The sequence below is a fragment of the Erpetoichthys calabaricus genome, chromosome 1, assembly GCF_900747795.2.
Source record: "Erpetoichthys calabaricus chromosome 1, fErpCal1.3, whole genome shotgun sequence".
Taxonomy (NCBI): domain Eukaryota; kingdom Metazoa; phylum Chordata; class Cladistia; order Polypteriformes; family Polypteridae; genus Erpetoichthys; species Erpetoichthys calabaricus.
Window position 1 is genome coordinate 113,183,262 of NC_041394.2, and position 288,358 is coordinate 113,471,619.

A 288,358-nucleotide genomic window follows, 5' to 3' on the forward strand; every position below is an offset into this window, starting at 1 on the left:
CTTCTGTGCTGTGTCACATCATCAATAAACACTAGTGTCCCAGTGCCACTGGCAGCCATGCACGCCCAAGCCATCACACTGCATCCACCGTGTTTTACAGATGATGTGGTATGCTTTGGATAATGAGCTGTTCCACGCCTTCTCCATACTTTTTTCTTGCCATCATTCTGGTAGAGGTTGATCTTGGTTTCATACAATACAATACAATACAATACAGTTTATTTTTGGTATAGCCCAAAATCACACAGGAAGTGCTGCAATGGGCTTTAACAGGCCCTGCCTCTTGTCAGCCCCCCAGCCTTGACTCTCTAAGAAGACAAGGAAAAACCCCCAAAAAAACCTAGTAAGGAAAAATGGAAGAAACCTTGGGAAAGGCAGTTCAAAGAGAGACCCCTTTCCATGTAGGTTGGGCGTGCAGTAGGTGTCAAAAGAAGGGGGTCAATACAATACAATACACAGAACAGAACAACTCCTCAATAAAAAATAAAAAATAAAAATTTTTTAGAAGTACGGAGCAGAATTTAACAGTAGATGATATCACATAATAAGATTTGGATAATTTTAGACTCCTGGAGACCTCATCCATCAAGCTGCCTCCCCCATTTGGCCATTCCACGGCTGAAACAGCGCTGGGCCAGCCAATCCGATGAAAGGACCCCTCTTTCTCACGATTCCTGCAATCCTCCATCAGGGATGACTTTACCTTAGGCAGGCAAAACAACTTGGCAGGTGGGCCGTGGCACCAAGTGCCACATTTGAGTACCGAGAAGAGAAACAGAATAGGTGAGGGTTAGTATCCAATTCTAACTATCATGTTACTTATGTTTTAGTGCTAATGAATTAACAACAGGGATGCAGTCTGTATAGTTAATCAGCAGCTCTAGTCAGGATATGCTAAACTGAAGTAGTGAGTCTTCAGCCAGGATTTAAAAGCTGAGACCGAAGGGGCATCTCTTATAGTAGCAGGCAGACCATTCCACAGTTTAGGGGCCCTGTAACTAAAAGCTCGACCCCCCACTGTTATTTTATTAATCCTTGGAACCATAAGCAGACCAGTATCTTGAGATCTTAATGTGCGCTCTGGTTTGTAAGTCATGATAAGTTCAGACAAGTAAGCTGGACCTCGGCCATTTAATGCTTTATATGTTAAAAGAAGGATTTTGAAATCTGCCCTAAACTTAACCGGGAGCCAGTGTAAGGATTTAAGAACTGGAGTTATGTGTTCATATTTTCTTGTTCTTGTAATAATTCTTGCAGCCGCATTTTCTATGAACTGAAGGCTGTATAAAGAACAGTTTGAACATCCAGTGAACACCGCATTGCAGTAGTCAATCCTACTAGAGATAAATGCATGAATTAATTTCTCAGAATCCTGTTTATTTAGAAAGCGCCTTAATTTCCTAACATTTTTAAGATGGAAGAAGCATGTTTCGGACAACTTTGTAATATGCGCTTTAAATGACATGCTAGAGTCAAAAATAACTCCTAGATTGCGGGCTGATTCAGTAAAATTAATTGGGATTCCAACTGAGTTAAATGACGAGAAAATATTGTTATGATCAGCGTCATTCCCTCCAACAATTAACATCTCTGTTTTATCTGTATTTAAAGACAAGTAGTTCTCATTCATCCACTCCTTTAATTCGCTAACACAACTAATTAAAAACAACATTGGAGAAACTTCATCTGATTTAAATGAAAGGTATAACTGGGTGTCATCTGCATACGAGTGAAAATTAACATTATGTTTCCTAATGATAGATCCCAGTGGAAGCATGTAAAGTGAAAACAGTAAAGGTCCCAGTACTGAGCCCTGCAGGACACCATATTGAACTTCTGTGTATAATGATGGAGTACTGTCAGCATATTTCTGTACATATTGAAATCGATTTGATAAATAAGAACTAAACCAAGCGAGCACGGTGCCTGTAAGCCCAACATCATTTTCCAGCTTGTGTAGTAAAATAGAATGGTCGATGGTGTCAAATGCTGAACTTAAGTCCAACAACATAATTACAGTGGAGTTTCCTTCATCAGAGGATATCAGAATGTCGTTTACAACCCGCGTTAGTGCCGTTTCTGTACTATGACCAGTGCGAAAACCAGACTGGAATTTCTCAAATAAATTGTAATGCAGAAGGTGTGACTGAAGCTGATTGGCGACTACTTTTTCCAGTATTTTAGAGAGAAACGGTAGATTTGAAATAGGCCTATTAAGTATGTGTGGGTGTAGGTCTGACTATTTAAGTAATGGTTTAATTCCTGACATTTTTAGTGCATCAGGTACTGTGCCATGCAATAATGCACTACTGATAATGTTTAGAATAGGCGCTGCAAGAACATTCATTGCACTTTTTACTAGTTTTGTTGGCACTGGATCTAGGGAACAAGTAGTGGGCTTCATTTTAGAAATTAAAGTTAAGACTTCCTGCTCAGTTACAGGATTAAAATGACTAAAGTGCTGAATGCAATGTGAGACAGGGTCTGCTAAGCTAGTATGTGGTTTGTAGTGCGATGCAGAGATCTGGGATCTTATATTTTTAATTTTCTCATTGAAGAAGTTCATAAAGTCTGTACTGCTAATATCTATTGGTATTTTGCACTATTGATCTGAATTTCCATTTGTTAATTTAGCCACTGTTCTAAACAGTACCCGAGAATTTTTATTATTGTTATCTATTAATGTAGAATAGTATTCTGAGCGAGCTTTAAAGAGGGCTTTTTTATATTTATTAACACTCTCTGTCCATGCAATTTGAAAGACATGTAGCTTTGTTGTTCTCTATCTGCGCTCCAGCTTTCGACACTCTAATTTAAGAGCTCGAGTGTTTTCATTAAACCAGGGAGAGTTTCTATGTGCTTTGATCACTTTTGTTTTAAGGGGAGCCACTGTGTCCAGAGCATCTCTCAAGGTTACATTATAATGTGATGTTAGCTGATCTAAATTGTTTTCCACAATTATACTTGACTTACTCAAAGTATCTACAAATTTTGAAGCAGAATTACAATCTAGATGTCGCACTGTCTTTGTTTTAACCTGGGAGTGTGTTGACAAGGACAGGACTAAATCAAATGTAATTAAGTAGTGATCGGAAATAACTTCATTTGATGGAGTGATATTTAAATTTTGAAATTCAACTTTGTAAGTTATAATTAAATCTAATGTGTGGTTATGATTATGAGTTGGACCTTTGACAATCTGACAAAATCCCACTGAATTTAACAAATAAGTAAAACATTTGCTAAAAGTGTCAGTTTCCACACCAATGTGTACATTAAAATCCCCCATCAGTACTACGTGATCATAATTTATAGCCAAATCAGATAGAAGGTTGCTAAATTCAGTCATGAACAATGAATACGGCCCTGGTGGTCTATAGACTAGCTATATAATTGTGTTGGAATCTGTTTTAATATTTAAAATGAATGCCTCAAAGGATGTAAAGTTGCCTAAATTTTTAGAAGTGACTTGCATTTTGTTACAATGAATTATTCCAAGGCCTCCTCCTCGACCAAAATCTCTAGACTTATGAAGGAAGGGGGACAGTGTCACATTTACTAAGCCAGGTTTCAGTGAGAAGACACAGATCAGATTTTGTACTTAATATAATATCATTTACCAAAACAGCTGTAGTGCCAAGAGAGCAAATGTTCAATAAGCAGCATTTAAAACTTCATGCTTCATTCTGAACTGGTGATATATTTTTTGTTTTAATTTGAAGTAAATTTCTATTACAGATGCCCCTGGTGGAGGGTCTGGTTTTATCCCTTGGTCTAATTATACACCTTATTTTTTGGTTATCAATTAATTTAAGGTTTGTATCAAGACTAAATTTACTGGATGCCCCATGACAAGAGGGACCATGCTAATCTTCTCTGTATTGCTCCAATTTTAGTTGATGTACTGCCAGAGCAAGTACATCTGACCAAAGAATGTTTTTCCAGAACTGTGCTGGCTTTTTTAGATGTTCTTTAGCAAAGTCCAATCTAGCCTTTCTATTCTTGAGGCTTATGAGTGGCTTGCACCTTGCAGTGCACCCTCTGTATTTACTTTCATGCAGTCTTCTCTTTATGGTAGACTTGGATATCAATATGCCTACCCCCTGGAGAGTGTTGTTCACTTGGTTGGCAGTCGTGAAGGGGTTTCTCTTCACCATGGAAATGATTCTGCGATCATCCACCACTGTTGTCTTCCGTGGACGCCCAGGTCTTTTTGTGTTGCTGAGTTCACCAGTGCTTGCTTTCTTTCTCAGGATGTACCAAACTGTAGATTTTGCCACTCGTAATATTGTGGCAATTTCTCGGATGGGTTTTTTCTGTTTTCGCAGCTTAAGGATGGCTTCTTTCACCGCATGTGTCTGTTCACAGCAAAATCTTCCACATGCAAGCACCACACCTCAAATCAACTCCAGGCCTTTTATCTGCTTAATTGATAAGGACATAATGACGGACTTGCCCACACCTGCCCATGAAATAGCCTTTGAGTCAATTGTCCAATTACTTTTGAGCCCCTGAAATGAAGGGATTGTGTTAAAAAAAATGCTTTAGTTGCCTCATATTTTTATGAAATCATTTTGTTCACCCCACTGAATTAAAGCTGAAAGTCTGCACTTCAACTGCATCTGAGTTGTTTCATTTAAAATCCATTGTGGTAATGTACAGAACCAAAATTAGAAAAAAGTTGTCTCTGTCCAAATATTTATGGACCTAACTGTATGTCTTGATCCTTGTACATAGGAGCGGTACTAGTTTGGGTAGAAGGAATTTGTGTTTTGGTGAGCTCATTTCTTTTTCCACTTTAGTGTTTTTGTACTTAATTTTTTTTTTACTTTTTGATTATTTTTCAGTCTGTCCTTCATGAACTGTCCTTTTGCTGGAAGGAGGAGGACGAAGAATCTTTCTGTTGTTTCTCATCACTTCGCTATTGCGGCCACTTTAAATATTATCTGTAGCACTTGTACATATTTTTCTTTTTGTTAGTGCTTTTGTCTTGGACTTTTTGCAAGACATTTGTTTTGTAAACAGATTTGGCACGATTGGAGTAAATCATCCCCTGGTCTTTCAGTTACGTCTATTGGCACCCAGAATCTGGGATCCAACAACAGTGCATGGGGTGTCACACAGCTCATGAATTTTCCAAGACTTGTACAAATAAGAATCTCCTTTTCTTCTCATGTAATTCAGAACATTTAAAAAGAAGGATTGTGTTCCAGTCTCCTTTCACAGTAAATTAAATACCAATTAATCCTTGGTTCATTACATATTTTTAGATGAGTTATGGTTCTTTGATTTTAGTGTCATTGATGTTTCCACCTTGCAGCGCACATCATCTGCCTGGCATGCAAAAGCAGAAAGCAAGCAAAATTAGAGAAGCGTAAAACTGCCCTGAGAGCAGGAAAAAAAAAATGAATGAAAAGTAGATTTTGAATCCTCACAAAATTATCAGTGTACCAGTTACAGAACAGTAATGTAAAAAATATCTGATAACTGCTTGGATATTAAAAAAAAAAAGAAAAGCTTAATGGCAAAAAAAAAAACCTGAGTAAGATTTGAAAGATTTATAATTGCAGTGTTAAGAAGATGCTGACTTAGGAGACAGAACTAATTACAGCTAAGAAAACACAATTTTGAACTCTCAGAACATGCAGCTTAATTTCAAAATGCAATGTCTGTGGTACATTGTGCTGGTTTATCCCCAGTTCAAAATACTTTTTTTTTTTTAACTATTAGCACTGGTCTCTATCTGTTCATCCAGATTCCCTTACTAAGGTAAAACATTGTTTTGATTATTTCAATGCCCGTGAAGAAAAGTAGCACTTGGAGCTTACTTACTACTGTGACGACTTGGCTGTCACTGGCTGAAAACCTGTAATAACCTTCACAGCTTATACAAACTGGAACAACTCTAAACTAGAAGGCGGAGACTTGGGGACTCGAATCATCTGATTGGGTGTGAGCAGGAAATGGTTAGCAGATGTAATAAGATTTTGGTAGGAGAAACTCTAAGGGGCATCACCTCTACTGAAAGGCATCAAAGAACAGAGTGTGGCTTGGTGAGAGGGATTGTGTTGATGGTGCCAAGTGTTAAGAGTTGTTGTGTGACCATCTGGGTTATACAGTAAGATTATGGGATTTGTGACTTAAGTTGACAAGCAGAGCCATTTTGGTGGAACCGATCTCCAGTGGACAGTGCATGCTGGGACTACCTAGTGACATACTTAAGGGCCGTGCTCTGGAGCCAAGTTCTGACCCTAGCATCTGGATACCTCCTCAGAAATTGAGATTCATTAGACAAGATAACGTTGTTCCAGTTTTCAGCTGTCCAGTTTTGGTGAGCCGGTTCCACTGCAGCCTTGGCTTTCTGTTCTAGGCAGACAGGAATGGAAACTGATGTAGTCTTCTACTGGTGTAGCCCATCTGCCTCAAAGTTCTAGTGCTTTCGGAGGAGCTTTTCTGCTCACCACAGGTGAACAGAGTGTTATCTAAATTACCACTGACTTCTTATCAGTTCAAACCAGTCTGGCCATTCTCCTCTGAACTCTCTCATCCATAAGGAGGTTCAGTCTGCAGAACTACTGCTGTCTGGATGTTTACTGTTTTCACACCATTCTGTGTAAACTCTATAGAGAAAATTTTCAAGAGATTAGCAGAAACAGGAATAACTCAAATGAGCCAATCACTCCATCTCATATTTTCTCAAAATCTAGTGTTGGATGTTAACTTTCACTGAATTAATGCATCAGGCTGATGCCGTATATTTGGTAGATTAGATAATTGCATGAATAAGCAGGCGTTCCTAATATTTTGTCTAGGGAATGTGTATATATTTTGGGGTGTGTGTATTGTTATTGCATTAATGTCACCATCCTGAGGACACATACAAGTAAGAATTTCATCGTACTCACTATCTACGCGTGACAATAAACATGAACTTTCACATATCATATACCACCCATGCAAAATCATGGCACACAAAACAATCACGGCCATGGAAACAACCACACTAAATGGTGGAACCCCTAGGAAATACCAATCCCTGCTGTAATAGTATTAAAACAAAAATTACAATTAATGTTTAGAAAACTAAACAAAATAAAGCAAAAATATTTCTAGTGAATTTGTAACAGAGCGGAAATCAGTATACCAACAGAAAAACAGTAACTCATTGTGGGGAAAGGAAAATCACTGCTGGGAAAGCCAAAAGTAAATGTCTTAAATGAGACCTCTTAATAGGCCACAGGAACTGGGAATAAAAAAGGTCTTAACAAGGCTGAGCAGAACATAGTGTTCTTAAATATTGTCGAAATATATATTATTAAAGGGCTTCAGGTGTAGTGTTTCAGCTATATTACCCAGCAAAAAAGGCACCCTTTCCTGTAAATGGGGTGGGATTATCAAAAACTGGCTTTGCACAGGGTATTATACGGTTAAAGCACATTTTTAATGTATTCATCAATTCTTTTTATTTGTTTGGTCTGCTTCTAAGTACTTGCAAACCTCATTTTCAGGTCATCACCTTTGTATTTTTCCCCACCGTTAGTCAAAATGAACGTGAGCATCCCTTAGGAACTCCACTGATGACAACACTCCATGAGCCATTCTCCATCTTTCTATCCTCGGCATCTCCTGCTCATTACTCTGCCAGCAACCCTGTTTCATACGTTACTGGCTTTAGGTTCAAGAGTAATATTCTGCATGGTACAATTAGCAAACATAAAACCAAATTACTATACTGTTTGGTCTAGAAGAAAGAGGAACAAGAAATTACAGTTGCTGACCTTAACACCAAGCTTACAGTATCCAATCAGAATGAAATAGTGGACCCTATTGCTAAGGAATCCTAAATTGTGCCCAAATGGTCATTTCTTTTTACAGAACATGAATGAATTTTAACAGCAAATAATCAAAAACATTCTTCATACACAGACCTTTCGATATGGGCAGGCCTAAGGGACTCTGTCCATCTAATCAGACTGCTAGGCCCGTCCTTGAATTTTTTTTTTTTATTTTAACGAGAGAGAAAATACTGTATAAAAAATATATATACTTGTAGATTCAAAAAGTGTGATTTCTTTTAATGGACAAGTGACCTTCTGGCAAGTATGACAGCATTTCACACTCAGCTAGAATGGGTACCTTTGGCAGAAGTCTGTGCGTAAATCCAAAGTCATCAACACAAGACCATTGATAATTACAAAGCAGAGATATTTAATTTTTGAAAATTTACATTAAAGATCTTTGAAAATGTCTGTAATTGCCCCCGTTCCTTAATTACACAACTCTGTATCTGAAAAAACAGAGGATCCTCACATTACAGACAGAATTCATCTTTAAAGCAGTAGGAGCAGGCTAGCACTGGCATTGGGCGCAAAGGTGGCACCAAGCAGAATGAGACAAAAGCACATGAGCCAAGTTCAATCACTGTGGATGACTTCAGCACTGACAATCCTAACTAGGATGTACTGAACAAATAACAAGTGAGCTCCATACAGGGCGAGCCATTACTCGTCTCTTTCTGTGCTTTGCTGCATGTCTCACACCTACCATCGTTCTTCTATTGCTCTATGCGTGTGTGCTGTCTGTCTTGGCAATGCTCTATTGTTTTTTTTTGTGTGTCATTATTTGTCAGTGTAAAGCATCTGACTAATATCCGATTGATAGTCCTTTACTAAACCTGCAGCACCATGTCATGGCGCTCAAAGACTGAAATGTACTTATTGGCTGGCTGCATTTTTGTTTGGTGGCTTGGCCTTAATGCTGCTTTCAGTTAACACTGAAAAGGGTAGCAGCAGACCAAGAGGGTTCATTCTGTTGATGCAAGCTCGCCTCCTGTCCATCGTGGCCCCCCGAGGTCATTACAAATAATATCTTTAAACCTGGGCTTGATTGAAACGCATACTGACTAGTGCTTGTCCACAGAAATGCAAAGGCCCAGCTTAAGATTTAGTCTGGGTGATGGCTCTGTTCAAACCGTAAGTCCATGTTCAACTGCATCACTGACCTTAGCAGAAGTCATAAAATGTGCATTTCTGGAATGAAAGGAAAAAAAAGGCAAAACATATCATCTAGGATGTCAAAAAATAAAGATCTCCTACCAAAAAGATTCTCAAACTAAACATAGTGAAGCCTGTCACCATCACACACAACAGACAGTGCAACACTCTCAATGTCGTTTAACCCATTTCTGAGTGTCTGAACCCAGACTGGATGAGAAATGAGTTCATCACAAGGCCCCATTCTCTCTCTCTCACTCACTCACTCACTCACACACACACACACACACACACAAAGGCATTTTGGAATTAACAAGTTAATTAAGCAGTGATGTATTTGGGATCTGGGAGGACACTCTGAGCACCAGGACCAAAAGCCACAGAGATGACAGCCAGGTGTGACAAATGTGGACTTTTGGGACATTCATGAGCCATCCCTGAACCCAAATGATGACCAGAATCACTGCAGTAATAAAAGAAAAAGAATTGTATTAACAAAAACAAGTGTACGATAAGAACATAGGAAGCAAGAATACACAGAGGAGTGAAAATAATTAGGACTAAGTGTTCTGGCCTCTTTAAACACATAAAAGGTGCCTACCCCCATGGTTTGGCTGTTCTACTTACCCAGTAACATTTTGCTCTCTTCATAACCCAGAATCCACCTTTTTTTCCAGTTCCAGACCAGATCCATCTTATTTCCTAATGCCTATTGCCCTTGTTGCAAGCTCACTCATTTCCAGGCCACTTCTTGATAAACTGCCTTCAACAATAGCAGGTTTCCCTGCCAGTTCCCCTTACTACCGAGTACAACTGGGGAGTGCCAGATTGTCTCTTGCGAATCTAACTCAATGCCCTCTAGTGGCTTGAGGCACATTTACAATAATAAAGTTATTGTGACCAGTCCCACCTTTACATATTCAAACTTTGAACTCTGCATCCAGGGAGTGGCCTCTATGCCATCTATTTATGCCAACTATTCACTTCAAACTCTACCAAGACCCATGAGACAATGCAGATATTTGATAAACAAATAGGAACGGTCAAAAACTTAAATTCAGTATCATTTCTAGCAAATGGATAAAACTGGTAACATGCTACATTTGGATTCATGACTTGTGCTGGGGAATATATTCTCTAACAATATATTGCAGTAATATGTCTGAAAATTGTTTAAACAATGTGACATATACAGTATACCAACTGCATGAAGACCCGTCATTTAAACAATTACGTTTAACTGAATAAACTTGAAGAATTCAGTGATTTTGCTCCTTAGCTGTAATCTAAGGTCCAGTAGGGTCATATTCATACCACTTGAGACATCCATATGTTTGTGGCTCAGTAAACAGCATCACTTCACTCTCTCTCTCTCCCCGAGAAGCCACCGTTATTGCAAGATGAACCAGATTTACAGATTCTTTTCCTATGTATACCAGACGGCAGCCACAAAAGTAGGTCACCATAAATTAGATTAGAACTGTGAATGCAAAATCATCTCATTCAGAGAGCCATGCCTGAGAGATCATTCAAATGAAAAGAAAAAATGAAGGGAGGTGTAATTTTCCTGTCTTGCACATTTATGCCTGGTTAACAGCAGCCATGGGCAAATTTTACGATTTTCTTTCCAGTCCACACACCCTCTCTGTTGTACCTGTAACAAGTACAGTAAAAGACACGCACAGAACCTCAATGCCTCGAAGAACACTTCAATCAGGCTACCTGGTAATTTTCTGCTTTTCAGAGTTGGTTTCACTCAAGCAGAGAATGAACTTTGATTTTTCAGCTAAAGCTTTTTTCACATCTGAAGTGAGTACGTATTGTGGGAAGCAGTGAAGTATATTAACTATTTATAATGCCACTGTGGTCTGTGTATTTAATAAACTTTGCATGTACATAAGCCTGCTTGCAAAATATTCTCTGTCATACATGCTATTTTTAGCTATTTTTGTTACAGGGATTTCTTTTCCTTTTTATTATACATTCTTGCTTTTTTGTTTTCACTTTTATATCTTTATCAGTGCATGAGGAAGAATTTCTTGAGCTCTGGAAAGAGAAACAGTAAGAATTTTTTTTGTTTCAATAGATACATAACAAACAGGAGACCAAGCACTTAGCCAAACGCTGAGTGGTTAATTGCACTAAAACAGTATTACCTTAAAGTTGTAAAATGAGTTTTTATACCCTGACACGTAGAGGTTCATAACCAGTGTACTCTGGAACTTTTGCGTGGGTTTCCCTCCTACACGCCAAAAGAAGTGCACATTAGATCAAGAAGTGTTTGTAAATTTGGATCTAATGATTCACTTTATCAATAACTTTGAACATTCTGAACACAAATAGTCTTTCCCTTCCGGAATAAAGAGGTTTAATTCCTCTGATTTGTGACAGTGGAACATGTCCTTTAGCCCAGGGATGTAAAATACCTGATAATGGTTCTAAGCACAAGTACTTATGCTACTGTGTAATACACACCACAATGAATGATGTTACATTATTTAGTTTTAGCATAATGGCCTTTCATTTAAGCTCAAAGTATTTTTGCAATAAATCACAACTTTACTCATTACAGGACACAAGTAAGATGAACCAGAATCTTTTTCAGATCTGTCAGAAGTTTCCGGTTCTTGACACTCTTTAACAACATTCTTTTCTCTTTTGTGCCGATAATCCTGTAACTCTTACAACCTTAGAGATCAGTACAGCTACTAGAGTTGGTTTAAATGCCAGTTTCTTGTGCTGTCTAAATCGCTTTTATTAATTTAGATCCATCCTTTAAGTTACTTGCAAGCTCAGTTTTCATGAAAATTTCTATTAATTTGTTTGTACTGAAATTATTCTATTTTTGGATTGTACTTTGTGATGTTACTACTAAATCACAATCTTGGCCCCCTTTTTTGTGTTCTGTTGTGATGTGTAAAATATGTGACATCTGACAAAGATCTTCTCTTCGTCAGGTACAAAACAAGTATTGCTCACACCTGTATTATATGCACTGAAAATCAGGGAGAGTGCTCATTAGTTGTCAGCTCTGACAAAAACATAAGTCTGCCAAATGTCACAAAATAAAACCTGCTTGATATTATCGGGCCAGGTCTCAGACTGGATCGAATAAGTCTCTAGGTATGTCAAACACAACTGACAATCATGAGAGTACAATGCAAATGCAATTTGAGTAGGGTGGCTTGTTTCCAACACGGTCTTTATACCCTTTAGATCCAGTATATCACAGAAGCAATACAATATTATCCTACCCTTTTAATTCTAATTCAGAGGTGCAGCATATCCCAGCAGTGTCAGACAGAAGGAACCAAAAAGAACCTGAACAGGGAGCGCTCAACCATACCCTCACTCAACAAGTATATAATACAATATAGAATTACCAGTCAACCTCATATATGTCTTTACTAGTGATGAGCGAACTCCACACTGTTCGCTTCGTCAGGAGTTCCTGAAATCACGAAAATGTTCACGAAGTTTGTGAACTGTTTAAAAGTCAATGGGGAAGGACTGACTGAACTACATTTGACTGGATTATAGTGTTGCAATCATCTTTCAAGTGTCCCTGAAGGATTAGGGAAACATCTGGCAACTACACTGGACTGATAATTGTGGCCAAAAAGGTGACCTGAGCCGTGCAGCTGCAGTGCCAACCACTGCACCGTTGTGCCGCCATGAGATCAAAGAAGAACACAGACACAATAAAGACACAGAGTCGCACAATAATAGATTTTGTCAAAACAAAGCGGAAATGCCAAAATCATAATCAAATTCCGGAAAAAATATGTACGTCTTTTAAAGGCAAAAAACACAAAGTGTCATGATTGAAACCGTGCTGATCTGGAACTTGAAGATCGACCTGCGCATTTGGCTGCAAACACATTATCCCCCAGAGTCTGTAATGCAAATGGATCAGCATTATATACCCAGGGCGGTCCCATCAATGGTGGCTGTTACAGCTCCAGAGAATGTATAACTGGCTTTGAAGAGCATTATGGGGTACTGACAATAATAATAACAAAAAAAAAATTCTCGTAAACTGGCCAAATTATCAGTAAATAATTCGACCAACAAGGGTGAATGCAGCAAATTCATTGCAAATAATACTTTGGCAAAATTCACTGAACAACACTAGTGTTCACGCATGTGGAAAGAAAAACCACTGGACCTAGCAGAAATCCTTTACAGACACAAGCAATATGTACAAATTCCACATGGACAACAACTGGAAAAGTGGTTCTTTGGACATTGGATTCATGAGGCAGCGACACAAACACTTGTGCGGTTCTGCTCATAATCATACAATCAATAAAGCAAAATGCACTTTTAAACAGCCTAGTATTATTCTTAATTAAAATGTGCAGCTAACTTTTTATAAACTACTCAAAAGTGTATTCCCTTTGTCAATTTTCTCTTGTTTTCAAATTAGAGTGGTTCTCATGACATATTTTAAAAAATAGTATATGTATTATTTTTGAAAATAATTGGAAAAAGGTCTTAATTAAAATGACCACTGGCCATGAACTACTGTGTCATTTGGAGAATTAAAAATCATTTGAGAGTGGGGTGAGGCAACATAAAAGTATAAAACAATAACGAAGATAAACCTAAGTGGCAAAAAAAAAAAAAAAACACTATGAATTTTACCACTTGGTCTCCCAATATAATCAAAAATAACCTGTAAAGTTCACCCATGACATAAAAAAAACATTCACTAATTATAAACATTTCAGAAAAAATAAAAATGCAGAATGTGAATACATTACAAAAATGCAGTAATGACAAACATTAGAAGGGGAAAAATGAAAAGGCACAATCAAGTTTTCTCTTTTATTTATGATTTTAGTTCCAGATCTGTAAAGAGAGGTACAATTCCTTTAGTTTTTAACTTTTTTAGAATCAGGTTATACCCATAGTTATCTGCTTCTGTTTTTATTTAATGAATACTTAACAGCTTGCAGGAACCTATGCAGTTAAGGAAAAAATGAATTTAGGAGTTTGTTAACTGGAAAAAAGACTACTGGTGGTTGATCATGTGCCCCCCAAATGAACTACTATCCAACAAGAAAAAAAAAGTTACAGTGAATTTAAAATACACTGCAATAGAAAATCAGACAGTAGAGGTGGAAGGAAAGATGTAAGTTTGCACAAGCAAAACAGAAATAATGAAATTGATGAAGGTAATTATTTCTCCTAATCAATCATTGTTATTTAATTGGAAAGTTTTAATTTAAAAACTTTTTTCCTAGAGCAATAAAAAAAATCCAATTCTGTAGTTCTATAAAATTATTCTTCTACTTCATGCCCTTGTTATTATTCTTGAGCCATCTGCAAGACAAACATACTAAAACAGACATGACCTCATTCTGATCCTGGGGTGCTATATACTGTATATGTAGTGGGATAAAGACACATTGTAAGTTCTTTCAAGATAATAATTGTAAAACGTTTTCCATAATGGTATAAGAACTTTTTTCCCTTAATCATTTACTTTTTTGGGTAAACAATTATGTTAGGAAACCCCAACACACAGCTGCTTTCTCTCAGTGCTTTCCATTTACTTTGGGATCTACAAAAGTTATTTAAAAATCCTGTCACCTTAAACCGTATACATTGTTTACACTGCTTGCCAAGATCTAAATTGATGAATGATGTGGTGTTTTTGATTCTGGTTTTGTGATGAGCCCAAAGAGTCTATATATTTAAAGAGGGAGCCCCCCCACCTCCAAAAATATACAGGCTGCATCCAGTGCAGTTTATTACTTTAACATTATAGGCCATGTTCTTGTCCACAGTAAAAGATGCAGACTATCATTAAAAACATCGCTCTTTCACAAAAATACAAGGTAAATTACTTCTAACAGTTTGAAGTAATTTGCCTCCGCCCCCTGGCCCCCACCCTGGACTTCACCAACAGTACCCAGAAGGAACATATGTATCATCATGTTTAATTGGTGGGTGATAAATTATTTGTTTTATATTTGCTTTGTTGAAATACCTATTAACACATAGTGTTTTTCTAGACATCCCCATACCATAAATATTAAGGCTAAACATCACCAACACATTTAAAAGATAAGAATGTTTCAAATATCAGCTGCCACCCACCACCTAGGTGATCACAAGCCTTGGTTCAGTAATCTTTTAACATATGTAGAACTTTCCTTGCATTCATTTTAATTAAACAGGTATCCATTGCAATTAAATACATTTTAATATATGGATAATTTAACCATCTTTTTATAACTAACATGCATTCCATTTTAATTTTACCCCCTTGTTTTCTAATCTGTAATAGGACAGACTTTATTTTAGTAACATCTTAAGTTTATCTTGAAGAAGCCACTCACTCTAAATGAGCAAGAAAACTGAGTTGTATATATTAAAACAGGGAAAAAAAAAACAACACTACTGCAGCTGCAGATTTGGGCATGATCAGGAAAGGGGGGCACGAAACTGAACAGAAAGGAATGAAGAAATATAGAAAGAAAATATACTGTTATTTGTTAATAGTTGTGTATTTTGTTGATTTTTCTTTAATTTGCAGATTCCTAGTGGCGGTCCATAGCGGCACTTTGTATTAGGTCTGTGGGGTTCTGACTGGGGGGTCTGAAGGCTGTTTGAAAGCCAGGTGGTGGCGAATGAAAACTGGCTGAATTGGAGGGAGGTGGGTAAGGTGCCCATCCTGCTCTGTGAAGGGGGATCTGTGTGCTGAAAGGAGTATTGTGAGGAAGCTGTGAAGACACTGTTGTGCTGGGACCGTCCATCTCTGTGAGGGCCTGTAAGGATTTGAGCCAGTGAGGGGGATTGTCATCTTGTAGAGAGTCCACACTGTTTCCTGATGATGCAGGAATACCTAATAAGAAATATGGGGGAAAAAAAACAGAATTACAACACAAAATATTTTAAAAGTGCACCATCATTCTAATTTTTCAAATAAGATATTTTATTTAAAAACAATTAAACAGAAGCAATTTCAAAAAAGCAATGCTTAATTGATATCCAGCAACAATGTAAAAGCAAATTATCTAAATGTTTACAGCAAAAGTACAAACAGTAAAACTGCAGCATAAAGACTCAGAATAAAAAACATTTTTTTATTTTAAAAGTTTTTTTGTTTATATTTTTGGGCACATTCTGACCAAACAGCAAGATATTTGTAAAAACTGTAAAAGATGGATTGAAATTTCCCTTCAGTTAAAACAATATCTTCATTGCAGGTTTATCACTGCACCATTATGTTTAAATAGTACAGTGTATGGTTACTTAAAAACATTCTATACAGCTTTGTATCAATAGGTTACTATACCTGCTAGTTAAGTATTGTAAATCCAGTTTACAAGTAATATTTTAAACCCATCCATTCCAAGATATCATGTAAAGTATCCTCTCAAATACATTTTGAGGCATACCATGATTGAGCAGGTCATACTTAGGAGCAGGATTAATAATATCTGACATTGGCTACTGAAATTCTGAATTATTCTTTATAATTTTTTTTCAATTTTTATCCTTTTCATTCTTTTACAATAATTCTGATAGGTGGGTTATAACTCTTCTAGCTATACAAGATAAAGCAATGTGTGAAATTCCATCACTTATTACTATGAATAGTGCTGTTAATACATTACTTTGCATTTCATGCTACATAAAAGACAAGAGAAAATGTTATTGTAATAAGTACAGGACTTTCATAAAATATATGTTCCAACATAGCAGCTAAATGAAAACAGGGATCACAATTAAGAGTTCTGTCCCAAGTACATGTTGAAATTTCTGAGTTGTGATAATGTTTTGTACAAATTAATGAGAAGTGCATTTCTATAATAAATAATTGATTTCTATTCAATTTTCTAACTGAAATGTCCCATTGCTGATATTCTTTTATATTATCTAGGAGACTCCAAAAGAGATAGTGATTTAATGGGTATGTTGAAAAAGGAAAAGGATCATCAGAGGTTTTAAATTGTTCAAAAGATGAATTTATATTTTATATTGGTACAAAGTCAGTAAACACATCTCACGGACCACATTTAAAAGATTCAGTATGTTGAGACTCAATAGAAAAAAAAGTGTTTAAAGAAATTTCCAAAAGCGTTCGTTCAAAAAACAGATATGACTAAGGCTATCTTTCCTGATTATCGCCGAACAAATCATCGTCACGAACAACACACTTATCACGGAAAGAAAGATGGTAAAATTGTGATGCTCATTAACTCAATGATTGTACCATATAACCTATATTTGCTCAAATGATTCAATTGTCATATTAATGTTGAGTATTGTGCATCGGTTATGAGTATTAAGTACATTCATAAAGGGCATGATAGAGTACGCATAACGTTATCCAAAAAATAGTCTCACGACAAAGTTCAAGCATATTTAGATACTCGGTACATCAGTGCAATGGAAAGAGGGTGGTATTTAATGGAATTGCCAATGCACGGTCAAAGTCATTCTGTTGAATTATTACTGATTCATTTACCAGGTCAGAATATGATTCAATTTAAAGAGGGCGAAGAAGCAGAAGCTTTAGAGGTAGCGAAAAATAGAAATACAAAATTATTGGCTTATTTTGAACTTAAAAAAATAGACATAAATGCAAAAGCATATACGTATGCATAATTTCCTCAACATTACACATAGCAGAAACAAAAAAAGTGTTGCATCCAAGAAAAATTAATTGCAAAAGTGTTGCTTGATTAAATATTGTATCACCAAAAGATATCGAATGGTTTCATTTAAAATTGTTGTTACGTGTTTCGAAAGGAGCAACGTCATATAAAGATGTTCTAACTATAGATGGAACTACGTACAGTACCTTTCAAGAAACGGCACGAGCAGCTGGGTTATGCAAATCGGACGACTATATGTTTGAAATGATCTCTGATGCCACTTCTGTAATGATGCCTGACAAATTAAGACACTTCTTCGTGTACTTAATTATGACGGGTAAAGTTGATGCTTTACAATTATGGAAAGCATTCAAAGGACCATTATCCGAAAAGTCGAATGAACAAACAGCTCTTTCGATCATCAAAGAAAGGTTAGAAGCAGAAGATTTAATGATGCAGCAATTTGGACTTCAACAAGAAATGAACGAATCAGAGGTAAAGAAAGTGATCACAGCAGACGGAAATTTAACAGTGGAAGACCACAAAAAATATCAGAAAAGTTAATTCCAAATATGGTTTTTACTGACGTTTTAAAGTAAAAGTGAACATAATGCATATGTAACAATTCCCATAAAAAAAAAACACTTTCTTTAAATTTTATTTCTGGAAAAACAAACCTGGGGGTTGGCAAGCGAAGCCCCCTAGTTGTCAATAAAAAAAATGTACCAATGCCAAAGTGTCTTACATATTCTATAAATTGTGTGTTTTAAGGACTGATGGAATATTCAACTGCCTTATCCAATTTAACAACAACAAGTCTTTAAAATGTCTTCTGTATTATTAGCATATTTCAATTGAGTGCCCAACCACCAGTCCCTAGTACAATAAGTGAAATTTGCAGTAAGAAAAGGGACAGCAAAATAATGAAGGCCCTAAGAAGAGAAAATTCTGCCCTAAGAATGCCAGTCAAGTTACAGTAGACCCCCGCAAAGTCGCGGTTCAGAGTTCATGGCCTCAGTCGTTCACGGATTTTTCCTTACAACCTAACTAATAATTGTTAGTGGAAATCGCAAATAACCTCCGCAATTTTTTGTGGCTTTTTTCATGGCAATACTGTACTATAGACAGAACAGGAAGTAACCATAAAGGAAAAATGCAGCTTGGGATGGTTAAAGTGGAAGTATTGATTACCGGTTTGCTTTTTTTTTGTCTCTAAATATGTGCGCGTCGGGCCAAGGCTGGGTGCCTCCCTGAAATCTCCATCCATCCATCCATTGTCTCCCGCTTATCCGAGGTCGGGTCGCGGGGGCAGCAGCTTGAGCAGAGATGCCCAGACTTCCCTCTCCCCGGCCACTTCTTCTAGCTCTTCCGGGAGAATCCCAAGGCGTTCCCAGGCCAGTCGAGAAACATAGTCCCTCCAGCGTGTCCTGGGTCTTCCCCGGGGCCTCCTCCCGGTTGGACGTGCCCGGAACACCTCACCAGGGAGGCGTCCAGGAGGCATCCTGATCAGATGCCCGAGCCACCTCATCTGACTCCTCTCGATGCGGAGGAGCAGCGGCTCTACTCTGAGCCCCTCCCGGATGACTGAGCTTCTCACCCTATCTTTAAGGGAAAGCCCAGACACCCTGCAGAGGAAACTCATTTCAGCCGCTTGTATTCGCGATCTCGTTCTTTCGGTCACTACCCATAGTTCATGACCATAGGTGAGGGTAGGAACATAGATTGACTGGTAAATTGAGAGCTTCGTCTTGCGGCTCAGCTCCTTTTTCACCACGACAGACCGATGCAGCGCCCGCATTACTGCGGATGCCGCACCGATCCGCCTGTCGATCTCACGCTCCATTCTTCCCTCACTCGTGAACAAGATCCCGAGATACTTGAACTCCTCCACTTGAAGCAGGATCTCGCTACCAACCCTGAGAGGGCACTCCACCCTTTTCCGGCTGAGGACCATGGTCTCGGATTTGGAGGTGCTGATTCTCATTCCAGCCGCTTCACATTCGGCTGCGAACTGATCCAGAGAGAGCTGAAGATCACGGCCTGATGAAGCAAACAGGACAACATCATCTGCAAAAAGCAGTGACCCAATCCTGAGCCCACCAAACCGGACCCCCTCAACGCCCTGGCTGCGCCTAGAAATTCTGTCCATAAAAGTTATGAACAGAATCGGTGACAAAGGGCAGCCCTGGCGGAGTCCAACTCTCACTGGAAACGGGTTCGACTTACTGCCGGCAATGCGGACCAAGCTCTGGCACCGATCGTACAGGGACCGAACAGCCCTTATCAGGGGGGCCGGTACCCCATACTCTCGGAGTACCCCCCACAGGATTCCCCAAGGGACACGGTCGAATGCCTTTTCCAAGTCCACAAAACACATGTAGACTGGTTGGGCAAACTCCCATGCACCCTCCAGGACCCTGCTAAGGGTATAGAGCTGGTCCACTGCTCCGCGACCAGGACGAAAACCACACTGTTCCTCCTGAATCCGAGGCTCGACTATCCGACGGACCCTCCTCTCCAGGACCCCTGAATAAACTTTTCCAGGGAGGCTGAGGAGTGTGATCCCTCTGTAGTTGGAACACACCCTCCGGTCCCCCTTCTTAAAGAGGGGGACCACCACCCCAGTCTGCCAATCCAGAGGCACTGTCCCTGATGTCCATGCGATGTTGCAGAGGCGTGTCAACCAAGACAGTCCTACAACATCCAGAGCCTTGAGGAACTCCGGGCGTATCTCATCCACCCCCGGGGCCCTGCCACCAAGGAGTTTTTTGACCACCTCGGTGACCTCAGTCCCAGAGATGGGGGAGCCCACCTCTGAGTCCCCAGGCTCTGCTTCCTCATTGGAAGGCATGTTAATGGGATTGAGGAGGTCTTCGAAGTACTCCCCCCACCGACCCACAACGTCCCGAGTCGAGGTCAGCAGCGCACCATCCCCACCATATACAGTGTTGACACTGCACTGCTTCCCCTTCCTGAGACGCCGGATGGTGGACCAGAATCTCCTCGAAGCCGTCCGAAAGTCGTTCTCCATGGCCTCCCCAAACTCCTCTCACGCCCGAGTTTTTGCCTCAGCAACCACCAAAGCCGCATTCCGCTTGGCCTGCCGGTACCTATCAGCTGCCTCCAGGGTCCCACAGGACAAAAGGGTCCCGTAGGACTCCTTCTTCAGCTTGACGGCATCCTTCACCACCGGTGTCCACCAACGGGTTCGGGGATTGCCGCCACGACAGGCACCGACCACCTTACGGCCACAGCTCCGGTCAGCCGCCTCAACAATAGAGGCACGGAACATGGCCCATTCGGACTCGATGTCCCCCACCTCCCTCTGGACATGGTCGAAGTTCTGCCGGAGGTGGGAGTTGAAGCTACTTCTGACAGGGGGCTCTGCCAGACGTTCCCAGCAGACCCTCACAACACGTTTGGGCCTACCACGCCTGACCGGCATCCTCCCCCACCATCGAAGCCAACTCACCACCAGGTGGTGATCAGTTGACAGCTCCGCCCCTCTCTTCACCCGAGTGTCCAAGACATGTGGCCGCAAGTCAGACGACACGACCACAAAGTCGATCATCGAACTCAGGCCTAGGGTGTCCTGGTGCCAAGTGCACATATGAACACCCCTATGCTTGAACATGGTGTTCGTTATGGACAATCCGTGACGAGCACAGAAGTCCAATAACAAAACACCGCTCGGGTTTAGATCGGGGGGGCCATTCCTCCCAATCACGCCCTTCCAGGTCTCACTGTCATTGCCCACGTGAGCATTGAAGTCTCCCAGCAGAATGAGGGAGTCCCCAGAAGGTATGCCCTCTAGCACCCCCTCCAGGGACTCCAAAAAGGGTGGGTACTCCGAACTGCTGTTCGGTGCATACGCACAAACAACAGTTAGGACCCGTCCCCCCACCCGAAGGCGAAGGGAGGCTACCCTCTCGTCCACCGGGGTAAACCCCAATGTACAGGCTCCAAGTCGGGGGGCAATAAGTATACCCACACCCGCTCGGCGCCTCTCACCGGGGGCAACTCCAGAGTGGTACAGAGTCCAGCCCCTCTCAAGGAGATTGGTTCCAGAGTCCAAGCTGTGCGTCGAGGTGAGTCCGACTATATCTAGCCGGAACCTCTCAACTTCGCACACTAGCTCAGGCTCCTTCCCCTTCAGAGAGGTGACATTCCACGTCCCAAGAGCCAGCTTCTGTAGCCGAGGATCGGACCGCCAAGGTCCCCGCCTTCGGCCACCACCCAACTCACACTGCACCCGACCTCCTTGGCCCCTCCCATAGGTGGTGAGCCCATGGGAAGGGGGACCCACGTTGCCTCTTCGGGCTGTGCCCGGCCGAGCCCCATGGGTGCAGGCCCGGCCACCAGGTGCTCGCCATCGAGCCCCACCTCCAGGCCTGGCTCCAGAGTGGGGCCCCGGTGACCCGCGTCCGGGCAAGGGAAAACGGCGTCCAAAGTTTTCATTCATCATAGAAGGTTTGAAATCTGAAGTCCCTGAAATCTCCACCATAAAAATAAATAAATCACCGTCTTTGACGGTATGAATCTTAGCGACACAGGACCGGCTACAGCGTTATTCATTTCTCCTTGCTGGTGATTGACTGATGCCCTGTGACGCATCTCCAGCTGAGTGTTCTTATGTTTTCCGTTTTGTTCTTCTGAACCCTTAAACTGCCGCAACCAGCTATAGTCCTTTCTAAGTGCCATTTGTCAGCATGTTGGAGCTGATCAGTCAGTGCCGTATATTCGTTGAGCAGCCAGCTCATGACCACTGCTGCCCCTGCAGCCTCACTGTCTGGGATTGAGTGGCTGCATTAGACTAACCTGCAAGAATCAGCTCTTACCTCTGTGTGCTTGCGTGCAGCCAGTTCAAGCGCAGTTGGCTCGGTGATTTACTGAATTTCATCAGTGGAGTCAGTTGCACCTTGTACATATTGTTCCAGTAGCTTTTTTAAATAGTTCATTGGCAGTGTGTAAAATGATCAGTGTTGCAGTAATTGTGATGCTCTGTACATGGAAAAAATGTGTTCCATTAAAATTTCACTTTTTCTTTGTGAATTGTGATGTTTGCTTAAAAAGTACAGCAAAAAAGTATTTGGTGTCCAGGGAGGCATTAACCCCCATATGTGGCAGTTTAAAGGTTAATGTCCCAAGATGCCGCCAAAACGCCCTGCACCTTCTAAGGCTCCTGGCAATGAAAACGCACTTGCATGAATTACAGTATATATAGCGGTAACATCGGTATTTTACATTCTAGCACTGCGGGAGACACAGCAGTACAGTACAGCATACAGGTTTACCTTTACGTTCTTTTTTTTTTTTTTTAGGTAATGTATTACGATGTGTTTGAAATTAAAGTGTTTTGGGGGCATATTTAGGGTTTAAACTATAAAAATAGGCATTTTTTTTAACCACATCCAAAATTCGACAGTTTTCACAATTCGTGGGTCCTCTAGGAATGTAACCCCCGCGAATTTCGGGGGTGTACTGTATTTGCAATATATTACTACATCATGAATCAACTCTGTTAAGTCTCAAAAATTAGGCAGTTCAAAAAAGCAAAATTGATACAATCACTATTGTCAAGAACATTCATACTTGATTCTTATAATTACAGATTGTACAAATCACAAATATTTTAGTTAAAGAGAATTTTACAGTAGGCATACAACTACATTAACTGGACCTGTATGACACAAAATAGGACAAATATCTCAAGTACTGCATACAACAGGATCACTAATGACAGAAATTATAATATCTGTGTTTTGTAATAATTCTGGTTAGAACTTTTATAATAGCTAAGATGTCACATATAATTAAATTTAGTTTTTTTTTTATTTTCCCATAATATTGCTAACATACAGAATTTATAGTTTATTTTTCTTTTAAGATCATAAGAACCTTTAACACATGCATACACAGATATTTTGAAAATGCTTTTAACTAAGTTGTTTGTAATGGGTTTATATCATAATCAATATATAAAGTAGATTCAGAAATCATTCACCTTTTCCACATTTTGCTGTGTTACAGCCTTGCGCTAAAAATCACTTAAATTCACTACCCCCCAATCATGAAGCAGCATTTAATACGGCAGAATGACAAAATGAAAACTGGATTTTAGGAATTTTTGCAAATTTATTTAAAGAATTAAAAATTGAAATATAATATTGACACAAGTATTCAGACCTGGTTCTCCAGAGATAGTCAATTAGGTTCAAGTGTGGACTCTGGCTGGGCATCTCAAGGACATTTTCTGAGTTGTCCCTAAGCCAATTTTGTGTTGTCTTTGCTTTGTTGCTTAGGGTCACTGTGGGACCGGATATAGACAAGTGTGTGCCTTTCCTAACCACAGGTTGTCTCCAAACAAGGTACTGAAGCATCTTAATAATGACCCATAGAATAGGATGCAAATGATACAGATTTCATTGCATACTTTGAATACTTGTGTTAATGTGATATTTCAGATGTTTATTAAATTTGCAAAAAAAATGAAAGGGTCTGAACATTTTTAAATTGTAATATCTTTTTTAATTTCTCTGATATTGAACTAACTACTGACACAACATTAAAATATGCTTAAGATACATGCATTATATTTTACCTATGCATAGCTAGTATGAAATGTAAAACTCAAACTAAAGAAACAAAGTAGATGTTCAACTTATTTAAAGATATCAGCAATGTAACATCTAGAAAATCAAAATTCAGATTTTTCTGGGAGAGTACAACTTACAAAATTAAAATGAGTCAAAGGTCCCTGATTTCTGCTCCTGCAGAACACCCAAATAAATTTATTATTATTAATACACAATAAAATGTAAGCTTTCATATTTGCAGGACTTTTGATCAATAAAAAACTTAAGAGTGGAAACAACTTCCACTGTTTTGCCTCCTGAATATTATGTGTGTTTGGGAGGTTGTTGTTTGTTATATTATTTTTGAGTGTCTTTAAATTTTTAATTCCCCCGTGGGGACAAATTAAGTATTGCCTATCTATAAGTGGTTGTGTTACAAAGCCAAATTGTAAATAACTTATTAAAAGCATCTAATTTACATGCAGGTTAAAAGGAGCCAAGAAAAGATCTACTGTGAGTTAATGGCAAAGTAAAACTTTTTTTTGTCTCGTCTGATTGTTGGATTTGACCATTGTTGTATAGAGAATTTAATGAACGGATCTCTAATACCATATTAAAAAAATAAAATTTTATCACTACTGATAACATTATGCAATACTAATCGCCTCTGTGTGTTGGCCCTGTTTTCCATTATTCCTTATGGGATATTTACTGTGTTTAGTTTTATTTGCTCTGTTTAAAACAACTTTCATTTTTTTAAATTTGAAAGTGCTTTTAACTGTTCTTTTTTCCATACGGACAGGAAGAAATTTCTTGTGAAGTACTGCTACCCCTTATAGTGTGAAAACAACTAACAAACTGCCAGGTAGACACTCACTTTGTATGTTCTCCCTGTATTAGCATGGCTTTCCTCTCATAGTGCAAAGGCAGGCAGTTACACTAATTAGCAAGTCCTAACTGGCTGACGGTGAGTGGCTACATTAGTTTAATCATTGATGGAATAGAATCTCATCTTTGTTAAACTTGTGAAATCTGTTTGTTGAGGATTGTAAATATGTACTACAAGGCCTGTTTTGCTCCTGGAATTTGGGTCTTATACAAGATCAATTAAATGTCCTATTAGATTTGCATTTTTTACAGACTAAAGGCAAGAAGCAATGTATTCTCACACTGAATCAAACAAGTCTTGCAGATCTTAACTTTTGGGTGAAGCAAACGACTACGGAGCAATTAAAATTACAAAATTATTCTGAGTCAGCTTTTATTAAGTCAAACAGTTAGTATCATACATTTTTAATAACTGAGTAACAAATGACAGCATATGGCCACCATAGGTGTGTCTCTATAAAGGGGAACTCATACTGTTATTGTGTGAACTTCATGTGCAGAATATTTTCTGCTAACAATTTTTCAAAAATGACAATGTTAACAGACACAGTAAGCTATGTATATATAATCTAAAGGTTAAAACTTTCTATACCAACTAGGCATTATTAAAAATGATTAAAGTTTCAGTGTAATCCCTCAGTGAAGCAGATCCTCAAGTTTAGCAACAAGACAAAATATTAGCTTTTGCCATTTACAGAGACACCCAATCATACTGAATTTATAAATACTACAATCTTCGGGAATATACTGATGAGCAAAAACATGATCATTCCCAAGTGAAGTGAATGACATTAACTCTCTTATAACAATGGTGTCAAGGTTAAGAATATATCAGACGGTAAGCTGACATTAGGTACTCAATGTGTTAAATATAGAAGATATGGGTGGGTGTGAAAACCCAAGGAACTTTGATAAGGGCCATTATCATTTAGGCCAAACAACTGGATCAGAGCATTTCCAAAATGGCAAAGCTTGTGGATTCCTCATGATCAGACGTGGTAAGTATCTACTGACGAACATCCAAAAGGGTGTTGGGTGGCCAAGACTAATGCGAGAGGTCAATGAAGCTATCCTGTCTCATTCAGACCCACAGTGAGCCTACTGTGGCACATATCACAGACAATTTTAATGATGGTTACAGGAGTAATGTATCACAACAACAAAGTATATCAAACGCTGATGCATATGGGATTGTGAGTGAACACACTGAACACTGGACCAATGGAAAAAGGTTGCCTAGTCTGATAAATCTTGGTTTTCCGTTGTAAATCAAATTCTCTCCTTTTTATTCTATCCATTTTAAACGGCCAAATACATGGCCCATTAGCACTCATTAACAAAGAAAAACGTCAAAAAATAAAGTCAGCTTATAATAAAGAGTAATTATGCCCTGTAGGAATCCAAGGTGCTGTAGCAACCCGGAGGGCTGCCACCTAATGATTCGGAGGAGTGATTCGAGGTAACCCTGTTCTTGGAAAAGTCCAAGATTTGCTATAAAGGGAAGGGACATTTTTAATGCATTTCTTAGTCATTTTGTTATATATATTACTTAAGGACAATTACTTTTTTTTGCCTTTTCAGTGGTTTTATGTTTTCCAATAAACTTTCTGTTGTATACAGAATGTATGTTAAAGATCACTATACATCAACAGTCGACCCTCGATATACGACCGGCCTGACATGCGAACAACTTGGTTTACGACCAAAATTTTTGTTTTGAATTCTGACCAATGTCTTGAGTTACGACCCGAATGCGGACACGTTTATCCGCTTGTGCGATTGTAAACAAACAGCCGAGAGCATTCGTAAGCATCAGTCGGAGCCCAGATATGTGTGTTTGTGGACGTAATTTCGGTCAGTGCAGTGATTTATATAATTTATTTCGATAATTGCTATCAAAATGGCACCAAAAAAGCTAGAAAAGAAGCTAAGGAAGGGTAACAAAGGTAAAAAAAGCGACCACAATCAAAACAAAGAAGGAAATTGTGTGCAAATATGAGAGTGGGGCTCTCCTTCCAAACAATAACCACCTTCCATTTCATTCTCCTCCTCCCTTCCTGCAAGCCAAAGATGTCAACTTAAATGGTCAGTACAGTATGAAATTGTTGCTTCTGGAAGGCTAGGCACTTTTTATAACTTTTTGGTTAGTACATTAGAAAAAATATTGGTGTTTTTGGTAAATTATGCACATTATACAACCCTTTTGTATTATGAAAAGGTTAAGTAAGTGTTGCTGTGGGAGGTTCGGAACACATTATGGGTATTTTCATTATTTCTTATGGGAAAAATATTCTTAACTTACAACCAACTTGAGTTACAACCAGCCCTTGCAAACGAATTGAGTTCGTAAGTCAAGGGTCCACTGTATTTTTGTTTAATTATTATATCATTACATTCAAACACCTCTTTGTTGCCACCACCTATATATTGCTGTATATAGGATTACTTTCATTGTATCTTTTTGTGGTTTCCAGCATTTTCGCACTATTTCTTCTTTTTATTTTTCTCCATCTATGTTCATGTATGTTGAATTCATTGAATTTTGATCACTGAACTCAATTCATGTACATTTACTTGAATATACTGTTCTCTCGCTATTTTGTAATTTTGAATACTACATCAAATATACAGGTAGTCCCCCGGTTACGGACATCCGACCGGGGCCGCAGCTGCGACGCATGCACCTCAGTAACTGCTGCTCCGTCATCTTCGGCCTGGAGACGCTGCAAGTGGTGGCTGGACGGGGTCGATTTCCCTGCTCACGCAGTGTAGTGTCCCTCGGGCAGCTCCCGGCGGCAAGCGGTTTCACTGCCCGCCCACCACACACGGCTGCCCCATTCGTTCTAGGTGGGCGACTGGTAATGGTGCAAGTGGTGACCCTGTTGTGGCTGAACGGAGGCCATTGAGGGTGAACAAGGAAGCGGGGGGTAGCATTGTAGTGTGCCTCGGATGGCTGTGTGTTGAATGGGGCCAGTGGTGCAGCGGACACTATCTCGTATGTAATCCGGGGAGTCCCTGTATAACACATCCCTACCTATACTGAAACCATTAGCACTTGTGACTGCTTATGATGTGCATTTTCAAACTTTCAATCTTTAACATTAAGCTTTTCTGTATTATGCAGTAAAAATGACTGAGTAAATATAGCAAGATGTCTCATCATCTGTGCTCAAAATAAGGGCTTAAATTAATACTTTTAAAGTTTCTTTAGTGAATGTTATGTTTGTTACTTTTTCTGTTGTTTACTCTTCACCTGGAATATTTATTTTTATTATATTCATTTTAAACTGCCAAATACATATCTCATTAACACTCATTACCCCTCCTCGAACCGCCACCTTATCGTGGTAGAGGGGTTTGCGTGTCCCAATGATCCTAGGAGCTCTGTTGTCCGGGGCTTTATGCCCCTGGTAGGGCCACCCAAGGCAAACTGGTCCTAGGTGAGGGATGAGACAAAGTGCGGTTCAACAGACCTCCTATGACGAATAAAAAATTTGGACGGCGTTTTCCCTCGCCCGGACGCGGGTCACCGGGGCCCCCCTCTGGAGCCAGGCCTGGAGGTGGGGCTCGATGGCGAGCGCCTGGTGGCCGGGCCTGCACCCATGGGGCTCGGCCGGGCACAGCCCGAAGAGGCAACGTGGGACCCCTTCCCATGGGTTCACCACCTATGGGAGGGGCCAAGGAGGTCAGGTGCAGTGTGAGTTGGGTGGTGGCTGAAGGCGGGGACCTTGGCGGTCCGATCCTCGGCTACAGAAGCTGGCTCTTGGGACGTGGAATGTCACCTCTCTGAAGGGGAAGGAGCCTGAGCTAGTGCGTGAGGTCGAGAGGTTCCAGCTAGATATAGTCGGGCTCACCTCAACGCACAGCTTGGACTCTGGAACCAATCTCCTTGAGAGGGGCTGGACTCTCTACCACTCTGGAGTTGCCCCCGGTGAGAGGCGCCGAGCGGGTGTGGGTATACTTATTGCCCCCCGACTTGGAGCCTGTACATTGGGGTTTACCCCAGTAGACGAGAGGGTAGCCTCCCTCCGCCTTCGGGTGGGGGGACGGGACCTAACTGTTGTTTGTGCGTATGCACCGAACAGCAGTTCGGAGTACCCACCCTTTTTGGAGTCCCTAGAGGGTGTGCTAGAGGCCATACCTTCTGGGGACTCCCTCGTACTGCTGGGGGACTTCAATGCTCACGTGGGCAATGACAGTGAGACCTGGAAGGGCGTGATTGGGAGGAATGGCCCCCCCGATCAGAACCCAAGTGGTGTTTTGTTATTGGACTTCTGTGCTCGTCACGGATTGTCCATAACGAACACCATGTTCAAGCATAGGGGTGTTCATATGTGCACTTGGCACCAGGACACCCTAGGCCTCAGTTCGATGATCGACTTTGTGGTCGTGTCGTTGGACTTGCGGCCACATGTCTTGGACACTCGGGTGAAGAGAGGGGCGGAGCTATCAACTGATCACCACCTGGTGGTGAGTTGGCTTCGATGGTGGGGGAGGATGCCAGTCAGGCCTGGTAGGCCCAAACGTGTTGTGAGGGTCTGCTGGGAACGTCTGGCAGAGCCCCCTGTCAGAAATAGCTTCAACTCCCACCTCCAGCAGAACTTCGACTATGTCCCGAGGGAGGTGGGGGACATTGAGTCCGAATGGGCCATGTTCCGTGCCTCTATTGTTGAGGCGGCTGACCGGAGCTGTGGCCGTAAGGTGGTCGGTGCCTGTCGTGGCGGCAATCCCCGAACCCGTTGGTGGACACCGGCAGTGAGGGATGCCGTTAAGCTGAAGAAGGAGTCCTACCGGTCCCTTTTGTCCTGTGGAACTCTGGAGGCAGCTAATAGGTACCGGCAGGCCAAGCGGAATGCAGCTTCGGTGGTTGCTGAGGCAAAAACTCGGGCATGGGAGGAGTTTGGGGAGGCCATGGAGAATGACTTTCGGACGGCTTCGAGGAGATTCTGGTCCACCGTCCGGCGTCTCAGGAGGGGGAAGCAGTGCAGTGTCAACACTGTATATGGTGGTGATGGTGCGCTGCTGACCTCGACTTGGGACGTTGTGGGTCGGTGGGGGGAGTACTTCGAAGACCTCCTCAATCCCAATAACATGCCTGACAATGAGGAAGCAGAGCCTGGGGACTCGGAGGTGGGCTTCCCCATCTCTGGGACTGAGGTCACCGAGGTGGTCAAAAAACTCCTTGGTGACAGGGCCCCGGGGGTGGATGAGATACGCCCGGAGTTCCTCAAGTCTCTGGATGTTGTAGGGCTGTCTTGGTTGACACGTCTCTACAACATCGCATGGACATCAGGGACAGTGCCTCTGGATTGGCAGACCGGGGTGGTGGTCCCCCTCTTTAAGAAGGGGGACCGGAGGGTGTGTTCCAACTACAGAGGGATCACACTCCTCAGCCTCCCTGGAAAAGTCTATTCGGGAGTTCTGGAGAGGAGGGTCCGTCGGATAGTCGAACCTCGGATTCAGGAGGAACAGTGTGGTTTTCATCCTGGTCGCGGAACAGTGGACCAGCTCTACACCCTTAGCAGAGTCCTGGAGGGTGCATGGGAGTTCGCCCAACCAGTCTACATGTGTTTTGTGGACTTGGAAAAGGCGTTCGACCGTGTTCCTCGGGGGATCCTGTGGGGGGTGCTCCGGGAGTATGGAGTACCGGACCCCCTGATAAGGGCGGTTCGGTCCCTGTACAACCGGTGTCAGAGCTTGGTCCGCATTGCCGGCAGTAAGTCGAACCCGTTTCCAGTGAGAGTTGGACTCCGCCAGGGCTGCCCTTTGTCACCGATTCTGTTCATAACTGTTATGGACAGAATTTCTAGGCGCAGCCAGGGTGTTGAGGGGGTCCGGTTTGGTGGACTCAGGATTGGGTCACTGCTTTTTGCAGATGATGTTGTCCTGTTTGCTTCATCAGGCCGTGATCTTCAGCTCTCTCTGGATCGGTTCGCAGCTGAGTGTGAAGCGGCTGGAATGGGAATCAGCACCTCCAAATCCGAGACCATGGTCCTCAGCCGGAGAAGGGTGGAGTGCCCTCTCAGGGTTGGGAGCGAGATCCTGCCTCAAGTGGAGGAGTTCAAGTATCTCGGGGTCTTGTTCACGAGTGAGGGAAGAATGGAGCGTGAGATCGACAGGCGGATCGGTACGGCATCCGCAGTGATGCGGGCTCTGCATCGGTCTGTCGTGGTGAAAAAGGAGCTGAGCCATAAGGCAAAGCTCTCAATTTACCGGTCGATCTATGTTCCTACCCTCACCTATGGTCATGAGCTATGGGTAGTGACCGAAAGAACGAGACCGCGAATACAAGCGGCTGAAATGAGTTTCCTCCGCAGGGTGTCTGGGCTCTCCCTTAAAGATAGGGTGAGAAGCTCAGTCATCCGGGAGGGGCTCAGAGTAGAGCCGCTGCTCCTCCGTATCGAGAGGAGTCAGATGAGGTGGCTCGGGCATCTGATCAGGATGCCTCCTGGACGCCTCCCTGGTGAGGTGTTCCGGGCACGTCCAACCGGGAGGAGGCCCCGGGGAAGACCCAGGACATGCTGGAGGGACTATGTCTCCCGGCTGGCCTGGGAACGCCTCGGGATTCTCCCGGAAGAGCTAGAAGAAGTGGCCGGGGAGAGGGAAGTCTGGGCATCTCTGCTCAAGCTGCTGCCCCCGCGACCCGACCTCGGATAAGCGGAAGAGAATGGATGGATGGATGGATGGATTAACACTCATTAATAAACTGTCAAAAAATGAAGTATTTTTATAATAAAGTGCAATTAATAATATGGGACCCCTTTCTTGAAAAAGAAGAGAGATTTTTTTTTATAGGATTTTTTCTACTCCAGAAAACTGAACACCATTAGATTCCTAAATTACTTATTTAGGGGAAAACAGCTAATGATAAATGTTCATAGTACTTTTGTTTTCTGTTCACCCCAAAGCTACTTGTGAGAAACACCAATGAGAATTAGTCCATTCAGAATATAGAACAGAGAATCACTTATTATGGGTGTATTTTACTAATTGTAGGTAATTGTGTCAGGCCACTATTGCTCTATAAATATTTTTATTTGATAATACATTCATTAAATGGCTCTCTAATCGTAATACAAAACAAAGACAGAATGAGTATTCTGAGAGAGAGAGAGAGAGAGAGAGAGAGAGAGAGAGAGAGAGATAATGAAACAGGTGTAAAATAAAAGGTGTGACAGCATTAAAAGGTAGCTGGTGCCATTCAGTAAGGACAGGGTACATAAAAGTATAAAAAGGCATTAAAGAGTGCAGAGATGTGGAAAGACTTGCCACCGCAAAGACAATTTTTGTTGTTGACTGCACAGACAGTATGGCAGACGGATGGTACCCTTGCCTGGCCAGGATGCCTCTGAAATAGAAGGACCAGGGGAGAGTGTGTTCCCAGGGCATTTTTTTCCCCGGATAACTAAGTGACAGCCCCCCTAGGTTGCTATGGCACCTTGGATTCCCACAGGGCATATTGAGAATTGGAGTTTGGTGGCTCAGCCTGGTTGGGTTCTAGGGGTGCCACAGTGTCGCCTGAGCTCTATTCCATCGGGCTTCCACCTTACCCGGAAGTCTTCCGGATCAATCCGACAGGACAATGGAAGTACTCTCTGGGAATGCATAAAAGAAACCCACTGCCTTCATTCCAGGAACCAGAGTCGGGAGGGAGAAGACAAAGCTTGCTGGAGAAGGAGGAGGCAGACAAAGGGACAAAGTGAGAAAAAGGCAATGCTGTGTGCTTTTTGTATTGTACTATGCCTTGCAACTGTGTTTGTGTGGAGGAAACACGAAACAATAAAAGCCGTGTGTTGTGGTGGACTTGTGCCTGTTTCTGTCCATGTTTGGTTTGAGGAGATGGAGCACCCACTACGGGCCACAACAGCAAGATACAAGCTGGCATCCTAATGCAGTATGGGAGTGACTAGGGCACCAATTGTAAAAATGAATACATTACTCACAGGGCAGTAGGATATCGGTTTGATTTTTACCTCTGCGCTTAACCATTGCCTTAAAGCACATTTATTTAGGGGATTCCAGAATCATTCTACTATGTCTCTTGCAAGCAGAATAGATTGTATTCAAATGTTTCCACAGTTGGGATATTTCATATGAAGATGCTCAAATCTGTTCACCTAGCTTTCTGTTACTTCATATATCACTATCCAATTTGGAATTGAGGGCTGAAACTGAGTTTAGAGCTATAGACATACTTCAAGGGAAGACACCACATGCTTTGTTTAAATTTTGTTTACTGTCAAATGGAGTACATATGTGAAAAATTGATAAAGGGATCAGAGCCTATGTAAATGCTACTAAATATTTAGATTGTCAGGTGATGGAATTGTTAGTAATAAAACACATAACTGCAAGGAGCTGAGCCCACAAAAAGTTTCAAATCTGGAATGAGCATTGGGCTGTATTGATAGCATGTGATGATTAAAAAAATTTTGTTTACTGTCAAATGGAGTACATATGTGAAAAATTGATAAAGGGATCAGAGCCTATGTAAATGCTACTAAATATTTAGATTGTCAGGTGATGGAATTGTTAGTAATAAAACACATAACTGCAAGGAGCTGAGCCCACAAAAAGTTTCAAATCTGGAATGAGCATTGGGCTGTATTGACAGCATGTGATGATTAAAAAAATAATAATAATAGAGTAAAATGGCAATTACACTCAAGTCACATTACTTCTGCACATTTTCATACTATCTTCCACTGGATCATATTTAAAAGGTTATTTGCTCAGTTCACTACTTTTATCTAAAAATTTTAAATAACATTCACAACCAGAGTGTATATCCAGTATAGGCTAAATGTTTATAGGTTTTAAAGGCATGAATTTCAATGTGGAATGGTGCGTACCCTGCATTTAAAAAATCCAACACCATTTTCATTTTAAAAGATGAAAAGTGAAATACAAAAAAAATGCTATTGCTAAAGTGATAGTGAAAATGCAAAAATAATAATACCAGTTTTTATGTGTGTTTGTAAAGTGCCATAATATAACCAATAAACAAGCTGCGAGTGGTAACTGTTCTAACTTTTAGGCCAAATAAGAAAAAAAGACATCACACTCAGCTTTTGAATGCAACATATCTACAGTTCTTGTCAAATGAAAATCAAGCCAAAATTTCAAATCAACTGGTTTCTTTTTCATTGCGTTGCTTGCAATTCTAACAGAAGGAACTGTTCTATAAGCCATTCCAAAATAGGTCATCAAATGACTTATCACATAGCCCAATTCTTAAATGCAAACGGCTCAACCTGAAAAGAATGTACAGTTAATGAGACTGCTAAAAACAGTGTACTTCATTGCTAAAAAAAAAAAAAATTAGAAAAGCAATATTTTTAAGTTGTTGAAGACAGTGGAGTGTCCGTTAGTACTATAACTAAAATGTAAAGAAAGCAGAAAATATATATACAACATTTGTTTTAATGTACGAAAATGGCAAAAAAGGAGTCTGCAGTTGTGAACATACTGATGATGGGACAATGCAGTCCAGTTACAGGGCTAATTCTGGATTATACACAGATATAAGCAGCAGCAAATTACTTGTCACCTATATGAGACACCGTGGCATGCAAAACAAAAAGCCAAAAAAAAAAAAAACCCACTAAATTAGTTTTTACAGAAAATCCAAGTAAAGGAAGTTTCCTGGCTTCAAGTCCATAACTACCATTAATCAGTTCTTACTTCCTGAATACAAAAATGTATAAATACTGTAAATCATGTAACTGCAAATGTCAGAGGTTGAAAAGAGGACTTGTGCAAAAAAAGGACTTGTGAGAAACATACGTTTTAAAAGTCTTGTTATAAACACAAGTTTAAAGAGTTTTTCTAAATGACAGTATTATAAATTGTTATAAATTCATGTGGCATTGAAATTATTCAGATTCTAATTTTAGTATTATGCAAGAAGTATTGTTCATTTTTACATGTTTAATAAAAATACCAATGTACTAATTTTGTATGAGTACATTTTAAGAGAAATTACACTTTTGTTTTTTCTAAAACATAAGTTGAACCCTCAACCCCCAATGCCCTAATTGTCTGTAAAATCCTCTCTCATTTCTTTACTACTTGGAAGGGTATCTGTCTACTCTGAAGACAAAATTCAGGTCTACATTTAATTGTGTTACTGTTAATAGAAAAATAATAACCAAAAAAAAGAAAGGATGACCAAAACGTTAAGTCTGGCCTATTAATAGAAACAATAAATTAACTTTTATTTTTTAACAAAACCCCTGTGATCTCCAGTATTTTTATTATGAAGTTCACAAAGTTCTTCTGTGCTAATCAAACAGGATCTGCCTTGCTTGTGGTTTAATTCTTGTGTAGCTGACTTGACATATTTGCTCTAGGCATAAAGATTTTCACAGCTGTACAGTAGCTCTTCCAATTGATGAACAGGTGGTAGTCATATGTGGGCTGGTGAGCAGAACAAAGTGGGTGTGGTTTTTCAAATGCATAGATTCACAGACTGGGTGCAGTCTGAGCAGTGTGAGGAAAGGAGGTAAAGTCGTAAGGAGGAGGAGGTTAGGAAGGCATAAGGGGAAATGATTGACAACTTTCCTCTGTAATTTTCTCAAAATGATTGCTTTGCTGCAAAGCAGTCTTCTGAGATATGCAATTAATATGGACTGCACCCCTTAACATCATAAAACTTGTACACCTGACAATGCCAACACTAGCTTAGACTTTGAATGTCTTTGATACTGGAGAATAACTATTCTTCCACTCTTTTTTGGGCTCTGGGTCACATAATTTCCCAGTCCATATCCCTTACAATACCTTAAATTCTCTTGGGAGCACTGAATGCAGTGATGCTTAATTTCTGGAAGTCAATGTTTCGGTAACATAATATACGCTTTATTGTTTAAGAAGTAAAGATTCAACTGACTCATACATAATCCCAATATTGTCTGCTATCTTGTGAAGTGCCATAGCTAGAGGCTGGTTCATCACAAAGGAATTTTGTAGGCCATCTTTTGACTGTGGCATGTGAAGCAGACCGGACCTACTACATGTTGACTAAGCAAGAATTGATCTCTGAATGCTTATTATTCTCTAGTGCTGGAAATTCAATGATAGTAAAATACATGATTTTTAAGGTTTTTAGCATCCATACAGACTTGGTTTTAAAGACAGACAATTAACTGTCTTAGCATTACACTTTTTATTTAAAAAAAACATGTAAAAGTGTTGCATTTTTTGGCTTAAAACTAAAATTATTAAATCTCATCTTTCTACTGTAAAATGGCAAAACACTAAAAGTACAAAGTCAGAAATGTAGAAAGTATAATAATCATACAAATAATAATAATATCTACAACACACTGCTCATGTGCAAGTAACGCAAGTGTCACTATCGGATTCCCAGAATCACTTTCGCTTTCACTGACCATTTCAATTTCACTTCCTGAAGACAGATTCACCTTGTTATCAATGCTGATCAGAGGTGTTTCTTACGAGGTGCTGTTATGAGGCTAGGAGAAGATGCATCTATACTGTTCCGGGGGTAACATTCGGACCTGACTCTTATGCAAGACATGCCTATATTGTTGCCCGAGTAATGCACTGCACTTTTACAGCCTGAGTAAGGTCCAGAGTTATATGGGTTTTTATAGCCCAAGCAATGCTCGGGTCTAACGCTAAGGAGGTTACTTGTAAATACTGGAAACAGGTAATTAACATATCTTAGCAGACAGGCACTAACTCTTGATCAATAAAACATTAAAATAGAAGTAAACTCCTTTTAAGGGTCAGATTAAAAATTTTTTCATTACCCCATTGTATATTCCATGCTCTGTCTTAAATAATAATGACTGTTCCCCTTACATAATTGTTGTTGGAAATCTAACATTCTGATAAACGTACTTGCATCAGTTATCAGTTTATATTGTTGACAAAATACTTTGCAACAGTTATTGAAAAATAGTATCAGTACACCTGTACTATTTACAAGACCATAAAATGTTCTTCTCCTCCCTGCCAAAAAAATATAAACTCAAATAAGTGTAACACACATGTTCACTGCTTTATTAAAAATTCATGAATACATAACAGGTGACACAGTGGGGAAGAAGTAAAATCTGTTGCCTAACAGCTTCACAGTATAGGCCTACAGTCCAACACGAGTTTGTACATTGTCCCCATGTCCTGGACTCTTTTCAGCCTTTGGTCTGATAATAGTAATATAACCCCACATTCCCCCTGAAAACTGGAAAAGTCTCAGGGCAGTGGATAGAAGGCTTGAAAATGAATTCAAATAATTACAGTGCCTTTATCAAACCCTGAGTGGCTCAGTGCAAGTGCAACTGAGATCAGAGAATCTTAGCACACAATACTATTTTTTTTAGTTGTTTTAATCCAAGACAATGAAGGACTCCAAGCATGCAAATAAAGTAATATCCATAAAATTCAGAATATTAGAGAAATGTCCCTTATCCATTAGAATTGTAGTGCCTGCTAACTCAAAAATTGGTACATGGACAATGAGAAGCAGTTATAAAGGTATATGTAACTGAACACAAATGAGATAACTGTTTCAAACTAGTTGTAGAAATCTGCTGCTGTATCTTTATGACAGTTCTGCAAGCATAATTTAGGTTAAATGGAACCAATTGCATAAGTAATTGTATAAGAAAATAGCAAACAACAAGAAACTTGAATATAAAAAGTAAACAAGTAATGACACGGAATATAAGCACAAAATCAAAAACAAAACACAAGCTAGAAAAGCAGACTAGAAGGAGGATTAATGATTAACCACTAAAGTAAAATGAGGCATTTAATTTATTTATCAAACCTACATCAGGTCACATGGAGCTGAAGCCTGTTCAGCAGCACTGGGTACAAGATAGCAACCAATCCTAGATGAACCACTGGTCTTTATACATGGTATACACCCATCTAAGTTCATACTTGTGACAACTTAGCTTTGCCCAATAACCTAACTCAGAAAGATTACGTTTGGTATTACTAAAGTTATTATTATTTCACAATCATGATTTTGCCATTATCTGCCTCAGACACTTACATACATAAATACATACAACTTTCAAGCAGACATAAAAATACAACCTGACCTCAGTTGTTGTCAAAGCAAAATGCCTAGGCAGAAACCTACTGGAATGATGTGGCTTGATCAAAAACAAGCTGTTCATGCAACATACAAATACAAGTGAACTGAAACACAGTTGTTAACAAGAAGTAGACTGCATATGCCCCATCATCAATTACGGGAAGCATCTGAGGTTAACTAATGAAAGGTTTCATCTCTTACTCTATCTATAGGTTCACCTACTTTACTTTTTATATTTTTGATCTTGAAGACTTAAAACAGTATGTTCAATAATAATATATAATTTCAAATGTGCTATTTGTTTATTGAGCCTGTAGTTCCTATTAAAATGATTTACACAAAGACATTTTAGGAGCTACATATGCAAGAATTTCCAAAATAAAGGGTTCATAGCCATCAGAAAACATTACTGTGTAGCCACTTTTTAGGCACCATTCCAATATAAACGACTGCTTGGTCATTGACAGCACTGTATAATATTTAAAACCCATATATAGGAGGTACACAGGTATTAATGGATCATGAGTGTACACAAACAGGAATCCAGCATGATGAGGTCAACACTGAAAGTAGAACGAGACATCATCTAGAATGTGTGAAGCAGATTGGCAAAGATCTTACCGTAGGCATATGTGAATGTTCCGTATATGTCACTTTGGCCTCACAAAGCATCATGGGGTGCTAGGAAAAAAATGTTTGCCTAAGCCGACTGCATGATGAATATCCAGGAAATTATTCAGTGAGCAAGGTCACTGGTGAACGTGGCATATGTGCAGTGAAACATTTTCGAAAATTTTGTTTATAAACACTACTTATAACCTACCAATAATGAAAGAGGCATTTACAGGATTGCCCAAATTGCTAAGGGGTACAGAAAGGCAACACTTAGTAAACTAAAAGCAAAGTACAAAGTATTATTTAATGAGGCATTTCAGAATTTGCTATACTGTGCTATGGATAGGGTGAGGCACTCCACCTGCAAAAAATAAAAAGGCACTGGTGCCAAAAACTAAGGTACATGGTTCCTACAGCAATTGGCAAAAATGCCCGAGTTGATGAATAACCATTGAGTAATGGAACATTTTTAGAAGATAATGCCGTACTGTATACTACAAAGCTATGGAAGTTCAGGAATAATTCCAAACATAAAGAAACTAAATTCCATAATGCAGTGGTCTACCTAGACACGTGATTTTAAAGGAACTGAATACATTTAAGAAGAGATTGAAAAAGGTATTCAGAAAAGAGATCTACAACAGGGTTATTTGCAACACTGTAACAGACTGTGCCACACATCTGACATCATATTGAAAACATACTCTGATGTATTCTGAATATATATAAAAAAAAAATTCTGGTATTTCGTAAGGGAATATTTTCTATTAAAAAGTAGTGCCTAACCAATTACCCACTCAATGCAGACTTGTCAATATTATTATCGCCTCTGGAAGAACTGCATAATTTTCATTTGCAGTTTCACATTGGCATTATTATGAATTTAATAATTCTATTAATTCAAGAATAGAATGACACAGCAAACACTGTGTGTACCTGATATATTCAGCTACTAAAAAAGAGAAGAAACTATTCATACAAAACTATTAAAAAAAAAAAACAAAAAAAAAAAACATATGTGCAATGTCTTTTGTATTTGATCCTGAAAAGATCATATACGTTATATTTCAGGCTGACTATATTGCATTGTTACCGTATTATTGTTATCTGCCACAGCCAGTTTGTGTTTATGTACACTGACTTAAATAGAATTGAGAGTAAAGATTCTTATTTGTTACCTGTGATGATGGCTGGGTCCATCCAGGTCCCTGACCCATCCCAGCTCAAGCTGTGGGAGATCCCCCCAGATGCTGCGGGTACTCCTGTGTGGTTGACACTGGAGGTGGAGGAGGAAGAGGAAGAGGAGGATGAAGAATTTGGCAGCCCCCCAAAGTTGATGTTGATGTTCGGTAATAAAGCTCTCAGACCATCCTGCCATTCTTTCATGTTTAAACTTTCTACAGAACTGCTATTTTCTGCAGGAAGAGAAAGAGAGAAAAATCTCCTTCACTTTAATGAACAATCAGACTTTTACTAGGGGTATTACCATATGTTGTGGACAATTCTGTCCCTCAAATAAATCAATACTTGATTGGATTAAAATAGCTTTCAGGAAGTCATGCTTTAAGTTTTTTTAATTTTGTTTTTTATTTTTTTATTTTTATTTTATTTTTTCTCTTCAATCTGATGACTTCAAAAGCATTGAATGTTGGGGGAACAAAACAGAAAATTATTTTAAGAACTGGCAAGAACAAAAAGGCAAAGAATGGTGTATTCTCTGATTAAATACGAATGATATAATTGAAGTTGGACCAAAATAAGTATAAAGTAAGCTACACAAAAGTAGAATGTTAACTTCCACTTCCAAACTTGAGTATTTTATTTTCTGGAATAAACCATGACATACACTTTTAAATTTATTAAAACATGAGGATAATTACAGGTCCACGTTGCTAAGTTCAAACTATGCCTGAAATATTTTTAAAGAATACAGTATGGGTTACACCGGGAATAGAAATCGCCTAATGTTTTTATTTAAGACAAGCAACTGTGTCTCTACACTCAGTTTCTTTGAAAACTGAACTTGTTATGCTTTACTTGATTTTGATGAAAACCTTTTTAACTTCTGGCTACACCAATAATCCACACCATCACGAACACCAACCCTTTAAAAAAATGTAAAAATAACAATGCTAAAAGTAAATGTTACAGTGAGCATTCTTCTACATAGTCTTTGCAAAATAATTTCAAGATCATAGGGAAAGATTGAGGACGGCAGTTAACAGCCACCTACCAAGAGAAGTATGCACTTACGAAAAATGTACATTACTATTAAAATTTCATAATTTAATTTTCACTATCAACAGCATCATTTTCTGCAATAAAATCTGTAGTACCCCTGTAAACTAGGGAGCAAAACAAATAATTTTACTGGTTTCAAAAATGCTGATTTTCAAATGATATAATGCAAATATATGGGTCTCTACTTTGAACATATTAAAATATGATAAAAACTCCGTGTGATTCCTTTTCATTCTTAAAATCCAAAGTAGTGCAAAAACTAGGTGAAGTAATTAATTTTATTTCTCTAATGTTGGTTGGGTTTGTATTAGCCATCCACAATAGTAACTGAGTGAAACATAGTACACTTTTAGCTGTTTCAAAAAACTAACTTTTAAAGGAAATAGCTTATTTTAAAATGAATATAATGCAAATACAAGGACCTCCACATTGAAACAAATCTTATACCATAATGGACATTTTGTTGTTATTACAGCAATGACTGATGAAAACTCTGTGCTTCCTTTGCATTTGTTGCACACAAAGACATGCCAACACTTAAGAGTAGTAAGTATTTGTATTTCATTGTTTATGGGATAGGTTTACATTGGCCATCAACAAGAGTAACTGAGTGAAACTGAAGTTTAAATAAATAACAAAACGTTTAAAAACAAATGGACACACCTAAGAAATCAAGAACACTCCTCAAAACACTTCTAACATAATGAAGGGTCGGACAATGCTGTCTATTATCCATTAGAAAGGAAAATACTACTTTAAGCATTAAATGTTTACTTTTAATTTAAATGATAATTTAAAATGCTTAATAACAAAAAAAGATAAAAGGAGGATAACTGCTCCAGACAATAATCAACTCAATAACGCATTGCAATTTTTACTAATAAGAGATTTCTTCAGTTAAATAGCACATAGTTTGTTTGGCCATCTTTAGAGATTCTTTATGAGAAAGGTTTTAATTTGCAGGTAATCTTTAAAAATCTCTCTAAAAGAAGACATGTAAAAATGTTTAAATGAAAACAGTTACATTTCAAGATGAAACTAAGTAGGTGGACTACAGTTACCAACACTGTTACATTAAGAATTTAAACTTAGGGAGCAATGTAGTCAAATAGGTTTATTAAAAATAAAGTATCAACCATAAAAGTCAAGAAGAGAATCTAGAGTAAAGGTAATTTCAATACATTAAGCAGGAAACAAGAAAATATTTTGTATTTACAAAACATTATTGATTTAAGAAGTTATTTTTGGAAAATACATACAAATAAAAATAAAATATATTAAGAATTTGTATTTGTTTCAAGCTCAGTTCAAGATAATACATGTTGCCTATACAGTCTTTGGAAATCATTGCCTCGATCATAATCCATAAATTAATTATTTTGTATGAAAACTAATAGCAAAACATAAAATGCCCCTCTTCTGTGCTATAACTTATCTTTGTTAAACAGTACTGCTTGGATGACCGTTTTGGTAGAAATTACTTAAATACTCATTATTGTTTTACTTAATGGTATGCAGAGTTTATGAACTTCGGTTCACTTTGAAATGTGGATAAATTTGAGTTGAAAGAAATGTAGACATTCTTTTTGTAACATCTTCTCAAAACAGAATTAACCTAGTTTTTCATTTTACTCCCGAGTGCAAAATGAACACAGTTTAGTAATATATACTTTATGGCTGTCTTGTCATTTTACATAGAACACATGTTATTTGGTTTCCTTGTTTTAATTTATCCCTTGCATAAACCATCCTCGCATTAAGAGACTGGTTGGCATGAAAACCTTATTATGCCCATAATGTCACTAAAGGTTCAAACTGGGCAATCCTATTCTAGATGATCTAAACATGGAAAAACAAACATGATGTACAGCAGTCACTTGTATTCACTTATAAATGCAAACAAAGGAATGCATTCTTTCCATTCAATTTCCGAAAATGACATCAGACATCAAGTCCTCAATGCTGCTTACAATAATACAAATGAGGGAAAAGTCTTTTAAGTGTTTTAAAACTACTAACTTTTTCAATTAGTTGTTTAGCAAAGGGACTACAAATGAAAACTACATCAAACAAAACAAATAACTTACAAATATAGCAAGTTTTGGGTTCATTGTTTTTATTTGAGATGTATTCACATTACAGTGGAACCTCGGTTCACGACCATAATTCATTCCAAAACTCTGGGCATAAACCGATTTGGTCGTGAACCGAAGCATTTTCCCCCATAGGATTGTATGTAAATACAATTAATCCGTTCCAGACCATACGTAAATATATTTTTTTTTTTAAGTTTTTAAGCACAAATATAGTTAATTAAACCATAGAATGCACAGCGTAATAGTAAATAAATGTAAAAACATTGAATAACACTGAGAAAACCTTGAACAACAGAGAAAACTAACACTGCAATAGTTCGCGCTATAGCGCTACCAACCGCTGGCTAAAAACACTTTTTTTTTTTAATGAAGCAATTATTGGGTTAGAGGAGTCAGAGTCAGGAAATGAATCGACTCCAGATAAATGTAAATTGTAATATAAAATGTTAACATTTCAAATTTCACATATACCATTACATATAAACTTTTTTCTTCTAGCCTTTTGATGCAAATGTAACCTCTTTTGTAAGGTTGCTTACAGTTACTCAATGTTTGTAACTTCTTTTATCAGTAATATAAAAAAGCCACAATAGCATCGTTACAACTTTTAAACCCAAACTTTAATAGGTTAGGGTGCTAAAAAGCAGCTTGATGATTCATGTTGGCAGTGATAAAATGCTTTGTATTTTATATGTTGTGTGCTTTGAGACAACATAGTAAATGCGCTTCCATTCAAAGTTTGGGATCATCCAGAAACTATGTTTTTGACAGAAATTCATATATTTTATCTAGATATCATTAAATCGATTTTTAAAAATACAGCCAAGGCATTACTAATGCCTATAATGGCCATTACTGCTTGAAATGACTGATTTTTAATTTATTATTCACATATTGCTGCAAAACCCAATTTTCAGCAGCAAATGAATCAGTTCTTGATTTATCAAGAGTTTTAGAAGTTATGCAAAGCTAACAATATTCCAGAAACTGTATTCATGCTTTGCAGAACAGGATTTTATAGAAAGTCTCTATAGGAATTGAAATAGCAAGCAGATGTACATCAAAAGCATATTGAAACTCTGCAAAAATTTGTTAATGCACCCCAAAAAAATGAAAAACAGGATGATTTGTAGTCAGAGAAAATTATAAAGACAATGTATGCAATGATGGAACAAGAGAAAAAAAAAAGACATGTTACCAGTCAGTGGGACTTACTGCAAAGGTTTTTGGGAGCTATTCAAATATGTCAGACTAAGGTAACTCATTTCATCTCTTGTCAGTTTGGGGCACATTTCCTGCTAATGTCAAAACAACTACTTACATAGATTATTTCTGAAAAAATGTTTGCATTCTTAACCAAGGTATTTCTGTTTACTGTTTAATATTGTTGACTGATCAAAGGGCTTTCCCATGCCAACTATGAAAAGTTATCAAAATTTTCATTCCATATTAAAATGATGGATTAAAAATATTACGGGAATGATACGCAAGCCTATATCTTAAAACAGTATCAAAATACTGAAAATATGTTTATTACAAAATAACCCAAAAAACTATCAACTGTAACTTTATAAAAACAGCTGAATTTGCAGGTGGGTATATGAAACATTTAATTTACTGAAATTTTACAGGAAATATTTTTTCAACAAGGTGCTAAGTGGAAGGAATTTAATGGAAAAAAATGGTCTAAGTAAAATGTCAACTTGCATTAAACCATCACTTTGCTGTTGGGCAGTGTCCAATCGGTTTGAACGCTCTTCAGTGTTTTTCTTGCAAACAGAATATTACAAAAAAAATTACACAACTGAGAACATGTAAACAAGATGCTGTCTCTAGTTCTCCTTTGGCAAAGGCAGAAAAATAATACATAACGCACTTAATCCAATTTATGGTAAACAGAGGCCTCTCTGCTGAAAGTATTCGAGTAGCACCAGGCACAATGTAGGAAACACACACTCTCATTCAAACTGGGGCCAGTCTGGAAATGACAGTTAACCTAATCTACAGTATATATATCAGTTTGGTTGGGAAGGAAAACCAATGCAGACACACAGAGAATGTGCAGACTCTACATTTACAACATCTGGATGTGGGATTCTAACATTGGATAGTGGACCCATAACAGTGAGAAATAATATTGACTTTAAGCAATCACCTAGAAGTGGAAGAAACACATTAAAGAACTCGCTCTAAAGGACATATTCCCCTCAGAAGGGTAGGCAGTGCAGGAAGCCTCCATACAACACTGAGCCCATTTTCATGCTAGAGTCACTGCTGTAGTTGGAAAGCTTCAGATGACAATGCTGCAGGGGTGGAGAACATTCACCCAGAAATCCCAAAAGCACTGGATAGTTTGTTTTTTTTATTTAAAAAAAAAAAACTTCATTATTGCATGGAATGCAGCGACAGTGTCTCAGAATGCAGTAGTGATTTCCACATTGAACAATGAGGAGCAATTGTATTTATCAACAGATTACAATTTTCTCCCTCCCTAGGAAAGTCTATGAATCAGAAATTTGGCTGAAAATCAAACAACAACAAAAAGGCTTCTGTATATGCTGTAGAACACTGTCCCAACTCTATATACTTGCAGATATGGCAAGAATTACAAAATCTGCCTAACGTGTTATGCAGACATGAGAAAGTTGGCTACTGTTTTCTTTATGTTATTTTGTATCACAAGAGTATAGGCTGGTGTAGCAAGTTGGTACAGTGAGTGAAATAAAAAAAAATAATATTTCACTCTAACTTATTGATATAGGCCCTATTTTAACTGCTTTTTACAAATATACTGGTATGATGTGATGGTTACCTGTGCTTTAGTAACTGTTTTTGAGTGCTTTTGCAAAAATTGCTAAATAAAAAAGTTTGGTATTTTTCAAGTAAGCTATTTCTTTGCAAAAAGGAAACTGGAACAGATACATTTTACCACAGATTCTTAGTACTAATTTCTGAGGTAAGGGCATGCTACCTATTTGCTGTTGTGTGAGAAGTTTTGCCATTTTGCACAGCTGCACCATAAATCGGCAGTTGTTAACTAGCCTCACCATAACTTCAAGCTGCAGCTTTTTCTCCTTTTGCCTCTAAACTGTGTTTCATCAATAGTTATGTTCTACTATTGCTTTTAAAAAATGATCCTCTGCACAAAAGTCTGCTTAGTGTGTCATATGGCGCAAAGCTGTTAGTATTACATGAAGTCATCCATTTGAGTATACATCTGCCATCAAACTATTGTGACTGTATGAGATTCAAAACTAACACAGGGATAAAATAGGGACAAAAGTTACAGCCATGGTATTTCTTCACACAGAACAGATAAACTGGCTGCTAAATACACTTGTCAGTTGTCACCATTATTACTCACAAGTACAAGTAATAAAATAATATTTCAACAAATAGGCAAGCTAAATACTATACACTAGTCTGTTAAATGCACTTGTAAATACTATACACTAGTCTGTTAAATGCACTTGCTAGCTTTATTTTGAACAGAGTCACATTTTCACCCTTTGTCAGCATCCAAAAGAAAACCACATATCGGCAGTTGTCACAATTGAGCAGCAAGAACATCCTATATAAAAATACCACAGCTAAACTTGATAAAGTATTTTTTTTTTAGCTTTATCATTAAATTGTAATCAAAGACAATGTGCTTATATTGGTTAACTGCTTTAAACATCAGAGCAGTCGCTCTCTAACACACAGTGCCAGTAGCCTATTTGAGTGATTGGTTGGTGTTCAAGCTATAGATCATTTGCGCGGTTTCATATTCTTGCAACTGCCACATTAAAATACAGAGCCACACTTAAGAATTTTGTCTTCTTTTCAATCTGTATTGCATATGGTGAATCAATATGTACACAGCATTTATGATTCATGTATCCGTGTACTTAGGATTCACGTATCCATTTCACAACTGCATTATCTGAAGATTATAATGATTAAATATTGCACTGACACTATAAGCTACCACCAAAGTGCCACAATGACCTGCTATCTACCAATGTACTTTACCTTTAAACAGCAATTCCATAAAAAAAAGTACAAAAAAATTGATCTAAAATTAAAATTAGCTATAGTAATCCCCTCCCCAACCAAGAACTAAGAGCAAGGATACCAGTTAAAAACTGTATATAAATCAGTTAACTCTTACAACCCTTCCAAGCTCTGCAATCACAATGTGGGGAAAGCAAAATTTCAATATTGCTTCCTTGTCAAATTTCATATTGACACTATAACTCAAAACTGCACAGCTTAATCAAGTCTAGTATTATTAACACCAAAGCGAAATGTAACAGACATACCTTCCAACTCAGCCCTCCTCATTTAGCATACTGTGATAATACACAGGGTGACATCTTCTTAAATCAGTAAGAGTACCTGTACTCGTTCCTTTTACAATGAAGGCCTGAAAGGAACGGTGAGGTTATAAAAAGGCATCCAGCAAGCAAAAGAGATATGGGCACACAAAGAAAAGAAGTGTCAGGACTTTCTTGGACTCAGGACACAACAATTCGAGTACAATAAGCCACACTTATTATCATACTAGCAAAATACCCGCGCTTCGCAGGTATTGGAGGCGTTTGAATTGAAATGGAAGAATCAGAGGGTATAACGGGGATGCGAGGAATAAAAACTCTCTCCCCTGAGCCACTGCCAGTAAAAATAGTTGCCTCAATTAGGTTCTTTTGCAGACACGTGACCTGAAGTCTCGTGCCGTTACAAAGCTTCAGTGGCTGAAAGTTTCTCAGTAACATTATTGGTGCCCCAACCTTCAAAATTAGATTATGCTCAGGAGTGCCTGGAGGATTCAGAGTGTGGAGAAATTCTACCGGATAGTGCACCGCATCTTCCACTTCTACAACTGAATCCACAGACTGATATGTTTTCGGTTGTGAAGGTAGTTCTTTAAGTAAAATGTGGTTTATAGTCGTAGTCATGTCATTTCTTGGTGTCAGGATAGCTCTCTCCTTCAAGATAGATAGATAGATAAGAACTTTATTTATCCCAAGGGAAATTCTTTTGTCATATACATGCTCAGTGCAACAAGAGGAATAAAGATAAGGCTTTGTAAGAGGCATGGAGGTTGTCCAAAGGTGTAACATATTTGGCCATTTCGGTACACTTGAAAGCGACAACCGAACAATTCAGCGCCAGCCATCAACTCACATGCAGAACCATAGGTGAAGGGCTTAAGCATTTCACTATTATAGTGCTCCTGTGTAGTATAATTATCTCCTGTACCGTCATCAGTCCACACCTTGAACCTGTCCCAGTCATTCAATACATAAGACACAATTTCTTCCGGATATCACGAGTGAGCCTGATATGGCCGTGCAATATGTAACACAGAGAATGGAAAAGGCAGGCGCCATCTCCGGGCATGGAAACCACTTGGTAAGTGACAATTCTTTGATCGATGGTGATCACCTCGATAGACATGTTAATGGGGGTATGGTTGGAACGATAAAGGAAATGGGTACCTGAACAATGTAAACGAAGTCTAAAATGCCTACACAATAACTATAATCGTAATAAACAAACAATAAAACAGCGGAGAAGCCGTGGATTAAATAAAAAGGCTGCAGTTATCTCTGGGAGACATGAATACCATGGCGAAGCATGGAAGGGACTGAAGAGACCGGAGCAACTGACGGCCTTATATAGGCAGGCAGCCAACTATGTGGGAGGCGTGGGGATGGGGGACCCAACGCCGCCTCACACGGCGACCGAGCTACAGGCTATGGATGTATATATGTATGTAAGTAGGATTCAGTTAGCGTTGGGAACCCACGTACCAAATTTCTTGAAGATGGGCCCATAAGTAACAAAGACCGTTGGAAAGTTCAATATGGCGGCCGACAGTGGCGTCATACCACCGAAATAAGTACGTACATCGGCTTCGGTTAGCGCAAGGAAGCTGCCTACCAAATTTCGTGAAGATGGGGCCACAAATAAGAAAGTTTAACATGGCGGATGTTGTCGACCATTATGACCGTTACGTGTAGAATTTCATCCGACAGTGGCGTCATACCACCGAAATAAGTACGTACATCAGTTTTGGTTAGCGTAGGGAAGCCGCCTACCAAATTTCGTGAAGATGGGGCCATAAATAAGAAAGTTTAATATGGCGGACGTTGTCAACCGTTATGACTGTTACGTGTAGAATTTCTAAATTAAACCTGCTTAACTTTTATAAGTAAACTGTGTGGCACCCGGATGGGGTTCACGCCCGGCAGGGACGCCCAGGAGGACAGGAGGAGAGCTCATTCTTCCTCCAGAACGCGAGGGGGTGTCCGCACTGGTTGTATTGGGGGCCAGAAGCTTGGAAGCTCTACCCTGTAGGGGCCCGTGGCCACCGCCAGGGGGTGCCCTGATGCCTTGGGGACCCTGGATCCCAGCGCTTCTGCCACACCCGGAGGTGCTGGGGGGAAGAGAAGGGACACCCGGAGTGCTTCCGGGTACACAGCCGACACTTCCGCCACACTGGGGAGTGCCGGTGGAAAATTGCCGGGGAGCACCTGGAGCACATCCGGGTGTGTATAAAAGGGGCCGCCTCCCTCCAGTCATTGACAAGAGTCGGGAGGAAGAAAGATGATGTCGGGAGGACGGCAAGGAGGCGGTCTGAAGAGAGAGAAGGCATTGTGTTGTGGCCAGGACTTTGGGGTTTGTGAGCACAATATGGACTTTGTAAATAAATATGTGTTGGGTGACATGAGCGTGTCTGCCTGTCTGTGTCCGAGCCAGTCTCCACAGCTGTAAGGAATGAGCCTGCCAAATTTAAGCCTTCTACCTACACGGGAAGTTGGAGAATTAGTGATGAGTGAGGGCTTTGCCTTTTATTAGTATAGATACCATATACCAGCTGTTGAGGTCATTGAGCACTTGTTACTCTAACAATCATAACCACTGATGGCTTGCCTTACAAGAGGGCTGCTTTATTTGCATACAGGTACACTGGTGGTGTAGAAAGAAGTATGTTGATCTCTCTTTTAAAAAAAAATGTTTTAAAACTGTTGCCTATAAAGCCAAAGCATTTGAGATCCTAAGGCTTTCGATTCTCTTTGTTGCTAGCAAAGCTTTTTGTGTTATTTTTTCTTTTACACAGTAATGTTAATCTACACTTGATATGATTACATTCAAAACCTCTTCATTATACTTATTGTACTTAATTTTTTTTTTCTCGTTGCATTTTCAGAAAGTTTATTAAGAGACAACTTTTGTGTTTTAGCATCTCAACATTTCAGTTCCCCTTGCTTACAGCTCCTCAACTTGTGTACAATATTACAGTAGATAGATAGATACTTTATTAATCCCAGTATTTACTTTTTATGTGATAGCATCTTTTCAAATCCATATTAAACAGGCAAATCCTGCATTTGAGGAATGGTTATTCTTTCTGTGTATTCTTGTGTATATCACTCACTTCGTAGCATTAGCTTATTTGAAGATTTGCGCAAATGTGTGCAAACTAAAAACTATAGTACTCTATAGTTTCATCATTATGTAGGAAGGTCCCATCTAGAAAAAATTTACTCCAAACACCACTCAAATTCCTTTTCACTTCATGTCCTTTTTAACAAACTGACACTGGCAGAATCCGCTAGCAAGTAGTCGCCCTTCACGTTGTGTGTGTAGCTGGCACAAAGAGATAAAGAGAGGGAAAAAGAGAAAGCCATCCTCATAACAAACAGGAGAACACATGCTGCCCATTTGAAACTGTACCAAAAAAGTTTTAAGCATCAACCAGCTACAATATAAAATATGAATTATCTAAGCCTTCCAGTGTTTAAGTACTACACCCAAAACACATGCTGAAAATTATTCATGCAAATTTTGCAGTGATGTAATTTGACATTAACTTCAAAATTGTGTGTAAATGCTTACTTGTTTGAACATTTATGCTAAATGTTTTACCAATTTTATTAGATTATACCAACACTACTAAGAACAGTATTAAAATGCAATTTTGACATCGCTGAAGTTGGAATCTGAAGTTTATGAAAGCTTATTTCATAGTGTATTTGTGCCTCATTTTTAACTACATTATCCGATTATAAAATGCTATTTAAAAATGCACTTACTACATATACTCTACCAATATGTTTAATTATATTCTATTATCTAGATTACTCATTGTTACAAAAAATGTAATAAACAAATATGTGATATTGGCCTTTTATTGAAGCAAAAAACAAAAATGAAAATCACTCCAACTTATTATTAAACAAATTAGTCATTAAGCCTGTTACAATAATGGGCGCTAGAACAGTAGTGCATAAACATTAGTAGGAACAGTCTGTATTAAATGACAAGGGACCTTGACCTCATTCTGTTTGTTGGTCGCATTTTTCTTTGTCGTTCAGCCTTTCTTTTGTTGATGTTTAGTTGCTGTGCTGACCGTTCTTTGTGGGCTGCCACCGTGTATTGTGTGTCTTTAATTTTCTGTGACAGTAATACTGTCTTGTACGTCCGTAATATACCTTTAATTTTCTCTGGCGGTAATACAGGCGTGCACTTCGGTAATATGCCTTTAATTTTCTCTGACAGTAATACTGGCTTGTATGTGGCTGTAATATGCGTCACTGTATTGTGTAGCTTTAATTTCCTCTTGCAGTAATACTGGTTTGTATTTTCGTAAAACGCCGGTAATTTTCTCGGACAGTAATATCGTGCGTCGCACCGTGCCCCGCGCATGCCCACTTCACCAGAAGACACACACACACGGACACCTGGACGCACACAGGGATTTTATTAAAGAGGATACCCATGCCCCGAGATCACGTGAAATTTATGCCAAAAGCACATTTTCTATATGTTGTGACACTTAAAGGAAAATACATTATTTTACTTTTGTGATGAATGAACATTACTTACAAAGAAGTTTTCAAAATGTAAAAGAAAAGCAGCAGCAAGAGTGATTTGACTTTACTTTTTAGAGGTTGAGAAGTTTGTGTATTTCACCATATTTTGTTATGGAAACTGGTATTCAGTGATCAAAGAAAGCTGTATATAGGCTTATCAGGTTGAGTGTGGGGCTAGCAGTTGTGTCATGTCAAAGTAACCGCTAGAAACAGAGTGGGCTAATTTAGTAAATTTTCATGTTTGCATTTTATTCAGACTTTCATCATATATACTAATGCAAGTGCTTTAGGTTAGCTATTTTCAGTGCTGCTGAAGGTGAATTACACAGAAGATAAAGAAGTAACATGAATTTAAATCTGTAGGAGAATTATTCTATGAATGGAGGCTGTCACACTAAATAGTACTTGCAACTTTTTTGTTAATATTGCAGATATCCAATTTTGATTTTAATTAAATATTTTTATGCCTTGTTTTGGAAACATTATTGTTGACTACACTGCAAATATGTATTTTTACTTTTGTTGACTACAACTAAAACTCTACAATCAGTGGTACAGCTATGTGTGAAAGGTTTTCTTTGAACATTATCAGCACGTGTAGTTCCCTAACTACAAGGGAGACCAGGGTGTAATTTCTCAACATCACCCCTAATGCAAAAGCAGTAAATTTTCATTAAATGACATAATATTCTAGCTTACTTAACAGTAAAAATGGTGCTTAAAAGAATAAGATCTATGCTACAGTACAATTTCCTTGTTTTATATGACCATGTGTATTAAAAATTAACTTTTTGTGGACTATAATAAAAATCCAATCATAGAGTGACAAGAACATTGCCTACTATTGCAGAACACATTATTCTCTTTGGAAAAAAAAGAAAAAAAACATACATGGTTAATTGGAAAGCACAACTGAAGCACTGATTGATCAATAAGGCTATGAAAAAATAAATGGTATTTTATTTACAAATGGAAAGGGAGGTAAAACAGATAAATTGTTTAAAAATGAAAGGATGGATGGTATAATTCACATACTTGAAGTGTAATATTTCCACTGCAAGTTGTTATTCAGCAGCATATTCACAAAATATTTTTTTCTTAAGAGAAACAGTTGTAAATATATATTCAAAGCAGGAAAGGATTTTTAACAGTACCAAGAACATTATAAAAACAGAGGCATTTTCATTTGTGGTCTTTGAAATTACTGGCTTCGTCTTGTTCTAAAATATTTAATGATCAATCTCAAACCTTGTGTGTCTCAATTCCACAATTGAGAGATGTGGAAAGGGAAACTGTAAAAATTACTTTAAGTGGTGTCATCGTTTTAGAAGACATAGTTGATTAATATATTAACAAGCTGGTTATTGTATCACTTACTCAACCCTTCTTAACCCAGCTTCTATTTATTTGGTCCTGTGTGTGATGTCTGAAAGTAATGCTAAATAAATTTTAAAAATTGGCAAAAAATGTATTTACTGTTACATACAAATTTCAATTATTTCCCATTAAAATGCTGTATTCCATGCATCCACTGCCCAATTCAAAGGTCCAATATTTATTCAGTTAAAAAAGAGCAGAAGTTAAGCTTTTGATTAGATGTACATTTGCCTCTGAATGTCAGTGTTTTCTTGACACTTGCATTATGAGCATTTTCAGATGAGCATTCGTATGTCCCGATATCCAAATGTTTTGTAGGCTTTTATGTAGCCTAATTTTTGAAATCCCCAGTCTATCAGATTTCAAAAGAGCCCTCACGTGTTATTCCAGCATGAACCAAGTGCTTGTCATAAATATGCAAGTTAGTGCAGTGACAAGGAATTCTCCAGCCGCAGATGGGTGTTTTTTTGCTGTTGATAACAATGATTGCTTTTCTTCTGGAAAACAGGCTTTTAATCAATAAACAAACAGCACATTTGGGCTTTTTAACACCTAGAGAATTGCTTCATAAATCGTGGCAATTGCTTGTTAAGACAGTTTCTTTGTGATAACATGCATGTCAGCATGTGACAGTATCTTTTCATATCAAAGTGAGGGGAATAAATTTCTCCAATACTGTAACTGAAATGCTCCAAATATAAGCTTTTAAAATAGCCCTGATAAATTACTTTGCAGCCAATCAATCACAAGCAATTCAAATGAAAATATACTGCGCAGTGCATTGTTGCTTCAAATTACAGATTTTGTTGTTAAAAGAAGAGGGCTTTTGTTAATGAACGTCAAAGACCGTTTTTTCTACTTTTATATAAAAACTGTATAGCACTGTACAAGTCAGAGAGAAAAAGTTTCTAATTAGTTATTTGATCAATCTGCCTAAAGTTTTCAATTTTCACAAACAGATGTATATATTCTGAATATACAATGCATGGTTTTCACAAAGACATACAGAAATGTTACTTCAAAATGGCAAAAGTATACATGTTTGATAATCTTTTTTTTAGTTATTGTTAATAAATTGTATATTAACTTTGTAGTGATTGGAAACCTACTCCATTACTTATACCAATAAGAAAGAATACTCCAAGTGCATTTCTGATACAGATGGGAGTGAAATTTGCATGTTATTGTGTATTCCCTAGATAATAAAATATCAGCTCTTTACTTTGATATGTAACATTATGGACAAATTAATCTAAGTAGCAGAAAACAGTCAAAACTAAATTGAAAAGGGAAAAGACAACATTAAAACGAAAGTAATAACGAGCAAGTGTTACAAGTTAAACTAAGGCAACATTTAAAATATTGTAAAATGAGAAATGTTCTAAATATGCTGCTAAACCTTGTTCTGAAATGATAATGAAACACCCTAAACAGTGTATTCAGTACATCTGAAAAACAGGAAACTAATTTTTGATGGTTCTCCCTCAGAAATGCTTAATATAGTACTGGTGAACCTAAAATTGATTCATGCAAAAATGTCATACAGATCATCTATTAAATTATTTTTAGGGATAAGATAAAATTAAATACTGGTGTGATACTCAACTTGCAGTATAACTAAAAAAATCTTTATATTTTAGCTAATGAATAGTCAAAATGAAATTTTGTATTTTCTTAATGAGACTGGAGCAGGGTCAAAAGCTTACTGACAAATAAGGTTAATTGATGTAACTAACAAATGATGAAAGGAGTTAAGGGATATTAATGTTAATAAACTAAGACAATATGCAGTAATCAATGCTGATTCAACACTTCTCTTAACGCCTTTAATTAATAATAGAATTATCGTATCAATAGCAATTTTGACATTATAATATGGAAAACATTACAAAAAGTAAAATGAAATGTTTGTCAAGTACATATGGTTCTGAAAAAGGTTTAAAAACAAATACGCCCAAACAAATCAAATCAAAACACAGAAATGCACATTCTCTACCTAAAGAAGTATAACCAATGTTAACACAAGAAAGCAATACTAACTACAGTTTAATGGATAACAGTTCACAATAAACTTTATTATTAGAAACTTAACTCCTTTTGTTATACATCATTACTTTTAGCTATAAAAACTTCCCAGTCACTCTTCAAACATGGCACTGCATTTAAGTTTTGGTTTATTAAGACATATTTTCATGAATATTTTAAAGGAAAAAAATGGCCAGCTTCCTACCTGTTATTTGGATTCCTCCTAAGCCTGTACTGTGTTGTGCTGGTAAACTCAAGTCCAAAAAATTACTATTTGACGTTGGGGATGCTGTGTGGTTCAAGTGCACAAGATTATTACGTGGGACACCCAACCAAGGGTAACGTGTTGGTTGGCCAGGGAGGCTGAAAGAGTTGTACACTGCTCTGTGCTGGAACTGAGGAAACCTTTGAGGCAACACTGAGTTCGGGATGTTGGCATTTGAAGGTGTGCCACTGTGCATGAAGCTAGCTCCTAGCCCTTTAGACGTTGGGAGATGTAAAGGATTGTGTAAAGAGCCTGGGGAAAGTGGAGACTGGTCTTGGACAGAGAGTTCTTTTTCAATGAGGTCCGCCAGTGCCTTACGGGTGATGTCAAAGGGGTCAAACCCAAGGTCATCCTCTTGCTGTTTAGAAGAACCAAAGCCAAACGCAGCTTGCCAGTCTGTTGATGATGACACAGGTATTGTTTCTATATATAGTAAAAGAAAGAAAAGTAGGTAAGTACATAACAAAAAGTGATCTGTAAAGCAGTAAGTCTTATGAATACATCTTGTTCATTTCTACTTTATTTACTTCAGTCTTACATTTTTATTGACCTTGAGAAATGTAACTTTTTTTTTTACCCAATAAACCCCTTCATCTTTTATATACCGTACCAACAGAGCCCAATTAAAAACAAGTGTATGCTACAATGAAATGCTATATATTTCATGAAAATTTAGAAATAATTGACAAAAGGATTATCCATTTAAAACAATTCAAATTCCTTTCAAAGTGTGGATTGATATTTACTTGCTCAAATACCCTTCCTTTGTCAAAGTCTGAAAAGAATAAGGTACATAATTAATATACCTTGCTTTCAACAGTTAATTATGCATTTGTTAAAATCTTTTTAAGTGTTGTATTTCAGTTTAAATAATGTTGCACTCTTCTATACTGTACTCTACCCTACAGCATCAATGTAAATTTTAATTATAGGGACATAAGATGGAAAAACAAAATATTATACAATGAAAACAATTGTCACAGGGAAATATCTATGTACAAATGTCTCTAATACATTAAACGCTATTTTAGACTGAATAGTATTTCATTAGTATGCATTAGATCAACTTTCTATTATGTATGGATCAAAACAGGTCTGGACCTTAAGTGTTGGTCACTTCTGAAGCCTGTGTAATCATAATCTGCTTAGCTCATTTGAAAAAGAAAGTAGCACTAGGTCTTAAAGTCTCTTTCATCAGGTTAACACCAGTATGCCAATGGGTGGTAAGTGTCCACACAAAAGGGCTGTGTACCAATTCAATCAGGAGGAAAGAAAAAATAAGTGAAAAAGTTTTAGCTTATTTTGCTGTCCTCCCTTCATATTCAACCTAGTAACACTACTGACAAATACACTATCATATATGCTATTTTAGACTAATATTTTTTAGTCAGAGCTCACTGCAACAAAACTGATTAGGTACATCTTCATGTGTGAATATAAATAGTGCACTATGATATATAATGCAAGTCATCAAGCTAATCGGAGATAGCATGTTTAACACTAGAATTACCAAAGCCTATGGAAAAAACTTGTAATTCCGGCCCACCTTAAATCTGTTCGCACCTCTCCGTCAGCGTCTTTTGTGTTGTAAATGTGTCTATCAACACAAGCAGCTTTCTATCCCATCCCCCCCACCAACGCAGAAAGTTCTCTCAGCTCAAGTCTGTTTACCTACATCTGACTTGCCTACAGTTGTACAGGGTAAATAAAATATCATTATTTGGAATACATGCTTTTCATGTGTGTTCCGTGTCTACAACAATCTATTCAAACACATTGTCAAAACAAACGTTTTTCATGTTTTAGTAATAACTAACAAAATGTAGACATGAAGTGTATAATGCGTGAAGCCTGATGTCCAAATATCAAATAAACACTTTTACAAAAGGTACAAGTATAACAAACACGTGCGCTTTTACTCAAGAATATAACTGCAGAAAAAGAACTTGCGTTAGGGTGCGACATTGACACGCCTTTAATACGACCGCATTGGTGGCGCATTGTTAAGAACTGCTGAATGGTAATCAAAAGGTCTCCGGTTTGATGTCAGACACCTCTGTTTTGAGAAGTGAGCTGCTCTTATTCTTACTATTATAGAATAAAAACATACATTTGATTTGAGTCTGCAAATGCCAGTGTAAATTCATGGTACTTGTAAAGGTTAGCATTTTTTTTTATATTCAGTTTTATTCTTCCAGTCATGTTCACGCTCCCCCCAATCTGACACTGCTGTTTTCACATAAAGACACGCTATAACAGAGGTAAACTCAGATGATGATGAGGGTTCTACATCGGAGAAAGAGAACAGAAGACCTCCTTGCAAGAAACGTCCACTTACACATAAGAACAATGCAGCTGCACTAGGCATAAAGGCGAAAGATGGCACCGTTTGGATGCAGCAAGGGGTCAGGCTTCATCCTGCCAGTCAGTCTGCCTCACACCTGTCCTTCAAAGGAAAAGCAGCGGTTACAGAGCTCGGCAACATATTGTGCAAAGTCCTGTTTGTGATTATGTTTTGTGGTGGTCTTTACATAAAAACATTTATATGTTACTTACACAAAAGCCAGATCGAATGTTATTTACCTACACCGTAAAATCACAAGTAGACTGCAGAGCTTCCTGTGTTTGATCAACAAGGGCATGCTCACCAATTACATGTGTAATGCCATGGAAAAGTGCCTGCTGACACTTCAGTACGTTAGCAATGGTGCAAGAATGCAGTTAGACTTCTTTTTTGGGCACATACACTGTCCAGATCTAAACACTAGCATGGAGAGTTGCTCACGTACTGAAGAGTCTTGGAAAATCTTTCTCCCATGGGGCGACTGGGATCTTTTCCTGAATAAGTTCAAACACAGTTGCGTAGGGTGTGACATGAGCTTCCATCTACACGTAAAGTCACTTCAGTGCACATGTACTTTGTGAGCATGCCTGTGTTGATCAAACACAAGAAGCTCTGTAGTTTACTTGTGACTTTACGCTGTGGGAAGATAAGTAAATAAATCAAGGTAAATAACATTCAATCTGATTTTTATAACAAAGTACAGTGACGGCAAACGTGTGATGGCAGCTTCCACCTGCAGCTCTAGACTTTTCAGACATGTGCGCTTGGGAGTCAACTAAAGGGACCAGGAAATGGCAATTCCATGCCAGGCCATGGGGCGGCGGGGTGCACTAAACTTCTCTCTTTTCTTTCCATAGACCAAACACGAGAAATCCTTCCTGTCCTGGCAGCTCAGTACTCAAAATGTTTATTTTGGGACGCAGGAAGGTTCGAACCCGTGACCTTTTGAATATGAGTCAGCAGTTCTTACCGCTGTACTACCAAAGAAGTCATGACAAACTACACTAACCCAATATTTTTCTCTTCAGCTATTATAGTCTTAAATAAAAGCTCACTTATTCTGTTAAATTTGTACCTTTTGTGAAAGTGCTTATTTGATATTTGGACTTCAGTCTTCACACATTATACACTTCATGTCAAAATGTTGTCATTAGTACTAAAACATAAAAAAACTTTGTCTTTTAGGTATGTGTTCAACATTTCTTGCATTTCCTGTCATCCTACACTTATAGATTTTTGTAGACACGGAACACACATGAAATACATGTGTTCCAAATAATGATATATTATTTACCCTATACAGCTCTAGGTACCTCACTCCTAGATAAACAAGGCTTGAGCTGGGAGAGGTTGTGCCCTTTCTGCGGCGATGGGGGATGGGATAGCAGGGTGCTTGCGCTTACTGACACATTTACAACACAAAAGACTGACGGAGAGGTGCGAATGGATTTAAGGCGGGCCAGGTTTATGAGTTTTTTCGTAGGCTTTGGTAATTCTAGTGTTAAATTTCTCTTTAACACTAGAGGGTGACCTAATGTTACTTAAGCAAAACTATGTAAGTGGTCATTACTAAGAACGACGAAGAAGTAATCCAATCCGCAGTGCTAAGAATAAATTCAAAACCATAAGGGCAAAAAAGTGCAATATCATGCTTCAATATAGGACTATAACAAATATTTAATAATTATTATAAATATAAAAATAAAAATGTAAGCAAAAAATGCATCTGAATAATTGTATGTTTACTTTGGCACTTTCCAGTGTAACAAAATTATCTAATTCTTAGTGCAATCCTTAACATTTACATAGAATGGTGTTAGTGTTGTTTTTCCTAATAGCAGTAATTGCTTAAAACTAGCTTAAAATAAAAACCCAAAACAAAGAATAACAAGAAAATAAACGGTGCCAAAGAGGAAAACAAATAGAAAATCAATAGAAAATCTTAAGATGTTTTAGAATTTTTAAGCAAAGTACAGTGCAATACTGTACAATATTTTTAAATCATGCTTCTTTCTCATGAATTATAGAGAATGGGCAGTAAGATGATTTGAATTCATTCTCTTTAAAAAGCCTGCTTATATTTTAGCTCAAAGAGTGCAGGGTTCTGAAAGGGCATTTCAGTAGAAGTGCATGAAAAAAGAAATACAGTGAGACATAATTTACGTTGATTTCCCAAGGCGCAATATAGAATTTGTAAGCTGATCTTATTTACAATAAAAACGTCCAATTAACAATATATACAAAAATAAAACAATGAAACTTTTCTCAGTTTCTAAAAACTAAAACATTGATGATGGCTAAGTGAAATATGAAAATTAAAAAAAGCACAATGGATTATGAAACTTAATTTAAATTTTCCTTTTCACTGTTTTCTGATCAGTTTAATTCCAAAACTATATCTATACTACTAGCTTGAAAACAAAATGCCACTTTCAGTTTTTTTTTTTTTTTTTTAACTATACAGTCTATGTGTAAACTCATATTTATATCAATAGTATGCAAGTATGGCTACAACTATCAGAGAACGTATCCAGTTTAGAGTCTTTGGGAGTCGGGGCCTATCCTCGCAGTAAGCTGGTGCAAAACAGGATTCACACATATTCAAATATACACTGTTCCAAAATAAAGAAATATATATACAGTGGAACCTCGGTTCACGACCATAATTCGTTCCACAACTCTGGTCGTAAACCGAGTTGGTCGTGAACCGAAGCAATTTCTCCCATAGGATTGTATGTAAATACAATTAATCCATTCCAGACCGTAGAAACTGTATGTAAATATATACATTTTTTCAGTTTTTAAGCACAAATATAGTTAATTATACCATAGAATGCACAGCGTAATGGTAAACTAAATGTAAAAACATTGAATAACACTGAGAAAACCTTTAACAACAGAGAAAACTAACACTGCAATAGTTCGCGCTATAGTGCTAGGAACCGCTCTCGCTAAAAACACTTTTTTTAATGAGTTTTAAGCACAGGGGAAAAAAGGAACATTTGAAAAATCCGTAATTTAATAAACCACCAAGAAAAGTAACACTGCAACAATGCAGGCTACGAACCGATCACCGGAAACAGAACTGAAAACAAAAACAAGCCTTCTCTAACTTATGCGTCCCTCAATCGCTCTGTGTGTGTGTGCGTGTGTCTCTCTTTTGCGAGCATGGAGCACCTGTGTGTGTCTCTCTAGCGTGCGCCTCTCTCTCCCCCGCCTGTGTGTGCGTGCGTCTCTCTTTTGCGAGCCTGGAGCGCCAGTGTGTATTGTCACGCTTGGGTCACAGATTTGCACAGAGACACAGGAGGTTGTAGAAAAAAAGGAACTTTATTCAAAGCACTGCAAACAAACATTTGTCTCTTTTCAACAGTTTAAACGTGCTCCATGACAAGTCAGAGATGACAGCTCCGCCAGGAGCACAGATTGTCTGAGAGAGAAAGAAGGAGAAGCAAGCAACCAATTTAACAAACTGAAAGAAGCCCGTGCAGGCTTTTTAAGAAGGCGGAGCACCGCACGAGAGGCATATTACGCGACAGAGCCGGCAAGAAGGGAAAGGAGGAATGTGAAGGTAGTCTGTCCATGTTTCTTAGGGGTTTTCCCAGGGGCGTCTGTATTCTCTGGGGGTGCGATCAGCTTTGCAGCTCACAGTGTGTCTGTCTAGAGCGCTCCTGTGTGTGTGCGCACACGCCTCTCTCGCGCGTGTTCCTGTGTGTGTGTGTAGGTGTACAGCCCTCTGTCTCTTGCGCTGCCTCTCTGTGTGTGTGTGTGTGTGTGTGTGTGCGTGCGCGCTCTCTCTCGCTCGCTGCACAGGAAATGCACAGGGAGAGAATGAACATCAACAAACCGAAAGGGAACCTGGCTTGTTCGTATACCGAGTGTTTGGTCGTGAACCGAGGCAAAAGTTTGGCGAACTTTTTGGTCGTAAACCGAGTTGTACGTGTACCGAGACGTTCGTGAACCGAGGTTCCACTGTATATAGTTCATTTTTCCATAATTTTCACATTGGATGCACTTTTTTTTGAAACACAAGGCAACTCTCTCCAACCAAGATGTTAATGGATGTGAAAAACCTTAGAGATGAGCAACTAGCAGGGCTAATGAAATAGAATACTTAACTCCTGAAAATGAATCAAACAATAAATTTATATTGTTTAATGGATTTCTGAAAAAAGAAAGTAACACTTATATCTATGATAGGTAGGTGCCCTGTCCAGGACTACCTCCTGACTACAAATATTGCTTGCTGAGATAGGCTCCAGATGCCCCATGACTCTGCCCTGAATAAGTGGGTTTAGGAGATGGACAGAGGTAATGTTTATTAATGTAACAACTAAAATTTGACTAAAGTACACAGACACATTTCTGAATGGTACAGTACCAGAGTGAGTGTGATGCAATCTCAAGTTACAAGCAATTTCTGCACTTTCAGTCCAGCCACCATAAAAAACCTCACACTGTTCCATTCCATCTGAACTAGTTTGGTGCTGAGGTGTCACCCGTTGCATGGCTGCACTCGGGTACTAATCTGGGATCCTGAGTTGGTTTGTCATGTGGTGGGTGTGGCAATGTGCTGTATCATTGCATGCTCCTAACAATGAGTTCAATTCAATGTTAATTTTGTATTAATAAAATGGGTATAATCAACAGTAAATTCTGATTTGAAACAGCTTGTAAACAACACAAAATGCTGTTTTGTAGGAATTCTAAAACAACTATCTTTAAACGACAACTTTGGTTTTAAAAAGTTAGGCCTAATTTGAGACAAATCTGAAAAAATATGTGGAAAATCAAAACATTAGGCAAGTGACATTTAAAAATTTCATGAATTTGACTTATCCCTTAAATATTAGTCTACAGTAATTGTTGCTAAGATACTAACAAGCTAAGGTCTCTTTGATACACTAATGCAATTTCATAATAGCAAATGTCACAAACCTGACAAAGTGATTGACACATGTGACTTGGAAAGTGTGATGATATGCAAGCAGCTTTAAAGAATTTGTTTAAATTAAAATTTTCTTAATTATTTTCATGTTTACTAATTCACATGTAAATAACACAATACTGTTTTCGTTTTTTTAGTATTTGTTTTAAGCAGTATCTTTATTTCAAATGAATAATGAATGAATGAATGTAAAATGAATAAATGTGGTATGTACGGTACACATAATAATAAGATCAGTTGGGCAGTCTATGATGATCATGGAAATTTAAGCCTCTCTATTTTTTTTATTCCATATCATAACCACACCACTATCTGTTAATACCTTAAAAAATAATTACAAAAAATGTAGGTGTACACAAGAAAACATAAATGACACATGCATGCACAGAAACATTTCAATATTTTTGAACAGAAAAAGAAACATCACCTTTAGTTTTACCTAAGAATTGATCCTTACTTAACAATTTAATACATAAACAAATGGCAATACAAATTTCATTTTCTGGGAGTGGTACAACAAGGAAATAGGTTGAAAACTCCTGGTCTGTACTTAGATTTTACTGTCATGTTGCTTTACTACACTATATTGGATATGGAATGACTGAATTTGGGTATGTTGTGACTGTGCCCTGCATTAGGCTGGTAACCTGTTCATGATCGTGATCGTCCTACTCCTCATACTGCAGAGAACTGAGAAAGGCTCTGTCCCTTTAATGCATGACCCGATTTGAAAATTAATGAATATTCAGTTTTATAATTAAAGTGGCTGGATAGCACAGTTGACCAAAAAAGATCTCATCAGAGTAAAAGTTGGAAAACATGGAGAACCAACAAGTCTCTGAATATCACATACAGCTGCAATGGACATCCATGTATTAAGATGTATTCTTTGGGTGAAATATTTTAACATTTTAAGTGAATTCTATTCTGCACTTATTTTACAGAGTGATGTACTAAGTTTTAATTAACCTTAAAAAAAACCCACTTTACACCTTGGCTGACTATTATATTTACCATGTAAGCTATTTTTATTTTTGATTATGTATCTAATGTGTTTAGGACAGTGAACATGTAGGCCTGGCAGTATTTAGGAGAGAAGGCAATACTAAAGAAGGTTGTCTACAACTGCAGTAGAAAATAAACAATACTTAACTGCACTTTAGCCAAGCTTGTAAATGTACAATTGAGAGTTTTTACAACACCAACTCCAAGTTGCTATTCTCCACTGCATTGGTGATATTTAACATTCACAGACATGGGCAGGAAAACAGTTAATTGAAAATTTACCTAAATTCATTTTAAATAAGTATTACTGTAGTTCATAATTTATGTACTATTTTTGATTAACTGTAATCTTGAAATGAAACGTCTTAGCCCTATAGAGGGGGTCAACATTAACAATACTGTATAAGGTATCTGTTCCAAGGATCAAGTTTTTGTAATCCAATCTCTTTTTTTTTTTTTTTTTTTTTTTTTTAACTTTTCAGTGAAGTATATGGCTTTACTTTTTTATAGTCTGAAGTACTAATCAAACTTGAAACTGGTAGTTGTAGCTTTGCAAAATATGATCTGTATGTTGCACTGTTGGTATAAATTGGAGTTTACACATAGACTGCAGCAATAGCGCTCAACATGAGTGTTTTACTTTGTCTTAATTCACTATGAAGCCATAGGCAGAACCCTGCAGATTGTAGAATTATCATTGTAAATGGAGACTTAAAATATTGGTGATCAGCAAGACATGAAGTCTAAAAATTAATGGAGGGTCAACCAGATTACTAAAACAAGGAACACTACTGGAGTTTCTGTAAAATAAAATATTTTGGTCAATATAGATATGAAAAAGAGCCAATACTAATTATTAACTTGTTAGCAATGGCCCATTAATACTTAATAAGGGCTAACAGGCAATGTCTTAATGCAAGATAATGTAAAGTCAGCAAGAAAGCGTATAAAAAGAGCATATAGCTCAGACAGTCATTGAAGCCTTTCCTATGGAAAGATGGTAGATGGATGGAAGACATCCCCTGCTGCCCGAACCAAGGACCATGCCTCTGATTCCTCTGACAATAGAAAGGGAGGGATATATTGTCTCAAGAAGGATTACAATTAAAAGAAAAAAACACACACACACACATTTACAGGGAGCATGCATACCCTGCTGGATGCAATCAGAGTTTTAAAAAAGTCAACCAAAAAATTAAAACTTGACTTTGTGTTTTTAGTCTAGCCTGCACAAATGCAGTCTTATAATGAAAGTGCAGAACTGATCTAAATACAGGAAAAAAGAAAAATTAAACAAAGATGCTGCATAATTTTATACGAACAGTTTGACTTAAGGGAAAACAAACATGGTAAATGCAAGTGCTACGGTAGGCACTACACACGTGATTTGCTGAAGAGCAGAACTGATCTAAATAGAGGAAAAAAGAAAAATTAAACAAAGATGTTGCATAATTGTATATGAACAGTTTGACTTAAGGGAAAACAAACATGGTAAATGCAAGTGCTATGGTAGGCACTTACACATGTGATTTGCTCAAGAGCAGATTATGTGTATATTGCTAAGTGGACCGGCTCCTCAAGCCCATTCCAGTAAAGTTTTTATTTTTATTACTGATGTTGTTTACTGATGTAAAATATGAAAGGATTTAAAGCAGAGTAAAAATTCCTACAATACAGTATATCTAATGCAAACTGGCAAAGTGTTTTTAGTCTAGCAGTATACAGTAAATATAGCCTTGGAATGAAAGTGCTGAAGTGATCTGAAAAAAAGTGAAAAAGAAAAACACAATCATAATATGTACACAGTTTGATTGCATTGTATCCAGCTTAGATACCAATTGTTTAATTACACTCATTACTCATTGATTACTCCTAAAAAATGATCTTGCTAAGAAAAAGAGAGACCCATAAGAATGTTCAGTGCACACTTTGAATTAAGTCTAAGGTTAACACACCCCTGTAGCAATTATTTTAATTCCCAAGACAAATTTTCTAAAAAAGTGAAAAATATACAAACATCACACAAAAAGACGCCTACTTTTAAAATAGTGATAATCTGTAGAAATCCATAAGAGACAGAACATGAAAAGGTCAGTTTAAGAATTCATCTGGAAATTGACATAAAAAAAAAGCTGCTGCAGGTCACCTGAGGTAAATAGGCTCTGTGGCTCTGGTGCAGTTGGCCAGTCTGTGTTGTTCTGAGGAGAGCTGGGAAAAGGTGGAAGGCCGCTTGGGATAGGGTTAGGATGTCGAAAATTACTGTTGTCTGAAAAGAGAGACTGTGATTCTGCCGCTGCTCCTTCAAATGGAGACCGTGCACTGTGATTGGATGCACTGATGGGAACAACCAAGCTTTGTTTTGGTAAACCAGGAGGAGGTGATGGTGAATCGCTACTGGAAATCTGAAATAAGAGCAAATACAAAATTTACAAATACCTTCTTACATGATCTAAATACCAAACGAATATATACTGCATATGCTCAAGTTTTCAAATTATACAATATGCACATTTCTTTATAGTAAATTAAGTAAACTATTCAGTGGGTAGGTAGTCTAAGAACTATGATTCTATGATATGGATGAAAACAATATTAATTTTAAAAAAAATCTGTCTACCAGCGGTTTAAAATTGTCATGTACATTATATTTACATTAACTTATTTGGTTGATTCTTTATCCAAGGCAATTTACAACATTTATGATACAATTGGTTACATTTTTCGGTTTTCTAATTGGAGCACAGGCAGGGTCAAGTGACTTACTTATGGTCACACAATGTCACCAGCAAGACTTGAGCCCACAATCTCAGGGTTTGAAGTCCAAAGCCTTAACCACTATACCATACTGCCTGCTTACACCTTAATTACGTGCTAATAAACATATAAAAAACTTTTTTTTTTGCTATTTTACTTCTAGTGTGAGGCACCAGTTTGAAAATCCTGGGACAATGCCAAATGAGATGAACAAAGGGACAGTATCTTCTGATTTCCACAGTATAACAAGCCACATTATTGATTATAAACAAGTCTTACTTACCTGTTGTAAATTATCTCCATTCCCTATACTAAGGGATTCTGAAGATTTATCACTTGGGCTAAAATGCAGAAAGAAAATAGACATTATATAAACATTAGAATATGTGTGTTAAATATATACAGAAATTCCATAGATTTAAAAATGTATTATCTATGGATCAATAAAGAGACAAAACAAAAACCAAAAAGATAACAGCACAGCTTATAATTTGTTAATCATTACGTCCTTTGCTACACTTTGATTAGCCTATTGCACTGTTCTGTGCCAATATATTTTTTACAAGCCTAGTAAGCCCCACTTAAACACAACTGACTCTTGGCTTTTCCCCCAAACATCTACTGTTGATAAAATCAGATTACAGTAACACTATAAGGGCATTAAGAAATTAATTTACTACACTGACTGTTAATGAGTAAATCAAGAAATTAATTTACTACACTGACTGTTAATGAGTAAATCTGATGCACTGTGCAAAGCTGTAATTATGCCTCAACCCCATAGCCCTGCTTAGCTGACTTGGCCACAGGTAGATTTTGGGGGGGAAAAAAAATCTAAGTAATAAATAAACAATAACATAATATGATTAATGGTAGCATGGAGGCACAATAGTGCGCTGTGGCCACAACAATCCAGCATCCTGAGTTTGAAACCTGCACCTGGATATTCTCCCTTGTGCAACGTTTTTTCCTCTTACATCACTAAAGACATAAAGGTTAGCGGATGATTCCAAATGAGCCTTTGTGTGAGTTATGTGCATATGTATATGTGGGCATGCGCAATAATCTGGCAGCCTATAATGGGTTGTTCCCTAACCTCTGTCCAGTGCTGCTAGGATAGGTCAACTGTGACTCTGAATTGATTCTCAATTGGAGTTCAGAATGTTATTTTACAAATTAGTTTTGTTCATCTACATTATTTCCCTGGCTAACAGATTAAAAAAATCATAAAGCTAATGATCAGTAAATGTTCACTAAAGATCTGAAGACAAAAAACAATACAGTGAAGAGATGCATGCTATAATGTCATTAAGTGGAAAAATAAGAAATGACTGTGAATATCTTTACACTTTCCATTAACAATTCAGTAGTTATATCTGCAAGGTCTTATATCTTTCAAGTTTACCATTGGCTCACAGTACACAATTGAAATAAAAATGCCCGTGGGCACCCCACATGGGAGTGGAGAAGATTTACAGTGCCTGTATGCCATCATTCAGGATTTTCACAAAAGTACACATTTAGAATGCTTTTAAGTATGTTATGTAGTAATTCTACTAACTTTAATTAACATTTAAAAATCTAATACTACTAGTGCACAAGTATATAAGGTAGTGATAGTATAGAGGTACTCACCTGAAAAGAATCTTCTTCGAGCTTTTTTAAACATTAAATGTACAGTGCTGCGAGAATAAAAATGCATTCCCTAACATGGATTGATCCTTATTTCTATTCTATTAACATATAAAGGACCATGTGACTGATGAATTACACTGAATGGTTGTACTTGACAATTATTCAGTCAAGAAAAATAACAAAAAGGAACTTCCATGGATTGAAGAAGATATGAGAGATGATCAGTTTTTACCCTGACCTATCAAGAGCAACACTGGTAAAACCAAACAAGTTTTAATTTTCAACATAATCCCTGTGAACATCAAACACTTGTTTCAAGGATCAAAAAGCATGCCACTCACAAATTCCAAAGCAAAGTAGTATCACATTGACCAGCCAAGTGGAACCACTGAGGAACATAACCAATATAGACTACACCTTCACCATCTTAAAATTATGAACCGATCTTGCTGGCAGTGTCTTGTCCATTTAATTAATTTGGTGTTGGAGATAACAATGCTTCCACGGCTTTCATTGTGGGTCACTGTAATATCACTAAGTTTTGTCCCGAGTTACAAAATGTTTCTTAAATTTCTCCACATTGAAATTAATGTGCATGGAAGTCTCCTTAGAATAGTAGATTTGGTGATATTTATTTCATAAGTAAATAATCTAGGCATCTAATATGCGCAGACTTTGCTCATATTTAAAGGAATAATGGATTCAACTGACCAGACACTAACCCCTATAATTGTCTGTCATTGCCAAACGTTTTCTTCTATAACCAATACCAAAAGCCAAGCAGAATTTGGGTCACTTTTGAGAGATATCCCATCATAGCATAATTCTAAAAGACATTTTCTTGACTGTGGATGAAAGAGAATAGTCCAGGCTCACAATGACTAGGTAAGAATGAATCTCTAAATTCATACTGTTTTCTAGGGATAGAAATTAAAAGATCGCACTATACTTACTTTTGCATTGTTTCTGAGACAAATATATATTATATATTATAACCAAAAATGTAAGAAATTTGTAATTCATGTATTCTACTACACAGGAGCTAATCTTTGCTGATTGCAAAATCAGTACAGCAAATTAGTTTAAGTTCAGGCTCAAAAAATTTTGTTCACTTCTCATACTATACGACTTGCTTAATCGTGATAAGACAGAAAATCAGGAAGGATGGTTATCTTTCCTTATCTTGATCTTCCTTGTCCATTTTACGTTTATGTTCTCTCTCTATGTTTAGTTCTGAATGAAGTACGAGCATGTAACACATCAGACTCTGATTTCCACAGGACACAAGTTGATCTAACCAAAGATGTAGCAAGGAGAATATGAGCATGGGCAGCTCATCTTTTAGGTAAGACAATGGCTACAAACTGCAATGAGGGCCAACCTTTTAAGACTATCAACTGAGGACCAGGCACCGCCAATAGTTCATCTTTAGTTTATATATATATATATATATATATAAAAAAAAAAAAAAAAAAGGAATAGTTGCATGCCCTGTGATACAATGCTCACAAAAATCCCATACTAGATGGGGGTTACAAAGCAAATTCACAAAGTTTTAAAGTCAATCACTCCATGGTAAACCAAACTAACCACAATGAGAAAAAATTCAAGATCTCTTAAAAATCACCTACAGCAAAATATACTTGACTATTATTAATCAGAAAGATGCTTTTATCTCATTTTAACCATCTGCTGATTACATTCCAGATTCAAGTAGTTCAAAACGGTAACTATTGCTTATATGCTTTGTAAAACAGAAAACAGTTTATTAAACAGAAATAGTTCATTAAAGTTACTCTCACAGTGAAGAGTCATATTTTTCAATTTAAATTATAACATTTAAAAACTCATTCAATTCAGGTAACTGTGGACTCGGGCCTATCCTAGAAGAACTGAATGTGAGGAAAGAAATATTCATGGAGAGGGTATCACTATTTAAAATGTTCTTAACAGTTTCGGGGCATTAACATTTGATGAATATTTAAAATAAACAAATAAAACCATTGTGGAATCAATCAGCAGATCAGCTGTCCCATTAACTGTTTATGTGACATTTATATGGCAATAGTTAAAATGGCTTAAAAATGTTGTTGTGTTTCATTATTTATTTATCTTTATATATAATACGCTATCGCGGCTGTTCGTTTGTCTGTCAGGGATTTTAAATAACCTTGTAGCTCACAAACCATTTGACCTATTTATCTGGAATTTGGTACACATATACTAATGTGACTTCTACTAACCGTTTTCAGGTTGATGATTGACCTCCAGGGTTATTCCACTTTTAATTTTATTGTAGAATCAACTCTTGGCAGCAGCCAGCAGGGTGGCCGTGCGGCACATGCGTACAGGTACCGTTCTCATCTCCTACCACCTTCGCTGTCACATCCCCTACCTCTTCATAGCTTAATCATTCTTGAGGCAGATTGAAGACTTAAGTGCCAGCTTAAGTGAAAAATTAAAGAAAACGTACTAAGAATAGCAACACAAACACTGACTTAATCAGTTTTAATGCGAAAAGATGCCGACAAAAGAAGAGAAGAAGCGAGCCGCTAGGGTGGAGAAAAGAAGAGCTGCTCAGGAAGCAGCAAGCGCATCAACCTCTGCACAAACGAATGCTAAATGTACAGAGAAAGACAGCATAGTTGCATGCCCTGTGATACAATGCTCACAAAAATCCCATACTAGATGCAACATTTTTAAGCCATTTTAACTATTGTCATATAAATGTCACATAAACAGTTAATGGGACAGCTGATCTGACGGTTTTATTTATTTTATAAACTGAAAACTATGAATACTCAAGTGTATTCACTGCATGTTATTGTGCAGTGCGCCGTTACTGGCATATCTATATTATTATATCTATATATTATCTATCTATTATAAAAAGAAATCCTGTCCTGGAAAGCAAAAAGCAAGTCTACAATACGTGATCTTCTCGGGGCACATTTTAAAGACCCACGAGACCAAAGACACGCCCTACTTACAATCTATCAAATAGGACAATAGGCAGCAAAACATTCAGTCTTGTGAAGGATTTGAGCACACACAGATCCAGGGCTCTCAGCGTATATAAAGCGTATAAGGACAGTACATTATAAATTAAATGTCGACATATAAGCGAAGAAGAAAGCAGCACACTTAAGATTTTTTTCATTTTTTCTTTGAATTGTTGCTATTTCATTAGTTTCACTTTTATTTCAGAACTTCTGTAAAAACAATATTTGTAATCTTGCGAGTCCCAATATGCTGAATCTTTTTAATGAGGTCAGGATAGGTTTCTCTGTTTGGAATTTCAGCACAGACAAAACGATCTATATCATCAGCAGTTAATAATTTTTTTTTTTTTACAAAGTAACAAAGTAAGTAGAGTTCTGCATTGGACTCCTGTCTGTAAAGTCGTGCTATTTTCCTCTCACAGTTCCAAAAGTACATGGGTTTACCAAGGTGATACCCCAGCTTTTGTCTAGGTTTTTGTACAAGGGCTAGACAGAACGTTTTTGACTCCTGGGGTAAATGAAACTATGCTGCATTTTAGTGTTAAAGTACATGATATTTCTGAACTCAATTTTTAGGTATTTAATTATAAAGGTTATATTATTTGTAATCAACTAATAAGCTATTCTTACCAGAATTTACCTAAGAAGAAATTGATTAATATTTTTGAGATCATGCAACACTAGTGAAGCCCTGTCTCTAACAAAATGGTTTTGCAAACAGAAACGTCTGCAAATGCGTATTCTGAGTACTCTGTGACATCAGCTTAATCCCATTCGGCACAAAACATGGCCAATTAGAGGCAAAATCATGTAAATATGACTACAGTAATCCCTCGCTATATCGCGCTTCGCCTTTTGCGGCTTCACTCCATCGCGGATTTTATATGTAAGCATATTTAAATATATATCGCGGATTTTTTGCTGGTTCGCGGATTTCTGCGGACAATGGGTCTTAATTTCTGGTACATGCTTTCTCAGTTGGTTTGCCCAGTTGATTTCATACAAGGGACGCTATTGGCAGATGGCTGAGAAGCTACCCAACGTACTTTTCTCTCTCTCTCTCTTGCGCTGACTTTCTCTGATCCTGACATAGGGGGATTGAGCAGGGGGGCTGTTCGCACACCTAGACGATATGGACGCTCGTCTAAAAATGCTGAAAGATTATCTTCACGTTGCTACCTTCTGTGTGCAGCTGCTTCCTGAAGCTACAGCCTGCACAGTGCTTCGCATACTTAAAAGCTCGAAGGGCACGTATTGATTTTCGATTGTTTGTTTTTCTCTGTCTCTCTATCTCTCTCTCTCTCTGCTCCTGAAGGAGGGGGTGTGAGCTGCCGCCTTCAACAGCTTTGTGCTGCGGTGCTTCGCATACTTAAAAGTCAAACAGCCCTATTGATTTGTTTGCTTTTCTCTATCTCTCTGACATCTGCTCCTGACAAGCACTCCTTTGAAGAGGAAGATATGTTTGCATTCTTTTAATTGTGAGACGGAACTGTCATCTCTGTCTTGTCATGGAGCACAGTTTAAACTTTTAAAAAAAGAGACAAATGTTTGTTTGCAGTGTTTGAATAATGTTCCTGTCTCTCTACAACCTCCTGTGTTTCTGCGCAAATCTGTGACCCAAGCATGACAATATAAAAATAACCATATAAACATATGGTTTCTACTTCGCGGATTTTCTTATTTCGCGGGTGGCTCTGGAACGCAACCCCCGCGATGGAGGAGGGATTACTGTATATGAATATATCTTCATTGAGAAATATCAATACAAAAAAATAATGAAAACAATAAACAAATACTTATAAACAAAGAATAATAAAAATTAAAACTTAAATCAATATTTATGAACATCATACAATATTTTTTAATCTATGCATGCTTCTTAACTATAAATTGTTACTAAAAACAAAAATTGCAAATGCCAACACAGTATTTTTAGTTTAGACACTGGCCGTAATGTGACTCAGAGTCCACTACAACAGCCGATGCAACTGAGCAGTTTTAGATTCCATTTAAAAAAATAAAAAAGTATAATTCACTGTATTCAGAAAAGCATTTTTTGGTTCTTTTAAAGTGTTTATGTTTAAACATAATTAAAATTTTTAAATTAAAACTGGGAAAAATCAAATTACATTTAAGGCATTTTTAATATGTGCCTGTTTGGCTTGTTTGCTGTAAATTTAAATACTTTTTTTGATAAAAAATATCAACTACAGCAGTGCTGGTTACATATTTCGTAAATGCATTTCCTGTATAACATAGCCATGGTTACCACTTAGAAGAAGGTAGGTTAGACGGTTAATGAATGTTTTATTATTTGATGATTTTTTGTTTTAACACCACAAATAACCAATAAATATTCTGCACAAAATACTATTAATAACAGTAATAATAAAAATAGCAACAACATTAGTAGTACAAAAGTACTATCCAATAAAGGCTGTGTAAACAGCAACACTGTACAAACTTCCAAAACGATTGATTGAAAAAACCATGGAAGTCATAAAAATGACTCACTATGATATGCATATTAATGCAAATCTGAGTAGGGCTGCAACTAACGATTATTTTGATAATCAATTAATCTGCTAATTATTTTGTCGATTAATTGAAAAGTTGTATTGTAAACAAAAATTTATGTGAAATTAAACACAATGTGCATGAAATGATTTGCATAAAATTTTCAGAAATGTATTTCTTAAAAAACTAACTACTTGTAGATATTTTAAAAAATAAAGTGTTCTGCCCCACATCTTGTTAGCTGTTATTTGTTGAGCTGTGCTCCCTCTTCATCTTATTATTTATTAACACACCTGTCAGTCACGTCCCACACTCACAGTGGTGTCATAAATGTCTTACATAAAGCATGTAGGTCGCCAAATAATCATTTGAATACAATACACCCCATGTGTCTCACGTAGGCACCCCTTTATCTCTTGTTTCAGTCAGGTCCGAAGCGTACCTTTTGGGTATATAAACCCATGGGTCTGGCTAGTTGAGGTACGCAGCAATTTGAACCTCTGTCTACGTGGTTCTCTTTGTCTTGATCCAACCGTGGAAATCACTTGCCTTGTAAGTGTCTTTTAAAGCTTTACTGTTTAATGTGTACTGCCTGGTATGTATTGCTTTGTAAATCATTCTTTATTGTCTTTGGTTGTACACCTGCATGTTTCTTTTGTATACAGTATATTTCAGTTTACAACGAGGTATGTCCAGTAAAAGCCTTCAAGAAAGCTCACCCCTTGTCGTTTTTATGTGGATGTGCCGAGTTGTTTAAGCTCTCTGCGGCCACATTGCACAGACAGTGCGGAGTGAGGCAGAAAATATAGGTTTTTATACAACATTTATAAAATACATTTAAAATAAAAAGAAATAAACGTAGTAGCACTTCTGTCTCTGGTTCTCCAATGAACACACAAAATTTCCTTAAAAGCAGAACAGTTTTAAATAAATTAACTAAACTTGCAATTTGGATTATGCATTCAGAATCACACTAAACAGACGCTTGAAAATTAAACCCGTAAGTTTTTTTTTTTTTTGTTTCTTTGAAAGAGATGGTTTACTAGCAAAGCATCATGTAAATATCTGACTACCACAATATTCCACCACAGAAGAATGTGTGTTGTATCAACATGACTTTATTTTTTAGTTTTGTAAGTTTGCAGTAACATTTGAACGAATATCTTTGCCATATGTTGGGCAAATCCCAGCCTATTTTCCTTTTGCAGCAAAACAAGTAGTTTCATTTGTGTGAAACTCAGTTCTTCCTTTGCGATATAATATGCTGAGTTTATTTTATCTGAAAGTTCATATATTTTTGCACCATAATTCATCTTTTTGTTTTGTGTCTGTAAACCTTTTATTACTACAGATTTTTAGGCACATTTGCTTGCAGCCTGCTGCATGTCATTTGCCATTGGAAATGTGCTGTTAAATTTTTCCCATTTTAAATTGTGTAATCCTGCCACAAAGTCTGTTTTGTCGGCTAAACTAGGCTTTCTGCAGTAGTACTTTAAGATTATCGCATCTTCCTCTAGATTGGATATCCATCTGCTCTGTAACGTTCATTTTTTCCACCCTGCTCCTATCTTTTGACTCAATATAAGCGATACGTCTTTCTGAGACAGTGCAGCGGTGAAACTCACAGCACATCATCCGTGACTAAATTTTTGATTTCCTTTGCACACAAGGCTAAAAAAAAAATTCTGCTTGGACAGGGACTTATATTTCTTCAAAACCATTATTTGTAAACACACACACTAACGTTACATGTGTTTACAAGAGTGTAATGCAGCACGATAATGTTATAGAGTGACCGCATCAAAAAAAATTATACAATTTTAGTTGCATATCATGAAATTCTGTTGCATATGCTAGTGTTTTATTCGTACTGAAGAGGGCTGGACTATGACTCTGTTTATTCTTCACTTTAAACCGAAAGTCATGTCATTATGCCCAGCCTAACAAACATTGCTTTCATATATCTGTATCACATAATGCCGAAGTAAAATTCATCTTACTGTGATAATGGCAAGTCTTATTGCAGCACAGAGCACGTAAAAGTATGTTTCTTATTTAAATATTTGGGCATCTCCGTTGTGCTCTCATGCCAGATGAGACCTATACATTTTGCAACTCAAACTTTTTTTTCTGCTTTCAGAGTAAAGTGCTCTCAAACTCAAAGTCTTAGGCCACACTGCTTACCATCTGCCTATTTTCAAGGACATACTGAATGAAGTAGTGACGCCATTCAGCAGCACAATATACACGGGCTAATGTCGTAATAAGCTATTCAATGAAAGTGATCTTTAACAACGTTTTTAATAATCGATTATTATTGATAATGATGACTAGTTGTTGTAGCCCTAAATTTAAGATTGTTTTAATGTAACATAAACACAACACACATGCTTATGCACGGTATGTGCAACAACTTATAGGGCCATGTATTGCTTACAGTGCTCGTTCCCTCATTTGTAGTCTTGGTAGAGAAATCTTTCTAAGCTTAAATGAATGCCAAATCTTTTCTGTGAATACTAGAGTTATAAAACATGCTTTAGAATCTATTATGTCTATTTACTTTATTAGGTTTTGGCTTTTTTTTTATATAAATAATATAACCATTTACTCAAACTTTGTGTTCAAAATTGTAGACTGATGGAAGAATTGCTGTGCATTCCTGTCCATGTGCAAATCACAGCTGACATTTCAAACACTGTAATAGAAGCACAAAGTTCCCATTACATTGAGAGCAATTAATTGAATGCTTACATGTCTAATTTTCTTTTTCCACAAAGACACAAAACATTCAAAGGAGGGGTATCTCATAATTTAAATATTCATAATTAATGTGTTCTGACATACAGTAGTACCTATTCTAGTGACAGAAGATTTTGGTATAAATTAATTGGGAAAACAGTATAGGACTGACCAATTTCAATTAACAGGTTATACCAGTGAGAGGAGATTTAACAGTTAAAAAAGCAAACAAATGTAATCACCACTTTCAGACCTGGTAAATTTCACAGGCAGAACGGAGACAAACTCCATTACAATGCAGCTGGATGCTACAATGACCCGATTATTACAACCCTAAAAGTTCACAAACTCTGAAAAATATAAACACATGTTTATATTAATATACTAGGCACTCACAAAAAAGAATGTGGACAAATGTAGACAGGAAAAATGCATGCAGTGTCAAGTGAGCATAGCAAATAAACTTCACTTTTCATCTCAGTTGATGTTGAAAAAAGAATACAAAGACAGTATAGTGCACACTTACAACAATGACGAATCACCTACAAGTTGAAATGTTACTAGCTTTAGGGTTTGTGCCTTATGAGGACATTCCTGCAGCTTTTGAAGAGCATGTGAATATTTTTTAAACATAAAGCATGCTGTATTACAAAAAGAAATGGAAAATGCAATTTTATGTCAGTATTTTAAGGTTAATGATGTTTTGCAATAAGTGAGTCTACCAGTTTAATATATCACATGCTAAAGGAAACAGTTTCTTTATATAAACAGGAAATGTATTTTTTGTTGGTATATTAATGTCTAAACATTACCTAGTTGTATGGACTTGTATGTGCACTGCATGTAATTAGTAAGCATATCCCTTCAAGTAAAATTTCTTGAGTGCTGTGTGATTTAAAGCAGGACGACAGACAGAAAATATGCATGCTATCAAATTTGAGTAGTAGTTTGTTAAATGTTTCGGCAGGTCCTTCTGTGTGTGCAGTTAATCATTAATATAAGTGTTATTTGTGAATCACTTAATAATGATATACAGGTAGTCCCCAGGTTACGGACACCCAACCTACAACAAACAAACTGGGCCGCAGCTGCGACTCATGCTCCTCAGTAACTGCCGCTCCGTCATCTTCGGCACGGGGACGCTGCAAGCGGTGGCTGGACGGAGGCTGGAGAGGGTTGATTTCACTGCTCGCGCAGTGTAGTGTCCGTCATGCGGCTCTCGGTGGCAAGCGGTTTCACTGCCCCCTGTTGTGGCTGAACGGAGGCCATAGAGGGTGAACGGGGAGGAGGGGGGTAGCACTGTAGTGTGCCTCGGATGGCTGCGTGTTGAATGGGGGCAGTGGTGCGGCGGGACACTGCAGGCAGCATACTGTAGTGGAGGGGACTGTGATGTGGGCTGGTGATGAACTGCCCCTCGCTGCCCCCATTCATTCTCAATAGCATGCCTGCTTGTACTGTTATGCACATAGCAGGAAGTTGTCTCATCAGTACAGGGTGGTCCAGATCTAACTCTGCAGATCCAGATCGTCTGGATGACTTTGATTTATGCAGGGACGATTCCAATTCGGCACGAAGACGATTCTTTGTGTCATCAGTTCGCACACTTCTCGATGGTCCGGGATTTTTCGGGTGATTTTCTATGTAATAAGCTGAATAAGTTATAGCGTAATGAAAATTACTTAATTACATACTTAGATCTGGACCACCCTATACATCAGATTTGGGGTGGGCGGTATGACCAAAATTCTATATCACGGTATTTTTCTAAATTATGCCAGTTTCACGGTATTAGACGGTATTTTTTTCCCCATGCATGAGTGGATGTTAACCACATTTTCCACTGGAATTACTGGCTAAGAATAACCTATTCCACTGTCAAGAGTATTGTACATTGTACAAAAAAAACATTTTAATGTGCACACAAATATTAATACAGGTTTGCATTGCCCCATAAAGTGATAGTTTTCAAGGGGGTGGCATTAATGGAGAAGGTATCACATTGCATGACAGATGCAGTCAAAATACAGAACCTTTCTATTGAACAAATTTTGCAAAAACTTAAACTATAATTTTGACAACATATTTTCAACCATACAAAGAGGCATTTAAACTTAGTAAAATATCCAGAAGTGCTTGTCAAAAGTTGTATTGCACTGAATATGTCTTAGAAAAGGAATAAATAGTAAATATTTTTTGTAAACCAACTACACTTTCTGTTAATGTTAACAATCTCTGTCCACTGACACGTTAAAGTGACTTTTTAAACAACTATCATCATTAAACTGCATAATATTTAAACTAATAAATAATAACAATAAAATAAATAATAGTATTATTACTGATAGTTGCACTATTACTTCAAGACTTCAAGCCCAGGTGCATTACACAGTATTCACCAAATTAAAATAAAATAAAACAAGTGTAACTTGGTGATGACATCTTTACCAACTGAACCATCATTTAGGCAAACTGCATTAATATGGACCTTGCTTCAAGCTAAGCTATATGCATAAATAATATACCTACAACTTGCATTTATAATGCTATTTGTGGTATAGCCCTACGGAATCGTATTAGGGACACGGTGAAGAAACAAATAATACGGACACAGGGAAGAAAAAAACAAACTATATGTCGAGAATAAAGTCAACATTTCCACTTTATTCTCGCCGTTTATGTTGAGATTAAAGTCGACATTTCCACTTTATTCGCATAGTTTACTTCATAATTAAAGTAGAATGTCGTAAACTAAACTTCTTCCTAAAATCAATGTTTAATTTACTAGATTTAGTCAAACCCCGTCATAAGTTAATGCAGCACATTAAATGCTTTGTGTTAAGTGTTCCCCGACCCAGTGGTTAATCACTATGCTTCTTAAACTGACGTCCTCCGCAGTAAGAGGAGACAGCGATCACCATACAGAATCCATTCACTTCATGATATTCCTGCTTTCTGAAAATTTAGAATGCTAAGATAAATACTTGATATCATTTTCATGATGAAATGCATTAAAGCAGGTATTAAACATGCACTGTAGTGAGGCGGTAGTGCTGCTCCCTAGCAGTAAGGGGTCCCCAGGTGTATGTTCAGTGTAGAGAACTTTATCGCAGGTGTGACGAGGCTCCAAAAAACTGGATGTATGAATGGGTATCGCACAGGTTTAACTTAAATAATGTATAAATGTTGGGTTTGTGATCTGGTGGTCGGAGACACGAACACAGAATTCAATGCATGTTCTTCTGAGCGGGCTTTCTTTATTGCACGCGTGCTGTCTCTATCTGACATACTAAAACCCCAGTTCCTATCCTTCCTTTTTCTTTCTCCACATAACCAATCACCACACGATAAACGTCTTTGTGAAATTAAAACTAGTTATAAACTTAGCCCACGGAGTGTTCAGAACTTTAAAAATATCTTCGTTATACATGTTTAATTATGCCATCCATTCAGAGTTGCGCCCATCTCTGAACGAGTCGGCAGCACATCGAAGGATGAACACAAGAAAAACATACACTAGCAGGGTTAATATAGCACAACAAAACCCCACATCCTACATGACTTTGAAAGGAAACTGAAGCACCGAGTAAACCCACCAGAAAAACATGCAAATGCAAGGCAGGCACGCCGCCGTGCCCCCATACGATTAATGCATGCTTTAACACTAGAATTACCAGAGCCTACGAAAAAACTCGTAAATCCGTCCCACCTTAAATCGCGTCTTAAATCCGTTTGCACATCTCCGCCAGAGTCCTTTGTCATCTAAATGTGCTGATAAACAAAAGCTACTAGCAGCCAGCTATTCCATCCCCCCACCGACTTAGAATGAACTTCTCCTAGCTCATGCCTTGCCTTGATTTGATTATCTGGGATTGAAGTGGAGTTTTAGAGTGGAAATAATTCTAGCGTTATTTGGAATACACGCATTTCATGTGTGTTCCGTTTCTATAGTAGTCTGTGCAAACACATTTTTAAAACAGAAACGTTTTTCATATTCTAATAGTAAATGACAAAATGTAGGCATAAACTATATAACGTATGAAGCCTGAAGTCCATATATCAAAGAAACACTTTCACAAAAGGTACAAATAAGAGAACACGTGCGCTTTTATTCAAAAATATAACTGCACAAAAAAAAAAGCCGCGTTAGCATGCCACATTGACACTCTTACTACAACCGCCGCGGTGGTGTAATGGTATCAGCTCCTGACTGGGAATCAGAGGGTGGCGAGTTCGATCCCGCACGGCTCCACTTCGAGAAGTGAACTGCTCTTATTCTTACAATTTTAGAATAACAACATAAATTTGATTTCAGTCTGTAACAGCCGGTGTAACTTATGATATATTTTTTTTTTAATTCACTTTTGCATTCAGAATCAATCCATACAACCCCATCTGACATAAAGAAGCACTATAGGTCTGCAGTGTACCACGATGCATACTACCGCCCCCCCCCCCCAAGGGTTCTGACACACAAATGCTGGCGAAGCTGCCTTCTTCGTATCTCACCGTCACTTGAAATCAGCAGTTCTTAGCATTGCACCACGCAAGCTGTCGTATCAACCACCAACTGTAACTTGCTTTCCTTATTCTTCGGTTATAGTCTTGAATAACAGTGCACTTTTATTTATGTGAAAACAGCTGTGTCAGATGGGGTTGTATGGATTGATTCTGAATGCGACTGCGAGAATGAAAAGTGAATTAAAAAAAAAAAAAAAAAAAAGCTAACCTTTACCAGTATCATAAGTTACACCAGCTGTTACAGACTGAAATCAAATTTATGTTGTTATTCTAAAATTGTAAGAATAAGAGCAGTTCACTTCTCGAAGTGGAGCCGTGCGGGATCGAACTCGCCACCCTCTGATTCCCAGTCAGGAGCTGATACCATTACGCCACCGCGGCGGTTGTAGTAAGAGTGTCAATGTGGCATGCTAACACGGCTTTTTTTTTTGTGCAGTTATATTTTTGAATAAAAGCGCACGTGTTCTCTTATTTGTACCTTTTGTGAAAGTGTTTCTTTGATATATGGACTTCAGGCTTCATACGTTATATAGTTTATGCCTACATTTTGTCATTTATTATTAGAATATGAAAAATGTTTCTGTTTTAAAAATGTGTTTGCACAGACTACTATAGAAACGGAACACACATGAAATGCGTGTATTCCAAATAACGCTAGAATTATTTCCACTCTAAAACTCCACTTCAATCCCAGATAATCAACTCAAGGCAAGGCATGAGCTAGGAGAAGTTCATTCTAAGTCGGTGGGGGGATGGAATAGCTGGCTGCTAGTAGCTTTTGTTTATCAGCACATTTAGATGACAAAGGACTCTGGCGGAGATGTGCAAACGGATTTAAGACGCGATTTAAGGTGGGACGGATTTACGAGTTTTTTCGTAGGCTCTGGTAATTCTAGTGTTAATGCATTTCACCATGAAAATTATATTAAGCATTTATTTTAGCATTCTAAATGTTCAGAGAGAAGGAAGATCATGAAGTGAATGTATTCTGTGCGGGGATCGCTGCCGGCGCCTCCTCTTAGTGCAAGAAGAAGTCAGTTTAAGAATCACTTAACACAAAGCATTTAATGTGCTATATAACTTATGAGGGGGTTTGAAAACATGTCGTCACACTATTACACAGTACCCAGGTACATTACACTGTATTGAAAACAAATAAAACAAGTACAGCTTGGCTTGCAGTATTATCCAGTAGTATAGAAACAGTATTTACACATCTGACCTTTTAAAACTAAAGTATCTCCAGGCTCTCTGTCCATTTTCACCACGCAGCATTCCTATGCTACCGCCCACTATTTGGTGGTGTAGCAGTGAAAAAGAGCCCTAGTGCAACAAATCTGTGTTTAGCGGTGTAGCAGTGAAAAAGGTCCCCAGCTGAACAGTTTCCCGATGCGCCATGTTCCGAACGTCGTTTAGGCAATTTAAACCAGTGTTGCGGTATAAGAAAAATCCATATCATAAAAAAAATAAAAAACGGTTTTCGGTATGAACCGGTATACCGCCCAGCACTACATCAGATGTGTTGACGATTGGTGCCTAATCTGCTGTGATAGCGTGTACAGTGCTGTACAGAAGAGCTCATCTTAACCTTTGGTCTTCACCCTTCAAGAATGTCTCTGAAACACAAATCTGATGCAAGTGCTGGTGCTACAGTAAAGAAGAGAAAAACCACCACCATTGAAAATAAAGTAGAAATAATAAAAAGATCAGAAAGAGGTGAAACTCCATCATTCATTGGCAGAGCACTTGGTTACAGTCGGTCAACAATAACATTTATTAAGGTACCTGTCCCGACTTACATATAAATTCAACTTAAATACAAACCTACAGCCCCCTATCTTGTACGTAACCCGGGGACTGCCTATATACAAGAATTTTCCTTTTAGACTTGATGCGAAGGACTGCACATTACAGTTATCCTTTACTTTATATAATAACAATAATTCTTTGCATTTATATGGCACTTTTCTCACTACTCAAAGTGCTCAGCAATTGCAGGTTAAGGGCCTTGCTCAAGGGCCCAACAGAGCAGAGTCCCTATTGGCATTTACGGGATTCGAACTGGTAACCTTCCTATTGCCAGTGCAGATCCCTAACCTCAGAGCCACCACTCCGCCGATTATATGGGTTTATGATCCCTTTCATTTATATTGTATGTGTATAATGTGTACAAAGTGCTTCTCCTCAATTACATGTTGTGTTACGCTACATATAAATTTCATTTAAATCGTTAAAAAAAAAAAAAACATATTTCCTCTAAATAAAACCCCAAGGAAAGTTACTATCTGCCCGCATTTAAAAATGTCATTCTCCCTATTGCCAAATTCTTTAGTTAGCATCCTTTGTCCCATCATCACCATATATATGATGATATACAGTATACTATGCATCTCCAGACACCTGAACATTTTGCACCCTTTTTCTAATTAATGCATGCATATTACCTTTATTTTATCTATAATGTCTTTGAAAAGCTCTTTAGTGTTATCATACTGTGTTCCATTTACCTCGGAAGATGGATGTCAGAGTTGGGAATGACATCACACCTGAGATAATCGTATTCCAGTAAAACATTTGGAAAATCAATATAGACATGTCCAGGAAAACCTTTGTTGTGTTTGCTGCATTGGAATAAATAGCTGTTGATGAGAATGCATTACACTGTATTTTGCATCCCCAAACATGTCCATAGTTACAATGGCATGCAAAAGTTTGGGCACCTTTGCTTAAAATGTTTGTTACTGTGAACAGATTACATAAGCAGATGAACTGATCATAAAAAGCCATAAAGTTAAAGATGACATTTCATTTCAGCAGATTAGTAAGATTAGTGTATTGATTTTATTTGGTACAATTATACAGTGAAAAAAGGAAAGAACCACCATGAAAAAGTTTGGGCTCCCCAAGATATCTGAGGTCTCAGGTACCAATATCTCACACCTTAATTAGCTTGTTAGGGCTATGGCTTATTGACAGTCACCATTAGGTAACCTCAGGTGATGCAAATTGTAAAGCTGCATAAATTCTCTGACTACTCAAACCTTCTCCCAATGATTAGCAGCCATGGGCTCCGCTAAGCAGCTGCCTAGCACTCTGAAAAATAAAATAACTGATGCTCACAAAGCAGGAGAAAGCTACAAGAAGATAGCAAAGTGTTTTCTCTTAGCTGTTTCCTCAGTTCATTATGTTACTAAGAAATGACAGTTAACAGGAATAGTGGAGGTCATGTTGAAGTCCGGAAGATCAAGAAAACTTGCTGAAAGAATTGCTCGTTGGATTGCTAGAAAGGCAAATAAAAACCCTTGTTTGACTGCAAAATACCTTCAAGAAGATTTAGTAGAGTATGGAGTGGTGGTACACTGTTCTACTTTTCAGCAGCACCTGAACAAATATGAACTTCATGGTAGACTCAGCAGAAGAAAAACTTTCCGGCATCCTAGCCACAAAATTCAGCACCTGAAGTTTGCAAATGATTTTTACATTTTGGAAACAAGTCCTGTGGACTGATGAAGTCAAAATAGAATTTTCTGATCCCATTGTGCAAAAGTATGTTTGGATAAAAACAGGGTGCCGAATACCAGGAAAAGAACGCTTCTTCAACTACTTTGCATATGGATGGATCTATAATGCTTTGGTCTTGTGTTGCAGCCAGTGGCACAGGGAACATGTCACTAGTAGAGGGAAGCATGGATTCAAATAAATAATTTCTGGAAGCAAATTTCATAACATCTGTAAGTTGAAGTTAAAAAGAGGATGGGTCCTACAGCAAGATAATGATCTGAAACACACCTCAAAATCGTTCTTGCCATGGCCCTCACAGTCCCCTGACCTAAACATCATTGAAAATCATTGAAAATCTGTGGCTAGATCTCAAGAGAGTAGTGCATGAAAGCCAGCCCAAGAATGCTGCAGAATTAGAAGCCTTTTGCATGGACAAATGGATGAAAACACCCCAAGTAAGAATTTAAATACTCTTAACTGGCAACAAAAAGCATTTACAAGCTGTTATACTTGCCAAAGGGGGTGTTACTAATTTCTGATCATGTTGATTACCCAAACTTTTGGTATTTTGTACCTGTGAGTGATTGAAATAAAAATGTATCTTGCTAAAAATATAAAGGAATGTGTCATCTTTAACTTTATGCCTTTTATTGATCAGTTCATCTGCTCTCTTAACTAATTTACAGTAACAGACACTTTAAACAAGGGTGCCAAAACTTCTGCATGCCACTATAGTGTGTGTGTGTGGGTGTGTGTGTGTATGACTGATTTAATGAGAAACAAATAGACAGAAATGCTAGTAAACAGTATAATACTACAGTTTTCAATAAAATGCATGGTGTACATTGCCCTGTTGGATTGCCGTCATTATCTGAAGCCAGACAAACTAGGACTTGACAGAACATCTGACTCAAATTCTGACTCCCGACTTCAAATGGAATGCAGCTCAAGATTCACAATTTTAATCATGATCCCTAAACTATAGTGTCTGTCAAGAAAATGTGAAAGATATTAACGATTAACTAGTGTAAGCTAATTGTAAGGCAACTATATTAGACTGTTTTTAACCTATGTAAACTTACAGAGCTACCACAACATGGGAATTGAACACATGTGCAAAACATATTTCCTGTTTTTCTTAAGATTTTTTTCTTACAAAGAAAAAAGTTTACATAAGAAAAAATAATTGAGTTTCTGTAGTTTGAAATAAAAAATCTCAGGAGTACAAATATCCAGTGTAACATTTGTTTTTTCGTATTACGTATACACACAGACACAATACACATACATAGCAAAGGACTGTGCTTCCTGCGGGCATTTACAATGGAAAAAAAAAATGTATTGACTTGCTTTAAAGAAAAGAAGGTAAGAGATGAGACATGACATTTCAGCTGTATAGCCTTCACACCTGCTGAAGGCCACAAAGTTGATATATTGTGTTCCTGACTTTTATTTTCATCATGGAAATAACCTCTTTTTTTCCTCATTTACACCTACAAACACACATTTTTTCTTTTAAGGAAGTTTGTTGTTGTGTGAGTGACTATGCTCCTTTATGGATTGGTATCCTGTCCAGGGTTGTTTTTTGCTTTATGCTTAAATCTGCCTGGACGTCTCATACCCCTTATGATTCCAGGGAAACGGAAGAAGCTGTTTCAGAAAACAAACCGACTGAAAGAAAAATAAAAATACATTCTTCATGTGCACAGAGGGGAATGGCCACCCATGATCCTGAAATGGACAAAGTTTCTAACAGTATTCTGTTGATATCCACAATACACGGATAAAATGTCTACTCTTGCCTACTATGCCTCTTTTAACCATGTCTATTATGTCATTTGTAATGAGCATTATTGTGCTCTATGTTCATTTTTTAAATTTTTTTTTAAACTTAACTGTTTGTTGCTATCTACAACCATGGATTCAGATAATAAGTGAAAATATTAGGGTTTCAAACCAAAGCACACCAAGTTGAAATGATTTTCCTTTCTAAAGTTCTAAAGAAAAACTGTTTTTTCTGGTTACTGGTATGTAAAAATATCCATCTGTCTACACAAAATGTTAATATTTGTGCACAGCTAATTTTTCTTTCACAACTGCATTAGATTACAAGCTAAACTTAGACTTGTGGCTTAACATAGGCTGCTTTTTTAAAAAATCTGAAATACGTGCACAGAGTAGGTTTTTATTTTCTGTTATTTTGGTATAGATTCAACAGCATAAATTTCTGCATGATTCACTAAATTAGTGAAGCTGTTCAATGTGGTAAACTCCAATTTGTTTTCATTTCCAGAACACTTTTTTCAATTACACACACATACATAAATACACATAATATGCACACCTTGCTCATCAATCTACACTCAATAACACCTAACGACAGAGACTGCCATGGACTCCACGGCTTGGTTTTTGTCCTGGTGTGCAGTGTGAATTGTTGGTCCTTATATAACCAAGTGTATGCCGTCTTAAATCATGTCCAATCACTTCAGGATTCCACAGGTGAACTCCAAAAAAGTTAATAACACATCAAGGATAATTAAAGCAAACAGGATGCACATGACCACAATTTGGAGTACTACAATAAAGTGTCTGAATATTTATGTTAATTGGAGATTTCAGCTTTTGACTTTTAATAAATTTGCAAATATTTCCGAAAAAAGGTTTTCACTGTGTCATTATGGGCTACTGAGTGTAGACTGCTGGGCAAAAATGGCAAATTTATGCATTTACTGTTTTGTAGATTTAAAGTGCACCCTGTATACATACATACATACATACTCACACAGAATATATAGATAAAGAAAATTAATTTTGGATTCCCAAAGAACTTTACGCATTACGCATCCCTTTAAACCTACTACCCAACGGGCTAAAATTGTTTCAATATGGCAAACGTGATGCTTTCATTATAATTAAATTGACATAAAAAAATAGAGCAAAAAAATTAAATGCACAATTTATGGACAATTCAAAAGCAAAAAGGGAATAAAGTATGAATTCCTGTATTACATGGCTTTTTCAAACACTAGATATTTACAGATCCTCACATAAAAAGTTTCTTTCATAGAATATTCCTATTTATAATGCACATTAATTTCAATATACGAAGATAGGATTACTTTTTTCAACATATTAGGATAGGAGTACTTGACTTTTCAATATCAATTACCTACGCTTTAATTTCATTTCAAAATGACATGTAAAGGCGATGCATTTCTTGAGACAACACACTTAGAACATTAGTTTCACATTTTAACTGCAAATAATTTATTGGATGTCAATCTTATTGTCCCTTTGAAAATACTATTTATGAATTACAACCACAATAGGCTGCTGTAAACTTTAAACAATGTGTTAGGAGTAGCAAAAACTGTGAAAGGCTGTCCCTGGAAGACTATCTGCAGTACTTAATTGTATTTGACTACCTGGCAGAGTCACAAGCTGCTGAGAAGGGGCAAAGGGTGGCTACTTGCCCCAACTCTGAATCAGGACCATCTGGCGTCATGTGTTCTTGATCTGAACCGTTATCAAGGATTGGGGGTGTTTTCCGGTGTTCAATCATCAAGCCATTTGCTGCTTTACTTGAGCTTTGTAATGATGGCCAGGCATCTTTGCTACTACTATTGGGTCTAAGGGAAAAGGAGAGACAGAAAGACAGAAAAAAAGAAAGGGAAAGAAAGACAGAAAGCAAGATTGGGGAAGGGGTAAAAAGAGATACATAAAAGACACACAGAAAGGAAAATGGAAAGAGAGAGAATGAAGGATGTATTAATAACTATTGCACTAACCCACCAATGTTTCTAGATTGTCCCGAGTTAAAACACCTGCTCTCATTTTGATTTTTAATTTTTAACTAATGCTGGAACAGTTTAACAATTAAGACAACTAACCCCTAACACAAACACAAAAGTGTTTACTATACATAAAATAGTACTTTACCAGCTGTTACTTGTCAATATATTTAAAATGTTTTTTATTCTTGCTACAAGTAACACAAAAATGGTGGAGTTTAATCTTAACAAATTTGGCTGACAGCGCAGAGTTGTACAGAATTTAAGACAGGTTAACCATATAGACAAAGCTAAGGTTTAGAGAAAAAATGAACAATATTTAATGAATATAAAAAAATCGGAGATACATTCTTACACCTTTTTACAATTTAGCTGTATACACGTTATGCTAGAAAATGCTGGAGGATGTAGTACACAAACAACAGTTATTTTTACTCAGACAATTCTTGTCAAAATTGCATTCAATTTAAATTAAAAACAGCACTTCTGCTATTAAAACAAACCAGATGTTAAAAACCGGGGAACAAAGAATTCATTATAATTAAAGAAGCAATAAAATACACCTCAGATAACAAAAACAAGAAGGGAAAAATAATGTTGGTAAAAGCATAGCTGAGAATGAGACAGTTTAAATAGGGAGAGACTATGTAATTAATTTTTACCACATAGATAACAGTGAAAAGTGGTTCCTTAAATATTTAATTCCACTTAAATATGCATGGAAAGTTGATCATAATATATATTAAAATATTATAACACTAACAACATGATTTTTGTAGAGAAGTGTTTAAAGACTCGAATTTCACAAAAAATATTACCAACTTTCAATAATATAACAGTTATCCCACTTGAGGACTCTTTTCATTCCATAATTTTCTTGATGCGTAGTTATACAAGCCTAAATTTTATACTAAAAACATTGTAAACTTTTCTCTCCACACAAAGTTATAAAGAGCTATAGAAAGAACCTCGACTGTGCATGATGGTTTGTATTTGTGATGCCTGCTAAGTATTTAAATGCCTTAATCTCACTGGAGGAGATTAACCAGTGGCTTTATTGTATATCCAAGAAAGTCTGAGTTCATTTTTAAAAATAAGTTATCTGTCCTTCATTATCAACAGATTCCAAACCTGAAATGGAAGAGAGAACACAAAGCCCGAACCCTACTCACTGACCTCTCAGAGGTAGTAACTAATATAGGTAACATTGTGAAGTGAAAAGAAGATGTTAGATGTAATCTTTTTTTTTTTTTTTAAAGAATACAGGTACAAACACAGAATGAAAAGGAGACGCAAGTTTTGTTTTGTTTTCTTTAATAGAAATACAAGTATGCACAACGTTAGATGTATTTGTTTTTATTTTTTTTTAAATAGAATACAGGTATGAACACAGAATTAAAACAAGACGTTAGATGAAGATGAAGGTGCGATTCCAAAATGCTTTTACCACGTCAATTTTCTAAATTCCAGAATCAACTATTTCCAGGATTGTTTTTCTTTCAGCGTAGACTGATGCCATTTCTCACTTTTTTTTTTGTTCACTCCAAACAAAACTCTGAGAAGCACCATTAAGTATTTTATGCTTCACATTATTATCTTTTGTGGCCATTTTTGGCCGAAAAAACAATTGTTATCCTGAGATTTCCATTTCGTTAAAATGAGATTTGTTTAACATGATGTTATCTGGGCCTGCAAAAAGTATCTGCTATTCTGAAAATTTCACTACTGCGGTATTTGCTATAATGAGATTTAACCTGTATACATACATGCAGATGCACGCACACACACATATATATTACATAAAATATTTTGGGTTGAGACGTGATCATCTCAGAGAGACACGCTGAAGTCCCACGAGACTACTTGCACGTCACGCCCTACTTACACACAATTTCTCAGACACTTTAACGTCCCGTGAGACAAAAGGACAGCTGCTGTACAGGCTTTTAAATGATTGTCGCGCAGTGCAACATGCAGAACGCGCAGCTCGGTAGCAGCAGCTTCTGAATAGGCTTTTAAATGATTGACGCGCAGGGCGACATGCAGAACACGCAGCTCGGTAGCAGAAGTTGATCCGTCTGCATCTCCTTAGTGTGCCAAAAGATTTAACCTAACCTGGGGCCAGAAATAAAACACAAGCAGTAGGACAGCTGCTGTACAGGGTTTTAAATGTTTGAAGTGCTGCACAAGATGCAGATAACACAGCACGGCGGCAGCAGCAGCAAGCCAGCAAAGAGTAGGCAAAAAAAAAAATTTCTTTCCCATTGTAATCACCATTTAAGAGGGGGTTTCGGAGACACGACCGTGTCTGCTTGGGATGCGTTTTGCCCAATATATTCTGATATTTCCTTTTTCAGTTTTTGCAAACCTAAACTTTATATTTAAACCTTTTATTTATTTATTTTTTAAATACCATTGCCCCATGATGCTTTGCATGGTCAACACAATGTCTTCTGGAGCTGAAATTGCTAACATTGATGGAACCATCCTCCGGCTATATAATGCTATGGGACAAGTTATCTGTGCTTGTAGCCAAATGTGCAGGTCGATCTTCAAGTTCTATGTTAGGATATGAGAAGAAGGCATATTCTCTATGCATGGATAATAATTAGCCACATGGCACAGTGAGAGTGAAAACAAACCTTGAAGGAGCCTGATGCCCTCTCCCTCAAACAGAGGAGACTTAAGATTTGTATATTATCAAAGCTTTTTAACATTGAAACCAGGATTTTGTGCATCTGACAATCTTAACTGCTGTAGCAATTGTATTTCTTTTCAAAAAAGCAAACATCCTTATGGGTGGACGGCTGCATGTTGCTATGCCACAAAAACTTTCAGCCTGGATCAACTGTTTTAATTGTGACAGATTAAAAAGAAAAACTTCTTTAAAATCACCCCAATTGTTTACTAAAAGTGTGCAACACTGGTCTAAATAAAGTTAGCAAATGCATTTAACAGACTAGTTTTATCGGATTTAGACTACATATGTACCGAAACATTATTTTACTTCAGTTTACTCGCTAATAATAATGGTGGCAACTGATTAGTGCACTTAGCAGACAATTTACCTGTTCTGTCTTAAAAATTACTGTGGCTCTAACTTTCATCCTAGCACTAGTCACTAGCATGAATTTCTTAAACTTAACCGATTTTACAAAACAGCCATTTTTTTTCAAATTTTCAGGTCAAATGCTCCCACACAGGACAATTTTGCCAGATATTTGGAGGAACTTTCTACTGCTGAATTTGCTACAGCCTCCTAAGCCTTGATTAGACTACTCAAAAACAGTACAGAGAGTCGTAACATACCAGTGTGCAATGTAAGAGATAAGCAGGGTAACTAGTCAAATAAGAAAATAGGATTTGATTAAAAATTTAGTCACACTGAATAATCTCAGTAGCCCTACTTAATTTATTCTTGAACTTTGTTACACTTCTTTTTATACACCCACTAACTTAAATATAAGCTTACAAATTCAGGCAAAAGCAATTGCTTTTGAAGAGTGTGAGGTTTTTTTTTTCTTATTTGATGTAACAATCTATCAAATTTTTTTTTTTTATGCCTGGTGTTTGTAGTACAGGGTTCCAGGGAGCCAGACTCTATCCCAGTAACAAATGGAATTTCCAGACGAGCTGTGAACCCAGTCGGGAATCAAACTCATAAGGTATAAGGAGGCAGAGCTCACTGAAGTGCTTCTGTGATAACCCTAAACTCATATAACCATTTTTTGGTAAATACAGAAAAAAATCTTTTGAAAATAAATAAACCGAGAAAAGCATGGAACAGTCATTTGAATTGTTTTAATAAAACCGCAGTTTATTAGAAAAGGTTCAGCACATCACGTGTGCTAAATGTTAAATAAGATCCTGACCAAAACAGCATCGTTCTACACATCTTGTACAGTCCCTACTAGATGTCATATTTTATATAATTTGATTTAAGCATATCTATTTAATTTGAACATCTAGATTCCCTACAGTTTTAGGAATGAAGTTAAAAAAGTCTCACAGCTAAAATGCTTACCAAAGATTCTCAAGTGGGATAAACTGTAGCATCTTAAGCACAGTATCAATAATTCACTACAATTAACAAAACGTACCTTTGTAGATTGTTGGCTTTCCCCTTTGATTTCTCTCCACCACTAACAGAAGGCTGCAAGAAATTAGGGTTCATTTTATACAACTCCTGTAGAAGCTTCTGTTCATATTCTTGATGTTTGCCAGCCTTTTAGAAAAGGAAATAACCAAAACAGATTATTCATAAAATGAAAACTATACTTTCAACAGCTTGAATTTTTCTAATCATTAAGCAAGAATTTAAGATACATTTAAAGCCTGTAATTCTTTCGTATTTAAAATAATGTATAACATTAACATTTGAAAGGTAAATCCTGAAAAGGAAGACTACTGTATATCAACAGTGACAGCACAATGCTTCAAGTTTAATACTCAAACTTATTTGAACCATCAAAAGCAGTGAGACTTGTAATTTCCTTGTTCAGGTGCTTAGCTTTGTCTTTGCTTTAATCTAATAAAGTGGCCCTGCATTTTCTTCCTAGCTGTTCAAGCTGTTGAATTCAATAGTTCTGTCTGTGCTAGTGCTTTACAGATTGCCGGACTCTAGTGGATCAAAATCAGTTTTAAGACTAATAATGGCCCTAGTGTGTGCTTGGTGTGTGGGTGTGTTTGTGTGTGTCCTGCGGTGGGTTGGCACCCTGCCCTGGATTGGTTCCTGCCTTGTGCCCTGTGTTGGCTGGGATTGGCTCCAGCAGACCCCCGTGACCCTGTGTTCGGATTCAGCGGGTTGGACAATGGATGGATGGATGTTTAATTGTACAGTTGTATGTTCACCTGTAAATAAAGTGATCATGATTTACGCAATTGACCACATGGAAGCCATGGAGGGAATCACAGAAGAGCCGTCAAGTTTTAGTCTGCCCCAAACACATGATTAGTCCTAACTGCAGTAAATATCTGCACTTTATTTGTATTTCAGTACATTAGATTTTACTTTGCAAAAATTAAAATACTGCGACTTATCCAAACCAATAAAGTAACTGATTAATATCTGTGTTCAAGGCAGTAATGTATGACTAGACATTTTGAAACCAATCAGTGACCAAGACAAAATTGAGACTGCTGCGTGCATAGGTCTTTACAGGTTCTGCATCCTAAGTTGGAACCAAATGAATCATGAAATTTCACAGCTACATTTTCCCAGAAACTAATAATTAGACTATACAATGTGAAATTAAACGACTGATCCACTAAGTCTGATTAAATAAATGTAGAGCCTCAATTACTCTTTTATGAAGTTTGTTAGACTTGGTCAAAAACAACATTTAACAGACACAGACAGTCATTTCACATTAAAATTCAACTGTTTGTGTAAATTATGCATTTGGTAACCACATCAAGAAACTTTACAGTATTAGTTGTTTACAGATTAAAGTAGATGGAGGTCTCCAACAAATTATTAGTTTTATGGAGTTTAACACTACTGTATCTACTCAAAAATCCAAAAGAATCTACTGTTTAGCTTCCTCAGCTGCAGACTTCATCTATATTGTCAGGATGACCTGCATTCAAACAGAAGGGTTCAAAAGGTGCATCCAATACCATTAGCAAAACATTAGGTAAATAACTTGTTAATACTTGTGTCCGAATTCACTGGCTTTCACTATTCAAGTACAACAGTTTAATATGCCTAATACAGAATTCTTAAAAAATTGTTTTACATCATTTCCTGTTGATGTTGCTTATCACAGAGCTGTTACAAATGGCCACCTAAGTTAGCTTTCCAGATAATAATGTTTTTTCCAACAGTCATTTGGTTTCCAAACACAGACATTTTATTAACTACAGTAAGACTGAAAACTAATTTAATACAGTGCACTGATATTTGTTCTTTTTTTTTTTTTTAAATAAGCTTAACTAACAGCTGGAGTGAGGTTTACATAAGTGTCATGGTCCTGGTTTGAGGATTTCATTTCAATTAAAGCATCAACAAATACTTTCGAAATTTAACTAAAAAGCTTATAATCCTGAATATAATTTTTACCTTTATGCAATTCAAAAAGAAAAAAAACATTGTACCCCCTCACGCAAACATTTATTTTATACTGGCAGTTAGTTTTTTTATTGTGTAATGTGGCAATTCAGACTAAACATCTTCTCTTGATATAATAGGCCAGATTACATAAAGCGGAAAAAAAAAGATTGAAAGGAGAAAAAAAAAATTATATTCTTTAAGCAAATACTTTGGTTAGGTTTAGTAACCATATGGCTTTATAAGATGGCATTTACAACTCATATGGCACATACAGAATTTTCTTAATCAGAGATTAACTAAAACATAATCGGCTATGAAAAAATCTTTTAATTTGGCTGCTTAGAATTACCATAATCTATGTTTAAGACTGTTAGCAGAAAAACAAATCCAATTAATAATGAAATTATTGATTCTAATCCTGGTAAATCTGTTGATAATAGGAATCAGATTGCCCCAAATTTACTGAAACACTAAGTAAATATATCTGAGTAACATTGTACTTTTTCTTGCATTAAAAATTCATTTCATACATTTGACACATTCTGCAGACAAGACTTCATAAAGATTTATAAAGTTTTTAATATTGTCAATAGTCTAAAATCAGTTTGGTCAATGATACCTTATTTAAAAACTAATAAATTATATACAGTTTATATATTATTCAAAATAGTACTCTCAAAACTCATCTTTTTTATCATCCAAAATGTTAGCGAAAATTGGCATCTAATAAAACACTGAAAATTTTCAAAGGAGAACCCAATATAGGTTGCCCCCATTTCTAGATGAGATTTCTGTGGGAGGCACTGGTAAAGGTAAATACTTGGTAGCAATTTTCACATGTTGATCTCTAAGGCCAATGGTCACTGGTGTGTCAAAATAACATAGGTGACAAAGGTGGGATGGCCAGAGTGACAGCTTCAAGATTATAGCTGGGGCCTGCAAAGTCAGTCAAGGAGGGCCATAGTATAGTGGCTGGACGTTTTTGATGCAACCCGATTTCTTATTCAGAAACCAACCCTTGCCAATGGCTTGGTAGCATTTTCATTCAGACATGTCAAATCATTCCAACACTGCACATTTTTTCCTTTTCATGAATATCATCTAAATCAGGGGTGTCGAACTCCAGTCCTGGAGGGACGCAGTGGCTGCAGGTTTTCATTCTAATCATTTTTTTAATTAGTGACCAATTTTTTCTGCTAATTACTTTTTAATTAACTTGACTCAGGCCCTTTAGTTGTTTCTTTTTCCTTAATTAGCAGCCAAACAATAATGAGACACAAAATAAGCCATCACATCACACAATACCTAAAAATAAAGAAAGGTGATGGTCTCAGTAAGGTTGATCTCTCAACTCACCAAAACAGTTTGATGATGTTCTTAAAAAAACAGAAAATCAACAGTTTTGGAAATGTCTGCTGTTGCAGAACGAGAGCAGCAACAAGCCGTGGAATTAAATAACGGGTTTAATTAATCGCAAGCATCAGCTTCTCATTAAGAAACTGGTTGGAATTTGAAGCCCCAGTTTAAGCTGGTCATCTGTTGGCTCGTTTCACATCTCATTTCTGTTTGGCTGTCATTTAATGAGGAAACAAATCAATTCAGAGGACTGAATCCTTCTAACATGGCTGTTAAAATGTTAGCAAGCAGTGAGAACTGGTCACTGATTAGGAAAAGGGTTAGAATGAAAACCTGCAGCCACTGCGGCCCTCCAGGCCTGGAGTTTGACACCGGTGATCTAAATGATTTGCAACCTGAAGCAGATGAGTTAAGACTCAGCCTTTCACTTTTTTCTCTTCAGTTTCCTTCCAAATATTTTATTATACCAGTCAATGCACAATGAATACACATCAGTGTAAACAGAAACATGTATGATGGAAAAATGCTGGTTCCTTTGTTATTTGAAACTTATTGCTAATAAAGAGCAATTAAAACCGTGAATACAGCTGTTTTAAGACTAAAATAAACAATTAAGGGTGGGGAATTCTAACAATCAAGACAAATACAATGAAGCATAAAGATGTTGATTGAGCAACAAGTGCTTCAACAGCCATAACTGACTTCTCATTGGAACAAAAATCTTCAACAACTTCAGCCCACCAGGACTGACTTTGCAGACCCTGGTTTATGGTATAATACCATTTGACTCCATCTTGGCATTTTAATAAGCCACCTCAAAGTGGTAAGATGGCTAGCCATTTTCAGTAGCAGAAAATAAAAGTTTTATAATTAATACATGGAAATACAATATATTTTAGCAAGGAAGCTCCTTTTTTGCTCATCCAAAATGTGTCTGAAAGTCTCTGGGATAAATGTCTGAAAAAGAATTAAATCTATTAATGCATTCTGATTATTCAATAGTAGAGTAGAAAGAGAAAAAAGAATTTCAACTGTACCGGATTATAAAATACAAAATTTTATATCTGTTATTAAACTAATATAAAATTAGCTTTACCTGCATTTCTTCTTTAGTAAAGCTGGCTGCCTCATCTCCTAGTTCATGAAGATACATACAATCAGTTTTTGGGCACTGCATACTTTTTAGAAAATAACTGCAGTATTTTGTTGTTCCTAAAGAGGCCTAGTTAAAGAAAAAAAATAAAACCCAGGTAGAGATTAAGTACAATTTTAAAAACTCTAAAAATTATCAGCACTATTACTTTAATAATCCATCCAATCCATTATCCAACCCACTATATCCTAACACAGGGTCACGGGGGTCTGCTGGAGCCATTCCCAGCCAACACAGGGCACAAGGCAGGAAACAAACACCGGTCAGGGCGCCAGCCCACCGCAGTTACTTTAATAATGACTACAGAAAATCCAATTGTTCTAAAGTAAATTTCAACATTACGTGCCATTTAAATCTTTAATAGTACAGAAAGAATTCCATTAATTCCCCTTACATTAATTACATTAATGTGATACCCCGACTTTTCTCCTATAGGTTTCAGGGTATGTCTATTGAGCGGCATGTCAAATCACAAGCCATATGCAAATCCAGCTACAATATAAGTTATCAGACCAATGTATATTTGACTGAGCACAATAAAAAGAAAACATAGCACTGTTGCCTTTAAATCAATTGGGTCTTTGCATCAACTGTTACACTTCAACAGTGTTGTAAGTAAACAGAATATGCTTTTTGATTAAAAGAAAAATCACACAGAATCATCAGCAGCATGTGTGTGTTGAACAATTATTACTTTTTTCATAAAATACAACTTTTCCCACTGGCATAAGTATGCTGCAGCCACTTGAAATGCTGGGAGGATAAAGCGTGTGTTCTATAAGAATATCCTGTTAATGGTGACACATTCATGACCTGCAGAATGCGGTGGGTGGTCTTTTGGTTTAAGAACCCAACAGGTTTATTTTCTCCTAATCTAGCCAATTAGACTTTTTTCCCCTCTCCTCCCTGGCCATCTCACCATAATTTATAATTAAGTTGTTACAAACAACTTTTATATAGTTTTTACTTTTGTAACTCTGTTTAGCCATTATCATTGTAGAGCATTTTGAGCTACTTTCATGTATGAAAATGTATTATATAAATAGTGTTGTTGTTCATACTGGATTTTTAAAAGATGCCACATAAAACATGCTAAATTGTTCAGTTTGTACCATGCTAATTAGCATTTCAGGTACCTGCTTTTTTTGCTCATAATCAGACAACCTTTTTAATGTATTCAAAGCAGTATTAACAGTTTAATTTTGTTGAAATATTTTCTGTGGTTACACAGATCAAAAGACAGTAATGTGACCCATGGCTTAATGCTCAGATGTGCCACTAACTTCAAAATGACATTACTGAACTTTTTTAGAACGGCCAAACTAGCAAATACACCACCAAATACAGTGGAACCTCAGGTCACGAACATCTCTGAACACGTACAAATCGGGTTACGACCAAAAAGTTCGCCAAACTTTTGCATCTGATCACGACCACACACGAACAAGCCAGTTTCCCTTCCGGTTCGTACGCGCCGATGATTTCCGCTCGTGTTCAGTCTCTCCCTGTACAGTACATTTTTCTCGGTCAGACGAGCATTGCGCAGAGGGACTTTGTGGTATAGCAGGTCCACAGCTCACATCAAGAGGCCAGTTTTAAATAAATAATCGCCACGCTTGCAGCTTAGCGAGGGGGCATGGTGGTTGAGTGGCTGAAGCAATTCCAGGGGAATTTGTGGTGTGGGCACTTCTCACCTAAGTGCACAGGTGGGAAACCGTCCACATCCATAATTGGTCCCAGGGCTGCTGAATGCTACAGCTGCCACGTCCTCTTCATAAATAGAAGCGTGAAGCAGCTAAAGGGAGGAAAAAGAAAAGAAAGACGGAGGCTGCGGAGTGAGGAAGTAAGCAGGAAGCAGTGTGGAAAGAACCGGTGTGAGCGAGCAAGCGCGTGGTTGCGGGCAGGCAGCTGGACAGTGCGCCCAAACAGGGGTCTTTGGCCGACACTCGGTTGGGCAGAAGGAGGCGGTCACTCCAGCTGAGTGATCAAGGAGCTGGAGTGACCAGAAGGAGGACGGCTGGCCGCGTAAGGCCGAGAAGGCAGTGGGAATCGTGAGGCTTGGGCGGTGAATTCCTTGACGTGGGCATCCTGGTCGCCAGGGAAGCCAAGTCTCGATCTAAAGAGTGCGTGACCAAAGCCAGGGATTGGGAGGCCTCCAGACCAGAATGAAGAAGGAAGGACAGCTGCAAGTAGAGTGGCACCCCTGTTGCGAAGCCTGGATAGGGAGAAGCATGGGGGTCACCAGTTAAAGAATGCACCGGGCTTGTTTTTATAGAGACTGCTTCCAGCATTGTTTTAACCTCGTTGTATTTAATGAAGACTTTTTTTCTTTATTGGATTTTAACCTCCACTTCACTTCTGTTTTTATGGGATTATTTATTTAAGGATTCTGAAAGCACTGCACTTTATTTAATTTGGACTTTATTTTTGATTGTTGTTCTGTTGATTTTCATAAAAGCACTTGGCACTTGGTGCACCATCCCCTTGCTCCATTGTAGTGCCTCATTTTCGTGCTCATCGGTAACATTACTGATGGTGACTAGTTTAAGGGCTCCCAGAAGCGAGATGGGAGCATGCAGTGAACCCACATCGGCACAGACTTTACCTCAAAACTGTAATCTCCTCTCCACCCAGTTCCTCCTCACTTCCTTCATGCCAGAACTCGACTCATGCAAGGTTCTTGGTTGTTTATGGTTAGTTTTTGTATAAATTAAGGATTTTTCAAATGTTTTTCCTGTGCTTAAAACATTAAAAAAAGTGTTTACAGCAAGCGGTTCGTAAGGCTGTAGCGTGAACTCTTGCAATGTTAGTTTTCTCTGTTCAAAGTTTTCTCATTGTTATTCAATGTTTTTACATTTAGTTTACTATTACACTGTGCATTCTATGGTATAATTAACTATTTTTGTGCTTAAAAATCTAAAAAAAAATGTAGTTACATACAGTTTGTACAGTCCGGAACGGAATAATTGTATTTACATACAATCCTATGGGGGAAATTACTTCGGGTCACGACCAGAGTTTTGGAACGAATTATGGTCATGACCCGAGGTTCCACTGTACAATGCTAATTACTAACATGAGTAACTTTACATAGGTTTGGGACACTGAAACACTGACTCTGAAGGTACCAAGGAAATTTCTGGCACCTTATTTACAGCATTAAAGCAGAAATCTGGATCAGCTCCTATAACCTATGATTAACTGCTAATGAATCATACTCGTACTCAGGGAACCTCAGCAGGGGCCTCATGTATAAACGGTGTGTACGCACAGAAATGTTGCGTACGAACGTTTCCACGCTCAAATCGCGATGTATAAAACCTAAACTTGGCGTAAAGCCACGCACATTTCCACGGTACCTCATACCCTGGCATACGCAATTTCTCCACTCGGTTTTGCAGACTGGCAGCACCCAGCGTCAAAGCAGTGCTACTGTTCCTGTGTGGTCACCCCTTCTTTCTTAGATCCACATTCCTGACGCGGCTTTATAAATACACTGAAACTAACTGCATATTGTTTATTAGTGTAATGCATCTGATTGTAATTAACCTGCAGCAATATAATGGTCCAGGGAATAGCCATAGTATTCCAAATACCATAACTGCTTTAGTGTTGTTACTCTCACTGCATCTTCTTCTTCTTTCAGCTGCTCCCATTAAGGGTTGCCGCAGCAAATCATCTTTTTCCATATTACTCTCACTGCACCACTCGGTGTATTTTTATCACTGTATCTCAGTGGGGAATCACAGCAGCAGCTAATTGGAAAGAGAATTATTGGTATACAGCATGAAGTAGACACTGCCTCAGCCACGTCAAAACGCTTCAGAGACTTTCCTGTATGGACTTCGCGGTTTAGAAAAAGTTTCATCCTAAGAACTATAAACACACTCATTCAGTCCATCAAGTGCTCCTTGTAGAACTGTTTGTACTTATAATTACAATTACCTCACTGTAAACTTGCACTAGTTATAATATTGCACAAACTGTGCCACTTTATAAAGCGCGTATTTACATATGATGACGATATCATTTTTAAGATGAAATGCAGCAAAATATGTTGATTATATTATACAGATAAAACTTTAACTTCATTTAAATAATCTGTATTGTTAATAATTAAACATGTGAGGACACGGTGCCACAGCGCTAGCTAGTTCAGGGATTGTTCCTGCATTGCGTTGTATTCTTGCTGGTGGTGATGCGACACTGGAAGGATAGATGGATGGAATAATTAAACATGTACTACGAGGATATTTCAATGTTCCTTAAAAGTTTTGAAGAATCGGCGTTCTAAGCTTACAAATGGCTTCACGTCTATTACAGAGCTGACTGTGTGGCGATTGGGTATTTGGAGAAAGAAAAGTAAGGACAGAAATTGGAGGTTAGTACGTTTGAAAGAGACAGTACTTCTGTAATAAATTATTTCATCGAAGGTCGCGCAGCAAGCCTCTTGCGTGAGACATGAACAAGCCACCGTGTTCCCATGTTTAATAACATGCTTTCATTCCTATCATCATGAAAAAGATATTACGTATACATCTCAGTATTTTAATTATTCAGAGAGCTGTAATATCATGAATGTAATGGATTATGTGTCCTGTCGGAGAAAGAGAAAGCCCGTTTAAGAAGCAGGTAGTGATTCACACACAGAGCACATAGAAGATCAAATACAGAACAAAGCATTTAACGTGCTACTTTATTTACAATGGGATTTGAGAAACTAGTAAATTAAACTATTTTAAGATGAAGTTTATGATGTTCTACTTTAATGGCAAAATAAACTACATGATTAAAGTGGAAATTTCGAGATTAAAGTTGACATTTCGTGCTTTTTTCCCCACTGTGTGCCTATTTTTTTTTGTCTGTACCCTAATAAGCTTTCATATGACACTCAGACGGTGGGCTACGACTTGCCTTTTCACGGTGACTTTGATATGTGATTTCTTTTTTATTTCGGGCACTGTACGACTTTGTGAACTTGAGCTTTCGAGCTTCTGCGACACTCTGTCACTCGATCAACTTCCTTTTGTTGATTATACCACTGTTTAAACCAACAAATAGTACGTTTTTCCTTTGCCTCCACTTGGTATTCGCTGAAATTCTTATATTTTCCCCCGTGCTTTTCCCACTGTCTTTTCACAGAAGGCTATTTATATTGATTTGCATATTCTAAGAGGCGTAATTCTGGGAGAAGTTGGGGCGGGACAGAAGGCGCATGCACGTGCGTTACTTTTCACGCTGATCGGGATTTATGTAGCGGAAGAACATGGAAGTTTGGGTATGTATAGATTCCTGCATCTGGATTTTTCTGTGCAAACGCACATTCCCGCTTTTGTGCTTACGCCATATTATAGTGTGAGTTCTATGTACGGCGTTATACATGAGGCCCCAGGAGAGGCTGTGCTGGGATTGAAAGAATTGGGTGCCTTTCCATCACAGTGCAAACTGTGCAAAACACACAAAAACAACTATTAACACCAAGTCAATTTATAGACATCATTTAAACCAACACATATCTTTGAGAGAGATAAAAGAAAAAAACTTCACTGAACTCAATATTACATAGTTTTGATTGCTATGTTAATTTACTTGTAAATATCAAAATTGATGGCTTTATTTTAAAACTCACCTTCAGTGTTCTACCATCTACTACAACATTATTAACACACTGAATAGCTCTAAGGGCATCCTCAGATCGAATATAAGTAACATACGCACTGGCACTCGGACCCTGAAAGAAAACAAAACAAAAAAAAAAACATGTATACTGTTTATTTGCAAATTTCTTTTTTATCATATTCTTGCAATAAAACAACATTATTCCTGCTCAGAAGGACTGTTACTTTGTTTTCCAGGCACCCAATGGTTGCTTAAATGTGCAGAAAAGTTAGAACTGGATTCAGTCTAATGTAATAACAAAATAGGACATCTGCTTCAAACATCAATAAAACACATTTTTATTTCATAAAACATAACAAAAAAATAAAACATGTTCTTACTAAAATCATACATCACATAGTTTACTATAAAGTAATTTTAATTCTGTACACTGTGTTGTAATCAGCAATTTGTCGAATAGGACTATGGAGTTTTTTCTGGCAATCTGCTAAATGCATTACATTTCACGTTCTTGGTGTATGTTTGAAGCTATTTTGCATATTTCTGATTTAAGACTGTTGATAGAAACAAAAATACATTTTTGGGACTAAATTCCTTAATGTGCTAAAAGGTTTAAAGTAGGGAGGCTCCGATCAGGTTTTTATGGCTGATTCTGATCACCAATTTCATTTTACTTGGTTGGCTGATTCATTTTTTTTTTCTTTATCCCTTTAAAAAGCTTTTTACACTAATCTCCTGCATAACCAGTCAAACAGAAGGTGAACGTCCTACATTAAAGTGTATTTTTATAATTACAATATAGACCAGAGGTGTTAAGTTTATTTTTTCATTAATAAAATGAAATTATGTAGGCTTATTATTCAGTGACCATAAAATATTAAAACAAACAAAATTAAAATACTCTAAAAAAATATGTACAAAAATATAAATCCATAATACATATGGCAGAGAAGAAAAGGCTTCTATAATTACAAGCTGTCATATTGTTTAGATTTTTCTGTAATGTACCTATAAGAAACAAGCCTTTCACCATTATTCTAACAAAAATCTATATATATTCTCACACAATCAAAAAACTGATATTGGCAATTAAATGCTGCTTAAATGTAAATATACATGCTCTTATACTTTTAATCACTTCATATCATGAATTGCTCTACAGCTTTTTGCGGATAAGATATACATTTACTATAGTTATACAGGTGTTTTTTTATTTCTTATATCAGCTAGACATTCATAATTCTTTGACTACCATTTTAATTATGTAGTGCTTGTTTCTTGGCAAAACGTATGCTGTGTAATACACAGCAACAAATAACATACACAGTACACATTTTTTAAAAAGCCTGCTGTTTACTAACCAGCAATTTCACATTTGTCTATCTTTTCTTTTTCCGCATTTCAGTTGAGGCTGATGTGCTGCCTGATTCACCCCATGAACTCGTGTCAAGTTTTTGATTACTTTTGCACACAACAAGGCTGGGAAAAAAAGTTTTCTGCTCAGACTGGGCCTCGCATTTCTTTACAACTATTTTTTGTAAACACACACTAACATTACATGTGATTGCAAGCGTGTAATGCAGCACATTAATGTAGCAGACTGACTGCGTCAAAAAAACACCCAAATATGGCGAATGACCTGAACGTTTACTAGCTAGTGGCTAATGAAATTTTTTGGTCGCCTATAATGAAATTCTGTTGCATTTACTAGTGTTATATTCGCACTGAAGAGTGCTGGACTATGAACTGAATTAATCCTCACTTCAGATCGAAAGTCATGTCAATACGCCAAGCCTAACAAACATTGTGTTTATATATCTGTATCACATAACGCTGAAGTAAAATTCAACTTACTGAGATGACAGCAAGTCTTCCTCCTCCTGTAATGGTATGTTTCCTATTCAAATGTTTGTGCATCTCTGTAGTGCTCTCATGCCAAACAAGGTCAGACCTACACATTTTACAACTCACAACCTTTTTTTCCTGTGTTCAGAGTAAAGTGCTCACAAAATCTGAAAGTCTTAGGTCACACTGGCACTTGGTTACCGTCTGCCTTTATTCAAAGGCATTCATAACTGAATGAAGTAAAGACGCAATTCCATCACACAATGTACTCAGCCTAACGATGTAATCAACTAACTGACAAAAGTGATTGTTGGCAACATTTTTAATAATTAATTATTATCGCTCTTGATGATTTTCTTTGCGTTGGTCTTTTAAAATCATTAGGCTTGATTTCTTGAATTTTAATTTACCCATATTAAACTTTCCATTTCAAACAGAACAAGTGCACACAGTGTAATAGATCTTGTTAAATGTTGTACCTTTGTAAAAATAAATTAGAATAAAAATGTTAAGTTTAAATTATATTAGGAAATATTACTAAACAGTTCACTGATCCACAGGTTGTTTAGCTAGATACCACCTTCTAAATTTGGATAACTTCATCCTCTCTGGCCCAAGTCATATGCATACGCAAAATTGCTCAGCTGTAGATAAACAATATCCTGACAGGTCAGTGCAGCACATATGCTGGTCACGTCTAGTCTGAGAGAAAGTTTTCATAAATATGAAACAATGAAAAACAGAAAACGATTACAATTCTAATATAGTAAAAAGATTTTGTAAAATTACATTTTCATTTGAATTTTAGACGAGTATTGTGCTTTGGGCTAAAAACCATGCAGAGGGGTAAAAATTTCAAGTAGGTATATTGACAGTTTTAAAAATTACAGTTTTAGTCACAAATAGGTGTAGTGACTCTTTATACAGTGTTTTTTTTTTTTTTTTAAAGAAGTCTTGCCTTACCTGTGACCCTGCATAAGATGTACTGTTATTGATGACTACTTTGTGTATTTTTCCAAACTTCCCAAAATATTCTGGTCGTTTTAAAACCTGTTGAAATTGAAAAGTAAACTTCAGTAGTCACATCATATTTTAATAAATCGTATATTTATGTATGATGCTTGTAAAGAAAGTATCAGATTATACAGTCTTGGAATAATTCATATAATGGCACACTCTAGTGTCTTTCCCTTTTTCACAATAAACTTGACTTCCAAAACTATAATCATTCACTTGTACTGCATAAAAATCAAACACATATTTCAATAAACAAAGAGTAAAAGAAGAAACAAAAAAAGTCAGCCCAATCACAAACCCAATCAACCTGTATGTCACAGAAAAAGTAAAAAAAAAAAAAAAAGTTAAAAAAAAAAGTAAAAAAAAAAAAGACCTAATTAGAAAAGTGAAAAAAACAAGCAATGTGTTATATATTTTGTTATGCATCCTTATACTAATTAAAACAATAGGAGTTTAGCACAAATGTTGGCAGGGCCATGGAAGACATTTTAAAATATCATTAATTCTCACCCAATTTTATATAGGGTCTGCACAGTTCCTTGCAAAGAAAGCTTGATATTTTTCTATCTTAAGGTAATGCAAGATATTGCTTTTAACTAAGCTATGGAGGGCACTTTTGGATTTTCCCAGTTAAGTACAATTAGTCTATGTGCTTTTAATACTGTGTAAGAAAACACAATGGATTTGTCATTAGGCAAACTAATCCTAACCAAAATATCTTCAAAAACTGCTATAAAAAGTTTTGGTGCAATTGTAAACATGGTAACGTATTTGATAACTAAGAAAATACCTTTGCCCAAAAATATTTTAACTTAGTGTCGACATCAAACTAGCCCTAGAAAGACTGATGCTACATGGAACAATTTAAATCTCAAGTACCAGTGTACAATTTTCAGTTGAATTATTGCAAGTTTTGATCAAATCGGTAAAGAATTAGTATTGCGAATTATCAAGTTACGACTCATTTGCCAGAAGCATTGACAGAGAATACTCTTTCTATGTGCCGATTTAGGTTGTCTAGTGGTGAGCACCATGACATTAATTGAATAGTTTGAAAATACTACCAATAATCTTCATATTACTGGTGTAAAGCTGACTGATGGCTGGCCCTGTGTGGGAGTTGGTGTGTGTGTAAGTGATCATACCCTGTGACTTAAAACTCAACCCAGGACTGGTTCCTGTCTTTCTCCCAAAGCTGTAGGGATTGACTCAGACATTCTGAAATCCCATACTGTATTAAGTGAGTTTAGAAAAGAAAAAAAAAAACAAGAATTAACTTTTCTCAAAACAAATAAATACAAGATGAACTTAACCTCACTCTACTCACAACTTTATTACATCCAATAAAATAAATTTAACAAACATTTGAGAAGGCAGATAGAAACCCCCTTTTCAGCCAAGTCAGCTATTCAGTTTCTCTTGGCAATATATTAAAGTATGGCAAGAAAATTATACTGTAAGGTATTATAAGGTAACATCATGCACTTTCAAAATGATATCAATCCATATGAAGTAAATAAGGATATTATTTTATTTGTTATAAAATAAATACAGGTAAAGCTACTAAACGTATCTGTTAATACACTAAACCAAGATACACAATTAGATGCATGATTAAATTTGCTATGGGAAATTTATTTGCCTTGCGCCTTTCTAATTGATGATAGTACTACTTTAAAACATGTTGCTCATTTAAAATTAGGGCAACATTTAAGCTGTAAGTCAGATCATTTTACATCTAGAAGCAGAATACGATGCCTTCAGTGAAAATGAAGAGTGTTAAATATACTTCTACAATTCAAATGTAGAAAACATATATTGTTATACATTGCAGACATTATGAAAGTTAAGGCTTATTCTAAAAAGCTGCACGGTTGCTACTAAATTAAGACATATTACTAAAGTTGTGTTGAGTTAACGACAGTTCAGGAAGGTTAGCACACAAATCGGTAAAATAGACATGCACACAAATTTTTTTGTTTAAACTGGCATGGTGTGGCAACGAGATCATCAACTGCCTCACAACTGAAAGTCATAATGCGACATCGCCTTAAGGTGACTGCTGACAGAATGAACAAAAATATTCTGTTTGCCTATAATACTTTGCTGCCTCAATTGTAAAAGGGGAAAAAATGACAGTAAGTTTAGTCCCAACAGTTATTTCTTGACTGTTGGCTTTCACTAATGGCATCTTCTACTGATGTATCTATCAAATCGAATCATCTTATAATGATCGTCCACCACCGTGTTTCTTGTTTTTTCTAAGAAAGGGGAGTTTTTATTTAGCTATGGAACTACAGCGTACACTTCTTAAATTTTACTTAAAATTTTTGTTCTGTATTATTTACTGATTAGTTTCCCAATAAACACTCAGCTCATTTTGCACATTTTTGTAAGTTGTTTTGAAAGAAGGTGTCTTCTAAATAAATTACTATAATGAGGCAGAGATAATTAAAGAACATTACAATGCAACATTTAGTACCTTCAGCCGTCTCGTTTGGAAAAAATGTAAAGACTCACTGAATGTTTCCATTTACATAAAACAGAGAAAGTCCTGTAGAAACAAAAAGCAACATAGCTGGGAAAAAGTGATGAATGACTACATTTACAGTGGTGTGAAAAACTATTTGCCCCCTTCCTGATTTCTTATTCTTTTGCATGTTTGTCACACAAAATGTTTCTGATCATCAAACACATTTAACCATTAGTCAAATATAACACAAGTAAACACAAAATGCAGTTTTTAAATGATGGTTTTTATTATTTAGGGAGAAAAAAAATCCAAACCTACATGGCCCTGTGTGAAAAAGTAATTGCCCCCTTGTTAAAAAATAACCTAACTGTGGTGTATCACACCTGAGTTCAATTTCCGTAGCCACCCCCAGGCCTGATTACTGCCACACCTGTTTCAATCAAGAAATCACTTAAATAGGAGCTGCCTGACACAGAGAAGTAGACCAAAAGCACCTCAAAAGCTAGACATCATGCCAAGATCCAAAGAAATTCAGGAACAAATGAGAATAGAAGTAATTGAGATCTATCAGTCTGGTAAAAGTTATAAAGCCATTTCTAAAGCTTTGGGACTCCAGCGAACCACAGTGAGAGCCATTATCCACAAATGGCAAAAACATGGAACAGTGGTGAACCTTCCCAGGAGTGGCCGGCCGACCAAAATTACCCCAAGAGCGCAGAGACGACTCATCCGAGAGGTCACAAAAGACCCCAGGACAACGTCTAAAGAACTGCAGGCCTCATTTGCCTCAATTAAGGTCAGTGTTCACGACTCCACCATAAGAAAGACACTGGGCAAAAACGGCCTGCATGGCAGATTTCCAAGACGCAAACCACTGTTAAGCAAAAAGAACATTAGGGCTCGTCTCAATTTTGCTAAGAAACATCTCAATGATTGCCAAGACTTTTGGGAAAATACCTTGTGGACTGATAAGACAAAAGTTGAACTTTTTGGAAGGCAAATGTCCCGTTACATCTGGCGTAAAAGGAACACAGCATTTCAGAAAAAGAACATCATACCAACAGTAAAATATGGTGGTGGTAGTGTGATGGTCTGGGGTTGTTTTGCTGCTTCAGGACCTGGAAGGCTTGCTGTGATAGATGGAACCATGAATTCTACTGTCTACCAAAAAATCCTGAAGGAGAATGTCCGGCCATCTGTTTGTCAACTCAAGCTGAAGCGATCTTGGGTGCTGCAACAGGACAATGACCCAAAACACACCAGCAAATCCACCTCTGAATGGCTGATGAAAAACAAAATGAAGACTTTGGAGTGGCCTAGTCAAAGTCCTGACCTGAATCCAATTGAGATGCTATGGCATGACCTTAAAAAGGCGGTTCATGCTAGAAAACCCTCAAATAAAGCTGAATTACAACAATTTTGCAAAGATGAGTGGGCCAAAATTCCTTCAGAGCGCTGTAATAGACTCATTGCAAGTTATCGCAAACGCTTGATTGCAGTTATTGCTGCTAAGGGTGGCCCAACCAGTTATTAGGTTCAGGGGGCAATTACTTTTTCACACAGGGCCATGTAGGTTTGGATTTTTTTTTCTCCCTAAATAATAAAAACCACCATTTACAAACTGCATTTTGTGTTTACTTGTGTTATATTTGACTAATGGTTAAATGTGTTTGATGATCAGAAACATTTTGTGTGACAAACATGCAAAAGAATAAGAAATCAGGAAGGGGACAAATAGTTTTTCACACCACTGTAAATGGGTTTGAGTAAATCACAAGCGAATTTTTAATGCACACCAATACACAAGAAAGCAAAGTGTGCTCAGCTTCACTTTCTCTTTGGTAACGCTACTTTGTACTTGTATTGAAACAATTTTCATGAAGGGCTGTGTTTTCAAATGTCACGTTAGTTTAAAGTCAGCAGTTTTTATGTGCACTCTTTTAAAACAAGATTACATTTCTTGCCTTACAGCCAGACAATGAGGAAATAAAGAAGAAAAAGTCTAATAATATATAAAAAAAAGGAGTATAGAGCTGCCTAGTCCAGGGGATTTTCAGGATTAAGCAGGTTTAGAAAATGGTCTGGAATGGTATGGTGTATAAAGCACACATGCACATGAGACATCCAGAATTTTAAACCTATATTACAATATATTCATGTATAAAGTTATGTTTATTATGAAAACTGATTAAAATTTTTGCTTATTTTGAAATCCACCACTACAGTGTTATCTGAGCTCAACTAATAGCAATTTAAATATAGACTGTGTATACTTCAAGTTCATGTTTTGTTAAATGTTACAAGTTTCTACTTAACATTTTTGCATGCCATTTATTGTTTTATTCTTCTAAGGTACTGTAATAAAAACATACATCAAAGAAAAACAGCATATTAAATTATCCTACAGGAATAATATTTTTTCTTTACATTATGCATTTGCAATTACTACATTAGGAAAAAATTTAAATCAGTTTAAAATTCAAAATTTAAAACAATTTCAAGAATGGTGTACCTCAGGATCAGCAAGTCTTTGAGACAGCCCCACAACAAATACTAGATTTCTTTGAACAACCCGCACACTAGCAAGGTGTTTTCTATTTTCTGAGATTTTCTGTTTCCGTTCATTTTGCTTCTGTTTCTTTTCATTTTTTATCCTTTGCAACTCCTCTTGTGAAAGGGGTTTATAAACTGCAGGGTCTTCGGGATATGGCTGTAAAAAATTGGTAACTGGATTATAGGGTTGAAAGAAGCCAAATATTTAAATATATATATTTAAATATATATATATATATATATATATATATATTTCATCAAAAATGATTAAGCAGAAGGATGGCAGCAGTCTGCACAAGTCTCCTAATAAATGTCTAAAACAAGTGCCCCAATATAATAATGAATTTTATATGCCCCAAGGAATTAAATACTCTTTGGAATTATCACATTATCTAAAAATACTTAATTTCATGAGATGTGCAAAACAATTTAAACTTTTAAGAACTAAATACACAACCATAATATTACATACTATGTTACATTCACAAAGAAATCTAACACATGTTCCACATAAAGATAAACACAATACAAAAAGTTAATAAACATAACTACATTTATTTCACTAAGATATATCCAGAAAAATAAGTCGGAGTGAAGTTACAAAAGAATAAGAAATGTTAAGACAACATGAATGAGTTGTATCTATTGATGAATGTACCACAAAATTAAACAACAAATGAGAGCATTTTTGTTGGGAGTAAGACCAAATGAAAAAGCCACTTTACATGAAATTTGTTCTCTATTACAGCAAAAGAGTAAAATTTTTCTATTGACACAGGTGTCATCTAAAGGGGCAGTACTGCGTCAATTACCTACCCAAAGTAAAAATTGGGGGTGGGGTCCATTCCCCCACACCAGCACTAAAGTCTCATACAAATACTAAAGTCATGCTGGTAAAATGAAGTGCATACCAAATGCAACTATATACATACATCTATACATTGCTAAATGCTACATACTATATTAAGGTGGATCTGTACTTGACCTATCAGTCTAACCAGTGAAGTGTTTCTCATAAACAGAACATCTTCCACCACTGCTGTTGCCACAAAATGATAAAAATAATTGAAGTCCATAACCACTTCTCACAAAGAACTCAATGCTTTTTTGAAACTCAGGTTATGAAAATTACATTTAATTAAATACATACTTTCAGTTGGGAGTGCCAACATTTTTTTTTTACTTTATTGACTTGTTTAACTCATGTAAGCAACTTATGCATGAGGTATTTCAAAGCTGTTTATGTATGTTGCAATAAACCCACAAGGCAATCAAAAGCAATGATATTTTACATGTCTTCTTTCAAATATTCAAGTTGTCTTCTCTCTTTCATTAGTAACAGCGTATCACAGCTGAATGAACCTGCTTTTATCAAAGTTCCCACCTATGTCAAGCCACATACAGTCAAAAAGCTAATTACCATTGGATAGCTGGAACTCACATTACAAGAATGAATAGTTGTTTATGATTGGTCATTCATATTACATGTAACAGCTGTGCGTAAAAGCCAGGAAACATATTGCATATGCGATTGCTCATCTTTGCTCACAATTATGCACAATCTTCTGTCAGAATACTTGACAACTGTGTGTTTTACGTATAATAAAAACTGAAGTTTGCACTATGAAATGTCTTCTTCAAAAAAAGAAAACATACTGCTGAAGTAGACCTAGAAAAGTTGCACAAGGCTAGAGATGCGGAATATGAATACCTTGAGTCAGATATTGATCATAGTTTTTACTCTATTAATAACTATATATTTGCTGAAGGACTCTGTTTGAGTTTGTCAGTTTTCAACTTGCATGCTGAAAATGTGCCGTTTAGAATGACTGGACACGCTATATTAGCCCTTGTGTAAATGGTCTGAGTGTGTGTGTGTGTATGTGTGTGACTAGTTCTGGGACCTTGTGCTCAGGCCTGCTTCCTTGCCTTGTGCCCACTGCTGCCAGGAAACTCATTGCCTCTATCCCATGAACAGGAAGAAGCTGGTATGAAAATGAATGTATGTACTTCATTACCGGATGCGAATTGCAAGAAAAAAGCAACAACAAACAAATAAATAAAAAATTCACTAAGTCTTTGTGGGGGCAACTATAATAAAAGGCAGTTGAAGATATGAGAATTGCAACACAATAACCTCAATCTGTTATACAAAACTTAATGTTTATCTGTTTCTAGTGGCAAACGGGTAGTTTCAAGGACTGACATGGAAAGTAATTTCGACAGTAAAGGTTTGGATAAGTACATAATTATATATACACTAGCCAACCCGCAGCGTACCATATGCCACATAATTATGTATTGGTGGGTGAACACTTCCTGAACAACACAGCTGTCCAAATGGGTTGGGTTTTATGGATACCACTGTGAGTGAATGAAAAGATGGACCTCTGGAGAGAGCAACATACAATTGTCCATGACTGAAAGCGGGATCGTCTGTGACGATAGAGGCCACGCTGGTGAAAGTTACTTTGTTGGTAAGGATAAGTTTTAGCACTTGTTCATTAAGGTGTAGCGAGTCTTTGTTGTTGACACTTAATATAGCTTGCGTACGGAGTTGTTCTGGAGTCACAGTTGAGAAACACGTTTTTAATGTCTTTTACGCACAGGGAAAAAAATGAACATGTGAAACATCCGTAATGTAATAAGGCATAATGTAATAAGGCACCAAGAAAAGTAACATTGCAATAATGCACGCAACGACCCAATCACTGTAAACAGAAGTGAAAACAAAATCGAGCCCGGTGCATTCTTTAACTGCCTTGTAGCGCAGTGGTAGTGTTGCTGCTTTGCAGCAAGGAGACTCTGGAAGATTTTGGGTTTGCTTCGCGGTTCCTCCCTGTGTGGATAGCGCTTTGAATACTGAAAACACTGGTACAGTGGGTACGGATAGTATTCAGACCCCCTTCAATTTTTCACTCTTTGTTATATTGCAGCCATTTGCTAAAATCATTTAAATTAATTTTTTTCCTCATTAATGTACACACAGCACCCCATATTGACAGACAAAAAAAAAAATTTTTGAAATTGTTGCAGATTTATTAAAAAAGAAAAACTGAAATATCACATGGTCCTAAGTATTCAGACCCTTTGCTCAGTACTTAGTAGAAGCACCCTTTTGAGCTAATACAGCCATGAGTCTTCTTGGGAAAGATGCAACAAGTTTTTCACACCTGGATTTGTGGATCCTCTGCTATTCCTCCTTGCAGATCCTCTCCAGTTCTGTCAGGTTGGATGGTAAACGTTGGTGGACAGCCATTTTTAGGTCTCTCCAGAGATGCTCAATTGGGTTTAAGTCAGGGCACTGGCTGGGCCATTCAAGAACAGTCACAGAGTTGTTGTGAAGCCACTCCTTCGTTATTTTAGCTGTGTGCTTAGGGTCATTGTCTTGTTGGAAGGTAAACCTTCGGCCCAGTCTGAGGTCCTTAGCACTCTGGAGAAGGTTTTTGTCCAGGATATCCCTGTACTTGGCCGCATTCATCTTTCCCTCGATTGCAACCAGTCGTCCTGTCCCTGCAGCTGAACAACACCCCCACAGCATGATGCTGCCACCGCCATGCTTCACTGTGGGGACTGTATTGGACAAGTGATGAGCAGTGCCTGGTTGTCTCCACACATACCGCTTAGAATTAAGGCCAAAAAGTTCTATCTTGGTCTCATCAGACCAGAGAATCTTATTTCTCACCATCTCAGAGTCCTTCAGGTGTCTTTTAGCAAACTCCATGTGGGCTGTCATGTGTCTTGCACTGAGGAGAGGCTTCCGACAGGCCACTCTGCCATAAAGCCCTGACTGGTGGAGGGCTGCAGTGATGATTGACTTTCTACAACTTTCTCCCATCTCCTGACTGCATCTCTGGAGCTCAGCCAAAGTGATCTTTGGGTTCTTCTTTACCTCTCTCACCAAGGCTCTTCTTCCCCGGTAGCTCAGCTTGGCCGGACGGCCAGCTCTAGGAAGGGTTCTGGTCGTCCCAAACGTCTTCCATTTAAGGATTATGGAGGCCACTGTGCTCTTGGGAACCTTAAGTGCAGCAGAAATTTTTTTGTAACCTTGGCCAGATCTGTGCCTTGCCACAATTCTGTCTCTGAGCTCTTCAGGCAGTTCCTTTGACCTCATGATTCTCATTTGCTCTGACATGCATTGTGAGCTGTAAGGTCTTATATAGACAGGTGTGTGGCTTTCCTAATCAAGTCCAATCAGTATAATCAAACACAGCTGGACTCAAATGAAGGTGATCTCAAGGATGATCAGAAGAAATGGAAAGCACCAGAGTTAAATATAGGAGTGTCACAGCAAAGGGTCTGAATACTTAGGACCATGTGATATTTCAGTTTTTCTTTTTTAATAAATCTGCAACAATTTCAAAAATTCTTTTTTTTGTCTGTCAATATGGGTTGCTGTGTGTACATTAATGAGGAAAAAAATTAATTTAAATGATTTTAGCAAATGGCTGCAATATAACAAAGAGTGAAAAATTGAAGGGGGTCTGAATACTTTCCATACCCACTGTATATGAATGTAATGAAGTATTATTATTCTTATGTGTCCAGCGCTCTCTAAAACTGTTTTAAATGCTGCATACCAACCCGCGGCGTAGTATACGCCGCATAATCACGCCGCTTTTTTTATGTTTTTTAAGCAGAGGGAAAAAAATGAACATTTGCAAAATCCGTAACGCTGCTTTCAGTAAGTACAATGCACACGCGTTTAATTTGTTGGCCACTTTTGCCAGCCATCCTTTCTGGTTTGGGCTGCTTTTGCAGTGTTACCTCTTGTGCATATTAAATCTTGAAATCCTTCGATTAACTAATTAACTAACTACCAAACACACACACACACAGCTTGTGTAAAAAAAAAAAAAATGCGCCCGTTCTTTCATTTTGTTGCAGCCTATCAAAGACTTGTTGATCATGTTTTCTAGACTCAATATACATTGGCTTTTCACTCAGCGTTGGGGCGCATATTCATCTCGGATTATTACATCCAGCTAATCTGCTACACGGCTGCGTTTGAAAAACTGATTTATCCCGGATGAGTTTCACCGGCATTAATGATTAGGAATCTGGTTGGAACAAAACCCTGCAGCCAAAGGGGTTCACCAGGACCGAGATTGGGGAAAAACTGCTGAACACAGACGAAACCGACTCAGGTGAGGAGTTGGGGCGGGCAAAGTAGTTGCAGCTATTGATTATTCAGTGTTGTTTGCCTGAGTGTCTGATCTGCTCAACGGGATCAGAAATAGAAGGAAAACAATGTGAAGGCAATGTCACAGGTGTTCATGTGGTATAGCGGGTCCACAGCTCCCCTTCAAAAGGCCATTTTTAAATAAATAATCACCACGCTCACAGTGTAGCAAGGGGCGTGGAAGTGTTGCTGAAAGTCAGCCATGTTGCGAAGTTTGAGAGGAACAGTTTCGTCAATGACATTTTTCCAGAAAAACCCGACTGATAGAAACAAACAGTTACCTGATGCAGGAATTTCTATAACATTGAAAGAAGTGTTGTTTCCATGAAATACATTTGAAGCGGTAGCCATGGAGGGCAAATGAACAGTCAACGTGGCTCACAGCTGGATTTGGACCGCAACACAAACCAAAGCGAGTGAGTATGTGTTTGATGAGCTGTTCAAGTTTGCGGGTGTGGCTCCTTCCTGCGTGTGCCATGGGTGTCTTACTTGTCGGCGGCTTAGTGAATCCACGCCCCTTCCTGCGTGCGCCATGGGTGTCTTACTTGCTGGTGGCTTAGTGAATTATACCAAAAAGTCAACGTGGCTCAGAAGTGCATGTGTACTCTAGCACAGACGAACATAAATGACGGCGTTTTTTCCAAGTCGTCACGTCCAAGTTGGTGGGTGTGGCTCTGCGAGTTGCCATCGTATCCAATGGCCTTAGAGTTGATGGGCGTGGCTCCTTCCTGCGTGCGCCATGGGTGTCTTACTTGTCGGCGGCTTAGTGAATCCACGCCCCTTCCTGCGTGCTTTCATGGGTATCTTGCTTGCTCTGGCAGTGGCTTAGTTTAGTGAATCCACACCCCTTCCTGCGTGCTTTCATGGGTGTCTTGCTTGCTCTGGCGGCGGCTTAGTGAATTATATATATATATATATATATATATATATATATATATATATATATATATATATATATATAGATAGATAGATAGATAGATAGATAGATAGATAGATAGATAGATAGATAGTTACAAATAGTTTTCTTGTTGCTAGTGATGAGTGAACCCTGCGGAGCTGACTTTGCTAAAAATCACAGAAATGCTTTGAATTTCATAGAACTCTACAAAATGCATTGAAGTCAAAGTGGAAGGAGAAACTTGTCACCACTGCTGTTTGCAATCTCCATTGAACCACTGGCGGTCCACTGTCGAAATTCTTATCAGATAAAGGGGATTATCAGAGAAGGACTGGAACAGAAAATTTCTCTATATGCAGATGATATGGTACTGTATATATCAGACCCAGAAAACACTGTGCCTGCAATTTTAACAGCACTTACAGAATTTCAAAAGATCTCTGGTCTCAGAATTAATTTGAATAAAAGTATACTCTTTCCAGTGAATTCTCAAGCATATAATATTAGATTGGACACCCTATCTTTTACCACAGCAGATCAGTTTAAATACCATGGGGTAAATATCACAAGTAAACATTAAGCTCTTTATCAACAAAATTTCGCCGTCTGTATGGAAAAAATTAAGCAAGACTTGCATAGATGGTCAAGCCTTCATCTCACTCTAGCTGGAAGAATTAACGATGTTAAGATGAATATCGTTCCTAAGCTTTTTTTTATTTCAAAACATTCAAATATACATCAATAAATCATTTTTTAAGCAATTAGATTCAACCATAGCCTCATTTATTTGGAACTCAAAACATTCACGTATCCGAAGAGCGACCCTACAAAGACCTCAGGCAGAACGTGGCATGGCTCTACCTAATTTTCAGTTTTATTACTGGGCAGCAAACATACAAGCTATAAAAACCTGGACACAAATAGATGAACATACACAGACTTGGTCCGCAAAAGAAGTAAAATCCTGCAGTACTTCTTTATATTCCCTGTTCTGCGCCCCAATAAATGCAAGTTATTGCAAATATACTAATAAGCCAATTGTGCTTCATTCACTCAGAACATGGAACCAATTTAGAAAGCATTTTAAGGTGGAAAATCTTATCTGTGGCACCTCTGCAGGAGAACCACCTCTTTCAACCCTCGCAAACGTATCTAGTTTTTAATATCTGGAAAAGATTTGGGATTAAATTGCTCAGAGATCTTTATATAGACAATATCTTTGCATTTTATGAACAATTACATTCCAAATTTAACCTTCCAGCTACACATTTCTTCCACTACCTTCAAATTAGAAACTTTGTTAAACAGAACCTGCCCGATTTTCCTCATCTCGTACCCTCCACCATGCTGGAAAAAATACTGCTCAATTTCGAGGACTTAGACACCATTTCTGCAATATATAAAATTCTATTAGAGTCCCTTCCTTTCAAAGATCCAAGAGGACAATGGGAAAAAGATCTCTTAATATATCAGAAAAGGAGTGGAAGGTAGCAATGCAGAGAATTCACTCGAGCTTCATATGCGCAAAGCATACAATTATTCAACTCAAAATTGTATATCGAGCTCATCTGTCTCGCTTAAAACTGTCCAAAATATTTCCAGGGCAAGATGCACCTTGCTATCGCTGCAACCAAGCTCCTGCCTCACTGGGTCACATGTTTTGGGCCTGTACCAAATTAACATCATTTTGGACCAAAAATTTTAAGTGCCTTTCAGACAGCCTTGGTGTCACAATCCCTCCTAACCCATTAATAGCTGTGTTTGGTGTTCTTCCAGATGGATTTGAAGTGGAAAAGGACAAGCAAACAGATTGCATTCACTACACTTTTGGCACGCAGACTTACTTTATTAAATTGGAAGAATCCTAACTCTCCTCTTATAAGTCAGTGGGAAACCGATGTTTTATATTATTTGAAATTGGAAAAAATCAAATTCTCAGTTAGAGGATCTGTATAGAACTTTTTCAAAACCTGACAGGATCTAATCAATAATATTTTAGAATAAGAACAAATAATTATCTCTGCATTTCTTTTTCTTCTCCATTTATCTTTATTGCCCTATTAAACTCAACAATTTAGGTATGTTTACAAGCTTTAAGTATTACTCCTTTGGCCATGCTCTCCTTCTCTGGGGTGGGGTTTGATTTGTTTTCAATCCTATTTTTTTGTAAAAATTGATCTATTTGTACAGAATGATTACAATAAAATTAATAAAATATAGAAAAAAAAGTGGAAGGAGAAACTGAACTAGTTTGGAGTGAATTAGAATGCTGCACAGGTTTTGTAAGAATCCCTGGGGACTACAGAAAAAAAAGTCTGCCAACTGTGCAGGACTGAATACTGTGTCCAAATATCAGCGATCTGAGCTGTAAGGCAGCGGTAATAACCACTGCGCCAACATGTCTCAAACAACAAAAGAGGCAGACGGAATGTACATTAAACAAAATATCAGTGGCCAATAAACTAGCAAAAAGTAACTGAAATACAGATCACTGTATTCAGAGTTCCTCTCTTGGGACATACAATAGACATGCCAGAAAGCAGTGGCTTGGGACTGGTTTGTTTCACTGTTCGAAGTCACAGCTATCTGCACAGCAGTGCAATTTCTGCTAACTAAAACTAAAGCAAAATATGTCATTAATGAGAAAAAAAAAAACTGAAAAAAAAAAAAAAAAAATGAATAAAAATGAAAACAGCTAGTTTTTGTAATTTTAATTTTCACTACACTAGCCTTTGTGCAAAATGTACATGTCAGTGGGCAGTTGCTGGTGTATTTATTAAACAGTACAGGTGCATCTTGATAAATTAGAATATCATTGAAAAGTTAATCTATTTCAGTAATTCAATTCAAAAAGTGAAACTCATATGGATTCATTACACACAGAGTGATATATTTCAAGTGTTTTTTTCTTTTCATTTTGCTAATTATGGCCTACAGGTAATGAAAATTCAAAATTCAGTATCTCAGAAAATTACATAAAACCAAAAAAAAATGATTTTTAATACAGAAATGCTGGCCTACTGAAAAGTATATCCATGTATGCACTCAATACTTGGTCGGGACTCCTTTCGCAAGAATTACTGCATCGATGCGGCGTGGCCTGGAGGTGATCAGCCTGTGGCACTGCTGAGGTGTTATGGAAGCTCAGGATTTTTTGATAGCAGCCTTCAGCTCGTCTGTATTGTTGGGTATGGTGTCTCTCATCTTCATCTAGGTCAGGCAAGCTTGCTGGCCAATCAAACACAGTGATACCATGGTAATTAAACCGGTATTGGTACTTTTGGCAGTGTGGGCAGGTGCCAAGTCCTGCTGGAAAATGAAATCAGCACCTCCATAAAGCTTGTCAGCGGAGGGAAGCATGAAGTGCTCTAAAATTTTCTGGTAGACAGCTGCGCTGACTTTGGACTTGATAAAACACAGTGGATCAACACCAGCAGATGACATGTCTCCCAAAATCATAACTTGGATTCTGTGCGTCTCTAATCTTCGTCCAGACTCTGGGACCTTGATTTCCAAATGAAATGCAAAATTTACATTCATCTGAAAAAAGCTCTTTGGACCACTAAGCAACAGTCCAGTCCATTTTCTCCTTAGCCCAGGTAAGGATACATCTGTGTGTGGTGGCTCTTGAAGCACCGACTCCAGCCGCAGTCCACTCCTTGTTAATCTCACCCAAATTCTTGAATGGGCAGTGCTTCACAATCCTTTCAAGGCTGCGGTTATCCCTGTTGCTTGTGCACCTTTTTCTGACACATTTTGTCCTTCCACTCAACTTCCATTAACTCTTTGAGGGCTAAATATTTTTTCCAAAAAACAGTTTCTGAAAAGCAATGGTTTCACACAGAAATCAACATAAAACATCTGTTGCTGCATGCTGTGGCTGCCAGTTTGCCAAGAATGTGTGGCATGCTGTCTTTGCGTGGCTGGGACAAAGTCGCAGTGCATTGCAATCTGGTTTCTACTTCTTATCATTGTTAAGTGGCAGTCCTCCCTGGCGAACAATGTCAGTACAATGATTAGCTGGGGACCAATCAGCTGAAGCTGGAACCTCACATTCGTTTTCAATCATTGGTATCAAAATCTGAGTCCGACAAGTCATAGTCCAGTTCAAATATAATATGGAAAACGTCGTCCACGGAGTATTTTGCTTTACGCATTCGCTTTGATCTCTCGCCAGATGTCAGTGCCATTTTTGCCGTTGTTTGCGCCTTGCTACTCATGCGAGCGCAGGAAATCTCAGTCATACAAATGAATCTAACTTTCCTTCTAGCAATGAGAGTCCAACTAAAACATAAGTTGGTTTTGTCACAGTTTGCATTCGATTACCATCGTCAGCTCCTCCATTTGACAAAAGTCCAGATCAGCCCTGAAAGAGTTAATATGCTTGGATATAGCACTCACTGAACAGCCAATAACCTTTTGTGGCTTACTCTCCTTGTGGAGGGTGTCAATGATTGTCTTCTGGACAACTGTCAAGTGAGCAGTCTTCCCAATGATTGTGTGGCCTACTGAACCAGACTGAGAGACCATTTAAAGGCTCAGGACACCTTTGCAGGTGTTTTGGGTTAATTAGTTGAGTGGAGTGTGACACCATGAGTCTACAATATTGAAGTTTTTCACAATATTCTAATTTTCTTAGATACTGAAGTTTGGGTTTTCATTAGCTATAAGCCATAATCAGCAAAATGAAAAGAAATAAACACTTGAAATATATCACTCTCTGTGTAATGAATCTATATAATAATAAAGTTTCACTTTTTGAATTGAATTACTGAAATAAATTAACTTTTTGATGGTATTCTAATTTACTGAGATGCACCTGTATATTATTTAAGAACGGGCAGCTGTAAATTTGGTTAGGACTGAACATTGATTCGTGCATATGTGGAAGTAACCCTTGCTGCTGGTGTCTGAATCTGAGGATTTCATTTGTCTTTTCATTCAACACTCAGTTTTCCTTTCTAGGACTGAAAGCAAATACCAATGCCTCATCACTTATCAGTGACTTATTCTGTGGATTTCACTGGCAATAACTGTTCATCAGTCACTGATGACCTGCTGACAGCAAATGGTAGGCAACATTCACAAAACTTTAATGAAAAGGTGCTTAAATTAAAACTTGCCATATGGTAGTTTGGAAAATAGAGAAAATAGTTTGAAAATTAGAGACATGGATAATCTGACAAATTTGAATTGCCCCCAACATCAAATACAGTCAGTATTTAGAGGTAAAAACTTTTTTTTAGCCATTTAACCTTATTTCCCCCCAGATATTACCTGTTTGTTGATGGTATGTTTGCAGTGAAGAATTAAGCAGATGCAAATGAGCCAACGCTGCATATACTGTATACATTACTTTCAATTAGGTTTTAGTGCCGAGGGTTTAATGTGGGTAGTGCGGTGTCAAGGAGTGAATTCCTGTCACACTATCATGATGAACTCCTCTATGTGAAATGTTTCATAAATAGAAAATGGATGGACTGCATTAATGTTAAAATATTTAGAATTACACAGTATTGCAAAGTTGGAGTGTTTACAGCAGTGCAGAGGTCTAGCAAACGAATTGCCATTAAATGGTTGATGTCTGTACAGTGTATGGCTATAAAATTGATAATGAAATCCACTCTTATCCTATTCAGTGTTCCATATTCGTATTGTTGTGGGTGATTGTAACATCAACATTTAAAGAATATTAAAGAACATTTTTCAGACTTTCAAATATTTATTAATGTTTTATATTGGTTTGTATCCTGTGTTATTAATGTCCTAGTTTGTATTTCTATTGTATTCCTTTAAATGTTTGTGAAACATACAATAAAAATATATTATTACTATTACACAGTGCCTTCAGGTTCAGGTTTGACTGCTAGTCTAGTCAGTGTTTGCATGTTCTCCCCATGTGCATGCGAACTGAATGTGCATAGCATCGAATATTGTTTCGTAGCTGGATATTAGAAGTGTGTCATTAAGTACTCTCAATTGCCAAAATATGTTTATTCCTACATGTGATGGTAAATTACATCCTCTCAGTTTAAGCTCACAGGGAGCTCTCCCAGTTTTGCATGTTGCTTATTAAGTAAATGATCTGAAATGTTGCTATAACAGATGTTCAGTACTTAACATAAATTCTAAGCTTGTAGAAATTCAGTATATATATGTAAAAACTTTCACTTCCATTCCTGCTATTGTTGTTATTAACAAGGTTCAAGTAGCAACTTTAACAGTATTTCAGAAAATAAGCAAAGCAAGAATTCCATGAGAAAATATACTATCAAAATCCTGAAATAAGTAAATAACTTATAGTCTGCATCAGAAGGTATCAAGTGTGTATGGTGATTTTATTGCTTGCAAAAGGAACCTCCAAAAAACTTGTTGCCGTGCGTCACATCATATCGGTTATTTGATTCTTGCATTTTCTGGTTATAGTGGAAGTCTTGAACTGTCATATTATCAACAGAAAGTAATAATGTATGTACTAAGTTGACAGCTACAACATGAATTATATACAATTTGACAACTATAAAGAAAACAGTTCTTACACTTGCAACCCTTACCTTTGTGGACATTTTGGTGAGTAATACAAAACTAATAAAATGAAAACATATATATAATTACAGAAAAAACAAAAGTTAACACAAAAAAGATTGAAAAACAATTTAGAAAATGATGACAAACTAAAAAATAAAATCAAAAACTAAAAACTAAAACAATATTATAAAATTAGAGAAACACTGAGGCACAGCAGGAACATCAATTTTTGTTTCCCATGTATTTCACACTTCTTGCATCAAGAAGAAAGACATGATTTGTACAAAGTAATAAATCGTAAATTGTTTTCATTATTTCACAACATGTCGTATGTTTTCTTATGTAGGTTCCATTAAAGCTTGTTTTGAGATGGTAACTGGGCACATGGCTAATTTGCATGAATAATTAGCAATGCAGTGCTGTGCTGCCAACATAGGGATTTGTGTTATGTATGCCAGTGCAGCTGTCATAATAATCTCGATGTGGCCAACTGATGTACCACTCAATTTTTTTTAAATCACATTCAGCATGGAAACCTGGCAGCATTTTCTCAAGTATTGTGGCTTTGAGTTCCATTTTTACCTTTTGAAGTTCACTAATGAGTGCGGTTAGAGACAAGAAAAATATCATGTAGCACTGTGAAGTGCCTTGGTGTACTGGGGTTAGGGGAGGATTGTGGTTTCAGAAAAATATCATGTAGCACTGTGAAGTGCCTTGGTGTACTGGGGTTAGGGGGGGATTGTGGTTTCAGCGCCTCTTAGTACCTGAAGCTTTGGTTTGTTTTTTTTAAACTTGTGTGCGCCTTACGGTGGGCTGGCGCCCTGCCCAGGGTTTGTTTCCTGCCTTGCGCCCTGTGTTGGCTGGGATTGGCTCCAGCAGACCCCCATGACCCTGTAGTTAGGATATAGCGGGTTGGATAATGGACGAATGTTTGCAGCTGAGCGACAGCCACGGCTTTCTTATCATTGGCAGGCGTGAAAGTTATACACAACTGCTGCTACAGCTCTATGATGTCATGCTAGCCTCACAAATGCTTCCAGGAAAATATTCAGCAAACACAGCATATTTGCACCAAAAAACATTTTGGCAAATTTCGCCTATCAACACTATTTGCTGCTTCAGAGAGCAAAAGAGAATAACTTTGCGATGCTATTAGATATATGTAAACTTGGTATAATGACAGCTGTCAGATTGGGACACAAATGAAACTTGATTTCTGAGGTTATGCATTATTAAATGTCTTGGTTATGTCCTGTAAAATTCATTTTTGGACAGAAATTCTTAAAATGCCTAATTACTGAGTGTTTTATTTATTTAAGATGATAATGGTGAGAAACAAAGATTTTTATTCATACATTTTTTTTTTTATAAACTGCCGTGTTACACTTGCTACTCTTCAGTCATTTGCAGCTCCTTTATTATGTACGCAGAATAATAGCCGTTTATTTTGGGGTATGTAATTTAGGCGTAATAATGCAAATACCACTTAAGGTATAAAGGATTAAATTACATCAGAGCTTAATGTTTAGATGCAACACAACTGAAATTTTGTTGTGGAATGCAGTTTTACATTGGCTGTTCAGAAACTATGACTGTAGTCATAGGTGACATACTTAACACGCAACCTCAGATTCACCACATTGCAACATTATTTCAGACTTACATCTTAATTTTTTGCCCATTATACCCTGAGGGGTGCATTTATTGCAGAAAACACATGTTTGAACAAGAAAGAATAAAGACAAATTAAAATAACAGTCGAAAAAAGTAAAACTTGAGATTGTAAACTTATTTGTCTGCAAAAAAGGAGTATCTGTTTAATATGTAGGTAAAGTTAGCTCTGTTTTTGTGCATCAGTGTAGCTACAAATTTAAAATGCTTTGTGCCACATAAAATTAAGGCCTCGGGCAATACACCTCAGCAATTTCAGATTTGATTTCTAAGCTAAGTAGACATCAGTAATAAAATATTTTATGTGATAATTTGAAGCTGCAAGTTAGAATTTTCCATGAAGTAGAAAAGTGTGTCAGTGTGCTATAATATACAACCATAATGGCTGTAGGTGTACCTCAAAGTAGGAATTAGTTCAGGTACTGTACTATTATCGTTCATCTGTATGGGTCATATTTAAATTATGTAAAGTTTACTTATTCAGAGAAACATTTTCTATAATTGAAAATTCCTTTTTGTGTATGTGTATTTTTAATTTATTACTTGTTAACTAAGCATTAATAATGACCAACAAAAATGACAGTGATTCTAGATAAAGGACAATATTTATTTGAAGCACAACGGCAATTAAACAGTATTCTACATTATTCACCATCAACCAAATCTTTACAAGAACAGACGAGACAGAAAGTATCTGTCATTTTGACCAGACTAATGGAGCAAGGATTAATTTCTTATAAACAAAAGAAATACTTCCAACAGCCTGCTGTTGCATCAACCAGGAAATTCTATCTTTTACCAAAAGTCCACAAGTCTCCTGAAGTTTTGACGATGCCTAATGAGATTCCCCCTGGAAGACCTATTTTCTTGGATTGATCCTCAGAAACCTATAGGTTTTCCGAATACACTGATTATTTTCTTAACCCATTATCTCAAAAACATAATATTTACATCAAAGACACTTATTTCTTACAAGCTTTTAAACAGTCATATTCCATTGAACACTTTCATGTTTACAATGGATGTCAAGTCTCTCTGTACTAACATCGACACATCTTTTGGATTACGGGCAGTTAAAAATATCTTTTAAGAAATTTCTGGATTGTAACAGACCTGATCAACTTTTGTTAGAATTATTACAACTTAGTCTAACATGTAACAATTTTGAGTTCGACGGGAAACTTGGAACATTCTGCTTTTATTTCTAAAACATCCAGATCAGCATCCAATATTTCAATTAGACATTTTCAGCAATAACACTACACTCTTCATATATATGAAACTACACCAAAGTAAGATATACTGTATCTATAGATCTACACTTATATATAAAAAAAAAAAAAAAAAAAAAAAACCTAAATGGCACAGGGGAGAGAGAGGGGGAAAAAGAGCGAGTAAGCAAGAAAACTTTATTTAGAGAAAATTACCAGTCTCAAAATTAAACAAAAACTACTGCCTGCAGAATAATTTTAACACAATAAAACTAATTAGGTAAGAGGAATATTTGCTTTACCCATTTCACAAGTTTAATTTCTTGCTCTGCTAGAAATAAAATGGCTTAATGGATATTAGTTGCACTCTATTGTAATGATTTAGTAATAAATGTGTTTAATTTCCTCTACTTAAAAAATGAAAATGTTAACTTTAGTGCTCATTGGTTATAACCTTTGTATTGATTTGGTAATAAAGATGTGTTCCCCTTTTCATTTGGAGTATCTCCTTAAAGAAAGAAGCCAGTGAAACTGAACCAAGTACAAATTCAGGTAAACTACAACTGCACATTCTTTTTTGCTCCAATTTAACTCAGAGCTGAAATGATCTCCAGAAAATACCATGCTAACTAGTTCACAACTTTGTAAGAAGATGCTATGGATATTGCCACAAAAGGTCTGCCGAATGTCTGTATACAACTTTTATAAGAAGATGAAAACATAAGATGAATGACTGAAATTGCTTCTGAGCTTGTAAAAAAACTGTATTCAGAATCGGTAATTTTTAAAAAAATTTTGTAAGCCTCATGCTTTACTGAAGTAGAACTTAAATTCTGAATGCTTATGTGCGAAAAGCGTAGTTAACACATAACTCTAATAAAAGAATGAGTTATATAAAAATATTTGGGACTGTACATTAAAAACAATCAATTGAATGTGTCCAGACCAAAAAACATTTAACTAGTTGTATTTTACTATTGTTCTTTTGATAAGCTTGGAACAGTGTTCTATCATTTGGTCTGACAAGAGTTGTAGGGACCGTGCTCATTTAAGATAAAGGTTAAAATGCAACATGAGTAAATGACAAAAGAGTAAGTGAAGCTGATCAAACATCTGTGGAACAGCTTATATGTTCTGCACCATAAATTAAATTTTAACACTTTGAAAAGGCACCTGCAATGCTGAATAAAAATAATATAACACAAAAATGAATTGCACATTTGGCAAATAACCTCATTAAGTAGAATTTGATGGACTAAAGATATCAAGTTTCTATACTGGGTTATCTTGTAGTGGGATATTTTGTTGTTTACTTGTAATAAGAAGCTTCAAAGAATGGTAATTCAAATGATTAATTCTAGTTCTAGAGAGTGCTGATGTGCTGCATTTGATGATCAACATGCAAGTAAAAATTTCACTATACTCTGTACATATGACAATAATTATCCTATAAACAATAAGCATTTACTTATTGATCCATTTTCAAGAACCTTTTTTGGTGTTAAAATAAACTTATACTAAACTTCATGTCGGTGTGTGTGTTTTTTGTTTGTTGTTGTTCAGTATACCAGCTAGATACTGAGTGCTGAAGTAACAGCTCCTATATTGAATGAAGTCTCGAAACTGTACCTGCCTTCTCTATAAAGTAATAAAGTACCTCTATTTTCCTTGGAAACCTGGATTCACCTTTCTGTATCTTGTGCAATTAACTCTGTGACCCAAGCTTCATAATACCTGCATAAAAAACAGCGCTTCTTAAACTGGAAAACTATTTTATTTGAAAATGACATGGTAGATTTTTTTCTTTTTTTTTTAAGATAGAAAGACAAATGCACTTCTAATTTTGTTGTTGTTTAGGTCCCAATGCCCAATCTTTAACTTTGTCTTCTGTTTTTTATTTTTGATTCTTCAAAATTGTTGACAGCATTGAAGACGTGATCACGAATGCTACATCATTTTTCTTTATTCTGGAATCAACATTTTACAGGATTGCTAATTTTTTCCTCAGTGTAAACTGATGCAGTTTCTCATTTTTTTGTTCATCAAAAGAAAACTTTGACAAGCACTATGAAACATGAGCAGTATAGTATCTGAATACGAACTGTCCACGTGGACGCTCAGTGGAGCACTGACTCAATTCAACTATACCTGTATGATGTTACACCTACACTGTCATCGAGCTTCGCTGAGACTGCCTGAGGCAGGATATTTCGCAGCAGGCTGTCACCTTCTTTTGGTCTAACAAGAAAGAGGCAGCTTGATGCAGTGTTCCTGAAATTAGGCTAAAGTGTAGGCAACGGCATTAAGTATTTCTGGCATTGCATTATCATCTTTGATGGTTATTTTTGGTCAAATAAATGTTCATTATACTGAAATTTACATTTAGTTAAAATGAAATCCATTAAACATGACGTTGAATGAACATTTGCCCGGGCCAACAAAAGGTATTCGTTATTCTGAAAATTTTGTTACTTCGGTATTCGCTATAATGGGATTTGACCTGTATAGAGTTAGAGAAATGGTGAATTTTTTTTTTTTTTTTTTTAATTAAGCTTACATTACAGAAAATATTACACGGTATGACAACTTACAATTATAAAAAGCATGTTATTAATTTTAATGCCATATGTATTATAGATATTTTCTTTTTTTAGCAAAGAATTACACCCAACTTTGTAACATAGAATAAACAAGGTAATTTAGTTGTATTCTTATAAAATAACCACATCTATTGTTGATAGTCATACTCTCAAAATTAGAGATATCACAATTATCCAAAGTTATAAATGTCATCAGTCTCTCAGTGATGCAGCCATCCAAAAAAGCAGTAGATTTAAAAACTTCTGTTGAAAGGCTAATTTTCATTATTTTCTTTCACATTTCTAGTCCACAATCATTATGTTTTAATGATATTCTGCTATTACAGCATTTTGTTTCTATGAGAATGCTTGAAGGCCTCTAGGTACTTAATTTTTGTATATACACATAGAAGACACCCAAAAGGGAACACTATATTTTCTAATCTTTTCCGTGGACTGTAAACCTATAGTTTCATGGTTAAAGAACTGAACCCATAACTCTACAGAAAAATCCTCTATAATATATTTAGAATTTGCCATTTTAAATAATATGTTAACAAATTAATTAAAATGAGGGATGACAAAGATCTCAATTTACCCATACCTTTCTATGGAGAACATACTTTATCACTTAGTCAGCATTTTCTGTTAAACAGTATGTTTTTAACTAACATTTCTTCACAATTTGACAAAACACTCAAGATATTTCACTGGTACAAAATAAGAAAAACATGTTTAGCAGTTTGGGTCATGTAAAGTTTAAAAAGAGTCAACAGGTAAACTAAGTTTTCCATAACAGAACAAAGCATTCTCCCAACAATTCAGTGAACATTATGTTTTGCTTTGTTACTTTATCAGCAGCCATACCACAAGCATGTTTGGGCCCGGCCAGTACTTGGATGGGAGACTAACCAGGAAAAGCTTCAGTTGCTGCTGGAAAAGGTGTTGGCGAGACCAATTTACCCTGTATCTGAATAAAAATGGCACTGCGCTTTGGATGAGATGCAAAAATGAGGTCCTGTGGTCATAAAAGGTTCCTGGGTATATTTTGTGAAGAGCAGGATGTCTCCCGATGTCCTGGCTAAATTGCCCATCAAGGCCTGGTTCTTCTGGCCCCCCCGAATTATACCCATCTCTAACTGGCTAACTGTCTCTCACCCCATTACCACCTAACAGCTAATGTGTGGAGTGTATACTGGCCAAAGTCCACCATTGAATCTTCCAGGTGGATGCTGTACATTAGTAGCGGTTTAGGTGTCTCTCCACTGACTATGTAAAGCGCTTTGTGTACTGGGAAAAGAGCTACTGTATATAAATGTAAAAGAAATATTATTATCCTGTTCATGGTTGGTCTGCCTGCAGTAGGCAATCAGAAATCTTGAGCTGTACTGCCCTCTGCCTATAACTGAAGTATTTCAGACATAAAATTCAAATTCTACACTGGGCTCAATTTAGGGTTGAATAAATACAGTGGTGCTTGAAAGTTAGAGAACACTTCAGAATTTTCCATATTCCTGCATAAATATGACTTAAAACATCATCAGATTTTCACACAAGTCCTAAAAGTGGATATGGAGAACCCAGGTAAACAAATGAGACAAAATATCACACTTGGTCATTTATTTATTGAGGAAAATCACCCAGTATTACATATGTGAGTAGTAAAAGTATGTGAATTTTTGCTTTTAGTATTTGGTGTGACTCCCGTTTTGCATCAATAACTTTATCAGTAAGTCTTGATCAGTCCTGCACATTGGCTTAGAAGAATTTAAGCCCAATCCTTCATACAGAATTGTATGATGTGGCTGTTTATTCTCAAATGAACTGCACATTTCAGGTCCTTCCACAAAATTTCTTTTGGGTTAAGGTCAGGACTTTGATTTGGCCATTCCAAAACCTTAAGTTTATTCTTCTTCAACCACTCTTTGATAGAATGACTTGTGTGCTTGGGATCATTGTTTTTGCTGTGTGACCCAGTTTCTCTTGAGACGTAGTCCACCGACAGATGTCTTGACATTTTCCCTTAGAATTCGTTGGTATAATTCAGAATTCATTTTCCCGTCCACAATGGCAAGCAGTCCTTGCCCAGGCACAGCAAAACGGGCCAAAATTATGATACTACCACCATCCTGTTTCACAAATGGGATTAGGTTCTCATTCTGGAATGCAGTTTTTCTTTCTCCAAACATAATTCTCCTCATTTGAACCAAAACGTTCTATTTTGGACTCATCTGTCCATAAAACATTAATCCAATAGCTTTCAGATTTGTCTGCATGCTCTTTAGCAAACTGCAGACAGGAAGTTTTTTTGGAAAGTAGTGGTTTTCTCCTTGCAATCTCGTCACCCACACCACTGTTGTTCAGTGTTCTCCTGATGATGGACTCATGAACATTAACCAATGTGAGACAGGCTTTTAGTTGTTTAGAAATTATCCTTATCTTTTTTGTGACCTCACAGACAATCACACACGGTGCACTTGGAGTGATCTTTGTTGGTGGACCAATCCTAGAGAGAGTTAACATAGTCTTAAACTTCCTCCGTTTGTGCACAATCTGTCTTGACTGTGGAATGTTTCAGTCCAAACAAACTCTGTAGAGATGGTTTTGTAGCCTTTCCCAGCACAATGAGCATTAACCATTATTTTTCTGAGGTCCTTTGAAATGTCCTTTGTATGTTCATCGCATTACCTGTTAACTTTGCCATGATGTTTTTATTAACATCCAAGAAAACTTTTTAATCTCACACTTTTATGGAATACGGTGACAGCAAAGTTTCTGATACAACAGGCTTCCATAATAGATGAACGCTGAATAAACAGCTCTTGGAAAAAAAAAAAAAACTTTACTTGTGTCGCATAATCTATATGTTCTATATAACATCTGGAGAATAGAGACGCTATGGTCCGCATGCTGTTTGTTGATTTTAGTTCGGCTTTTAATACCATCATCCCTCAGAATTTGATCAGCAAACTGGGCCCATTGGGACTGGGCATACCTCTGCAAAACTGGATATTGGACTTTCTAATGGATAGGCCACAGTACGTACGGGTAGGAAAGAATAAATCAGATACCATCTCCTTGAGCACAGGTTCTCCACAGGGGTGTGTTCTAAGTCCCCTCCTCTTCACGCTCATGACCCACGATTGTTATGCCAAGTTCAGCACAAACCAAATTATTAAGTATGCGGACGACACAACAGTGGTGGGTCTCATTCGAGGTGACGGGGAGGGGGATTACAGAGAGGAGGTGAAGTCATTTGTGGAATGGTGTGATAAAAACAATCTGATACGGAATGTCGAAAAAACAAAAGAACTGGTGATCGACTTCAGGAAGAAACAGCTGATACACATCCCGGTCTACATTAAGAACACTGCTGTGGAAATTGTGCAGTCTACTAAGTTCCTGGGAGTTAATGTGACGAACAACCTCACCTGGGGCCTCATGTATAACGCCGTGCGTAGAACTCACACTATAACATGGCGTAAGCACAAAAGCGGGATTGTGCGTACGCACAGAAAAATCCAGATGCAGGAATCTGTGCGCACGCATACTTTCACGTTCTTCCACTACATAAATCCCGATTTGCGTGAAAAGTAACGCACGTGCACGCGCCTTCTGTCCCGCCCCAACTCCTCCCAGAATTACGCCTCTTTGAATATGCAAATCAATATAAATAGCCTTCTGTGAAAAGACAATGGGAAAAGCACAGGGGAAAATATAAGAATTTCAGCGAATACCAAGTGGAGGCAAAGGAAAAACATGCTATTTGTTGGTTTAAACAGTGGTATAATCAACAAAAGAAAGTTGATCGAGTGACAGAGTGTCGGAAAAACTCGAAAGATCAAATTCACAAAGTCGCACAGTGCCCGAAATAAAAAAGAAATCACATATCAAAGTCGCTGTGAAAAGGCGAGTTGTAGCCCACCGTCTGAGTGTCATATGAAAGCGTATTAGGGTACAAACAAAAAACATAGGCACACAATGGGGAAAAAAGCACGAAATGTCAACTTTAATCTCGAAATTTCTTAAAATCGTTTATTTTACTAGTTTCTCAAGTAGCATGTTAAATGCTTTTTTCTGTGTTTGATCTTCTATGTGCTCTATGTGTGTGAATCACTACGTGCTTCCGTTCTTTCTCTTTCTCCGACAGGACACAGAATGCATTACATTCGAGATATTACAGCTCTCTGAATAATTAAAATACTGAGATGTATACGTGATATCATTTTCATGATGATAGGAATGAAAGCATGTTATTAAACATGGGAACACGGTGGCGCAGTGATTGTTCATATCTCACGCAAGAGGCTTGTTGCACCATGTGTGACCTTCGATGAAATAATTTATTACAGAAGTACTGTCTCTTTCAAACGTACTAACCTCCAATTCCTGTCCATACTTTTCTTTCTCCAATCGCCACACAATCAGCTCTGTAATAGACGTGAAGCCATTTGTAAGCTTAGAACGCTGATTCTTCAAAACTTTTAAGGAACATTGAAATATGTTCGTAGTACATGTTTAATTATTCTATTCGTCTATCCTTCCAGTGTCGCGTCAGCACCAGCAAGAATACAGCGCAAGGCAGGAGCTATCCGTGAACTAGCTAGCACTGCGGCACCGTGTCCTCACATGTTTAATTATTAGCAATACAGATTATTTAAATGAAGTTAAAGTTTTATCTGTATACTATAAGCAACATATTTTGCTGCATTTCATCTTAAAAATGATATTGTCATCATACGCGCTTTATAAAGTAGCGCAGGTTGTGCAATATTATAACTGTAGTGCAAGTTTACAGTGAGGTGATTGAGTGCGTTTATAGTTCTTGGGATGAAACTGTTTCTGAAACGCGAGGTCCGTACAGGAAAGGGTTTGACGCTTTTTGCCGTGGTTGAGGTAATGTGTACTTGAAACTGTATACCGATAATTCTCTTTCCGATCATCTGCTGCTGTGATTCACACTCTGATACAGTGATATAAATACTCCGAGTGGTGCAGTGAGAGTAATATGGAAAAAAATGATCCGCAGTGGCAACCCTTAACGGGAACAGCAAAAAGAAGAACAAGATGCAGTGAGCGTAACAACGCTAAAGCAGTTCTGGTATTTGGAATACTATGGCTATTCCCTGGCCCATTATATTGCAGCAGGTTAATTACAATCAGATGTATTACACTAATAAACAATATGCAGTTAATTTCAGTATATTTATAAAGCCGCGTCAGGAATGTGGAGCTAAGAAAGAAAGGATGAGCACACAGGAACAGTAGTTTGACCATTCTGTGGACCATTATATTGTTACAGGTTAATTACAATCAGATGCATTAAATTTATGAACGATATGCGGTTAATTTCAGTGCATTTGATAAAGCCGCCGCCGTGGATGTGGATCTAAGAAAGGGTAACCACACAGGAACAGTAGCACTGCTTTGACACTGGGTGCCGCCAGTCTGCAAAACCGGGCGGATAAATTGCGTACGCCAAGGAATGAGTTACCGTGGAAATGTGCGTGGCTTTACGCCAAGTTTAGGTTTTATACATCGCGATTTGAGCGTGGAAAGGTTCGTACGCAACATTTCTGTGCGTACGCACCGTTTATACATGAGGCCCCTGGTCCCTGCACACCTCCTCCGTCATCAAGAAAGCTCACCAGCGCTTGATCTTTCTGCGGAGGCTAAAGAGGGCCCATCTCAGTAAGTCTGTCCTCACCACTTTTTACAGAGGGACCATAGAGAGCGTGCTAACCAGCAGCAGCTCTCTGTGGCAGGAGAGCTGCAGCGCTTCGGACTGGAAAGCACTGAGGAAAGTGGTGAGGGCTGCTGAGAGGATCATTGGAGCCCCGTTGCCAAATGTACAAGATTTGGCAAAACAACGCTGTCTGGCCTCTGAACTCTTTTCCCTCATGCCCTCAAGCAGAAGGTACCACAGCCTGAAATGTAGAACTACCAGGTTTAAAAACAGTTTTCTTCCTACTGCCGTTCATCTTTTAAATGAAGCATTTTAGTATTTTATTGTAGGCTGATTTTAACTATGTGTTTTTATTAATGTCTTGTGCATCGTATTTTCGTTCTGCAGCACATCTTGGATGTTCTGCTGAATGACAAATAAAATTGAATTGAATTGAATTGTTAGATGTCTAGTCCTAAGCTCACAATGTCCCAAATAAATACATAATTTGAGCATCCATGGGGTAACTAACAGATGCAAAATTTAGCATTCTGGGGTGGAGTATTCCTTTAAGTCTGAATTGTATTTTGAACCCAGAAATTAAAGGCCTATTATTATATTGTGATACATAGCAACAAATAATATATTGTCAGAATTGAACATTTGTAAGTATACAGTTGGGGAAATAAGTAATGAAAGCATCATCATTTGTTTTAAGAAAACAGAATTTGAATGACACTATTCACATGAAACGCAAGAAATCCACGAATATAAATAATTCACAACATTAAAGGCTATAAATAAAGGTATGTGTAATAAAGTGGAATGACACATGGGGGAAAAGTATGGAACAAGTACACGATGGCAAGCAAAAGCAAAGAACCAACTGAAATCCATAAGTAATTAGAACGTAATTCCGCCTCCTATCTGTGTAAATTGATATCAGCTGGGTTAATACATACTGATGGGGTATAAAGAGGTGTTTTGCTACCAAGGTGTCAAATAAGAAACATCTCATGATGGGTAAAATCAAAGAGCTTCCCAAGACCTTTGCAACCCGCTTGTTGCAAACCATACCAATGGAACTGGTTGTAGACATATTTCAAAGCTTATAAATTTTCCAGTAATCACCAATGGGGCCATTATCTGCATCTGAATGTGAACATTGCTCCACCATCAATTGGCCAAGCACAGGAGCTCCTTGCAAGACTTCTGACCAGGTAGTCAGAAAGATAGTCAGAAGAGTAGCCCGAGACCTAAGGACCACTTTGAAAGAACTCCAGAAAGACTTGTAGGCAGCAGGCACAATTTTTAGAAAGAAAACAATAGGCGACGCACTGCACTGGCATGGCCTCTATGAGCGCTCACCCCACAAGACTCCATTACTGAAGAAAAGTCTGCTGAAGCTTGTTTAAAGTTTGTTACACAACATTTGGACAAGCCTATGAAATACTAGAAAGAATGCAGTCTGGTCAAGATGAGAAACATGAACTTTTTGGCTATCAGACTACACAGCATGTTAGGTAGAGAAATGGCACTGCATATCACCCGAAAAACACTATACCAACAGTGAAGTTTGGAGGTGGAAGCATCACGGTGTGGGTTTGTTTCTAATCTCATGCTACTGGCAGACTTCATGTAATTAAAGGAACGGTGAATGGGGTTTTGAAAGTCTTTTGGCTATATCTAAAACAATCTGTTCCAAGACATGTATTAGATTACAAGGCAGCAACTTTACCTTACTCAACCAAAACAAGAAAAAATATCGTAACAGTGCTGATAGTCTCAAGGCTCAAATCCGTAACCAGGAGTGCCGTTTGCAACAGCAATACAGGGGGGGACCCAGCTGAGAGACTCCCACCTCTGCAGTTCCACCACCGCATCTACATCTGCCAAGGTCCATTAGCCTGTGTGCATGGATGCCAGTGGAGCGTCAGGCTCATAGAGCTGGGGAAAAGTGTGGCAGATTGAGTTGTCACTGACCCCAGGTGAGCTGTGAGAAGCAGGGCCAGTGGTTAAAATGTGCAGGCAGACTGTAGAGGAGCTGTGAAGCAACAGTAGAAGGAGTGTCTCAAAGTTGAGATCTAGACCTCGGACATGGTTTGCAGCTCCACTTCAATTAAGGAAAACAGCTAAGAGACCAGTACATCTGCAACTCCACACAAGAAGGTTAGCCTTCTTGCTTACCACAGACTAGTGTTGAACACCTCTGCTGCATCGCATGACGGCGCAGCACTCAACATTCCAGCAAAATGCTCACGGTACCTGCTGCTGTGCCTTTGTCACCAGCTGCACAACTCAAGAAAAAGAGAAGATCATGTCTTTTTTTTCAACGAGGTTATGCACTGTTGCAAGTAGTTAGAAGTGGTCGCTAGGGACAACAACGTCAGCGGGAGGACTATGTAACAGTGCTGACAAGTTATATCAGCCAAGGATGAGTTATCCAAGTATGAGCTGGCATTACATCACCAGTGGCAGAACTGCTTACAGTGGGGCAAAAAAGAATTTAGTCAGCCACCAATTTTGCAAGTTCTCCCACTTAAAAAGATGAGAGGCGCCTGTAATTTTCATCATAGGTATACCTCAACTATGAGAGACAAAATGAGAAAAAAAAAAACAGAAAATCACATTGTCTGATTTTTAAAGAATTTATTTGCAAATTATGGTGGAAAGTAAGTATTTGGTCACCTACAAACAAGCAAGATTTCTGGCTCTCACAGACCTGTAACTTCTTCTGTAAGAGGCTCCTCTGTCCTCCACTCATTACCTGTATTAATGGCACCTGCTTGAACTCGTTATCAATATAAAAGACACCTGTCCACAACTTCAAACAGTCACACTCCAAACTCCACTATGGCCAAGACCAAAGAGCTGTCAAAGGACACCAGAAACAAAATTGTAGACCTGCACCAGGCTGGGAAGACTGAATCTGCAATAGGTAAGCAGCTTGGTGTGAAGAAATCAACTGTGGGAGCAATTATTAGAAAATGGAAGACATACAAGACCACTGAGCAAAAATCCCAGAACCACACGGGGGGACCTAGTGAATGACCTGCAGAGAGCTGGGACCAAAGTAACAAAGGCTACCATCAGTAACACACTACGCCGTCAGGGACTCAAATCCTGCAGTGCCAGACGTGTCCCCCTGCTTAAGCCAGTCCATGCGCAGGCCCGTCTGAAGTTTGCTAGAGAGCATTTGGATGATTCAGAAGAGGATTGGGAGAATGTCATATGGTCAGATGAAACCAAAATAGAACTTTTGTTTGGAGGAGAAAGAATGCTTAGTTGCATCCAAAGAACACCATACCTACTGTAAAGCATGGGGGTGGAAACATCATGCTTTGGGGCTGTTTTTCTGCAAAGGGACCAGGACGACTGATCCTTGTAAAGGAAAGAATGAATGGGGCCATGTATCATCAGATTTTGAGTGAAAACCTCCTTCCATCAGCAAGGGCATTGAAGATGAAACGTGGCTGGGTCTTTCAGCATGACAATGATCCCAAACACACCGCCCGGGTAACGAAGGAGTGGCTTCGTAAGAAGCATTTCAAGATCCTGGAGTGGCCTAGCCAGTCTCCAGATCTCAACCCCATAGAAAATCTTTGGAGGGAGTTGAAAGTCCGTGTTGCCCAGCGACAGCCCCAAAACATCACTGCTCTAGAGGAGATCAGCATGGAGGAATGGGACAAAAAACCAGCAACAGTGTGTGAAAACCTTGTGAAGACTTACAGAAAACGTTTGACCTCTGTCATTGCCAACAAAGGGTATATAACAAAGTATTGGGATGAACTTTTGTTATTGACCAAATACTTTTTTTCCCCACCATAATTTGCAAATAAATTCTTCAAAAATCAGACAATGTGATTTTCTGAATTTTTTTTTCTCATTTTGTCTCTCATAGTTGAGGTATACCTATGATGAAAATTACAGGCCTCTCTCATCTTTTTAAGTGGGAGAACTTGCACAATTAGTGGCTGACTAAATACTTTTTTGCCCCACTGTATATAAATGGCAAGCCTGAAAAGTCACAAGCATTTCCAACTAATGCAGCAAAAGGCAAGCAGTCCTTTTAAAGACTGCGAGCCACTTTAAAGAGCCATTTAAACATCAGAAAATCCATCCATTATGGCACTTAGTGCCAACACTACAATATAATAATTTAGAATACAGCATATTAGACTCATACAGTGAACAGCAGCAATATTCTTTCATTTTCTATTTTTTGACTAGAAAGAGTAGTCTGGCTTTGGGATGCTCTCTGCCAGGATAAAATGTTGCCAACTGTGATGAAAACAAAATCTGAGGATGGGTGATTGAGCTGGAGGATGGGATTGAAGGGCATCAATTGGCCAGAAAAGTCACTTTGGTAAAAAGTGATATCTGGATCTTTCACTGGGGTGGATCATATAGCCAAAAACAGTTAATATGAGGGGGGAAATTATTTTAGACCATAGCTTTAATTATTGCAATACACAGTAAATCAGTGTTTCTTAACCACTGGATCGTAACCCACTTTTGGGTTGCAGGCTGCTGTTGCTGGGTGCGCAAGTAGGTCACCTAAGCAAATGACAGCGGGGAATGATATTTATCCCTGTGTTTATGTACAATCTTCTCACATATGGGAACATATCCACCACTTTAACATTTTCAATAAGGGGCACCAAAATCTCTGGCAATGGAGCATGTCTCACTAAGGGGAAAAACTGTGGGTCGCTAATAAACTTAAAGAGAAAAAAATTGGGTCACAACACCATAAAGGTTGAAAAACACTGCAGTAAATAATGTTTTTATTTACAATCTTCTACAAATGAAGGATAACTATTCAATTAAAATATAATGCAAGAATATACAAAGAATCAAAAGGATCCACATGAATTTCTATCAGCTAGCTCTGCTTCTATGTATATATGTGGACAAGTACATAACTGCCTTCCCACGGAACTCAACATAACTTTTGGCAACAAAGTGTATTGGAGGATTGAGGAATAAAATTTTGGAATAAAGCAATTTAAGTCCGAAAAATGTTTAACCTCATCATTTTTGTGGAGAAATTACATATTGAATATTCAAACTCAACAGGGCGCCGTGATGACCAATTCTGGACATCAATTAATGTAAAAAACGTTTATGGATGGAAGAATAAAAAAAATCTCATGTAACTCATGTTGTATAATCCACAAGTCTGATAACCATTCATAAGGTCAAAACATGCAAATTGTGTGCATTTTTTCTAAAATACTAAAGTTACTTCCTGAAAACTCTACATGGATGGTCAACAGTAAGTGATGTCATATCTACAATGCTGTGTGTTTGAACTGGAGACAGTATTTTTGACAAATGAACGAGAGTGAGAGGCAGTAAATAACAAAGGAAAATATTACACCAAAAAATATTTTTTAAAATGCTTATGTGGGTGGGGGAAAAAGTGAAAAAAAAAGCAATCCCAGTGACCCACAGCACGATTGTTACCAAGGAGTTTAAAATGTTTGATAATCAGGGCATTCATTTTAAATTGCACCTAGCACAATTCTCTGCTTACATGTGTTCTCCCTAGCGTCTTTTAGCTGGGCAAGTGTCGAGGGGAGAGGTGCAGAACGGGATATTGCCGATTACTTGATGCTGAACAAGCTAATAGCGGGGAAAAGGCGGAGCGGAGTTCACAAGCAAAGAGTATGGGGAGGTGGACGGGCTAGAGGGAGCTGTACATGCTAACAGCGGGGATGGAGTGGCAGTTCACAAGCAAAAAGGATGTGGAGGTGGGCGGACGGGAGGAGGACTGATAAAATAAAAAAAAAAAAAAAAAAAAAGACTAGTGGAACCAGCCTTTCAGATGTCAGAAAAAGGGCGTCAGGAAGCAACGTCTCTGTTTTCAGTGTAGTCTCTGTAGCGTACAGCTGCTCTCTTCTTGTTCAGTACATGGCAAACCAATATAAATTATATATATATATATATATATATAAAAAAATATATATATACAGTAATCCCTCCTCCATCGCGGGGGTTGCGTTCCAGAGCCACCCGCGAAATAAGAAAATCCGCGAAGTACAAACCATGTTTATATGGTTATTTTTATATTGTCATGCTTGGGTCACAGATTTGCGCAGAAACACAGGAGGTTGTAGAGAGACAGGAACGTTATTCAAACACTGCAAACAAACATTTGTCTCTTTTTCAAAAGTTTAAACTGTGCTCCATGACAAGACAGAGATGACAGTTCTGTCTCACAATTAAAAGAATGCAAACATATCTTCCTCTTCAAAGGAGTGCGTGTCAGGAGCACAGAATGTCACATAGATAGAGAAAACAATCTCTAGCAAACAAATCAATAGGGCTGTTTGGCTTTTAAGTATGCGAAGCACCGCGGCACAAAGCTGTTGAAGGCGGCAGCTCACACCCCCTCCGTCAGGAGCAGAGAGAGAGAGAGAGTTTGTTTTTCAGTCAAAAATCAATACGTGCCCTTCGAGCTTTTAAGTATGCGAAGCACCTTGCTGCATGTCGTTTCAGGAAGCAGCTGCACAAAAGATAGCAACTTGAAGATAATCTTTCAGCATTTTTAGACGAGCGTCCGTATCGTCTAGGTGTGCGAACAGCCCCCCTGCTCAATCCCCCTACGTCAGGATCAGAGAAAGTCAGCGCAAGAGAGACAGAGAAAAGTAAGTTGGGTAGCTTCTCAGCCATCTGCCAATAGCGTCCCTTGTATGAAATCAACTGGGAAAACCAACTGAGGAAGCATGTACCAGAAATTAAAAGACCCATTGTCAGCAGAAATCTGCGAACCAGCAAAAAATCTGCGATATATATTTAAATATGCTTACATATAAAATCCGCGATGGAATGAAGTCGCGAAAGGCGAAGCGCGATATAGCGAAAGATCACTGTATATATATACTGTATATACAGTCGTTTAAGCATTAGGTGTGTTCTGTGTGCAAAAATCCTTGTAGCACTCACTGTGGTTCCTGTTAAAGTGACTCCCTCTGCCGTTTTTATATTTGCTCATACTGATTTTGTTGAAGTGATCCCATCTGCCGTTCTTATATTTGCTCATATTCAGATCTGCATCTATATTGCAAATGTGTAGAAATCCTTGCAGCATACACTGTTCCTGAGGAAAAGTTTTTTTTTCTGCATTACTGAGGGTTTTGTTGAAGTGAGCATTCTGCCATTCCTTTTATTGTTCATATCTTGCCCTGTCATAGTGCAAGTCTGCATTGAATATCCAACAGGCTCCCACTTTCCCCTAAGTCTTATTCATAGGTACTTTTAAACTTTTCCAAACCTTTTACCAATATGAGTAATAAAAGTGTTCAGAAAACAACACTGCTCAGTTATTTCAGAAAAGAGACTCCACAAACTAATGAAGGTGCGGCGTCAACTCCTGATGTGGCAATTTCAGACAAAGACTTTGTAGAAGCTGGTCCATCACGAGAAATCTCTTCAGCACACACTCTGCCAATTGATAAATCTAAGCACCGCTTATCCGGCATAAACAAACAATGGTTTACAGATTTTGATTGGCTAATGGTCAAAGAAAATGGTATGTGGTGCTCATTGTGCATGAAATATTCAAACAAACAACTCCCAAGGAGGGAGTTACCTTGGGTAAATGTGCCATGCACAAGAATTTGAAAAGAAAACTTGCTGGACCATGAAAAAAGTAAAACGCACATTGAGTCTTCTGCTGACCTTTTAAGAAAGAGTGTACTAGAGCAAACTGGAATCAGTCAAATTGTAAGATATGTATCTGTGTTAAATTACTTACAGAGAGATGCCTTTGTGGGAGCTTTAAGATCCATTAATTGGTTAGCAAAAAATGAGTTGCCAGATACAACGTTGTTTGAAAAGTTGTTGGAACACTGTAAAGAAATGGGTTGTTCCTTTTTACAACATTTTAATGTTGGTAAAAATGCACATTACACCTCTGAAATAATAATGCAAGAGCTGCTGGATGTCTTAGCATCATAAATAATGTCTAACATACTGAAAAATATACACGCTGAAAATTTTTTCAGTATTCTGTGTGATGAAACCACAGACACAGTTGTAAAACAATTAATTATTTACACTAAATATGTTTGCCAGGTCACTAAAGAGGTCAGAATTAGTTTTGTATCAACCCGCAACATGACTGATGGCAAAGCGGAGACTATAACCAACACACTGAGTGAGACTATGGACACTCTAGGACTGAAAACTGCTAATCTGGTTGGACTAGGGTCAGATGGAGCGGCTGTTATGATTGGGATAACAGAAAGGTGTGGTAAAACTGCTTAAAGATAAAACATCTGGACTCATGGTCAACTGCCACTGTGTAAACCACTGATTGGCCCTTGCAAGTGCCCAAGCAGCAGCTGCTGTACCTTATTTACCAAAACTGAACGACATCTTAAGGCAGCTGTTCTATTTCTTCCAAAATTCTTCAGTTAGGATGGCTAGTTTAACGGAAATCCAAAATATTCTGAAAATTCCCCAGATTGAGCTGAAAATGACCAGTGACACTAGATGGCTGTCTCATGACTCTGCAGTACAGTCACTACGACAGTGTATGAGGAGTGGCATAGCTGAGGCCACTGAACGAAATGACATCACAGTTGAAGGATTAAGCAGATGTATTAAAACGTACAATTTTGTTTCCTCTCTGATGATGCTTTCAGACATATTACCTTTGTTGTCCAACTCATCTAAGGCTTGGCAAAGGCAAGATGTCAATCTTACCGAAATTGAGCCAATTTTGCTCACCACAAAATTGTCCATCAGGAGTTGAAAGACACTCTTGAGAGATATTTTCAAAGCCTTCATCATTGTCTGGCAGAAGAATGGTCAGATCTCTGCATTGTTTATACACAGAGTGATGTAATGTCATTCAAAACTGCAATATATGATAAATACCTAGAGACAGCTGTCAAGCACCTAGATGCAAGATTCCCTGACATGCCAATTATTTCCAGCTTTTCAAAAGTTTTCAATGCAGAAACTCACGATTCGAGTGAGTCTGCTGAAATTCTTTTCGATCATTACTCCAAAAATGGTAGCCCTCCAATTTTAAAATATGAAAGTAGCAGGCAAGAATGGACAGTTGCATCAAAAATGATCAGAAGTCAATCATACAAAGACTTCAGTCCAAAACAGATTTTACTAAAAATGGCAACGACATCAGAGCTCTAAGAGTCCTTTCCAAATTTAGCCAAACCAGCTCATGTTGGGCTAGTGATCCCAGTGAGCACAGCTGAATGTGAAAGGAGGTTTTCTGTCCTTAAAAGGATCAATACATGTTTGAGAAATCGCATGAATCAAAGCACGCTAAATAATCTCATGCTGATCTCCTTGGAGGGCCCAGATCCTGGGGACTTTGATTATGGGAAAGCTGCAGACAACTGGGCTTCTTGGAAGAAGAATAAATATTTAACTGAAGACACCTTCTGCATATGCAAGTTGGCTTTGAAGAATATTTTTAAATTTTTCTTCATTAGGTTTCCCATACTATTTTTTCCATTGTTTTCACTTTTCTTCCCGACAGCGACAATACTTGTGCCTCTTGGTTTATGTCATAACAATTGTTATTTAAAATTTCTGTTAGGGTTGTAGGATCCTGAATCGGATACCTCTTAAATTTAATAAAAATATTCTGGCACAAGTGTCAAACTTTAAAAAAGGAAGTCATATTGAGCATTGGAAAATAATAATAATTAACTAATAAAAATAGTGTACATTTAATTTTCCCCACCACCAAATTTCCCCGTCCCACCCGGCTACTTTTTCATGCCACCCGGCTGGAAAAAATTTCTGGGAAGAACACTGACGTGGATTCAATCAGTGTAGGTATTTAATCAGCAGCCTCCATTGATACACAATGGAACTACTTGCTGCCAATGACTAATTCCTTAACCATCACCTATAGGAACAGCTATGCATTACACATAGAAACACTATAAGCACTTTTCAGAAAAAAAACAGCCTTTAGTGTTTTCCATTTTAATGCTATGGTAAAATACAGTTGGTAAATTAATAAAATATATAAATATATAAACCAATACAAAGAAGAAAAAAAGAGATGCACCATTTCTTGCAGAAGATTGTGTTTCTTTGTTGTTAAATAATGTGAATCACTTTGAAAAAATACCTTTCTACAGGCAGGACAAAGTCCATTTTCATCCGTCCTGATACGGTGCCAGCAAAATCGACAGATCTGGTAGCCACAAGTGCAAGGAAAAAAGTTAATGTCATCAATTTCCAATGGCTCCATGCACAGAGGGCACTCTACTGGGTCCTCCTTCACCTCGGGACTGCGCGACATAGTAAAACTGACTTCAGGATCACCACGATCGTTTTTTCTTGAAGGTTGTTAGTACAGATCTAAATAAAAGGGAAAAAAAACAGAAAGCCAGTTATTAAATAATCAGTTAATGTAAAAATACATAATTCCTTTCTAGTTTCAGACATCAGGAAAACTGAATAAATGCCTCCCGGCATCATTCACTGGTCAGAAGTCTAACACAGTAACAACTTGTTCATTGACTAAGACTGCACTCCATATGATATTAACAAAAACCATGCACTGAAAGACCTGCACTAAAGAATAAAAGTTTTTAGATCTTAAAATTGGATTGCACACGTTATTATAGTTTGAATGTATGTCAGTGCTTATTTTTTAAAGTCAAGGTTTTTGTGGAGGAAGAAGAGCTGGTCAACATGCCCAGCTTTCAGAGCACTTCTCTGCAGTAACAATATCTCCTATGGTAGAGCTGAGAGATTCCAGTTCCTTCATTTTTACCTCCTTGTACAACTTGGGCACAACGATGTCAGTGATGTGTTGTCAGGAGGGTATGGTGTAACGAGGCTCCACTGAATTCACCATATTTCAGAAGGCTTCACTCACTACAACACTCAGAGGGCGCATACCTTTGCAAATTAAGTAGAGTATTGACCGAGTTATTTTGTTTGCATAAGTTGAGGTCTGTTTGCTAACTTCGGTGTGTGAACTTATTCCATTAATGAGTTGAGAGGGACCCACTTTAACGCTTGCCGTTTGCTGCTCCTTTATCTGTACATCAGAATGGTGTCTTGATAAGTGTGCTCTCAGATTCGTTGTGTTCCCCGAATATTTGATTTTGGCATGGCACAATTTGCAGACGACATGGCTCTTGTCAATCTCCTTAGTGCCTTCTTTATTGTGAAAGCCGAAATGAGCCCACACTTCCGCTTTGTACGCCACAGGAGCCACTCTAACTCCTCTGGATTCAGCCACTAGTCATGTTACTAGTCAGCTCGGTTTGTCACTGCACGATCCACATTGTCTGCCAGATCCACTCGTCTGAGTATTGAAAGCCTATATACATCAACCCTTACGCTACTTCCTGTCTCAATTTATGTTGTTATGTTAACTGCTATCTTGCGATCGGGGGTTTAAACACAACGGAAAATGAACTGTGTGCCTTGAATCTTTGAATGTAAACTAGTCATTAAAAACCAATACTATGTTTTTGAGAATTTCGATGCACTATCAAAAAAAATAATATTGCAATACTCAGGTGTATCGATATTTTTTTACACCACTAGTGCATATGTTCCGCAAGTTGGGTGTATGATGGATGAGAAAGAAGATTTCTGGAGTGAGCTGAATGAAGTACTGGACAGTGTACCCAAAGGAGAGAGAGTGGTGACTGGAAGGGATTTCAACAGACATGTTGGTGAAGGGAACAGAGGGGATGAGGAGGTTATGGGTAGGTATATGATAGTGGATTTTGCGAAAAGGATGGACATGGCTGTGGGAAATATATATTTTAAGAAGAGGGAGGAACATAGAAGAAGTGCAAGTGTGGAGGAAGATGCACACGGGTAGATTATATCCTATGCAGGAAGATCAATCTGGACTGAAGACTGCAAAGTGGTGGCAAGAGAAAGTGTAGTTAGGCAGCATAGGATGGTGGTCTGCAGGATAATGTTGGAGATCAAGAAAAGGAGGAGAGTGAGGGCAGAGCCAAGTATCAAATAGTGAAAGTTGAAAAGAAACACTGCAAGGCTGAGTTAAGGGAGGAGGTAAGACTGGCGCTGGGTGGCAGTGAAGAGTTTACAGATAGCCGAGTAACTACAGCAGAAGTAGTACGGGTGACAGCAAGAAGGGTGCTGGCGTGACATCTGGACAGAGGAAGGAAGAAAAGGAAACCTGGTGGTGGAATGGGGAAGTACAGGAGAGTATACAGAGGAAGAGGTTGGCGAAGAAGAAGTGGGATAGTCAGAGAGATGCAGAAAATAGACAAGAGTACAGGAGATAAGGCATAAGGTGAAGAGAGAGAGGGCAAAGGCTAAAGAAAAGGTGTATGCAAGTTGTATGCGAGGTTGGACACTAAAGAGGGAGAAAAGGGCCTGTACCGACTGGCCAGACAGAGCAACCAATTAGGGAATGATGTGCAGCAGGTTAGGATGATAAAAATGGAAACATCCTCACAAGCAAGGAGAGCATGTTCAGCAGATGGAAAGAGTACTTTGAGGGGCTGATGAATTAAGGGAATATGAGAGAGAGAGAAGGTTGGATGAAGTGGCGAAAGTGAATCAGAAAGTGCAATGGATTAGGAAGGAGTAAGTAAGGACAGCTATGGAGAGGATGAAGAATGGAAAGACCATTGGTCCAGATGATATACCTATGGAAGAAGGTAGGTGTTTAGGAGAGAGTGCAGTGGAGTTCTAATGGAATCTTAGAAAGTGAGAGGATGCCTGAGGAATGGAGAAGTGTACTTGTACCGATTTTTAAGAATAAGGGGAATGTGCAGAGCTGTAGTAACTACAGGGGGATAAAATTGATGAGCCACAGCATGAAGTTATGGGAAAGAGTAGTAGAAGCTAGGTTAAGAAGGGAGGTGATGATTAGTGAACAGCAGTATGGTTTCATGCCAGGAAAGAGCACCATAGATGTGATGTTTGCTCTGAGGGTATTGATGGAAAAGTAGAGAGAAGGCCAGAAGGAGTTGCATTGTGTCTGTCTTTGAGGACCTGGATAAGTATATCACATTGTATTGGTAAATTGGTATTGTATGAGGAAGTCAAAAGTAGCAGATAAGTATGTAAGAGTTGTACAGGATATGTACAAGGGAAGTGTGACAGTGTTGAGGTCTGCGGTAGGAGTGACAGATGCATATATTGTGGATGTGGGATTACATCAGGGATTGACTCTGAGGGTTTCTTATTTGCAATTGTGATGGACAGGTCAACAGACGAGATTAGACAGGAATCCCCGTGGACTATGATATTTGCTGATGACATTGTGATCTGTAGCAAGAGTAGGGAGCTGGTTGAGGAAACCCTGGGCAGGTGGAGATATCTTCTAGAGAGGAGAAGAATGAAGATTAGTCAGAACAAGACAGAATACATGTCTTGTAAGTCAGTGGCATGGTGAGGATGCAGAGAGTTGAGTTGGCGAAGGTACATAAGTTAAATACTTGGGAATCAATAGCACAGACTAAGAGGGACTGTGGAAGAGAGGTGAAAAAGAGAGTGCAGGCAGGGTGGAATGGGTGGAGAAGAGTGTCAAGAGTAATTTGTGACAGATGGGTATCAGCAAGAGTGAAAGGGAAGGTCTACAGGACAGTAGTGAGGCCAGCTATGTTATATGGGTTGGAAATAGTAGCACTGACCAAAAAACAGGAATCGGAGCTTGAGGTGGCAGAATTAAAGATGTTAAGATTTGCATTGGTTTGGACATGTGCAGAGGAGAAAAGCTGGGTACATTGGGAAAAGGATGCTAAGAATAGAACTGTCAGACAAGAGGAAGAGAAGGTTTATGAATGAGAGGCAATGCAGGTGATGGTTGTAACAGTGCAAGATACAGAGGATGGGAAGACATGGAAAAAGATGATCCACTGTGGCAACCCCTAAAAGGAACAGCCGAAAGTAGAAGTTGTGCATGAAAACAGAGATTACAAATCTTATCCACCATCACTACAGACTACAAGGGGAAAGCGACAAATACTTTTGGGTGGAGTATTCCTTTATTGCATAGAAAGTTGTTTTGAGACATCAGAAAATGCATTTGAGATATCTCAAGGTTTATTGCAGACACTTTACAATGTAAAAGAACTTACTAAAATTAATTTGTGATACCTTGAAATATTGGAGAAGCTGAAATTCTAGGATATCTATCTCTAAGGTGTCCCCCACTGATACTGGCAAATAAAAAGCAAAATGGGCTCTGACAAAAATGTCTCTGTTGTTTGTACCTTCTTCATCATTCATGCAAAATATTAACAAAAACCTAACCTTTAATAGAAATACAATATCTGAATGGAAAATAAAAATATTCTTATCATAAAACATTTTTCTCAAATACAATGTCCTCCATGATGTTTGTAACAAATAAACATTTTTCCTTGATTTACCCCTTTGCTCCAAAGATTAAAATTAAAATGCATATTGCAGACTTTAATGGAAGGGTATTTGCATACATTTTGGTCACACCTTGTAGAAATGACAACAATTTTTATACATAATCTCTCCATTTCAGTACGCCAGAATGTTTGGGAGATGGCAATGGCAGGAATATTAAAGCAGTCGTACTTAGTACTTTGTTGCATATCCTTTGCGTACGTCCTTTTCCATGCTCACTTCGAGATGTATAAAAACTAATCTTGCCATAAAGCCACACACATCTTCACGGCTGGGTCCCCCATTGCACATGCACTTTTTTGCTCGGTTTTGCAAATTGGCAGCACCCAGCGTCAAAGCAGTGCTGTTTCTGTGGTCTAGTTTTCTTTTTTATATTCGCATCTATTACACTGAAATTAATTGCATATCATTTACAAATTTAATTCGCTTGATTGTAATCAATCTGTAACAATAATAATTGTGCATGAAATGGCCAAAATATTCCAACTCCCATGGCTGCTTTAGCGTTATTTGATGACATCACAAACAGAAGAATGAGAAAAGACCACGGATTTATAGATGATGATGACTGGCTTCTAAGTCGATGTCGATTTCAAACAGCTATCTTCTTGAACCTGTGTGCTGAACTGGTGCTGGCATTACAAAAGGTAGACTTTGAGGAATTGTGCTCTCCCTGTTCCTTTGCAAGTTCTGTCTACTGTTGGGTTTTTAGCCGTAGGAGCTTTTCAACTTAAACTTGCTGACTGATCAGGTATTTCACAATTATCACTGAGTCACGCCATGCTAGCTGTATAGGATGGTATTATATACCCAGATGACAAGCAGATAAGATTTCCTTACACTGTGGATGAACTAGTAAACATAACAGCACAATTTGCAACATCCAGTTTTCCAAATGTAATCGGAGTAGTCAGCTGTATGCACATTGCTACTGCAAAGGTGCTGGACAAGTTACATCAGCCAGGGATGAATCACCAAGAGAATGAGCAGACATTACATCAAACATAGCTGGAAAACCTATAAAAATGGCAACTCCGCACAGTCGCAGAGTGCTTTTTCCAACTAGTGTGGCAAAAGGTTAGCAGTCCTTTTCAGGATAGTGAGTCACCTCAAAGTAAAGAGCAGAGAATCAGTCTGCTGTGGCGCGCTGTGCCGTCACTACATTATAAAAGCACCTTCAGAGAATGAATTTGCTTATGTAAATAGAAAGCATTTTCACAATGTACTGCTCTATAGTGCACAGAAAGTGTGTCGCCCTGTGCAAGCGTGTATATGAACAGATGCACTATGATGAACCTGACCCTGACCGACCAAATGATCAGCCAGATCGGACAGCATTACAACTTCGTTTGAATGTAATTAGCAGAATGTAAAAACAGGTAATCAGATGCAGCATTGATTTTTTAACCAATTAATTTAATTTATGGTCAATATCACATAGTACAGCCCTTATATATTCTGTTGTTCATTGGCCACATCTCTTACAGCATCCACTATTTCATTTTGTGATTCCTGAACAGTTTGTCATCACACGGCCAGATGGCCTCCCAGCGGTTTCCAAGGCAGAGGTGTGTACACAACCAGCACCTGAAGATGTGCTCAGCACAGCAGCACCGTCACCGCCCCAGTATCACACGGGGGGGCAGAGTGACGATGCGGGTTCAACTCCGTGCTCCCATCGGCTGTTAGGGAGCCCTTGAACCCAACACCATCGGTAATGTCACCGATGAGCTAGACAGTGAGGCAATAACAATGAGCAAGGGGATGGTGTAATAAAGTGCTTTTATTAAAAGACAAATCAAAACAGGTGTCCAAAGTGCAGTCAAAGTTCAATAAATCAAAAGTCAATAAATAATCCATATAAGAAATGTGGAGGTTAAAATACCATAGAAAAAACTCTTCTAAAAACCACAAGGTAAAATGTCACAGGAAGCAATCCTTAAAAAACACCAAGCCCAGCGTCTTCTGTTATCCTGGCGGCTGGACCGAGACTTTGGTCAATTCCCCAGCGGCCAAGGCGCTCACGCTGAGGCTAAACCAGTCCAAAGCCTTCCTGCTTTCTTTCGCCACCTCCCGTTCTCTTTCCTTTCTTTTCTTTTCTTTTTCCCCTCCTAACCATCTCGGGCTTCTCTATATATGCAGAGAGGACAAGGCAGCTGCAGCACATTAGCCAAAGGAATAATCACGGATGTGGGCAGTCTCTCACCTGTGCACTTAGTGAGAAACGCCCACACCACAGATCGCCCTGAGACGCTACAGCCACCAAACCCCCTCGCTAAGACGCGAGCACGGTGATTATTTATTTAAAAACGAACCGGCCTTTGCTAGGAGAGCTGTGGACCCATAACACCACAGGCAGTATTTGTAATTTTGTCTGAAATAGAATAAACTGATCCTTGGGCTGCGACTTGCCTTTTCACGTCGACTGTAATACCTGACCACTTCTTTTTTCTTTCGAGCACTATGTGACTTTCTGAACTTGAACTTTAGAGCATCTCCACCACACTTTTGTTTCTTATAATACTGCGTAAGCCAACAAATATGTTTTTGCTTGCCTCCACTTCGCACTTGATTAAATATTTATTTTTTTCACATGCCTTTTCCATTGTTTTTTAACCAAAAACTGAACGGAAGGTGATAAGTATCTATCTATCTATCTATTTATATTGATTTGCATATTAAAATATGTGAAATTCTTGGAGGAGTCAGGGTGGGGTTGTAGGCGCGTGTAAAGGGGAAGTGTGTGGAACTTGGTATACGCACAGATTTATCCGTCTGCATAATGAGCTTTAATCATGATGGAATTGACTGATTTGTATCTTTAAAATGTGGAGCAGAGGAACAATTGAAGGAAAAATGTGTCTTTGTTCCAAACATTATGGAGGGCAATATACAGTGGGTATAGAAAAGAATCACCCCCCTTCGAAATATTCAGATTTTTTTTTGCTTTACAGCCTTAAATGAAAACAAACCAATATTTTTTCCAGCTTTACTTACCCAATGCAAACTATAACATCCAAGTGAAAGATATCACAGCTATAGTTCAGAAGAACTTAAAAAAAATAAAAAAACAAATACTGCGATTAAAAAAGGATCCCCCCCCCCCCCCCCAAATAATATTTGTAAACTCAATCAGGTGTAAGTACCCACCATTTCCCTCGCAGACCATGGTTACTGGTTTCCACCTGTGATCAGCTGTAATCAGTGTGATTAGTGAAAGATAAAAACAGCTACTCCTAGAGCATGCCCTTGCTTGGTAGTGCAACTGACAGCAAACAACTGACTATGGGTGGCAAGCCACTTTCAAAAGATCTCAGGAATAGAGTTGTGGACAGACATAAGGCAGGAGATGGATACAAAAAAAATCTCAAAGGTTTTATCAATCCCAAGGAGCACAGTAAAGTCCATAATAAAGAAGTGGCAAGTGTTTGGTACTACTAGGACCCTCCCTGGATCCAGCTGTCACTCCAAACTGGATGGAAGAGCAAGGAGGAAACTGGTGAGAGAGATTTGGCCTCAATACCAAACTGTACACCTGGCGGAAATCCAATGCAGCTCACTATCCACAACACACCATACCTACAGTAAAGCATGGAGGTGGCAGCATTCTGTTGTGGGGGTGTTTCTCTGCCGCAGGGCCTGGGGCTCTCGTTAGGGTAGAAGGAAAAATGGATGGGGCAAAATATCATCAAATTCTTGAGGAAAACCTGCTACCTTCAGCCAGAAAGTTGAAGATGGGCAGAATGTTCACCTTTCAACACGACAATGACCCGAAGCACACAGTAAAATTGACCACACAGTGGCTGAAGGAGAAAAAAAGTGAATGTCGTTGTGTGGCCCAGTCAGAGCCCAGACCTAAATCCCATTGAAAATCTGTGGAAAGATTTGAAGATAGCAGTCCACCAACGCTCACCATCCAATTTGACCGAACTTGAACAGTTCTGTAAAGAAGAGTGGGCAAATATTGCTCAATCTAGATGTGCAAAGCTGATAAAGAAGTATCCCAACAGACTCAAGGCTGTCATTAAAGCAAAAGGTGGTACAACAGAATTTTGACATTAGGGGGTGATCCTTTATTAATCTCAGCATGTCTCATTTTTGATTTTTTATAATTTTTCTGAACTGTAGCTGTGATATCTTTCATTAAGATGTTATAGGTTGCATTGAGTAAGTAAAGCTGGAAAAAATTTTGGTTTGTGTGTTTTCATTTAAGGCTGTAAAGCAAAAAAAATGGGAATGTTTTGAAGAGGGTGATTCTTTTCTATACCCACAATATGTGTGTATATGCAACAGTTATTTGGCAATTCTAAAAAGTAATGAAGCAAGATTTACCTCATACTGTATATGTTCACTCGGCTTACCATAAATTTGTAATTGTCTGGTGGCTGCCACAGAGGAAATTCCCGGACTAAGACAAGCACCATTCCCGAGCCACAAAATTGTGACCTCTGGATTACAAAGACACAAAAGAGTTTTGCACTGCAGATGGAACAACTCACAAGCTGCAAGCTAGCATGACTAGCTTGTCTGCCTTCTTCTGAATTCTACACATGCTGCAAGACAGTTATAATAGCTTAATACCAATCACGGCTGTTGGCAAAAAGCAATCCAAACTACATGTTAAAGAAGATCTTAAATTATCTTCTTTGAAAGAAAACATGCTTTTCCCTACCTTGTGATTTTTACGAGAGAAAAATTTTACAGCAATAACTTGCACTCAATTTGTAATACCAATAAAACTTCTTTGATTACTTTAAAGTACCTGTTCATTATGGTGGTCTTTCAAACCAGAAATTTAGACTGGAATGTTTAGTATTAGAAACACTTTATGCATTTGGCTGAAATATTTAAACTTGGGTTAAAGATCTTGTGGGCTAAAGTTATGTTTCAGCTAGCAATGAGACTGTTTCCATGATTATAGTTCCATGTACATTAACTACCATCCCACCCAAAAATGTCAAGCCCCTTGCATATATTGCTTCATTACTACTCTGCCTGGATTTACACTCCATGTGGTTAGAAAAAATATGCTGGTACTTAAAGTTCACACATTTTTGCCTGAAGAGCATAAAAGCATTGAACCAAATAAATGTGACATAGGTCTCTTCTAAAAACTGACTTGCTGCAAAGCATCTTAGAATGGCTTTTTACGTACTCTTGAATATCTAAAGTTGCACTGACCCCATCAGCCATCAAGTAGCTGTGACTTTGTTGACTGCTATTTGTCACTGCTGATTCTCTTAAAATCTACATTAAAAATATGTCCTCCACTGTTTGTTAATTTGTTATTTTCTTTCTAATAACTAAATAAAATATATTTGGTTTGTAAGCCACCTTTTATAATGGCGTCTGTACTATTCAAGTGTCATTATAAATATGATCAGATGACCATTACAATAGAACATGAGAATTTATTCAACTATTCAGTTTACAAAACAGAAGGACAGTGCTCAGTTTATAGAGAGATAATTCCTGCCTAGCACCCAGTGTTTCCCAGACAGTTCTAGTCTCAGGCTCAGTTCTCACTCTGATCCTTGAATTGGATTAATGGCTGGAAGGACTGTTGATGGCGTTGCTTTAGATTCAGGAAAAAAAAATGGCAAAGTGGAATGTGACATGTTAGAACATTCACGAGAACTTTTTTTTTTGGCAATATACACCGGGGTATGAAGAACAAAAAGGATTATACAAATAGCAATAACAGAATTCTTCTGCTTAACCTTTGCTCCTGTCAACTTGTATGCACCAAGAATCTGAAACCGACCTCCATGTGAAACATACATCAGTCTTCAAGTGGACTTTGCTGTATGAACAGATTATTATTCAAAAAATAAAACTATTTAAAACAAAAAACCTATTTACAGATCAAGTTACATACAGTGCATCACTTTGTCCACATTTTGTTATGTTACAGCCTTATTCCAAAATTGATTAAATTCATTTATTTCCACAGAATTCTACACATAACACCCCATAATGACAACGTGAAAAAAGTTTACTTGAGGTTTTTGCAAATTTATTAAAAATAAAAAAACTCAGAAATCACATGTACATAAGTATTCACAGCCTTTGCTCAATACTTTGTTGATGCACCTTTGGCAGCAATTACAACCTCAAGTCTTGTTGAATATGATGCCACAAGCTTGGCACACCTGTCCTTGGCCAGTTTCGCCCATTCCTCTTTGCAGCACCTCTCAAGCTCCATCAGGTTTGATGGGAAGCGTCGGTGCACAGCCATTTTAAGATCTCTCCAGAGATGTTCAATCGGATTCAAGTCTGGGCTCTGGCTGGGCCACTCAAGGACATTCACAGAGTTGTCCTGAAGCCACTCCTTTGATATCTTGGCTGTGTGCTTAGGGTCGTTGTCCTGCTGAAAGATGAACCGTCGCCCCAGTCTGAGGTCAAGAGCGCTCTGGAGCAGGTTTTCATCCAGGATATCTCTGTACATTGCTGCAGTCATCTTTCCCTTTATCCTGACTAGTCTCCCAGTTCCTGCCGCTGAAAAAACATCCCCACAGCATGATGCTGCCACCACCATGCGTCACTGTAGGGATGGTATTGGCCTGGTGATGAGCGGTGCCTGGTTTCCTCCAAACGTGACGCCTGCATTCACACCAAAGAGTTCAATCTTAGTCTCACCAGACCAGAGAATTTTCTTTCTCATGGTCTGAGAGTCCTTCAGGTGCCTTTTGGCAAACTCCAGGTGGTCTGCCATGTGCCTTTTACTAAGGAGTGGCTTCCGTCTGGCCATTCTACCATACAGACCTGATTGGTGGATTGCTGCAGAGATGGTTGTCCTTCTGGAAGGTTCTCCTCTCTCCACAGAGGACCTCTGGAGCTCTGACAGAGTGACCATCGGGTTCTTGGTCACCTCCCTGACTAAGGCCCTTCTCCCCCGATCACTCAGTTTAGATGGCCGGCCAGCTCTAGGAAGAGTCCTGGTGGTTTCAAACTTCTTCCACTTACGGATGATGGAGGCCACTGTGCTCATTGGGACCTTCAAAGCAGCAGAAATTTTTCTGTAACCTTCCCTAGATTTGTGCCTCGAGACAATCCTGTCTCTGAGGTCTACAGACAATTCCTTTGACTTCATGCTTGGTTTGTGCTCTGACATGAACTGTCAACTGTGGGACCTTATATAGACAGGTGTGTGCCTTTCCAAATCATGTCCAATCAACTGAATTTACCACAGGTGGACTCCAATTAAGCTGTAGAAACATCTCAAGGATGATCAGGGGAAACAGGATGCACCTGAGCTCAATTTTGAGCTTCATGGCAAAGGCTGTGAATACTTATGTACATGTGCTTTCTCAATTTTTTTTATTTTTAACAAATTTGCAAAAATCTCAAGTAAACTTTTTTCACGTTGTCATTATGGAGTGTTGTGTGTAGAATTCTGAGGAAAAAAAATGAATTTAATCCATTTTGGAATAAGGCTGTAACATAACAAAATGTGCAAAAAGTGATGCGCTGTGAATACTTTCCGGATGCACTGTATTAATACTAGCCGTATTACCTGGCTTCGCCGAGAAACTTTAATAAAACAATTAACGGCAGTTATAGTGCCATCAGTTAATTAGGTGTACCACAAGTACTATGTAAGTACGTTCTTTTCTGCATTTAATACCTGTAATTTTTCTCAGGCAGTGTATTATAGTTGTTAAAGCTAGGGAGTTCAAAGCCTGAGGTCGGGGCTTCAAATACTTTTACTGATACCGTGCGACCATGATCAAGTCAGTTCATTTGCTTGTGCTCCAATTAGAAAAACAAAAGAAATGCAACCAATTATATCTCAAATGTTGTAAGTCACCTTGGATAAAGGCATCAGGCAAGTAGAAAGTAAAATGATTATTAGGTCTACAGAGATGCTTACTCCTGAACATGCTATACACAACTGTCCATGAATAAAATATTTATGCATTAGATCAATTCCTGCTTTTTTAGTAATCTGGATTTTGTTTCATAAAGCATGTTATATTCATTTGAAATGGGCAATCAGTAGGAGTAATGTGAAATTTAAATATATATTATCAATATTAGAGGTTTACGATTTTTAATTGTTTATGCCATTCACTCAAGTACAGTATTTCTTTTCACGTTTTTCATCTGTTGCATGTGGTCCTCCTTTAGAGTCACCACATGTGAATGTATATGCAAAGCATTGCTTGAAGTGGCTATACTTAAGTACAGGTATCGTATGTGTTACACTGAAATTCAAGCTCCACCATCTAAACTGTTATTCCCTTGAGTTGAGTTATTTGACTTAGGCCTAGGGGAACTGGGCCCAGTACAAACCAGGGCTGCCACAAAGTATTGTAGCAAACATGACTAAATGCAAAATTAGGAGACAAGACACCATGTTACTGAACTGTTCAGCTCTGCTGGGTGGCTTATTCTGGAGGGTAGGTATCTTTTCATAAAACTATATCCTTTCTTTCCCCCACTTTGCTACGTGGCTCACCTACTGAGCAGGCAGTTTCTTCAATTACTTAACTTGTGGTGGGTCAGTGATGGTCTGGGGAGGCATATCCATGGACGGACGCACAGACCTGTACAGGCTAGACAATGGCACCTTGACTGCCATAACATATTGGGATGAGATCCTTAGACCCATTGTCAGACCCTGGTGCACAAAAATTCCTCATGTGGCGAGAGTATGCAGGAAGTTCCTGGAGGGAGAAGGAATTGATACCGCTGACTGGCACCCACGGTCGCCTGACCTAAATTCAATAGAACACCTCTGGGACATTATGTTTCGGTTCATCCGACACAGCCAGGTTGCGCCTCAGACTGTCCAGGAGCTCAGTGAAGCTCTGGTCCAGATCTAGGAGGAGATCATAAAGGACACCATCCATCGTCTCATTAGAAGCGATGTTGTCAGGCATGCATACAAGCAAGTGGGGGCCATACAAACTACTGAGTACGATTTTCAGTTGCTGCAATGAATTTTCGGCAAAATGGACTAGCCTGCCGCATCATTTTTTCACTTTGATTTTCGGGGAGTCTTTGAATTCAGTCCTCTGTAGGTTGATAATATTCATTTCCATCAAATGATGAGGCATCCTTTTGTTCCTAACACATTACCCAGTCCATATCAGTATAGATATCCAGCATGACTTTTTTTTCCCCATTGAGAACTAATTTGTTTTTACAGTGTTCCTTTAATTTTTTTGAGTATTATATATTATATACAGTGGGGCAAAAAAGTATTTAATCAGCCACCAATTGTGCAAGTTCTCCCACTTAATAAGATGAGAGAGGCCTGTAATTTTCATCATAGGTATACCTCAACTATGAGAGACAAAATGAGGAAAAAAAATCCAGAAAATACACATTGTCTGATTTTTAAAGAATTTATTTGCAAATTATGGTGGAAAAAAAGTATTTGGTCAATAACACCCCCATGCTTTACAGTAGGTATGGTGTTCTTTGGATGCAACTAAGCATTCTTTCTCCTCCAAACATGACGAGTAGAGTTTTTTTCATTTGACCATATGACATTCTCCCAATCCTCTTCTGGATCATCCAAATGCTCTCTAGCAAACTTCAGACGGGCCTGCACATGGACTGGCTTAAGCAGGGGGACACGTCTGGCACTGCAGGATTGGAGTCCCTGGCGGCCTAGTGTGTTACTGATGGTAGCCTTTGTTACTTTGGTCTCAGCTCTCTGCAGGTCATTCACTAGGTCCCCCCGTGTGGTTCTGGAATTTTTGCTCACCGTTCTTGTGATCATTTTGACCCCACGGGGTGAGATCTTGCGTGGAGCCCCAGATCGAGGGAGATTATCAGTGGTCTTGTATGTCTTCCATTTTCTAATAATTGCTCCCACAGTTGATTTCTTCACACCAAGCTGCTTACCTATTGCAGATTCAGTCTTCCAGCCTGGTGCAGGTCTACAATTTTGTTTCTGGTGTCCTTTGACAGCTCTTTGGTCTTGGCCATAGTGGAGTTTGGAGTGTGACTGTTTGAGGTTGTGGACAGGTGTCTTTTATATTGATAACGAGTTCAAACAGGTGCCATTAATACAGGTAATGAGTGGAGGACAGAGGAGCCTCTTACAGAAGAAGTTACAGGTCTGTGACAGCCAGAAATCTTGCTTGTTTGTAGGTGACCAAATACTTATTTTCCACCATAATTTGCAAATAATTTCTTTAAAAATAAGACAATGTGATTTTCTGGATTTTTTTTCTCATTTTGTCTCTCATAGTTGAGGAATACCTATGATGAAAATTACAGGCCTCTCTCATCTTTTTAAGTGGGAGAACTTGCACAATTGGTGGCTGACTAAATACTTTTTTGCCCCACTGTATATATATATATATATATATATATATATTTATATATATAATACACACACATACACACCTTACCTCAAAATGCAAACATGCATGAGATTTACAACACAATTTTTTTTAATATATTTTACTATGACAAAACAAATGAAAAAATTGTTATATTTCAATTTAAAAAAATACGTTATACTAATAAATACTAAACCTTTATAAGTATTCACAACTTCTCCTATTTTAAAAGTGACATTTCTGCTTCATGACTCTCCTGGACTAGATCCCAGGATAAGGCGAGCAATTTTGCTGACTAATGGAAAGGACTCTTGCAGAAAGGTGCTTACAGGGCACAGTGAGAAGCCCTCTAAAAATACTATTCTGTGGGATATATCTTAGCCTTCATTCAAAATCAAAATGGGAAACTTAAACATTCAAATCCCAATAAACAGATTTGTTAAATATAAAATTTAATATGAAATAGTGGTCACAAGACAGCAATAGGGTTGTTTAAAAAGCTGGAGCAATTACATAATTTCTCTCTTCTGAAAGATTGTTAGAAAAATGGCAAAAAGAGAACAATAAAGCAAATCTACCTTGTGAAAATAAAAAAGCATAGTCAATAATTCAGCAATGCCCTGCTACTTTTGTAATGATAATTGCATGGAAAAATAAACAGATAGTGCATGATTAACTAAATTACAAATCCAAAAAAGTATTGTTCCTTCATCAAACCCAAGGACAACGGATGTGAATAGAAACTGTTTAGCAAAATTGAAAGTCAAGAAAATAAAAAACTGCTAGCAACCAAGTGAACTTTACAAAGAACTTTACAGTGAACTTTACAAAGAAAGCAAGATTAGAATATAGCATCAACATATATGACAAAAAGATATTTTAATCAATTTTACACAATTAAATTAGGTATCATAAATGCCTCTGACAGACCAAAGTAAAACCCTTCCTTGCCAGTACTCTCTATTTTGCATACTCTGAAGATGCACACAATGAAAACTTATGAACTCAGTAAGTGTTTTCAAACTGCTGACTCATAATACAGGCATGGAAGCAGCATTGAGGTTACGTTCAAGCAAAGTGCAAAGTAAAGAGAAAGCACACTTTACTAACAGTAATAGTGATAGTGTGTAGTATGGGCAAACTAAGAACTGTCAGACCTTTTTTTGGACAAAGGCCACAATAGAGAGTAAAATAAGCAATACTTATCAACTTACATATGATAGCTGTCAAAGACTGAGCTCTTGCTGCTTTAATCATTATAAGAATTGATGAGGAATGAGTGTAATATTTCATAATATTCAGAATTCTGTAGCACAGGAGAACATTAGGAGTTTTTACCAGGAGGAGCCAGGTATCGGAGTGGGATTGGCGGCAGGGACGCAGGCCAGAATAAAAGGTTATCTGTGCCCGTTGGTCAACATCTCTCCATGCTCAGAGAGATGCCAGTTTTAATCTCCTTAGAATTACATTTTTAGTCAAAAAAAAAACTTTCATATAAAAGTTGTCAAAGACAGTGATCTCTTGCTGCTTTAACCATTATAACAATTAATGAGGAATGAGTGTCATATTTCAGAATATGTAGAATCCGTTGTATTTTTTGGCTTGAAAATGACATTTTTTTAAATCTCATCTTTTTATTGTAAAATGTACAAAACACTAAAAGTACAAAGTCAGAAATGTAGAGATGACAAGGAGAAGAAGAAGCAAGAGAAGCAGGAGGAGGAGCAGAAGAAGCAGCACGCTACATATGTGCGAGTGACAGTAACATCACTTTTGGATTCCCAGAATCATTTTCTGTTTCACTGCCTGTTTCAATTTCAATGCCCAAAGACACTTTGTCATCACTGCTGATGAGAGTTTCTAATGAGACGCCATTAGGAGGCTAGGAGAAGATGCATGTACACCATTGCCCGGGAAACATTCAGGCCGGACACTTACACAAGACATACCTATAATGTTGCCTGGTACTAGTGCTTAGTGGCACTTTCAAATCAAATCAAATGTTGAGTTCAGCATCCCGACAGCTTGGTGGATGAAGCTGTTAGACAGTCTTGTGGAGTGAGCCCTGAGGCTCCAGTACCCTTTCCCTGAGGGGAGGAGGCTAAAAAGGGAGTGTAAGGGGTGGGAGGAGTCACCAGCAATGCTGATGGCTCTACGGGTGAGATGGGTGTGGAAAATGTCCTTGAGGGAGGACAGTGGGGCACCAATGATCTTACTGGCTGCATCCACTATGCATTGCAGGGACTTCCTACAGGAGGCAGGGAAGCCTCCATACCAGAGAGAGATGCAGCTGGTGAGGATGTTCTCGATTGTGCCCCAGTAGTAAAAGCACATGATAGAGGATGGAACTTGTGCTCTCCTCAGTTTGCGTAGAAAGTAAAGGCGCGTTTGAGCTTTCTTGGCCAGTGATGTGGTGTTATCTAACCAGGAGAAGTCCTCGAAGATGTAGGTCCCCCAGGAACTTGGTGCTATTCACCTTTTCCACAGCTGCACAGTCGATGGTCAGTGCGTGATGCTGTGAATGACCTCTCCTGAAATCGATCATAATCTCTTTGGTCTTTCCCACGTTCAGGAAGAGATTGTTGTCTTTACACCACTGGACCAGTTGGCTCACCTCGTTCCTGTAGTTGGCTTCGTCATTGTTGGTGATGAGGCCGACCACAGTTGTATTGTCCACAAACTTGACAATGTGATTGGAACTGTAGATTGGTACACAGTCGTGGGTCTGCAGGGTAAAGAGCAACAGGCTGAGCATACACCGTTGTAGGGCCCCTGTGCTCAACGTGATGGTCTTAGAGGTGTTATTGCTGACCTGCACATTTTGTGGCCTCCCTGTAAGAAAGTCCAACACCCAGTTGCAGAGAGAGGTCTTGAGTCCCAAATGGCTCAGTTTTTGTATTAGCTGCTGGGGAATGATTGTGTTGAATGCTGAACTAAAATCTAAGATCATCATTCGCACATAGGAGTTCTTTGAGTCCAGGTGGGTGGGGACTGGATGGAGAGCAGCAGAAATGGCATCCTCTATGGACTTGTATGATTTATATGCAAACTGAAATGGGTCATGGGAGGGGGGAAGAATGGACTTAATGCTCTACATAACCAGCCACTCAAAGCATTTCATGATGGTGGAAGTCAGTGCTACAGGTCTTACGCAAGATGCATCTAAACAGTTTCCTGAGTGACATTCGGTACCAATGCTTGTAGCACTGTTTTTACAGCCTGAGTGACACTCGGTTCTAATGCTAAGGAGGTTAAAAGGAAGGCACCAGGGCTCAGAATGGTAAAGGATCGTTTCCTGCCTGTGTTTTTTAACCTCATTGTATTCTGATTATTTATAGACTTGTTTTTAAACTATACATAGACATTGCTCATTTTAAAAGATTGAACACTTTTTGCACTGCACTATTTATTTGGACAAAATTTTTGGTTGCTTTAATAAAAGCACTGGCACTGTTTCACCTACACCTTGCTACATTTGTGTGTTGTGTCCTCATTCGCTGGCTGAGCCCTAGGGTACGTTATTGGCGGTGGAGGGTTCAAGAGGATCCCTGGAATGACCCAGTAGCGTGAGCTGGCCTGCACCATCACACCCTCATAGTCCCCCAACCTAAACATCATTGATTTCAAAAGAGCAGTGCATGTAAAAAGGTCCAAGAATTATGCAGAACAAGAAATCCAGTCTCTGTTACATCGATGAGTAATAAAAATGTTTTTCTGCATTCCCATCTGGACTCTGAGACTGCCTTCTTTAAAGACAACTTTTCTCCACAACAAAAGCTAGGCTGTGAAGGCTACAGAGGAGTACTGTAATATTTTTTCAAATATATTATTAATAAACTAAAGGAATAATCCTGCTGTTTTAAGACAATAAATAACTAGGACTGGGCCAAATACGGTAAAGCAATATAATAGTTTTTGTTATGATATGAGATACAAACAGAATGTGTATTAAAAGTATTTTTTGTTTTGTGCCATGTATAAGTATACAGATCTTTCCAGCAGTGATCTGTGGAAATGTAGAAGTAATGCATATTACTGGTACTTCTGGAACAAAATGCATTCTTTAAACGTTTCCAAGAATAACTCACTGCAAACATCCACAATGCCACAAAAAATTACCCAATGTAATTTCAGTTTTAAAAGTTACAGAGAAAAGGATTAGAATGAAACAAATAATTTGTAAGCACTGTCATATTAAAATTAAGCACTCTGTTGCACTGCAAACTAGACCTGTGCTAGTTTATCGGCTTAGCACAGTAACACACCCCATATATGATACATTTTGAAGAATGTATCAGAGCACCCTGCACTTGCAAACTGTAATTAAACAATAACAATAAAAATGTTAATTTCTTAAATATGCAGGAGTATAACGAATGCAGAAATACTACACAACCCAAAGGTGTCACAGAATGCACCAATGAATAATGTTTTTTCTAAGAATGATTAGTCAGTTTCTGCTTTTAGTTACAGTTGCAGCATTTTTGGCATACTGTCTAAAGATAGAGACACAGAAAGAAAGACGCTGACTGTTTAGTAACCTTGGGGAGGAACAGTAAGAAGGAGTGACACTGAAGATAAGCATTATTTTGAAGGCAAGTAGTTTAATTCAAATACAAGCAATTTAGGGACACACTTAAAACACAATCACTCTGTTGCTAAGCTCCATTGATGTCCTCAGTTTCTTTGTCTTCGTCCTCACCACACACATTCTTCTTTAAAATTACAGATTCTACTTATTGTTACAAGTAGATACAACCTATGCTTTTATTTGTTAATTATTTAGAGGCAATTGCTTGCAGTGAAGCATTTGTTTCCATATGGAAAAATGACCATATACTGTACCTATAGGCTGCAGCTTGCAGTGAAATCTTTGTAGAAAAAAATACTTTGATTAAATGAAAAAAGAACCTTATACTTCTGCATATTGTTCAGGCTACATTTAGCAGTAAACAAATTTGCACTTTCTAAATTAAAAAAAAACAAAACAAAGGACAACAGCAGTATAACTATCTGTATTTCTTTTAATTATTTAAACTAGATGACTACAAACTAAGACTGTCTAATTCCAAGTAATGAGCACTTGAAAACGGATTTATATTGAATAGCACTTTAAAATATGCACTAATATAATTTAAAAAATAAAAGATGAGAAAAAAAAATTGGGCTGTAGTTTTTGCTTTATTTGCAGCTGTTTTGACAGGCTGAAACATAAATCTGTTTAAATAAGAGTTTAACTTTAGCAACTTGATGTAATGTATTAAATAGGACACTACAAACTGGTCAAGTCTCCATTTCAGACTAGTTGGGAGAATTGTTATTGTTAAAACAAATATCCTCTTTTGCCATGTGAACAATTGCTAACCTTTTGTATACGTTAACATCTCCAAGTAATAACATTAAACCTTTGTATGCGCTGTGTATGGCTTGGGGAAGGTATCTGATCTGCCTTGATTTAACTCTTGAATTGTTTGGTAACATGGTATGTGTGAATTTGGGGAATTTTGAGATCAAAGTTTTTAGTCAAGGTGTATATAATATGGCCTCCACTGTAAATCACAAACAACTTTTAATGCAGGAATAATCTTTCAAATGATGAGTCAATAACAGGAATATTTGTTTATTAAAATGACCTGGTATAGGTGAGCTTTGACATGCATGTGTCTTCTTCATCCTTGCACTAAATTCTGCCTAAATGGGCTCTGGTTCTCCCACAACTCTGTATATATGCAGTTCAGAAATCAACTGGCTAATGAAAAGTGCTCATTTGTGATCAAATGTTTAACCCGGCCCTCAAGAAAATGTATTATTTCAATGGCACTAGGCTGTGAAAACATTTTCTTACATTGATGCCATTTAATACAGCAGTGTTAACAGAGAGCTAGTCTATTTAATAAACTAATAATTGATGCTAGTCCTTAAAAAGGCCCAAATGCCTTTTTGTCCAATCTGATGTGTTGACGATCAGCTTTTTCTTCATACTAAACGCATATGTTAATAAAAATAATCCTTGAATTAACTAAATTCTTAAAGCTGACTTACTTCAAATTGTTACCTATTCTTTTAAGAGCTGCAAAGGTTCAGCACTTCTTTAAGGACAGTATGATGCTATGGATAAGGTTCAGCTTGATATTATATTTGAGGAGTTTTATTTAATACGTAATACACGCTTTGGTTGGGTAGCTTCTCAGCCATCTCCCAATAGTGTCCCTTGTATGAAATCAACTGGGCAAACCAACTGAGGAAGCATGTACCAGAAATTAAAAGACCCTTTGTCCGCAGAAATCCACAAACCAGCAAAAAATCCGCGATATATATTTAAATATGCTTACATATAAAATCCACGATAAAGTGAAGCCACGAAAGTCGAAGCGTGATATAGCGAGGGATTACTGTAATTTTCAATTTCAAATGCTACAATACCAAACTCAATTAATCCATTTTTGTTCTTTCACTTATAAAGATATCTTACCATGCATGGTTAGTTACTAGGCAAGGAAAAAAAAACTGTTTGCTCTAATATGTGCTTACAGATTGTGCAGCTATACTTAATGGACTAGAGATTTAGATGAAGATAGCCATAAAAAAGCTTAAAAAAACGGGAAGACTTTCAATCATTATTTCCTGGTAGGTGTCCACAACTGGTCTGTTTCCATATATGTTTGTTCACTGATGTTGTCTTATATGTTAGTTTTCATATCAGTTTCTGTTTAGCCTTCAATAACTGGTTTCACAGTTGTAAGCTCTCATACTTATTTGTCTTAAGATTGAAGAAAGCAGTTTCAAAAGGAACTACCTGGCGGGTAAATGCGAGTGTATAAATCTGTTTTAAACGATGTAAAACACATGGCAGTGTATGAAAAATAATGTAAACATATACAAGTAACATTACTGAGAGATAGTGAGGTTTGCTTTCAAGTCATACTGGCTTATGATGTTATGCTTCTTTAGCATTAGAGGATTGATTTTTTTTTTTTTATTTTAAATAAAAACTGTGGTGTACATTTCTGGAGGCAAATCTGCAAAGGACACATCTAAAAGTGACAGATTGCTATGCTGAACAGTGTTCAAATGTGTTATCCACCTGGATATCCGCTCATTTAAATTGCCTCTCAAACAAATACTTCTGTACATCTGCAGTTCAAAAGTCTCTTCAGTCATTTTCACATGTATAATCCATTTGCTTTGTGCTAAAACAAGAGATGATTAGTTACTTTGTTTAAATCGCCAGGTAGTGTGGTTGTATTCCATACAGAAGCGATTTTTACCCCACAATTATAAAAAAAATAGTAATAAAAAAAATTAAAAAAAAATCATAATGAAGTGTCAACAAGAGTTGTGCTTGTGCACTAACCCATCTGCAATAACTATGTAGTTTGGGTACCAAATACAGGTCTGTGAGCATGCCTATTATCTGATAAGCAGACAGGTACATAGAAAATTATGTATTACTTTGCATGTTACAGAAAGGACACATTTCATCTAGGTGACTGTACAGAAAATGGCAAGGTATGGCAAGAGCATACAATCATGTTCTTGAATTTCACTGCATGATGTTGCATATTTACTCCCCAAATTATTTACTCTTCTGTCTTTAGGCCTGTAAATAGTTATTACTAATGCTCACTTTCAAATGTTTAACATTTACAACATGGTACCAAAGTTAAAATGACTAGTGTTCACATTGTGCCCAACATTCATTCACATTGAAAAGACTCCAATCAGAGCGAATCACTCTTGAGGCATAAGATTAGGATGTTTGATCATCAGCCACACAGGGCATTTGATCTACCTATGGATAACTGCTATCCAATCACGAGAGACATAAAGAGGACCTAGATGCTGAATCAGATGATAGGATTGATGTGATTAACTGGTAATTGTGTAAGATGTTTAATGTCAATTTTTATTTAAAATATGTGGATTTATTTTTATGCTGAGACTACCTAATCGCCATCAGAAACAGTGATGTTTGGTCACCACAGCTCACACTACTATTTCCCATAATGCACAGTATTTACTCTAGTTAGATCAGTTTCGATCAGTATCGATAACATTCATAACTCGTGGAAACCACTCCAGGGTTTACTTGGTACTGTACTGACGCCACCCTTTCAAAGGGTCTTGACAAGGTTGCTTTGGTCCACACTAGAGTGTGACTGGCACATTCACATCTACCTAAACAGACAAGACTAGAGGGAAAAACACTCCAGAGATTGGAACAACTGGTCCAAATGAACTAGCTGTGAAAACATCTTTATTTCCTTATGGTCTAATTTGTGTTTAGATAACAATGACGATAGTTTGCAAATAACTATAACAAAATTAGACTTAACAAAAAACAGTTTAACTGAAGCCAGATGCCCAATGCTACACCTTATTAAAATAGCTTTTTTATTAATAATTTCAAAATCTGTTACTTATATTTCATACACATAGCACTGTCAGTAGCCTTCTACATAATCAAGATTTTCAAAAAGCAGTTTAACATATTTAACATTTTAGGGAACTGACTAATTCTAGAGGAAATCAACTATGAGTGTATCCTGGTAGGTTTATTCCATGTATGGCTTTGTTCTGATTTGCAGTTTTTTTTTAGTTCACTGAAAAAATGTTCAGCATTGTATTACATTTTAAAATATTCTGCAAATTAATTTTTTGTGCTTTACCTTGCCAAAACAATCCTGTGTAGAAACAATCCAACTGCAAAATCTTGTATTATGCAAGGTAAATAAAACAAGATAAAAGTTTAATAAATGTGAAGGGATGCCTTGCCAGATTATAAAAGCCAACGAGATTTGTTCTAGTCACCCGCGTAACTTGCATAACGAAACTTGATTTTGCCAATTGGTGGCCGTACAAGGAATTTTCTGGGTACTCTTAAGTTATAACTGTAACTGTTCCTTTTATAATACCAATTACTATTCTGGAAAAATCATGATTGCACAAGTCTAGCCTTAGTGAATGAAAGTTTTGGGGTTTTTTTTTGGAGTCATCAACAGCATTCCTATAGTTCAATTCAGAGTTAATAAATACCCTAATATTTTACTGAACAGAATAACAGATTTCAGATTTTAACACAATTAAGAAAGCTTCTCTAATAATAGGCATTTAATCATGTCTAATTAAAATACATAAAGAAGAGCTACGAGTGTTTACCATTAGGAAACTGCATGAATTGCTGCTGAAATGGGGCTTTGCAGTCATTACAGTATTACTTACAGTATTACTTTTTTTTTTTTTTTGATCTTTATTTCGCCTTATACAATTTCTTGTATTAGGAATTTGTTAGTTTTCGCATACCCCTTGGGGTCAGAGTGCAGGGTCAGCCATTGCACAGCGCCCCTGGAGCAATTACAGGTTAAGGGCCTTGCTCAAGGGCCCAGCAGAGCAGGATCTCTTTTGGCAGTGACGGGGATTCGAACCGGCAACCTTCAGGGTACCAGCACAGATCCTTAAAAATAAGTAATTTCAACCTGTAAAAGCCATTTGCAACATTAGTGACATATGAAGCACCAATGTAAATCAAAATCATTAACATTTACGGGTGATTTCAAACTTTTGAATGCTAGTGTATCTTTGAATAAATTGGAAAAATACCGCACTGGTTGTTATGCTGAAGTAAGAGTAAATACTGGAATAATTAATTATTATTATACATATCATTTCACTATGAACAGGTATTTAATTCACAAGCTGTCCAAACCACTGTACATGCTAAGGTGCAGCTGTATTATATCCCCTTTAATTTGTTTAGAAGCAAGATAACTTCTTTGTTGTAGTTGAGAAAAGCTCTTCTGAATAACATTATTTTCTAAACCACATTGTCCTGAACAGGGTCGCACAGGATTGTATAGGAGCCTATTCCAGTTAACACTGGGCTCAAGGCAGGAAAAACCCCTGGACAGGGCATCAGTCCAACACAGGGCAAACACACACACATTCAACCACATACCAGGTCAAATTAAGAATCGACAATTCATCTAACCTGTAAGGATTTGGACTATGAGAGGAAACTGGAGCACCTGGAGGAAGCCCACACAGACATGGTAAGAACACACAAACTCCACGCAGGGAGAACATGGGATGTGAATTCTTGTCTCCAAACTGTGAAGCAGCAGTGCTACAACTGTGCCATTGTGCCACCCTGAATGTCAACTCAATGTAGTTATCAACCCCTGTGGGATATTGGGAAAAAAGCTGATTATTTCAACATTCCATATTACCCTTCATCAACATCTGTATCCTACAAGCCCATTAAACTAACAGTCTCCACACAACTCCAGATGTTTACATTTCTAATGTTTAGGGAGAGATTTGCAGCTCTTACTCTCTGGAACTCTCTACCTAGGTCTGATCATGAATTGCCAATCAGGGTATTCAAATCTGATTTAAAGACTAACATATTCTCTCCTTCCTCCCACAATCCAAAGACATGCGGGTTAGGTGCATTGCCAATTCTAAATTGTCCCTAGTGTGTGCTTGGTGGTTGTGTGTGTGTGTATGCACGCCCTGCGGTGGCCTGGCACCCTGCCCGGGGTTTGTTTCCTGCCTGGGGTTTGTTTCCTGCCTTGCGCCCTGTGTTGGCTGGGATTGGCTCCAGCAGACCCCCGTGACCCTGTAGTTAGGATATAGTGGGTTGGATAATGGATGGATGGATATTCTCTCCTGCATTTCTGTCATCTTAACCTTTTATTTTATTTTTCAGTAACATATTTACTAATATTTATTCTGTGATACTTAATATAAAAATGAATATCCATTGAGGAAGTTCTATAATTTTGTTGTATATTTTAGAGCCCTTTAGCATAGTATTTATAGTCAACTCCAGAAATGCTGGCACCCCTAAAAAAAATGTGAACAAAATATTAATATAGATAATACATACAATGATTCTAAAATATGTCAAATGTTTGGAGAAATTGTTGACTAAAAACATTCCCTGCCAAAGTGTTGTTATATCTTTGGAATAGTTTGTCTTGCCAAAAATGTGGCAAAATTATTGGCACCCTTGAAGAATACTATTAATAGGACCAAATAAATTTGCATCTTTGGGATAAAAAAAAAATGTTTCTTGATTTTGCTTTTAGCGTTTGGGGCCTTTTGGTGTCTAGGAACTGTTTTCTTTGGCTATTTCCTGTTTCACTGGTATAAGTATAAGGCAATCCTTTTGTCATCCATCAACATAGATAAAACCAAAGAGCTCTCAACTAGTGTTGGGCGGTATACCGGTTCATACCGAAAACGTTTTTTTTATTTTTTTTATGATATGGATTTTTCTTATACCGCAACACTGGTTTAAATTGCCTAAACGACGTTCGGAACGTGTCGCAGCAGGAAACTGTTCAAGTGGGGACCTTTTTCACTGCTACACCGCTAAACACAGATTTGTTGTGCGGGGGCTCTTTTTCACTGCTACACCACTAAATAGGTAGTGGTAGTGTAGGTATTGAGCGGTGCAAATGGACAGGGAACATTCCGAAACTGAAGCTGTAGCTGACGATAAAGTTGAACATGATGATACAGAAGAACTTTTGCCGAAAAAAAGGAGTCACGTCCGTTGCCTGGAGATACTTTGGTTTTAAAAGGTCGGATGTGGACCATTATGTTCAAATGTGTAAATACTGTTTCTATACTACTGGATAATACTGCAAGCCAAGTTGTACTTGTTTTATTTGTTTTCAATACAGTGTAATGTACCTGGGTACTGTGTAATAGTGTGACGACATGTTGACTTTATTCTCGACGCTTATTACGAATTTCACGTAATTTGTCATTAAAGTAGAACATCGTAAACTAAACTTCATCGTAAAATGAATATTTAATTTACTAGATTTTCTCAAACCCTGTCATAAGTTATATAGCACATTAAATGCTTTGTGTTAAGTGTTCCCCGAGCTTCTTAAACTGACTTCCTCTTGCACTAAGAGGAGGCGCCGGCAGCGATCGCCGCACAGAATACATTCACTTCATGATATTCCTGCTCTCTGAACATTTAGAATGCTAAGATAAATATTTGATATAATTTTCATGGTGAAATGCATTAAAGCATGCATTAATCATGTGGGGGCACGGCGGTGTGGAGGTTGCACTGCTGCCTCGGGTGTACCCTGCCTTGCATTTGCATGTTTTTCTGGTGGGTTTACTCGGCGTGCTTCAGTTTCCTTTCAAAGTCATGTAGGATGTGGGGTTTTGTTATGCTATATTGACCCAGCTAGTGTGTGTTTTGCTCGTATTCACCCTACGATGTGCTGGCGACTCGTTCAGGGATGGGTGCAACCCTGAATGGATGGCATAATTAAACATGTATAACGAAGATATTTTTAAAATTCTGAACACTCTGTGGGCTAAGTTTATAACTAGTTTAAATTTCACAAAGACGTTTATCGTGTGGTGATTGGTTATGTGGAGAAAGAAAAAGGAAGGATAGGAACTGGGGTTTTGGTACGTCAGATAGAGACAGCACGCGTGCAATAAAGAAAGCCCGCTCAGAAGAACATGCATCCACCAGATCACAAACCCAACATTTACACAATATTTAAGTTAAACCTGTGCGATACCCATTCATACATCCAGTTTTTTGGAGCCTCGTCACACCTGCCATAAAGTTCTCTACACTGAACATACACCTGGGGACCCATTGCTGCGAGGAAGCAGCACTACTGCCTCACTACCGTGCATGTTTAATACCTGCTTTAATGCATTTCATCATGAAAATTATAAAGTACAGTGGAACCTCGAGATACGATCACCTCTGTATACGAGAAATTCAAAATACGAGGAAAGTATGAGCGAAAAATTCAGATCTAAATGCGAGCATTGGCTCGCATAACGAGCCACGAGCCAGGCTGTGGGTATAGCTCTCAGCTTAGCGAGGGGGCGTGGTAGCAGTTGCGAGCCGCGATCTGCGGTGTCTGCGTTTCTCACTTAAGTGCACAGGTGGGAAACTGCCCACATCCATGATTGTTCCTGTGGCTGATGGGCTGCAGCTGGCATGTCCTCCCCGCATATATAGAGAAGCGCGAGCCGGTTAAGGGGGAGAAGAAGTAAAAGAAAAGAGAGGAGAGAGAACGGAGGTGGCAGGCAGAGAGAGAGAGAGAGAGAGAGAGAGAGAGAGAGAGAGAGAGAGAGAGAGAGAGAGAGAGAGAGAGAGAGAGAGAGAGAGAGAGAGAGGGAGAGAGAGAGAGAGAGAGAGAGAGTGAGTGAGTGAGTGAGTGAGTGAGTGAGTGAGTGAGTGCAGGCTCGCATGTAGCTGAACAGTGAGCTGAACAGGCGAGCCAAACAGCTGAAGCAGGACAGTGTAGAGAAGGTCAGCTGCATTAAGAGTGTCTCGCCTGTTGCAGAGCCCGCAGGTGAGACACTAACAGAGAAGAAGCACCAGGGATTGTCATCTGTTTTTTAAAGACTGCATCCTTTTGACGTTTTAACCTCGTGTTAAAGGATTGTTATTCTTGTGTATTTTAAACCTCCACTTCACAACTGTTTTAAGGATTATTTATTTAAAGATTTATTGAATGCTCTACTGCACTTTAGACACCTGTTTTGATTTAATTTTTTTTTTTAATTTTTTTTTTTTTTTTTTTTTGCATTTATATAGCGCTTTTCTCACTACTCAAAGCGCTCAGCAATTGCAGGTTAAGGGCCTTGCTTAAGGGCCCAACAGAGCAGAGTCCCTGTTGGCATTGACGGGATTCGAACCGGCAACCTTCCGATTGCCAGTGCAGATCTCTAGCCTCAGATGCTTTTAACAATCAGTTATATTATTTACCAGTGTTATTTATTAAAGGTAGACTACAGTATATATAATTTATCAGTGTTATTTGTTAGGAAAATTGATTTTTATGTTAATATATTTGGGGTGCGGAACGGATTAACTGGATTCCCATTATTTTCAATGGGGAAGTTTGTTCTAGATACGAGAAATTCGCTATACAAGCTCAGTGCTGGAACGAATTAAACTCGTATCTAGAGGTTCCACTGTACTAGCAAAATACCCGCGCTTCGCAGCGGAGAAGTAGTGTGTTAAAGAGGTTATGTAAACATATATATACATATCTACATATACAGTAATCCCTCCTCTATCGCGGGGGTTGCGTTCCAGAACACCCCTGCGAAAGGTGAAAATCCGCGAAGTAGAAACCATATGTTTATATGGTTATTTTTATATTGTCATGCTTGGGTCACAGATTTGCACAGAAACACAGGAGGTGCAGAGAGACAGGAACTTTATTCAAACACTGCAAACAAACATTTGTCTCTTTTTCAAAAGTTTAAACTGTGCTCCATAACACAGTTCCGTCTCACAATTATAAGAATGCAAACATATCTTCCTCTTCAAAGGAGCAGATAATGTCAAAGAGATAGAGAGAAAAAAGCAAACAATCAGAAATCAAGAGGGCTGTTTGGCTTTTAAGTATGCGAAGCACCGCCAGACAACGCAGCTGCTAGGAAGGGAGCAACATAAAGGTAGCCTTTCAGCATTTTTTTAGAGGAGCGTCCTTATCGTCTAGTCGTGCGAACAGCCCCCCCTGCTCACACCCCCTCCGTCAGGAGCACAGAATGTCAGAGAGAGTGAGAGAGAGAGACAGAGAGCTTTTTTCATTTCATTGAAAATTAAAGCAGCAGCTGCCAAAATATGTAGCTTTCTTATTAATTTTTCAACATTGTGTAAAATAACTTTATAAAGTAACATAAAAGTTTTAAATACTGGTTATCCTTTTACACTAAAATATTACTAAAGAGATACAAAAAAAGTAAAATGCATATGTTGTTTTTCTTTAAGGAGATTAAATATTACTGAAGAAAGAAAAAAAAAAAAACTAAAACAGCCAAATGGGGCTATGCATACGAACTTAAAAGGTTTAAATAAAACAGAAATATATACCTTTATTTTTACTTCCTTAACTTGTGGAGGGTGTATCCTGTAGCAAAGCCCTAACTTTTTTCGTGAAAGCCGATTTCAGTCAATAAGTCTTAAAAACAGGTGTAAAGATATTGACAATAAGCTACGCAAACCCACCAAGACATGGAATCGTTTAAATCAAGGCGCTGCGCTACCTTCTTCCAGATTGGCCCAAAGGCGTTCATATTTTTCCAAAGCAGTTCTGGTCTCCATCAGCATCTGTAGCTGAGTCGAAAAACACCATCCCATACTATTAGTTAACGATTAACACATTTCTATATGTATTGTAAGCATACAATACAACTGATAATATGTTGCGCTTATTTATCTGGTGTACCGACATTTTTGCGCATTTAACGGCTGAAATCCAACGTGGTTTGTGCCCTTCAGAATGAAAACAGTTTGTATTTACCTTTTTAATAAAAGACGAGCTTTTAGGCCTGAGAACTCACCCCGTAAATGCACACATTTAATTGCACGTGTTAATATGTATGCTTACACACTGTTTCTTCTTCATTGAGGTTTTCTCTAGCATGTAGATCGGGGTAATTACATTCACGGCATCCGTAGTCTGAATCACAATCTGATTGTATGGGTGGTTACGGTTACGGTTACGCTTATGGTTGGCCAGCAAGTCAGCCATCAGCCATGGTGCCTTCAGTTGTGAGAAGCAGATTATAGAATGGTTGAAAATAGTTTACTGTCAAATAATGCAAAGAGTACGCGACACGTGTTTCGCCCTAATTCTTGGCTCATCAGGCGTACACACTCACTGCACTCCCTTATGGGAATCGAACCTCGGACGTCAGCGCTAGAGGGGCTTCGCAGCGGTGAAGTATTGCTTTTAAATTTTAATTAAGAAGAAAAGAAAACCTTTTTAAATTGAGGGAAAATATACCAATAACAATTTGTTAAGGATCTGTTTTTTTGTGAAGCTGCCTTTACATAGCCTGTCCGCTGTTTTATAAACGAATGCCATATAAGGCCGTCCTTTCTCCTTCACAGTCAGTTCACGTGATTACGTGGGAGGCGTGATGACGCGATACGCAACCCACGCAACCCCGCCTCCCACGGCCAGCGAGCTACAGTCCATTACTGTATATGGACAAAAAAGAGGTTCCAGTTATGACCGTTACACTTTGAATTTCGAAATGAAACCTGCCTAACTTTTGTAAGTAAGCTGTAAGGAATGAACCTGCCAAATTTCAGCCTTCCACCTACACGGGAAGTTGGAGAATTAGTGATGAGTGAGTGAGTGAGTGAGTGAGTGAGTGAGTGAGTGAGTGAGTGAGTGAGTGAGTGAGTGAGTGAGTGAGTGAGTGAGGGCTTTGCCTTTTATTAGTATAGATTTGACAAAATCTAGTAAATTAAACATTGATTTTAGGAAGAAGTTTAATGTACGACATTCTACTTTAATTATGAAGTAAACTATGAGAATAAAGTGGAAATTTTGACTTTAATCTCGACATAAACGGTGAGAATAAAGTGGAAATGTTGACTTTATTCTCAACATATAGTTTGTTTTTTTCTTCCCTGTGTCCGTATTTTTTTTTTCTTCACCGTGGCCCAAATACAATTCCGTGGGGCTATACCACAAATAACATTATAAATGCAAGTTGCAGTTTTATTATTCATGCATACAGCTTAGCTTGAAGCAAGGTCCATATTAATGCAGTTTGCCTAAATGATGGTTCAGTTGGTAAAGATGTCATCACCAAGTTGCACTTGTTTTATTTTATTTTAATTTGGTGAATACTATGTAATGCACCTGGGCTTAAAGCCTTGAAGTAATAGTGCAACTATCAGTAATAATACTATTATTTATTTTATTGTTATTATTTATTAGTTTAAATATTATGCAGTTTAATGATGTTGTCAAAATTATAGTTTAAGTTTTTGTAAAATTTGTTCAATAAAAAGGTTCTATATTTTGACTGCATCTGTCATGCAATGTGATTCCTTCTCTTCATTAGTGCCACCCCCTTGAAAACTATCACTTTATGGGGCCATGCAAACCTGTATTAATACTTGTGTGCACATTAAAATGTTTTTTTTTTTTGTACAATGTACAATGCTCTTGACAGTGGAATAGATTATTCTTAGCCAGTAATTGCAGTGGAAAATGTGGTTAACATCCACTCATGCATGGGGGAAAAAAATACCATTGAATACCATGAAACCGGGATAATTTAGAAAAATACCGTGATATAGAATTTTGGTCATACCGCCCACCCCTATTCTCAACTCAAATGAGACAAAAATGTTGACATTCGTATTGGGGAATAGCTACAAAAAACAGGCATTCAATTAACATTGCCAGTAAGCTTAATCAGGGCCATAATAAAGAAGTTTGAAAAGCATGGAGCTGTTGAAAATTTAACAGGAAAGAGATGCATCTGCTTACTGCTCTCAGGCACAGTGAGAGAGATGCTACGAGAGGCAAAAAGGAGCTCAAAAATCAGTTTCACAACTGCAAACTTTAGCTGAACCTTTGCAATTCATTGTTTCAAAGTCAACTGTGAGACGACACCACTATGCCCAGAAGCTTTATGGAGGAGTGGCACGAAAGTAGCCTATCCAGAAACCAAGTCACAAATATTGGAGATACTACTGGAATCATGTGTTGTGATCCGAGGCACATATCAAAATAAACAAACTGGTTGCAGAAACACAGAACCAATGTTTTGCAATGGCTCTCTCAGTCTACAGATTTGACCCCAACTGAAAATCTTTGATCTCAACTGAAGAGAGCAGTTCACAACAGAAAGACTAAGAATCTCCATGATCTCCAAGATCCCTCCACATGTGTTCTTCAGCCTTGTTAAGCACTACAGAAAGAGGCTGAGTGCTGTCATGTTGACCAGGGGAGGCTCCACCAAATGCTGACATTTGGGGTGCCAAAATTTTTGCAATCTAACTTATTATGAAAATTTGTGCTACTAGAGGAAAACTTAATTTTGTTCCAAAAGTCTATTCGACAATAAAAGCATGAGGCTTACTGAATTGTTTAAGCACAAAAAAATATCACTCATTGCCCGTGTGGTCGCCTATATATTAATTTTTGCAATTTTTCATGAACAGTGCCAATATTTGAGTTGACTGTAATTGTAACACAGATGAAAGCTGTACTTATTTACTGTTTATTTTTTAAAAGAATTATGTAATTATTTTGTGTAGCAACATTTACTAAAGATAAAATGATTTATTAATTGATCCCCTGACAAAGATCAGCAAAGGTCTTTACTTCATAATACTGGCTAATAGAGACTGATTTGGGTAGAAATTTAATATTTTAACATTAAATTTAACATTTTTCAATTTTAAATTACAATAAACTACAGACTAGTCTGAAGTTAAAAATGCAAAAAGGATGCACTCACCTATTCAATAGAAAAATAACTCAAAAATAACAATGGAAGTTGTCAAACCAAAAACAGCTTAGTACAACACTGCTCAGAGTACCACAGATTAAAGAACTGGTATGAAACTTACCTAAATATTTAAGAGTGAAACTGCAACAAACATGTAAATATCTTCAATATTCAGATATAAATCCAACAGATATCACTTACTAAAAAAGTATGATTATAATGATATATTTTATGACATCCCAAAAACAGATGAATGATGTTAAATGCAATTAACATCTTTGAACTGGGCTTCTAATCAAGATACTGACTAGAACAAGAACCAGCAGAAAAATGGTTCCTATGCACCAGAATTAAGAACTCTGTTTTATTCAGCTATTATATAATGCAGCGTTATTCTTTTTAGGAGCAACTACAGCAATAGCACTGGCCTAAAAATTGAAATTTCAGACTACAAATTATTGTGTGTAAGTACGCTTTGTCTAGAATACAACAGTGGTGGGTCAAGGTAACCATCAGTTTCAAACATGTTTACATTCCCACTGCATTCCCATCTATCTATCTATCTACTTGCCTCTCTTTCTCCGTCAGATCCTGTTATATAGCCTGACACTACCAATACATATATTCAGAAACATCCACTGTGGTCTTGGAAAAGGAAAACAGAATAAATGGGGACAAAATTGTATTACAGCTTTCAGGGTCAAAGCAACAGACCAATGTATTCATGGAAACCTACTTGAAGTATCCCAAAAAGGAACTGGGCGCTGCGGTGGGTTGGTTCCTGCCTTGTGCCCTGTGTTGGCTGGGATTGGCTCCAGCAGACCCCCGTGACCCTGTGTTTGGATTCAGCGGGTTGGAAAATGGATGGATGGATGGATGGATGGATGGATGGATGGAACTGGGCAAGGCAGCTGACAGATGCTGAAGGTGAACATAGTCTGACTTTGCATTCTAACAGGGCCTTTAGAATTTCAGAAACCAATCCACTTTGCACAAGGCTTAAATACATTTCAGAATATTGAAAACTTTGAAAATGTACAAGTTCCCATGTTGTTTTGTCTTTATTCACAGGATTGACCAGCTCTCTAAACATAACCTGTGCATCTGCAGCACAATTAGTTTATTTGACTAGATAAGCACTACACCAGAACTGACCAAAGTGAACAAAGATGATCATTGTATTTTTTTTGCTAAGCTGTACTCAAAAAATAACTAGGACATTTACAAGTGTATGAAAAAGAGGTTTTCATAAAAATCAATTGTATTAGTTTTTATATGAGTTGATATATTTGTTTTACAAAACGAGTGCTACAGAAGCAGAGCTGAACAGTTTGCCAGTACCACACATTTAACAAATGTCACTACAAACAACAACAGCTAAATGCATTCTAACAGGATTTGAATTTGTGTGACAAAAGGCTACTGGAAAAACAACACATTTAAATTAAATACAAGCTCTGACCATTGTAACATTTACTAAAATCACAACTATACATTTACATACTACTAGTAAGAAGATTTTTATAAGTTGTTTAACAGTGTAACCAAGGTTTTGGCACTCCGTTTGTTAATGTTTTTTAAATGCTATAAATGTAGATTGTATAATTTACTTGTGTTTCATGTTTTGTGCTTGTTGTTTAGAGGCCAATATGGACAAAAAAGGCAGTAAAAACTGATGCAGAATAAAGCTGAAAATGTAATTCTGGAAACAAGTGCTTTTTCTTATTATTCATTAAGGAAGCCAGCAGCAATACATGAAAGAACACAAGGTTCCACGAAAAAAGGAAAAAAAAACACATCAGTAAAGACTGGTGAGATGTGTTTTTTTTTCTCCTTGACAAACAGTATACAGTATCATGGTTTTCCTCAAATAACATACAAAACCTATTCACATTCTTTCACATAAAACAAACATATAAACACGTAAACATAAAACTGTTGACAACAGCAAAAGGACAGGATGAGATTTTTGAGATGTGTAGTATATGAAAAATGCACATGATTAAATGTCCATTTGTGCTGAATAATATTTGCTTTGTTATTCTTAACCTAAGTGTTTGCTAGTGTAATTTTTAAAATAATCATTCAGTGTCACTTCGGAAACTTTATGGAGCAAATTTCAGATTTTTATTGTTATTAAAATCATTTGATTAAAGGTTAGTAGTGAGGTGAAGGTACTTAGCACTTTGATTATAGATAAAGATGAGATGTTACAATGAATCTCTCAATGTAGCTGCTTAAGATCAACTAATCACCTTTTAAATAACACATTACTAAAAATAAAACCTTAAAAATGGGATATTTGGATTTTTAAAGCATCTAGACAGCAAAAGAAAACAGTTATTACTGCAGCCAGCAGCAATGAAGCTGCTTTAGAAATCCAAAAATACACACTCCCAAGATATAATCTGCCATTTCTATAGAATTTTCCCAGCATATAATCACTTCTCGAAATTGGACATTTCATATAGAGGTTTTATGATGGGCCGGAAATGCTTTTTTTTTTTTGTTATGGGTCAAGTGAATGCATTCTTCATGAGTAATTAAACATAAGCAGGTTCTATGCAAGTGGCACAACAATCGCTTATCTGCCGATCTCTTCCAAGTTTATGGTAATTGAGTTGTAGTGCTCCTTTATGCAATGTGTAATGGTACTTCAAGAAGTACAGTGGGGGAAATAATTATTTGATCCCCTGCTGAATTTGTAAGTTTACTCACTTACAAAGAAATGAACAGTCTCTAATTTTTATGGTAGTTTCATTTTAATAGAGTCGGACAGATATCAACCAAAAATCTAGAAAAAACACATTGCATAAAAGTTATAAATTGATTAACATGTCATGGAATGAAATACGTATTTGATCCCCTAAAACCCAGCCAGAATTCTAGCTCCCACAGATTGGCTGTGTGCCCATTTGGCACACAGATTACAATCAATCAATCAATTACATATACTCCTGAATTCAGATTAAAAAAAAAAAAAGTACTGGCAGAGGTTTGGCACTTGGATGAAATCTCTGCAAATATTTGGAGCCAATCAATTTTTATTTACATCAATAATGTGTGATGCCAGTTAATGATGGGCAATATTATCGATCATCTGCTCTGCCATAACATGCATAGAATGTTGTGAAATTCTTACTTGCATGTCAATCAGCATGTAACATGTCAACACTACCTTTTGAGAGGGTGAAAACAGGCTACTCAACTGAACACAAAATAACATTCAAGAGAAAAGTGGAAAGAATTAGTTAATGTTGTCAATTGGGGAGGTCATGGTATACAAACTTACCACAGAAGAAATTTAGACAATCATCAGTGGTCAATAATTAAGTATGAGGTAGGTAAATATTTAAGCACACAATTCAAATGATCAACAATACTGCACATACAGTAATTTACAGTCAATACTCTGTATAGCATTAGAGGCTAGGAAATAACTAATTTTAAAAAATTCTTCATATGCTAACATCTCATTTTATGTAGTTTCAGTAGTATTTATGGGGTTAACTGTCATCCTGGGCAGTTTGCTATTCAATAAGGATGTTCAACAGCCAATCAAGTTAAAGGCAGTTGCTGTGGAATCTGTATCCTTCCAATTGCTAAACCAACACATTTACACAATTTCAGAGGCACAAGGAGTTAAAATACACCCAGGCACCACTCAGCTCAAAGAAGGAACAAACCATAGACAGGATAATGGTTAACACTGAACACGAGGGCACGTTTATATTTGCATAAACTTGTATACCTGGTCAGTTTATGAGAGGAAATAAAATTGGAGTACACAAAATAAAATCTACATAAACCAAGTATGTACAAGGAAATTTCAGAATTGCATATAGGTCTCCATAAGCCATGAAGCTGCAGCACATACTGCTATAATGCCAAGGTTTCAGTTTCCTTACATGACAGCAGAACCCATACAATATGCACAGCATGGCAATGCTAAGGGATAGCCTAAAGAAAAGAGTGCAGAGAAAGGCTAGGCAAAAATATAAAATAACACACACTTGTGAAAACACTTAGGCATTGCTGCAAAGATGATAGGTTTTCAGAGTCTAAACAGAGAGCAGGAGACAAGATTGCTCTTCAAAGTATTATCACGTTACTTTAGCTAACTAACAGAGTTGCAACCATATACCACATAAAGGGGCTATAGCAAATGTGTTGTAGATGGGGATAGGCATGTGACTGTACTTGTTCCGATGTATTAACACCTTCAGTTATAATATCATACATGAAACACTTAATAAAATGCACTGACTTACTGTATTCAGTGGCAAAGACAAAAAAAACACAGAATATATGTAATTTTAGGCAAGTGCAGCTAGAGACTACAAAATGGAAACTAAAAACTTATCTTGACTAATGAAGACCACAGCCTTTGGGGTACATATTCCTACTCATTCAAAATGCAATGTTGTGACCAAAAACATGGCCTTCACATTTATCCTCTGAATGTAACAGATCTACACCAGTTGAAATGTGATACAAATTCCGGACTAAGCATTTTTTTTCTCTCTCATGCCTTGTTTACAATTGCAACAAGTGGCTTAGCTCGTGATGTTGCTTTGAAACTGAAGCACAAGTCAGACAGGTCAAGTAATATTTCTAATGCATTATCAGCAGCTCAACCACATATGGTGGTATAGTCAATAGAGACGGTAAAAACAGACTACCTCTTTACTAAAATGAATTGGCAAACACTGAATTTGTGGAAATTCAGTTTTTGCGGAGTCTATATCACTGTAACTACTAAAAAATTATGCATGCTTAAAGGACATACTGTACCTAAATGGTTTGTGAGGGATGAAGATGAAAACTGCTATTTCGTGAATATAGATTGTCGATAATACAGTTAAAACTAGACCAGTTATAGCGGTAATTCTGGATGCGTCCACAGATATAGGCAGTAGCAAAAGTTTTACCACCTATGCATTTTTTTAATTTAGAGTTATTCATTAGCAGTTTTCCATAAGTTCACATGCCAACAGAATCTCACAAAAGTAAACATCAGATACTTACTGACATGCTGATAATTTTAAAAGTCTTGTTAAAAATACATGTAGAGATTTGCATAAAGAGATTTTGTAAATCTAAGTATTATAATTGACACTTCTGATTAGGCATTTCTAATTTTTCTTTTACTGAAAACATTGTCAAAAATAAATTTAGCATGTACACACACTAAGATAATGTAAATACTGTACAATCTATATATATAATTCACTAAGTCCATGGCAAGCAAGACGCACGCAAGACAGAGCCACACCCACCAACTCACAGAGCCCCGCCCACCAACAATTCACTAAGCAGCCGACCATGGCACACACGACAGAGCCCCGCCCGCCAACTCTAACCCTCCTCCCACGTCCATTACCTTCACATTGTTTTCCTTTATTTCTGATCCCGTTCAACAACTATATGGCGACATCGACTTCTCAACTGTGACTCTGGAACAACTCAGTATGCGAGCTATATTAAGCGTCACCAACGAAGACTCGCTACACGTTAATGAACAAGTACTGAAACTTATCCCTACCGACGATTTAACTTTCACCAGCGTTGCCTCCATCGTCACAGACGATCCCGCAGATCAAGTTTCATTCCCCAAAGAATTTCTTAACAGTCTTACTCCCACTGGCATGCCTCCGCATAAACTCAAAATTAAAATAGGTTCAGTCGTTATCAGAAACCTCATGCCAGCAAGAAGTCTCTGTGATGGCACTAGACTGACTGTTACCAGCATTCACCGTAATGTACTGCAGTGTAAAACTATCGTAGCTCCTACCTCACAAACTGTCCTTATTCCCCGGATATCCCTGACCTCATCAGATTCAAATTTGCCTTTTACTTTTACACGCAGACAATTTCCTGTTAGATTGGCCTTTGCAATGACAATTAATAAGGCACAGGGACAAACTTTCAAAACGATATGCCTGTATCTGACAAAACCAGTTTTCAGTCACGGACAATTGCATGTTGCTCTCTCCAGAGTTCCATCTTTTCATTCACTCACAGTCGTATCCTCAAACCCACCCCATTTGGACAACTGTGTCGTTCAGGAAGTGTTCACCCATCAATAAATAATTATGCGGTGTATGCTACGCCGCGGGTTGGCTAGTAATTATATATATATCAGTAGTTTTCAAGCTTAGTCCTAGGGAACCCATGAAGTTTTATCACTTGTTTAACTGGATTGCTACTTTAATTAAAGAAGCTGTTATGCTTGCCATAATTATATTGGAAAATGTATTTGTGTTATATATGGATAATTTAGAATTTTATCCATCCATCCATCCTCTTCCGCTTATCCGAGGTCAGGTCACGGGTGCAGCAGCTTGAGCAGAGATACCCAGACTTCCATCTCCCTGGCCACTTCTAGCTCTTCCAGGAGAATCCCGAGGCGTTCCCAGGCCAGCCGGGAGACACAGTCCCTCCAGCATGTCCTGGGTCTTCCCCGGGGCCTCCTCCCGGTTAGACGTGCCCAGAACACCTCACCAGGGAGGCATCCTGATCAGATGCCCGAGCCACCTCATCTGACTCCTCTCGATGCGGAGGAGCAGCGGCTCTACTCTGAGCCCCTCCCGGATGACTGAGCTTCTCACCCTATCTTTAAGGGAGAGCCCAGACACCCTGCGGAGGAAACAGTGATGCGGGCTCTGCATCGGTCTGTCGTGGTGAAAAAGGAGCTGAGCCGTAAGGCAAAGCTCTCAATTTACCAGTCGATCTATGTTCCTACCCTAGCTATGGTTATGAGCTATGGGTAGTGACCGAAAGAACGAGATTGCGAATACAAGCAGCTAATTTAGAATTTTACTTTATATTTATTATTAATGATCATGCTACAGGAGTGTAATATTCAAAACTCACAGGCTGGATTCGACCCTTGAACCCTTTTAAAGTGGTCTGTTTCATCAATATTCAAAACATGACTGACTCTCAATTACCATTAGTTTTATCAGAGACCTGCTTTAATGAGTGTTTATATATTGATTATATCAAAATATAATTTAGACAGAATACATATACAGCTTGTATTAAAATATGTCTCAAGTTTCAGCTTATGCTCATCTGCGCACAACAGCATACCACAGCTACTAACATGTAGTTAAAATGGAAACTGAAAATAAGGTGGTATGCTTCACTGCCATAAACAGCTTTAGTGTTTTAGCATGGTGACAAACATGTGACAATCCCAGGCTGGAGATGGTATTTTAATTTCATACACGCCACTCAGACAATCTGTTCACTTCTTAAACCTACAAGGTTTAATGGCTGTCCATTCGTCTACATCTTACTTGATGGCAGCAACCACTCTACACATTTCTTGTTCATCTTTTCCTCTGACTTGATTGTTATATGTGGATAGAAAACCATTTGCATTTCCACGAATTTGAAATGTGATTGCTATCGTTTTTTGATTAATACCAAATAGGAGCAACGTGTTTCTCAGAATTGAACTTTAAAACCACAGATATACAGTATATCACTCTTTTCTAAAGCTAACACTGAAATGACCTACAAATTACAATAAAACCCTATATTATCTGTAAAATCTATAAAAACTCCCTATTTGACATTCGACTGGAGGAATCACAGAATTCATATCCTGACTTCACAAACAGAAAGTCTCTGAGCAAAAAATGGCTTTTTTGAAGAGCAACAAAGTAGAATCCACAGCTAACTAAAAACAACACACATACCGTATATTTTCTAGTAGTGGCTGGCTCTTATTGATGCCCGTTTCCAATAAACGCCGGGTTTGAAGAGATGTCGCGACAAATAGACACCGGTCTCCTATAGAGGTCTCCTTTAAGCGCCGGTCTGTAGTAAACGCCGATCTCCAATGACCCACCGCCTTTTCCATATGCTAATCCTCTTTTAGTACCACCTGGGCTACCACCCTCCTGCAGTGAATCATACGGTAAGTACCTTTTTGTGTCAAAAATGTTTTGTCGTCGGATGCTATCGAGGAAGAGAGAAAGTCAAAACGAAATTTCTTTGTGTACATTTTGCCCTTTCGTCTCCACATCAATCATAACCCCACAGGCAGGGCAAAAGTGGGTGGAAGGGGTGGGAAGAACATGAAAATGCCATCTTCAACACGTTAATCCTCTCCTTTGACCAGGGAAGAAGGGGCTGTATTGGCCGGACAGACAGTACATGATCACGTGAAAAACTCTGCGCCCTCTTCCTTGGTGACCTGTTAACCTTTACCTCCACTGACACTTTTGCCTTCGGAAGGGTCGTGCGGGTGTCTGTTCATGCCACTGTGTTCTTGTGGGCCCGTGTTTGTAGGGTGAGCGATGGGAAGGAAACGGTCATTTGATTTACCATTCAAACTCCGTGAGGTAACATACGCAAAAGAACATTCAGGCGAAGAAGCTGCACGACATTTTGGGGTGGATACAAAATGTATCCGAGAATGGCGCAAGCAGATAACTGATATTGAGAAAACGGCAGCAGAAAAAGGTGGCAGAAGTAAATGATTGCCTGGTGGAGGAGCTAAGAAAGTGAGCGAAGAATTAGATGAACTGGTGTTAACATGGATTATTGAACAAAGACTGGAAGGTGTGCATGTCTCCAGGAAAATGGTCCACACAAAAGCGAAGAGGATTTTTGATACGGAGATTGAGGATGCTTCAAAAAGAAAAGAAACGTTCGTAGCCAGTGCTGGCTGGCTTGACAAATTTATGAAATGCCATCAGTTATTGCTCCATCAGAAGACATCGCTGGCGCAGAAGGATCCAGAACAAGTTATTGACAAGCTTGTCTCTTTTGTGATGTGGGTTGCCAATCAGCAAACTGCAGATGGAGTTAAGGACGGCGAAATCATTGGAATGGACGAGACATCTGCTTGGTTCGACATGCCTGGTTCTACAACAGTCGAACCAACTGGCAATAGGAGTGTTACAATAAAAACTTCTGGTCACGAGAAATCTCATTTCACTGTCACATTGGCAGCGAAAGCAGATGGCACAAAATTGAAGCCATTTATTGTATTTCGGGGCGCAAAGCGAGAAGTGGCAAGACTACAGGATGTCCAAGAAGCTGTGGTAGCGACCTCAACAAACGGATGGATGAATCAGGAATTAACAATAATGTGGTTGCAGAAAGTTTGCGGTGTTTTCTGTTTCCGGAAGAGACTTCTTGTGTGGGACGCTTACCGCTGTCACGTCAGTGAGGAAACGAAACAAGAACTGAAGAAATATAAAATGTCAACGGCAGTTATCCCTGGTGGTTGCACCAAGTACGTCCAACCTGCTGATGTTGTTTGGAACAAGCCCCTCAAAGACAAGCTTCGAGAGTTGTATGATAATTGGATGGCAGTGGAAGAAGATAAGGGGTTTACAGCTGGCGGAAATTTGAAAGTGCCGGCACTACGTTTGTTAGTAACGTGGACAATATCAGCTTGGCAAGAAATCACCCCAGAAATGATAAGAAAATCCTTCAAGGATTGTGGAATCATCAATGCATGCGATGGATCTGAGGAAGATCTTATCCACTGCTTTAAGGAGGGCCAGCCATGCCATGCTGGGAGCGTGAAACTGATTACTGCGCAACAACAAGCAATGGGAGTACCTGTATTGCCATCACAAGAAGAGGAAGATGAAGAAGAACTCGCAAATAACGAAGCAATCATTACCGATTCAGACTACGAGTAGATGGTAAGTACTGTACTTTATTGTATCTTATCCAATCTCATGTCGTAATGTATACGTATATGCGTGAGTTTGGAGCTTATTGCATTTCCTTACGTTTCGCAGGGGACTTGTCAGGCTGATGAGCGCTTTCGTGCGAAATTCGGACTAGTGCAGGCCAGTGCTGGTGGAATCATTGGCAAGAAAGTTCAGTAGACGTCTACCGTACCTGTTTTTCATGCATACGGTAATACCGTATACTGCTTTAATAATACCGTACTGATAATTTCATTAGATCCTGAAATGTTTATCCGGTGTTGTTGCCTACATTTTGTGGCCGTAAATACGGTACCATATCGTATTTTACTGCCAAATGAACCCCATTTACCCATCACCATTCCGTCTGCGAGGCGAATAATAGCCGGTCTCCAACAACTGCCGGGCCGTCCAAAAAATTTTTTGAATAAATGCCAGGGGCTACTATTGGAAGATATACGGTACACACCTTTCATTTATCAGGAAGTTCATAGATAATCTTCAGTCCTCCTAGGTTAACATATCCCACGGACAGATGAGAAAAAAAAAATTGTACCATTGTGGAGAACATTGATCACATTATGTCAATGTAAAGCTAGTCTCACAGGGCCAGACATGGTTCTGGAAGGAAAACATCTTTGGAGACAACTGACTAAAAAACATGCAGTGAGCAGCGTCAAAATCCACTGTTTATTCCTAAAATCCTATAACCAGTTTCCTCCAGTCAGTCTACTTTAAACAAAATTGAGACATAACACAGAAAAAAAGGTAAAATTACTGTCACCAATTCAAGAGTCCAGCACTTGAAACTTAATGATGAATTTATATATCTTACTGTCATATTGACTACTGCATCAATTAATGGCAAAGCAGTAATACTGCTTAGAGAAGCATTATGGTCACTATATGTGTGTGTGTGTATTTTTTTTTTTTTCATATGTCTGAATCGCAATCTGATTATCTGGATGGTTACCTACCAGGTAACGCTTGTGGTTGGTCGGCCCATTGGCAAACATCTGCCACATCCTCACAGTTGTGAGACGCAGATCACAGATATGTGATACAGTACATGCTAAATGATACAATTAGTACACAATACGTATATCGCCCTAACTGGGGCTCATCTGGTGTGTGCATGCTCTTATAGGGATCGAACCTTGGACGTCAGCACCCGAGACAAAGCCTCTGACATTGTGCAACAGCGTCTGGTTCACTTACTTGACAGGGTGAAGATAAAGGAGTATTACATTCACAGGTCTGAATTGCAATCTGATTATTTGGATGCTTACCTGCCAGATAATGCTTGTGGTTGGTCGGCTATATAATACACATACAAACACTCCATATTAACACACTGCAACCATATTCAGGTATGGCATGTTTGGCATTTCCAATCTCTCTATTATAAAAAGAAATCCTGTCCCCTGTCCCGATAGTCTACGATACGTGATCTTCTCGGAAGATAATTTAAAGACCCACAAGACGAAAGAGACCTGCCACGGTGTGTCTCACGGAAACATAGAACGAGAGTCTTGACACACCCTACTTACAAGCAATATGAAAAAAAACAAGTCAGTAGTGTAAAGGCAGTCATGCAGCACACACAGCTCCAGGGCTCTCAGTGCATATAAAGTGTATAAGGTCAATACGGTAGAAATGAATAGGGTAGAAATGAAACGTCGATGATTAAACAAAGAAGAAAGAAAAATGCAGAGAAAAGAAACCCAAAAGCGATTAAGAGAAAAAAATGCTAAAAAGAAAAACAATAATCTAGGTGCAAATTTAGAAAATAAGGAATGTGATGATCAGCCCAGAACAAGTGGAATGGAAAAAAAAGCATGTCCAATCGGGGGCGGAGAAAAGAGACTCAAATGCGTTGGACAGAAAAAAGAGCAAAAAAGAATAATCGAGGTGCAAATTCAGAAAATAAGGAAAGTAATTATCAGCCCGGAACAAGTGGAATTGAAAAAAAAAGCACGTCCAATGCGGCTCAGAATTAAAAGACAATGAATAAAAGAAAGTAGAACTTCATAAAGACTTTTACAAACGTTGACGCTAAACACATGCAGAGCAGGTTAGAGACTATGAAACCAATGAAATTAGAAAGGCTATATATAAAAAAAAAAAAAAACAAAAAAAAAAACGGCACTATACACATGTGGAGAAAGCTGCGACAGCAGCTATCCCAACCGAACGCAAGCAGCGTTATACATCCTGCAAGAAAGAATTCAACCACACCCGTGGCCAGAGATAAAAGACAGGTATTGCTTTTACGTTACGCAAGACCAGGCAGTGAGCCATCATTTAAAACAAGTCAACAGACCTCTAAGCTAGCAGTTGTTGGATTGCTTTTGGCAGGCAGGCATCATGTGCTCCAAGCCCTTAAAACAACGACATGTGACAGACAGAAGAGGCAGCTAGCAAGCAGCAAAAAGACAGCAAATGATCCAAAGACATATCCTTAGCGTACGTTCAGCCGCAACACCCTTTACAACACGAGCAGCAGTATACGTCTGGGAAGAAAGAGATGTAACCTCGCGCAGGGCAGGAAATAAAGAAACAAGTACTGTTTTTACAAGTGTTTAAAGTAAAAATGAAAATAATGCATATGTAACAATTCACAAGAAAATAATCTCTTGTAGATTGCCTGCCTAAGGTAAAGTCATCCCTGATGAATGGGGACGTGGGAATGAGGGGTCCTTTCATCGGATTAGTGCTATTTCAGATGTGGAATGGCAAAATGGGGGAGGCAGCTTGATGAATGAGGTCTCCAGGACTTAAAACAAATCCAAATCATATTATGTGATATCATCTAATGTGAAATTCTACTCCGTACTTCTAGAATTTTTATTTTTATACTGTATTGAGGATTTATTCTGTTCTATGTATTGTACTGTACGTCTCAGAATTAAAAGACAATGAGTAAAATGACAAAGTAGAACTTCATAATGACGTTTACAAACTTTGACGCTAAATACACGCAGAGCAGGTTAGAGACTATGAAACCAGTGAAATTAGAAAGGCTCAAAAAAAAAAAAAAAAAACGGCACTATACACGTGGAGAAAGTTAAAGGATATGAAAGTAGGAAAATTAGAAAATATAAAAAAAGAAAGTAAAGATCGCAGTAGCGTACACAAACAAACTGCCTCATTTTACTATGCACCAGTCTAGCTTTGGTTTTGCACAATAATTACTACACTATTGCACCTTAACACTTAATTCTACTTTATTCACATAATTTTACTTATTTTTTATGTTGTACTATACTTTTATCTTTCAATCTATGACTTTTTGTTATTTTAACTGATATTCTTCTAACTATGCACAGTTTTTGATAAGCGGATCAGGATGCATTTCACTGCGTGTTGTCCTGTATAACTATGCATGTGACAAATAAAGAATCTGGAGAATTTCAAAAACGGAGTTTACTGCACATGCATTTATTGGTTACTTTGTTCATGTATATATATTTATCTGTCTGCTTATTTAAAAAGCTACATTTACCCCAGGAGTTAAAAACGTACTGTCTAGCCCTTGTACAAAAACCTAGACAAAAGCTGGGGTATCACCTTGGTAAGCCCATGTACTTTTGGAACTGTGAGAGGAAAATAGCACGACTTTACAGACAGGAGTCCAATGCAGAACTCTACTTACTTTGTAAAAAAAAATTATTAACTGCTGATGATGTAGATCGCTTTGTCTGTGCTGAAATTCCAAACAGAGAAACCTATCCTGACCTCATGAAAAAGATTCAGCATATTGGGACTTGCAAGATTACAAATATTGTTTTTACAGAAGTTCTGAAATAAAAGTGAAACTAATGAAATAGCAACAATTCAAAGAAAAAATGAAAAAAATCTTAAGAGTGTATCCGGAAAACCAAACACAGGGGTTGGCGAGCGAAGCGAGCAGGGGGCTACACCACATACAGCCAGCGGCATTTCACTTTTACCTGTGTCTCTGTAATGTCTTTCAATATCATTGTATAATGTAAAATAATTTATTTCTAATACATGTAAAGTGTTCTTCACACACATTACACATATGTTTAACAGAAGTCTTTTTAGGGGACTTTTCAGACACAGAAGATTTACTGTCTGTCTACCAAGCACACTACTACTCTTTGCTGTTTATACCAACACTAGCAAAATACCCGCGCTTCGCAGCGGAGAAGTAGTGTGTTAAAGAGGTTATGTAAACATATATATACATAAACATATATACATATATATATATATATACATATACACATCCACATATATATATACATATATCAACATATATATACACATACAGACACATATATACATATACATATTTGTATATCTACATATATATACACATATATACATATACTTATTTGTATATCTACATATATATACACATATATACATATACATATTTGTATATCTACATATATATACACATATATACATATACATACATATCTATCTACATACATACACATATATCTATCTATATATATATATACACATACATACATACATATCTATCTATATATATATATATATATATATATATATATATATATATATATATAGCTGATTACCCAGTGGATTCGCTCACTGAGTGCAAGAGAAAAAAATAAAATGTATGTATAAAATAAGTTTAATTGCCAAATTTATTTTTCCACAAATAAAGGGCACTTACAATAACATAGAAATCAATATAAACAACATTAACATCATTATCATATGAGAATATGAAGTAATATATAAGAAGCACATTGCATATAAATATAAATTATTAAACAGTAAAATGTTCTTCTATAATACGCTACTGTGGCTATTCGTTTGTCTGTCCAGGATTTTAAATCACCTGTAGCTCGCAAACCGTTTCACCTATTGACTTGAAATTTGGTACACATATACTACGTCACGTCTACTATTCGCTTTCCCACACATATGAACAAATATATATATATATATATATATATATATACACATACATATACACACACATACACATATATACATATACATACATAGTGCGTTGCAACACGGGCTGCGATTGTTACATGGGAGGGAGAGGACAAATCACAGCTTCCCGCTTTCTAATCGGGCTTGTGATTGCTGCTTTGACGGATGCCCAGATCCCACAGTATTTCCCCTTAGGAGAGGCGTTAGGCAAGTGTAATTGAATAGCGGTGCTGCAAGTTATTGCTCTTTTTATCTTTATTTTATTTTATTGTAGAGTCAACTCACAGCTGCGCACACCAGTGCGTGCGTGGCGGATGCGTACGGCTGACGTTTTCATTGTCTACCACCTCCGCTAATCATTCTTGAGGCAGATTGAAGACTTAAGTGCCAGCTTAACTGAAAAATTAAAGAAAACATACAAAGTTTTAAAAAAAAACAGTTTTAACGGGAAAAGATGCCGACGAAAGAAGAGAAGCAGCGGGACGCTAGGGTGAAGAGCTGCTCATTAAGCAGCAAGGTCATCAACCTCTGAGCAAACGAATGGTAAACATACAGAGAAAGAGGATAAATACTATGAATGGTCATGTCAAGTATATTCACTCCACGTTATCGTGCAGTGCGCTGTTACTGGTATTTTGATAAAAGAATCTGAATAACATATAAGAAGCGTATAAATTATTAAACAGTAAAACATTAACATTTAAGAAGTAAAGATACATTGAGTACTACTGTAGTGCTTTCGGGTATAGTACATTTTTTGTTTGCCCATTACATGCATAAATGTATACATTTTTTGGTGTACCTACCCAAGAACATGCGACATGACCCGGCAGTTAAAAATTTATCGCTCCAGCAATTTTAACTCTGTTACAAAGTCATCTAATATGGTATTGCAAACGGCAGCGGGAGCGTTTCTATGAACTCAATTTAAACTTACTGTTTACACCGTGCTTTGAAGATGCATAGTATGCGACACGTGTTTCGCCGTAATTGTGGGCTCATTAGGAGTACACAGTCACTGCACTCCCTTACTGGAATCGATCCTCGGACGTAGAGGCGAAGCCCCTAACGTTGTGCTACGGCGTGTGGTTCGTTCATTTGACAGCATGTAGATCGGGGTAATTACATTGCAGGCATTCGTAGTCTGATTCACAATCTGATTGTATGGGTGGTTACCTACCAGGTAACGCTTGTGGTTGGTGAGCAAGTCGGCTAACTTCTGCCACGGTGCCCTCTTTCAGTTGCGAGAAGCAGATCATACAATGGTTGAAATAGTTTAATATATATAGCAAAATCACCGCGCTTCGCAGGGGCGAATATGGTATTGCAAACGGCAGCGTTTCTATAAACTTAATTTGAAGTTACGGTTTATACCGTGCTTTGTTTCATATTCCTTTCCTACTTTATCAATTGTGTAATGTGTTTTTTGAACAGGTTTGATTCATGGAAGTGATCACTCCTGCTGCGTTCAGTCACTTCACGTGAGCCGCTCTCTTGTGTGATGTTGCGATGTCCACGGGTTTATTTAATGTTAGCTAAGACCCGGCAGTTAAAAGTTTCTCGCTACAGCAATTTTAACTCTGTTACAAAGTGATGCAAACTCTCGTTTATACCTCGTGTCTTCTCATTAAACTTGTATCTCGCGAATATGGCATTGCAAACGGCAGCGGGAGCATTTCTATAAAGTTAATTTAAGGTTAGGTTTATACCGTGCTTTTTTATACCTCGTGTCTTCTCATTAAACTTGTATCTCGCGAATATGGTATTGCAAACGGCAGCGGGAGCGTTTCTATAAAGTAAATTTAGACTTACGGTTTACACCGTGCTTTTTTATACCTCGTGTCTTATGAAGATGCTTTTATGCGTCACTCACTCGCTTCTTATTGTTTCGCTGCCTTGTCAATTGTGTAATGAGTGTTTTCTTCAGCGCTCTTTGGGGCTCCTCCTTCTTTTCTACGTACTGAGTTCACAGTCAGTTCACGTGATTACGTGGGAGGCGTGATGACGCGACACGCAACTCAGTCTCCTACGGCCATCTTGCTGCCTTCCATTACAGTATATGGACAAAAAAGAGGTTCCAGTTATGACCATTACGCGTATAATTTTGAAATGAAACCTGCCTAACTTTTGTAAGTAAGCTGTAAGGAATGAGCCTGCCAAATTTCAGCCTTCCACCTACACGGGAAGTTGGAGAATTAGTGATGAGTGAGTGAGTCAGTCAGTAAGTGAGTGAGTCAGTCAGTCAGTCAGTCAGTGAGGGCTTTGCCTTTTATTATTATAGATCCCTACTCTGGGTTCTACCTTCATGAAGCATTGAATTGGTTTAGAAATTTCAAACAGAACGAACCATCTAATCTTCCAACTACTTTTATGCCAAATTCACTCCTCACACACAAACATTGTGGGGGTAACATAACAGTTTTGAAAACGTTTAGCTGCCTCAGAACCTGAGCAACTTGCCATAAATAAGCATGTCCAGTAGTACTGGGCGGTATACCGGTTCATACCGAAAACCGTTTTTTATTTTTTTTATGATATGGATTTTTCTTATACCGCAACACCGGTTTAAATTGCCTAAACGACGTTCAGAACGTGGCACAGCGGGAAACTGTTCAAGTGGGGACCTTTTTCACTGCTACACCGCTAAACACAGATTTGTTGCACTAGGGCTCTTTTTCACTGCTACACCACTAAATAGTGGGCGGTAGCATAGGAATGCTGCGTGGTGAAAATGGACAGAGAGCCTGGAGATACTTTAGTTTTAAAAGGTCAGATGTGTAAATACTGTTTCTATACTACTGGATAATACTGCAAGCCAAGTTGTACTTGTTTCATTTGTTTTCAATACAGTGTAATGTACCTGGGTACTGTGTAATAGTGTGACGACATGTTTTCAAACCCCGTCATAAGTTATATAGCACATTAAATGCTTTGTGTTAAGTGATTCTTAAACTGACTTCTTGCACTAACAGGAGGTGCCGGCAGTGATCGCCGCACAGAATACATTCACTTCATGATCTTCCTTCTCTCTGAACATTTAGAATGCTAAAATAAATACTTAATATAATTGTCATGGTGAAATGCATTAAAGCATGCATTAATCGTATGGGGGCACGGCGGCGTGCCTGCCTTGCATTTGCATGTTTTTCTGGTGGTTTACTCGGCGCTTCAGTTTCCTTTCAAAGTCATGTAGGATGTGGGGTTTTATTGTGCTATATTGACCCTGCTAGTGTATGTTTTGCTTGTATTTATCCTTCGATGTGCTGGCGTCTCGTTCAGAGATGGGCGCAACTCTGAATGGATGGCATAATTAAACATGTATAACGAAGATATTTTTAAAGTTCTGAACACTCCGTGGGCTAAGTTTATAACTAGTTTTAATTTCACAAAGACGTTTATCGTGTGGTGATTGGGTATGTGGAGAAAGAAAAAGGACGGATAGGAACTGGGGTTTCAGTACGTCAGATAGAGACAGCACGCGTGCAATAAAGAAAGCCCGCTCAGAAGAACATGCATTGAATTCTGTGTTCGTGTCTCCGACCACCAGATCACAAACCCAACATTTACACAATATTTAAGTTAAACCTGTGCGATACCCATTCATACATCCAGTTTTTTGGAGCCTCGTCACACCTGCCATAAAGGTCTCTACACTGAACGTACACCTGGGGACCCCTTACTGCCAGGGAGCAGCACTACCGCCTCACTACCGTGCTTGTTTAATACCTGCTTTAATGCATTTCATCATGAAAATATCAAGTATTTATGTTAGCATTCTAAATTTTTAGAGAGCAGGAATACCATGAAACGAATGGATTGTGTGCGGTGATTGCTGCCTCCTCTTAGTGCATAGGAAGTCAGTTTAAGAAGCATAGTGATTAACAACTGGGTCGGGTAACACAACACAAAGCATTTAATGTGCTTTAACTTATGACGGGGTTTGAGAAAATCAAGTAAATTAAACATTGATTTTAGGATGAAGTTTAGTTTATGACATTCTACTTTAATTATGAAGTAAACTATGAAAATAAAGTGGAAATGTTGACTTTAATCTTGACATAAGCGTCAAAATTAAAGTGGAAATGTCGAGAATAAAGTCAGCATGTCGACTTTATTCTTGACATATACCGGTAGTTTGTTTTTTTTCTTCCCTCTTTACTGTATTTTTTTTTTTCTTCACCGTGGCCCTAATGCACTTCCGTAGGGCTATACCACAAATAGCATTATACAGTAAATGCAAGTTGCAGTTATTTTATTTATGTATATAGCTTAGCTTGAAGCAAGGCCCATATTAATGCAGTTTGCCTAAATGATGGTACAGTTGGTAAGGATGTCATCACAAAGTTGTACTTGTTTTATTTTATTTTAATTTGGTGAATACTGTGTAATGCACCTGGGCTTGAAGTAATAGTGCAGCTATCAGTAATAATACTATTATTTATTTTATTGTTATTATTTATTAGTTTAAATATTATGCATGATGGTAAAGTTGTTTAAAAAGTCACTTTAATGTGTCAGTGGACAGAGATTGTTAACATTAACAGAAAGTGTAGTTGGTTCACAAAAAATATTTACTATTTATTCCTTTTCTAAGACATGTTCAGTGCAATACAAGTTTTGACAAGCACCTCTGGATATTTTACTAAGTCTAAATGCCTCTTTGGATGGTTGAAAAAATGTTGTCAAAATCATAGTTCAAGTTTTTGCAAAATTTGTTCAATAAAAAGGTTCTATATTTTGACTGCAACTGTCATGCAATGTGATTCCTTCTCTTCATTAGTGTCACCCCCTTGAAAACTATCACTTTATGTGGCCATGCAAACCTGTATTAATACTTGTGTGCACATTAAAATGTTTTTTTGTACAATGTACAATTCTCATAACAGTGGAATAGGTTATTCTTAGCCAGTCTACTGCAGTAATTGCAGTGGAAAATGTGGTTAACATTCACTCATGCATGGGGAAAAAAATACCGTCCAATACCGTGAAATCGGGATAATTTAGAAAAATACCATGATATAGAATTTTGGTCATACCGCCCACCCCTAATGTCCAGCCATCTGTCCATGAGATGAAGTGCAGCTGAATCACTCAGTAGAACAATGATTCAAAAACATCAGAATGGCTGAAACTGTAAATAAGTAGTATTAAAGTTTTGTACTGGACTGATAAAAGTCCAGACTTATAACCGAAAGAGATTCTGTGGCAGAAATGAGCAATGACAGGTTAACCTAAAAAACTACCAATGTTACTAAACTGAACAGTTGTGCAAAGAACTGCAATTTGAAAAACTTAATAAATTCTAGCAAGTGTTTGGTTGGAGTCATTACAGCTAAATGTGGACCTATTCTTTATTAAGTTTAAGGGGTATTTACTTTTTCACACAGCACCAGGTGGTGCTGAAAAAACATTTTTTATTCAATAAATGACAAGCAAAAAAAATAAAAGTAATTATTTGTTCACTCAGGTGCTCCTCATCTGTTATTAGATTTTGGTTGAACACTTGAAAATATTCAAGGTCATAAACTTGCAATAATAGAGTAAAAATCAGGAAGGTGAAAAAAAAACTTTCACAGCACCATACCTTGCATAAATAATAACACACTCAATTTACTCTGAGAATTATCCGATAATATGTGAATCGGCAGAGCTCTACCTAAACAAAGACCTAGCTTTCCCAACAAGGTATTAGAAATTGACAAAATTTGAATTAGCCTATTTTAAATAGGAAGAAGAAAAAACAGGATGCTTTAAGCAGCTGTCTTCCAGTATTTAGTGTAAGTAACATTCACAGAAGTAGCCATAGCATTCTTTGCTGGTTGAGATTCTTAATTGCTGCATTGTATGAGGCTACAATTGTCTGCCTAATTAATGCCAATTGTTTTGTAACATTAAACTGATAAAACATTTTTCAAACTAAATAATATTCATTTATTCTGCTTGATAAAAGCTATTCCGTAATGTTTCTTTTTTTCTCATTTTTAATTTGATGCTGCTACGTGGTGCAGTAATTACTGCTGTTGCCTCACAGGTTCAATACTGTGTGGAGTACACGTCTAGCAATTGTCTGTGTGGAGTTTACATGCTCTCCCCATGTCTGGGTGAGCTTTTCTACTCTAGGCATATGAAAAAAAAAATGATTACATTTACTGTAAACTCTGAAGTAGTCCTTTGTAAGATTGTGTACGTAAATGGTCATTGCAAACTGGCTGTTGGTTTCTGCCTTTTCTGCCTGTTTAAGAAGGTTTATTAGGTCATTATTGTCATGTGTACAGAGTACAGAATGCAAGTATAAACATTTACGTTTGCAATTTTATTTTTACCGTTTCCATTTATTACTATGACTTTGTGTCTTATGCATCATTGTGCCATGTGCTTTATTTTATCAAAGGAAAGGGATACTAAAAAGCACTAATTTACTTAAATTAAGAGTTTAAAATGACAAATCTTATCAATTACATGCCTCACTGCATTACCATATTTAATATACACTTCCATGTAAAAGTTTGGACAGTACTGGCCAAATTATATATTTTTTTGACATGAAGTAAAATGTAAGGAAATGTTCACATCGTGTAACATTCAGGTGCGCTTGAGGACCATGCAAGCATTGAGCCGTTAATGGAATGAGTTCAATAGGAAGGTTCTAGAACTCAATCCAATTCAGAGTTTCGGGGGCCAAAGGCTATCATACCAGGATTGTGCAAAAGGCTGAAAATAGGCCCAGACAGGCTAATCCAACACAGGGACCATTCACTCACACTCAACAATGTGCAATTGCCAATTAACAATGTAAATTAAAAAATATTAATTAAATTGTTCTTTGCTCGAGTATGTCTGTAATCTTTATGAAATGGGACTTGCAAAGCTATTCAGTTTTGAAAAATGTTAAGGAATAACAGAAGTGAAAGGCACACTTTACTACATTATGGATATCAGGTGAATGTGGCACTCGGATTACACTGGTCAACAAGCATTTTGCTACTGGGAGTCTTTCACCTTTACTTTAACAGGTTTCAATTGCTGACTCCAAATCTGAAAACCGTTTTCATCCAGCATGTCCCCTTTTTTAGTTATGATGTTGCAGGTCTTGGACAACTAGGGTGACTGGACAGTAAAGTCGGATAATCATTTTGATAAATACCGGTAATTCCACTAGGGATATCATTGAGATAAAAGAGTTCACCACACGTTACTAACAGCTGTTAGTTGTTTTCCTTGTCATTATTAATTTTATTCAAAAATTATACATTTTTAATTAGCAGAAAAAATATTTGTTACTGATTACCAGGTATTATATGACTCTAAAGCATAATGACACAACTCAGACGTAACAGTGCAGTAGGTAGAGTTTTTATTGTTAAACATAACATTGCATTTCAGGACATTTTGTTCGTTAGATTCACCATTACTTTGAGAATTTTGTCAAGGCGATGGACAGAAACGGCAATGCTTTTCAGCATTTAAGAAATGTTTGGTCTCGAGAAAGGTAAAGCCAAAATTAAGGAAGGTGTTTTTGTTGTTCCTGAAATCCGTGAACTGATGCTTGACAATGAGTTCAAAAGGAAAGTGAAGCCCACTGAATCAGTAGCATGGGAAGCATTCACGCGTGTTGTCCAGAATTTTCTTGGCAGTCACAGAGCAGAGAATAATGCTGAGCTTGTGGAGAACCTGCTGAAAAGCGCATCAGTTTATGGGAGCCAGAATGTCACTGAAGATGCATTTTTTACATTCTCATCTCGACTTTTTTCCCAACAAATCTGGGCGATGTCAGTGATGAGTATAGGGAAAGATTTCATCAAGATATAAAGGTGATGGAAAACTGATATCGGGGAAAATTCACTCCGAACATGATGGGTGACTACTGTTGGTTTTTGCAAAGAGAGACGGATGTGCAGTACAAGTGCAAAAGAGAGTGCTTCCAACTAGGGAATCCATTCCCGGGCTCCCCGGACATTTTTAATTCCCGCATTCCCGGGAATGAAATTGCTGGAATTCCCAGGTGAACGGGAATGGCCAAGCTTGCATATATAGCGTGTAAAAATCGATCAAGAAATAACAGAGATATAGTTGAAAATAATTAAGGTGGCGCCATTGATGCAGCTTGCACTTCATCAGACAACAGTGTTGAACAGCAACTTGAAATTGCAATGCATCAGTCTGTTGCATTCGCATTATCTGTGCCAAGAAACTTGCCATCACAGAATGATGACAAGAAACTGGATGCATCAGTAAAGGCTGAAATGGCGGTGTTTCAGAGCAACGGCAAGCACAGGCGTTGTTTAGAACAAGTATATCAGTATCTGATGACTGTGCCGCCTACCTCAGTGGAGGCAGAGCGTGCTTTCTCAGCGGCCGGCGTACTCTGCACGAAGGTGCGCTCTCGCCTGGACGACCACACGCTGGACACGTTGTGCTTTCTACGCTCTTATTACCGCAATTAACTAGATACATTTACTTATATGACAGCATGAACTGCTTGTAGACAAGGTTAGTCTTTTATTGGTGTCAACATACTGCAGTAGTTTTATTAAAAATAAGTGTTGGTCATTCTAAAACCATTCACATGTGAGATTCCCGGGAATGACATGCGGGATTCCCAAATTCCCGGGAATGGATTCCCTACCTCCAACATTTTTGGGCACGCTGACCTCACTTTTATATTGAGGTAAATTGACATAAATATGCTTTAATGTGTCTCTGGTATCATCTTCTGGTTTGTTTTCAGAATAAACACATCAAAACAATTTTGGTTTGACATAGTCCAAACTCCAGATATCATGCTGATATATTGATATTCAAAAGTGTCAAAACGTCAATGATGTGTATTTCAAAAACCTCACATGCTAGCTTAATTCCGATTTCATATATGAAATCAGTGTAAAAAAACTTAAAGAGCTGCTCTGAAGTTCCCAGTAGCAAACAAAAAACATTTGTTTGTAAACCAGTGTTATAAATTACAGTAACTAGATTTTCAAATTTCCAAACCGGGACACCTGTGTAGCATGAATGCCCACACATAAAACCCATCCTCATTTGTTTAATGCCTGCTTTATCTCATCATCATCAGAGTGAGATCACAGCACAGACCCAAAAAACACAACACAACACACATTCATAAATGAACACCTATGATTCCACACAGTGGTTAATGATTAAACAAATAAATGGCAATACTATGTTTTTGTTTGGTTGTTGGTACTTGCTGCGATACTGTTCATATTTAACACATGTTCTTAATCTTTCCTCAACAAGTGTTTGAATCACGCCATTATACATTTTTGACTTTGAAGAAAGGATGGAAAGTGGGATAAGAGAAAACCCCCTGGAGTTTTGAATATGCAGTTCTAAATATTTGTCTGTTTTGGCACAGCAATATTCCATTAGACAGACAACCAGCCATAACCAGGTCTTTCTGATAGTCTTCAGTTATTTATTTCAGGATGTCTGGTCAACCTAGTAAATTATACTAACAGTGAAATAGTGAATCACTACAAACTGCAGATAATGGTGATGCGAGGTTGGTTTAGTGTATGCTATGGCTACTTCTGTTAATGCTGAGTAAATCAATATTTACACTTGTGCATAACACCACAAGGTACATCATATCTAGATAACCTTTTGTCTTCCTTGCTTGCATTTTATATTTTACGGTTAAGAAGATCACTTAACTTCCTGTTACAACCTAAAGTATTGGAAGGCCTGAGGTGCCGATGCACTGGTTCTCTTTTGCCCGTATGCAAGCTGCTGAGAAGGCTTCATAAAGCACAAACAATTTGCTAAAATAGAGGTTTCTGCGTGTGCCTCACTGGACTTTTTGATAGAGGACTGCAGTCCTGTGGCCAATCAAGCAGCTTGTGACCACTTTCTACCCGTGCATGCAGTCTGCTGGTGCTTCATTTACTTGTATATGGGATCTGTTTGCCGTCAGTGGCGGCTATATAGTGAAAAACAGGAGAATGAAACTGCTGTCAAGGTGTACAACTGAATCAGTACACTAATTTGTAACCTAAGTCACACAGAACGTTTCTTCATTTTAAGATAGATAAGTTTGCAAATTTCCCAGTGCTTTTCAATTGGAGATTTTGAATTGTTAAAACTATATAGCACAATCTGTTTGAGACACCACAAACAAAATTTAACTTTCTTAACAAATTTCTAAGAAGATTATGTATGCCACATTCAACAAAATTCATCCACGAGGGTGAAGACCCAACTGAGTTGTTTCATGCTGACAGACATGGCTATCACAATATGTGTTTTGCACATTATATGCAAACACACCTAAAAAAACTGTTAATACAACCAAGACAGCAAATTAAAACAATTGTGCTTTTTATGAAAATGTTAATATAGAGTTATGATTTATTTCATGAAATAAAATATATTTAAAAAATTTTAAAAAATAAAAGAATAAATGAGGCATTTGCAAATGTTTGGGCACCCTACTAAGTCAGTATTTATTTGCACAACCTTTGGCAAAAATCATAGCCAGCTAGGAGTCTCTGAATTCTTGTTTTGGAATTTTTCCCCAATTCTTCGTTGACAATCGCTTCCAGCTATGAAATATCCTTAGGCTATTTTACACACAAAGCATGAATAAGATCTACCCACCGATTTTCAATGATGTTCAAGTATGTGGACTGTAAGGGCCATTCCAAAGCCTTCATCTTGCATTTCTTGAGGTATTTCATTGCAGATTCTGCAGTTTGTTTTCGATCATTACCTTGTTACAGAAGCCATCCTTTTTTTAGCTTCAGTTTCCTAACTGACTGACTGACATTCTCCTTGAGGATTTGTTGATATTTAGTGGAATCTATCCTTCCCTATACTCACACAATGTTTCCTAAGCCTCTAGCTGCCACAAAACTCCAAAGCATAACAAATCCAACCCCACACTTAACAGCTGGTAGGGTGTTCTTTTATTCAAATGCTGCTTTCCTCCCTCCAATCAAACCCTAATTATTAAATTAGCTGTATGTATACAGCACTCTGTCTTAGGCAAATGTTTTTGTGATGAGATTGCAGGTAAGGTTTCCTTCTGATAGCTCGCACATGAAGGCCAAGACTGTATAAGTAAAACTACTCAGTAAACCATTACACAATCATGCATTTCTCATCTAAACCTGCCTGCATATGGGGGTTTTGCTTTGCATTTCTGCTAAGTAAATAAGCTGTTCTATTAATTTTGGTCTTCTAGGTCTTGTCTTGACACCCATTCCCTTTAACTGCCATTTCTTAATGACATTTTGGACTGTGGAAATTAATAGCTGGAAGCTCTTTTATATATTTTTAGAGCCTTCCCCCTGCCCTGTCCTGTGTATAATGTTAAACTGCAAGCTGACCTGCAAGTAGTCCTGCAACTTGCAGGGAAAACTTGGGGTTTGGTGGTAGGATTAGCACTCCAGTCGCCATAAAAAAACTTCATGCAGCTCCAAAGCAGCTCTGCTACAAAGGCTACTCGCATTATGAAGGGGATGGGAGAATGCCCTCAGAAGCCTCCTCTCCAGAAGAGTCAAAACCACCAGAGAGCCAATGGGGTCAAACCTGTTGGGGATCAGAACTGGTGTGGTGCTGAGGCTGCTGTATGGCAGCACTCAGTTTACAATTTGAGGTGGCACATCCTTGTAGGCGCATGGAACGTCTTGTCTCTCCAGCATAATGACTGTCTTCCTCTCCTGTCGAAAGAGCTTCATAAACTTCATATTTCAGTGGTACCACTCTCTGAGGTGCGCAGACCTGGGACTGGCCAGATTTCTGTAGGTGGGTACACCTTTTACTGGTCTGGTTGCCCCGATGGCTGTCACACTCAGGAAGTAGTTGTTGTTGTGGCAGATTGGCTCCTTCTGATGGTGTCCAACGTCACACCTTTCAATGAGCGTATTATGAGACTCTCTGGGTGCCTTGTCTGTTGTCTCAGAGTATGGTCCAACAGCAATGAGTCATGTCTCGGTGAGGGACACAATTTATTCGCAACTGCCCTTGGTGGTTGATGGGTACCTGGTGGTGACACTCCTCTGGTCATGGATGAGTTTAATGCAACCACTGGCAGTGACAGGGCTAGTTATGTGGATTGTGTTAGTCCCCATAGGTATGATGACCATGATGAAAGTGGCTCCATATTTCTTGACTTTGCAAAAGGTTAGGGGCTGTAGATCGCTGAGCCGCATTGTTGGACTTGGTACTCCAATACTGGTGGTGTGGTGAAGGAGATTGATCACATCCTCATGGGCAGACACTGGAGGCACCTACAGAACTGCAGATTTTATAGAAGGTCCCAGTTTGTGAATTCTAACCACAGACCTGTTGTTTCTACTCTGAAGATCCAGCTTAGGCTACTACTTACTAGGAGAATGAGGCTGGACCTGGCCAGACTCCAAGATCGTGCCATTTCTAATGAGGTTGCATGCAGTTTGTGTAAGGAGCTTACAGACTTGGGTGCGACTGACGATCCTATTTAGATGTGGGAGACCTTCCGTGACAAGACCCTAAAGGTTGCTGAGGGTTGTGTTGGTGTTGCCAGTGTTCCCAGAAGGCAGCATTTAATCTCGCAGGGCACCCTGGATATCATCGAGACAAGTCACAGCACCCGACTTCATGGCAACTCTGGTCTGTACCAGGAACTGAGGAGAACGGCTGTGACGGCTCTAAGGGCATATAAGGAAGAAACTGTGAGCAAGTGAAACACGATCTATGTTATAGTGACCCACGTCCAGGAACTGAAGCATTCTGTGGAATCAGTTCCTCGGAGAGTCACAGTCAGGGCAGAGGGATGGAACAGTCCTTACAGATGACACTGCAGTAGTGACCCCCTGGGCTAGCTACATTGAGCAGCCATTCAAAGCTGATTTTCTGGCTAGGACGTTAGACATCTCTAGGTCCAAGTTTCTTGAGTCTGATCCTCCAATTGTGAGCTATCTAATCTCACAGAGATTGCGTACCCAGGGAGCACTTGTTTATGTTGGTGGTAAGACTGCCCTCTCGGCATTGCAAGCAATCTTTTCTTCTATTTGGGAGACAAGCATTATCCCAACTGACTGCAAAACAAAACTTCTTGTCCCTGTCTGGAAAGGGAAGGGTGATCACCTGGATTGTGGCAACTACTGGGGAACAACACTGCTCTCAGTGCCGGGTAAAGTCATTGCTAGGGTCATCCATGATCACTTGCTCACCTATTAGCGACTGGAGCAGTCTGGTTTTAAGTCTACCATCGACTGAATCCTGGCACTGACGGTTCTCATCGAAGAAAATGTGAATATCAGCAGTTTCTTTGCAGCCTTTGTTGACTTTCGTAAAGAGTTCGATTCAGTTGATCAAGCTGCCCTGTGGACATCCTGCAGCTTAACAGGACACGACACCCCACCCCCCCCCCCCCCAATGTTGCTGGATATCATTGCTGGCCTGTACACTGGTAGCATGAGTGCCGTACAAAGTGGAGGCAGAACCTCTGCGTTTTTTCCAGTTGATTCTGGGGTTCGTCAGGGATGTGTTCTTGCTCCTACTCTGTTCAATGCTTACATAGACTTGGTGTTGGGTAGGCCTATGAGGCATCTGTTGGTGAAGAGAGATTTACTGATCTTCACTTTGCCTATGATGCTGTGATATTCACCAAGTCAATGGAGGCTCTGATCGGGGCTCTCGAGACACTGAGCAAGTGTCTGAGTGTCTGGGCTTGCAAGTGTCCTGGAAAAAAACCCAAGATCCAGGCCTTTAATAACTTCTTGAGCACAGCCATCAGCAGTGTGTGTCTGTGGAAGGAGTGTCGAACTCATCAAGAGGTTTACCTACCTCGGCAGCGACATTCATGTCTCTGATGACTTTTCCTATTAAGTCAGTAGAAGGATTATGAGAGCATGTGGGGTCACAAGGTCACTAGAAAGGGGTGTGTGCCTCTCTCAATACATCTGCAAAAGGATGATGGTCCAAGTCTTTAGAGTCCTGGTGCTTCCTGTCTTGCTATATTGTTGCAAGACACAGGTGCTATCCAGTGACCCGAGACGAAGAATGGACTCCTTCGGTAATGTGTCTCTTCAGAGAATCCTTGGGTACCGCAGGTTTGACTCTGTGTTGAATGAGCAGATGCTCATGGAGTCCTAAATGAGGAACATTACGTGCATTATAAGGGACTGTCAGTTACGGTGCTATGGCAATGTGGTGCAATTCCCCCGAGGGTGATCCAGCTTGCAAGATCCTGATTGTTGGAGACCAAAGTGGCGTGGACCAGGTCAAGGGGATGTCCACAAAAAAACCTGGCTACAGCAGATAGATGACAATTTCCAGAGGATGGGACTAGACCGTGTGTCTCCCTGAGGGGTTGCCAACCGGGATCCCAAGCTGTTTCATCACGTGGTGGGTGCAGCAACGCACTGTTTCAGTGCATGCTCCCCAATCTGTCCTGACCTTCCCTCTGCTTTACAGGTATCAGTTAATTTAATTTTCAGATCCTCAGTCAGTTGCTTGAAAGAGCCCAAGGTTGCAGAGTGTTGCACAATGAATTTATTAGGCACTGGAATTGTCATCAGCTGACACTTCCTAATGTCAATTCTTGACCAGACTAATACCTAATGAGTTCTGAAACCTTAAATCGGAAATGCTGCCCAAAGTTTTATAAATGCCACATTTTAATTTTTTTTTTTTTTTTTTTTTACATTTTTTCAGTTTATCAAAAAAAAAAATCATAACTGTACATTAACACTCTCATTACAATGCGATAGTTTTACTGTGTTTGCCGTAGAAATTGTATTTATTATTTTTTTTACTTCAAATGACAACAAAAAACAGAAATCGATTATATTGACCAAAACTACCATGCTTCACCGAGAACATGCAAAAACTGCGCTAGACAAAATGAATAAGCCAAGGTGGACAAATATCGGTAGTCCAGACACCCAGGACTACCAGCTTTTAATTCTGGAAACCCAAACTACAGACTCACAAAGTCCAGTGGACTACCAGATATTTAAGATCTTTGGAACATGCAATATTTTCCTAATCAGAAATAATTTCATTATAGATTAACATTAACATAATCTTAACTTGGCTGTCAACTTTTAAAGACAGATCCATATAGCAGCAGACTGCTGTAACTGCCACATAACATGCATACACTAACCAGCTAGCAATATAGTGAAACTACAGCAAGTCTATAAAGCAAGAGAAGCAAAAGGGTTAGCTTCAAAGTAACTGAAGCAGAGAGTTCAAGCATGCCAAACGTTAATCTTATCGTCTTGTTTACTGCAATATAAATAAAGTAATTAATGCATACTTTATGAATTACAAAATAATAAAAAGAAGAAAGGACAAGGCAAACTGATCAACTACGACTTCGATTCACTAACAGTTAATAGCGAATGGAATCATAACTACAAGCAGCATTATGAGAAAAATGAATAAAAAACAACTTTTCAAATACACTGGAGGAACTTTTTCAGCTGTAAAAATGGGAGCATATTCTGCAAAGAAGCGATGGCTGCAGGGAGGGTTATAGCACCACAATCAAGTAAGAGAAGGTACTATGCTGTCTGCAGAGAGCATCCAGAAGAATCAAATAAAAGTCGTCCTTAACAAATGTTGATGCAGTGATTAGTCATTTCATAAAATGTACAAATTGGAAACAAAAAATGTCCACTGATTCAGCAGGTAACTCCTTTCAACTGACAGGGTCTGATACCGCTGAGAAAATTACCTAAAACATTCAATAGCTTGTTGACCATATGTAATGGCTTGAATGTTCCAACAATGCTGTTGTTACAAATTTTCAAGTGTTTAGCCTTAGAAAATGGATAGTAACATTTGGAAATCAGATGACTTTACTCAATTACAAACAGATCTTGCTTTTTGTAGTCACAGAAAGTGCATGAGAGGAATGTCATAAAAATAAGATGTTCCTCATTAACCAATATGTACAGTACTCTGGGCTACTAACAAATACACTGGAGGTTGTGAAAATGTACCTTACTATTAGCCCAAACAATGCAGAGTATGAGCATGCTTTTTCATGCCTAAACCTCATTTATACTAACATGGCAGCCTACTAAATGGTGTAAGTGTGACTAGATAGATAGATAGATAGATAGATAGATAGATAGATAGATAGATAGATAGATAGATAGATAGATAGATAGATAGATAGATAGATAGATAGATAGATAGATAGATAGATAGATAGATAGATAGATAGATAGATAGATAGATAGATAGATAGATAGATAGATCTTTATTTATCCCGAGGGAAATTCTTTAGTCATATACATGCTCAGTGCAACAAGAGGAATAAAGGTAGTAAAGAGTTAAAAATATCAGTAGTAATAGTGCAAACAGAATAACAAAACAACTCTAAACAAAGTAACAAATAACTATAACTAATAGTTTGTATTATAACTATATAACTAATTTGTGCAAAGCAACAAACAACTATAACTAAAACTATAACAGATATTATAAAACAACAGATTATTAGTGCAAGTGGTTATGAAAAGTGACTTAGTGTTTGTGCCATGAATAAATGAGATAGCAGCATGTGATGATGGGATGAAACAAACATTCAGTAACATACAGATGAGTAAATAAGAAACCGAATGAGACCTAATGACAAAAATTTTGAAAAAGATCACCTACAGAATGAGGAAGAGTTATACAGTCTTATTGCCACAGGTAGAAAGGATTTCCTGTGGTGTTCGGTTCTGCATTTGGAGGCAATGAGTCTTTTGCTGTGTGTGCTCTGATGACCCATCAAGGAGGCGTGCATGGGGTGAGAGGGGTTGTCCATGATACCGAGAAGCTTTTTCAGCATTCTCCTCTCAGACACCTCCACCAGGTTCTCCAGTCTGACACCCAGGACAGAACCAGCCTTTTTAATCAGCTTGTTCAGCCTGTTGGCATCAGCTGTTTTCACCCCACTGCCCCAGCACACAGCTGCAAAAAACACTACGCTCTCTACCACAGAGTGATACAACATAGTCAGCATTTTCCTACAGACATTGAAAGACCTGAGCCTCCTCAGTAGGTAAAGCCGGCTCTGCCCTTTCTTGAAAACTGTGTTGGTGTTCTTGGACCAGTCCAGTTTACTGTCAATGTGTACCCCCAGGTACCTGTAGTCCTCAACCACCTCAACATCCGTTCCTCTGATAGTGACAGGGGTGGGAAAAGGAGCCTGCTTCCTAAAGTCCACAACCAGTTCCTAAACAAAGTTCACCACAGCCAGTAATCTAAAGGTGAATTAAAATGTAAAGGACATACTGCACCCTCAGAATAACCCTGAAAGGGAAACTGGTGTTTTTGCCAGAGAAACATGTTGGTGGGATCTAAATTAGGTCTGAAAACAAAATTTGAGAACACAATATTCATGCAGTATTTCAGTTCATTTTTATGACGATATTTGGTGTACTTTGGAAAAAGACCACACATCAACATGCAATGTTCTTTTAAAAATCATCTAATTACTAAAATATTAACTTTCAAGATGCCGACTGTGTTTATATTGTTTTAGATGAGTGCTTAGCACTTGTGTACAACAAAACTTTACAAATGAATGTTGCAGTAAAAAGTTGCAGATAACCATGCACCTCATATATAAAGCTGGGCTATCAGAAAACATACCTGGATAACAAAGTTAAGAAAGCTAACAGCCCAGCAGTCTATTATATGTATTTACAATTTTTCAGCCCCTGTAAGCTCACACTCAAAACTGACTTTTTGTATTGAGCTAACAACCACACTAATGTGCCACAATAAAGACTACCTGCATTTACTTAAGTTAATGTTTACTAAGTTAATTACACTTTTCTGCTTAAAAAATTTCTGTACTTATTTGACAGCAATTTTATATGAAAGAAACCCTACAACTGACATATAGAGTGACATATGCAAACTCTTCAACTTTTATGAATACAGCAAATAATTAGTATTTACCAAAGTTAGGAAAAATAAATAAATAAATAAATAAAAAAAGGCGAGAACACAGTAGATCAGCGATGATCACTGATGCCTTTCACAGTCCTGTCTTCAAACCTAAGCCTAAGCACTGTCTGTGAATTATCTGGATCCTCTTCCTGTATCTGTATATATTTTCTCCAAGTACTCATTTCAGACAACACCCAAAAGAAACACAAGGTAAACATGACTGGCAAATCTGAAGTGGTCGAGTATGAATGAGTGCAGGTGTGGGTGACCGAGTGTGCCCTGTGATAAGCTCTGATAATGCCTAATAGTTCTGGGTTAGACTTTATGCCCAAAACCATTTATTAGAACAAGCAGGTTTGGAAAATAAGCGAGTAAAAAATTAAAAAGTACTGTGAATTAACTAGTAATAAGTATAAATTTGCAGCACACAACTCTAAAGACATACTGTATCACGCTGCAAAGTGGAATGGTGTCGTTAATGAATAGTGAGGTTTACGTATGTTTTATCAAAGAAGAAGAAAAAAACATTTGTACTGAGTTTTTGTCTCACCTTGTGCTTTTGGTTGTGGTAAATCATTGTCATTTGTGTGCATCAAACCTGTTCAAAAGGAAGTTAAATGAACAGTGTTTGGTTTTCAATATGTATTGAGAAAAAAATGTGCGACTGAAGACCATATAACCATTTAAAGGATATCGTTAATATCTCTGGCTTAATTGACCCAAACTGGATTGCAGACAACTATAGCCATAGAAGGTAGAAAAATGTATAAAGAAATTAACTCACTAGTTCCAAAAAGTGATTGATTCAATGTGGAAGCTGTCCTTTTAAAGAAAAAAAGAAATGATCATGTCATTTTCCAACCCACGCATTCCAGACCAGGGTTATGGGGGCGCTGAAGCCTGGTCCAACACGTCCAACGCTGGGCGAGCATGAACATAAACACAAGCCAGTTTAACATCACCAGTTCACCTACCCTGCATGTCACTGAACGATGGGAGGAAATCAGAGCACCTGGAGGAATGTAAACTGCACACAGGGAGGACCCAGGACATGAACCCTGGTCTTATTACTGCGAGGGAGCAACGCTACCACTGCACCATTGTGCTGCAGTGATAATTTCTAATTCTTTGAAATAAAGTTATTATCTGTCTGTATACCTGAATTGTTATCACTCTTTAATTTAATATTGTTCTTTATCAGTATGCTGCTGCTGGAGTATGTGAATTTCCCCTTGGGATTAATAAAGTATCTATCTATTTATCTATCCATCCATCTAAAAGGACATTCATTTATTTGTTCATTCCTATTAATGATATGAATTATGTCATGTAGTTACACTATGTCTATGCAACCAAATGTTTAAGTAAAATTTTTGTGCACTGGATTAAGACTTGTTATATAAAAGGTTTGATTACTTACACTGTTACAAAGTTGCCTGTTTTTCATATCAATGAAACTGGATAATATAAAAAAAAAAAAAAAAAAAAAAACAAAAAGGTCACTCTCAGATCCTGAAAGGGACAAGTTTTGATTAAGTATCATAGCTGCTTTCAAGTTTCACAAAAGTAGTAGCAGCATAAATTATGAAAAATTAAGTGAACCTCCTCACCTCTGCTTCACTTTTGCTTAATCAGGCAAATTAAAATTTGCCTTCATGTATGCTGTTTGTTTAACTGAGTATGTACACCCTCGCTCAAAGAGAAAGTGAAAAAAAAACTGTACAATTTTCACTTTTGCAGATGATGTTGAAGTTGTTTCAGTCCTGCTGAGGTTCATGTGTATGAGAGGTGTTCTATGTACCACAGAGATATGTCACAAACATAAATACTTAAACACAGCATTCAGGCCAGGTATACTTTTCTAGCTACTTCTATCTAATTCCAAGACACCTGTATAATTTCACTGTGCATTAATAATAATATTAACAGACACTACATGACAAAACCCCCTTCTAGTGTAATGACTACAGCTAAAAAGATACCTGTCATGCACACATGCATAGAGCAAACATGTTTTCAGGTACAATGCTCCTGTAACTGACATCATCATATATACAAAAGCCAGAATGCAAGAACTAAATGATTATGAGTAGGGCTGCACGATTAATCTTTTTTTTCTCATGATAACGATATTTATGACCCACGATCAGTTAATAAATATCGTCGCGATTTTACAGTATAAAGAACAAACTGTTTTTTATGGGCTGAGTTTACGGATTGGACTGCGTCACTATGACGTTACTGCGTCTAGATTGCAAGCGCTTTCTGAAGCAGTAGAAGTCAATAGCAGCAATAACAGTCAGTCAGAATAAACATATGATGGCGGAGCAACGTGCAGAAGTGCGATCATTAGTTCCTAAAAAGGGGTCATACTCAGTTGTCTGGAACTATTTCGATTTCGAGGAATGTGATGTTGATCAGGTACGAGTCTTGTGCAAACTTTGCTCCTGTTCCGTCCAAACGTCCCAAGGTAACACAACAAACCTCATCAACCACCTTAAAAGCCACCACAAAGTACACTATCAAGAATTTCAACGACTGAAGGCACAAACAGCAACAACAAAAAATTACCAGCCATCCACAACACAGACAACAATATCAGGGACATTGTTCAACGCAATACCATATCTGCCTAGCTCGCAAAGACACCAGGAAATAACAGAGGCGATCGCGTACCATATAGCCAAGGATATGTGTCCAGTAACCACCGTGAGCAGTGAGGGGTTTAACAAAATGATCGCAACACTTGATAAAAGATATAGCATTCCCTCACGCAACCATTTTTCCAATGTTGCGCTGCCCTTGCTGTATGCGAAATGCCGAAAAGAAATAGAAGGAGAAATTCTCAGGCTCAGCCTTGAATATTTTGCTGCCACGACCGACTTATGGTCAAGCAGAACTGCAGAACCGTATTTGAGCTTGACAGTTCATTTTATTGACAGCGAGTTTGAGATGAAAAGCAAGCTTTTGCAAACTTCGTTTTTCCCACAAGACCATACAGCGGAGTTTATTGCAGTGGGCCTCAAAGAAGCGATGTCCGCTTGGGGCTTGGTGGAAGAAAGACTTGTGTGCATCACAACGGACAACGCAGCTAATATGATTAGGGCAGCATCTGTGAATAACTGGCCGAGGCTACACTGCTTTGGTCACAGACTTCATTTACCAAAGGAATAATCGTCATTATTAATCGTGATAAAAATTTTGAGCAAAATAATCGTGATAATCATTTTTTCTGTTATCGTGCAGCCCTAATTATGAGAGTACATTTTGAAACGAGGACAGATAAAACTACAAATTTAAATACATCTGGACATGGTATCATAGTGGGAGACAGTAATGCCAGTATTTGAATATCAAGAATAGCTATCCTGCTATGATTCTCATTCATGACAGTGTCACAAATGTACCATGAATCACACATTAACCAGCAGCAGTCCTCCAGTCAAAGACTGCCTGTTAACCTGTAACAAATACTGTCACTTTTTTCACTAGCAATTTCACATCACCTTTGGTTCCTACTTTATACATGGAACCTATGATTGGATAGTAAAGTCATCAATGATGCCACAGCAATACTGCAGTGATTTGTTTCTACCCCCATCACAGTACTGACATAGTAAGCTTGTTCCAGAATTTTTAAACATATTTGTAATTTCAGTTAAAATTTGATTAGAAAAGTGTTATTAATGCCATGGGGAAATTCAAATGCATACAGCATCAAAAACATAAATATATATCACATAGGATCTTGCTACTAGTCACTTTTTATAAGGTAAAACAAATCATTTCATAGAAAAATTAAAAAGTCAAGACTTTGAAGCACCACTAACATACTGCTGTACTGATCAGAGTAAAAAGCCACATCACAGCTCCAGGGCTGTGGATTCATATTCAGCCTGGCCTTTATCAGAGTAGAGCTTCCAAATGGATATGCATATATTACTTCAGATTACTCCTGTATCAACACGCAATAGACTAGTTATTGTCTTTTTTTAATTAACCATGATATCATCAAGCATGTGTCTTCCAAATCAGTGTTGTGACCCTACTTTTTTCCCATGTTAGTGTCTTTGCATCATACCAAGTTTCACCCTTACTGAATCAAGCAGTGACCAACCATGACGCATTACCATTATAAACAATAGCAACTTGCAACCCTGATCCAGTGGTCGGGGCCTAAATCTATCAATGTATTGAGTAAAAACAACTGCTAGGTCATTTTTATTAAAGCAGTGGTTTCCTAAGAAATGATTCATTGCATTTTGCTTTCCAAAAATTTTTTTTAATACTAAGTGTATCACAGAGGCACAATGGTATGCGTAGCTGCTTTACAACTCCAGTGGTCTCAGGTCAGCTCCTTACCCAATCAATATCTTTGTGGAAATTTGGTGTTGCTTCTGACTTGCATGGGTTTTCTTGTCCATACCACAAATGTGCAGGTTGCATTAATTCGTAACTATAATGCAACCTAGCGTGATCGAGGAATGGGAGCCTAAGTGAGCAATAATCTAGAATTTTAACTAATTTTTCTTGTCTCAGCTGGGCAATGGATATGAAGAGTTTAGTATGTGGTTATGTGCACAAGCTACAGTATTACATGGAGAATTTCAATGTGAACACTCTTTCAAGTGACACCTAGGATGCAATTTGAAGACAAACTGTTAGCAGAACTTATGTAGTTCTGACACAACTCTGATCGCTCACATAATTTAAATTTGTAAAATAAAAGCATTCATAGGCACTGCCAGAAATGCACTTTGTTGGTCATGTTGCATTTGTAGTGATGCAATGAACATTAAATGCACTTTCTCTGCAGTTTATTTTCACAAACAAAATATATAACTAATCTTATAATTGCTTTTCATGTAGTGCAAGCAACCACACATTTCTCCCAAAGGTAGAAGTGCACATAAACAGAAAGCAATGAGAAGGTGCAACATCACAAATGGCAACTCTGAAAATTCCCACAGCACATGGACACAGCATGTATTACTGATATACTGGCAGGAATAGCCACTCTGCCCAGATTGACATGCTCCACAGAGTGACAGACCTAGCCCATTCCATACCATGAATTTACCAGTAAGTCATGCCAGCTTCCTAAACTCTTGCTGTTGTAACACATCTAAAGCTGTTCACCTCGGAGATCATTTCAGATGTAGGTACAACCAGTGAATGAGATTTGCAAGTTCTGAAAACTATGGAAAATCGTTGAGTTTCTTTTGCTGATGTCATCACTGAGTTCTAAGGGGTTGACCTGTTTTTTTGCACTATACTGTAAATAATCAGAGAACTCCAGTTAACCAGTTTTAAATAAAATGTTTTAAGTTGTGATCTTCCTTTAATTTCTGAACTTGACTTTTTTTACCAATACACTTACACACACTTTAATAATTGTTTGGTTTTTCAACATGGCATTTACTTTCAAAACCCTTTTCAAAGACTTGTTCCAATACTGCACTAATCTAACTCCTCGTACACAACATATATTTTATACAAACAGACATATATGTATTTACATAGGAATGAAACTGACATGTTGGAATGAACTGTGACCTTCTCGACGGCTTTTCTTTAATGTCCAGAAACAAACACAACAGATGCAAATGATAAAAAATAAACACATACATTGATACAAACTATTATCGACTAAATTATTTTTTCTTTTCAAAATTGTTTTTATAGATTTAATATATGAAAATACACAATCATACGAGCCCATATCTAGATAAATGGACAACTTGCACTGAAATATATAAACCATTTAAAAAGTGGGAAATAAATCACCGTTTTGCTTTGTAGTAAGGACAGTGGATTTTGCGGCTACCCACGACAAAACTCTTCTAAGATCACAGCGAGAAGGATTAAAGTAGAATTGTGGGAGAAATGGACGTATAAAATACAATAAGCTAAATGAAAGTACAGCAGATCGAATGTCAGTCTCATTCTAGTTCTGGCTACGTCTGAGCCAGAGAAGCCGCTGACATCGCGGTCCGAAACCCATCTCAAGCGGCTCTGCAGCCAGCTGGATGTAAACAGCGCTCGGTAGACTACGCGGACACGTGCGTTCAACATTAACTCCCGGCCCTGCGATCCGACCTCCTATTACGGGAGATACTGGATTAGCTCTGCCCTAACTGTGAGTTATACTGAGGTTGTGTTTTTTCAGAACTGCCGGGACTAAGACATCTCAGTTAGCACAAGAAGCAGTGGCGCGGCCTGTACTGCCCCAGAAAAGCCCGAGCCTCTCCCTCTTGTTAAACCCACACAGAAGATAGCAAAGCCGGGCAGGGATTCGTCCACTGTCCTTCCTGTTGGGTACGAAAGCGAGAAGAGGGCATACAAATGGGTGGAATTACGATGTACAAAGCATGTATTTCTTTTCCGCACCAACCCCCTGGGCTAAACTAGACTGGACAACTGTTTTAAGTGGGATACTCACCCTGTCTGTCTCTCTCTGTTTCTCTCTCTCTCTCTATGGCTCTGGGGCTCCTCCAAGTGATATTCTCACCAAAATGGGGCAGGGGTGGTTACTCTTTTTGAACTGCCACGGCTAATTTAGAGAGGCACCTTTGAGATCTGCCTGTCTATAACCGGTGTTTCCTCTTTGGATATAGCCAAACGCTTCTCAGTCTCGCTGGCTGTACAATTTCAGCAGCTTCCAACCACCATTTTACACTGAATTGGGGGTGGGGAGGTAAACCATTAGGACTTAACCACGCATGCGCGACAGGCTTGTCATTCCCTGAGCTTTCTGGGAAATGTAGTTAACAAATGATTTCTCTGACCCTTGGAACTGCTAAAGCTTGATTATCCTGCCATACTACTGGTCTTGGGCGGCAAAGCGAAAGACGTGGTGTTGTGTGGGAAATGTAGTTCCACCGTTGTGGGAACCCAAGTAGGAAATCGTAACAAGACACTAAGCAGAAATGCACAGTTCGCGATAGGGTCGTCACACTAAATAGGGAAGTGATTGGGGGATTTTACATTCTTACATCAAAGATGACGCACTCTTATTTACGGCTCATGGAAAATGTAGTCTTGCTGCATCAATAGCGTGATTTAATAATAGAAAAATAGTCCATGTAACGTGTGGATACCTGCAGTCTGTTCCAATAGCACGTGCGTTTACAACCTAGAAATATTTACTATGCGACATCACGAGCGTTTAACAATATACGTAACGTAACGGACATATACGTATGATATATTTAAACTTTAATACCGTGGCCAGTTTGTACAATCTGGTTTAATTTTACTTTATTTTTTCCTTGTTTCTTTTTAAGATTTTTTTAAATCGTGAACTATATTACAAATTAATATAACCACTGAGACATGTTATTCAGTTCACTTAGGCTATAAGGCACTGACATACATTAATTTCAGTTCTGGGTTTAAAAATTGCCAAAATGAAACAGCTTTGCAGATATTCTGTGACAGACTGCCAAGAAACTGAAGATGACATACTAAGTTGTTCGTTACTGTCTTGAGAGAAGAGGGCAAACTGGATTAACCAGGACAGAAAAAGAAGGGGAAGGCCCAGAGGCACAACTCCGTAAGAGGAGAAGGACATACGTTTCATATACAGCTTCTTCTTTGAAACTGCTGCATCCCAGCATTGTCTTGCAACCCATGTTAACAGAATAAAAGGATTTAGCACTGCTAATTGAATTACAAAGTTTTTCTAATAAGCAATGAGTATTTATACTTGACTAGTTAATGATACACTGAGGAAGTTTACCATTAGGACACTGAAGGAATGGCTGCTGAACATGGGGCTCTGTAGTCTTATGTGAATAATTCCTTAAAAATCAATCATTTCAAGCAGTCATAGCCATTGGAAACACTAGGAATGTCTTGGCTGTATTTTTAAATCAATTTAATGGTATCTTGATAAAAAGGTCTCAAACTCTATCAAAAAACATTAAATATTTTGGTTGTTTCCAAACTGGTAGTGTATATTATATATATATATATACTAGAGGGTTCCCCCCTGCTCGCCAACCCCCCGGCCTGCGCTATGCAGACAGCGCGTCTCTGCCACTCGTGTTGTGAAGGGCTGAACGGACCCAAAGGAGATGCGTTCGCTCCTCCGAAACCCCCTCTTAAACGGTGATACAATGGGAAACAAAAAGGTTTTTTTTACCTCCTCTTTGCTCGATCTGCTGCTGACTTGCTGCTGTTGCGTGCTATGTGATCTGCATCTGACACAGCGCTTCGAACATTTAAAAGCCTGCACAGCAGCTGTTATACTCTTTGTCTTATTTTTGGCTCTGCCGTGGTTAAATCTCTTGGCACAAAATCTCATCTCGCGGGAAGTGAGTTCTTGATATTTTTTAGTTTATAATTTAAAAACAGAATACACATCTGAAAATCTAACAACATCTCATTAAAGTTCAATAAATTCTGAAAAGAATTATACCAAACATATATATGTAGGTTTTAAAATAAGCCTGATTTAAAGCGTGACAAAAAGTGACATAAAAACGTCACATAAAATCGTTGCACTTTTAGGCTTAGGATTTTATATATTTATATATATATATATATATATATATATAGAGAGAGAGAGAGAGAGAGAGAGAGAGAGTAGATATATATACTATACAATAACTGTCAAATAATACAAAGAGTACACAATGTGTATGCAACATTTTTAAAATATTTTGGACAGTTCGTAGGACAGTTCTTATTGTGTTATGGTAGGTAAATTATGTTTCTTTCAACAGCGCAAAATAAGGTTGTGCAATACCAATCTCTGGAGAGTGATTAAAAAGTTTTCAGTCTAGCAAGAAATAAAGCTAGATATTTTATTTTTTTAACATAGTCCCCATGACCACCAATTCACTTGTTACAACGTAAACAACACTTCTCTAGGCCACTAAGATAAAACATTTTGTCCTAACTGTGCAACCATTCTTCTGTAGCTTTCTTACCACAGCCTGTCTCACAGAGGCAGCCATATAGATTGCAGTGTAGGGGTAGTCACACAAGATCAGGTACAGTGTCTATTGTGGAGGCATTTCTTCGTAAACATAGTTTCACAAAGCAGTCTTTAAAAACCATGCAGTACGAGCAGGAGCATTCTTATGAAGAAGAATGGAATGGTTGACAACTTTTCAAAATATTTTTCTATGACTGACTGCTGCAAATGCAAAAAAGCAAATCAGCTTTATATTGAGCAATTATGTAGGCATGAAAACAACAAGCAATATAACTTCAACATTGTAAAATTTGCTAGGACCTTGAATGTCTGGTGTTGGAGAATCACCATGATTCAATTGTTTTGATCTTTGTTTAGACTCAGGGACATAGTGATGTATCCAAGTTTCATCCCCAATTATGAAATGGTTTTTACATTTTTCCCAGTCCAAATTCATTATCTCAATATATGCTTTAGTGCCTTGTATGCAATGATGTTTCATTTCAGGAGTCAACATTATGGACAATCAACTTTGCAAACCTTGCTTATGTTTAATAGTTAATGAAGAATGAAATCCATTACAAGTTTTATTGTGTCAGCTTTTTTATGCACTACCAGTCTTCAATCCTCCATTATAATCTGTGCTACAATGACAACCATTTCTCCTGTCAGGAATTTCAGATGCTTGCCACACCTTCAGTTATGTCTTTTGATTTGGCATTTACAGGTGATTGGTGCTGGTACACATTGACTAGGCATGACAGAATATCCTAAAATATATTGTTCTCTTGTGTTAGGAATTCAATGATAGTACAATGCCTAATATTTTGATTTTCAATATTTATGTTGACATGGTCCCAGTTTTATAGTGGAATTCATACAGCTTCATATAGAGTAGTTAATCTTTGTGCATTTACAAAATCAACATGATAGAATATACGTTTTATGTTCAGTCACAATCTTTATTGATTATCCTTTAAGTATTCATTTTGTAATTGAGAGTTAACCCAAACAGAGATAGAGTACGGGTTATTGTGAGTCTAAATAAACAAAAATTAATTCAGATTAAGACTGAGTAACAAAACTTTACTAAAACGCATGACACAAGTAAAGGAGGTGTTTGGTGGCATTGCTCTCAATTATGGTAGTGACCTGGTAACAGTTTGGATATTTTCAGTTGACAAAGATTTGTGCAATACAGAGTTCTTCACTGGATTAGACAATATTTCATACAGCTTGATGAAGATTATATTTTACCAAGTGCTGACTACCATGCTTTATCTGAATATCTAATTGAAAGGTCACATTCTTAACACTTTCTTAGTTTTTGAGAGGTGCACTTTTTGAAAGCACTGATATAGTTTGAATATAGTAGTTATATCTTTAACAGAACTACAAATTATATTTTTTAAAGTAAATAATAAGGATAGGTTAGGAAAGCGATGTATTTTGTTAGCAAACTCTCTACATTTACATTTGGTTAAAAAATGATGTTTTAATTAAAGTATATACAGTATCTAAAGCAAAATTGTTCAGGATATGGAAATCTATAAGAATATAGCAAGCTTATACATATACTGCTAGTGAAAAGTTTTAATGCACCCCTATTTTTCCGGTTTTATTAAACTTAAATGCTTACCAGCAAATGCCTGGCTGCATGGTAGTTAGCACTGCTACAAGATGTGCATATTGTAGTTAGAATTGTACAGTGTGTGTGGTCTGCATGCTTTTTTTGTTGTTATTGTGGTCATTGGATTCTAAACTTGAGGTGTTGCAATTTCAATTTAAGCAGTTCTTGGCCGGTTGGATTTCCTGAGTAGTGAGTAGTTGTGAGGCTCTCACTTTACTTAAAATTTAAAACTGTTTGTATTTTGTCAGATGACTATGATGATGTCATATGGGATCACAATGATCCAATGCCAATCTAAACAGACCTGGCACCTATAAATCTTTATACTCCAATCAGGTTAAAGAAGATGAGACACAGTCTAAGTTTTTTGATAAAATATAAATGGCACAGCTTTACAGTCTGTTGTCTAATGCAGAAGAACCTGACAAACCTCTGACACCCTCTGAATTACTGGGTGCTATACACCAACTCTAAAGTCGGAAAGCAGCAGGCCCTGATGTCGACTCAGTAGAATTTTATTTAAAAAAATCAGCTAAGTTAGTTATTTTATTATTAACAACATTCAAAGAAGTGAGAGGAAACAAAATTCTGCCTCAAACATTTTGTCAAGTATTAATATACCATTTAGCCTAAGAAAAATAGGGACTCACTACAATGTTTATCATATAGGCTAGTTTCACTTTTGAATAATGATGTTAAGATATTCTGCAAAGCTTTATCAAGAAGCTTTGGGAAAGTGTTTCCTTTTGTAATACTACATGAACAAACTGGATTAATTAAAGACAGGAACTTAGCTTCAAACCTTCAGCATCTATTTAATGTAATATATTCACTCCAGAGATCTTATTGTCTATGGATGCTGAAAAAGCCCTTGGCAGTGTCAGATGGGACTATTTATTCACCACACTGCACAAATATGGGTTTGGCCCAAACATATCGGCATGGATAAAATAACTTTAAATCAGTCCAGAATTCTCAGTTTGTATTAACAGCATGAACTCAGTCTACTTCAAACTAGAATGTGAACCTTAACAAGGGTGCCCTCTGTCACCATTGCTTTTTGCATTAGCCATTCATATTCAAAATACACCAGAGATAAAGAGGATAATCAGAAAAGGAGTTACTGGACTCACAATTAATTTGAATAAAACTTTACTTTCAGTTTTATTACTGGGTAACAGATATAAACACTATTCTCCTTCTTCCTCTTTTGGCTGCTTCCGTTAGGGCTCACCATAGCGGATCATCTTTTCACATATCCTCCTGTAATCTGCATCTTGCTCTGTTACACCCATCACCTGCATGTCCTCTTTCACCACATCCATACACATCCTCTTAGGCCTTCCTCTTTTTCTCTTACCTGACAGCTCTGTTCTTAACATCCTTTTCCCAATATACCCAGCATCTCTCCTCTGCACATGTCCAAACCAACACAATCTCACTTCTCTGACTTTGTCTCTCAACCATCCAACTTGAACTGACCCTCTAATGTACTCATTTCTAATCCTATCCATCCTCGTCACACCCAATGTAAATCTTAACATTTTTAACTCTGTTACATCAAGACCTGAAATTATCACAAACTGATGAATTTACACCTGCCTGCTCAGCAATGGAAATTAAATCTTGTTGTACTTTACAACTTTGTGCCTCTGTAAATACTTTCACCAATATACCAATAATCCAGTTGATCACCAATCACTCAGCAAATGGAACCAATGCAGGATGCACTTCAAGCAGAGAAGCTTTTATCTGATTCTCTTCTACATGATAATCAGCATTTTCATCCTTCTCAGTATTTAATTTTTTGAAAACACTCAGGATTAAGACACTGATAGAACTGTATTTAGATAACGCATTTGCATCTTATGAACAATCACACTTCAGATTTAACTTACTAGCAACGCAATTTTCAAATTAAAAATTTTGTGAAAGGAAATCTACCCAATTCTCGCTTAGAGGACTGTCCAAAACTGTTGCAAAAACATGGTAAGACTTGAAAATACTTTACAATAAACATTCATATGGGGAAATTTTTTTTTTTTTTTTTTGGAGCATGTTCTTTTTTCTACCTTTTCATGCCAAAAACACCACTGTTGATCAGTAACTGTGGGATAAACTCTTGTTGAAATTATTGCTGCTAACAGTGACTTAAACATTTACAGTATTTAGTCCAGTGGACAAGTGGGATATTATGTCTTGCTTACTTTTCTTAAAAATACAACTGAATAAATACCTAAACATCATTTAATAGGTTTTGGAAGATATTCTAATAACATTCACCGTGAAAATTACCATATGTCATGATGCATGTCTTCAGGCAGGAGCACCTATTTACTCACTGTTGCTTAAACATGTTGTCGTCTCCTGTAGGTACTCTGATCACTGGAACAAGAAAGTATGCCACAACCAGGTCATCATTTGCAACTATTTGAGGACATTTTCACAAAAAAATAGTTTAAAAATAGCTAACCAGGCTTCTTCTAGCCTCACATGTTAATGTCAAGTTTTTCCAGAACTCTCGGTTTTCATTCACAGTGTGTTGTCCATCGCGATGTGATGTCACAAAAGGCAAGGTGTTGGCCTCTGAAGGGACAACTTTCTCCTCTGGCTGCAGCTGTATATGAACTGACTTCTTATCTTTCAGTTCATTTTTTAAAAGGGCTGTTTTAAGTCATGTGACTAAAATGGGTGGTCCTAGAGTGCTATTCTTTGGACCTTTGGGGGTGTGTCTTCTCTCTGGATGTTTCTTTGACCCTCCTGGGTATGTCCAACTTCTGGTCAGCTCCTGAGGCATCTAGAGGCCTCAAATTTAATGCCTAATGCTTCTTTGTGCTCTTAGTCCACATGTCACAAGGAAGTAAATTGAATTGTGACAATATTGTATCATTAGGTCTGTTTGTTAATGTTTCATTGCTGATTTTCAGTCCTCTGTGGACTCCATAATTTTTCCTTAGTTTGTGACAATTTTATTTTTTGCAATCAAAATATGTCAATGCATTTCAATTTCCCAATTTTAAGAGAAAAGCCAAGCAAAATGACACCTTTTATTGGCTAACTAGAAAGATTACAATATGCAAGCTTTCGAGGCAACTCAGGCCCCTTCTTCAGGCAAGATGTAAGACAATTTACTGCATAAGTATCCTTATATATAATATAATATATATATATATATATATATATATATATATATATATATATATATATATATATATATATATATATATATATATATAATTTGATAGTATCCGTACTGCGGTGGGTTGGCACCCTGCCCGGGATTGGTTCCTGCCTTGTGCCCTGTGTTGGCTGGGATTGGCTCCAGCAGACCCCCGTGACCCCTGTGTTCGGATTCAGCGGGTTGGAAAATGGATGGATGGATGGATAGTATCCGTAGGTATGGTGTTCGCGTCAATACCCCGTATGTATGGTGTTTGCGTCAATACCTCGACTCAATACAAGTTAGAAGCATGAGTAATGGCGGCTGGGTATTAACAACGGTCATTGTTTAAATTTTAGCTGATCTCAGATCTAAAATGAGTGACGATCGCAACACAGCCATGACAGCAGCAGCCGCGGAAAGGATGCGTAGGATAGGAAGTCACATGACTGACAAGGAATGTAGACTTGCTAATGTGACCAGACGTACACAACGTGCACAACAAACGGATGAGCAGCGTGTGGCTACAAATGCTACTAACGCAGAAAGAAATTGTGCAAATCGGACACAAAGGACAGATGAAGAACATGCATTACAGAATGTTACTAACGCTGAAAGAAATCGTGCCAGCCGTGCACAAGCGACTGAAGAAGCTCGAGCAGCCGCAAAGGCAGCACGGATTGAAAGACATCGAGCAGTCCGTGCCTTGCGGCGTGAAAATTCTCAGTGGCACGGCATTGCCATGTGCAATCACACAGATATTATTGAGGACACTGTCGTTGAAGCAAATGTCAACATTGTGATTGACGTTAATCAACCATGCACCAGTCGGGGACTAGCAGGACATGATCAGCCACGCCAACATAATTATTACTCCAACTCTGATTAGAGTCGTAAAATACGGTTTGTTTTGAAAATTTGTTTGCCGGAAAAAATCAAATGAGGTGCGCCGAAGAGCTGCGTTCACGTCACGCAGCCCCATTTAAACAGGAAGCTCTTCATTACATCGGCCGAAAAGATCTATTTTAGGCACAAATCAGTGCCATGATAACAAAATCATTTCAGGGACTTAAAAAAACAAACAATTCTTTGCAAAGAAAGTATTGATTTCACAAACGTAGAATTTGTAGCCCAATTCGATCGGGCTCCCAGTCGCTAGTTATAAGCACATAAAAATTATCTGTCCATACATCTTTCAAAACCCCTTATTTCATTACAGGATTGAGAAAGTCTATTTTAGAAGCAACAGACAAAAGTGAATATACAGTCCTGGGTGGGATGTTAGTCCATTGTTGGAAATATTCATACACAAAGTCACACTCATTACTTTGGCCAGTTTAAAAAACTTGGTGTCATTCTGAACTGAGCACAAATCAGAATACCCAGCAATAACCTTTAATGGCAATGACTCCACTGAATCATTGTTTCAGGTGCTATAAGGCAATACTGCTAACTGCTGAGCCACCATGCCACCATCAAATGGAAATTTAATTTGAAATAAGAAAGCTAAGTTGAAACACATTGGAACAGCTGCATACAAAAGCAGAAAGCAATCAACAACATACAGAGCTGAGATGTGAGAAAAATATGTGTTATCGATATTACTGCACTGTGCTCTTTCAGTTGTTCAGCAGCACTACGCATTTTGCATAAGGCATTGTCCATTGTGGTTAAGCGAAGACAGGTCATAAGGGCACTTTCTCCCATTTACCTCATGGCAGGGCTGTTGAAACCATGACCCTGCGGCTAAAACTGGCCCCCACAACCATTGTTTTGGCTCATAGGGCAACAAATGCTGCAGCTTTTTTTTTTTGCCATATAATCCACTTCACTTCTTATAGTATCTGTAAAACAATTCACCTGTCACTGGAAATTGAAAGGGATTAGAAAACTGAAAAACTCTACTTTAAAGAAAATTGATAGAGTAAATACATTTTTACAGAGGTGAAAGGAATGGTGGTGTCTTATTTATGAAGGAAGTGTGTCTGTCTACAAGGAATAGAATTTTTGGGTGCAAATCCAATACAAAACCTGCCAGGAGAATTTTAGAGTTATTGAGTAAGGCATGAAAGAGGAATGCTAATGAACTATATTTCCCAGAAGTGTCATATGAGCTCCATTTGTAGTTGTCTTGTCATATTCTTAAAAATGTACTTGTCTCATATTCTAAAAATCTTTAAAAAAAATCTTTAAAATATTATAAACATGACAAATTTCTCAGTAACTTATACAAGCATTGCATTGTGCTACTGTTAAACACCAGGCACTTCAGTTCTGATCAGGTCATTAGACTTCCCATAATAGTGAAACTCACCGGATTTAGATTGTTGGTCTTAGCAGTGCACAGTGCTTATAAAAAGTATTCCGTCTTGCAAGTTTCACATTTTATAATTGCACAACATTGAATCACAGTGGTTTTAATTTGGCTTTTTTGACACTGATCAATAGAAACATACTGTTTAACATCAAAGTGAACACAGATCTCTTCAAAGTATTCTAAATTAATTACAAATATAAAATAAAAAATAATTGATCGCAGTCAGCATTTAGTAGATGCACCTTTGGCAGACATTGCAGCCTTGAGTCTGTGTGTTCAAGTCTCTGCCAGCTTTGCATATCTAAACACTGCAATGTTTCTCATTTTCTTCTTTGCAAAACTGCTCGAGCTCTCTCAGGTTGAATGGGGATTGTGAGTGAACAATGTTTTTCAAGTCCAGCCACAAAATCTCACTTGGATTGAGATCTGAACTCTGACTCTGTCATTCCAGGACACTAACATTGTTGTTTTAAATCCATCTGTGTAGCTTTGATTTTATGCTTGCGGTTGTTGTCTTGCGCGAAAAGAAGTCTTCTCCCAAAGTGCAGGTTTCTTGCAGACTGTATCCTGTTTATCTCCAGGATTTCCCCATATTTTGCTGTATTCATTTTACCCTGCACCATCACAAGCCTTCCTGGGTCTGCTGTAGGGAAGCATCATCGACAGCATGATGCTGCCACCACCACACTTCACAGTGGGGATGGTGTGTTTTTGGTAACATGCATTATTCAAGCAAGGTGTTTAGTGTGATGGCCAAAAAGCTCAATTTTGGTTTCATCACATGCATAGAACCTTCTTCCAGTTGATCTCAGACACTCCCATGTGCCTTCTGGCAAACTCTAGCTGAGTTGTCTTCTTCTTCTTCTTCTTCTTCCGGCTGCTCCCGTTAGGGGTCGCCACAGCGGATCATCTTCTTCCATATCTTTCTGTCCTCTGCATCTTGTTCTGTTACACCCATCACCTGCATGTCCTCTCTCACCACATCCATAAACCTTCGCTTACGTCTTCCTCTTTTCCTCTTCCCTGGCAGCTCTATCGTTAGCATCCTTTTTCCAATATACCCAGCATCTCTCCTCTGCACATGTCCAAACCAACGCAATCTCGCCTCTCTGACTTTGTCTCCCAACCGTCCAATTTGAGCTGACCCTCTAATGTTCTCATTTCTAATCCTATCCATCCTCGTCACACCCAGTGCATCTTTAACTCTGCTAATTCCAGCTCTGTCTCCTGCTTCCTGGTCAGTGCCACCGTCTCCAACCCATATAACATTGCTGGCCTCACTACCGTCCTGTAGACCTTCCCTTTTCACTCTTGCTGATATCCGTCTGTCACATATTACTCCTGACACTCTTCTCCACCCATTCCACCCTGTCTGCACTCTCTTTTTCACCTCTCTTCCACAGTCCCCATTACTCTGTACTGTTGATCCAAAGTATTTCAACTCATCCACCTTCGCCAACTATACTCCCTGCATCCTGACCATTCCACTGACCTCCCTCTCATTTACACACATGTATTCTGTCTTGTTCCTACTGACCTTCATTCCTCTCCTCTCTAGAGCATATCTCCGCCTCTCCATGGTCTCCTCAACCTGCTCCCTACTATCGCTACAGATCACAATGTCATCAGCAAACATCATAGTCAACGTGGACTCCTGTCTAATATTGTCTGTCAACCTGTCCATCACTATTGCAAATAAGTTGTCAAGTGCATTTATTTCTCTTTGCTACTCTCCCATAAACCTGCAACAGTCTCTGTAGTTTGTAACTCCTTTGGAGTTATCACAGGTCTTTTGGTGGCCTCCATCACAAGTCTTCTTCTTGCACACTCCCTCAGATTTTGTGGATGGCCTCCTCTAGGCACATCTACACAAGTGCTCTATATTCTTTCCATTTCTTCATGATTTTGATTTAATTGGACTCCAGGGAATTTTCAGTGACTTGGATATTTTCTTGTGCACATTGCCTGACTTGCTCTTTTTATTAACCTTTTTGCACAGTTGCTTAAAGTGCTCTTTTGTCTTTAGTGTGTAGAATAGGCCAAGATATGGACTCACCCCAAGTTGGACCTTCCAGTTGAGGTGCATTTACACTACAATCAAATGAAACCCCTTGTCTACAGATAGATGATTTTCAATGATCTAATTGTGTAACTTCTAAAACCAATTGGCTGCACCATCAGTGATTTAGGTGTGTCATATTAAAGTGGATCAATATTTATGTGATCAGTTATTTTGTGATTTATATTTAGACCCCTCCTCGAACCGCCACCTTACCGTGGTGGAGGGGTTTGCGTGTCCCAGTGATCCTAGGAGCTCTGTTGTCCGGGGCTTTATGCCCCTGGTAGGGCCACCCAAGGCAAACTGGTCCTAGGTGAGGGATGAGACAAAGAGCGGTTATACAAACCTCCTATGACGAATAAAAAATTTGGACGGCATTTTCCCTCGCCCGGACGCGGGTCACTGGGGCCACCCCTCTGGAGCCAGGCCTGGAGGTGGGGCTCGATGGCAAGTGCCTGGTGGCCAGGCTTGCACCCATGGGGCTCGGCCGGGCACAGCCCGAAGAGGCAACGTGGGTCCCCTTCCCATGGGCTTACCACCTATGGGAGGGGCCAAGGAGGTCGGGTGCAGTGTGAGTTGGGTGGTGGCCGAAGGTGGGGACCTTGGCGATCTGATCCTCGGCTACAGAAGCTGGCTCTTGGGACGGGGAATGTCACCTCTCTGAAGGGGAAGGAGCCTGAGCTTGTGCGTGAGGTTGAGAGGTTCCGGCTAGATATAGTCGGGCTCACCTCGACGCACAGCTTGGACTCTGGAACCAATCTCCTTGAGAGGGGCTGGACTCTTTACCACTCTGGAGTTGCCCCCGGTGAGAGGCGCTGAGCGGGTGTGGGTATACTTATTGCCCCCTGACTTGGAGCCTGTTCATTGGGGTTTACCCCGGTAGACGAGAGGGTAGCCTCCCTCCGCCTTCAGGTGGGGGGACGGGTCCTAACTGTTGTTTGTGCGTATGCGCCGAACAGCAGTTCGGAGTACCCACCCTTTTTGGAGTCCCTGGAGGGTGTGCTAGAGGGCATACCATCTGGGGACTCCCTCGTACTGCTGGGAGACTTCAATGCTCACGTGGGCAATGACAGTGAGACCTGGAAGGGCGTGATTGGGAGGAATGGCCCCCCCAATCTGAACCCGAGTGGTGTTTTGTTATTGGACTTCTGTGCTCGTCACGGATTGTCCATAACGAACACCATGTTCAAGCATAGGGGTGTTCATATGTGCACTTGCGACTTTGTGGTCGTGTCGTTGGACTTGCGGCCACATGTCTTGGACACTCAGGTGAAGAGAGGGGCGGAGCTATCAACTGATCACCACCTGGTGGTGAGTTGGCTTCGATGGTGGGGGAGGATGCCGGTCAGGCCTGGTAGGCCCAAACGTGTTGTGAGGGTCTGCTGGGAACGTCTGGCAGAGCCCCCTGTCAGAAGTAGCTTCACCTCCCACCTCCGGCAAAACTTTGACCATTTCCCGAGGGAGGTGGGGGACATTGAGTCCGAATGGGCCATGTTCCGTGCCTCTATTGTTGAGGCGGCTGACCGGAGCTGTGGCCGTAAGGTGGTTGGTGCCTGTCGTGGCGGCAATCCCCGAACCCGTTGGTGGACACCGGCGGTGAGGGATGCCGTCAAGCTGAAGAAGGAGTCCTACCGGTCCCTTTTGTCCTGTGGGACTCTGGAGGCAGCTAATAGGTACCGGCAGGCCAAGCGGAATGCGGCTTCGGTGGTTGCTGAGGCAAAAACTCGGGCATGGGAGGAGGTTGGGGAGGCCATGGAGAACGACTTTCGGACGGCTTCGAGGAGATTCTGGTCCACCGTCTGGCGTCTCAGGAGGGGGAAGCAGTGCAGTGTCAACACTGTATATGGTGGGAATGGTGCGCTGCTGACCTCGACTCGGGACGTTGTGGGTCGGTGGGGGGAGTACTTCGAAGACCTCCTCAATCCCAATAACATGCCTTCCAATGAGGAAGCAGAGCCTGGGGACTCGGAAGTGGGCTCCCCCATCTCTGGGACTGAGGTCACCGAGGTGGTCAAAAAACTCCTTGGTGGCAGGGCCCCGGGGGTGGATGAGATACGCCCGGAGTTCCTCAAGTCTCTGGATGTTGTAGGGCTGTCGTGGTTGACACGTCTCTACAACATCGCATGGACATCAGGGACAGTGCCTCTGGATTGGCAGACCGGGGTGGTGGTCCCCCTCTTTAAGAAGGGGGACCGGAGGGAGTGTTCCAACTACAGAGGGATCACACTCCTCAGCCTCCCTGGAAAAGTCTATTCGGGGGTTCTGGAGAGGAGGGTCCGTCGGATAGTCGAACCTCGGATTCAGGAGGAACAGTGTGCTTTTCGTCCTGGTCGCGGAACAGTGGACCAGCTCTACACCCTTAGCAGAGTCCTGGAGGGTGCATGGGAGTTCGCCCAACCAGTCTACATGTGTTTTGTGGACTTGGAAAAGGCGTTCGACCGTGTTCCTAGGGGAATCCGGTGGGGGGTGCTCCGGGAGTATGGAGTACCGGACCCCCTGATAAGGGCTGTTCTGTCCCTGTACAACCGGTGTCAGAGCTTGGTCCGCATTGCCGGCAGTAAGTCGAACCCGTTTCCAGTGAGAGTTGGACTCTGCCAGGGCTGCCCTTTGTCACCGATTCTGTTCATAACTTTTATGGACAGAATTTCTAGGCGCAGCCAGGGTGTTGAGGCGGTCCGGTTTGGTGAACTCAGGATTGGGTCACCGCTTTTTGCAGATGATGTTGTCCTGTTTGCTTCATCAGGCCGTGATCTTCAGCTCTCTCTGGATCGGTTCGCGGCTGAGTGTGAAGCGGCTGGAATGGGAATCAGCACCTCCAAATCCGAGACCATGGTCCTCAGCCGGAAAAGGGTGGAGTGCCCTCTCAGGGTTGGGAGTGAGATCCTGCCTCAAGTGGAAGAGTTCAAGTATCTTGGGGTCTTGTTCACGAGTGAGGGAAGAATGGAGCGTGAGATCGACAGGCGGATCGGTGCAGCGTCCGCAGTGATGCGGGCTCTGCATCGGTCTGTCGTGGTGAAAAAGGAGCTGAGCCGTAAGGCAAAGCTCTCAATTTACCAGTCGATCTATGTTCCTACCCTCACCTATGGTCATGAGCTATGGGTAGTGACCGAAAGAACGAGATCGCGAATACAAGCGGCTGAAATGAGTTTCCTCCGCAGGGTGTCTGGGCTCTCCCTTAAAGATAGGGTGAGAAGCTCAGTCATCCGGGAGGGGCTCAGAGTAGAGCCGCTGCTCCTCCGCATCGAGAGGAGTCAGATGAGGTGGCTCGGGCATCTGATTAGGATGCCTCCTGGACGCCTCCCTGGTGAGGTGTTCCGGGCACGCCCAACCGGAAGGAGGCCCCGGGAAAGACCCAGGACACGCTGGAGGGACTATGTCTCCCGGCTGACCTGGGAACGCCTCGGGATTTTCCCGGAAGAGCTAGAAGAAGTGGCCGGGGAGAGGGAAGTCTGGGTATCTCTGCTCAAGCTGCTGCCCCCGCGACCCGACCTCGGATAAGCGGAAGAGAATGGATGGATGGATGGATATTTAGACCACTTTGCACAGATCTGTTTTCACTTAGACTTTCAAGAGTCATTTTTTGTTGATCACTGTCTAAAATGCCAGATGAAATGGACTGTAATGTCATGTTGTATGACAATAAAATATGAAAACTTTAAAAGGAGTGAATAGCTTTTATCGACACTGTATGCACACATATATTTTTTGTTATCATCACTAGTATAATTTGTGTAATGTTGTTACATGAGTTGATTGGCTGTTGTGGTGGATGGCTGGGGCCCATGCCCGGCCGGGACACCCTTTTGTCACTAGATCCAGGGGAGCAGCCATGGGAGCCACGCTACGTCCTTTGGGACCTTTGTTGGCAGCCCCCCTGGGTTGCGTCGGGGCCACTTTCATGGAACACCGGAGCTCATCTTGGTTGGGCTCTGTGGACTCCACCAGGGGGAGCTGCATAGAGCTGCACAGCTTAACAAGCCCATCTGGGCGGGAGCACAGCCACACCCGGAAGTGCAGCCAGAAGTAGGTCAACAAGCACCTACAGCACTTCCGGGTGGGCTATAAGAGGAGCCTGCAGCCACTACTCAGGGCACCAGAGTTGGGAGGAGAAGGATGCCGACGAAGCTGCCCTGGGAGGAGTGGAAAGAAGAGTGTGATTTGGGGTGATTTTTCTTTGTATTTTGGGACTGTGTTGTGGCTGGGGGGATTATGGGGAAGACGTGCCCTCCAGCTGAAGAAATTAAAAGTTCTTTTGTTTATTTTACACGTGCCTCCATTGTCAGTCTGTGTCGGGTTGGCACCAACCAAGCGCCAATATCACACTATGTAAGGCCAGCAGTTTCTGAGGAATTGTGTTCTACTACTGCCATTATAAAACCTGTAACAAAGAATTAAACAATTAAAATAATGTAATTACTTTTATGAATTATAAGTAGCCCAAGCTCGGCACCTTTTCCTCCATCTTTCTGTCTCATCCCATATTGGCTTGAGGAGAACCTTGTCACTAATTTAAAGCTAAACAATGAAACCAAGAAATGCAAAAATCACAATTATATTAAAGGTTCAGATATGCAGCATAGACTGTGCCATGAGAGATTTTCTTAAAGAAGGTCTGTTGGTGCATACCGACTGTTTGTGCCCTGATAAAGCTTACACATTCAAACAAATCTGAGAACAGTAAAATGCTGTAACTCTCCAGATGAAATATATGTCACAGGACTTTGTAGAGCAGGATTAGTGGAGTACATGACAGTATAAGCTGGAGGATAAATCAGACAGCAGCTTGTGTATTTTCATACTTGTTGGAAGAACAAATGGTTGGTTCTCTGGCATATTAAATAAAACTGCTGTACTACTGACATGTAAAGTACAGTATTTGTGAACCTCCTCTCTTACACTCTGATAATATTTTAATGTTCTGTTTTAACAAGATCTTCAGAAAAGTCTTTACAACATATGAAGACACAACCATTATCATAGAACCATTTCAGTTACACCCACTAGATGCTCACTAGTCATTAGACAACTCTGACTAATATATAAAGTGGAAAGGATGGTGGACAATCCAATAAATGAGGTTGAATACCCCATGGCACAAATTATAAGCCATTCTTCTGCTACTCTTATTTATTGTATTTTTTTATCCTACATCATCATCATTACCTACATATTTCCCTGCACACACCCCCTTCCCCTACAACTGTGGCAGAATAATTTCTCTATGCTTTTGCAGCATGTGTGACAATAAAGATCGAATCTAATCTAATCTGATCTAATGGGACACTGGTAGTACATGCCTTTATGCCAGTGCCAGCTACCCAAACTTTGCCTATGTTAGAATATTTTTCCAATTGTAAAACAGTCTGATCTTGTAGCAAACTTCTTTTCAGTGTTTATGTAATGTGCAAACGTTTTCAAGACTTTGATTGATGAAAACAAGAATGCCATCATGGTGGTAAAGGGCAAGGTTAGTATCAACAAAGACCTCATTAGCAGAGCAAGAATCTCAATGCCAGTCAAGAAGACCTTTGCCAGTGTGGAGGTACAGGTGCCTTTAAGGGTGGTTGAGAAGGTGTGTGGAGCAAGACTGGCAGAGGGCAAGTACTGTACCTCCTCTCCAAATTAAAAGTTAACAGCACATGGGACTAGACTGTCTTTAAAGTGTGACAAGTTGGCCAGTCCTATCATCACTCCATGATTGTAGGTGGCAGCACATAAACCCTGAGTAGGATGACCGAGACTGTGTTAAACATTTAAAGTGGTTGGTCTTGGAGCTGTTTTACAGACCTGGGGCTTCATGTATAATATTTTGAGTCGAATTCACACTAAAACATGGTATGTGGACAAAACTAGAACTATGCATACGCACAAAAAAATTCATTTACATAAAACTGTGCTTAAGCAAAGTTTTGCAGACTTTCCCTTTATAAATCCCAATCAATGTGAATTTTAATGCACATATACGAGCCTACAGCCCCACTCCAGCTCCTCACAGAATTTCGCATATTTGAATATGCAGATCAATATAAATAGCCCTTCCCATTCAGTGTTTTGTTAAAAGACAATGGCAAAAGCACATGTAAAAAAGAAGAATTTCAGCAAATGCAAAATGGAGGTCCTGCTCAATGAAGTGGAGGCAAGGAAAAAAGTCCTATTTGGTGACTTAAGCATTGGTATAAGCAACAAAAGGAAATTGATGGAGTGGTAAAGCTTGGCGGAGGCGCTTCACAGTTCAAGTTCAGAAAGTCGCACAGTGCCCAACATTAAAAAGAAGTGGTCAGATATTGTGGGGAACTGCCCGGACACAGACAGGTAGACAAGATGGTTTCACCACACACACGTTTATTATACATTAAATACAGTAGTTCAAGTGCACAAACCCAGTGCCGCAGCACCAATCACCCCTTAAGTCCTTGGCCACACAACACAATGCCTTCAGTCTCTGGTCCGCCTCCACTCCTCTCCTCTGAGCTCCATCCTGCTTCCACCTGACTCTTGCCATTGACTGGAGGGAGGCGGCCCCTTTTATACACTCCCCAGTGTGGCGGAAGTGCCGGCTGCACAACCGGAAGGACTCCGTGTGTCCCTGCTCCTCTTCCCCCCAGCACTTCCGGGTGTGGCGGAAGTGCTGAGGTCCAGGGCTCCCAAGGCATTGGGGCGCCCCCTGGCAGTGGCCACAGGCCCCTACAGGGTAGAGCTTCCATGCTCTGTACCCGTGGCCCCCAAAGCAACCAGGGCGGTCGCCCCCTCATGTTCTAGTCCTCCTGGGCATCCCAGCCAGGCAAGAACCCCAGCCAGGTGCCACAATATCAAAGTTGATGTGAAATGGTGAGTTGCGGCCCACTGTCTGAATGTTAACACCACTGGAGGAGGTACCTGAATTCTGGGGCTTACACTGTTTGAGCACTGATCTGCTGTAGTTATTGGTAAAACACTTGTATATCACGCCACAACATTAATGAAATGTATTTTCACATCACAGATAATTTTCACATTAATAAGGTGGAAATTCTTTCTATTTACATAAGCAAATTCATTCTCTGAAGGCGCCTTTATAGCAATGTGCATGCAGTCGAATGCTCTGATTACATTTGGAAAAATGGACGTTGCTGCAAGTTGTGCTTTGATATTTGGCTGTTCAACCACATTGTAAGGAAATCTGATATATATCTGGATGACAAGCAGATAATACCATCCCATACAGCTGGCATGGTGTGACTCGGTGATGACTGAGAAATACCTGATCAGTCAGCCAGTTCACATTGAAAAGCTCTGCCTTTGTAAAGACGGCCCCAGTTCAGCACACAGCTCCAAGAGGATAGCTCTTAGAAATCTAAATCAACTTAGAATCCAGTCATCATCATAGGACAAGAAGCCAGCATGATCTATAAATATGCACTCTTCTAATTTTTCCATTTGCAATGTCTTCTAACAAGGCTAAAGCAGCTATGGTCATTGGAATAGTTTGGCCATTCTATGCACCATTATATTGTTACAAATTTAAAGCACTTGATTGTAATCAATCTGTAAATGATACACAGTTAATTTCTGTGTATTTCATAAAGCCAGGTCATGGATGTGAACGTAAAAAAGAAAGTGAAATGACAGAAAGAGTATAACTGCTTTGACACTGGGTGCTAATCAGTTTATAAAACTGAGCAGAAAGGTGCGTATGCATGGTCTGAGGCTGCTGTGAAAATGTACGTGGCTTTACAACAACTTTAATTTTTACACATCTCAACATGAGCACCATTTATACATAATAATAATAATTAATAATAATTTTTTGCATTTATATAGCGCTTTTCTCACTACTCAAAGCGCTCAGCAATTGCAGGTTAAGGGCCTTGCTTAAGGGCCCAACAGAGCAGAGTCCCTAATGGCATTGACGGGATTCGAACCGGCAACCTTCCGATTGCCAGTGCAGATCTCTAGCCTCAGAGCCACCACTCCACCACATGAGGCCCCGTAACTTTTAAGGGTTATTCAGGAATAAGGGATGTACTGTAGGAAAACCTTTTCGGCCTGTAGTCAAACAATGACATTACAAAGTGAATCCATGGCTAGGCTTAAGAGTGATCTCAGGGGAGCATTTAACACCAACTGACTGGGGTACAGGAAGAGTGGCCAGGGCCAAAATAGAAAAATATAGAGAGAGAAGAAATGAGAAAGGGTGACATTTTTAAAATCAAGAAGTTATAAAGTGGTGAAGACATCCCATTGCATAGACAGACATACAGTAAGAATTTATTCTCAGTACGTCAGCAGGGTTTTTGTTTGTACAGTAATCCCTCCTCCATCGCGGGGGTTGCGTTCCAGAGCCACCCGCGAAATAAGAAAATCCGCGAAGTAGAAACCATATGTTTATATAGTTATTTTTATATTGTCATGCTTGGGTCACAGATTTGCGCAGAAACACAGGAGGTTGTAGAGAGACAGGAACGTTATTCAAACACTGCAAACAAACATTTGTCTCTTTTTCAAAAGTTTAAACTGTGCTCCATGACAAGACAGAGATGACAGTTCTGTCTCACAATTAAAAGAATGCAAACATATCTTCCTTTTCAAAGGAAACAGAGAGGAAAGCAAACAAATCAATAGGGCTGTTTGGCTTAAGTATGCGAAGCACCGCCGGTACAAAGCTGTTGAAGGCGGCAGCTCACACCCCCTCCGTCAGGAGCAGAGAAAGAGAGAGAGAGACAGAGAAAAACAAACAAGCAAAAATCAATACGTGCCCTTCGAGCTTTTAAGTATGCAAAGCACCGTGCAGCATGTCGCTTCACTAAGCCGCTGCACACAGAAGGTAGCAACATGAAGATAATCTTTCAGCATTTTTAGACGAGCGTCCGTATCGTCTAGGTGTGCGAACAGCCCCCCTGCTCACACCCCCTACGTCAGGATCACAGATAGTCAGCGCAAGAGAGAGAGAAAGAAAAGTAAGTTGGGTAGCTTCTCAGCCATCTGCCAATAGCGTCCCTTGTATGAAATCAACTGGGCAAACCAACTGAGGAAGCATGTACCAGAAATTAAAAGACCCATTGTCCTCAGAAATCCGCAAACCAGCAAAAAATCCGCGATATATATTTAAATATGCTTACATATAAAATCCGCGATAGAGTGAAGCCGCGAAAGGCGAAGCGCGATATAGCGAGGGATCACTGTATTTGTAAATTTGAATCTTTGTGTTCTCTATTTTATATACCCATCACTTGTAAAACATACTATTATTTGGACTTATTTGTATTATTACTAGTGAAGAGATGTACCAAGAGACTCTCCTTGTTACTTATAGATGTGGTAATTTTCATGGCTTCCTGGTAAATGCCTCACACAGAGACCATTGACCCCAATCACATGTTGCTGTTCAGGAGAGCAACACAGAATGTTAGATTCATTCTCTCTAAGTCTCAGCTTCTGCAGACTTCTCCGTCAAAAAATTGTGGCAGTATTCAGCACAAGTTTTTACCATATACAGAGTACAGTATTGTTAGAGTCCAACTGTTCCATTCCTGTTTGGCTCCAATGAACTGCTTTAGAATAATTCACTTTTATTCATTTTCCTGTTTGAAATATGAATAAATTGCACATTCAAAATGCTGCTATCAAAGTTGTGGCTTGATGAATACAGCACCCTTCAACTGGGTCAACTGCACTGTACAATCTTGTGTTGTCTTCAGAGTTAATCTACTGATCTACAAAGCTGATAACTTCAGGATCCCACACTATCACTCATCCTTGCTTCATTCATACCAGATGTGAAAGACCCTCTGATCCCTTCAATTTTACTATCCCAAAGACTTATGGAATTCCCAGAGAACAATCCTTTGGATCTGTAGTTCCTTTTTCTATCTCCCTACTTTAATCCGTAAAGCTCAGTGAGTAGGAAACTGAAAAAGATAACATATTACCAAATACACCATGTTAATTCTTAATTACTGTTTTTCTAAAGAGGAATAAAAAGATCATAGGAACTAATTTCCCTAATAAACAACAATTTCAAGATCTTGTTGAAGTGTTTACTGTACTTCTTTAATATAGCATAAGCAAACTATTTATTTATTGTAATATTATCTCCTGCTGCATTTCATCTTCCAGTGGTTTTGTTGTCTCTTGTGGAAATCAGGGGCGCTTCAGCTGCCCCAACCCCGAAACAAACAGGCGGAGACACGAGTTCAGCACAGCACACATTTATTTACACATGGGAAGCATGACTCTCACTCCCCTCCTCAGCACAGTACATCAAGCACCAAATACAGTCCCTTCTTCTTCTTCTTCTTCTTCTCTCTTTGTCATTTGCCTCCACTCCTCCTCTTGGCAACCTTCGTCCCTCTTCCTCCCAACTCTGGCTCTCAGAATGGAGTGAGGCGGCTCCTTTAAAGCAGGTCGGAGTGTTCCAGGTGGCTCATTAATCAGACCTGGAATCACTCCCAGGTGTGGTGAAAGCCCAAAGTAGGGCTCTGCAGCTCCCATGGAACCCAAAAGGGCCATACCAGACTCCAACTCCCAGCATGCCCTGCGGGAACCCATGATGCCACTGCTGCACAGGAGGGCTGCCCTCTAGCATCCCGAGGGAGGAAGTGTCTTGCAGATGCCCTCTCCCCCGGTCCTTCCATCCAGCTGGCATCCAGGCCAAGTAATTGCCGTGGCCGCACATTACACTGTATAGGCAGAAAAAAGTTTATGATAGAACTGAGCTCCCTTTAGGTTTGCTCACAATATATTTGTATGGATCAATGCATTATATTCCCAGCCAGAACCATCTGTTACTATATATTGTGTGTTTCCTGCTCTTTACATCCAAAATGGGCCTCAAAGCTCCAGTGAGGCCTAGCAACAAAGTAAGGCTTGTGGTCTGCTTAGGCCAGAACAGGGAATAAAGCTTATATTATCTAAAATAATGTCCAAAATAGAGAGGGGAACTCTATAAAACATCTAGCTACAATAACAAAACAATGCTCCTTTATATCCAAATAAGAAACAAAAAGAAAAGTAAAAAAGATATGTCTAAAAAGCTAAATCTGTAGGTAAAGAAAGGCAATTAGTGTTCCAGAATCATGTTCACAGTCCAACACACTAAAACTAAAAAGAAAACAAAGACACAATTAACAATAAAATATCTAAAAAAAAAGATACAAGATAACAAAAAGAAAATGCACTTGAGCTAGGGATGAGACCCTGGCTATGACATAATACTATAAACATTATATATTCAGACTATTTTACTCTAGAGAAATGGAACTACTGTAGACAGGGCTGTTCGGTATAACCAATGCTTTTTAGGTGCATTCACATATAATGTAAGAAGCACCTACTGCGATAGCCATGTCTGTCTGTCGGGCTATCTGTTTGTCTGTCTGTCATCCAACCCCCATGGACCAATTTTATTGAAGTCTGGTACACTTACTCTTCAAGGAGATTTGTTCAGACATTTCAGTATTAGTTGAGATATCTTGAAGAGATTGTGCAGTACAAAGTTTCGAAATTTCAAAATCTCCCATTGAAAAGCATTGGTGATTCTGCAAACTTGTCTGTCTTAAAACAGAGATATGTTCTGTGAGACTTCAAGTGTGGATTGGTTTCCTGTTTCAATTTCACATTTGCACAGCGGTTATGCCAACTTGTATATTTTATACAGTATATCTTTGTCTTTCACAAAGGGAGGAAGCACCTCATACAGCAGCACCCCTCTCCTGCTGCTTTAGGTAAGGTAACCACAACACTACAAAAAAAGTAACTTTTCTGGAAATTAATGGAAGCAGAAAGCAATTATGTAGGCATATATAAAACTGAATTGACTGAACTAATATTATCTGTAGTTTGTTATTTTAAAGAACTAACATTATCGGCCTGCACCTCCCCTAAGTGATATAAACACATTAGCTGCTTACTCGGCTGGTTACTTATTTGCAGCTTTAGAAATGAAACTGCAGTTGATATGGGCAGAAGATCAAACACACAATAAGGTTCTGCACCATGCTATACATTTTCTATAGTGCAAGAAGGCTGATTGTAACTCACTTACCATAGACAATGAAAAATGGGTCACTTAGCAGTAACTTCAACAAACTTAACTAAGATTACAATTTTTTTATTGCCCAATGAGCCACTTTTGCTTTTGTATATTTTCACATTGGAATTCAATTTTTTAAGATGATTGTCATCTTTGGTATTCCCATAATGCAATAAATCAAATTCCTTTCCAAGTTATTAGTTATTTATAAAGTTTTTGTGAATTACTGTATTTTAACTAATATTAATAGCTACATGTGGGTCTTATTTCAATTGGTTTTCTTCTTTCAAAGAGTAATACTGACAGTGATTTTTAGTCGCAGACCCTCCACCACTTAAGTTCATCAATCAATGCCATTTTTACATCACTTGAATTGGAATCTACTGTTTAAGAAAGCTATTAGGCTACATTTTTAACTATATGACATTATAAAGTGCTTTTAAAAAGCATGTATTTAATGTAGTCTACTAACATGTGTAATTGCATTCTATTAGCGGTTATTTTTGAATATGACTCATTGCTACAAAAATACCTAATAAACAAAAATGTGATAACTGATTCTAGATAAAGTAACTAAAAAAATTTGAAATGTATAAACTTTCATATCATTTAACTTGGTTGCTAAACACACACCATGCATACATTTTCTTACTTGTTGGAATTGCCACTGAACAGAGTCAGAGATAAAGTGGATCATAAGGGAAGAAACTGGACAAAAAGCGTCCCTCTGTCCTGATGACATGGAGCTCTTCATCACCAAATGTGCTCATTGCCATACAAATCATTCATTGTTGATGTTAAAATTAATATTCATTTTCATAGTATCCCTATGGACACTGCTCAAAAAAAATTAAGCGAACACTTAAATCTCACATTTGATCTCAATGAATGAAATATTCAAATGAAAAATCTTTGCTGAGTAACATTGTGTAATTCATTGAAAACAAAATGATGCAACAATGGTGAATGGAAACCAAAATCACCAACCCATTCGTGACTGGATTCGAATGTCAAAGTCAAAACTTGAAATCAAAGGCTGATCCAACTTGCATGAATTTCAGCATGGCAACTCATAATGTGACTCAGTAGTGTTTATGGCCCCCACGTGCCTGTATGCACTCCCGATAACATCTGGGCATGCTCCTGATGAGATGGCGAATGGTGTCCTGTGGGATCTCATCCCAGACTTGGATTAGGGCATCCGTGCGTTCCTGGGCAGTCTGGGGGGCTAATTGGAAGCATCAGATGCACCGATACATAACGTCCCAGAGGTTCTCAATTGGATTCAGGTCTGGGGAACGTGTGGACCAGTCAATGGCATCAACGCCTTCGTCATCCAGGAACAGCCTACACACCCTGGCCACATGAGGCCAGGCATTGTCCAGCATCAGGAGGAGCCCAGGACTCACTGCACCAGCATAAAGTCTAACAATGGCTCTGAGGATTTCATCACAGTACCTAACCACAGTCAGGGTACTGTAGCCTAGCACGTGGAGGTTTGTGCAACCCTCCAAGGATATGCCTCCCCAGACCATCACTGACTCACCACCAAACTGGTCAGGGTGGATGATATTGCAGGCTGCATAACGTACACCACAGCGTCTCCAGACACCTTCACGTCTGTCATATGTGCTCATTGTGAACCTGCTCTCATCCGTGAAGAAAACAGGGCTCCAATGGCAGAGCTACCAATTGTGGTCTTCTCTCGCGAATGCCAATCAGGCTACACGGTGATGGGCTGTGAGCACAGGTCTGTCTAGAGGACATCAGACCCTCATGCCACCCTCATTGAGTCTGTTTCTGACAGTTTGGTCACAAACATGTACACCAGTAGCCACAATAAACCTGGAGGTCATTTTCTAAGGCTCTGTCAGTGCTCCTCCTGTTCCTCCTTGCACAAAGGAGCAGATACTGGTCCTGCTGCTGGGCTGATGTGCTTCTACAGCCTTGTCCAGCTCTACTTGTGTAACGGCCCATCTCCTGGTATTTCCTCCATGCTCTTGAGACTGTGCTGGAAGACACAACAAACCTTCTTGCGGCGGTATGTATGGATGTTACTTCCTAGAAGAGCTGGACTACCTGGGCAAACTGAATCAGCTGCAGGTACCGCGTCAGGCTACCAGTAGTGACAAGGACAGTAGCAAAATGCAAAACTAGAGAAGAATCCATCAGGAAGGATGAGGAGAGATCAGATGTCTGTGGTCACCACCTGCAAAACCAGTTCCTTTTTGAGGAGCGTCTTGCTGTTGCCGCTCCAGTTCACCTGTTGTCACTTTCATTTGCACCAAAGCAGGTGACGTTGATTCAAAATCGCTTATGTTTAACACCACTGACTTGGTGTTAGACTGAAATGATTAAGTGTTCCCTTAATTTTTTTTCACTATATATTAACAAATCCATTATTAAAAAGTTGCATTCAATTTTATGTTCATTTTAAATGCAAAATGACGATTTGTTATGAAGATAGCTCTACAAAAATCCAAAGCAGGGGGGTGTAACATGACATTCCAGTTTTACTACTATCTCTGCTTCACGAGAAGAGAATGAAGCAGAAAGTAACAAAACTGTCCCTGCTTGGTTAGCCATTGAGACGAGTTCCTGATTCACCTCTTGGCAGTTGGCCTTGCTCTGTGCTCCTGCAATTCTTAATTATCTACAATCTACCAGTAATTCAGTAGTGCAACATTCATATGCTATCAATGTAGGAAACACTTTAAAGCCAAGACACTATTGTCAGTTGTTCCTGTCCACAATAATAATTTATTCTGGCCTTTTTTAAAAAACACAGTAAATAATTCATTGAAGTCATTTGGTGTTTGGAGTTTTAGAAACTTTGATGTGGACAATATGTGTGCATCATTTGAACAACTCTGTTTCAAATATTACCTTTCAATAACACACTGTTATTTACATGGTCAAGTTAGAAACATGATGTAAATGAATCTGCCCATCTACCCTAATCCTTCTGTCAGTATGTATGAAGGAATCTTTACTATCTAGTAGTGATGAGGAGATTGGTAACATTTTCAGATTCCATCGGCAAATTTTAAGATGCATATCCCTAGACAGTCTTAGGCAAGGAAGGGAAAGGGACGTCTTATTTAGAATCTCAGATAAGGAATACAATTCATCCATTTTCAACATACATACTGTATGTCTGCAGTGGGTTGGCACCCTGCCCAGGATTGTTTCCTGCCTTGTGCCCTGTGTTGGCTGGGATTGGCTCCAGCAGACCCCCGTGACCCTGTGTTCGGATTCAGCGGGTTGGAAAATGGATGGATGGATACTGTATGTACATTCTTCTTTAATCTAAGCAAACCATGGCGTAAATTCAGCATAAAATTGTGCAATGCACAAACACATTTATCCCGATTAAAATAATTTAAAATCTAGCAGTTACAGGATCATAACTGCAACTGTGACACCAGGCATTGGCCTTACTAGGTTACATGTCTTGGGAATTTCCCACACTCACACTATTTTGAAGAAAATATTTGCTTATCTGTCAAAGAGTGTTGGATTTACAATTTCAGATGAGTGTTTAACAGCATTTTTTGCCGTATCATCAGATGAGATAGGAATATTCAATGAAAAATCTGTTGTGATATCCTATATAACAACTGGCTTATCTTACTCAGCTTTAAGAATCCTAAGCTACCTCCCATAACTCACTGGGAAAGCAATGTCTTACTGTATGTTATCTAAAAACTAAAAAACAAAGTTTTCCTTATAGGAAATGATCCACCTTAACTTTCCATGAGACCCACTGCATTGAAGCCTCTAGGTTGAAGCCTTAAAAACAATGAGGAGGTACATGAGAACATTTATGTTATGTAGAATGCCCAATGAGGGATGGGTAGTCTTTTAGCCTTCGGAACTTAGTTAGACTTCAATAATTTTGTTATAAAATAAGCTTCTCAGGTCGCTTATTTATTTCTTATCTTTGTCAATATGCACAAGGCACTACTTCATACTAAACACATAGCTCTCTGAAGTCGGTAGCCGAGGGGTGTTGAGTCAATGTAACTTACTTTTAAATGTTAATGTTTAGAATACTCTAGCAATCTGACTTACTTATTTAAAGAGACTCTGCACTCTAATTTGCTTGGTGTCTTGACCTGAGCTGGTCCAAATCAAGGTAATGGAGCATACTATGATGTGATTTTGTGTCTCTAATCTTGGAATTATCTGAATGATTACAGAGAAAATATTCACAATTGATATAAATCTGAGCAATAAACTTCATGAAGCTACGATAGAAACAGAGTTCATTTGTGCAATACAATAATATGGTTGTAATATGGGACGGCATCATAATCTAACATAGCTATATTGTTTTGGACAACATTAAATAAATAAATATTTATATTTTATATAAAATATACTAGGGGGCTTTTCCCCCTGCTCGTTTCGCTCGCCAACCCCCAGGCCGGCAGAATGCACAAGCCACTTTGCGGTTCTGCCGCTCGCGTATGAGGATTGTTACATGTGCATAGTAGAACTAACTATTTTATATTACAGCGAGTAATTAACCAAATTAAAAAATAGTAAAATGTAATAATTTGAAAATAAATTATGTTTCATGTTGCATTCAGGTTATTCGTTGTGTAATACAATTTCGTTCTGTTTGGCTTTGAAATTAACACGAAAATATTTTTTGACACTTTTAAAACTTACACTTTTACTGTAAAACTTCAGTAAAAACAATTTTTTGAATTAAATTTTTGTCAATATCGTACTGAATTTTGATACCGTTTTTGGACTTACATTGTGACAACGCAACGTATAACTGCCCATGAGAGAATTTCATTTCTTTCTCTCTAATAAATAAACTGACTTTTTCAAATGTTTGTGATTTGTTAATTGTCTTTGCAAAATGTATTCTAACGAGAAACGGTTAACGTTTTAATACAAATGGCATATCAAGATCTCCTTTGTTTAATGTTATCCGGGGAAGATGTACTACATTACCTTTCTTGGATACATCCTCCTTTCAACAGTAATTCAGGCGGTGGAAGACCAGACGGTGTTAACGGTTGTACTTATTCTTCGGAATATTGTAAGTTGATGTTTTCATCTTCCGCACGATCACCACCAACTGTTTCAGCACAGCCTATTGATACACATTTAACCAATTTGCTGTGTAACCGATTGACAATTTTCACGTTAATTTGTTTGACTTCACAGTTTCTCATCGCTAGGATTGCCCATGTACTCATTTCTTCTGTTGATATCCCTTTACGATGAAATTCATAAATAAGATTTGGACATAATACGTCTTCTTTAATTGGGAACTTAAAGTGAAGAAAACAAAACGAAAGAGCTGAGAAAGCGCGAAATGTGTCTGTCAAAAGCATTCACACGAATGAGATGTGATTGGACCGTGTGCATGTTTGAATATGGGTGAGAGGAGGGAGTGACTTGGAACAATCTCAGGTCAAAAGTGTCGTCGCAGGATTTTTTTTATATAATAGAGAGATGTATATTATATTTTGGACAGCATTAGATAGATAGATAGATAGATAGATAGATAGATAGATAGATAGATAGATAGATAGATAGATAGATAGATAGATAGATAGATTTTGAAATGTGACAATAAATAACTAAAAACACAATAATATGTGACCATAAATAATTAAAATGCGTCGTAAAGTGTGTTTTTGTTACTTATTTGTTAATATATTTTTTCAATTATTTTTTCATTTATTTCAGTGACCTCGCACACAACATGAAATATGCAGTGAATGAAAATTGACATTTTCACCTGTCAAACTTGAGAAGGTTGGCTCTAGCGAGTACTGTGTTTTAAAAGGTGAATCATCAGCACAGTAAATGTAAATCTTCAGCCATTAAGTGCTACATTTATAGGCATTGTCACACATTTGTGCCTGTGCGTCATCTTCCTGTCTCTTTCGAGGTAAGCAGTATCACCCTGCAACAAGAAGGGGCGCTGTCAGTAACACTTTCCCTCCAGGATGACGCCTAGCACCTGCCTTTAGCCTCCAAGATGGTTCTGCCCCTTCTGGCCTGGATATTATGAAATCGAGCTGCCCCTGGAGAAGGGTGGCTCAATCTGGGAACAAATGGCAAAAGAGACAAAGCTCCCTTTAACTCAACATGTCTTCTGCTTGCTTAAGCTAGTGATTTGGCTGTGGTTATGTTATTGCAATTAAGCACAAAAGCATTAAGCATATTTTCTGTTTTATTTTCCGTGGCTCAATACCAATGATTAAACAGGGTAGCCTGGCTGGTGCCCTAACTATTCTTCCTGGCTTGCTTACAGTCTGTTCACTGGTCAGAGCAGATACTACACATCAGATGCAGATACATGAGATGATGATGAATTCAGTGCTTCTTGAATTAAAGAATCTCCTTTGTGCAGTAATCATGGCCATTATGACATTTTCTTGCACTCACATCTGTCAAAGATGCACATACAGTGCAAACATGTAGGTTTGGATTTTTTTTTCTCCCTAAATAATAAAAACCACCATTTACAAACTGCATTTTGTGTTTACTTGTGTTATATTTGACTAATGGTTAAATGTGTTTGATGATCAGAAACATTTTGTGTGACAAACATGCAAAAGAATAAGAAATCAGGAAGGGGGAAAATAGTTTTTCACACCACTGTATTTGCAACTTTGAGCATGCACTTTGTTTGCCTTGGGAATCCTGTGGTTCATGTGCAAAGTTGTCACTGTGAGCGCTCCAACTAATTCACCAATCAAAACACAGCTCTTGCTATAGCCTGCTCTCTCAACAAATCCTAACAGACCCCTCTGACCTTATTCCATCTGTTAGAAGGTCAGGAATCTTTAGCATAGAGGTACACACTAACATGCTGCCTAGTAGCACTTTGAAGTCACCTTGTCAGCCTCCTCCCAGGATCCTGTCTCATCATTGTGCCTGCAGAGGATTTACCCCCAGGCACCTGTCTATCATTGTCACAAAGCATATTGTCATTTGGCTACCTCTACCCACTCAGCGTAACATGCAAAGGCATGGTGGTACAAGCTTTGGGCTTAACTGCTGTTTGGTATGTGACTTAGTCTGTCCACCTCTGTGTTTGTATTTAAGATTATTTTGGATTTAAGAGAACAACAACATTTATTTCTAGAACATTTTCATATATAGGATGGAGCTCAAAGATGTCAAATAAATAGTTGCAAGAAAAGAAAAACAAATTGGGCTAACGCCTTTATCCAAGGCAACTTACAACATTTATAATGCAATTGGTTAAATTTCTTTTAGTTTTTAAATTGGAGCACAGGCAGGTCATGTGACTGGCTCATGGTCGCACAGTATCAGTTGCAGGATTTGAACCCACAACCTCAGGGTTTAAAGTCCAGTGCCTTAACCACTACACTACACTACCTACCCAAATGAAGATAACATAGAATAATTATCTTAATACATAATTCGCCAGTCTCCTCACTCACTCACTCACTCACTCACGTCCGAAGCCGAATGCGCAGTCGCCTTCTGTGCAGCTGCCCGAAAAACCTTACGAGACAGACATCGCGGCAGGTGGCGGATTTACGGCCTCGAAAATTCAAAGAGAAAGGCGACTTCGACCGACATCCAACCCCAACATCGCGGGAGGCGCGGATATACGGCCGCAAAAATTCAATGAGAAAGGCGACTTTCATTAAAGCTCTAGAGGCCTGAAAGGCGATTTCGACTACAGCTCAAGGCCTAATTACGCATTCATTCAATACACCTATATCAGGTTTGTGGTGCTTATACTTATTACATATTATACTATTCCACTCATGCCCATTTCATCTTACGTTGTCGAAACGGGCTCTTTGTCTAGTAATTAAATAACATAAAAAATATATATATAATTAATAGAATATGGAAAAAGATGATCCACTGTGGCAACCCCTTTGAAGAAATAAATGCGAGAGGAAACAGATTAAAGGTTGGGGAACCATTCCCGTGTACTGTTGTACCAACCAAGTCAGTATACACTGAAATAACAGTCAAGTTCATGAAAGAAACAGTTGACAAATGAGTTCGTACAAACACACCAATTTATATGATTTAAACCAGAAGTAGGCTGAAGGAAGGTGTGACGTAAGTAGAAGGTGATGGAAGTAATGTCATCGCCAGAGCTGGATGGATGAAAACACGTAAGTTTCTTCATGAGACAGAGCAATGTTTTCTGCTGTGGAATTCAAGGCATGGGAGGTTTTTCTTCCTTTTTTTCTAGTGAAAATGTTGTCTTAAACCCCGCTCCGGTGTGTTTTCACACTCTGTCGGGCCCTTCGGCTGTCCCCTAATCGTGTGTATGACACCCCTAACAGAAGCAGCCGAAAGAAGGAGAAAAAGAGGATATATAATTAATATAAAAGTAGAGTACATAGAATCAATTTTTAATTTGTCTAAAGATGATAAGGTCAGATGACTGGGGAAAACAGAAGAAATGAAAAAAACTCTCGATAAGCTGGAGAATAAAAATAAAATCTGCAGGGGTTCCAAGGCTAAAAGACTACCCAGCCCCCATTGGGCATTCTATATAACTTAAATGTTCTCATGTAGCTCCTTCATTGTTTTTCAGGCTTCAATGCAGTTGGTCTCATGGAAGGTTAGGGTGGTCACTTTCATTCAAACATCACAGGTGACTGCACTGTGCTTTTATCAAGGGGTGGTAGAAAAACCAAAACAGAAAGTAGAGAAAAGTAGAGATTAATGATGACTGCAAATTCATTGCACAACGTGATAATTCCATGCATTAAGATGACCTCACCCCTTCTTTTATGCATAGCTTTCTGAAGAGTAAGCAGACCAGCATTAGGGGATTTAAAGTTATGACCTGAAATGTCGGGAGAAAGACACTCCAAAATACAGAAAGGATGAAGATTATTTAAATATGTATACACCATTGGTGGTATTATAAAGTCCATTCTGAATGACACAGGTAGCGAATATAACAATGCTAAGACAGGGGAAATGTTTCCTTTCACTTGTTAAAATTCTTAGTGCTGCATTCTGTACTAACTGCAAGTGATAGATGTCTTTCTTAGGTAATCCTGTTAGCAGTGCATTACAATAATCTAGTTGACAAAAAACAAAAGCATGAATTCATTTCTCAGCATCTTGCAATGTTATATGAGATTTAACTTTTGCAATGTTCCTTAAATATAAAAAAGCAGTCCTAGTAATACAGTCAATGTTTAAGTTTAAGTCATACTCTAAATTTACACCTAAATTCTTTACTTCCACCTTGGCTTTAATACTATGGGATGCCATTCATTATTCCGATTTTTATCAACAACTTGCCAATGTTGCTTTCTTCCTCTACTGTACATTAAGGGCCTTATCTCTTCTTGTGTAACTCGGGTGCCACCTGTTGGAGACACAGCAAACCAGTGAGTTTCCAGAAGGGACTGAATTGGCCTGAAAGACAGCAGCAGAAATAGGGAGAGGGGGGACACAAGATCATAAGACAGGTAAGAGGTCGTTAGTCCAGGAGATCAACCGAATCTAAAACACAAAGCTAGAAACAAAGTTAAAAAAAGGAACGAAATGACAAAAAACAGTGCAGGTATCATTAATTCTTTTTTAGAAGCACCTAGTTTCCTCCTATGGTAGTAAGACAGAGAAGAATAGAAGAAGTATTGTTTTTTCAGTCCAAAAACAGGATACTGGGAGATGCCTTCTTTATGAATGGCAACAACAGGGGTCCTCAGTCGCAATCCTGGAGGGCCGCAGTGGTTGGAGGTTTTCCTGCCAAATGGTTTCCTAATTAGGACACAGTCTTCTTCTTCTTCTTCTTTCGGCTGCTCCTGTTAGGGGTTGCCACAGTGGATCATCTTCTTCCATATCTTTCTGTCCTCTGCATCTTGCTCTGTTACACCCATCAACTGCAAGTCTTCTCTCACCACATCCATAAACCTTCGCTTGGGCCTTCCTCTTATCTTCTTCCCTGGCAGCTCTATCCTTAGTTTCCTTCTCCCAATATAGTCCTTGCTGATAATGAACCTTGGTATTTAACTATTTGGCTTATTACTGCCTTCATTCAGCCAAGAGAAATTTTAATTGCACTGTAGAATTTCCTTCTCAAAAGAATGTTATCCATGTGTTTTGTGGACCAAAACAGATTTAAACTTGACGCTCCTTCCAACTCCACACAGATACTTCATGGTGCATATGCACAGGTTTAAAAGGAAGCACTTTAGCTGGAGAGCTGCTGGTTTATTGGTTATCTGCAATTTATTATTAACTAATGTCTGGTTAAGAAAACAAAAGAAATTCACCTGCTAAAGATTAAAATACAATTCAGAACCCTTAATTGCCTAACAGGCAAGGTAACTAAAATTAAGCTGAAAACACGTATTACTTTAGTAATAAATAAATGGGTTCTAATTAAGAAATTGGTTGAAGTGATAACCTTCAGTCAATGTGGACCACCAGGACTATAACTGAGGACCTCTGATCTACAACGTAACTACAATTTGTCTTTGATGAATGAAAGCGTTAACAAGGCATAAGTTAAATACCAAGTTTCATTATCAGCAAGGACTGTCGTCTATTTAGGAAACTGACTGGAATGAAAACCTGTAGCCCTCCAGGACCAGGATTGAGGACCCCTGGGCAACATAATGACATAACAAACACATTGGTGTAAGATCACATGGTAGCAACCTGACACTGTAACTAACAACAAAATGGTTGTGACGATTAGAGTACAATTTAAAATGAAGCACCCGTAGACGACATGGCGTCTCGATGACGTGAATAAAAACAAACATTAATGTCAAATACAAGACTTAGTCCACATTGACATGAATAAGTTTGAAAACACCGTTTTCTGTCCACACTAGTGTTTTCAGATCAGTTCCTAAAGGTTTTTCATTATAAGTGTCAGCGTGGAATGATATTTGTTTATGAAATTAACCCAAAGTAAATGAAAATGCTGAAAGAATGAGGACAAAAACAAAAAGTTTTTTGTTGCGGCAAATGATAGAGTACAACTGCTTTTAAACATTACAAATCAATATAAGGTAACCAGAGCCTTGAAAAATCAATATTGTGAAATATTCAAGTCTTTTGAGGCATGCTGCATTTCGAGTGAAGCAAAGAAATTAGGAGAGGACCATCTCCACAGTAAAGAGGACAATTGTTACCAAAAAACTGGAGTCAGCATCTGATCACATGGCAATCACATCAGCGTTTTTAAAAAGCTCCATTTTCTCCATCTGCACTGCTTCAGGCGATCCAGAGTTTTTAAACTGATACACTTTGAGAAGAGTTTTTAAAAAGAGTCAGAAAAAGACGTGTGTTCAGATTTATGTGTATGTGTGGACTAGGAACAACAGTACAAGTGTTACTTGATTGAAACGAATTCTTGTATTATTAGTTAGATATAGATAGATAGATAGATAGATAGATAGATAGATAGATAGATAGATAGATAGATAGATAGATAGATAGATAGATAGATAGATAGGTATTTTATTAATCCCAAGGGGAAATTCTTTTTTTTTTTTTTTTTTTTTTATTTTATTAATTTTCATTGTAATCATTCCATACAAACAGATCAATTTATAACCCAACAAATTTGAAGACAAATCAAACCCCACCCCTGAGAAGGAGAGCTTAGCTAAAGGAAAATTGCTTTAAGCTTTTTAATAAGGCAACATTAGACAAAAGAAGGGGAGAAGTAAATATCTATATTAAAATAATATTGATTAAATCCTGCCAAGTTTTGAAAAAATTTTGTACAGATCCTCTAACTGAAAATTTGATTTTTTCCAATTTCAAATAATATAAAACATCAGTTTCCCACTGACTTATAAGAGGAGAATTAGGATTCTTCCAATTTAACAAAATAAGTCTGCGTGCCAAGAGTGTAGTGAATGCAATCACCATTTGTTTGTCCTTCTCCAATTCAAGTCCATCTGGAAGGACACCAAACACAGCTGTTAGTGGGTTAGGAGGGATTGTGATACTAAGGCTGTCTGAGAGGCACTTAAAATTTTTGTCCAAAATGATGTTAGTTTGGTGCAGGCCCAGAACATGTGACCCAGTGAGGCAGGAGCTTGGTTGCAGCGCTCGCAGGTTGGATCCTGGCCTGGAAACATTTTGGACAGTTTTAAGCAAGACAGATGAGCTCGATATATAATTTTTAGTTGAATAATTCTATGCTTTGCGCATATAGAACTCGAGTGAATTCTCTGCTTTGCTACCTTCCACTCCTTTTCTGATATATTGATTAAGAGATCTTCTTCCCAATGTCCTCTTGGATCTTTGAAAGGTAGGGACTTTAATAAGATTTTATATATTGCGGAAATAGTGTTTGTTTCCTCAGAATTGAGCAGTATTTTTTCCAGCATTGTGGAGGGTGCAAGGTGGGGGAAATCGGGCAATTTCTGTTTAACAAAATTTCTAATTTGAAGATAGTAAAAGAAATGTGTAGCTGGGAGGTTAAATTTTGAACGTAATTGTTCAAAAGATGTAAATATGTTGTCTATATAAAGATCTCTGAGCATTTTAATCCCAAAACTTTTCCAGGTATTAAAAACTGGATATACTTGCGAAGGTTGAAAGAGGTGGTTCCCTTGCAGAGGTGCCACTGATAAAAGATTTTCCATCTTAAAATGCTTCCTAATTTGGTTCCATATTCTGAGTGAGTAAAGCACGATTGGGTTATTAGTATATTTGCGATAACTTTCATTTATTGGAGAGCAGAGCAGGGAATATAAAGAAGTACTACAGGATTTTACTTCTATTGCAGACCAAGCCTGTGTATGTGCATTTATTTGTGTCCAGGTTTTTATGGCTTGTATGTTTGCTGCCTAGTAATAAAACTGAAAATTAGGTAAAGCCATGCCACCTTCTGCCTGAGGTCTTTGTAGGGTCGCTCTTCGGATACGTGGGTGTTTTGAGTTCCAAATGAATGAGGTTATTATTGAATCTAACTGTTTAAAAAACGATTTATTGATATATATTGAAATGTTTTGAAATAAAAAGAGAAGTTTAGGAAGGATATTCATCTTAACGATGTTAATTCTTCCGGCTAGAGTGAGATGAAGGGTTGACCATCTATGCAAGTCTTGCTTAATTTTTTCCATACAGACGCCAAAATTTTGTTGATAAAGAGCTTTATGTTTACTTGTGATATTTACCCCTAGGTATTTAAACTGATCTGCTATGGTAAAAGGTAGGGTGTCTAATTTATTATTATATGCTTGTGAGTTCACTGGAAAGAGTATACTTTTATTCAGATTAATTCTAAGACCAGATATCTTTTGAAATTCTGTTAGTGCTGTTAAAACAGCAGGGACAGTGTTTTCTGGGTCCGATATATATAAGACCATATCATCTGCATATAAAGAAATTTTCTGTTCCAGTCCTTCTCTGACAATCCCCTTTATCTGATGAGAATTTCGGCAGTGAACCGCCAGTGGTTCAATAGCGATTGCAAACAACAGTGGCGACAAGGGACATCCTTGTCTGGTACCACGTTCTAGTTTAAAGTAGTCTGAGCAAATTTTATTAATACAAACTGAAGCTTCTGGACTGGTATACAGTAGTTTAATCCAAGCACAAATATTCGGGCCAAACCCAAATTTCTCCAATGCAGTGAAAAGGTAATTCCATTCGATCAAGTCAAATGCCTTTTCTGCGTCTAATGATAGTAATATCTCTGGGGTGTTTGATTTTGCTGGTGAATATATAACATTAAACAAGCGTCGGAGATTTGAAGATAGATGTCGGCCTTTAATAAATCCAGTTTGATCTTGTGATATTACCGAGGGCAGCACTTTCTCCATCCTTCTAGCTAGGATTTTTGAGAGTATCTTAACATCATTATTCAGGAGTGAAATTGGTCTATATGATGCACATTGTAACAAGTCCTTATTTTGTTTAGGAAAGACGGTGATTAATGCTTGTCGAAATGTTTGAGGTAGTATTTGGTGGTCTTTAGCTTCTGTAAATGTTACCAATAAGAGTGGAGCTAGCTGAGTGGAGAATTTCTTATAAAACTCTACGGGGTAACCATCAGGGCCTGATGATTTCCCGCTTTGTAGTGACTTTATAGCGTCTAGTAATTCTGTTAGCGTTAGAGGTTTATCTAGTTCCTCAGCACTTAAAGCATCTATTTGTGGTATTTGTGAATTATCCAGAAATGCATTAGATTGCGTGTTGTCTTCTTTGGGCTCAGTGGAATATAAAGACTTATAGTAATCTCTAAATGTGTGCATTATTTTATTATGGTCGATGATTTCTTCTCCATTCTTGTTGGTGATTACTGGTATTGCATTGTGAACTTCTTGTTTATGAATTTGTTGAGCTAAAAGCTTATTAGCTTTTTCTCCGTGTTCATAGTAATGCTGTCTAGACTTATAAATAAGTTGTTCAGTTTCTTTAGTTGTTAAGATGTTAAGTTCTGTATGCAGGGCCTGCCTTTTCCTGTGAAGAGCTTCACTTGGACGCCTGGCTTGTTCTTCATCTATTCTAGTAATTTCATTTCTTAGCTCTGACACTTTCTTGGTTTCTAATTTATTTCTATGGGAAAGATATGAAATAATCTGGCCTCTTAGGAAGGCCTTTAGAGTTTCCCAGAGTGTTCCTGCAGAAACTTCTGTAGACGTGTTTGTCTCTAGGAAGAAGCTGATTTGTTTGGATATAAATTCTGTGCAGTTCTCGTCTGCCAATAAAAGAGGGTTAAGACGCCATCTGCGAGGTGAGTACGAGAGGCTTATTGATTTTAGCTCCAAGACTAGAGGGGCATGGTCAGAGATAACAATTGTGTCATATTTGCATGATTTAATTGTAGGCAGGAAATTATTATCTATAAAAAAATAATCAATTCTTGAGTAGCTATAATGCACTGGTGAGTAGAACGAATATGTTCTTGAGTTTGGGTTAAGAAACCTCCAGGGGTCTGATAAGTTGTGATCATTTAAAAACTGTGTAATTATCTTTGCAGTATTAGATGTCGTCCCCCCTGTCACGGGAGTCCTATCTAAGAGTGGATTTAAAACACAATTAAAGTCCCCAGCCATTATAATTTTATGAGTGTTCACATTGGGAATGGATGCAAATAGATTTTGCATGAATTCCTTATCATCAACATTGGGTGCATAAACATTTATCAAAATCATTTTACTGTTATATAAGTTGCCCATGACCATCACATATCTCCCTTCAGGGTCCGACACTACCTCTGATGCTACAAATGGAACTGTTCTATGTATGAGAATTCCCACCCCTCTAGTTTTCTTTATAAAGCTAGAATGGAACATTTGGCCAGTCCAGTCTTTTTGTAATCTGAACTGATCCTTGGTTAGTAAGTGGGTCTCCTGTAAAAATACTATTTTAGCGTTTAAGCCTGTTAGGTGAGAGCATACTTTCTTTCTCTTTAATTCGTGATTCAGGCCTTTAACATTCCAGCTCACAAAGTTAACTGTCCCATCATGGAGACATTGATTCTGAGTTTTTAATGTCATTTTATAGTTTTAATTGGTAATATGGCAGTTTTAATCTTAGTTTCAAGATTCCCCAGGAGTTGTTGCATGTTAGCCTGTTGCTGCATTGATATTTATAATTATAAGGATTATAAGAATAGATTAAATATAACCTGCTCTCCTTCTCTCCCCCCTTTATCCCCCCACCCCCCCATTTTGCCTCCCCACATGAGGCTAGACCCCACTTCGCGATGTTCCAGTCCTCTGACATACGAAGAGACAGAGCACGTCCAAAACAAAACAAACCCCACCCTGCAGCGGCGTTACAGAATTAAAACAGAGATATCTTTTACAGTTAAATCCTTAATACTATCTGCCGAAAATGTTCTCATTAACAATATTTAAGCTTGAAATAATCTTCAGCGCTTTTAAGTTAAGATATTAAGATTAAAAAAAAAAAAAAAGAAACAACCCTGGGAGTGATTTTAAAAACTAGTCTAGGATAAACCTGGTAATTCATACTGTAATAGTATAATGGTAATTGTATAAATAGTAGAACAAGCATTAAACCAAGGGTATGAAGTTAAACAGTCTACTTTAAGGTATAGTAAAATAAAAAAAAATAAAAAAAAAATAAAAAAAATAAATAAAAAAGGGAATAAAAAAATAAATAAATAAAACGAATCCTACTTTAATCACTTCCACATTTTCACACTCACGTCTATAACTCTATAACTCTGATTAAAACATAAACATATAACATATAAAGTCCAGCTAAAAAAAAAAAAAAAAAAAAAAAAAAAGAAAATAAGATGTATAATTATAATACCAGTCTCTTTAAACATGGATCCAGCAATCAGATCATAGGTTCTTCCCGTGCCTTGATAGAATACGGCTCTTTAATTTTAATTAACTTTCAAAAAAGTGTTGGAAACAGCTTCTTTAATTCTTTTTCAGCTTCTTCTTTGCTGAAGAAGATATAATGTCCATTTTGAACTTCCACTTTCAGTTTGGCAGGATACAAGAGGCTGTATTTGATATCGGCTTCCCGTAGCATCCTTTTAATGTCGTTGTAGGATCTGCGTTTTGCAGCTGTTGATGGTGAGAAGTCGGGAAAAATACGAATAAGATTATTTTCGAATATAATCTCTTGCTTGTGTCTGAGAAGTGCCATCACATCAAGCTTACATCTTAGTCGTTCGAAGCGGACAATAAAAGACCTAGATTTAAAGGCGCTTGGTATCTTTGTGCGATAAGCCGTGGCTATCTCATTGTCGAGTTTAAAGTCATCTCCAAGGGGAAATTCACATACTCCAGCAGCACCTTACTGATACAAAAAAAAAAAAAAAACAATATTAAATTAAAGATTGATAATAATGCAGGTAAAAACAGACAATAACTTTATATAATGTTAACATTTACCCCCCCAGGTGGAATTGAAGAGTCGCATAGTTTGGGGGAGGAACGATTTCCTCAGTCTGTCAGTGGAGCAGGACAGTGACAGCAGTCTGTCGCTGAAGCTGCTGTTCTGTCTGGAGATGATAGTGTTTAGTGGATGCAGTGGATTCTCCATAATTGATAGGAGCCTGCTGAGCACCCGTCGCTCTGCCACAGATGTCAAACTGTCCAGCTCCATGCCAACAATAGAGCCTGCCTTCCTCACCAGTTTGTCCAGGCGTGAGGCGTCTTTCTTCTTAATGCTGCCTCCCCAGCACACCACCGCGTAGAAGAGGGCTCTCGCTACAACCGTCTGATAGAACATCTGCAGGATCTTATTGCAGATGTTGAAGGACGCCAGTCTTCTAAGGAAGTATAGCTGGTTCTGTCCTTTCTTGCACAGAACATCAGTATTGGCAGTCCAGTCTAATTTATCATCCAGCTGCACTCCCAGATATTTATAGGTCTGCACCATCTGCACACAGTCACCTCTGATGATCACAGGGTCCATGAGGGGCCTGGGTCTCCTAAAATCCACCACCAGCTCTTTGGTTTTGCTGGTGTTCAGGTGTAGGTGGTTTGAGTCGCACCATTTAACAAAGTCATTGATTAGGTCCCTATACTCCTCCTCCTGCCCACTCCTGATGCAGCCCACGCTAGCAGTGTCATCAGTGAAGATGTTGGCTGAGACAAATGACACAAACCTCTCCTTTTTTGTAAATCCTTAGTCATGTCAACCATATTGCATTGTCATGGTCTGAATAACTTCTAGGGATCCCAAGAGGTGGTTGGGGAGCCAGCCAGGACCCCCCCCCCATTTCATTTTATGATTAAACCAAAATAACTGCATGATAGCACCATATAAACCCAACAAAATCAGGCTCGCTGGCCTTTATAATGCCTTAACCGGCGTCTCCCTTAGTGCACTCGCATCAGTTCGGGAGCTCCACCTTTCCGGAAGCCCGGGTCCAAATGAGGCACCCCTTTCTGAGGACACTCGCACTTAGAGGGTTTCAAATGGAAGGGGCGGGGCCTTTTCTGGGCATTGGAGGCGGGTCAAATGTTCTCATTGGAGCTGTGGAGAGAAAAGACAAGACAGGTAATGACAGCAGCCACCCTGGTATAGTAAGGCACTCCTTGGAAGAGCCATGAAGGTGATCCTCAGGCGCCTATGTGTGACAGCGTATATTCAAAATGGCTACGCTATTTGTACATCTATAATTTTTTTTTTCATTTTATTAATGTCATAAGTGCTCTGAGAAAGACTTGTAACGCCTAACAGTTTGTGTGTTGGTGAAGAACAGAACTGGTTCTTGTGAGGCAACTAGACAGCGAAGCACTCAAGAGCAGATTTGCTTTAGAAAAGATGAAGATTTGAGGCCAATCTTAACAAGAGGGTCCAAAGGTACAGTAAAAACATTCTATTGCAACCACTCATTTATTTATTTCTTCTCCAAGATACATTTTGACAGTGTCAATTACACAAACACTGTGGCCAAAATAACTTTCCAGGCTCTGTTTAAAACACATGGATAACATTGCACAAGAGAAGTGGTCAGGAATGCCAAGCTTTTCAGTTTAGCCACAACATCTCTGAGGCATTTGCAATCATTCTGGAATTTTTTGGCAATTTGCTCGAAGGGCTGGGAAACATTAATGATTTCCAGAAAGTATCTGAGTCATTTTAGAGGTACAACAAAAAAATGAAAACATACAGATGAGGCTTTTAGAGCTATCAGACGTACTCAGTTCAATTAAGTATTCACTTTCCAGACCCACTTACTCCTATGTGGGGGTCACAAGTGGCCAGATAACATCTTTAAATAATCAGGTGCAAAGCAGAAAGCATCCCTGAATGGACCACCAATGCACATGGCTGAATTACATATAGGTCCAGGGCTAACATACACACTTCACCTGTTGGTCTTTGGAATGATTGGCCCGGGAGGTGAATGTGTGAACAGATGATGGGTGGCAGCATATTTAAACAAATACAATTTCCACCTTAATAAAAGGATGTCTGTGTGACTGTCTTTCTGTCCGGTTGCTATGTCTCTGTCATTCCAAAAGATTGTGCCTCACAAACATTTTTAGTAATAAAACGCATTGCATTTCTCATTCCAGCAGATGGCGCATCACAAAAATTACCACTACTTTTACCAATCCCTTACCAAATGGCATATAACAGAGACATATGCGTTGCATGGTGTACTGCAAACGTTAATGACAAAGTCTGTGTTGATAACTTAGAGGTGTAGAAGAGCTAAAATTTCTTTATAGGGTCTTTCTCAGTACTCAGGCTTGGATCACAAACAGATAAATTCAATATCAGCCGGGAACACAATGCCATTCAATATATTCATACAGTATTTGCGCCCTTGGAGGTTTCCATATTTTACTATTATACAACATCGAATCACCAGTGGATTTCATTTGGCTTTATTGACACTGATTATCAGAAAGAAGAACTCACTAACTAATCTTCGTGAATTAATTATAAAACACAAATTTGAGAACTTTCAAGGGGGTGAATACTTTTTATAGGCACTATGCATAAAGGCAACAGACAAAATAAATACATACATTGTCTTAATACAGCACTGGACCACCATAAGTTACCACAACTGCATCATCAATGCACCTTGGCACACAGATTTACAATGCCCTTGGAACTATAGTGCTCATCAATGAGAAATTGTATTACTTTGTGTTTTCTGGCATATGCGAGCTTAGTGGCCACTTGTGCTCCCAAATTCTGAACAGCGAAGAAGTCGACTCTGCACCTCATGTTGTGTTGCTGGTGTACAGCGGTGAGAATAACAGAACACCTGGCTACAAAACTTGTACCATTCCTCTGAGAAGAAGTCACCTCACTTTGTGTTTCATAAAGAAGATCATCATGACGGTGGCTGAAAATCAGAATAGATCTATAAACAATTCTGAAAATGAACCTGTCAAACTCCTACGAAATGAGGGCAGCAAATTAAGATTTAACAAAAACACAAGAAATAATGCATTCAAATTAAGATAATGCGACTGTTCATAGACCAGCTTTGCTTTGTGGGTAAGTCTGATCAATACTGTTATAATGAGAGGGTAAATCAAAAAGGAAAGGCAATTTGAAAATTATGTTGTAATCACAATGGGTAGAAGCTGATGCTATACGACACGTTCATGATGGCTTATCGGTAGTTTGAATGCACACAGCATGGTGCTCTACAATACAATACAATACAATACAATTTATTTTTGTATAGCTCAAAATCACACAAGGAGTGCCACAATGGGCTTTAACAGGCCCTGCCTTTTGACAGCCCCCCAGCCTTGACTCTCTAAGACAAGAAAAAACTCCCGAAAATACCCTTGTAGGGAAAAAAATGGAAGAAATCTTGTGAAAGGCAGTTCAAAGAGAGACCCCTTTCTATGTAGGTTGGGTCTGCGGGGGGTACAAAAAACGGGGTAAATACAACACACAAAACAGAACACAAGTAATCCTCAATACAATATAACAGTACAATAGTAATATTACAAGGACTGAGCAAAACACATAATAGGATTCCGATTTGTTCAGAGTCCTGGAGACCTCGGCCATCAAGCTGTCTCCCCCCTACTGGCCATTCCTCAGCTGAGTCAGTGCCAGGCCAGCCAATCCGATGAAAGGACCCTTCTACACGCTGATTCCAGTGCTCCTTTATCAGAGATGCTCTACCATTAGTCTAGTTGAACTCAAGGTCAAATGCACATGGACGCTCTACACCAGGGGTGTTCAACTCCAGACCTGGTGGGACGCAGTGGCTGCAGGTTTTCATTCTAACCATCTTCTTAATTAGTGAACCGTTTTTTGCGGCTGATTAACTTGTTTTGCCTTAGTTTTAATTGATGTGACTCAGACCCCTTAGTTGTTTCTTTTTCCTTAATGAGCAGCCAAACAATAATGAGACACAAAACAAGCCACCACATGACCAGCTAACCTGAAAATAAAGAAAGGTGAAGGTCTTGGTCATGTTGGTCTGCTCAGGTCACCAAAACATCTTGACGGTGGTCTTAGAAAAAACTGAAAATCAACAGTCTGCTGTGACAGAAAGGGCGCAGTAACAAGACATGATATTCAGTAATGGCTTTAATTAACAGCAAAAATTAGCTTCTCATAAAGAAACTGGTTGGGAGTGAAATTGGCTGGAGTTTGATGTTCCAATTTAGCTGGTCATCTGTTGGCTCGTTTCACATCTCATTTCTGAACGAAACAAAACAAATCAATTCAGAGGACCGAATCCTTAAAAACAGGGCTATTAAAATGAAGAGAAAAGGAGTTAATTAGCAGTAAAAACTACTCTCTGATTAGGAAAAGGGTTCGAATGAAAACCTGCAGCCACCCAGGACCAGAGCTGGACACCCCCGCTCCACACCATTGTTTAATAACGTGCTGTACTGAGATTCCTTTGGGCAGAGGGAGTGAAACCTGCTGAAACAGATCACTGCTTACAGATCAGGGGTTTCCAGCTCCAGCCCTGGAGCACTGCTGGTTTTCATTCTAAACCTTTTCTTAGTCAATCACCAGTTTTTGCTGTTAATTAACTTGTTTTCACTTCACTTGTTTTTTTTTAAGATACAGTCCTGTGAATTGCTTCATTTGTTTCTCTTTAATGTCACCCAAACAAAAATTTGATGTGAACAGATGGCCAGCCAAGTTGAAGCTTCAAGCTCCAGCCAATTTCATTCCAACCAGTTTCTTAATTCTTCTTGTTAATTAAACCCTTTATTTAAATCCATGGCTTCTTGGTGCTCTCATTCTGCCACAGAAGACATTTCCAATATTGTTGATTTTGTTTTATTTTTTTAACAATGTCTTGTGGACATGAGCAGATTAACATTACTAAGACTTGCACCTTTCCTTTTTTCAGTTATTATGGGTCACAGGTTGCTGGTTATGTGGTAGCTTGTAATTAAGTGGTTTGAGTCTTAAATAGCAAGTCACCTAAAATTAAGGCAAAAGAGTTAATTAGCAGGAAAAACTGGTCACACTTGGTGAAGAATGTGACACAAAGAAGAGGGAGAGGCTACACACCTGGGTCCTTCACAACATCGTAGAAAAGCACCAAGAAAACAACCCAAGTGGAAAAGTGCAAACGCAGTCCTGGCAGTTTGTGCACGTGGGCAGTAGGTGGCACTGCTGTTAAACCTTTTCTGCACAACTAAATGAAATTTCAGTTATAAAAAAAACAGGAAATGAAATGCTCTAAGATTAAAAGGTAATAAGCTTTTTCGATGTTAAATGTGAATTCACGGTTTATTTAAGTAAATGACTACACATGAATTGCAGAACCTGCTTAGTCCAACTGAACATGTGCAGCTATTGGGTGCAGAACAAGAATCCGATCTGAATTTGAACTTCACAGAAAGGATCTGAATTATGTAAACAATAAACTTGCAAAAACAGTGCAAATTGTGAGATTTATTCAAAATGTATATCAAACTTACACAGTATTTATGGAACTTAGGAACTTGATGAGGACCAAAAGGTTAGCAGAATGTGAAGCTAAATCGACACCCTGGAATTTACTGGTGAAGAAAAGACACAGAAATATTTGACGTTCATTCAGGTTAAATATTGCTCTTTGGAATACACTTTGTAGTATTTCATTTAGAATTAAACATGCCATTCTCACCTTGACAGCAGACCAGTGTTTAGCAGGTCATCTGCTCCTTCCTTTGGCTCTAGCAGCTTCAGCCAACAAACTAATATGTACGGTATCTAAAATGTCTTACATTCTTGAGACCTTCTGCAGACAAAGCTTCAAATCACCAGCATGCTGACATATATAGTCCTCAGAATGACCACAGTTTGCAAATTGCGTCAGGAATATCACAAAAGATGTCCCCATAAAGAACAGCTGATTTTATTCTTGGGGTTAACTGTTCCTTTATGCAGTGTGGTGGGTGGCTGGGTCCCATGCCCAGCCGGGACGCCCCTTCTACATATGTCCCGGGGGAGCAACCATGGGCGTCTCACTACCTCCCCCAGGACGCTTGGTGGCAGCCTCCCTGGCCGACGATGGTGCCTCAGTTTCCTGCAGGGTCTCATGGGAGATGGAGTTCTCCACAACTCTGTGGGGATCTGGGATGGCTGCCAGGGGGTGCTGCATGGATCCCGGAGCCCACCTGGACATCTCTACAGCCCCGCCCGGAAGTGCAATTAGCCACAGGTGATCAAGCACCTGGCGCACATCCAGGGGTGGGGGGGGTGGGAGTGGGGGGGCTATAAAAAGGGCCAGCATCCACCACTCAGGAGCCAGAATCGGGAGGAAGAGGGCGAGGTTGCCTGGGAGGAGTGGTGGTATTAGAGGAAGAGTGTTGTTTGCTGTATTAAGTGCTTGTGGGACTGTGTTGGGTCTGTGGGACATGGGGAAGGTGTGCCCCATGGCTGAAGAGAAATAAAGAAAGCCTTGTTGATTTTTCACGTGCCTTTGTGTCAGTCTGTGCCGGGTCGGGTGCTATATAGCGCCTTTTACAGCAGGTTTTAATGGGTAGGAAAATAGGTACAGCATGTCCCACATCTCTGTATCAATAGTTGTGGTGCAATTGAGCCAAATTAAAATGTAGCCGGTCAGGCAAAAATAAATAAATAAATAAATATGAATCCCATCACGTATGTCTAGTACCTTCATATCAGCCAGACACTACATACATTCTATGTGCTAGCTTACCACTGCTTGGTGTGCATTATTCACGTTGCGTCTTAACATTAACCCTGAACATATTGTGAAGGACACCCAAGGTGGAAGAACGGGAAGAGACGGCATCTATAGGGCATTGTCACCCCAGGACCTCCAGATGGCACCCCCCCGGTTTGTGGAGGTGCCACAGATTCCCACAGGGCACCATGGGAATTGGAGTTCTTCTACTCAGCCTTTCTGGGTTCTGTGGTTTCCGCTAGTGGGTGATGCAGGGACTGGGAGCCCTTCTTTGTCAGGCTCCAGCCTTATCCAGAAGTGCTCCCTGGCCAAACTTTTGGAACACAGTGTCACAGGTGGCTGGGGGGTTGCAACCTGGCCGGGACACCCCGGAGGAGGGCTTGCGCCAACCCCAGACCACATGGAGGCAATGCCCTAGTGGCTATGCCTTGGGAGCCCTGGACCTCAGCAGCTTCCGCCACACCCAGAAGTGCTGGGGGGAAGAGGATCGGGGACACCCGGAGTGTTTCCGGGTGCACAGCCGGCACTTCCGCCACACTGGGGAGTGCCGGTGGAAGATTGTCGGGAGGCACCTGGAGCACATCTGGGTGTGTATAAAAGGGGCCGCCTCCCTCCATTCAAGGGCTGGAGTTGGGAGGACGAGAAGACAAGGTCTGGTAGGAGAGACAAGGAGGCGGACTGAAGAAGTGAGGCATTGTTGGTTGGCCAGGACTTTGGGGTGTTGTGCACAATTGTAAATATGAGTAGTGTAAATAAACGTGTGTTGGGTGACTTTAACGTGTCTGCCTGTCTGTGTCCGGGTCATCTTCCACAACAGGAAGTACTTCCAGGGCAATATTAAAGGAACCACCTGCTTCATCTCGAGGAATTAGAGTCAGGAGAATGAAGCTTGCGGAGAGGAACAGAAGATGCAGTGACCAGGACAGAGAGAGAGACAAAGTATTGCTGTGGGCTTCATACTGTGTCTGTACATTTGGCTGTCGCATGGGAAATGCTTACAAAAGTAAGAGTTTCCCACAATAAAACCTCTCTTGTTCATTTCATACTTGTGACGAGAGAATGAATTATACATGTGAGTGCACTGAAGTGAACATCAGCATGGAAAAATTCACATGGCTGCTGTTGGCAATGAGCAGAGCTCACAACAGTCACTAGAACACATGCAACAACAAATTATAAAAGAAGAAACACCTTCACTACTTCAGGTCCACATGCCCTGGCCTGGGTAACTCTCTGGAATTAGCTGATGCCTCTACAATATATGATTCTGGAATCAGCACACGTCATACATGCTACAGACTTGACTAGTTTAACTTACTAAAGATCAGCATTCAAGGAATCTTGTCTCCAATTCAAGGCTGCAACACGAGTTGTGATAGGAAGAAACCAATGAGTTGTTCAAATGGTATTTTATACTTTGTATAAAGAGTCTTTTAAAGACGGCCAAACCATAGTTATCACTAAACACAATGGAGTTATTAGCTCTGAGGACTAATCTAGAAAATGAGTTTTGAGTTTTTCTGCTGCAGTGTTGTTTGAGCCAGATCTACACATTTTTAAAAGTTCAAGATGGTAAAGTGCATGTCTTGTTAAACTGGGTCAAATCTGAGATTAAGCTTGTAGACATGTCAGACTCTTATGATTATCCAATCATCTAATCACTGAACATGTGTAATGATATTTTAGTCTAAAGTTTGAGTCCATCCTGTCACCATAATGTACAAGAAAGGAACCATCCATAAAAGATGCACCAGGCTGTCTCAGATCTACTCATCTACTGACCCATCCACACTCTGATGGGGCCTGCTGAATGTCATTCATTAAACTGACTTACACATCACTGTCAAAGGAAAGCAAAACTAGCATACCTGGAAGAAAAGAAAAAAAAAAAAACAGAAAAGAGGTCCTTGATATATTAGTCACCATGAACAAAGATTTGGCAAGCAATGGAGATGTAAGCCTTTGTCAGGATATTAGGAAAAGTGTATTTAGAGTCATTAGAAGGGTCTTTTAACACGTTGTGGGCCTAAAATAACATTTTAGTCACAAAACAAAGCAATATTTAACAGATATAGTCCCAGTCAAGTTAGTTTCCTTTTTTAAATTTTACCACATTAGCACTTTGCTGCTAACAAAACTTCCCTTAGACCAAGGGTCTCCAATCACAGTCCTGGAGGGCCGCAGTGGCTGCAGGTTTTTGCTCCAACCCAATTGCTTAATAAGAAGCACTAATTTGCTCAAGTAACACTTTTGCTTCACTTTAGTTGTCTCGCTCATTAAGATTTTGAATGCTTATTGCTTATTTTCATTTTAAACAGCTGTATTCATTCAGTTTTTAACGGATCCTGATTAGCAATAACATGCGAATGACAAAAGAGACCAGCATTTCTCCATTTGGCTTGTTACCATTTACGCCAGTGTGTATTTATCTTGCATTATTTGGTTTAATTAAATACTTGGAAGGAAAGTAAAGAGAAAAAAGTGAATGATTGAGAATTGCTCGTCCATTTTAGCCTTCAAATCATTTGGATGGTATCCTTAGATAGGGGAAGAAAGTCTAGGATATGAGAATTACCTGACATAGCAGAGTTAGAGCACTAACAAGCCATGAAATTAAATTATTGGCAGAATTGCTTTCTAATTAAGCAACCGGTTAGAACAAAAACCTGCAGCCACTGCGGTCCTTCAGGACTGTGATTGGAGACCCCTGCCTTAGACTATAGCATTGGACTCTGTGAGTTTTACCATTGTAACTCTTAGAGATTTATAAAGTTCATGTACTTAATGTTAATTTAAGTTATGTTTAATTCTGATAGGCAGGCTCTGCTTGCGTAGTAGTGAAACAGGACAAACTTTAAAAATCAATAAGCAAAAAAGTATCACTAGCTAAGCAGAGACAAGGTACACTAAAATATGTGGCGAAAGATACACAGACTCGAACGGAGGCTGGCGCGTGAGTGAGGAGGGCCATGCCTGGCTCCCCCACTCTTGACGTCCCATATAGTAGTGAAACAGGACAAACGTTAAAAATCAATGAACAAACAGCTTTTCAAACAGCTAACTGCTTTTCAGTCACCTTTTCATGGAGTTGCATGGAAAGTTCTTTGGTCTTCATTGTGTAGGTTGGACCACCATACTGACTCACCACAAGTTGGACCTGCCAGTTACAGGAGCATTTGAGTCAATTGAAACTCCTTGAATACAGACAGGTGATGTCTATTAAACTCATTATGTGATCTCTAAAACCAATTGGCTGCACTCATGATGACATAGGTGGGTGAATACTGATGTGGTCAATTATTTTATGCGTTACATTTGTGATTAATTTAGAGCACTTTACAGAGATCTGTTTTCACTTTAACAAATAAAAAGTCTTTTTTTGATCAGTGACAAAAAAGCCAAATTAAATCCACTGTGATTCAATATTGTATAACAATAAATCGTGAGAACTTTCAAGTGGGTGAATACAGTATCTATCTACTGTTCCTACTTTTCAATAAACTCTAATCCTTTCTTTCTTGTAGCTCTTGTAAAGCACTTTAAGCTACACTTCTTGCATGAAAATGTGTTAAATAATATAAAAATTGCTGTCTTTGGTTGAAGTTTAGACATTTCATGCCAACATCTCAGGCCACACTCATTGGCATTGAAGTACCTGGCATTACACTATGATTTTACCAGTGGAGAATGCCACCACTCAAACATAATGATATAATGTTGTCACTGGGAAGACAGTTAGAAAAGTAAAAAGGTAGACAGTAAAAAAAAAAGAAATACAAATTAATAGTATGCCAAAATAAAATCACAAATGCATTTCTGACAGTCTCAGCCATTTCCTACATTCTATATATGTATTCTGTTAGTTATTCTGCATTCTACTGTGTAGTGCTGGCCAAGAAAAACTTATAATTTTATGCTTTTTGGAGACCTGAGATCACAAAATATCTAAAACAACAGCAAGGAATGTGTACAAAATGTCAATGAAGAAATCTTGAGTTACTTGTGTTGCATAATCCACAGGTCAAATATCCTGTCATGTGCAACAAACCAAACACACATATTGTGGCTACAATATTTTTAAAAACTCCACTTATGGGAAATCTTTTTGTAAACAGCGCAGGGACTGGGGGGGTGCACTTAAATAAGATTGAGCAGTTTGTGACGGTGCGGGTTGGCTCCTTGCTCCCTCTACTACAATGGGAGCCTCTTGAACCCGACATCGTCAGTACTGTAACCAAGATGAGCGTGGCTGAGGAGGACAAAACACACCTGATGAAAGGCTAAGGTGCAAAGTGCCCAGTGCTTTTATTAAAAATAATTCACAAAGTAAGTATTCTAAAGTGCAGTGCTAAAAAATAAATTCAATAAATAAATAATCCATAATATCATCAAAATGCTGGTGGAGGTTAAAATCAATAAATAGAAAAAAAAAATCAGGTAAAAACGAGGTTAAAATTCAGACAGGAGTCTTCTTTAAAATGCTCTGTCCCTGGTGCTTCCCTTTAAAATAGAACAACATCTCCTCGGCTTATCCTTCTAGGACCTCGCAGCACGGAGAGGCGTCTACCAGCAGACGTGGACAGCCATCAATTTTGACTCGTGTCTTGATCCACGCCATTCCACAGGGAGCCTGCGGACTCTGCTCCTGCGCCCACCACTGCCATTCCAGGCTCCACCCGGCGAGAGGATCCTCCTGAGCGTAATGATCACTCTTGCTCCTGGCTGCTCAGCAGAAGTGATCCTCGTGCCCCCTTCTGAATGCCGGCCATGCACTACCTTCTGGGGCACCATTCCCGTCTGCCTGCTTCTCTCCTAAGCACCGGCTCACCACTGCTCCTGCCTTTCTCTCTGTTCTTTAACCCCCCCGATCTTTTTTTGTTCCCTTTTCTCCTCTTTTCTCTTGATTCCTTAAGCTACCCTTTATAGGCTGAGGGAGCAGTTGCAGGTGCGATTGCCGATTGCTACCCCGGACTGATAATAAGGCAATCAGACTGTCCGCACATGCCGGCAAGGCAACGCATGGACAGCTGACCGCCTTGCATGACCCCGGAGATGGGACGTCTTCACAGCAGATCGTTCGCACCTGCTCCTGCTCCCCAGTGTGAGCACATTCGTTATTTATTTATTAAAAATGGCCCCTCTTTTTGAGCCTCAGACTTGCTATACCATACTTTTGAACTGAGGGTCCCTATTAACCTCTATTACAATATAATACAATTTATTTTTGTATAGCCCAAAATCACACAAGAAGTGCCGCAATGGGCTGTAACAGGCCCTGCCTCTTGACAGCCCCCCAGCCTTGACTCTCTAAGAAGACAGGGAAAAACTCCCAAAAAAACCTTGTAGGAAAAAATGGGAGAAACCTTGGGAAAGGCAGTTCAAAGAGAGACCCCTTTCCAGGTAGGTTGGGAGTGCAGTGGGTGTCAAAAAGAAGGGGGTCAATACAATACAATACAAACAGAACAGAACAAATCCTCAATTCAGTATAAAAATAAAAAATATTACAAGTATACAGCAGAATTTAACAGTAGATGATATCACATAATATGATTTGGATTTGTTTAGAGTCCTGGAGACCTCAGCCATCAAGCTGCCTCCCCCATTTGTCCATTCTACAGTTGAGTCAGCTCTGGGCCAGCCAATCCAATGAAAGGACCCCTCTACCCCACGATTCCTGCGATCCTCCATCAGGGATGACTTCACCTTAGGCAGGCAAAACAACTTGGCAGGTGGGCCGTGGCACCAAGTGTCACATTTGAGTACTGAGAAGAGAAACAGATACTAACCCTCACCTATTCTAATTATAACTATCATGTTACTTATGTTTTAGTGCTAATGACTAACAACAGAGATGCAGTCTGTACAGTTAATCAGCAGCTCTAGTCAGGATATTCTAAACTGAAGTAGTGAGCCTTCAGCCGGGATTTAAAAGCTGAGACCGAAGGGGCATCTCTTATAGTAGCAGGCAGACCATTCCACAGTTTAGGGGCCCTGTAACTAAAAGCTCGACCTCCCATTGTGATTTTATTAATCCTTGGAACCATAAGCAGACCAGCATCTTGAGATCTTAATGTGCGCTCAGGTTTGTAAGTCATGATAAGTTCAGACAAGTAAGCCGGACCTCAGCCATTTAATGCTTTATATGTTAAAAGGAGGATTTTGAAATCTGCCCTAAACTTAACTGGGAGCCAGTGTAAGGATTTAAGAACTGGAGTTATGTGTTCGTATTTTCTTGTTCTTGTAATAATTCTTGCAGCCACATTTTGTATTAACTGGAGGCTGTATAAAGAACAGTTTGAACATCCAGTGAACACCGCATTGCAGTAGTCAATCCTACTGGAAATAAATGCATGAATTAATATCTCAGAATCCTGTTTATTTAGAAAGCGCTTTAATTTCCCAACATTTTTAAGATGGAAGAAACACGATTTGGACAACTCTATTGTATCCGGAATCTTGATATCTCAATTCTCCAGGTGAACATGAAATTAAAACTTTTTCTTGAGCATCACTAATGAGAGTTACTGTAAATGAGGCAAAATGACACCTTTAATTGGCTAACTGAACAGATTACAATGTGCAAGCTTTCGAAGGCAGTTAAGGCCCCTTCTTCATCTTGGATTTCGTAATCTGTTCAGTTAGCCAATAAAAGGTGTCATTTTGCTTGAATTCTAAATGCATCCATTATGGCTAACATGGTAAAACATCCTACTACTTTTGGCCATCACTACAAACAACGTGGTGAGTAACAGAGTAAAAAAAACATCATTTCTCGATTACGTTTTCCTTTAACAAGACAAAAAAAAGCTTAAAATACCAAATCAGAACAAGCAGAAACTGAATGCTGAGTGACCAGTGCTGGACTGGGGGTGTGGAGGGGGATTGGGCCGAGTCTGCCAGAGCCGACTCAGTGGCAACTACACACCCACTAGTATAAGACGTGCGTCAAGGACTGGATAAACGAGGCTTGCAAAGGCATGCTGCATTCATGGAGAAGGTCATTCTATCCAAGGGCCAAATAAAGTATCTATCTATCTATCTATCTATCTATCTATCTATCTATCTATCTATCTATCTATCTATCTATCTATCTATCTATCTATCTATCTATCTACCAGACCAGTGATCAATCGACATACTAAAACAGAGAGCCACCTGGTAACCTATTATCCAGGATGTATCCAGGGTCAATTGGAAACCTCATGCTTATATTTTATGCTGTGAACACTAGACGGCACGGTCGCTCCTCAAACCCAACAGACAGACACTGAGGACACAAGTTAAAAGCACGTTTTATTCTTTTCAAATTCTCCACAGTGCTCTCTACCACCACAGCCACAAGTAAATAAGCAACACTGCCCAAAACAATTATTTCTCTTTCTTTTTCTCTTTCTTTCTTTTTCTCTTTCTTTCTTTCTTTCTTTCTTTCTTTCTTTCTTTCTCTTTCTTTCTTTCTTTCTTTCTTTCTTTCTTTCTTTCTTTCTTTCTTTCTTTCTTTCTTTCTTTCTTTCTTTCTTTCTTTTCTCCTCCACTCCTCCCAGCAAGCTTTGTCCACCGTCCACCCAACTTTGACTCGTCAACTGGGTTTAAGACGGTCCTTTTAATATTGTCCAACCCAGAAGTGCTTCTGTTCTTCTGCCCAGATGACTTGCCAGCACTTTCGGGTCCTTATGTCCCATGGTTCGTTCACAGCACCCCCTTGCGGCACACATGGCACCAAACAGGGCTGATATACAGAACTCCAAGTTCCATGGTGCCCTGTGGGAATCCGGGGCACTGCTGTAAACCAGGGGAGCTGCCCTCTAGCATCTTGGGGGAAGCAGTGCCCTAAAAAAAGCTGCCTTCCCCCATCCTTCCATATCTGAGTCGTCCCGGCCATCTTTCACAAGGCATATTATCTATGATATATGAATAAATGTGTAATGTTTCACCCTCCTGATTTGGTATCTGAGGTTATAGAATGTAAAAGAAGACAGGAGATATTAATCTACAACAGCAGCAAATCCTGGCAGTGTTGTGAGAGGATGAGGTGAAAAAAGTTCACCTTAGGACCCTACCACAATAAATAAGTCCCCAAGGGGAAAGCAGGCTTTATACAGAACAGATGTTATTATGACAAACTACAACCCCCTTCTCAAATACACACCAGAATGACAAAAAAGAAAGAAAAACTTCGATCTTGGCTAAAGACAAAAAGAGTAGTCACAGTGTTAGTGAGGCATTATAAAGGCTGTTGGTATGAAGGAGCCCCATTAGCCTTTCTTTAGTCACATTTGCTCAATGATTCATTGGCTAAAATTAGTCGGTGTTAGTGTGTCAGTATGCATCCTTCTCTGCTTCCACTGGATCAGCCAGCATTATAACATTGCTTCTTGAGAAAGAAAAATGAAGATAAGCTTATTGAAACCAATCAGCCATATCACGTTCAGGGTCCCCTTTACACTGGACATTAACACTTGTTTTGTTCCTGCATTGTATCTGATATAATTAATCGGGCATTAAAATTTGTCTCCACCGTCTGCATCACGTCTTAGCAGATATCCAAAGCCACCCAGAATTCAAATCAGTTTGCACTTGCACAGTGGTTGTATGCAACTGGAAAACACACTTGCATTTACACTTCCATTACACATGATCTTATCTATGTCTGACTAACTCCACACGTAGCCTAAGTGATCCAATCACAATCTAATCAAAAGTGCATTTTGTGGCCATCACTTCGTAGCCTCCGATCAGCACTGTTATCAATACAACGAACACACACTGGCATCATTTCTGTATCATATTCTGTAGGAATTTCACTGTATTCTGTACACTAATACTACTACATTGTCCAAAAACAAATGAATTAAATGATAATACATGGCAAGCTATGATGATTAGAGGAATAAAATCATTGTGGCTACTATTAAGATTTCTAGAAAGAGCCCATGACAATCACATGATTAAAGCTTTGAGAAATGTGTTGGGTTAGGCCAGAGGGAATATTTTGGGGAAAAACAATAAATACCAGAGGCTAAGTAAAGGCTGGCTACCACATCTGACTAACGTCACTCTTCCTGTGTAGTCATTTTCAGGCACTGAAAACCTTATAAATGCCAGCAGCCATACCACATACACTTGAGAAGAGGTCATCCACCTGAAGCTACACAGCATCTGGATGGAAGATCAACCAGGAATGCATAGACTAGCAATAGACTAGAATCTAAAATCATCGGTGGGTGGAGGAAACTACTTAGGTGCAGGAAGTTGTTATGCAGTCCAGGTTCTTCCCCAGGACTTGTATTTATTTCTGCATTATTGTTGTTTTTCTTAATTTAGAATTATTATTTTTCATGTAGTTTTAGTTTTTTTTTCTTCTGCTAGTTTCGCTTATTAATTGTGTTCTGTGATGTGCTTGCTTGGCCAGTATGCCTCTACGCTGGAAGGACCAGAGCATTATCTCCTCCAGAGCACTAGGTGGCAGCCCCCCTGGGTTCCAGTGGTGTCTCAGACTCCCTCAATGGTTTCATGAGAGTTGGAGTTTGGTGTAGCCCTCTTGGGCTCTGTGGGCGCCACCAGGGGGTGCTGCAGCTACTGCTGAACCCTTGGTTGCAGCACTTCCATCATACCCGTTAGTGCTGCCAGAAGAATGTCAGTGAGCACCTGGAGCGCTTCTGGGTGTCTTATGAAAGAGGCCAGTGGCCACTACTCGGGAAGCCACGGTTGGGTGGGAGTAGACGAAGCTTGCCAGCAGAAATGGAGGTGAAGGGAGAGAAGAAAAAGAGAGAAGGAAGAGTTTAGTGCTGATAAAATTTAAAATCATTAGACTAAATTATGTGTTTGTCCTTGAATGGAATTTTTGGTTTTGTGTGTTGAGCTGGGTCCCCTTGGTAATTTTTCAGCATTGGATAAGATAGCCTGCTTCATAATTTTGACTTTTTGGATAGTCCATGTCTCAGTCCACTATTTTTCCATTTTCTTTATTTCCAGTAGTTGCTGTATAGTTATGTCTAAATAGTACAGTGAAATTCTTACTTGTATGTCTGACCAGCATATTTCTAAAAGAAATAAAGAATTTTAGCAATAGTTAGGAAAAAGAAATTCTAGTTAGAATAAGAGCATTTGTTTGTGACTTTTGTTTTTTGTGTTTTGGCTCTGACTGTTTCAAACTATGATCTTTTGCTCGTCTCTTGGAATCTCTCTGTTTTCTGGTCATTACATTGGTTTCAAAACATTAAAAATTATTTACGGGCCAACTTCTAGTTGATATTAGAACACTCTAGATGAGAATAGGCCATTCAGCCCAACAAAGCTCGCCTGTCCTATCCACTTATTTCTTTCAAAAAAACATCAAGTCGAGTCTTGAAAGTCCCTAAAGTCTTACTGCCTACCACACTTCTTGGTAGCTTATTCCAAGTGTTTATCGTTCTTTGTGTATAGAAAAACTTCCTAATGTTTGTGCGAAATTTACCCTTAAGTTTCCAACTGTGTCCCCGTGTTCTTGATGAACTCATTTTAAAATAACAGTCTCGATCCACTGTACTAATTCCCTTCATAATTTTAAACACTTCAATCATGTCACCTCTTAATCTTCTTTTACTTAAACTGTATGGGCTCAGCTCTTTTAATCTTTCCTCATAATTCATCCCCTGTAGTCCTGGAATTTGTGTAGTTGCTCTTCTCTGGACCTTTTCTAGCGCTGCTATGTCCTTTTTGTAGCCTGGAGACCAAAACTGGACACAGTACTCCTGATAAGGCCTCACCAGTGCATTATAAAGCTTGAGCATAACCTCCTTGGACTTGCACTCCACACATCGTGCTATATAACCTAACATTCTGTTTGCCTTCTTAATGGCTTCTGAACACTGTCAGGAAGTCAATTGTTACTTATATTCCTATCTAAATCATGTATATATATTAAAAATAGCAGCGGCCCTAGCACTGACCCCTGTGGAACACCACTCTTAACACCGGCCAATTCTGATGAGGTTCCTTGGACCATCACCCTCTGCTTCCTGTGTCTCAGCCAATTCTGCACCCATCTAAAAACATCACCCTGAACTCCCACTTTTTAGTTTAATGCCCAACCTCTCCTGTGGCACACTTATCAAATGCTTTCTGAAAGTCCAGATAGATAATATCATAAGCTCCACTTTGATCAGATCCTTTTGTTGCCTCCTCATAGAATTCCAGCATGTTAGTAAAACACGACCTCCATCTTCTGAACCCATGCTGACTGTTCAGTAAAACTCCTGTCCTTGCCAGGTATTACTCAAACTTATCCTTAATAACTCCTTCCATTAATTTGCCTGTGATGCATGTTAAGCTTACTTGCCTGTAGTTGCTTGCATCTGCCCGGTCACCCTTTTTATATAATGGGATGATATTTGCCATTTTCCAGTCCTTCAGAATCTCTCCAGTGCGCAATGACTTCCTAAACATATGTGTTAAGGGTTTATATATGTACTCACTAGCCTCCTTATGAGCTTGAGGGTAAATTTTATCTGGTCCTGGTGATTTGTTTATACAGGTAATTACGTAGTAGTTACAGTGTAATTATGGACACTTAATGTAAAGTGTTACCGATACTTGTCCCCCTACATTTTAGAAATCCTTCAGTACATCCTTAGTAGTCCCGTTTACCTCTGGGAGGTTATCCACTTCCTCACTTGTGAAGACCTCAGAAAATTCAATTTTAGAGTGTCAGCTATTTCACCGTCTGTTTCTTTTAATTCCCCCCCTCCTTGACTGTTCTTCTGCTAAAACACTGAAAGAATCTCTTAGGGTCGTCTTTCACCTTATCTGCTATATTCTTCTGCAACTGTCTTTTAGCCTCCCTGATATCCTTCTTTATGGTTGCCCTCATATTCTCATATGTTCTACGATTCACATTGGAGTTATTAGTCTTACATGCCTTATAAAGCTGTTTGTACCTTTTCAGCTTCTTTTTTAACTCTTTATTAACCCACTGTGAAGTTTTTACAAATTTCATATTAATTCCACGTTTAGGTATGTATCTGTTCTGCATTACATGTGAAACACTTTTAAACCTGTGCAACTTCTCCTCGACTGTCTCCACACTTAAAAGCTTATCCCTGTGTGTATTCCTTAGACCAGGGCTATTCAATTACAAATTCAGTTGGGCCAGATTGTCAAACCAAGAAGGTTAGCTGGGCCAGTCATTTTAGCGGCAAAGCAGCTCGTAATGACAAATTTTAAAACCAACGCAAAAACAAATATATTGAAAAACATAAGGTTTATTCGTTGTTTCTCTTTTAACTTTGGTCAGTTTGCAGAGCAAAAGGTGCATACAAAAAGAGCTGAATTAACAGAATCTGAGGTAGCCCCTATTTTTTCCACTTACAAAAGAAAAAAAACTGACCTAGGCTACATATCTGACCTATCTGATCACAAAGTGCATAAAACAAAATAGTGCACAGTAGTAGGCTATTAGAAATAACATTGTTTCCTTTTGAAACAAAATAAACAACTTGCACACATTTGACCCAGGAACATCTCAAAGTGCATAAAATAAAAAGTGCACAGTATTCACAACTATAACAACACTGAGGGAACATATTTTAAATCACCATGTGTGATTAGGCATGCCTCTGTTACGCATCCCACATTCTATTGATGTATTGTAGGCTACAGTTACCCTGCTGACTTAATAGGAGAAGTGACATTTTTTGTTTTGAACGAGAGCAGTGACTTTAGGCTCGTAAGTTGTCAATGCAATTCGAAGGCATTGGTGGAGAGTATGGTCAGTCAGGGAGCAACGAGAGTTGCTTTTTATGGAGTTCATGTGTGAAAAACTTGACTCACATGTATATGTTGATCCAAACATACTGAGCATGACGATCGCTACTTTCTTAATGTTAGGGAACTGATGTGCGTTGACATCAGTCCAAAACATTGCAGGCCCGTTAGTGGAAAGCTCCTGTGCCATGGTTACAGATGACTGCATGTCAACAAGTTCGAATGTGAATTTCCCCTCGTCAATGGAAGGGACCAGTTTCTTAGCTCTGGCGGATAAGTCCCCTTCTATTGCAACAGTGAACGGGTCTCTGACAAAAACGGCCAACTCTGTGGGCAGATCAAGTCCATCCAATCGACCAGCAAAGTTATTTTTCAACATCGCAATGAAATCTGTCATCACATCCGTGATTTGTGCGGGGGATGAGATGCATTTGCGGAGTGTCGGAAAATGCAGCATTCGGCCTGTGCTCAAATCATTTGCGAAAAGGTCCAGTTTAACTTGGAATGCGCGCATCTGTTCCACAAGGTCGATGACAGTTTTGTCTCTGCCTTGTAGTCCCAAATTGAGATCGTTCAGGTGTTTGAATATGTCGCTCAGAAAGCAGGCATCGGCCATGAAGTTGTCGTCCAGTATGCGACGCAAGTGCGTTGCTGCCTTTTTTTGCTTGCTGCCGCGGAGGAAAGTTATGATCTCTTCTCTGAGACCGCAGAAACGCTCCAGTGCTTTGCCTTTGGACAGCCACCTCACGTCATTATGCAAAAGAAGGTCGTGGTGCTCAGCAGACATTTCTGACAGCAGCATGCGGAATAAGCGGTGTTGGAGGCTTGATGTGGAGCGAATAAAATTAATTATAGCCATAACGCTGTCCATTGTCGTTTTGAGCGCCCCGCTTAGTTTTGCGCACAACACCGCCTGATGCACAATGCAGTGTAAGGAGATCAACTGAGGTGCAACAGCGGACCAACGTGCTGCCAAACCATTCACTTTCCCTGTCATGGACGGAGCCCCATCTGTCACAAGCATGCACAAACGCTTCATATCCAGACCACTGTCTTTAAAAAAAGGCGGAAATTTTCCCAAAGACTATATCGCCAGTTGTGTGTCCTTCTAACGGCAGTAGGCCGAGCAGCTCCTCTCGGAAGCATTTGCCATCAAAAAAACGGACATATATGCACAACTGAGCAGTATCAGTTTTGTCTGTGGACTCATCTACTGCTATAGACATAGTATCAGCTTTCATCAGGTCTCCTAACAGCGTTTCATACACATCTGCAGCAAGAATTTCAACCCTACGAATGTTTGAAGTAGGCTATCTGACAGGGGTACGTTTTTTACAGCAGATACCACGCTCATTTTAATTTTATCGTCACTTATCACCTCATCCACGACAGCCAGCATACAGTCCTTCACGGTTTCAGAGTCTGTGAATGGCCTTTTCTTTTTTGCCAGTATCCAGGAAACACGAAGGGATGCGGCAGTAGCTCTCTCTTGGGCTGTGAATGACCGCACCATGGTAGTACTGCTCCGGTTGTAAGATGCAATCAAACTCTGCACTTTTGCAGCCCTCTCTTGAGATCCCTCTGGAAAATTGGTGCGAAAAGTGTGGTGTTTCTCAACATGATGCCTCCGCACATTGTAATCTTTAAATACTCCAACGCACTCATTACAAATTAAACACATCGGTTTGGCGTTTGGATGTGGCGGTAAAATAAACAAGTATTTGTCAGTCCAGGCAGGGTTAAACTTATGGTTTTCATTGGCAATTTTACGTTTCAGTGTTGAGAAGGACATATTGATAGTAATCTAAGCTACTACCGGCACGCTCTGCATTATTTGCTTGTTGCAGGCTACGTAATTTACGTAGGAATGCGTGTTTTTGGCGGGACCATAGACATAATAAATACTTTATATTTATATAAATATAATATATATATTATATTAAATTATATTAAATAACAATTTATGAATAATATATATTAATTTATTATCTATGAGCGGAACCACGGGCTGGGCCACTCGGAGGTTGATTCTGGGCCGCATGTGGCCCGCGGCCCGACAATTGAATAGCCCTGCCTTAGACCTAGCCCAAAATTAAACAGTTTTAATCTTTGCATCATTTCCAAAATACTGAGAATTGTATTATATTATGGTCACTTGACCCTAGTGGTTCAATCACTTCTAGACCCTCAGTTCTATCTTATTACAAAATACTAAATCCAGACAGGCCTCACCCCGTGTTGGTGCTTTAACACAGGGGTAGGCGACGTCGGTCCTGGAGTGCCACAGTATGTGCAGGTTTTTGTTCCAACCCAGTTCCTTAACGAGAACTCAATTATTGCTGATGAAGCACATATTGCTTAAGTGACATTTTAATGCTTCATTTTAGTGGTCTCGCTTGTTAAGGTTCTCCAACCTTAATTGCTTATTTCAATCTTAAACTGCTGAATTCAGTGTTTTAATTGCTCCTTATTAGCAATAAGATGTAAAACAGGGGTAGGCAATGTCGGTCCTGGTGAGCCGCAGTGGCTACAGGTTTTCATTCAACCCAATTGCTTAATTAGAAACCAATCATTGCCAATCTCAGACCTTATTTAATTTTATGGCTTGTTAGTCTGTGCAATGTAAGGCTTTTATATCGTAGATTTTTTTCCTTTCCAAGGATATCATCCAAATGATTTGAAGCCTAAAACAGATCATTTTCAGTCTGTCACATTTTTCTATTAAGTGTTTTATTAAATCAAACAGTGCATGATGAACACACACAGATGTAATTGGAAAAAAGCTAGCTGGAGAACTGCTGGCTGCTTTGTCTTTTACATCTTATTGCTAATAAGGAGCAATTAAAACACTGAATGCAGCAGTTTAAGATTGAAATAAGCAATTAAGGTTGGAGAACCTTAACAAGCGAGACCACTAAAATGAAGCATTAAAATGTCACTTAAGCAATATGTGCTTCATCAGCAATAATTGAGTTCTCGTTAAGGAACTGGGTTGGAACAAAAACCTGCACATACTGTGGCACTCCAGGACCGACGTTGCCTACCCCTGCTTTAACATACTGTGTTAAAAAACAGTCATTGATAATTTGTAAAAACTCCTGCTCTTGTGCTTCATAATATTAGCTCTGTGGAGCCCTTCGGATTATTACTTCAGAAATGCCAAACTAATAGGAACTGACACTTTGCTTACTCTGTTTAAATGTTTTTATTATTCTTACTTTTTTAATTTGAACCAATATTTGGCTGAATGGAAATTGTCTGGGTCTGCACACAGGGAAACACATTTGAGTTAAGCACACAAAACATTACAATGGCTATAGATGGATGCATAGGCATGACTGAAATAATAGAAAGAGACTAAGACAATAAGGTGAATAAAACAATACCATTTCACCAAACTTTGTTTTAAAAAGCTACCTCATTAAAAAAGTATCTTAATATTGGACTGATTTGTAAATGAGGGGGAATAAAAGCCTAAAGATTGTGAAAGTTAAAAGGGCAACCCAAAGTCAAAACAAAGAAGAGTTAAATAAAATCTTTATTTAATTGAATTGGTATATTTATAGAAGGCCCTCTCAGGCTACGTCTGCATTAAAATGCTGTCAGTTAAAATAGTCTAAAACAATCGAAAACCCATCTGACGCAGACATTCGCCTACACTGGACATGCATGCATCTGCAGAAAAGTCCTTAAAGGGGTGGTAACACTGGCCAACACGGGATTTGTACAAAAACTGTAGCAACCAGTAAATGATTTGCCTTGTCCATTGTGAACCACTAGGGGGCATTGCAGCACCCCAAATGCCAGACACAACCACCACAAGTCCCAGGTTCAAATATAAGGCTTATTTGTACAAAATCCTTATAGAAGGCTTCTTTGTAATAAGTACAATTGTATTCTTCTCTCGTCCTTCTCCTTCCACTCCTCCAGGTGATCTTTGTTATTCTTCCACTCAACTCCAACTCAGCTGGATGAGGTTGAGCAGCTTCTTTTATCTTGGATCCAGGGAGTATGTCTGGTGCTAAGCCCGTTGGAAGTACTTCCTGGTCAAACGGAAGCCCCACAATGTAGGGATCATGGATGCTTGTAGCACCAACCTGATGTAACCCACTGAACCCGACAAGGCTGCCCCATGGGACTACAGTTCCCAGTATGCCTTGTAGGTGTCCATACAGGTGGCATTGTCCAGGGATGCTGCCACCTAGCGTATTGAGGAAGTTTGTCGTCCCCTGTTCTTGCATTACACTGTGTATTGTTCCCTGCCCTATCCTGGCTGGGACACCCACCCATGTACGTGGTCCATCACACAATGTATGCAGCATTCAAACTGTACAAAATGTAATTTAGATTTATGCAGGTAAGAAACACAAGTGCCGTGGAAAGCAACACTTCTGTGTCTGCTATACTGGAATATGGTTTCCTCCAGCGAAGGGTGACCAATCAGGGAACAAGATTTTGGCATAAGCACAATCCAACGAGGGAAGGGCTACATAATAGGCACACACAAATCAGAGCTCGATTAGCGTCTGCGTTTTCACCTGCTGACACTGCAACTCTGAGCCAGCGTTTTCAAAGTCTCTGCAGACATTTTCAAAAGTCTCCATTTTCAGCGGTTAAAAATGCAGCGGTATTATGAACAGAAGGTGAAAATGGAGACTCATGTCTGCGTTTTTAAATGAGAACGTAGGAGTCTGGACGTAGATTTAAATACTGTATCATGGCTATTGTGATGCCATGGGTTACATGGCTTGTGTGCACCAGGTGCCTAGTGTGCAAATATTATTAGTCGTGTGTAAGACAATATTTCCTTTTTATGTCTTTTTTGTTCATTTTTGACTCATTAAATACTACTGTTTGTTAATATTATTTATCTAATTATGCATTCTTTTTCCATTTTTGTATCGATTATTTAATTTCTATTTGGGTAACCCTATTCTCTGGCATTCCTTGTATTTTGTGGGTGAAGCACCCAAGAGGCAGGCCCACCAGGAAACCCAAAAGTCCAACCCCCCCCCCCCCCCCCCCCCGCCTATAAAGGCAGGTTGGCAAAGGGAATTCCTTCCAGTTCATTTGGAGGCACTTTGGTGGAAGAGAGATTTTGTATTGTGAGTATTGAACTTCTTTCGATTTGCTTGGTTTGATGGAAATTTTTGCCTATATTTGATTTTTTAATTTGATACACAGTACTGTGCAAAAGTTTTAGGCAGGAGTGAAAAAATGCTGTAAACAAAGAATGCTTTCAGAAATATAAATAATGATTGTTTATTGTTATCAATTTACAAAATGCAAAGTGAGCGAACAAAAGAAAAATCTAAATCAAATCAATATTTGGTGTTACTACCTTTTGCCTTCAAACCAGCATCAATTCTTATAGGTACAGTTGCACAAAGTCAGGGATTTTGTAGGATTATAGTCAGGTGTATGATCAACAAATTATACCAAAGAGGTGCTAATGATCATCAATGTCACACGTAGGTTGAAACACAGTCATTAACTGAAACAGAAACAGCTGTGTAGGAGGCTTAAAACTGGGTGAGGAACAGCCAAACTCTGCTACCAAGGTGAGGTTGTGGGAGACAGTTTCATGTCATGGCAAGATTGAGCACAGCAACAAGACACAAGGTAGTTATACTGCATCAGCAAGGTCTCTCCCAGACAAAGATTTCAAAGCAGACTGGGGTTTCCAGATGTGCTGTTCAAGCTCTTTTGAAGAAGCACAAAGAAACGGGCAACGTTGAGGTTCATAGACGCAGTGGTCGGCCAAGGAAACTTAGTGCAGCAGATGAAAGACACATCAAGCTTATTACCCTTCGAAATCGGAAGATGTCCAGCAGTGCCATCAGCTCAGAACTGGCAGAAACCAGTGGGACACAGGTACACCCATCTACTGTCCAGAGAAGTCTGGCCAGAAGTGGTCTTCATGGAAGAGTTGCAGCCAAAAAGCCATACTTCCGATGTGGAAACAAGGCCAAGCGACTCAAGTATGCACGAAAACATAGGAACTGGGGTGCAGAAAAATGGCAGCATGTGCTCTGGACTGATGAGTCAAAATTTGAACAACATATTTGGCTGTAGCAGAAGGCAGTTTGTTCGTCGAAGGGCTGGAGAGCGGTACAATAATGAGTGTCTGCAGGCAACAGCGAAGCATGGTGGAGGTTCCTTGAACGTTTGGGGCTGCATTTCTGCAAATGGAGTTGGAGGTTTGGTCAGGATTAATGATGTTCTCAATGCTGAGAAATACAGGCAGATACTTATCAATCATGCAATACCATCAGGGAGGTGTATGATTGGCCCCAAATTTATTCTGCAGCAGGACAACGACCCCAAACATACAGCCAAAGTCATTAAGAACTATCTTCAGCGTAAAGAAGAACAAGAAGTCCTGGAAGTGATGGTATGGCCCCCACAGAGCCCTGATCTCAACATCGAGTGTGTCTGGGATTACATGAAGAGACAGAAGGATGTGAGGAAGCCTACGTCCACAGAAGATCTGTGGTTAGTTCTCCAAGATGTTTGGAACAACCTACCAGCCGAGTTCCTTCAAAAACTGTATGCAAGTGTACCTAGAAGAATTGATGCTGTTTTGAAGGCAAAGGGTGGTCACACCAAATATTGATTTGGATTTGTCTTTTGTTCATTCACTGCATTTTGTTGATTGATGAAAATAAATTATTAACACTTCCATTTTTGAAACCATTCTTTGTTTACAGCATTTTTTCACACCTGCCTAAAACTTTTGCACAGTACTGTACTTTGCTAAACCTCAAAGGGAAACTGTCTTTTTGCATTTGGATTTTCATTACTGGATTTCCGTATTGGAATTTGATCACTGTGCATTTCCTTTTGTTCCTTATGTCGCCGTTATATTTTTGAGAATTTTTTTTTCCATTATTGTCAATAAATTATATTGTTTTTGTTGCCATTTCTTACACAAGCCAGAGGTTGACAGTCATGCCCTCCCTTGTTGGGCATTATTTTGCCATTATTAAAGCCAATACTACTAATTTAGTAATTTGGGCTTTGAAAGACTTCCTAATACATAGAAAAAAATCTTAAGAAAACCTGCAATTACCCTGTATTATATGTTTAAAATAATGGTATTTCACAAATCTGTTACCATGTCTTTATGGTTATTCACTGTATGAAGCCGGTTACAGATCTAATAAATAAAGGTTCTTTCTGGAACCTTCATGTGGATGAGACTTTTGGGAACCGAAAATGGCTACCCTATGGCATCATTCTGAAGAATCACTCTGGCATTTTCATCTTTAACAGTGTAGAATAGGGTTTTGAAGCTAAAGATGTCTTTTTGTAATGTCAAACATTTATAGCATTCTCCCATGGTGAATGTTGATGCAGAGCACCATCCAAGAGCAATGCAAAACAATTCAATGCAGATTCTGACATGTCCATCCTAGAGCCTAGTTTGTGACAAGTTTCAACTTGTTTGATACTGTCAGTCATTTGTGAGCCACTGTTGAGTTCAAGTGTGTTTTCAAGTTTGTCGTTAATAATGGACATCCAGCAACGCATTAACATGAAATTTTGTTTCAAATTGCAAAAAGCTCAGGAAACCCATCAGATGTTAAAATTGGTTTATGGTGACACTGCACTGACAATTAAGACTGTTTACAAGTGGTTTGATCAATTTCGTAATGGATCTGACTCGGTTGAAGATGAGAAAAGATCAGGACGTCCTTCAACATCAATAACTGAGGAAAATGTTGAAATGGTTTCATTCTTCATCTTGACAATGCTCCTTGTCACACATCCCTTTTAGTACGACAATTTCTGTCAAATAAAAACATTACGCTGTGTCCGCATCCACTTCATTCGCCAGATCTGGCACTGTGCAACTTCTGGCTGTTCCCTAAATTGAAAATGACCACGAAAGACAAACAATTTCAGTCTACTGAGAACATCCAGGCAGCCACGACAGCCCTATTAAAGATACTCTTTAAAGAAAACTTCCAGAACTGCTTCGCAAAGTTGCAGGAGTGTTGGGATAAGTGCATTTGAAGTGGAGGAGAGTATTTTGAAGGTGATTAGTAGCTGTAAATCTTACAATGCAATAAATGTTTCATTTTTTAAAACATTCACCGTATTTTTTGATCACACCTCGTATGTTGATGGTTGCTATGCCATACCTGGGGTCTTTGAGGAAGACCAGATAAGTGTAGGGAAGTGTGAATTTCTTTCTGAATACATTTTTATTTTTGATGAAAGCTACCATGGTTTGAATCTACAATCCTGCCTCACAGTAATGTGAACTGACCAACAGAAATTAGCGGTAGCTGAAAATGAGGTAGATATCAGGGAATACTTAAAAAGTCAAAGGAACAGATGAACATGATGGGCTGAATGGTGTCCTCTTCTTGGTGAGATGTCATGCTCTCAAAAGTAAAAATTAAAAATACCTGTACATCAGTAGAGATGCAGACAGCTCTATATCTCTGAGAGATGCCACCACAATCCTGGAGAGAGCTCTAACAGGAACCATTTCTGTCATGTTATTACTGCTAAATTAAACCCAAAAACTTTTAAAAAGGGGTGAAAATATGGTTCACACTAAAGTGTGAACTATATATATTTTTTAAAAAGGGAATTTCTAATTTTAATTTTCAAACTAGGTTACTTTTGTCACATATTAAAAACAGCTGAAAATCAAAATAAGTCTGTTCTGCCACAGGCAAGAAGGACCAGGAATAGAAATGGAGTCAGACAAATTGGAGTGACGAAACCAGAAAAGAAATAGATCTTTTTGCTTAGCCAAAAGAATTGTTGAAACTCATAATCAGAAGCAAAAAACATGCAACATGTCACCCTACCCTGATAAACAAGAATGTACTAAAAGTCAGAAGTCCATTTTACTTAATTGAAAACATAAATCAGCTTACCCGATATACCCCTTGCCCGTGTTTCCATAGCTCTTGTTCAGTTAGGCTTCAATTAACTGAATCTGTGTGGAAAGAAAACCCTGAGAAAAACTGCAGCAGTAGCAGCAGAGCTAGTCATTAAAAACTGACAGTTGGAAGGCAGCAGTTTCTATTGACTGTCACATCTGATATACAGTACTTTCAGAAAGCATTACAGCTCTTTCATTCTTTCACATTTTGTGTTGCAGCTTTGTGCTAAAATCATTTAAATTAATTTTTTCTCCAACATCAAGCAACATCCAATACCCCAGAATGAATACTCATTGTGGAGTACTGTGTGTTGTTTGATGCAAGAAAAAAACCAAAACATAAAATGTGATAAAACATACATACAGAATTTATTTTAAAAAGGGACTGTCTCACCTCAACACCACTGAATCTGAGTGCTGTGATGGCCACTCCATACAGACATGGCGGCGGTAGCAGCACTCGGTTTTATCTGAGCTTCATAGAGCACAACAGGCTGATACCTTAAAATAATGGGGCTATAAACATGCATCGCACTATACAAGAAGTGGGCAATGTTTCGATAAAATACAATTTCCTCTCAGAGATTAATAGAGTATACACAGTACCAAATGAAAATCTAAACTATCTTGATTTTTTAAAATATAATTCATATGAACTACAATGCTACAAGTTTTTAAAATACCATGTGGTCAGACATTGTAATAACTTCTGTGTGTTATGATTGTCTGTTATGATCTGAGCTTCTATTTAATTTTTCTTGGGTTTCCTTGATGCAGGAATACTAATGTCGCCATCATTTTGTGATTTTTTTCAGGCCAAAAGAATTTAATTCTGCAACCAGAATTTTGTTTACAGCTCCAGCTTAGAAGTTTAATATTTGTTACTTACTGTGTTCTCAGGGGGGGTATTTTGTTTTGGGGATGGCGCTGCTCCTTGGTGGATTTGTGTCATTTGTTTCCATGGGGACTTTCCATGAAGCACTGAGTCCACGCTGCTTGCGACATCATTGATGTGCCACTATAAAGAGTATCTCAGACTGGACCAAACTTAGCATACTGCTTACTTAGAACTTTGACCACTGCTATTTTGACTACGATTTTTGGTTTAGGATTTGGCTTTGGCGTTTCTCTCTTTCTCATATATTTTTTTATCACATACAAATTATACATACTGTATAGTACTAGACTTTCAGTTTTGACCCCTGCTTTGCCCTTTGACTCTGCTCTTTCTACTGATCATCACTCTTTAAATTATTTTGACTGACTGCACTTTTTAACTTTCAGTGTACTATATGTTGTAATACACAGCTTATTCAAAGAACTTTGTTTTTTTAAATTTTTATTCCTCCATTTTACTGTACATCTCACCTTGAGCAGATAAGCGAATGAATTAAGAGAATTAATAAATAGGGACCAAACTCTTCCTGATCGTGTGGCATGTGCACACTGCTTCCTTTTGCTTTTATCCATCATAGGCTAAAGAAACAGGTTGCTCCCTGGTTCCCTGCCTGATTTGATGGTCATACTCTAGGTCTCCTCTATTCAAATTAGCGGACTCAGAGGGTTTAAAGTGCCCACCAAAACAGGTCTGCTTATGGGTATCTGGCCATTTAAACAGAGTGTAGTGCAGCGTGATCTGCTGTGGAATTTAAGATACACATCCTTACCCTGGAAGTAAACTCTTCGGGGGTTTAAAAGGCCCCTCCGTAACAAATAAAACACAGTGAAGCCAGAAGAGATAAAATAGGTAAGGACTGATGGGTGGGCAGACTATTTCCTACCACATTAACATAACGGCAGACTTTAAATTGGCCTGGTATGAGTGAATTTGGCCAGTGATGGCACGCAGAATCCAACAGCCACAAACTTCTATTGGGTTAGTAGGCAACTGATATGGTGGAGTATGACTTGTTACAATCAGCACATTTTCATCTTGATTTATTACATTTTCCATTTCAGGTTTAGGGGAAGCCATATGGCTATTCCATTCACAGGTCACACTCTGTATCAAATTTGGACCATCAATCCAAAACAAAACTGCCTTTAAAATATGAGTGAAAATCCAGAGTAACCAGGATGCAGATGGTCAATAAGTAAACAATGACTAAGCGGAGAGTAAAACCTTGAACTTTGGAGCCATGAGGCAGCAGCTAGAAGCAGTAGTTTAAAATGACAATAAAGATATAACTTTTCTAAAAATGTCATTAATTAGCTGAATATTAGCAAAATATTGAGCAACATTTGCATTGTCAGTAAACATGAAACATAATACAGTATCTCCAAATTGTATTCATGGCAAAACTGCTGTAGAGCAGGACTTGACACTCACTCAAGAATTCACTATCACTTCAGCAGCTTTTAAAGTAATGGAACTTTGAGCAGATTATAAGAAAACATTTACTTCTACAATGTGTACTCAGAAATACCCTACATCAGCAGATCTCAAACTCGGTCCTGGGGGCCCACTGTGGCTTCAGGTTTTTGTTCCAGGCAGATTCATAATCGGTGACAACAACTGATAACACTGATCTCATTTCATTAGCTGATATTTGTTTTCTCTTTGCTTATTCTACATTCAGAAAAGCACAGCAGCATAATTTTTACATTTATAAGACATTTAGAAATGTTCTGTTTGCAATAGATCTAAATGCTAAACTCTTTTTTGTTGATTTTAATATATTCTGTGCTTTCTCTGGGAAGTTTGCTCCCTTCATTGTATCTTAATAATGACAATTAAAAACGAGCAGAGCAGACACCACGGCAAACAACACGGAATAATCAAAGGCTGAAACTACTTTAGCGTCAGACCCACTAATTAGTAAGGAGGAGGAGGAGGAGGAGGTTAGGAGCACACGCTGATACAGCGCATTGCTGCACTCACCACATGACAAACCAACTCAGGATCCAGATTAGGACTCGAATAATTAGTAAATAATGGATTAATTAAACAAATAGAACACCTGGAAAAGTAGAATGAAAATATTGTTAAAAAGGAAAAAAAATACATTATTCCCATAAAAGTGCTTAGTACATTTTAATATTTTTTTAACCAAACTTAGTTTTCTAATTTCTATATTGTTCCCAAAACACAGAACTTGGGAAAGAACACATCACTTAATTAGTCCAGGAGTCCAATTAGAAACAGAAGCTGGTACAAAAACCTGCAGCCACAGTGGGCCCTCAGGACAGAGTTTGAGAACCCCTGACCTACACTGTAGTATCCCATTACGGCTATGTTTACACTACTACATTTCCGTTTAAAAATGCTGACATTAGTCTTTTTGTCCACACTACCTCTGCATTTTTAACCCCTCAAAATAGAGCCTTTTGAAACCACTTTCCAGATCCATACACTTCTGAAAATGCTGGCTCAGCGTTGCAGTGTAGACAAGTAAAAAC

The 288,358-nt window shown here is 38.5% G+C and overlaps 1 protein-coding gene and 1 pseudogene across 5 annotated transcripts; both read right to left on the minus strand.

Annotated features, from left to right (window-relative positions):
- Positions 1–3,856: 3,856 nt before the first annotated feature.
- LOC114641244 (uncharacterized) lies at positions 3,857–3,920 on the minus strand (annotated as a pseudogene).
- A 9,889-nt stretch (positions 3,921–13,809) lies between these two features.
- Positions 13,810–216,364, minus strand: cnot4b (CCR4-NOT transcription complex, subunit 4b). Of its 5 annotated transcripts, none has more exons than XM_028805248.2 (13): positions 216,103–216,363; positions 144,306–144,538; positions 110,411–110,608; positions 105,372–105,458; positions 102,574–102,675; positions 96,888–97,013; positions 92,484–92,608; positions 88,018–88,212; positions 66,961–67,018; positions 66,070–66,325; positions 55,570–56,052; positions 39,940–40,176; positions 13,810–15,849 (listed from the first exon to the last, which is right to left on the minus strand). In XM_028805248.2, exons 2-13 carry the CDS (start codon positions 144,477–144,479, stop codon positions 15,545–15,547), a joined length of 2,346 nt encoding a protein of 781 aa, XP_028661081.1. In that variant the 5' UTR covers positions 144,480–144,538; positions 216,103–216,363; the 3' UTR covers positions 13,810–15,544. The 5 variants fall into 5 exon arrangements, with proteins under 5 accessions (XP_028661081.1, XP_028661073.1, XP_028661096.1 ...); XM_028805240.2 differs by having other exon boundaries at positions 88,018–88,221; XM_028805263.2 differs by lacking the exon at positions 39,940–40,176 and having other exon boundaries at positions 88,018–88,221; positions 216,103–216,364.
- Positions 216,365–288,358: the final 71,994 nt, after the last annotated feature.

Excerpts from the sequence above, each read along its gene's own strand:
- cnot4b (XM_028805240.2), bottom strand. The coding sequence starts at position 144,479 with ATGTCGCGCAGTCCCGAGGTGAAGGAGGACCCAGTAGAGTGCCCTCTG. Across the intron at positions 88,222-92,483 it reads AAAGCCAACAATCTACAAAG|ACCCAATAGTAGTAGCAAAG; the intron begins GTACGTTTTGTT and ends CTTTTCCCTTAG. Across the intron at positions 56,053-66,069 it reads ACAGAGCCTATTTACCTCAG|AAACAATACCTGTGTCATCA; the intron begins GTGACCTGCAGC and ends TACTATATATAG.